The sequence below is a fragment of the Melospiza georgiana genome, chromosome 20 (assembly GCF_028018845.1).
Source record: "Melospiza georgiana isolate bMelGeo1 chromosome 20, bMelGeo1.pri, whole genome shotgun sequence".
NCBI classification, from domain to species: domain Eukaryota; kingdom Metazoa; phylum Chordata; class Aves; order Passeriformes; family Passerellidae; genus Melospiza; species Melospiza georgiana.
In genome coordinates this window covers 8,494,836-8,708,752 of record NC_080449.1, presented here as the reverse complement: position 1 = coordinate 8,708,752, position 213,917 = coordinate 8,494,836, and the positions used below count along the sequence as shown (strand labels likewise).

At 48.0% G+C, this 213,917-nt stretch overlaps 6 protein-coding genes across 15 annotated transcripts in view; 2 read left to right on the top strand and 4 right to left on the bottom strand.

The window, feature by feature from the left end:
* The first annotated feature begins 33,371 nt into the window (after positions 1–33,371).
* On the top strand, positions 33,372–116,872 carry RAPGEF1 (Rap guanine nucleotide exchange factor 1). Of its 2 annotated transcripts, none has more exons than XM_058037931.1 (26): positions 33,372–33,460; positions 65,616–65,755; positions 69,915–70,093; positions 72,738–72,894; positions 77,287–77,375; positions 77,758–77,910; positions 79,258–79,381; positions 80,588–80,771; positions 81,327–81,842; positions 88,013–88,215; positions 90,602–90,757; positions 99,815–100,096; positions 101,365–101,457; positions 103,003–103,091; positions 104,285–104,396; positions 105,861–105,936; positions 109,336–109,424; positions 111,062–111,150; positions 111,524–111,709; positions 111,866–111,950; positions 112,154–112,248; positions 112,683–112,761; positions 112,907–113,008; positions 113,430–113,527; positions 113,870–113,998; positions 114,512–116,872. In XM_058037931.1, the coding sequence occupies exons 1-26, from the start codon at positions 33,436–33,438 to the stop codon at positions 114,660–114,662; spliced, it is 3,681 nt and encodes a 1,226-aa protein (XP_057893914.1). In that variant the 5' UTR covers positions 33,372–33,435; the 3' UTR covers positions 114,663–116,872. The 2 variants fall into 2 exon arrangements, with proteins under 2 accessions (XP_057893914.1, XP_057893913.1); XM_058037930.1 differs by having other exon boundaries at positions 90,599–90,757; positions 109,336–109,430; positions 111,068–111,150.
* Positions 116,873–119,105: 2,233 nt separating this feature from the next.
* Positions 119,106–120,217, bottom strand: PRRT1B (proline rich transmembrane protein 1B). The gene is made up of 4 exons (XM_058037939.1): positions 120,144–120,217; positions 119,615–119,888; positions 119,339–119,473; positions 119,106–119,252 (listed from the first exon to the last, which is right to left on the bottom strand). The coding sequence occupies exons 1-4, from the start codon at positions 120,215–120,217 to the stop codon at positions 119,106–119,108; spliced, it is 630 nt and encodes a 209-aa protein (XP_057893922.1).
* A 1,250-nt stretch (positions 120,218–121,467) lies between these two features.
* Positions 121,468–126,474, top strand: UCK1 (uridine-cytidine kinase 1). Its single transcript, XM_058037935.1, has 7 exons — positions 121,468–121,572; positions 121,771–121,930; positions 122,688–122,784; positions 122,882–123,024; positions 123,104–123,198; positions 124,285–124,333; positions 124,988–126,474. Exons 1-7 carry the CDS (start codon positions 121,486–121,488, stop codon positions 125,173–125,175), a joined length of 819 nt encoding a protein of 272 aa, XP_057893918.1. The 5' UTR covers positions 121,468–121,485; the 3' UTR covers positions 125,176–126,474.
* On the bottom strand, positions 126,206–140,863 carry POMT1 (protein O-mannosyltransferase 1). 3 transcript variants are annotated; one of them, XM_058037932.1, is made up of 21 exons: positions 140,820–140,863; positions 140,036–140,159; positions 139,278–139,421; positions 138,533–138,639; positions 137,856–137,906; positions 137,368–137,514; positions 135,997–136,108; positions 135,462–135,527; positions 135,258–135,351; positions 134,684–134,839; positions 134,006–134,136; positions 133,688–133,783; positions 132,251–132,343; positions 131,169–131,265; positions 130,988–131,080; positions 130,376–130,496; positions 130,048–130,145; positions 129,418–129,531; positions 128,815–128,941; positions 128,557–128,734; positions 126,206–128,341 (listed from the first exon to the last, which is right to left on the bottom strand). In XM_058037932.1, exons 3-21 carry the CDS (start codon positions 139,397–139,399, stop codon positions 128,167–128,169), a joined length of 2,178 nt encoding a protein of 725 aa, XP_057893915.1. In that variant the 5' UTR covers positions 139,400–139,421; positions 140,036–140,159; positions 140,820–140,863; the 3' UTR covers positions 126,206–128,166. The 3 variants fall into 3 exon arrangements, with proteins under 3 accessions (XP_057893915.1, XP_057893917.1, XP_057893916.1); XM_058037934.1 differs by lacking the exon at positions 137,856–137,906; XM_058037933.1 differs by lacking the exon at positions 140,820–140,863 and having other exon boundaries at positions 140,036–140,389.
* A 1,443-nt stretch (positions 140,864–142,306) lies between these two features.
* PRRC2B (proline rich coiled-coil 2B) lies at positions 142,307–187,432 on the bottom strand. Of its 7 annotated transcripts, none has more exons than XM_058037922.1 (32): positions 187,284–187,432; positions 174,270–174,437; positions 173,186–173,363; positions 172,921–173,023; positions 171,912–171,984; positions 169,089–169,232; positions 168,248–168,489; positions 167,779–167,900; positions 167,193–167,335; positions 166,512–166,602; positions 165,914–166,106; positions 165,228–165,543; positions 164,408–164,607; positions 161,822–162,026; positions 160,874–161,093; positions 158,180–160,249; positions 157,850–158,049; positions 157,027–157,172; positions 156,438–156,579; positions 155,739–155,818; positions 154,849–155,040; positions 154,511–154,705; positions 153,997–154,083; positions 152,968–153,072; positions 152,164–152,356; positions 150,865–150,962; positions 150,092–150,219; positions 149,245–149,482; positions 147,680–147,856; positions 146,915–147,006; positions 146,268–146,388; positions 142,307–145,904 (listed from the first exon to the last, which is right to left on the bottom strand). In XM_058037922.1, exons 2-32 carry the CDS (start codon positions 174,382–174,384, stop codon positions 145,764–145,766), a joined length of 6,750 nt encoding a protein of 2,249 aa, XP_057893905.1. In that variant the 5' UTR covers positions 174,385–174,437; positions 187,284–187,432; the 3' UTR covers positions 142,307–145,763. The 7 variants fall into 7 exon arrangements, with proteins under 7 accessions (XP_057893905.1, XP_057893912.1, XP_057893909.1 ...); XM_058037929.1 differs by having other exon boundaries at positions 146,268–146,349; XM_058037926.1 differs by having other exon boundaries at positions 154,849–155,037.
* Positions 187,433–202,908: 15,476 nt separating this feature from the next.
* Positions 202,909–213,917, bottom strand: part of PLPP7 (phospholipid phosphatase 7 (inactive)) — a 15,024-nt gene continuing 4,015 nt past the window's right edge. Inside the window, exon 2 of the mRNA XM_058037937.1 lies at positions 202,909–203,752. Within this exon, the coding sequence (XP_057893920.1) occupies positions 203,388–203,752 (365 nt within the window). The 3' untranslated portion in view covers positions 202,909–203,387. The remainder of the gene's footprint in view (positions 203,753–213,917) is intronic.

The window sequence follows — 213,917 nt, the reverse complement described above, 5'->3', positions numbered from 1 at the left end:
TCCCTGAGCTTGGAAGGGATGGGAGAGTTCCATCCTCTGAGCCTTGGCTGCTTTTCCTTTCCCCAGACACAGGAAAAGGTCCCTGCTCCTGTCCCAGCCTGAGGGTGTTGTGGGTGAAGTCTCTCCTCTGGTATTTTGCTCTCCTGTGTCATCCCCTGACAGCCAGTTTGATTAATTCCACTCTCATTCCCACCTTTTGCTGCTACAAACCACAAAGGCTTCAGTAATCAGCTGATTTGGGAGCTGGGAAGGGGAGCTCTGGAGGACCCTTGTCACTCCATTAAGTGTCAAATAAATTGACAGTGCTGCAGAGTCATTTTTGAGGTTCCTTCTGCCTTTAGACAAGTTTCTGTTGCAGGACTGGCTCTTACGAAGGAGAAATTGAAGGAAAATCCACGTTTATGACTGTGGAGGCACAACATTGTATGTGAAAGATGAGAGTGTGTGTTTAAGGATGTTAATAATCAGATCTAGTTTTTTATCTCTATATTATTACTAATAATAACATGCCTTGTCACCAAACAGAAGAATTACCATAGCAGTGGGATAATGGCCATTTCAAACCCAGCTGCAGTTGGATTACCTAATGAAAACTTTCTGTGCTGTTATTTGACCCAAGGAGCCTTCTCAGTCCAAAGATCAGCCAAGACAGAACAACGTTTGCATCTTGGATGAGCCTGAGCCTTGGAAATAATCAGCCCCACTCTCTATCCTGTTCCTGTGCTAATTAGAAGTTCTGGCTTTCTGATGGCATAAGCAATTTTTTTTTTGTTACTATAAAGGTCATAATATGATATCCAACCTGCTTTAGGCACTGCTGGCTGCTCCCTTCTGTTTATGCTTAAATAATGGTGCAGAAAGCAAATCTTGAGGTTCACAAAAATACCGTGTGTGGAATCGTGTCTTGGCATTTGGAGATAATTAGTTGCAGAAAACAGCATTGTCCAGGTCTGTTAATTGAGCCTGAAATTTTAAACCTGTAGCTGGAGAGTCTGATGGAGAGTCACAGAATTCACTGTAAGTACCTGAGTGTAAAAATAATTTGTTTTACTGAAGTGCAACACAAACCCCTTTGTCAGGTCCCTCCCCCCTGAACTGCAGCAGAGGGATCAGGATCTTGGAGTTCTGTCCCTGCAAGCCTTGAAGGGCAGCAGGTTGGAATATTTTCCAATATCTGGGGGAGTGAGACTCAGCTCAGGAGTTCCAGCAGTTTGGATTGATTCTGTGCAGTGCAGAGCCTGGTGGCAGTGCCTGGTTATCCCTGGGATGTGGATTCCCAAGGGAAGCAGAGGCTGCTCTCAGTGTGAGGGCTGGAAACTGGGTACAGAGTCACTCCTATGTACAGAGCCATTCTCGCAGTCACAGAATTTCTGTGGGTTTTCTCAGCTTTACATACTGGACATCATAATTATTTTTGTTACCCTTAGAAAGGATGGGTGACCAAAAACAGTTTAATTGAAGAATTAATGATTTTGCTCTTTGCCACTGGAGTTTGTTGCAGGTATTAAAGCAGTCCCAGTCTCTAAGGCAAACACCAAGGACTGTGATCCATAAGGAGTGGTTGGCTCTCACCTCTTCCAGAGCATCTTCCAGGCCTGCACTTGTCCTTATCCTCATTTCTGCAAGGCCAGCAGAACCAGGAGTGGCCAAACTGAGCACAGAAAGAGGGAAGTGATGCTCATGCAGAAGCAGGAGCTGCTGTGGTGGCTCTGGCTGTGACAGAGCTGAATCATGCCAGTGTGGTTGTTCCTGTGCAGGATCCATCCAGCTCCGTCCTGCTGCAGCCCCTGGCCCTGGCACCGTCACTCCGTGTCACCTCCCTGAGCCCAGCCTGCTCCTCTGGCAAGAAATCCCTTCTATTTTCCCTGTGCAAACCCTTCCTGCTCTGCTCGTGGTGCTGGCGAGTGCTAAAGGTTACAAAATCCATCTTTTTGCTAAGAAAGCAACTTAATTAATGTCCACGTTTCTGTGGTGAAGGGAACCCGCAGCAGATCCGCAGCCGCTCCCCTTTCCCTCCCCGCACCCCTCCCCAAACTGCTTTAATTTCTCTGCCAATATTGGACAAATGTAACAGGCTGACTTTTTAATTTTCTACTCCCAGGTCTCCCTTGTCCCCTCATGCATTTTTCATCACAGCTCATGGCTCCCTCCCCGCCTGCCCTGTGAAAAATATTGATCGACTGATTAAGCCATCAAGCCATGGCAAACAACTTTAATTTTCTAACCAAAGCCTTTTAGTTCTCTTTCCTTTCTTGTGTATTTGTTGCCTTTTCCCAAAGTTTTTAACGCCTGCTCAGAAACAAATACATTTTTTTTACATTAGGCCCTGGGTTAATTGGTGCTGAGCAGCAGCCAGAGGAATCCACAGGGAAGTGTTTAGCCAGGAATGCAGTAAGGGAGTGAATGGTGTTGGTGTGTTCCCATTTCAAAGCTAAACCTTTTGGAGAAGGGCTCCAAGAACACGTGGGAAAGGTTTCCCTTTTCTCTTTGGCCTCTCCCAAACAGCTTTAAATATTAAGAGTGAGTGGAATCCCAGCACAGCAGTGCAGCAGCGCTGGCCACACCAACTGGGCTCTGGGTACCTGACAGGGCTCCTGCAGCTTCTCCAACCCCAAACTTACATCCTTCGCTAAACCCCCTGAAGGCTCACAGGTTTCACCCACCCCACGCTCAGAAAGCTGCTGGAATTCTGCAGATGTGAGAGCTGGGTTGCCTTGTAGAGCACTTTGAAGGCCTGATGATGATGGATCCCAGGGCTGGCAGGTGGGTAAAAGCATCTTTCTTGCAAACTCAGAATGTGGTTTCAGTGAGGCTTGTCAGAATCGCTCTGTGGGTTTGCAAATTGCTTTTCAAGGTAGAAATGCAGCTTAAATAGGAGGATATTTGTCTCTCAGTGGCAGCCTCTGTGTTGTGCTGTGGGGCTGCAGCCCTGGCTGGTGTGAGCAGCACTGGGGCTTCTGGTGTGTGGCAGGATCCCCATCCTGAGCGTTGTCTCCACAGTTTGTTCTGGTGTCTCCAGAGCTGTGAATTCCACAGATGTGGCAAAACCTTCCAAAAATCCTCTGTCATGGAGGGTTTGCAGGAGGGCAAGGAATGGGCACGAGGGCAAGGACTGGGCAGGACTGGGCTCTTTCACCCCCCTGTGCCTGGACTCTCCACCAGCATCTCCCTGGGAATCCATCCCTCCTTGCTCCATGCCAGGAGCCCCAGAGCTGAGCCCTGGACGTGGCAGATGTTGGCAGGGAGGGGGAGAGGAAGGAGGCTCAGGGTCCCCTTCCAGCTGCCACCCAAAAATGCAGGGAAACCTCAGAAGTTCCTCCTGCCACCCTCACCTCTGCTGGTGCGACCCCAGCACGGATCCCTGCACGGGTTTAGTTCACACCCGTGCAAGAGGGGGTAGATCAGCCTCAAGCTGGCTGAACTCAGGTTTCATCAGATAGTTTGGCCCCTCAGGCCATGTCCTGCTCCTCCTCCCCCAGCCCTGAGCAGGAGCTGTCACTGAATCCCACACCCTGAGCTGAGTCTCCAATGCCCTGCTTCATCCCAAAGCTGCACTGCAACTCAGAGCCTCTGTTCCAAATCACCTGGTGTCCTTCAGAGAAGGAGATTTGCTGCAGGTGAACGCAGGAAGGAAGGGGTGGCTTCAGCTGGGTTTCCTCACATCAGAGAGCAGCTGTTTTTCCCATGCGTGTTCCCTGGTTGGAAGCAGCGGGGTAAGGAGGGAATTGGTTGTTTTGTGTCTCCTCTCTTCCTTTGAGGGACAGTAACTGCAATATCAGATAATTAGATCCTATAAAGACATGTGTGTGTCATGAACTTGCTGGAATTTGTGGGGTTGTCTTTCTTCTTCCTCTTTAAAAGCAAATGATCAAAACAAGAGACATCTCCCAGACTTGCTCCTTGTTAACACAAGGAGAGCAGTGACCCTCTGGAAGGGCAGGGGTGTGTCCCTGCAGCAAGCAGGATTTTTTATCAGCTGGCATTTTATCCTCTGTAAAGTTCAACAGCAGCACTAATACCTGATTGCTGGGTTTGTGTCATAAAAATGAAAGGAGGATTAAAAAAAAATGCAGTATGGCATAGGAATGTAAATGGGCTTTTATTGTCTTTTGAGTTGGGAGAACCCAGGGACAGCTGAGCATTTCTCATATTATTTACTTTTTTATGTTAATAAGGAGGCTAATTTAAAATGGGAGTCCTTGTAATAGACAGGGTTGTGCTGATTAAAAAGTTGCTCTGAAAACCAGAGGACCAGGATCAAGGACAGAGAAGTTTTGTTATTCAGGTGCTGAGACTGAGCATTTTGGGTTTAAAGGTGCCCCACTCTGGTCTCCAACATCCCCAACAGTCCTGCAAATCAGCTCAGGAGTACTGCCAGAAAACAACAAATATGTGAAAAATATTAATGGTGAGATCATTTGGAATTCATGAGAACAAATATTTGCGTGGAGAACGTGATTCTAAGGGACAGTAATGCAGGCTGGGATTTATGTACCCAATTACAATTAACCCATGGTACCAACGTCTCAGCTACTAAGTTTCACAACAAGCTGCATCTGCAGGTGAAGAATTATGAGCAGGAAATTTCAGTGTAGCCTTGGTATAAAAATAAAGCTGATGGAGGGGAGCAGCAGCCTGTGCCTGTGCAGCGCTGCCGTGCCCTTGTCTCTCACCATCTGCAATTCCTCCCTGCCTTTTGGGTTTATTACGGTATTTTTAGCCCTTTTTCTTTCCTTACTGTTGACAATCCCTCTTTAAAGTGCTGAAAAGAAAGCAGGAGGGCTTTTTTACAGCGTCACCAGCCGGGGCTCGGGGTGACAATGGGCCGTGGGCTCCCCTGGGCTGGGAACAATCCGGAGAGCAGCCACAGCAGAGGTGACCCGTGGGCACTGCTCATTTTCTGCTGGATGAAAAACTCTGCCAGCCATCGGCTCCTGGAGCTGGCGAGGCTGGAACCTGCTGGGGGACCTGAGGGGAAGGGAAATGTCACAGGAGAATGGGAGCTGGGAGGGAATAAAGGCTGGGGAAGGGACGGAGCATCCCGCCCGAGCAGGGCAAGCCAAAGCTGGGTGATGTCCCGAGATGCTGAATTTGAGCAAAAATTGCTAAACCACAACCTTAACAGGAGGCTTAATAAGATTTTGTTTTCTTTCTCTGAGGTTTTACCTAGCTCTCCTATCAATCCTGCTCTCGTGATGAATTCTTCCTGAGCCAGGAGGTGACTCTGATGAAACGCTCGCGCTTCCACAACCCTTCATCCTGAGCTTCCCAAACCTCGGGTTTCTGACAGAAATGTGCTCCCAGCTAAGGGGAGGGAGAGAAACCGTGCTGCTCCTTCACATCAAGGTCTGTTCTGCTCAGGGCCTGTGTGGTTCCCTGAGCTTTTGGGTGTCTTTTCCCCCGTGGATCTGTGGATGAAGCAGCTGATGCTGCTGCAGGATGTGCTCCTGGCCCCGGGTGCCACCTGGGTCTGAGGCCCTGGAAGGTTATAGCCAAATTATTCATTGCATTAAGTACTTCTCTCCTACAGAAAAACATGAGGAAATTAATCCCAGAGTATTCAACAAAACAAGCCAAGAAGCAAAGCTGCCAAGCTCTCCTGGTTTGCTTTTTGTTTTCACTGAGCCCCTCGCTGTAATTACAAACATCCGTGAAATTAAAACTGCAAATTGCTGAGGTAGGAGAGTGGAAAGGCCGGGCTGGGAAACATTTAAATTGCTGTGACAGGACATTCTTCCAGCCTTAAAGCAGCAGTGGGGGATCAGGAAGGGAGTCCTGCCAAACTCACCTGACAGCCGTGTTGATTATGCTGGGAAAATACAGGTGAGCTCTCCAATATCAGCACAGCTGGTCCCCACAGAGCTTTTGCAGATGTGCAGGGGCTGCTGCCCTCTGCAAGGCAGAAATTCCCAAATTTGTTCAAGAAGATTTAAAACCATGCAAAAATCCTCACAAATCTTTGGGTATCATCCCACATTTGACGCCTCAGTTTCCTGTTAAATTAGTTACACTGGTTTATTTGCTTCTGTTAAAAATCCTTTTGATTGTTTTACTGTTACAAAACTCAGCAGAAAGGCTGGTATTTCGTTTTCATCTGTGAATATTTTTAAGGATTTTCTTGGGGGAGAAAGGGTGCTGCTTTAAAAACAGTCAAACATGGGCAGGCTCTGAACTAGAAAAGAGCTGAGTTATCTCTTTTTTAATACAAGCCACCTTCTAGCACGAGGTGGAGAAATCAATACAGCCTCACCCTGGTTATCAGAAGAGCTGCAAATATTCAACATTAAATAGTGGTGATATAAACAAAACCTAACACCTTCAGCCCTTGAGATGAAAAGTGGATTCACTTTATTTTTCCCAAGTCTGGTGCCACCAGGGCTCTGCACAAGCATGGTGTGAGAATTGCTGGATAGAGAAAGCAAAGCTTTTGAAGAGCATTCCAAAGGCAAAGTAATTAATGTTTTTAAAAACTGAAACAGAACAGAAACAAAAAACCCACCTTGAAGTCCCTGGTTTTAAGCTGCACTTTAAATTTGTGGTGCCAAGCAGAACTTTTCTCCTGTAAGGCTCCTAGTGCTGAGCAATGTGCTTTTGGTCTCCTTGGATGCCATTTGAGTTCTGTTGTTTTATCACCTTTAGATAAAACTGGTCCTTTTAATGCTCCTATTTCAAAGAAATAACTTTGGGTTACCTGGTATTTTGTCCTCCACCCCTGTTATTTCAAGGAAGCTGCAAAAATAAGAGTTTCTGTCTTTAGTTTTTTGCACTCCAAGGCCGTTGGGGCTGGAGAGGCTCCTGGCTTGAAGCATCCTTCAGCCTGAGTTCTGAGGAGCTTTTGGCACATGTGCTCCTCTCTGTCCTCCAGGTTTGTGCTCAGATTTCAGCAGCTTTCCCCCTCCTTGTGCTCAGTGTCTCCTGAAATCAGGAGAACAACCTCCTGAGTTTCAGCACAACAAGCAGTGTTTTTACTGATCGTGGAAAGCCGCGTTTCTTTAAAATGTAAATTTTGAAAAGGAGTTATGTTTATATCTTTCATCCCTCAGGTATCACAGGCTTTACAGCCTCTGTTTAATCATGGATTGATTGATGCCCATGGAAGTTTTCCACTGGCTTCCATGGATCTTGGACAGGTCCCAGGGTGCAGCAATGCAACAGGGGATGCAGCAGCTCCACAGAATGCTGGAAATCATCCAGAGCATCACCCAAGGGTTACTGAACACCAGGATTTCACACACATGGGGCTGGCAGGTACCTGCTCACACACAGCCCTGCATGAAGAACTGATGGATTTCCTTCCAGAGATTTAAAATCCAAGGGGTGAGGCCCTGAGAGAGGTTTCAAAGCCACCACCCTCCTGTCACACATGTTCTTAGTGCAGGAGCAGATGGAATTGTCATAACCTTCCTCTGCTCCCTCTCATTCCCAGCTCTGCTCCAGGACCTGTGCACACAGGTAACTCCTCCACGTCCTCTGCTCATCCTGCTCTGAACTATTCAGCTTTTTCCTCTGAGCTCGGTGCTAAAAATACTTTAAAGGTAAACCCTGGGGTGGCTCCTCCACTCTGCTCCTGCTCTTCCTTCCCCAGCAATCCCCCCACAGCCGAGCTGGCCCTTTTATCCCAGTGGAAACGTGGTATTGATCTCACAATTTACAAAGGGAGGGCAAACACGGCCCCTTTCATCCTCTCCTTGCACAGACTGATCTCCTTGTCGAAACGGGAGGGTTTTAATCCAAAAGGATTGGAAATCTTTGCCTTATCAAAGAATCCCCCAGCTCAGCCTCAGATGGGGCTGCAGCTGCAGCAAGCAGGTGGAAAAAGAGGGAAGCAAAGGGGATGCACAGCTCAGGAGCCAGTGTGGTATTTTCTGAGTCCCTCGCTGTTGGGAGGAATGATTGAAACTGACTCCATGTTCATAGAAGGCAAATTTATTATTTTATGAGATATATTATATTATATTATATTATATTATATTATATTATATTATATTATATTATATTATATTATATTATATTATATTATATTATATTATATTATATTATATTATATTATATTATCTATACTAAAGAATAGAAAAAATATATTATTCAATTATTTCAATTACAGAAGGCTTAACCAGATACTAATGAAAACTTTGTGACTCTCTCCTCAGAGTCTGACACAGTGATTGGTCATTAAGTTAAAACAATTCACACGAAACCAATGAAACAATGACCAGTTTTTACACAATGTCCAAACCACATTCCAAAGCAGCAAAACACAGTAGAAGCAATCAGGTAATTATTGTTTTCATTTTTCTCTGAGGCTTCTCAGCTTCCCAGGAGAAGAAATCCTGCAAAGGGAATTTTCAAAGAATGTGATGGTGACAAACCAGCCCCAGGTGTTTGTGGGGATGGGACAGAAACCCTTGTGGGGATGGCACCAGCCAGGGCTTCAGGTGAAACCCAGACTCTGTCTCTGTGCAGTTCCCCCCCCATCCCTCCCAGTTCTTCATTAACTCAGTTGTTTTTAAGCGTGAACACAGGGGCTGTAAATCTGAGGCCATTTCGCAGGTTAGGTGAACTGTGAAAAGCAGATTTGCACAATTTGCAGATTGCTTGTTGAGGTGAGAGCTAATGCTGCTGACTCACGAGCTGAGCTGATGCTCTTGGCAATGCTTCCCCTCTCTCCAGCTATTTCTACGCAGCCCTTCACCCCTCTGGGGCTTTGGCAGCATCCAAAGTTTACTCCAGGAACAGAAGTTTTCTGAATCCAGCAAAACCACCTGTTTTTCCCCGGAATGATGCAAATGCACTGCAGTCTCTTCCACACCCTGGCCCCAAACATGCTTTTAAGCAGTCTCAGCTCAGACCAGCAATTAGTATTCAGGCAGGAGAGCCTTGGGAGCGGCAGGAATGCCTCCTCTCCATCTTTATTCATCATCCAAAGGCTGTTTGCTCTCCAGCTGCAGTGCTGGAGCAGCCTGAGCCCCACAGGACCTCTCAGGTGCTCCAAGGCTCTGTTGGTTTTCAGCATTTCTGGATCATTTCTGAGCTCGGGCTCTCGCCCAGCCCCAGAGGAGCAGAAACCCCTCGTGGCTCACAGAGCTCGGGCTGAGGGGCAGCATCACCTCCCACCTTGTCTGCCTGGCTTTCTGTGCCCATCACAGCCATCCCTGTGCCCCTCATCTCCTCTGACACAGAGCTGTGCTTCCGTGCATCACTTGGAATTCTGCAGCAGGGCAGGGGAGAAAGGTTTTCCTGTCCTGAGCATTGCTCCCCCTGACCCTGCAGCTCCGGGGCCTCCAACACTGGGTAAAGCCACTTGTTCTTCCAGGGCTTTTAGACTGGCATTTGTGCAGAATGGGGATTTCTTTAATCTTGGCTCCTCGCTGTGGTTTGCATCCTCCTCCCAGTGAATAACTGGGAGTTAACAGCATCCCCCAGCACCTGCTGTGCCCCTGGGCTGGGGTTTTCTGGGAGGAAAGGATGAGATGTGATGCTTTTGAGGAGCAAATTTGGATCTCTCAGTGTCCTGAGCTGCCACAAAACACCTCCCAGGCTCTGTCCTGCACTGCCCAGGGAGAGGCAGTGATAGATTAATCTGAACAAAGATTGATCAATAATTTATGCTGGTGTTCTCACTCACCTGGGGCTCAGACAGACTTTGATATGATCTGATGGGGTCGGACCCACCCTGCTTTAATTAAACATGATGCCGAAAATTAAACGGAAAACCTATTGGCTACTGGAAGTGCAATCAATCTGCGATCAGTAACAAGAGACTGATTAAAGAGGTGATGCCCGGCGAGGAACAGGCAGGTTCAGCAGACGCTTCCTGAAGGCGAGATTAGCGGCACCTATTGAATGTAAATACAGCTATTGGCATTTTGTCACGGCGTGGCCTTTAGCAGCCGAGCTGCTTGTGTGCCTTGATGAATGGCTTTGCACCAGGGGAGGTGCTGCGGGAATTCGGGATGCTGGAGGCTCTCCCGGAGCATCGGAGGGGGTGGGATGGGGACAGGGAGCAGAGCTGAGCCCCCCTGTGCCCACCGCGAGGTTTGGTTTCATGGCAGGGAGTGCCCACCTTTGGCTGTGCAGGGGATGGGGCATGGAGGGATGAGGATTTGGTGTCCTGGGTGTCCCTGCCTTTCCCTGTGCCCATCAGGGATGGGGATTTGGTATCCCGGGTGTGTTCCTGCCTTTTCCTCTGCCCATCAGGGATGGGGATTTGGTATCCCGGGTGTGTTCTGCCTTTTCCTGAGCCGGGCTGGGCTGTGCAGGAGCGGAGCTGCAGCTGGAGGAAGCTCCGGACCGGAGTTAATGAGGAGCCGGCGCTAATTAAGCAGCGCTGCCTTCACCCAGGGACACGGAGATGCTCCAGGAGGAGCGGAGGTGATGCAGGAACCGGAGCTGGCAGCAGGAAACTCGGGATGTGGGGAAATCAGAGACCAAACTCGGCGCTTTCACTGGGAGATCCTCACCCTGGAAGGGGGCAGAGCTTCAGGTGCCCATTCCAGGCTCACCCTTCAGATTCCCCATTCCAGGATCATCCTTCATGTGTCCCATTCAAGGGTCCCCCTTCAGGTGCCCATTCCAGGCTCACCCTTCGGATTCCCCAGTCCATGGTCACCCCTGCTGCTCTCACTGGTGTGACTGGGAAAGGTCCTGGGAGCACCCCCAGTCCCAGCTCAGAGCCTGGAGCAGCCCTGGGGACACTGGTGGGACATTGCCACCTCTCTTTGCAGGGCGGATTTTTCACCGGAAAAGCAGAGGAAAAGAAGCCGAAAGGTTCCCTCTGATTCCAATCCAGCCTCTCTGCTGTTCCACCCCAGACAGGGTGGACAAATGAGAGATTTTCCAGCCCTTGTGTGTCCCTGTCCTTTGCTCTCCTCTGCATGTGCAGCTCCCGACAGACAGACAGACAGACAGACAGACCCTGGATAGACAGGACAGGGATGGGGACAGGAGCACGGGTGGTTCCTTCCCTCAGCTGCTGCAAATCCTCTTTTTTAACTTCCTTACCAATTTTACAAGAGAAAAGAGGCTGTGGGGGACAGACCCAGGATTTTCAGGGTTTCAGAGGGTGCAGGCAGGAGGCAGAGCTGAGGATAAAGCACCCTTGGGCTGTGCTGTGAGAAATGGCTGCACTTGGGGATGAGGGGGAGAAACCTCCCTGTGTTCCTTGGAATAAACCTTTGCCATCAATTTTATTTCAGTTTATAATTTAAATTTTCAGTTTATGATTTAAATTATTTCAGTTTATAATTTGTGTGTGATGGGCACCAGGGGGACAGGGATGGGGCAGCAGGAGAGCTGAGGGAGCTGCTGGTCACTCAGGGAATTTGGAAGTTGCTTCCTCACCTGCCTGCCTTGTTGGGGCTTTGATTCCTCACTGACAGCCCGCTGAAGGATTGATCTGAGCGGGGATAAATAATTCATGAGCTTTTTTGGGTTTTTTGAGCAGCTGTGAATTCTGAGACGCGAGCTCTGCGCAGCAGACGCTGTTGGGACTAAAAGAACAGTTTGAGGAGAAAGCTGGGTATTTTTGTTGTTGTTTTGTTGTCTGTTGCCGTTTATAATTTTTAATCTCCTTTCTCTTTTCCTCCTTTTTTTTTTTTTTATTTTTTTGTTCATTATTTTCTTCCCCTTCTTCCTGAGGCTCTCAGCAGGGGCAGAGTCCCACAGTGAGGGGATGGCTCCACCAGCTGAAGGCACCGGGTGGATCTGCAGGGAGATGCTGCCCCAAGGTGTTCCCTGCTCTCAGGTGCACCCCAAATCCCCCCCTGGAGCCTGTGCTGCTCCCAGCCCTGCAGATGAGAATCTTGGCTCCATGTTTCAGAAGGCTGATTTATTATTTTATGATATATATTATAATAAAATGATATATTATAACTATATTCAGGGGGGTTGGATGATGATGCCATGGTTCCTGTCTCACCATCAGGGGGAAAATGAGAGTGGGAGCAGAGCCTGGAGGGGAGAGGGGATGAGGAACTTTCTTTGGGGTGTTTGGGAACAGGGCTTCATGCTGTGTAGGTGTTCTCCTCCTTTATGAAATTAGGATTGGCCAAATTTAGTTGGCTGGTTGGCAAAACAGCATCTGCCCATCCTGGGCTGCCAAAACTGCCCCCAGCCCTGGGTGAAACCTCTGTGACAACAGACAGGTGATTGAATGGTATTTAATTATTTTATATATATAATGGTATTTAATTAAATGGTATTTAATGTTTCCCGGGTTATCTGCTACCATTTGTTAGCTGAGAGCCCTCCTAAATCTTTGCCATCAGTTTAAAACCAACTGTGCAAAGTTGGGAGGAGAATTTCCAGCTTAACCCCCTGATTCCACTGAACACCCACGGGCTGGCTCCAAGAGATCCCAGGAAGGGAGAATGGGGTTCAAAATATTTCACAAGGCAAAATTAATGATGAAAATATTCTCTTGCAAGTCAGCCAGAAGTTTTGTAGCTGGTTCCCAGCAGAGGCAGTGCAGGGAGGCAGCTGCAGCCACATCTGGGGGAATCTGCTATGCCAGCTCGAGTCAGTGTGGAAAATCTTGGCTGTGGAGAAGTTTATTTAGGAAAACAAGAGCAAGAGCAGCGCTGAGAGCTCTGTGGAGCTGCCTGGGAGCCCTGGGAGCAGCAGGCACTGCTGCTGCCATCAGCCTGGCACAGAGGGCAGAAGGGGGGTGAGGCAGGAGCTCTTTGCCTTCCTGCCCCCCAAACCACCCCGGGTGCTGCTGTCTGAGCCCACAGTGCCCTCCCTGGGGTGCTGGGGGGCTCCTGCAGCCCCTGGGGAGAGAAAAACTGACCCTGGACACGTGTCCCTGATGCTCTGCGTGGCCAAAGTCTTCTCCAGGGCACAGGGACAGACCCTCAGCCTGCCCTGGGAAAGTCACCTCGGTGAGGGTGTGTGCAGGGCTCCCAGGACGAGGGAAGAGATGAGAATCTTGACCCCTTGTTCCAGAAGGCTGATTTATTATTTTATTATATATATTATAGTAAAAGAAAATTATATATTATAACTGTATTAAAAGAATAGAAGGAAGGGTTTCATCAGAAGGTTAACAAAGAAAGGAATGGAATGATAATAAAATCTTGTGACTGATCAGAGTCCGAGCCAGCTGACTGTGATTGGCCATTAATTAAAAACAACCACATGACACCAATCACAGATCCTGCTGTTGCATTGCACAGCAACAGGTAATCGTTGTTCACATTTAATTTCTGAGGCCTCTCAGCTTCTCAGGAGAAAAGATCCTAGCAAAAGGATTTTTCATAAAATATCATGGTGGCACACCTCAGTGGCCCCACAGACCCGGGTTTATGGCTGTGACTCCAGCATGCGCTTTTCTTTGATGGTCTTTTCTTTGATGGGCTTTTATTTTTCCCTCCAAACAGCTCCTGTTGCCCAGAGCAGCAAAAGTGGTGCAGAAGGTTGGTGGGGATGTGGCCGTGCCCCAGGGAGAGGAAGAAGGTGTTCTGGAGGGTTCTCACCACATCTCCTGACTCCTCCAGGATTTCATTTGTTTGCTGTGGCAAACCTTAGGCCTGGGAGGAAATTTCAGGGATTTTGGGGTCACCATTCCCAGCAGATCCTGGGCTCCCAGGACATCTCACTGCTGGGGAGAGGAGAGGATCCCACCCTGGTGGGCACTTTGGGCTGAGTCTCATCAGCCACGAGCGGTTTCAGGCTGATGAAAATTATTCATGAACTTGCGCTGAATTAGATGAGGACTTGATGAATGGGGGGGTTGGGTTTTTGTGTCAAAATGTTTCTTCATAATCCTTAAAAGATGGAGTATCTCGACTCTTTGTTTTGAAATGATGTGAAAATAACTAAATTTGGCCAACACTAATTTCATAAAGAAGGAGAACACCTACACAGCGTGAAGCATTAGGTTTGGTGGCAAAACATTCTCCATATTTTTTTTTCATTTGCTTATCTTGACAAGGGAATGAAAGAGAAAGCTTGGGGGGATTTGGTTTGAGTTTTTTTTTATTTTTCCTGAAGGCCACAGCAGTTTTTCTATCCCTGCCTTTTGCTGGGTGGGTGGAGGTGCTTGGGAACAGTAAAGCAATATTGGTTATTTAATTTTTGGCCTGTTACAGAGAGGAGGAGGAGGAAGATTCTTCAGCAACAGTAAGTTATCTCCAACACAGGGGCTATTCTCCTTGTTTTCTGCACCTTAGTGAGCACATCTGCCTTCTCTGGTGAGAAAAGCAGCAGAGGAGCCCCTTGGGTTGGACACATAGGTGGTTAATCAGCCAATTAATTAATCAGTCTCTGGGATCCAGCTGCCAACACAGTTTTTACTGGGTTTTGTTTCTCTTTGGTGCCTTCATGATGCTCACAACGCCTTTTCCTTTGGAGCAGGCTATGGACCTGCAGCAACAAAAACTTGACCCCAGGAGCTTGATCTGCCCATTCCCACCCAAGGAGGAGCAGCTGTGCCAAGCAGAGGAGATAAACACTTGAAATTTGGGATGAAGGAGGCTCCAAACATCCCTGCTGCCTGCAAAATGGGTTTGTGTTCCCTGAAAGCCACAGGGATCACAGGGAGGCGCTGGGAACAGGTGGAAATGTGCAGTGAGACATTCCTTATTCATGGAATAATGTGTAATCATCATCCTGTGAAGGGCTGGGGTGGGGAGGGTCGCTGTCATTCGGGTGGGTCCTGCTCACAGCATTTTCTCATTTTCCGTGTTGGGTGGTGGAAGAGGGGGAGTAGGACACTCACATTTCTTGCAGGTAGGAAAGCGCAGGAGGGTTTTTTTTGTTGGAAAACACTGCTTGGAACGTGGTTCCTGTTGAAGAGCAGCTCTGTCCCAGTGCAGAGGGAGGGAGGGAGCCCCTCGGAGCTGTGTCCTTGAGGGAGTGCAGCATCACCCCGACGCTGGCTGGGACTGGGATGCCTCAGAGAGGCTCAGCAGTCAAAACACGGCGGGGAGCAGGGTCTGTCCCACGTTCCCAGGGCTCCTGCAGGGGCTGAGGGATGCTGCAGGATGGAGCAGGGCCTGTCCCACACTCCCAGGGCTCCTGCAGGGGCTGAGGGATGCTGCAGCATGGAGCAGGCTCTGTCCCACGTTCCCAGGGCTCCTGCAGGGGCTGAGGGATGCTGCAGGATGGAGCAGGCTCTGTCCCACGTTCCCAGGGCTCCTGCAGGGGCTGAGGGATGCTGCAGGATGGAGCAGGCTCTGTCCCTCATTCCCAGGGCTCCTGCAGGGGCTGAGGGATGCTGCACGATGCCCACATCCCTGGATGTGCTCCTCTCTCCCACTACCGCTGCAATCTGGACAAATCATTCCTCTTCAGAAATGGCCAAAAAAGTGGGAAAGGAGCGGGGGCAAAGTGGGAAAGGAGGCCTGGTGTGGGAGGGGAAGGCGGCTCTGTTCATCGATAGGAGGTGAGATGCTCGCGGCCGGTGCAATTACGGTGATGAGATGCGCGGGTAGTTAGCACATCGCTGCTAATTAATTAATTCTCTGTGTTACAGGAGCTGGCAAAGGGCTGCCGGCGCCGAGCCTCCGGCAATAACTCACCCAGCAGAGGAAATGAACCACAATGAGAGCTGATGGACAGCTTCAACAGGCAGGACTGCATCTCGTGTGGGAGCAGCACTGGAGCTTCCCACTGTCCCAAACACCAGAGTGGAAGGAAGGAAGGAAATCCCTTTTTTTCAGCCAAATCCGTGCTGATTATTTGGGAAACCAGAATTTATTTGCTGCTAGCACCTTTTACTTTAAAAATGCCTCATAAAGCTGGACAACACCCCCAGCACAGGGACACCCCCACCCTGCGGGTGAAGGGGAATGATGCTGGAGGTGGCATCCCCACATCCCACCAGGGCAGGGGCCTGTGGGGCACCCTGTGGGGCACCTTGATGTTGTCCAGGCCGTGCTATGTGATGTTTGTGATGTGGTCAGCAGAGATGGGCACAGGGTGTCCGTGCCTGGATGTCACCTGAGCTGTGTGAGGTCACCTGTGCTGCGCCCGTGGTCCTCGAGCATCCCACAGATGTCACATCAGGTAATTAAAATAAAAAAAAAAAACAAACCAAAAAACCAGGAGAGATCTGGTCCTGGATGTTCAAAGGATGTTTGGGAACAGACAAACTGCCCTTGCATGCCTGGCCATGACCTCTCTGGGGCTCCTGTCCTGGCTGGGACCTGGGGCTGGCTCTGCCTTCTCCTGAATGGCTCAAGGCCTTGGACACGAGCCCTGCTCCTGCCTGGAGCCACTCACAAGGGGAAATTCAGGCTGGACAGGGCCTCTGGAGCAGCCCAGGCTCCTCTTCCCTTCTTTTGTGTGCAAAACTGATAAGGAAAAAAAAATAATCAAACCCCAACCATAAAACCAAATCAAACCCAACCAGTTCTTCAGCTTTATTTGGATAGAGGCCCAAAGCACAGTCTGGCATGGCACAGATGGAAATCCTATCTGGGGCTACTGACTCACAGCACTAAAATAAAACCTGTTAGTCAGTGTTCAAAAGGGCTGGAGCTCCTGAAGAAACCCTCCAAGGTGCCCAGGGGGATGCTCCACCAGGGCTGCCATGGGCAGGGCAGTGTTCCATGGAGCTGCATCCCCTGGGATGCTCCAGGAGTGGTGGTGACGAGCACGGGAGAACTCAGCAGGGCAATGCTGTGGATGTTATCGACCAGCATCCTCACCTCCCCCTCTCCTGTTCACTGATTTCCATCCCTCCCCGGTGCATTGGGTTCTTTAATCCATCCAGGCCATGGCCTGCTTGAGTGGGGCCAGCCATGGGGTCAGTGCTAACGATATGCTAATGAGGCTGGGGCAATCAATCCCCCCTAATCAGGCAATCGATCCCCGCTGCAGGTGCATCTGATCTTGGGCTGTGCAGGAGCAGCAGCTGATTTGATTATTGAGGGGTCCTTTCATGCTGTTTGTCACAGCAGGAACAGACTTGGAGGAGACTTATAATAAAAAAAATAACTCAAAAAAAATTAAAAAGAAGGTGCGGGGATTGGAGCATCCTTTTGAATCCAAGGGCTGTTTTGCTGGAGGTGTCTGCTATAAAATAGTGGGGTTTTAGTAGGGTTTTGGTCTCCTGTCTGCTGTAGTAGCCGCAAGAAGATGCACAGGAGCAAGCAGGAACAGGATTTTTGATCCCTGTAATTTGTGTGAGCCCTCTGATAGATTTTAGCATCACCTATTTTTAGCTCAGGGAATTTCCTGAGCCTGGTGGTGTTTGCCCCATCTCGCTGAGCTCCTCATTCACTCTCCTCTTCAGGCTTTTTCCCACCCTTGAATAAAAATTTCAGCAGCTCAGATTATATGAGGAAATCCATTTAACCACCTCTAGTCCATGGAAGGGGGAATTAAAATCCCCTAGGAAAGGGGAATTAAAATCCTCTGGTGACCTGTGCATCTGGAAAAGGAGGAGATGTTGGGGAAGGTGCCCCTGCAAAGCCTGCACACACAAGTTTATTTTCTAACTTTAACACTTGTAGTTTTCTAAAAAGTGATAGTGGATTGGAGGGTGAAAGTGCCACCTCTCCAATGGCACTGCACAAACCAACAGTCTATCAAATTTCTCCTATTCTATAAAAGAATGCAAAGCAATAAGTTATTTACAGAAAGTAAGGAAGTTTGTTACAAAAATGTAAACATCAGAAAGCTTAGAAAAATCTTAAAAAAAATCAAAGCAACAATGGAGGAGTAATGTGGTGTGTGGCAGAGGTGGAGGCAGCTCTCAGGGTGCCCTGAAAGTCACAGGAATGCCCACAGTGCCAGCAGTGTTTGCCCTGGCTGGGGCGGATGGGCAGGGACAGGTTTGTGTTTGAATCTTGTTGGACACATCTGCTGGCAGGTCAATTAATTCTGCACCTTTTTTCCCCTGATCAACCTGTCAGTTTCAATATTATCATTAATTAGAAGACATGTCCAGAGTCAGCTAACGCAGTGTGAGCTGTGTGAAAAACGCTAATCACTTGGTTTTAAAATTTTAAAAATTTAATAGTAATAAAATGGCTATTAAAAAGGTAATACAATTAGAGTAATAATAATTTGGACATTTTGAATTAGGACAATACGAGACAATAGAAACAAAGAGTTTTGGATGTCTGGCACTTTTTCTAGGCAGCACAAGCCTGGAAAAGGACCCATGTTAACAGAGGATTAACCCTTAAAAACAATAACCTGTTGGATATTCATACACCTCATCCATGATGCATAAATTCCATTCAAACCCAGGATTCTGGCTGGTCAGTGTCAGCTTCTTCCTCTGGGTCCTGACAGCTCCTTCAAGGCGGGAAGAAGTTCATTTCTTCTGATAATGGAGCAATAAATTCCCTTTCTCTGAAAGATTCAGGTGTCCTGTGGCTGCTATCTCGGTGCGAGTCCTTTCTTTAAAAAAAGTATCCTACATAGCATCATTTCTATTTTAACATTTCTTATAACCTAAAACTATATTTAATACACTAAGAGAATTAATACAGCATTACTTTCTAACAAAACACATGTAATATTCATTTTTATATTTGCGAAAAGCCAATCATAAAATACTAATTTTTCACATCTAAAACTATATTTAACGCACAACTTAAGAGAATTAATGCAGCATTACTTTCTAACACAACACATGTAATATTCATTTTAATATTTGCAAAAAGCCAATCATAAAAATACGCATTTTTCACAGCTGTGCCCTGTGCCATCCCTGGCTGGTCCAGCCCCACATCCCTGATCTCTCTGCAGCTTGTCATTGTCACCAGTTGCAGCCAGAGCTGGCATCACCTCTCTCAAGGTCAGGAGGAGCTTTGGGGTTATCTCTGTGCTCTCCCCAGGCTCCACTTTCCCACCACCAGGCTCCCTTCATCAGCAAGAAAACTGTCTTTTCCTAACACTTATTAAGCCCTAATTTTCATCTCATTCATTACTACCGAGTCATTAAGCTGGCAAGGAATTAAATGAGGTGAAATGAAAAGAATTGAAAGAGACCAAAGAGTTTGGGGCGGTTGGGTTATTTTTTAAAAGAGGCCAGAAAATAATCTCCCAGGATTAAGCAGGTGAGAGCAACTCACCCTGTGGAAGGGCATGTAAGACTCAGAGACGAGGTTTCTAATTAAAAAGAGGCACTGGAGAACCCCAGGGGGGGATCTGCCTGCTCCTCCTGCTCCACCAGGTGACAACGAGGACACCGGGCACTCCAGGACGGTGAAACGACTCCTCCTTAACTTCAGCGGAGCTCAAATAAAAGCTGATGGGATGGGGATTTCAGGGGACATTGTGAGGCTTCCAAAACCAGCCTCTGCTAAAGCCTGTCAGTGCCAAACTGCAGTCCTGAGCTTTTATATGTATATACACACACGTGTATATGGGGGGAAGATTTAGGGATTTTATTTAATATATTGATATGTTAGGTATAAATAATATACCATATATATATACACACATAAAATATTATATATATCTTATTATGTATAAAATTTTATATATTTTTATATATCATATATGCATATATAAATTATATATCATATATATTATATATCTCATATATATATGAGATATATATGTGTATATATATATTATATATATATACATATATATGTGTATAAATATATAATATCAATATATAGATATGTATAAATAATATTAATATATTAATATGTAGAAATATGTTTAAATATATGTCTGTATGTATAAAGCCATTGCTTCCATGAAACAATCCTCTACCTCCAGGGCTATGGAATGGCCCTTGCTGGGTGTTTGCTCCAAGCATGGCTCTGGAGGGTGCGCGTGGCATTTATGGAATGCTTTGAAATCCATCAGTGTCCATCTCTCTGTCCTTCCTCTCCAGGACCTGACCTCACACTGCTTGTGTCCCCAGGGCTCCTGGCACAGATCTGGATCATCAGGAGGTGCTCACAGCCCAGCTCTGGGGTGACCTGAGCATCCCACCCCTCCATGGCTCCATACCACCCCCATTCCCACCCCATCTCCCCCCCAGGCTCCCCAGCCACCAGGCAAACCAGCATCAGCTGCTGCCTGGGCATGCACACCAGTCTGTGGCTTTTTTCCCCCCCATTTTTATTGTTGTTTCCTCTGACTGAATTAAAATAACAGTTCTACAGAGCAATGTCAGAGCTGCCAGAGGAATCCCATCTCTCTGGTGACTTCATTAGCACCAGTGCCTGCAGTCAGCAAAGTCACAGGGCTTTATTAGTGCCTGGTGGCTTTTTTTCCTCCTGCCCTCACATGCAGAACCCTCATTAGTGGGAAGATGGAGCACTAAAGAGCCCCGTTAAGTTTCCATCCAGATCTGTTTCATCTCCTCCTTTCCTGGCACCGAGTCCCTGTCACCTCCAGCTCCACCAGCAGCATGGGCGCATCTCTCATCAGCACACCTCTCCTCCTGGTGTCACTGGTTTTAAACACACCTGGGCAGGGAGGTGGGAGTTCCTGGAGCCCTGATTCAGCCACACCCTGAATGTGTGGTTGGGGCTTGTTTCCAGCCCTGCTTCACATTCCACACAGCCCCGGGTGTGTTGTGGCCCTGCCGGTCTCTCGTTCATTTCTGATGCGTTCAGGATCGTAAGGAGCTGTTATTTTGTGATGGATTAACGATGCTGTATTTGCTTTTAGCCTGTTTTATGGTGCCCCGAGTGCCTTGGCTGTAACTCTTCTGTTTATTTGTTTTATTATCCCAACTGGCTGCTCATGGAATCGCCCACTGTCCTCAGCATGGGCTCACAGAGAGGATGGGGGAGATGTCCCAGCCCAGGTAAGGCTCAGCTCACCTCGGCTGGGGAAATGTGGATTTGGAGCTGGGGGATCAGATGTGATTGTGAGGTGGGGGCTGCCAGGGAAGGGAAGAAAGAGGAAGGGGATGCAGGAAGCAATAGCTGCTTTAATTCAGTGACTCTCTCAGTGCATCCCCCCACTGTGTGCAGTACCCTGGAGCCAGAGGAGATGCACAAGGAGCCAAGGGCTGAGGAGAGGAAGAGAGGAGCTGTCCCTGCTGCAGGTCACATCCCCACAGCTGGAACCCTTCTCGATGCTGGCCTGGGTGCAGGTGAGCTGCTCCTGACAGCAGCCAGGGAGGGTTTGAAAGGCAAACACAGGCTCGGGGTCCTCCCCATCTTTGGGCTCATCCCATTAAAAATGGGACCACACTCCCAGTAGAGTTTCTAACCAATCTTTAACAATCCCATTGTCCCACCTCCCCTCTACCTTCCCTCCCCTCCCCAGGGGCTGGTACATTTGCAGAGAGGTATCCAGCGCTAATAATCCACATTAACACTTCGGGCTGGTGGATGCCAGCACCAAGGGCCAGACTGCATTTTTTAAAAGAGACCAGACGAGCCTAAAAGCCTGGAAATTTCCAGTAAAAGCCTGGAAATTTCCAGTAGCAATTTCTAGCTAATATCCTCCCTAATTTCCAGTAGCAAAGATCAGCTGGGAGCTTCAGGGGTTAGAGCAGTGGGTTGGAGGGTGAAATGAGAAATGAAAGAGGAAAAATAAACATAAAAGTAATACAAAACAAATAGCTGGAAGTAATTCCATTAAATCAGATATTTTTAAAAGGAAATATTAAAATATTAACTATGTAATTAAGTATTTATTAATTAAAAGAGAAGCCAAGCCACATTAAGCTGAGCAAGGCCCAAATCATGTGCAGGTTCGTGTTTAGCTCAGCTGCCAACTCAGTGGACCTTGGTTGTGTCTCAGGTCTATGGAAGGGACAGGGAAGCAGATTCCTGAAGTTAGAAGAGCAATATTTCCATTCTCCTGCCCTCCCAAGGTAAGAGCTGCCCATGTTGGCTTTCTAGAGGCTCCTTCCTGCAGAAGCCCAGAGGTGCCTGTGGAGCTGGGCTGGCAGAGGCTCCAGGGCTGCTTTCCCTGGCTGTGCATGGCTGTCACCCCTCCTCTGGTGACATCCAAGGTGCTGGGACACCTGTGCTGCTGTCCTGGAGCCCCTGGGTGTGGAGGTGGATCACCAACGATATAAACAGGGCAGGAGACTTGTGATCAGCTCAAGGCTGCAAGGCCCAACAAACCCACAGCCACCATCGTCATTCCCTGGCTAACTCAGAGAGAAGGAAAAACACACAGCTTTGTCCACTAAGAGCAGAACTGGAGGTCCCACCCTCATGAAAACAATGGGTTTGTACCCTGTGTTTCAACTTTTAGAGCTTTCCAGGCTTGGTCTCTTGGTTCCAGCTGAGGTCTGTGCTCAGGGTGAGGGGCAACCAAGGTTCTCAGCATCACTGCAGGCCCAGTACTTTGTTCCTCACGTCCAGACATCACTCTGATCTCTTAATTCTGTGTTGGCTCCTTGTTTTTGGGGTCCTTTCGGTAAGTTTGGTGGGGTAGCTTCCCATGGCATGCTGGTCCTGAGGTTATTTTGCATTCTGTCTGATGCCACCCCCATGTCCCCTCCTCTCACCGTCAGGGAGAAGGAGACCTTAGCCCCAGGTAGGGCCTTACCAATACAAAAGGAGCAATTAACCAACCAGTGATTACAATAACAGACAGGTAGAACTTCACCTTGGCAGCAACTGGTTTGACTAGTTCACTCTGCAACCCTTTTTTCAAAAAAACCAAAAATTGGCCGATTTTTTTACTTATAACACCCAAGGCACAGAGTGGGATGTCTCAGCATCTGCTCTGGGAGAGTCCTCGGTGTCCCCCTGGTGTCACCAGGCCTGGAGCTGGTGCCAGGGTCACATTGAGCCCTCCCAGCCCAGTGCAGGGAGCAGGAGCTGTCTGGTGCCTGTGACAAACTCATCTGTCACCGAGTGAGGGCCACGGGCTGCGAGACACTGCAGAAGAGAGAGAATTAAAGAGGGAGAGAGAAAGAGCAATCAATACATTATTTAGCAGCAGGAATGCAAATGACAAAAAATTAATGAGGCCTCACACACCCCCCCCCCCCCAGCACCCTTCCCCCAGCCCTCCTTTGCTGTAAGATTGCTGACAAATTCTCTGGAAAATATCAAAACAGCCGGAGGGTGTAACCTGCCAGAGTGATGCACCATTATCTATTATTGATGGAAACCTTGACAAGTTCCCTTTAAAAAAGGAGAGAGAAAGGCAGGGAGAGAGGGGAGGGAAAAAATTGCATCTAATCTTTGTTTTAAAGCTACAGTTGCTCATTTTCTCTTCCCCGAGGGCGGCTGAGGAACACAAGTGGTGTCACTCTGGTGATGCTCCCTGAGCCCCAGCCTGGCCGGGAGCCTCCGGGCTGGGCTGGGCTGGCAGGGAATCCACGGGTGCACAGGGAGGAGGAATGTTTGTTTCTTCCCCTGTAAAGAGCCTTTTAAGCCTCGTTTAAAGATGAAATAGGGCTGAGCTGGCAGAGAGCACTGGGGATTGTGTCTGGGGAGAAGCTGGGGGCTTGGGGTAAGAGGGAAGGAGAAGATGATCAAAGCAAATTGTGTGGTAGATCCAGGAGGAGAGAGCAGCTGTGGGACAGGAGGAAGAGAAGGTAGAAAAAGTGACTGGGGGGAAAAATATCCAACAAGTCCCTGAAGCATAGCAAACCCTGTCCTGAGCAGCAGAGAGGTGAGAAACCATGGTAGCCAGCACAGAGGCATTATCAAACAGGCTGGCGAGTGACACACTGCAGGGATTAATACTTAATAAATGTCACTGGCCTCCTGACAGCTCCTCTGCTTTGGCCTCTTGCAGCAACCCAGCAAAACCCTCCAAACAAACCATGAGGAGCAGCTGATCCAGGTGCCAGGGGTGCCCTGTCCCTCCTCCTGCAGGTGCCACCATCCCAGGGGACAGCTGGGCTGTGCTGGCTGCAGACCCCTCTGTCCCACCCAGCCTGGGGATGCTGCAGGCCAGGGGGAGAAACCAACCCAGCTGATGTCACAGGAGCTCCCCAGATCCTTCCCTGCATCCCCCTGAGCCTCCTTGAGCACCCACCCTGAATTTACAGCCTGCTTGATCCCCCCAGATCCTTCTCTCCATCCCCCTGAGCCTCCTTGAGCACCCACCCTGAATTTATAACCTGCTTTCCTTTCTCTGTGTGTGCAGCTCTGGGAGGGAGAGCTGTGGCTGCAATGTGGGCAGGAGCCACCCGTGTCACCGTGCCTCAGTTTCCCCAGGCACAGGCTCTCACCCTGAGGTCCAAGATGAAGGACACCTTGTAGATGACGGTAATTATTCACTGTTGCTTTTTCTTTAGGTCCTCTGAAGGATTTCTCTCAATCCCTCAAGGATGCTTGTGGGATCTATTACAGGCAGATGCTGAGATGCAGCTCCTGTTTGCCCATCAGTAGCTCTAGGCCTGTCCTCGGGCTATTTAACATGGAAGGTACAGGAATTACCCCCAGGGGTTTAAATCCTCACCCCACTGTCCTGTCTTCAGCAGAGTCCATGCCAGAGACCCCAGAGGTACAAAATCCTGGGCAAGACAGTTTGTAGCTTATTAAATTTAATCCTGGCTAACACCACTGTTGTTCCAGTTTGTTCTGAGTTTGGAGATCCTGCTGAACTCCACTGTGAATTTTCATGGCAGGGCACCCTGCAGCTCTGCCTGCTCTTGGTTTGGGAGGTACCCTCGTCTAACTGCATTGAAAGTCTCCTGTTTTGGTGCTGCAGAGGCCAATTTGTGCTCCTCTACCTCAGTCATCGCTTTGTATGCCTCTGCCTTCCTTGTCTTCACCTCTATCCCATCCCCTCTTCTCCTAAAACTAAATAGCCTTAAATCTTTTTAATCTCTTCTCATGGATTATTGATACTATTTGTTGCAATTCTTTGGATCTTTTCCATTTCTGCTCTGTGCTGGCAGGGATGATGGGGTGATGAGCAGACTCTGCTGAAGGTGAAGTTTTATAAAGTCGCAGCAGCTCTGCCGCCTCTCCCTGCTCTGTCCAAACTTTGGCAAGGGGCAGCTGCTCCCCATCACACCCTCTGCTCATGGAGCTCCCTGCTGCAGTGCCAGGCTGCTTCCCTGTGGTTTTCTCTCTCGGGAGGAGCCCCCATCCAGCAGCAGAAGGATCTGTAGTTTTCTCTCTGTGTGTTTTGTTGCAGTTGAGCTCCGCAGTCGCGTTTCCCAGCCCCGGCTCCTTTTTGAGTTCTTGACTGCTCAGCCACTGCTGGGACTCACGGAGCTGTTCTGAGTCCCCCAGGCCTTGTTGCTGCAGGGTCCAGAGCCTCTGTGGACCCCCCAGACACAGAGGTGCTGCTGCTGCTCCCCATTATCCCTTGGCAGCATCCCTGTGTAATGGGGAGCAATCCTGTTCCCCTTCCTGACTCTCTCCAGTTCTCCCCCATCACATCCACAGCCTCAGCAGCTCCTTGTGTTTGCACATCCAAACCCACCAGGGGGTGATGCAGGCAGTGCACAGGCTCCTGTTTAAGTGGGGAGGTGGCCCAATTTATACAGAATTATTTGTGGCCAAGGGCTGGCAGGCAGGGCTCCCCACTGCCTTCTCTTTGTGTCCTGCTCTTGGGGGTCTCAGGGGAGAAATCCCCTTTACAAAAGGGTTCTCCCCACTCATCCAGCTCACCTGGATACTTATTAGTTAAATATTATTAATTAAATATTATTATTAGTTAAATCAGTTTAGGTTTGGTGGCTTTCTTTTTTTTGTTGTTGTTGTTGTTTTGGTTTTTTTGGGGTTTTTTTGGGGGGTTTTTTTTTTGTTACTGGAAGGCAACCAGGCTGAATCCCGGATTTTATCCCCTGGATTTCCTTCAAGTTTGGCTTTTACTGCTTTTCCAACTTGCTGAAGGGGTTATCTCACTCCTGTTTCAGCCACAAGGGAATGAGCCTTGATGTCCATCTGAAATGTGCTGGGTGCATGCTGGGTTTTCTGCCATCCCGACCACAGCAGTGTCAACTCTGTCAGAAGCTGAGCTAAACCCAGCCCACCTTTGAGCTGGGGGGAAACATGATTTGGTCTCATGCTAATTGTACTGAAGGCTGAGTGACTTTTTTACTCTTTTCTTATTCCTTGGTTAACTCCAGCTGCCCCCATAGCATTCAGGAGCCATCCCCCAAATACCAAAACCTGCAGGGAAGCACTGAAGGCCAAAACAAGGTAACAAAGCTGCTAGGAGCAGTTGGAGAGGAGATTGCTGAGATTTCTGCCAGAGAATTGAGAAGCTCCAGCTCCTGCAGTGGGACTCCCCAGCCCAGGTAGGCAGGCTCTCAGCTGACAAGAAAATCAGAATTTTATGGAGCTGAAGGTCACCCTTGGGCCAGCTGTGGGGGGACAGAGAGCAGCAACGTGGTCACCATGGTGCTGGAAATGTCATGTCCAGCCAGAGCATTTGTTTTGCTTTCCTATTGTCTGCTGTGCTAAAGAAAGCTTTGTTGGCAAATAGACTTCATGGGAAGTTTATCTCCCTGCTGCTGACTTTGTGCAAAGCAAAACAAAACAAAACAAAAAAAAAAAAAAGAAAAGAAAGAAAGAAAGTAATAATAAAAAGAATCCAACATAAATTCCCGGGAGGAATCAGGAGGTCAAGTTTAAAAATAAAATAAAGGAAGCAAAAAAAACCTGCACCAAACAACCCATCAGCACCAGCTTGAGGATGAAGAGAAGTGCTGTGGGCTGAGGAATAATGGTTTGAGATTTGCATCATTATCAATGCCCCACATTTACAATGCTCTCTGAAATGTGTCAGGGCTTGTGCAGCATAATGGGAGCAACCTGGGGGTCCCTCCTTCAAGACCAGGAGGGCCAAAATGAAGATTTGCATGAGGCATTGCAGCCTGTCACCCTGCAGGAGAGAGGCCTTGGAGGGGCTGGGTGAGAATCACTGGCTCATGTTCATACCTGTGTTTGTTAATGAGGTCCAGAGGTGTCTGTGCCTCCCCTGTCTAATTGCAAAAGGGGAAACTGAGGCACACAGAGGCTGGCCTTGCCCAAGTTACCTTTTTGCACTGAAAGCAAACACATTCCCTCTCCTCTGTGCACGTCCCTGTGCTGGTGCTGCCTTTCCCAAGGCTGGATCTCCTGCAGCCCTCAGGATTATTCAGCACATCTCCCTCCTGACCTGCCACAGGCTCCTTTATTCCCCGCTGGGCTCCCCAGGTGGATTTGCCAGCACAGCTCATTCCTGCCCTGCAGGACCTCTGCTATTTCAGGCCAGGCTGCCTGCAGCTCCCCCAGGTTTCTCTCCTCCATCCTCCCTCCCTGCAGCTGCTGACAGCTGTACAGACCCTGTGGAGCTCCAGCAGCATGGCCAGGTGACACTTTGGCTTGGGCACAAGGTCTCCCCACCTGGGATTGGCAGGGAGGGGAAATGTAGGCTGTCACGTCCAATTATATTTTTGCCTGGGTGACCTTTGTTTCCATAACACAATTTTTATTATTTGACTTTGTAATATTGATTTTGATTTCCTTTTTTGATTCGTTTTCCTTTCACTCTTTTCCTGCAGGGGAGTGACTTGGTTCACCTTCAGCATCTGCTTGCTCTGTGGTGTGAGGCAGGAAGGGTCACTTGTCCATGGAAAATGACCTGGAAGAAAAGCAAGGTTTTAAAGAGGGCTTGTGTATGAGCTGGGCTTGCTTCTGGTGCCCTAAATTGGTCCCCTCCATCCTGTCCTTCCTGAACACCCCTTGGCTTCATGGTGAGTTGTCTCCCTCATCCAGAGGTGGATGGGAACTGCATTGCAATGAAGCAGCTCTGGATGTGGAGCTCCTCCAGTCTTTGCTGGCAGCAGGAGCATCTTCTGCTTGGGAGGGAGAGTTTTCCACAGAAATGTGTCCATCTCCTTGTGCTCCCTCTTCAGCAGTGACCAGTAATGATGCTTCAGATGGAGGAAGAGATCAGTTGCAGCAGGCAGAGTCTGAAGTGTATTTCCTACAATCCTGGTGTGTCCGGCAGCCTGTGCCACGAGATGACAAAGTGACAAAATTACAAACTTTCCTCTCCCCTGCCTGCTCAGTGCCCTGAGGTCTGTGATGCAATGTGGCACTAGGTGATGCCCAAGCCATCCAGAGGGTTTGGGACCATCTGTGTCTCTGGGAAGATGCCCTCATTATCTGCAAGGGGAAAGCACTGCCCCAGGTATCCTGTTCCCTTCCTCTGAAAGAAGCAGGGCCTTCCTTCCAGTTCTGTCCCCCAGGAGGGTCAGGGCAGGCTTCAGAGCCCCTGCTCAGAGCTGCTTTTGCTCTTCAGGGACAGCACAGATGGACCATGATGTCCAATGATGTCAGCAGCTGAGCTCCAGCCATGCACAGCAAAGATCTTGATTCAATTATCTGCCAGGATGCCAATAAGCCCAGGAGGATGAGCCATCGATGTGAACCCCACGTGTGGGGGGTGAAGGGACAGCCAGACGTCTGAGCACTGAGAATTGCTGACAGAAACACCTGGGAGTGCCAGACACCTCGTTAGCCAGTGAATCCTGTGCTGGTGATTCACACAATTTTGTTTCCACTGTGAAATATCCTCCCCACTAGAGGGAAAAGATTAAACCAGAGAAAGAACCTTTACAGCCTTTTCTCCCTCCACCCTCACCTTCCTAATTATTTTAAATGTACAAAGGGCTTGTCATAAGCTGTTTAATCTCTCTCTCAGTTTTTTTCTTTTAATAATCCCAGGGCCTGGGGTTCTTCTCAGCGTCCTCCTCAGATCCACCTCATCTTCCTGTGGCAGTGTGGGGCCAACAATTTTTTTTCCCTATTTACTTCTTTTCACAAAGACTAAGACAAAGACATCAAAAAGCTTAACTTTAGCTGCCACTTTAACAGATATATGTGAAAGTGCAATTTATTTATTTTTTGATTAATCCCCCAGTGCCAGTGACCTGAGTCTCTCCCTCCTGCCCACCTGGCTGTTGGTGTTTTACAGATGGAGAAGCACTGAAACATTGAGTGACCCACCCCAAAAATCCATCCAATGGATTTGCTGGCCTTGGACTGGAGATTCGTCTGGGGAACAAAACAAAACAAAACAACAAACCAAAGGTCAGTCACCAAGCAGGGAAGGGACCAAGGTGTTTCAAGGTTGGGATGTTGCAATAGGACAAGGGGTAATGGCTTTACAATGAAAGAGGGTCAATTAAATTACATATAAGGAAGGAATTCTTTACAATGAGGGTGAGGAACCCTGGCACAGGTTCCCAGAGAAGCTGTGGCTGCCCCTGATCCCTGGCAGTGCCCAAGGCCAGGCTGGACAGGGTTGGAGCACAGTGAGAGGTGTCCCCAAATCCTTTCAGGGGGTTTGGAACTAAAGGACCTCTAAGGATCCCTTCCAGCCCTGACAATTCCATGATTCCATCACTCCTTGTCCCACCTGCAGGCAGAGGACAGTGAGCACCTGAGGGATGATCCTTGCCGGGCTTTTCTCCTCTTCCTCTTCCTCGCCCCGAGGCTTCTCCTGCGCAGGGCGGGGGGAGCCGGCGGCGCCCCCAGCCCCATGTGCCGGCAGATGCTGCCCTCTAGAGCCCGCACCCAAATCTCGCCTTTTTCCAAGGAAAAAGCTGCGAGAAAGCGAGTCCTGACAATCCTGACAGTCAGAATGGGAGAACTGACGGAAACTCCTCCCGGGGTGAGAGCACTGAGGGGGACCAGCCCCAGGGCCATGGGGGATGTACAGGGAGAGCCTGGACAGTCTGCCCAGACCATCGGGTCTCCAAATAAAAATAAAAATTAAAATAAATAAATTAAACATAATAATAAAACTAAAACTAAAAATTAAAATAAAAATAAAATAAAAAGACAACAACAATAATAGTAGTAGTGGGAATAAGAAGAGAAAGAAGAGGAGGAAGAAGAAGAGGAAGAAAAGAAGAAGAAGGAGGAGAAGAAGAAGAAAAGAAGAAGAAGAGGAAGGAGAAGAAGAAGAAAAGAAGGAGGAGGAGAAAAGAAGAAGAAGAGGAAGGAGAAGAAGAAGAAAAGAAGAAGGAGGAGGAGGAGAAGAAGAAGGAGAAGAAAAGAAGAAGAAGGAGGAGAAAAGAAGAAGGAGGAGGAGGAGAAGAAGAAGGAGAAGAAAAGAAGAAGAAGGAGGAGAAGGAGAAGGAGAAAAGAAGAAGAAGGAGGACAAGGAGAACAAGAAGAAAAGAAAAATAAGATATTACTAATTTTAGTATTAAAAACTTCATTTCCCTAAATAATTTCCCTTATTATTAAGAAAAATAAATATAATTTATTTTAATACTAATTAGTAATTTAATACTAAATACTAATTTAATACTAAAATTAGTAATATTAATTAAAAACTAAAAAATACTAATACTAAATAATAATTTAATACTAAAATACTAATTTAATACTACTAAATAATAATAATAACAACAATAATACTAATAGTTTCCCTTTACATAACTTCCCAGTTATTCCATGCTACTAAAGCCCACTCTGACCGGTTTTTTTGGGGTGAATGGCCACTTCCCCCTGCAGGGACAGACCCAGCAGAGCCCTGATCCCACAAGCTGGAGGGGAACAGGAGAGCAGGGCTGGGATGGGATCAGCCGGGATTTGGGCCGAGCCTCACTAGAGGGCAGGAGAGCTCTGTAGCTGCGCAGCTCCAGCCTCCCCGGCATTTCTTGCACAATTTCCCCGTTCAGTGGGTCAGCTGTACAGCTCAGTGGCTCAGGAAATGACCCTGTGGGGCTGCACTTTGTGGCTGTGGCTTTCCCTCGGCGCTGCCAGCCCGTCTGGGGCTGCCTCCAGAGAGGGGTTCCACCATCTGCAGCTTTTGCTGCCTGGGAGTTTCTCCCAGTGAAGAAATATTCGGGGAAGGAGGCTCCAGATGTTGCCCCCCACATCTGGCACGTCTCTGGCTGCAAGGTGAACTTTAGCACTGTGCTCTCATTGATAACAAAGCGGGTACCCAACATATTCTTCATTTCTTCCTCCTGATGTAGCATCAGCACCTGGAAATTTGGCTTTTTGTGGGGTGTTCCAGCATTGCTCCCTCTTGAAGGCAACCAGCTCCTGCCATCCCTTTCCCTGTACCCAAATGTGCTGCAAGAACCATCCCTGTGGGTCTCACACTGCTCTGTACCAGCCTGAAAAGTGATATCTCTCTTGTCAGACCCTCTCCAGCCTCAGCTCTGCCCTTAACAACACGCTCAGATGGACACCATCAGCTCTGAGCTGTTTCTCCCCTGCTGACTCCAGGGGATATTTAGAAGCATCAGGTTTTCCCAGCGTTGTGAGTTACATCTCAATGCAGAAACCACGAGAGAAACTCCAGCATCCCCCGGAAGGCAGCACATCATGGGCACAACGGGGCTTTTTATATCAGAGACTATGAAAAGACCTTCCAATTTAGTAGCTGTTCTGTTCATATCTCACATTATTGCACACAAGCTCCTTCTCCCTTGCCCAAGCCTGAAAACGGGAGGGTGTAAGAATAGCAGCTTGTTACTTCATCTGTCTGCTTCCTGTGTGTACTCCCAGTCGGGTCTGCTCTCATTAGCATCACCCTCTGCAGCTCCCTGTTACTACTGCTCACTAATACCAGTGAGTCAGCACAGCTCAGCGTGGCTGCCACAGCCACCATTTACATCTGTGTCAGCCGGGGGAAAGCCTCCACCTAAATCTTGCTTTTTTAAAATTGGATTTATTAAGCAAATGCACTCAGGAGCTCTCCGTAAGCCTCTCAACAAAAAAAAACCTGAGAGAAAAATGCATACTCTGCCTCTGAGACATTTCCTGCTATATCTTCTGCCTGGCCCTGGGTGTGTGAGATGTTTAAACAGGCTCATGAAGTCACTTTCAAAGTTGTGTGTAAGGAAAGCTTACAAAAATAGCAGCCTCGTGAATGATTTATTTGGTAAAGGAAGTAAACAGCCTCTGACAGCTCACCAGGCTGCAGATTTATTGGCCCGTGGCACAGGGCTACCTGTAAGTCATTGTTGAGATGTTTGTCCCTAATTAAGTTGTAGAAATGAGTTCATTTTCAAACAGGACCATAATTATTTTATTACTGCCCGGAGCCCTCTCCGCGGGCTGTGCTGTCACCTCCCTGTGGAGTGAAGCCACTTGTCCCCAGGGAGCTGCCACTGCCACTGGGCTCAGGTTAAAGCAGAGTGTGCGGGCTGGGGTGGCAGACACGGAGCTGGGGTGCCAGGGGACAGGAGCAGGGTCGCCGAGCTGGCTGGGGCTGCTCTGGGCCTTCCAGCAGCCCTGCTGGGCAACCTGGGCTCACGTTTGCCTGCCCTGAGTGTGGGTTTGGGGTGTCTGTGGATGCTGTGAGGATGCTCTGGTGTGACAGTGTCTACGGGGGTTTTCAGGATGAGAGAAGAGAGGAAGATCTGACTCCATGTTTCAGAAGGCTTGATTTATTATTTTATGATATATATATATTACATTGTAACTATACTAAAAGAATAGAAAGAAAGGTTTCATTTCAAAAAGCTACCTAAGCTAAGAATAGAATAGAAAAGAATGATAACAAAGGTCTGTGGCTCAGACAGAGAGAACTGCCTCTGCCGTGAGTGGTCACTAATTCTAAACATCTACACGAGACCAATCACGGGTCCTGATGTCCATCCCAGGGTCCCGATGCCTATCCTGGGATCCCGATGCCCACCACAGGATTCCATCCCAAGATCCCGATGCCCATCCTTCGATCCCAGTGCCCATCCCGGGATTCCATCCCTTGATCCCGATGCCTGTCTCAGGATCCCGATGCCCATCCTGGGATTCCATCCCAGGATCCTGATGCCCATCCCACGATCCCAGTGCCCATTCCAGGATCCCGATGCCCATCCCAGGATCCCGATGCCCATCCCAGGATCCCAATGCCCATGCCAGGATTCCCTCCCCGGATCCCAATGCCCATGCCAGGATTCCATCCCAGGATCGCGATGCCCATCCCTCGATCCCGATGCCCATCCCGGGATCCCGATGCCCATTCCAGGATCCCGATGCCTATCCCTCGATCCCGATGCCCACGCCAGGATCACATCCCTTGATCCTGATGCCCATCCCTCGATCCCGTTGCCCAACCCGGGATTCTACCCCAGGATCCCGATGCGCATCCCTCGATCCCGATGCCCATCCCAGGATTCTACCCCAGGATCCCGATGCCCATCCCTCGATCCCGATGCCCAACCCGGGATTCTACCCCAGGATCCCGATGCCCATCCCTCGATCCCGATGCCCATCCCGGGATTCTACCCCAGGATCCCGATGCCCATCCCAGGATCCCGATGCCCATCCCGGGATTCTACCCCAGGATCCCGATGCCCATCCCAGGATCCCGATGCCCATCGCTCGATCCCGATGCCCATCCCGGGGCCCGGCGGTTCCGTGCCCGCCCCGCCGCCGGCCCCGCCCCGCGGTTCCCTTTGCGGCCGGGAGGCGGCGCCGGGCGCTGGGCGTGCGCGGCGGGAGCCCCGGGCCGCCCCTTCCCGTCGCGGCCCGCGGAGCGGGCAGGGGGCGGGCGCAGCTCCACGGCCGCCGCTGGAGCCGCTCCCGCATCGCGCCCGGCAGCAGCGGGAGCCCGGCAGCCCCGAGCGCCGGCTCCGTGCGCCGCCGGGCCTGAGCGCCGAGCGCCGGCTCCGACATGTCCGGCAAGATCGAGAAAGCAGGTGAGCGCCGGGAGGGAGGCCCGGGGCAGCCGGGAGGGGAGGACGCGCCGGGCCGGCCGCGCTCGCCGCCCGCCCCGCGGAGCCGCCGGAGGAGCCGGAGCCGCCGGGGCTGCGGGAGCTGCGGGAGGTGCCGGCGGTGCCGCGGGCCTGGCGGGCCCGGCGGGGCGGGGGGAGCCGGGCAGGGACCCCCGCGGCCGGCCAGGCTCCCCCGGGGGCTCCTGACAGCGCGGGCGGGCAGCGGGGCCGGGGCTGGGCCCGGGGCCGCGGGGGATGCTCTGCGCGTCCCCCCGGGGCTGCTCCTGCGGTGCCCGAGCGCTGTTTGGCTCGGGCTTTGTGTCTCCGCCGCGTTTTCCTTTTTCCTCGTTGTTTGCCTCTTTTCCCCCCTAGTTCCTTTATTTTATTTTTTGTGTTCTCGCACCCGTTCCGTCCTTGCCGTGCAGCCGAGCATCAGCACAGCCGGGCGCTGCAGCGCTTTGGGGCCTACAATGATTAATTTCAACTTCTCCCAACTTTCCTCTCCTGGTGTTTGTGCAGGATGAGAAAAGATGAGTCCGTGGGCAAATGTCAGAGGGACCGTGCAGGTTTTTTCCTCCCTCTTCCCCTCTGCCAGGGGTGCTCACGAGAGCCAGAGCCAGGGGAGGCTGCTGAGGTTCCTCCAGCTCTCACAAGGAAACGCTCAAGCACGGATCATATTGTCTCTCCGTGCTTCTGGAGTCGTGCCTGCTTCTCAGTTGTCACTTTAGATGGTTGAATGACCCTGTTTTTCTCTGTAGTGGGAGTAGTACGCTTAAAGATTCAATTAGTGTTGTGCAAATCAAGCGGCGAAGTTACGTAGTTTAATTATGTTGCATTTAATTAGCAGAGGAAGAAATCGATGCTGTTTTGTATATTTCATTGTGGGGAATGGCTCGGCTATCTCCTCCTGGGTGAACGCAGGGCAGGAGCCTCCAGGCTTCCCAGGACAGGAGCATCCAGGCTCAACAGGACAGGAGCATCCAGGCTCCCCAGGGCAGGAGCATCCAGGCTTCCTAGGGCAGGAGCATCCAGGCTCCCCAGGGCAGGAGCATCCAGGCTTCCTAGGGCAGGTGCCTCCAGGCTTCCCAGGACAGGAGCATCCAGCCTTCCCAGGGCAGGAGCTTCCAGGCTTCCTAGGGCAGGAGCATCCAGGCTTCCCAGGGCAGGAGCATCCAGGCTTCCTAGGGTAGGAGCATCCAGGCTTCCTAGGACAGGAGCATCCAGGCTCCCCAGGGCAGGAGCATCCAGCCTTCCCAGGACAGGAGCATCCAGGCTTCCTAGGACAGGAGCATCCAGGCTTCCTAGGACAGGAGCATCCAGGCTTCCCAGGGCAGGAGCATCCAGGCTTCCTAGGACAGGAGCATCCAGGCTTCCCAGGGCAGGAGCATCCAGGCTTCCTAGGGTAGGAGCATCCAGGCTTCCTAGGGCAGGAGCATCCAGGCTTCCCAGGGCAGGAGCTTCCAGGCTCCCCAGGGCAGGAGCTTCCAGGCTTCCCAGGGCAGGAGCATCCAGGCTTCCCAGGGCAGGAGCTTCCAGGCTCCCCAGGGCAGGAGCATCCAGGCTTCCTAGGGCAGGAGCATCCAGGCTTCCTAGGGCAGGAGCATCCAGGCTTCCTAGGGCAGGAGCATCCAGGCTCCCCAGGGCAGGAGCCTCCAGGCTTCCCAGGGCAGGAGCATCCAGGCTTCCTAGGGCAGGAGCATCCAGGCTCCCCAGGGCAGGAGCATCCAGGCTTCCCAGGGCAGGAGCATCCAGGCTTCCTAGGGCAGGAGCTTCCAGGCTTCCTAGGACAGGAGCATCCAGGCTCCCCAGGACAGGAGCATCCAGGCTTCCCAGGACAGGAGCATCCAGGCTTCCCAGGGCAGGAGCCTCCAGGGTCCCCAGGGCAGCGGCCAGGGATGCAGGAAGGATCCCTGGTTCCAGGGGATGCGGGTCGGTAGCATCTCCTCCTGGCCGTGCTCAGCGCAGCCTGGTGTGCTCCGTGTGTTCCGCGGCGGCCCCGGGGGATGAGCAGCCTGCCAGCCGCCTCTCCGTGCAGCACCTCGGCGTGCTTCCAGCCCTCCGCGCTGAGTTACTGTCTGACAAGTGTGCTCGGCATCAGGGGACAAATGTTGCTCCAGAAATATCCCAGGTTAATCCCGTGCACCGTCCCTTTCGGAGGATCCCGGCGTAGCTTTGCTCCTGCTGAGCTTTTCCGTGCTTGTCCCTTACTCCAGCGAGCAGGGAAGGTGTTAGCAGAGTACACAGACCTCGGGCCAGCTCTGGAATAATTGCCACTTGTTTATGCTGGAGGTGAATTTGGCTTGGGATTTAGTAACTGTAGACAGTAATTACAGACGTATAAATAAGTGATCACGTTTTGTTTATTCGCGTGCAGTAAATAACCCTGGGAGAATAGTAAATAGAGCTCCACACCAGAGAGGCAGCGAGAGGAGTTCAGGCACAGGAAGATCACTCTGGAGACACACACAAACTCAGCACGGTTCCATAAACAATGGAGCAGAGAGGCCAAGAAATACCATATCAATATAAAACGCCATATAAAATACCATATAATAGCAATAAAATACCATATAAAAGTCATACCCTGCGCAACCTAGAGACCAGCCACACTGAGCTCCCACTGAAGAATTCAAGGATGGTGCAAGATCCATCCCCAGGTCGGTGCTGTGAGTGTGCAGGTGGAAGATGCAGTGGGAGAAGCCCTGATGCAGGGACATTTGTTCTAGTGGAAATCTATCACAGTGATGATTTGCTGAACAAGAGAAACTGTAAATCTGGGAATCTGTCATCTTTCAACTGCTTGTACTTTCATTTCTTTAGGAAGGATATTAAAAGAAAATAATAATCCAGTCCAAATATAAATGGGAAGAGAAGAGACAGGAAAGGAGGGCTGGGAGCCAGCTGTTCCAGAGCAGCACTGTCTCCATCTCTGTTCCTGAGTGTTTGAACTTCTGATTGACACAAACAGTTTGGTTAATAGCGTCACCGAATAAACACAGCCTGTAACACCACAGCCACTCAGGGGTAATGTTTGTCAAAACGTGTACAGTAGCAGAACAAAGGATACAGGCTCATGAAACAAATGCTGTGAGGTCCAAGGTCTGTGCATTTGTGTACATTTGAATTTATTTTTTCTTACAGGGACAGAAATTCATGCATTATGTTATAAATAAAATAGACTATTGCCTGGTCACAAGCCATGGTGACAAACTTTGGAGTGGGCTTTGGTTTAACTTGTGTGTCCATCTAGACAGACTGCTGTAAAAAATGTGTTACCCCTTGCAGGGTTAGACCCCCAGAGACCCTCAAACATCTGCTCCCCGGGTCCTTAACTGAAACACCTTGTTGGCACTCAATAAAAAACAATAATAAATGATTAGAGATAACAGCTTCCATCCTGTCCATGAGGGAAGAGCAGACAAGGCTCCCTCTGGAGCCTCTCAGTGCTGCTGTTTAATCAACAGAAGGGTCACTGTAGAGCAATTCAGAGCTGTGCTTTGCAGTGAAGGGCAGCCATCTGGTAGTGTAGAAGATGGTGTATTTGGGGTTTGCTGGTGTTAGAGCCCCTGCTTTGTTAGGCTCCCACCAGGAGACTTCCAGACACTTTTCCAAAGCAGAAACCTCCTTGGCTGGAAGAGGAGGAATGGCCATTGGCTTCTCTTTGCTCCAGAACTGTGACTTTTTGTCCTCACTTTCAGAAAATATTTGCTCTCTCCCTTTTTGATGTGAAATCCAAAATAGAGATGCCAAGAAAGAGCAGAGAAGGTCACAGATTCTGCTTTGGTTTCCTGTTTCCATGGCGATGCACGAATTCCTGTTTTTATTTACCTGATGGATTACGTGCTGCTGGGAATTCAGCTACTCTGCATCATTCAGGGAGAGTAAGGAAGGAATTAGACACCAAAAGCTTGTCATGAAACAAGTCAAAAATGCCCTTTTATTAAAACCAAAGAACATATGGGTGCCATATTTTGAAGGTTTATTCTACTTGGTGTTTTCAGTCTTAGTCTTGTTATTTCTTTCAGGGTTTTCATTTCCCTTGTGAACTTGTTTTTTTCAATAGCTGCCTGCTAAAGGTTGTTTGAGAGAGCTGTTTCAGGTGTTAGGTACCTGGAGTGCAGGCAGTCATCTCTGTTCTGCTCAGGACTCATTGGGATGTGTTTATTCCCAGCAGACCAAAAACACTGTTGGCTTTACCTTTTACTCATAAGCACTTGCCTGATAAGCAAATTCACCTCAAATTGTCACCCTTTAGTATTGGTGGGATAAACATCTAGGGGTAATTCCAGGAGAACTCTGTTTTTAAGAAAATGACAAAATTGAAGAAGCAATTCAGGAGGTCACATTATTCCCATCTTTGTAGGAATTTAATGTTCTGTTTGGAATCCTTCAGGCCAATTTATGTGATCCTGAATTGTTCATCTGTGGATGTTTTTGTACAAATGTGAAGTTTCCTGGAGATTTCGTTTTTGCAGAGGGTATATTTTGAACTGTCATCATGCCTTGGATCATTTTATGGAAATTAGCCTGCCTGTTTTATATACCTGTTCAGTTTTATGCAGTTTCTCTTTGTCTGTCATGCTTAGGTGGGTTACTAGGCAGGACTCTCAGTTCTGTTTTGCATTCACAGCTGCACCGTATTTCTCAGTACTAAGTGAGGGGTTTCAGGTTAGAAAATTTTGCAGTTGACCAGCTTAAGTGCTTCTCTGCTGGTGGTGTTCAAGCAAAGTAAGAGTTACCTGCAAATCTGAAAATGAGACCCTTCAAAAAACTTCTCTCTCAACCCCAAAGGTAATTCAGTTCCAATTCTTCCTTCATCAGGCTTTTAGCACCTCCTGTTTCCTCCTGTGTGCTGCTCCCATAGAGACATCCCACGTGTGTTTTACTGTAACTTCTTTTAAACAGCACCAGCCATTCAGGCTGTGTTGTTGTATTGCACTAAATAGTTTATTTAGTTGTTGTTTTTGTACTGGGTGTTTGGTAATTTTCACACGGTCAGGTACAAGATGATTGCCGGTTTCTACAAAATGGCACAAGGAGCAGAATTTGGCATCTTTTGTAGGCCACTGTAGGCTGACAGGTGGTGTGTTCCAAAATGCAGCCTGTGGGATAACTGCTGCAGGATTGAGATGGTCTTAGCAGTTGTAAGAAGGAAGTGGGCAAGGAGTGGAGCAAGAAGACAGCTGAAGGCTGCTGGAATGTGAAGCAGCTGGGTTGTGCCTTAGTCAGTGAAAATCAGAAACTGGAAACAATTGCTAAATTTATTTTCAGCGTAAGCAATCGTTTTCCTTGAACCACAGTGACTAAATATATCTGTTGGTTGTGATTTTTATGTGGTGGTAACTCGCTGGCTCTTGCTAACCTCCTGGCAAGACAAGAGAGGAGTGCAAGTTCACTGTCAGTCAAGATCGTAAAACAAATATCCCTCATTTAGATCTCTTGATTCACTTGTGTGCCTCTGCTTGCTGTAATGTATTGCCTGAGTGGAAGAAACCTGGGTGTTTTTTCCTAGGGAAGGGAGGCAGTCTCTAACTCCTCTTTCAGATTTCCTTGGGGTTCTGTTCATATTTTTGGAAGTTTTGAATTGCAGTTGATGCTCTAGTAACTCTAGTGTAGGTGCAGGTAGAGTCTAATGCAAAGGTGTGGTCTTTCTTTTTAAAGAAATATACATTAAGACCTAATTTATTCCAAAGTGGAAAGCCTGAGGGTAGAACTGGCAAAATGAGCTTTGCTGTTGACTTACAGATCCTTGGAAGGAGAGCATTCCATCCAGAATCTTAACAGCATTTGAGCTGCGAGTGAAGGAACGCGAGGAGTTAACTTTCTAAACTTCATTTTAAAGAAGCTGGAGAGATGTTGTCCCTTCCTTGGCAGAGGCATTTGATGGCTGATCAGGTTTAATTCAATCACTCAATCATTTATGTGTATTATAGGTAGCTCTCAGTTGAGCTAGTGGGAGCTGGAGTTGTTTGTTACCATAGCACCCAGTTTGGAAGATCCCTTGTACCCCAGCAAAGGTAAGATGATAAAGAACATTTTCTGTCTTTGTGCCAGATAAAACACCTGAAACTATGTTGTATATTAAAAATAACAAATTACATGTCAGAATTACAGGTAAGGTGATTTAATAGCCTCCTTCCTCTCTCCCCCTCCTCACCACACCCATCATTTTGCATAGTTTGAATACATGTAGTGGATAGAACTTGTTCAGTTTTCCAAAGCATACAGTCACAACATTTTTTTCTGCTGGAACTGGAGATTTGGGATCTTTTGCTAGTTGGGAAGCTCTTGCCCCCTGTGTACTGTTGCTTAGCATGAAATGAATCCTTCCAGCTTATATTCTGCCTGTAGAGACATTACATTATCTAGAGAAAAATCCTATACATGGAGAGGGCTCCCTCAGCTTCTCAGATTTGTGACAGAATAGGCTTTTCTCTCTGAAAAGAATTGAAAATTTATTATGCTGTAAGTGCCTGAATACTTGAAAAATACTGCTTTGGAGTTGCATTTTTCCTTTTTGTTTGTTAGCATATGACTATGGGATTCAGCCAGTGACATGGAAAGAGTATTAAAATCACATAGCTATTGCAAGGATATTAGCTTGGTTATTTGTAATTTTTGTCTTACTGGTTACAGTTGAGAAATATTGTAGAACATAATGGGGTGAGGGGATGGTAAGGTAGAACAGTGTGTCATTCTCAGGGCTTGAAATCAGAGGAAAAGGGAGAACAGGTTGAAGGAAAACTAGATTTATTGTCTTTGCAAGTTTGAATTTGCAGCCCCAGCACTGCAAGGTGTTATAAAGAGGTGGCCAGAGAAGGAAAAAGGAGCATCACATGTGGATGGAATGGGTTGAAAGATGAGAAAATTGAGAGGATGCCCAACGCAGCAGCGATGGGAGAGGAGGGAGCGGGGGCTGCGTTGCGTGCGAGGAGAGCAGAGAGGAGAGGACAGGATGGATGGCAGAGGGGGAAATCAGGCAAGGAGGACGTTCCCAGCGGCTTCCATGGAGTCTGTTCCAAGGCACAGAGACACAAGATGAATTTCAGCAATCCGGAAAAGCTGCAGGAATCCTGCAGGTTGGGACGTGCTGCCAAAGGAATGCTCTGCACTTGTGCTGTTCACGTTCTGCTGCATCCTGACAAATTACAGCTTTATTCCCTGACCCACTGCATCCACTCTTAAAAATACATTTCCAAGCTCTTCTCAAGGTGTCTGACACTGGCAGTGACAGAGCAAACAATTTCATCTGTGTGAGTGAGAAATGATGTCCTCACATGTTCTGTGGAGCAGCCTGAGCAGGCTGATGGATCACATTATTGATCTGCTTTTATTTGGGTTGCATATTTCAGTGGAAGCTCTCCAGCTTGGAAACAGTCTCTTCATGTTAAATCCCTTTGCTGTTTGAGCTGCTAGCACAGCTCACCTTCTGTGGCGTTTGTAAGAAAATGTTTCCTTGTGAGAGCAAGGGAGAAGTGAATAGAGACAAGCAGAGGGAAGAGCCTGTATCAGTGTTCACTTGGTGTTGTGGGAGGTACAATATTCACAGTATTTGGAGGATTGGTTCTCCTACACCTCCTTTCTATTGTATCATATTTAGGAAAGTATCTAAAAGATCTGAGAATTGATAAGAGCTGTATTCTAAATAATTTTTTATTTCCCATTTTATAACCACTCTGAGGGTTGAATGGGCACAGGTGGCACTGAAGAAGAGATTTCTTAATTACAGAAATGAGGCTTTTTGAATTGAAAAAAATACATGTTTTTTATTATCTTACTTTATCTGGGTGGCAGTGTCTGCTGCTTTGGGTAGAGTTTTTCTGGTGCCATGAAAATGCTGTTCACTTTGTGATGTAAGTTAACATCTTGGCATGGCCATCAGTTCCTCTGAGGAAATCCTAATCCATTATTCTGCCCAGGGAGAGAGGTTAAAGCTTGCTTGCACTCTCATGCTCTCATTCTTTCTCTCTGAAGGCTTCATGGGGGGATGCCCTTTGTTGAGTACTTAACATATTCACTGAACCAGTCCCATTTATATTCTAAACAAGATCTTTAATTTCATCCCTGACATGTACAAAATCTTGGGGTTTGAAAGAAAATTTTCTTTTTCAGGCTTCTGGAAAGAAAGGAAAAAATCAGTGGAGGTTAAAATCAAAGAATAGTTACTCACAGCTGGTAAGGTTGGAGGAAGCAGATACTGCAGCTTGGTTGGTTGATTAAACCTTGATAGAATTTTGCTGGGAGACTGAATAAATAGTTCTGTATCCATTCAGCTGTACTTTGCAGGGAGTCTTTAATAATTAAAATAGGAACCAAAACAAGTGTGTTCCAAATGTGCAGCACATATTGTTTTATCCCTTGTCTTCTGATGGGTTTTTTTGGGTCCTGTCTGTGCTGCCCAAGAGGTTCTGCAGTAGCCTCAGGAATTAATTCCATATTTAGAAAGTTTCCTTTACGAACCAAATGTAACAAAGGGCACCCAGGGAGATCAATATTGCAGTTCTGGTTGTAGAGTACATTCCAATCAATTATGGAGAGCAGAGCTCAGTGAATCCATCTGACAAAGGGTTCAGTTAGCAGGACAATACTGTTTAAACACAGTTTTTCTTGGGTGTTTTATGATCCTTTCAGTTGTGCTCTAACCATATTAACTTTGTCAATTTGAGCATTTTGCCTTTTTTTTTCCTTTTTAGTGCTTAATGCAGCCTTGCATTTCACGTTTGACAGTAATGTGTGCTGCAGCTTTCATATACTAGAAAATTAAATATCCCTTTTTGGATATATATTTTCAATCTTAATTTTTTTAAGTCTACATTTTCTACTTTTCTCAGTAGAATTATATATAAGAATAATACATTTGAGGAACTAGGGAATTCTGCCAAAAGGTTTAGTTAGAACTCATCTATGAATTTACAGGGATTTGCAGAAAATGTAGAGCACTGGTTTGTGCAGGAGGTGGTTTGTTTGTATAAATACCCTTGAAAGGTCACATGAAATCAGATGTTCAGGCTGATGCCAGATTTTTGACAGAGCATGGTAGGAGCAGTGCAGGGGCTGAGTTTAACTTTTACTGCTTGGAATTGCTTCTGCAGAGCTGCTGTGTGGGAAAAAATCGTGGTACCCAAAACCATGGTGCGTCTGAAAGTCACATGATTTAAAAAAACCCCAAAATCTTGTATTGTTACAAGCAATACCTAGCACATAACTGACAAACTGAGGTGGGGAGTTTCTCTGCTTTCAGCTCAGTTTTTCTGTTCTTTCTATGTGTGTAGCTCTTTGCTCTTTCTCATTAGAATCAGTGTCACTTCTCTCCCCGGCTCTGTCTGGGATGTTGTTTTACAGGAGAAGCACTTTGGAACATTGTGGAATCACTCTGTTAAAATGATGGAGTGAATTTAAGGAATGGTGTTTAAAGTCCATGAGCTGGCACTCTCAACTCTGGCCAGTTTTGTGATATTCAGGTGCACAAAATCCCTTTAAAGAAGAACCAGGGAGTCTTCATGCATAACTTGGCACATCTCTCAGAGATAAGTTTGCTCCTTGTCTGCACCTCTCTTCCTTAATCTGTAACATCCTTACATAAGGCAGTGTGATAGCTCATCCATCCTCTACTACAACTCTTGGTTTTACTGGCCAATTTCTGTCAAACTTTGTGGAGGAATGGATATTAAAATTTATTTAAATTTCTGCACATTTTCAGTAGAAAGCTGAGGAGATAAGAGAGGCCTCCAAAAGGGCCTTCATTATGGCAGAATTGAAAACGTAGCTGTCCCATGTTTGTAGCCATTTGGCAAGCATGACTCGTGAATGGCCTGGAATGGGGAATGCCAAGGAAAAGCAAATCTTTGGGGGAAAAAAGCAAATATGTGTGTTTTGGAGACAGTTCAGAGGAGCCAGTCAAGGGCAGTGAAGGGTGGGCTGCCAATAAAGGGCTGGTAACAATTGCAGGGCAAAGAAACACTTAAAAACCATGCCAGGAGAGAATTTGTTCTTGTTAACTCTCTATGCCTATTTCCAGGTAGCCTTTAAACAAAGATGGTTTTGTTCCTGTGTGTCTTGGGTGAAAGCACTTGCATAAATTCCCTAAATATTCATTGGCAGTACTTATTCTTAGATTTTTATCCTGAAATACAACCTGCTTCATTAGACCTCAGAGGTGAGGTGTGTGTTGCACACAGAGGGCTCCCTGGGGACATCAGGTGCACCACAAGTGATACCCAGGAGAATTTCCCTGAGCTTCCATTTGGCTGGCAGCCTGCTGAGTGCCAAGCTCCAAACCCTATTTTGCTTTGGGCAGAGGAATTTATCTATAAATCCTGAGGGTCTTTTGGCAACAAGGTGTGTAAGGGTGTTAGTAACACTTAAAAGGATGTTGGAAGGGTGTTGATGGCCCATGTCATTGCTTGGATAATTCTCAAGCTCTGTAAGGACTGAATAATTGTACCTAAGGTTAGAACCATTGGTTATCCACTCTGTTGGAGCTCCACTGGTAATGTCACCAAAAAATTCCCCCATCCACTGTGGGCACAGCTGCTTCTGGGATTATTCCCAGCATGCATGAGCTGTTAATATGGCTGTGGGTCAGCATCCTGATCCAAGTCTGCAATGCCTGCAGAACACCCTTTTCACCAACGCTGCCAGGCTTGTCCTGTGAGAGGGCTCAGATTTTCCACTGAAGGAGAGGTCAGGCCTTGGAATAAGCTGCCCAGAGAAGTGGTGGAGTTTCTGTCTCTGGAAGTGTCCAGGAGATGTCTGGATGTGGCCCTTGGGAATGTGGTTTTGGGGAGATTATGGCTGACACTTGGATCAGATCATCTTGAAGGTTTCTTCCAGCCTTGGTGCTCCTGTGGTTCTGACAGCTGACAGGCTGTTAGTTTTATTGTTACTGTTAATTTGTTTTTACCATTTAATTCTTTTCAGATGAGATAATTCACATCTAAAAGCTTTGGCAACATAGTACACTAAGTTTCAAATATTATCATAATGGAAAAGAGTCATACTAGAAATATTAGTACCCAGTTGTATACATTTAATGAAATTGTTATTCAAAGCTTTTATGTCCAAAACAGTAACACTGGTTTTTGTTGATGCTGCATGCTCTGATCTTAACCTTTGGGATGATAACAAAGCACAAAAAACTGGCTCCTCCTGCAATCCTTTGCCCTTGAAGGAGTCATTTAGTTAAATTCCTTAATATTTTTGCAGCTGTGGTTGTGGTTTATTAACTGATGCTGCCTTGAAGAACAGTCTGTGTCTGCAGCAAAGTTTTCATTACTCATCTGTCAATACTTGCAGAGTAAAACAAATGGGTCTGAGTAGAGGTTTCTCCTCTTCAGTCTAAATAGTTTCTTTCCCTCTATTCCTGCTATTTTACCCAAGAGAGAGCAGAGAATAGTTTTGAGGCAGTGAGTGCAGAGTTGTACTCTATTGGATAGGAAGGTCTGGCCTGCTTTGTGTGTCAGGATTATTTTAAGCCATGATGTTTAGAATTTATTAAATGAACTAGAGGGAATTAAAAACATCTCTTTTTTCCAAAATATTCTCACTTCTACAGCTGTGAAATGCCTTTAATCCTGATTCATACCAGCTGAAGAATCTCCTGAATTTCTCTTTTGCAGTCAGAAAAATATGATTTTGGCCCAGTTTAACAATTTGCTTGTCAGGAGAAATCCGGGTGAGTTTGGTTTGGTTTTGGTTTGGTTTTGTTTTAACACAATCCTCCAAACTGAAAATCAGATAACCCAAGACTATTACATCTGTGTTTACTGATGCACACTTCAAGTTCTGCAGTAATTGCCTTGGCCTTTGGGTGAAATGAAGGAGGCAGTTTATCTGCCTGGGTTTTTATGGGGATATTTCTGCATGATAACTGCAGATGAAGAGCACATCTTATTTGGAAGATAACAGGGGTGTCACCTCTGGGAGGTGATGGGCATGAATTTTGTGCTGGTGAGTGGAAGGACCTGGAGGAGCTGCTGTGATTGAGCAGTGGATAGAAAATGCTCTGGTGTCCCAGGGCAGAGTGAAGGATGAGCTATAATAAGTAGGGGAGGAGCACTTGCAGAATGCAGGGGTCTGACTCACTTGGCCACATGCTTCTCTTGAGTTTCACACTTGGCTGGGACAAATATCAAAGGGAATAGCAGCCAGGCTAGTGAGCAAGGGTGCTGAGAGCAGAGGTCTGTGCTGACCTCTCTCTGTGCATTTGCTTTGGGGAGAAGTACCAGAGTCCTTGTGGTGGGAAACCTCACATGTCAGTTCCCTGGGCCTGAAGGTGTAAAGAGCTAACCCCAGCCCAGTAAAGGTGACTCATAACTGGAGCACTCTGTGCCTTCATGATGTTGGCTGGTAAATTTGGGCTGGTTTTCTTAGCAAATGGAACTGCCATCAACTGCATTTTAAAATCTGTCCAGCAGGAGACTGCTCGGAGAGTGGAAGGAACCTAAACCTCTGCCAGACCTAGCTGTGAGCATGAGGACCTAGTTTGGAGATAAAAACTGATTAGTGGATAATTCCCCCAGAATGAATAATCTCTGCCTTAAAAGATGAGTTGCAGATGGTTTTGGATGAGAGAGGGAGAGAGATCAGGTTTAAAATGTCATTCTTTCAGTAACCTGAATCTCCTGACCTTACGTGACACTGCAGAGATGATTTCAGCCGAGTAAGACCAGGAGGAGAGGCTGGCTGGGATGTGTGGTCAGTGCTTCCTGCCTTGGGCTGACCCTGAGCCCCAGTGTTATATTTACCTGGTAGTTTGAGAGGTCTTTCCCTCCACAAGGTCAAGGAAAGCTTCCAAAATAGAGGGAAGAGCCATTTGTAACTCCCCAAGTAAGGAGTAATATCTGACATGACTTCTTGAACTATTTTCAGATTGGTTATGTGTCTGCTGATCTTTCACCTTTGCAAAGGTAACAGCACTTGTGTGTTTGCCTGTCCTTGACTGGAAAGGCTGCAGAAAACAAAACTGAAACTTAAAACTAGGTTAAGGACTATTATGAGCAAGCTGTGTCAATAAAAGCCATCATTTTGTGTAGCTGTGCAGCTTTTCAAATTACTCCAGCGAGACTCTCTTTACAAATGCTTTTGTGTTTTGTCTGTTGACTCATCCATCTCAACACTCACAGTAACATTTCAGTGCTGTCTTATAAAGCCAGTGATTGAAACAAGGCTGTTCTTGGGCTGGTTCATCAACAGATGCAATTAATACAATGATGTTTGTTTTGACACCCTGGCTCACTGGCAGCATTGTAAGCAGCACTGCTATGCGAGGAGACGGCTGTGGTTGAGGGCTCCGTGTACAGGCAGCTCACTCAATATTTGTATTCAGCTTAAAGTCAACATTGAAAGAGTTTCAGACCTCTCCTAAGCTGGCAAACAGGCTCACTGGTGCTACCAGTGATGCTAACAAAAGGGCAAATCATAATCTGCAGCACTTCTAATTTATTTACAGTCTTATAAAGCGCTGGGTTTTCGTTCTGTCGGAGAGCACCACAAGTATAAAAGGAAAGCTCAGAGGGATTTTCTCCTTGTGCGAGTCTGGGAAGGTGGTGAAGGAAATACGATTTGGACTCAGATATTTATTCTTTCAATAGAACAATGTCAGTCCCAGACCAGTGCTTCTCAGATGTGTTTTACCCTGGGAACTTGTGTGAAATGTCTCTTCCTTTTCAGCTATTTCATTTTTAGCTGTATACAGGGTGTAACCATTGTTTAAGGGAGTGTCCGTGGCATGGAGCCAGTTGATATGTAAACCCTATCGTGAATTGTTTTAAAGAGAGTATGATTTTCTGTACTGAGATATATTGATGACTATTTTTCAGGGCAGGAAGTACCTGCTGACTCCAGCAGTTGCCAGAGCAGCTGTTCATTATGAGTAAGCCACAGAAAAAAATCTTGTGAAAGCCCTAATATTTCTAGGAAGCAACTCGAGCTTAAATGATCAGTCTAGTTAAGCTATATGAAGAACTGCTTTTGTATTTTCACTTGCCTGAAATGTTATATTGGGGAAAAAAAATTCTGGTTCTTAGGGTATCAAAGTCTGTAGGACAGTTTATAGAGAGGTATTTAACTTCAGGCTAGTTAATATTTGTTAAGGCTTGCCTGGACACTCCCCAGACTCTTGCTCCAGGGTACAAATTTAATTGATTTATTCCATGTTGAGTTAATGCAGCATTTCTGTTTCTGCAGGTAGGCATCTCTGCTGCTTTGAGCATTTGGCTTTGAGCATTCTCTGCCATTGTAGAACCCTGTGACCCAGCCTGGGTTTTTACCAGGACCTGTGTTAGCCCAGGCACTCACTGGGAACTCCCTGTCTGAGCTTCCTAATGAGCAAGTTAGGACTTTTTTTGTTATATTCTCTGTTTTTAATCACAGAGCTGACTTCTGATGAGATAATATATAGATTTCCATAGCTTTCCGCCAAAAGATTTGTTTTGAATTAATGAACGTTTTTGTGAATTTCTGTAGTTGACATTTTCTGGAAAAATAAGTTCTGATTTTGGCCCAGACCCCTCTGATCAGTACCAGGTGTGAGCAGCAGGATCAGAGGGCTCATCCAGGGTGTTGGAGGTTGTAGCAGCCCTGCTGACCTTTGGCTCACGGAAAAAACAATGAGCAAGGAGTACAGTGCTCCAGATGTGAACCTGTCTGGAAACTGAGTGTGCAGAGATAAGCTGCTGATGGAAACACCCTCTCCTCTACAGCTTCTGCATTAACCAGGTGAACCCAGAGTCATAGCTCAGCCTCTGAGAGACCTCCAGCCCAAGTTCAGTCACTTCCCTCATTCTCCATTTGGATTGCTTTTCATTTTGTTTTGTCTCTTGTTGTCTTCGATACCAGGATATGATTTCTTCTTTGTCAGCTCTCCCTCCCCTTTGTTTCTCTTAGTTTGCAGGTTTTTTGGATGGTAACACTCAGATTGCTTGTAGTGCATCCTCTGTGTCACAAGGTTTTGACTCAGCAGCGTGGTCCTGGAGATGTGCAGGGATGTGCCAGTGGTACATGTGTCACAGCAAAAGAACATCCTTACACATCTTGCCCAAGCAGCAGAGCTCCTCTTGCTGCTAAATGCAGCTCTGGGGTCATGGCTCATGAGTGGTAACAATGGGAAGTGTGGGATGTTCTGGCTTATTTTGAGATCAAGGTTTCATTTCCCTTGCAATAATTTCATGAATCAAAAAGGAAAATGTGTAATGCTTAGTGTTCACCTAGAACTTTACATTTTTAGAGCATTGTGCAAACATTTCTTCTGTACTTCTGGCCTCATGATGGGTGGTGATGGAAAGTTCTGTCTGCAGTGAGGTAAGGACAGTGAGTACAACTCCTGCCCTCCTTTCATTTTCTGCTGTGCTTCCACTTGGTACTGTGGGCAGATGATCTCTACATCTCCAAGAGCTTCTGTGGGCTTTTCAGTCATCACTGGAGCTGTGTGAGTGGGTTGTTAGTTCATGTTTTAGGGATGTCATTAGGATGTGACAGTGGCAGCCCCAGTGCTGTGTAGTGGTGACATCTCTCTGCGTGAGAAGACCAAGGTGATGCCTGCACAGATCATGCCACCTAGAGGAATGCAGCTGGCAAGCCCGCAGCCATTGCTGTGCTGCCAAAATTTTGGTGGTTGTGCCAGTGACTGTTTTGAGACCTTCTCCAAGCCATGCCCTTTGTGGCATCACCTCACAGTCCATCATGGTGTCAGGTGAGAGAAGATCTCTTCACAGGCAGCTCTCCATCAACTCAACAAACATTTCTCAGCTTTTTACACAAGACTGCTTTTCCCAACTTAGCCTCCTAAATGTTGATCCTCATCCTTCCCAATGGCTTAAGAGCCTGAAATTAAGTTGTGGATCTCACTTTGCACTCTCCAGGAATTAGGGTGAGGAATCTAGTACAAGGTGTGATTTGATGGGATAACGTTCTCCAAGCTCTGTGCTTTTTTTGGCTTGTATGTTGCAATTTCTTTTGTGGGAGACTGTTAAATTTCCCAGAAGATTATCCTAATTTCCAGAGTCTCAAAGTCTGAATTGTAATTAAGCACTTAATTTGATGAGGGCTTTTAGATGTCTTGCTAGTCTACTGGCAGCTTGGGGAAATACTTCCATCTTCCTCCCAGCTTCCCTTGCATAGGTTCAAGCTCAGAAAGCTGGGATATATTTAGAGCTGGCAGAACTGCCAGCCAGGCCTCAGAAAATTGCTCCAAATCTCTGCTTTCTGGGTAGGATAAAGCCAAATTCAAAAGGAGCCTGGCTTTCCTGAAGAAGTTGGGGTGATGACAATTTATCAGTAACAAATGGGCAGCGGGGAATTTTAATAATAAATTTTATTGCTTGCAATTGCATTGAGTTCCCTATTGCCACAATGACAGTAATCAGGACATCCAACAGGGAAGCAATTACTTTATTTCTTGATCATCCAGGCAGTCAGCGAGTTTTGTTTCGAGATAAGCACATGGTTTGACCAGAGGGTGTCACCTCTTTGGGAATGAATTTTCTTTTTGACCCACTTTAGTCTAATACATGGTACAGTAAGGTCAAGACTGATGACTTGGGTTCATAGGATTTAATACACAGATAATAATGACTGAGTAGAGTTTTTTTCTTTTGTGCTATTTGAGGTTAGGGCTTCTAGATTAAGTTTCTATCTTCTGCTAAAGTTTCTATCTACTGTTCAAGTAAAACATCCTTTCTCCCCCCTCTCTCCTGTGCTTCAACTTTTATGCCTAAAATCTCTGAAACCATCTTGAAGCCTTTATTCTGCTGTGCCTTTGAAATGACCCTCATGTATTTTCATCAAGACATTAGAATGGCCTTCCCATTTCCTTCTATTCTCAGCTTAAATTTGCCTGTTACAGGAATACTAAAAAAAAAAAACAAAAAAACCTGAATTACAGTTAGTCATATGTTAAAATTACCAGATTAAAGCCAGCAGGAAGAGCATCCTCTCAGTGTCAGGGGATGAGGCCATGTCCATGGCAGGAATGAGATGATCTTTAAGGTCCCTTCCAACCCAAAGCATTCCATGTTGCCTGCATTGACCACTGGTGATTTACCAGCCCAGTTCTGTGTCTCTCCCCCTTTTTTACTGATAACTTTCTGGCCTCCAGGCTACTGACAGCTGTTGTCCACTTGCTGCTAATTAAGAAAGCAGCATGAGGGATGGGAATGTGGATTGGAGAGATTGAGCCCCCCTCTCCACAGCCAAGCGTTTCAACCTGATTAAAGAGCGTCTGACTGACACTGAGCGGCCTCTTTTCTCCTGCTGTCTCTCTGCAATAGCCTGGTTTTTATCACAACTCCCAGGTCAGGTGCTCTCTGTGCCTCTGGATTTTTTAGACCCCCTAACAATGGGCAGAGTCAGAGCAGATTTGCTGTTCAAAAGATGGGAACGTGTGAAATCTGAGCCACTTACAAAGCCCCGTCTTTAGCATGCAAAGCGTTGTGTACGTCTGTGATCTTACTCAGAAATTCAAATGTAGGTCGTGTTTTTTAAATAAAGTGACACATACTACGTGGAAAATTTCAAACTAGCTATTGGAATCAAGATCATTATGAATTAACAGCACTTAAGTGGATGGGCCAGCGATTTCAGAGATTTTCTTTCTTTGTTTAAGGATTTTTCCTTGTTTGCTTTGTTTCCTTGTTTTGGTTTTCCTTGTTTTGCATCGAGTCCCAGTGGGAGACCTTTTGTGCGATACGGTAATGCTGGGATTTTTATGATCCAGCAAGAGAATGGGCTTGAACTCTGAAATTCCCTTCCTAGCCTGTGCCTCTGTGGAGGTAAAATGATTGACTGAGGTTAATATAATACAAGATAGCTGTGTTAATACGCAACCAGGAGGTGTGAATTCAAGAAAGAGTGGTGGTAATTTGGCAGAGGAAGCCTCCTGTAATGCTGATGCTCTCAGGAGCTGTTTACCCCCAGGAATAATATGACTCTCTGTATTTCAGATTAGACCTCCAAAATTCAATCTGAATTGTTACCTGTGATAAGTGGGCTCTGTATAGCCCTGCATAGCCCCTAGCAAGCTTTCAAATCCATGTCATTTGCTCTTTTTTATGGAATTTAATTTCTCTTCTTCCTTGTGATTTTTCTCATATTTGGCTGTTACCTTTTACCCTGGAGTTGAATGGGTTTTGATGTTTTTTTGGAGGTTCTCTTTAAAAGCACTATGTAAATATAGGTGTAAAATGTTTATTTAAATAAATAAAGAAATCACTGCCAGACATGGCTCCTTCGGTGTGTGAAAATCCTTTAATAAGCCATGTCTACCACAGTGTAATTGAACAGTAGGAACATGTCTGCGGAGAGGAGGATGTACTTTGATTGTACTTACTGGTGTTCACCTTATTATGCCCATGATCACTTTGTGAAAGGAGCCTTGGAGCATGTGACTTCAGCTTTTGTAATAAAGAAGTGCCTTATATTTGTTTGAAGTTGAACAAGAGCTGTTTCACCAGTGTTATCCTATATTCACTAAACACTTATAAGATTAAAATAGTAGGAAATGCAAAGTGTGGTGTGCTCTTAATGAGCTGAGCTGGGGAGACTCTTTGGGACCTGGGTGATCCAGGGTGTGAAAGTGCCATAATCTCCTTGGGCAGCTTTTTGTTTTCACATGAAGAGAGCAGATGCTGACATGGTGCAAATAGAAGAGAAATCCTATCAGTAGATTGGCCCCGAGTCCCCAAGCTGAAGTCTGTAAATACAGTGATTTATGGGTATTAGAGATGAAAACCATGTTTCTTTCTTTCTTTCCTCCAAGCAAAATATTATTTCCAAATAGATCATCTCATTATTGGACTCTGGTTTGGCTAGTAATTTTATAAAATAAACCTAGTAGCCTTAATGTTAGAAAATTAATGGGTTGATTTCTCTACTGCTGAGAATTTATGGAGGCTCCAAATCCCTGTCTGTCTTGCTGTGGGAGGTAATTAAGAATATGAGGGAGTGGTTTCTTGGTTTGAAATATTGAAAATGACTGTAAGCATTCGTGCTGTTACATCTGGAGAGCTCGTTAGGGGTGGTGAGATGGGTTCTGCTGGGTCATTTGCTGTGAGCATTGGTCATTTCTTTCACAGTGACCTGCTCATTGCTTGGGCAGCTTGGCCAAAGTGTTTACTGTGTGCTGCCTGTGACGGGCAGCGTGTTTCAGGCCTATTATAGGAATATTATGTGGCCTCAGGATCACAATTATTCCATTTGTCCTTTAAAGCTGCTCCTGGTGACTTCAGGAGTGGAGCTGCCATCACCCAGGTGGGTCACCTGCCAGTGGTGATGTAGTTTTGCATCTGTTCTGCCTGAGCTTTTCTCGTGACTGACGCTGTCACCTGCTCTGAGTCCCCACCTCATCAATTTGTGCCATGAATTTCTGGTTTGTACAGTGAAAAACCATCCCAAGGCCATTTTGGAGGCACAGAGAGGGCAGTTTTCTCATTAAAGGGGCAAAAGTAACATTCTACAAATTTCTGTGTGCAAACCAGCTGCCTGTTTGGTGCTAGGTCAGGCTTTGTTTGTTCTATTGATCAAATGTAAGCCTGGAGCTTTGCTGCTGGGTCTGGAGCTGACTTTCCCAACCCTGAGTTCCTGAATGACAAAGTATTTCAGTGGAGCTGGCACTTCTTTGTTGGGCTATTTTGCAAATGCAGACCCAGTTGCTAACAGAAGAGCACAAACCAGGGGTTTCTGCTTTACAGTGGAAAATGTTGAGGTTATGTTGTCCTGATTTCTTATAACACAGGATTGTCCTTTAAATAAAAAAGAAATGACAATTCATACAAGAAAAATCTCTTCCTTTGAGGTTAGTTATCTACTCTGTACAACAAAGCTAGATTTTATCTTTGAGAAACAACTTCCCATATATATATATATATGAGAACTATCTCTAAATATTGCCTTCTAATTAGATAAATCCATTCTGCAAGGGGACAGTCAAACTCCAAAATAAAACTATATAGGGAGTTAATTGGGAATAATATGTATGAGTTTCCAACTTTCACCTTGATTTAAGCTACCTTTCCAGGATGGAGAAGCCCTCATTATAAAGTCTGAGCTACAGGGTTTTGTGGTTTTGAAATGTTGCCTGTGTTATCATGATAAATTCTGGTGCGTGTTACAGTTTGAAGCGATTTCCCTAAAAGTAGATTTGTACAATTGCCAGAAAACCAGCTCAGCTCTTCACCTGCTCTGCCAATAAATAGCAAATTTACTTGACTATACTTGAAGAAGTATTTTCTGTATATTTTTAAAATCTCTATTTTTATAAGTGATTTGAATCCCTGTTGAAAGTATCTTCTGTGAGGGCCATCTTTCAAAGTTCCCATGTGGGTTCAGTTTCATAATTATGATTGTGACTGCTATATATGGTGTTGTTTTTTTATCAAATAGCAGCAATCAAGCCTTGAGGAGTGTTTTATACCTATAGTGTGTCATATCAGGACAGGCATGGAAAAGGTACTAGTTAAAGTCATGCAAAACTGTAGGAGCCTTTTGCAGATGGACTTAATGTTTCAATACATTTTAATCAAGCAGCTTTTCCCAAACCAATGCCTTTTTCAAGATTTGTTTTGAGCCATATTCCAGTTCTGCACTCTTTTCAGTAGATACGTAAGTGGCTCTCAGGTTAATGAGGAATGAGGGCACATTGAGTGTATTCAGACTTCTGGCTGTAGAGTTGCCAAAAATGAAGCAGGAGAGCTCTCTTCCATCTGTCATTCCTCTACAGAAATCAGCAGTTTAGAAGTGGATGTAGCTCAGAGTTTATTTGCTGAGCTTCAGAGTTCATGAGTACACAGAGGAGAAAAAAGGCAAAATTTATGTGTGTGTTTGGGGAGGGAGTTTGCTGTGTAAATTTGTGAACAGGGTAGAAAGGAAGGGGGAGTTTCCTGAAAACATGTGCTAAAATAAATGAAGTCCAAGCACAGATTGCAAATCTTGTGAAGTCGTGCAGGGCGTTGTGGGAGAGTGGTCCTTGTGTGGAGCAGATGTTCATGGAGGTCCTGCAGTCACTGACTGCAGTGTCTGATTCCCCAAAGCCCCTTCCCCACAACACAAGGTTGTTTCCACTGAGCAATAAAAAAAAAAAGATGCTTTTTTACTACACTAACATGAAGTTCAGTGCTAGTTTGTTATACTAAAGTGATGTTAATAAACGAGGATCATATATATGAAGTCAGTTCTGTGCTTGCAACATTATAGGTGGTTGTTTTTTAGTTGAAAGATGGTTTATAGTGTTTCTTGTTGCTTTTTTGTACTCATTGGCTGGATCCAGGTGAAGACTCAAAATCAATTTGGGGTGAAGCTTTTGCAGGCAGGTTGAGCATTACCAGTTGATAATATTGATCCCAAAAGATGTGGGAGGCGTTCACCCTTCTAGTAAACACCACAGGTATTTCTATAAACATCTCCTGATGTCTGTCTGAACCCAGCAGTGTGACATACTGAATGGTACAGAAACCACCGGGTTTTTGCCTGTTTTTCACGGTGAAGGAGCACGAAGTTAATCACAGTGAAGCTTTGACAAGGCACCAGGCTCAGCCTGACCGAGGGGCCGCGGAGCAGAGCCGGGCCTGACCCTGCACCACACGGCTCGAGGCCTCGTGGAGCTGAAGTTTCCCGTTACAAACTGGCTGCTGTTTTCCAAACAGACCTCCTAAAGCTCCAAAGTATTGCTCAACAGACCACAAACTGAAATTAGTATTGATTCACCTTTCAGGGCCCACGGCAGGATCGCCACACAGTCGCGCGTTGTGCTGCACAGACTTAAATAGCTTTTGGCAGTTGTGGCTTTGCTGTTTTGTCAAAACCAAATTAAATAGAAATACTGTACAAAATTATTTCTTTTTTATAGAATCCCAAGGTCTCTCTGCCACAGAATCTGGGCACTGGATTTTAAAACATGTTTTTTTTTTCATGGAGTGGGTCATGGTCTTTCAATGCATTTGTGTGTCTTCCTGGCTGGCTCATGGGCAAGATCTCACTTTTGAAACCTGATGCCATGCCCTGAATGGCATGGGATATGATCAGGAAATGGGCTGTTGGTAAAAACATCACTCAAGTAGCTATTAATTCACCAAGATTTATTCTGTGATAAGAGAATGGTTTCAGCAAGATTGTAAAGAGATGCTGAGATAAGGTTCTGCTTTGGTTTTGGTGAAATTCAGCCTGAGCTGGGTTTCCCTTTAGCTGTTGGGTTGTTGTATATGAGCGTGGAATCTTCTTGAGATTCAGGCCAGCTTCCAGTGTGAGCAAACTGAAAGTTCTTCGAAAAATTGAAACTGATTCTTAGTAGGGCCCCCTATTGGGAATTTCCATTAAAGATGACAGTAACTGTTAAATACAGATAGGGTGATACAAGATATGCCAGCAAAGAGTGATGTGCCAAAGAAATCAGGCTCAGGTATCACCTTGTTAAGTGGGTTTTCAGACTTGTCACTGCATTAGGCTGAGTAATGTTCTGAAGCAGCTGGGGAATAGCTGCTTTTTCTTCAAAATTAAATTAACAAGTGAAATTCTAGTGGCTCTTTCCTGCTACTGAAATCTCAAGTCTTCAGTAGGCTGAGATGAGTTAGAGATGGGATGGATTCCTTCAGACTCCCTTCATGTTGTTGATGATGTTTGGACAAATCTGCTGGGGTTTGCTGCTGCAGAAGTTCAGTCTTCTGTATCTTTCAAAGTCAGGATTTGCCAGAAAGAGTGGGGAGAACTACAGGTGTTGGTGTCAGTGTGCCTTTACCTTGAAACCTGTCTGTAGACCAGCAGATTTTAATTCAGTCATGAGGAGATGGCATTAAATAGAAAGCTGCCACAAATAGTTGTTTACTGTTAAAGTAACTTTAATGTGCAGCAAAGTGAAAGGCAGACATCCCACTTAGACTCCCCAAGGTGCTTCATGTTTCCTGCCACGGTGGTGTAGGGATGTGCTAATCCTACAGCTAAGGAAGGGAAGAGGGAGCTCCCTCCTGGGCTGCTCAGTTCAATTAGCATCTCAGTTTCCCCTTGCTGGAGGCACTGATGTTCCAAATCATGCTTATAGAAGACTAATATTTTCTCCTGCCCGTAGGCAGGCAATAAAGCTGGTGGTTTAGTTGCAGATCCTATCAGGTACAGAGCAGAGTATGGAATTGAGGATATGGCCTGCAGCTTCTTAACCCTTTGTGGAGCAGCACAACAATAATGCCAGAGCAGCTCCTGACCTGATTACATCAGAAATTTCACACCTGCAGTGCCCTGTATCACTTCACACACACACACTTGTCTGGTGTGTGGAGATAGAGCTGCTCCTTTGGGGCAACAGGAGAGCACTACTTCAAAGTTGAGGGATTTGCATAGCCCTCCTGTGATGCCTTGTTTTATTGAGTAAGCAATATTAGGGAAATTTACACTGGTATTGCAGTAGTGCCTCTAGGAGATAGTGCTGGCTTGGTTCCTGAAATTCATTTTTTTTCTCTCTCGTGCAGAGATGTGAGCCCCCAGCATGGTGCACTGGAGTTGTGCAGACATGTTTAATCTCACTGAAGTGAATATCTGCTTTTCAGCATTTGAGCCCTGAGGATACAGTGCTAGTCAGAACAGTGAGAAATGAGGCTCCTGCGTGGAGCAGTTAGCTCATCTTGGGGCATGCATGGAAAAGAGCTTACATCACACTCTCACCTGGACTGCTGCCCTTGATCTGTGGCACTTGCTAAAGAAGGAAGTAAAACTGAGCATGTTTAAGCAGATGCTTTCCATGTTTTCGTCTTATTTCTTGTGCTCAGCTCGGATGAGTGTGGGTGGTGGCTCTTGGGCAGGGTATAAGGTTCCTCCCAAGCCTACTAGAAAAGAGGGGTTATCTTTGCCATTCATATTGAATGTGCAAAGAGTCTGTAATCAGAGGTCAAAAATAAAGATGACTATAATTAGTAATGTCCAAAGCAACTGGAAATTGTGTCAGGCAGATCTGAGCCAGCTTCTTTTTTTTTTTTTTTTTTTTTTTTTCCATTGCCTAATGAATGAGAGCAGAGGTTACTCTCCAAGGATGAAAGAGGGCTGAGTTTTTCCCATTCAGAGCCGGTGCTGTGGGGCAGACAAGAAGCCAAGGCTCCATTTACAACCTTGTTTGTCAGCTGCTGAACCTATGGCCAGGTTGTGAGCAATTAGGCTTTTCCCTAAAGCATCTGAAATAATGCCTTTCTGCTTGGTGTCCTGCCGAGTGCCTGTGACGACACCCTGTCACCTTGGAGATGAATAAACAGCTCCAGCAACATTGGGTTATAATCTTTCAGCTCCGAGTTTCAAAGCTGACCGGCCGCAGGACTGAAACACAAACCCAGCAAAGATTTTTTTTTGGGAAGAACTTAAACATGGTTGAGAAAATGAGAGGAGGGGAGAAGGAGTTGAAGCAGAGCTCAGTGATGAGGGTTTTTGCTTGGCCATGGTGTCAATGAAACAGATGAGCTTTGGCTCCTGCAGCCCGGAGTGACTCAGGTGCTGCGCACGCACTTGTGCCTGCAGGGCTTTATTTTTAGCTGTCTGAATCACTGTCATGACCATGTCCTCCAAAAGCTGCTAGACAAGTGGGGATGCCCACAGACCCCATATTAAGTCATGTTTGGTGAGCAGGGAAATTCAGCAGATTCCCTCCCAACCGTTGCAATTTCTGTGCTAGGAGCTGTTTGCTGAAGTCATGCAGATGCTATGCCTGGTAGCTGGATTATTTTCTTCATTTAAAACTAAATGTTTAGTTAAGATCCTTGTTGGCTTTCATGGGTAGAACAGGGTGAGCAAGGACCCTTCATGTTCATGTTGGTGTTGGAGGCTACTTGAGTCTCTTGTTGTTCTAGTGCTGTTGGCACTGGGATAGTTACGAGTCACATTACCAGTGTTGTAATCCCATCAATTCTCTGGGGCTTGCAGGGCTGTGCAAAATCAGTTCTTAGATGGGAAATTACCAGAGACTCGCCAGATGCTGCACAAAGGTTTGCTGGTGATTGCTGGTGTTTCTGCTTGGGGGTTGATATGGCACCAGTCTGCTGGAGCAGCTTTTGATAAACCACAGCAGAAGTCCTGTCTGCTGCTTATCAATAAATTACACTATCTTGTTCAAAAAGAAATCTCAAAGACAGTTTTGGTGTGCTGCAGGAAACTGAACTTGGGTAGCAGTTCTACTTCCTTAAATCTCTCCTTGTTTGATTTATTGTAGCTTTTTGCCTTTTTGTTTTCTTTTCTCTCCCCTATAAATCAGTTGAGCAATACTGCTGCAGTGTTCAGCAGGTAAAGGATTCCTGGTTTATCTGCATACAGGGAGATTTCTCTATTCTGAAATACCAGGTAAAAAGAGGAGTAAAGGGGAATCTGGTCAGCTGCTCTGAACATGCTACTTGATGGTGTGAATCTTCCTTGCAACCTGAATATTTGCTTCCACATATGATACTGGAAGAAAAAAGAGCTGTAATGCTAATGCACCATAAAATTAATGTTGTTGACCAACCCAGTCCTTTCAGAGCAGTTGGGAGACGTGGCTGAATTGATAAGTTACCCTCTCTGCCTTCCAATTCCCTTGCAAACACTGCAGGCTCTTTCCACGTGAGGTTGCTGCAGCTGGAGATCCCTCATTCATGGCTGCTTAGGAAGAAAAAAAAAAATCAAAATAAAAATGTGCTCTCTGACAAATAAAAATGTTTTGCTTCCTCTGGAGGCCCCAGAGGGCGGCATAAAAATAATGAAGCCTGTGAGTCAGTGAGCATTGCCTGGCCAGCTGAGAGGGAACTGAGCCTCCCTTTTCCAGAGAAGTTTATGTGCTGTCATTGCACATCATTAATGCTCACTGGTTTATGCTCATTCACTGTAATGTTGCCAGAAAAGAAAAAGGGCAGTCGGTCTTTCCGCTCCCCAAAGCTGGCTGCTTCCAAGGTGACGTGATGGTAGAGGAAAAGTTTCTTTAGCACTCGAGAACAATTGTTTGATTCTCAGCTGCCCTTCCTCCATGGTTTTCCTCTAAAACCTGGCGGCTCTCCTAGCAGTTGGATTCCCTGGAGAAGGACTTGGAGCAGCTTACAAACAACTCCACCTAAGGTACAAAGGTTAGGGTGGGCAAACTTCCTCATTGACATTGGACCCTCCCTTTTTTTTTCCTTTCCAGGTCCTCTACCAGGTCTATTTTTTGTTTCTGCTTTAATTCTCTTGCTTCAGTCTCTGGGGATAATGGCAAAGTTGAGGAAAGCAAACTCACAGAGCTGGGAGTAGCAGGTCTGAGGCTTTTGAGCACCCATGATGCAGCAGTGATATGCCGATACATTTAAAAGGGATATTTTAATTCTGTTCTGTCACATTCTGTCTTTCCTGTACTCAGGATCCCAGTTCATCCTTTTGGGAACACACAGCATTGCACAAGTGCTGCATATCAGCGTTTTTAGGCTTCTAAACATCCTCAGGACTTCTGGAGAAAGAGGGTGTGAAAAGAAGCTGAAGGCTGTGTGCAGTGTACTGGAAGAGCTGGCAGCACACTGCAGGTGTGAAAGGGTGGAGAATTTATCTGGGGTCCTCCTCATCTGTGTCTTCAACCCTCCTTGAAGCCTCGTGCTTGCTCTCCACTTTCACAACTACTCTTTGGCAGGCTCAAACATTTTGTCACAAGACAGGATTATTAGAATTTATTTTTACAAGTGCCCCTGCAGTCGTTTTCTGTTGCCCACAGCTTGCTGGTGAGCATCACACTGTGCCTCCTGTGCCAGCTCTTCTGCAGAGGAACTCTGCTGTTTCCTGCAAAGCTCAAAGGCTTGGATTTTCTGTCAGTCACTGATTTTAATATTTACATTTCAAGAGAGCACAAAAGCTTTAGCCAGTGCACAGTCCCCCAGATCTGTGAGCTTGCAGGTATGTAACAGATACAGCCCTTGGCCTGAGGGTGGGAGGAAGATGCTGGGAATTGTAGTAATATTTATATACAATCTGGGAAGGCGTTTGCTTTGCAGAATGTTTTGTGATTATTGTGGTAAGCTCTCATGTGCCTGTCTGCCCATCCTGAATCACCTGTTTTCCTGTGTTTCTGAGAGCAGAATTGTATCCTGAGCAGCCCCAAAGCCTCTCGCTGGGTGCTGCATCGCAGCACAGACATCCTCAGCAGAAAGGTCGTTTTGAACTCTGCCTCGTTATTTTTGCCTTTTGCTTCAGAACCCTTAAAGTCCCTGTCAGCTAGGGTTTAGCTGAAGCCTTGCAACTTGCCTTTTGTCTTCTCAAGTGATGGAGCTGAGCCCAAGGGAACAAATGCCATTTTAATGGGCATCGTTGTGTAACTCATTACATAAGTCACTGCTGCCTTCAAAGGACTCGTGGCAAAAGTGGCAGGAGCAGTTGATTAAAAATGTGCACAATAGCTTCATTATGACATGGGGAGAGATGTCCCCTGTTATTTTTAATCTGATAGCTTTAAAATATGTGCATCCAGCAGAGACCTAAATGGCCTTTGAAAAAGGAACCATTTGTGGAATAAGGTTTTTAGACTCCACTTCGTTTTTTTCTAACAAGCTGCAAGAGTCAGGACAAACTGGAAAATGAACTATAACCCTTTTTAAGGTTGTGTCCCCTCTAAAGCTGCAGGGTTTTGGTGTCTGAACACACAGAGGGTGAGAGAAGATGGAAGGCTTAGTTTTTCAGGTGAAGGAAAGAAAAGGTACTGTATTCTGAAGTTTGTGGGGTTTTGATTAAAAATAAGTCTATTTTCAATTAGTTTTATATGATCCAGGCACTACACAGGTTGAGAAGCTTGTCCCAGGTGCTGGAGCCTCCCTGCCATGGAATAGTAGTGACAAAAACAGGACCAGGAGGTGCAGAAGCAGGCAGGGCATTATTTCCCATTATTTCTGAAGCTCCCCTGTGCTGGTACAGGAGGCTGGAGAGTGGGACCCAGCAGATGGAAACTCTGCTGTGACTGAGCTCTGTAAAAGGCTGAACTTTCACTTTGACTTTAAAGCTTTGCTTCTGGCTTAGCTTGGTGGAATTCACCAGCCTGTGTGTGTTTTTGACTTATCGTGGCCTTCATTTGAACCCAAGTGGAGAGTAACCATTTGACTATGGCAGAGGTGGATGTTGGGCTTTGACTTGCAGGCTTTCTCCTAAGCAGCCTTAGTTCCTTCTCCCACAAGCACATAAGCTGATTTATCTGCCTCCCCTTTTAATCCACTGTTGTTTTCAACCTGCAGTTGTTTTCTCACCAGGTTTGGCTTTCTGTTGGCGGACTGGAGCAGCAATTGCTGGAGTTGGGGGGCTGGTGGGGAATCGGTGGCTCCTGGTTGAGCCTGGTCTCCTCAGCCATGGTCTGCCTGGTCCAAGAGCTGCGGGGACCCTGAGAACCCCTCTGGGCACAGCTGGCAGCAGGGCTGGTTGGAGCAGGAGTGTCAGAGCAGCTCTGTGGTGCTGTGTGTGTGTGGTCAGAGCCCAGACACACGCCTGGAGCTGAGCAGGGCCGTGACTCAACAGCTGGAGCACGTTCAGCAGCAGGAGCCTCACTGACAGGGGATGGAATTAGCTGTGAAACCAGTGACGTAGTGAAGCTTCCAGGCAGAAATCAAGAAACTCAGATCTATAATAAAGTCATTTTGAAGGGCTTTTTTTTTTTTTTTCCAGCAGGAGAGAGCATCCAGACAGATGAAATACGAGGGGATGGAAAGTCAGTGGTTCCTTTGAGACAGAAATACTTTGATACAACTTTTTCCCCCTTCCAGTTGAAATCACTTCGTTGAGTTTATTACCTTGACTTTTCCCATTCATCTCACAAATATTTGGACACATCATAGAAGTAAGTGTAGGGTACCCTCCTCCTGCACACCAGAGAGGAAAAAGCCAGTGCTGAGGCTCCAGCTAAACACTGCTGGCTGTTCATCAACAAGAGGCAAGGGTAATATGATAGAATAATTTCCAGTGGGCAAACTCCCAAGCTAAGAACAATCTCAATGCTGCATTAAGGGGTTTGGTTACTGTAGATAGGCAGGAAGGAGCAGAGGGACAGAAGTGGTTTGAGCCACTGCATGGCTCTGTTTTCTGCCTTTGTGTATGTTATCAAATTATTTAATCTATAAAGGCATGCTGTGCTGTTTGAACTTTTTAACTGGACATGTAGGCTATTTCAATTAGGATATTGTATAAAAAAGTTACTTTTTCAAGGCAGACCAGTGCTGTGGTAACCAGTCTAGGAACTTACTCAGCTGTGCCCTTTGGAGGAGAATTTCAGGCTTCATCTGTAAAAGCTTAGGTCCCTTACACCTGTGAGCTGGAATCCCTCCCTGCTCAAGTGTCACTTCTCTTTTATACCACTTCATCCAGATTCATTACACAGCAAATTCTGTTTATAATGCTTGAATGATGTATCAGCTTGCAAACTGTAAAGCCCAGTGTGCCGAATAATTCTGTTGGCATTCACTGAACATAATCACAGGAGCTCCAGAGCTTGATCCCTGAACAGGGGGAGAGGCTGAGGGCCTGCAAAATGATGGAGATGCTGCACCAGAGTCACTGACTCACCCTCTGCTCTGCTTAGACAAGTTGCTTCACCTCTGTGCCTGCTTCCCATCTGCAGAGTGAGGTTAAGGCCTGACTGTTTAAGGATGAGAAGGATGTGTTTGTAATGTGCTTGGAACAAGAAAAGCGCTATTTTAAGTGCTAAGTGTAATTGAGTGTGAGAGAATATTGGTTTGTGACTCATTTGTTTAACTGCAAATGCATCAGAAACTTGTGAGCAGATGAGAGCTGGAAAGTGCTTGGTGTAGACAGAAAGCCATGGCAGTAAAAAGCTGCATTAATTTGCGATCTTCAAAGCAGGACTTAGCAGGGCTGTTCAGACAATAACGTTTATTATTTTTGCAAATGTCAGCTGGTTTACTTCAGTACTATTTTAAGCAGTTCCCATTCTGCTCCAGCCACTTGCTTCTGTCCTTGCTCTGTTGTGTCTGTCTCCCCTCAGAGTGTGGCACACTAATGATTTGGTGTTTGCTGTGACCAAAGGATAAAAAGAGCAAAGGAGCAGTGGTTGGCTGCTGGTGGTGGTGAAGAGGATGTGCTGTCAGCAGAAAAGGAGCTTTCTCTGGTGGCATCTCCTTTTTGAGGGTCCTGACCACCCAGACATGGTGGTTCAGCCATTCACGTGCTTGCCCCAGGAAAGTGTGTAGAGATGTCTGGTGGCAAGGAGAAAAGGAAGTGGTAATCTTTAGAAATCTTTTTCCCTTCGAAATATCTTGTCCCTACAACTCAAAATTATCACCATAGGTGACCAGGGGTTTTGCAGGCATTGAGTGTTGTCTTACTGAAACCAGCAGTTTGGATCTCACTGCAGCCTGTGGAGGAGCCAGACACAATTTGTTGCTGTCACCACTACTTCCCTGCAGATTAATTATTGTAATTGTTTGCCAGTTCTCAAAAAAATTAATCAGAGCCGTGACTTTTCATGGCAAGTGTGTGTATGCGTGCAAATATGGAAATTCTCATATGGTGTATGGAATAAATACAAATTATTTAATGAGGAGGAGCTCAAGAGTGTTATCGCAGCAGCCAGGAACTCTCTTCAGTGGTGACCTTCAGCACCCTGTGGAGACAGAGAGGTTTTAAAGGTTTGGAGATCCTCTTGTGGATGTAAAGCACTGACGTAAATTGTTGCTAAGTTGGGGTGCCAGCTGCTGCAAGTGATTCTTCAGAGGCCAACTGATACGCCTGGATTTATCTGCAGTGGCCAAGGTTTTAGTGCCTCCCTCCTCAGAGCACTAAACAGGACTTTAGGACGCAAAGAGAACCTTAGGAAAACATTCACTCCTGTAAGTGGAGAACAGCTCTGCAGCCAGACTAGATTAGGACGGGTGCTCACACAGCTCCCATTTGTAGGATGCAAAATCCTGGTCTGGAGGATATCCCCAGCCAGAGTGCTGTGTGCTCACAGAGGGTCAGAACATGCTGCAGGAAACCAGGTTCAAAGGGAGCCAGGTTCCTTTCCTTGGGCTGTGGTTAGGTGGTTTCTGAGTGCCAGCAAGAGCACTTGCTCTGTGGTATTTAGCTGCTGGTTGCTAGATTTGACTCAGCAGCCTTTGCTGTTTGCAGCCTGCATGCTAACGAGGTGCTGCAGTGCTGCATGCATGGGGCTGTCCTCTGCACTCGTTACAGCCAGTGCAGCTAATGCTCAAATAATCTAAAAGAAAAATTAAACACACAGCAAAACTGTGTGCTTTTCTTCATAATGTAGTTAGAGACAAGTTGGGTAACTTGTACTGAATTATCTGGGTCACTAGAGAGCAACTCAGACCTTCATTTATTAAAGTGCTCTTCGCTCAAAATACTTTCTAAATTGCACTCTACGAGGCAGATTAGTTTTTAGTTTTTAGCTTAGTTTTATTTAGCTTCATGGTTAAACAGATAAAAATGTATTTCAATGATAAGTCTGCATATGGCATGATTGCAAACCTTTAAGGCTTCTTTTAGGTATTCAAAAAACAATGAAAATACAATTTCTAAAAGGGCTGAGCACTTCTGCAGTTCAGTTCCTTGAAGGATGCCCCAGTATTAGGTATCAAAGAGGTTCCTCCATTTTTTCTGGTGCAGTGGAAGTGAAATCCATTGCAGATGACAAGGGCTGGCAATTTTGTTCACATTATCCATGGGGCCACATTCAAAATTGATGCTGCAGAGTGGGTAGAGATCAGCATCCCGGGCAGGGCATGACCTGGGACTGTGTTCAGCCAGGTCCCAGTAGCAGGCAGAGCCCTGCACTGACCCACAGCCAAGGGCTCTGCTCTGCCAGGGGCTCTGAAGGAGTCACTTCATCCCCTGGGCTCGCTGCTCATCTGCCAGAGAGGCACGATGATTGCCTGCTTTGTAAAGTACTTCAGGACCTTCTGGAGATAAGTGCTTTAAGAGAGGTGTTTTCCCTCTTCCCTCCAGAGCTGTAGCAGTCCCTCTGTCCCTGCCTCCAAGGGAAAGCAGGAAATGATGTTGATATTGTGTTTGAGGAAAGCAGGAAATTATGGTGGTGGTGTGGTTTGAAACATAATATAGAGCAGCAGTTTGTTAATTTTCTTTATTGTGTTCTACTTAATAAATTTACATGGTGCAAGTGTCTTCCAGAGAATGCTGTAACACAATCCCTGGTTTCATCATATTTGCCCTAATCCAGAAATGCTTTTCTGTGTCTTTCTAGATTCTGAGCGTTCCCATCTCTCCTCGTTCACCATGAAGTTGAAGGGCAAGTTTCATTCACCAAAAATAAAGAGAACACCCTCAAAGAAAGGAAAGCAAGTTGACCTGACAGTGAAAACACCAGAGAAGTCAGTGAACAAAGTAAGCAAAGGCCATGTTCTGTTATCCTGATGGGTTCTTGCTTTCTGGTACTCAGTCTATCATAATCTGGTGTGTGAATTTGTCCTGTGCATAATTCTGCAGCTCAGGGATCCTCAGGGTCATTTTATGGTTACCTATAAACAGCCCTGTGTAGTATTAAATCAAGGCATGTGCTTCCCTTTGCAGAGCATGATGAGACCTCCTTCCACAAGCATTTAAATATCTCATTATGGAACGTGGTGTACGGGCTGACACATCCTCCCCACATGCACACCCTGTGGGTTGTGCTTCCAAAGAGCTGCCTGGTTTGGGGTGTGATCCTCTGAAAAACCCCAGACCCAGGCAAGCACGTCCTTGAAGCTGCTCCAAAGATGTGCTCAATCCCTGGTGACACCAGCAGGGAGAGTCCCACAGAGGTGTTGGAGCAGCTGCTGATCCAGCACAATGTTCCCCAGACCAAATGTACTCCGGGTCCTCTGAGCAATGAGGTCACAAACTGATCTGTGTTATCTCCTCTCCTGTTGTGACCTGATTATGTAGCTGGAGGCTTTCTCTGTGACAGCACTGTTGCAGTCAGTTTTCAAGTACAAATTGAAGCCAGAAGTTAAGAACAGTTGAGGTTGTTTAGGATAATTAAACATCATTCTCAGCTGTTAAGTCTCATCCAGTGCTCAGTGCCAGACATGCAGAATTTTTCAGATTATCTCTGCTGGGAGTTGTTGTGGAGTTACTGAGAACAGCCAGCAAGATAAAGTTTTGTTAGGTTTTATGACTTGCTTAACACCCAGAGAAGTCTCTGCAGCCTTCCTCACCCTATTCTGCCCCATCAGATGAAAGATGATGAGGGATTTTTCCCCAGGAGACTGTGGAATTGCTTTCTAGGGAGCCAAACACCTTGCATTGCTGAGTGCTATTTAAAAATAAAACTAAAAAACCCCAAGACAACCCTGAGAGTACTCCTTGAAGGCTTTTAATTCCAATGATGTTTCAGGATGGTATCTTGAGATAATTTAGCAGCCTTCCTTTAAATTGATGTGTGACCACATTAAATACATTAGAAAATGAAGAGCCCTTTTCAAAATGTGGTCTATAGCAAATGCATGTTAATAATAGATGAAGTTTTTGCTTTTCTATTTTTCCCCTAAAAACAGTGCAAGAGGATTTACTAATAAGCCATGCTGGACATTAAAATAATTTTTATGTACAGATTGGGATTTTTTAGTTGGAAAACAAAACACTTGAAATATTTTTTAATTACTGTACATGATTATTTAAACTGCATTCATCTTTATACTGCAAAATATTGTTGATTTCTGGTTCATTCCTTACCTATTTTAATAGCTACTGCCCAACTAATCAATTAGTTGGATGTAGTCAGCTCATTAGCTTTAGGGGAGAGAGTGGGGAAGAGGATGGGCCTGGATTGTTGCCAGTTTTTCTCACTGGAACACAGACATCAGTTGACAAACGGGAGCTCTTCTGTCAGAAGGCTCACTTGATAAACCAAATATCATCCTTTTCTCCCTCTTAAGTACTTAAGATGCTATTTTTGTGCTCTTGAAGTAGATAATCACTGTAGAGCAGAAATAGCAATACTAAAAATTAATGTAAAATCACGATGTGTAAGCTGAAGGATATGCTCAGCTCATGCCAACATCATCATCTCCTCTTCCCCTTTATATCTGGATGGGGACAACATTGGAGATGTTCTTTTCTTTTTAGAACCTCCTTTTGTCCCCTGAACTAGGTGATTCTTGTCCTGTTGTAGGAACAGGAGTGTCCTTCAGTGCTATATACAGACTTATGATAGGTTTTACACTGCCAAAATGTAAGGAAAAAAAGGATGATTCCAGCTTTTGTAATTGGGTGTATTCTGTACAGCTCACTGTGACCCTTTCTGGGTCAGCTGTGTCTCATACATGATGCATTTGCAATTTGATTATTAAGGGAAAATTTCAGAAATCATCCAGAAATATCTATATGTGTCAGGCAGGGATTTAGAGGAGATGCTGTTTTGCCTGGGTTGTAACTTTTTCCCATTTAATGTCCCAAAGAGAAATGGGAGGCTGCCCCATCCCTGGGAGCGTTCAGGGCAGGTTGGACAGACCTGGGGCAGTCTGCTCTGGTGGAAGCTGTGGCAGGGGTGGAATGAGATGAGATTTGAGATCTCTTCCAACCCAAACCATTCCATGGTTCTGTGCACTTCTATGTGTGATACTTTGGACTTTGGAAGAGGATTCATTACAAAGTGCTCCTGGGAATGTCACCCAAAGGAGAGGGAAAAAAACCCAAAAAGTAAAAAATAAAAGAAAGGGCTGTGTCCCAGGCAGTGTCTGGATTCACATCCCTTGGTGTGCTCAGAGGAAGGATTTGTGTTTCCAGTTGTCATTCTCAGCCCTGAACTCTGTCAGGCCCATCCCTTCTGTGCACCAGGAGAGTGTTTAAGCTATTAAGTCACAAGCCTTTCTACAGGAAACAGTTGTTGAATGAAACCCATAAACAGCCATGGGAGCAGGAACTGCAGTCTGCATTTTTTCACTTCTGTTTGAGAGCTTTGACTGCTGGACCATGGTTGTACTTACCCAGGGAATTTACAGACCCTCTGATCCCTAAAATGTGTGATCATTTCATATGAAGTGCAAAACCTTGGAGGAGGCTGAGGCTCTCCATAGATTAATGGTCGGACTCAATGATCCTGGAGGTCATTTCCAACCTAAATGTTTTTAAGATTCTATATCCTGGAATAAACTCTGCAATGGTGAGGGCACATCCCTGCAGAATGGGAAATGTCATTTTTTATCCCAGTGGGTTGCCAGGATTCTCCTCAGCAAGGAAGGGAGTTCAGGGCATTGTGGGCTGTAGATCAGAACTTGAGGTTCCTGGCAAGAAGTGTTGTCCAAAGGGGAATCAGCAGCAGATTTTGGGCACTGCCCAGACGAGATGGAAAATGACAGGGTGGTTTGCAGTTCTTGGATTGGGACTTAGACTTCTGAAGTTGGAGCAAGATGGAACTTGGGATTCTAACCCTTTTATGCAACTGGCCCCAAATTACTAACCAGTGCTGCCTATAAATTGTTCTTCCTAAAACCTTTTGGGCTGCTGGCCTGATTTTGTAGAAAAGCAGCAGTTTAACAGCTGACAGGAATATGGGGAGCACACAGTGCCCATAGGTCAATTCCTGAAGCTGAGGAGATAATGGATGAAATCTGACTCTGCTAAGCTCTCTGCTCCTTTTCTAGCAGTGCTCAGTAGTTATTTTAAATCTCACTTAGAAACTACTTGTGGCCTTAAAAGTCCTCCAGGCATACTGTTGTAAACTTTTAAAAAACTATCCCTGTCCAGAATGCCATTGAGGTATCATGTGTCACTTCTGAATTTCTTCCTTTTGTGTTTGTGGTGGCACAGAAATTAGTGACCACAACTCAGCTTTATTCCAATGAATTGTTCCCTTCTGCAACATTCATTCACCAATGCCAAAACTTAGCATTTACAGTTGGTCCTCGTGGAAATTGTGTGAGTTCTCTTCTTCCAGCAGCATCGCAAAATTATTCAGGTTGGAGGCTCATCAGAGTGGAGTTTATTTGGGTGTTTTCATGTATTTTACAAGGACGTGTAGTAATTGGACAAGGGGTGTTGCCTTTAAATTGACAGAGGGCAGGTTTAGGTTAGATTTAGGAAGAAATTCTTCCCTATGAGGGTGGTAGGGCCCTGGCACAACTTGGGCTGTCCCATCCCTGGAAGTGTCCCAGGCCAGGTTGGATGGGGCTTGGACAGCCTGGGATGGTGAAAGGTGTTCCTGCCCAGATGGGCTTTAAAGTCCCTTCCAACCCAAACCATTCTGTCCCAGTTTAGGGTGTGGGTTTCAAAGCAGTGTCCTTGATGTCATCAGTGGTGTTATTCTTAGCCTAAAGCTGATCAAGATCAGCCTTCAGTTTGGAATGCAGGTAATTCTGAAGGTTAAAGTGGGGGTGTGATCTTGCACTGACTATTCCTTTGAAAGAGTAGTGATTAAATTTAAAAGTGTTTGTGGTAATAAGAGGTTTTTCCACTCCTCCTGGAACGCGCCTCAGTGTCACCAAACTTTGGGTTTGTTAAAGGAACCCTGCCCTTAAAATACTGAAATTTTAACAAATCTCTGCATTTCTTCCCTCCTCTTCAGAATGTATCATGGCTGGAGGAGAAGGAGAAGGAGGTGGTCAGTGCGCTGCGCTACTTTAAGACTATTGTGGACAAAATGGCAATTGATAACAAAGTGCTGGAGATGCTGCCAGGCTCAGCCAGTAAAGTGCTGGAAGCCATCCTGCCCTTGGTGCAGACTGACCCACGAATCCAGCAAAGGTGAGTTTCCTCCTTGGCTTCTGGGGCCGTGACAGACCAACAGGCTCCTGCTTTATCTGAGGAACCTCAGGGCAGGAGATGCTGGTGAAGTGACTCCTGTTTTCACTAAATTATTTTCAGACATCATTTAAAAGCAGATTCCCTGCTGTGAAGAAGCTCATGCCATGGAAAGATAAAGCAAATTAGGCTGCTTTCAGAGTGGAGGAAGGGATGGTTCTTAGCATAAACTTAGAAATTCATTGTTTTCCAGAGGGAGATTCTCTTCAGATGCTATTCCTGTTTCTGCAGTCCATGGTGGTATCCTACAAGCTAACAAATCCAATAGCTTCACCTGAAAAAAGAGTTTATCTTCAGAGTAATCCTTTTTTGTGCTCAGTTTATCCACCCTGATATTACAGAAGTCTGAGCCTGCACTCTTAACTGCTTTTTTTGGATTTTGCTGGATCAGATACAGAAGTAAATAGATGTACTTCAGCAGATTAACCAGTCCAAGTTCATTCCTGCCTCACTCAACAGATTATTGTTTTATGTTTTAACAGATTATGTGTATTACGTTTTTACCAGTTAGGCAGTGGGTTTGAAGCCAGGAAAGAAGTAGAAATTTGCCAAAGCCAAGCTCAGCATGGTTTATAAGAATTTGTGGTGTTGCCAAGCCACAGAGATATTGTTGGTGTTCAGTCCATGGATGCTGGAGCAATTGATTTCCAGAAAACAAACAAACATTGTTGAATAATACTGAAAGAGCAAAGTTAACACAGAGGAAAGCACAGAACTAAGCAGAGAAATGCAGGTGTTTGGTTCCTGAAATCCTGCCAGGTTTTGTGCTGTTCCTGTTTGTTTTCCCATTAAATAGCTCCAATTTTTTTTTACTTTCAAGATGCTTATTTCAGTGCTGGCACAGGGAAGGTTTATAATGCAGTTGGGGTAGCACTGGGTGCCAAATACTTTGCAAACAGAGATGCTCAGTTGTGTTTGGCCCCAGAGCTGAGGCCAGGGCAAAAGGAAGGAGGAAATGGGTGAGTATCACACCTGTGGCTGGGACAGGTAAGATCCAGTTGAGGTTGGATCTTTTGAACCATAAATCTGTTGAAATGGGAATGTCCTCTACACAGAGATAAGTCTCTGTTTCTGGAAACACTGTGCATTAAAGCACAGATCCCATGCCCTGCCTTGCTTACCCTCCCAAAAAAACCCAAAAGGGGATCTGGTTTTCTCAAAAAGCCATGTCCTTCTCTCCCTACCTGTGGCAGGACACAAAGGGGTGACTCTGATGGCAAGAACAGTGAGCAAGACTTGTGTCAGTGACAAAGAAAGCCCTACAATTATTGTTGGACTTCTTTTGGCTTTAGGGGAAGCATTTGCATCAAGGAAAAAAGTAATTAAATCTTGCACAAAATGGGCTTTCAATTACTGCCTCCTTAGAAGGAAGCAGACTGAAGATTAATGGCAAAGAAATCAAAGCCTTAGAAAGAGATGAGGGAGGGCCCTGTTTAGGAAATATCTCCTACCAAGCTAATTTCATTTGAAATGAGAACAAATGGCAAGCAACAAACCTTAAAAAAAAACCCCAAACAACAACCAAACAATCAAATCCTTGCCAGTGTTTGTATTCCCTGGTTGAAACTTGACAGTAGTTCTTCCCCCAGTCCTGCAAACCTCATTCACCTAAATAAACTCATTGGAGCTCACGGGCTCGATTCTTTTCTCACAGATAATGAAGTTACTGGAGTTAAGCCAATGCAGAATGGATAGCAGAGAGAAATGGGAAGATTTGGAACAACTTGTATCAGTAATGATTGCAAGATTACACCTTCTCTTATCTGTTTATGGTTTTGATGCAGTTTGAAATTGATTTAACGTGGCAAAGAATTGCTGAAGCGTTGCCATCAGCAGTGCTGTTAACACACCTTGTTTAGTAATGAAGTCATTGTTTTCAGAATGGCCAGGAAAATGCCTGGGAGCACTGTTGTTACAGTTAACTTTTATTTAAAGTTGTCATCCTTCCAAAACTCTTTTTTTTCTTTCCCCTTCAGAACAATAGCTTCAATTCTGTTTCTCATTAAAAACAAAACAAAGCAACACCCTTCCTCTTTCAAACCTGAAATTCATTCAGTTCAGTTTCTCTAAAGAAGTAATTTTAATTACATGTTTTCAGGCATTATAAACAGTGAGGCAGTGATTTGTAAAGGAATGAATAGAGTCAGCTCTCAGTGGTCCAAGGTGGTTTTGGGGAGAGCTAATAAGGAAGAAGGATAATACTGAAATAACATAACTTAAATGTAGGGCTTGAATACTTATCTTTAACGTTAAGGCATAGGATGGAGCTGTAAATTAAGATGGAAAGAATTGTTTTTAGCATTGCTGTGTTAACCTGCATCCTAGATAATTCCTTCTGATACTTGGGAATGAGCTGTTGGTGGTTTGTACCTTCACACTGTCATCATTTGGTGCTAGAGAACAGGAGAGCAGCTGAGCTTTGTCACCTGCTCAACACAAATTCTTAGTGTCAGAGAGCAAAGCACTGAAATGCACAGCGTGAAACTCACTCTCCTAACATTTGATAACATCTCCAAAATTTCTTTTTGTTCTCTTTTTTTTTTTTTTTTTTTTTTTTTCCTCAACTGCTCCCTGTCCTGCTGTGCAGTTCTGCCATCTCATCGTGCTACAGCCGAGTGTACCAGAGCCTGGCCAACCTCATCCGCTGGTCTGATCAGGTGATGCTGGAGGGGGTGAACTCAGAGGACAAGGAGATGGTCACAACAGTGAAGGATGTCATAAAAGCTGTTCTGGATGGAGTCAAGGTGCGTGAGACGTTGTAAATTTTATTATAAAGAGCATATAGTAAAGTATTTTAGAAGAGATCTGTGTAAACTTGAACTCTTCTAGTGTCAACTAGACCCCTTCTAGTTTAAACTAGACCCCTTCTAATTTAAACTAAACCTCTTCCAGTTTAAATTAGACCTCTTCTAGTGTAAACTAGACCTCTTCTAGTTAATCTCTTCTAGGTTTTTAAGTGCAGGTAAAATATGATGATCCTATTTCTGCCTTCAGTAAACTTACCTTTTAAATCAACTGTTCCATAACTTAAATGTTCCTCTTTGGAGTGCTGGTTAAAGACTAGCACAGTTTGGCTCTGAATGGGAACTTCTGGCATGCTCACCCTGGCATTTGGATGAATTGGAAGAAGCAATGGATCTTTCTTCAGTGTTGCATTAAATTTTCAGCAAGTCATTCCCAGTCTCCCCTGCAGATTACAAGACGTGGTTTGCACATTTTCTGTCTCAGCAAAATAAAATGAAAATGCTCCCTTGTCAATGCCCACAAATAATGAAAGACTCCAGCTCCATCTTTTAAGAGAAATTTCAAGGGATTTGTCAGTGGTACATCACCACTCTGAGCAGCTGGATTAGGGTGTGGAACAGGTGATGAGCTAAACTCAGTTTTGTGCAGATTAGTTTTACATTGCTAATGGAAACGTTGAACAGAAACCTTTGTGTCCATTGTCAGACCTGCTTGTAGCATTCCCTCCCTGTTCCACCCTGGACAAGCTGTGGGCTTTCCTCCTCCCTGGAAGGTTCTTGTACCCATTATTTCTGTGTCCCAGGCTGTCCCTGGGCTGATCACTCACCTGTCCTGGCACTGTTGGTAAAGTTTGGTTCATCTGGGCTTAGGGCACCAGTGGACAGACTGTCTTATCTCCTGGGAATCTTATTTTGGAAACTGTAGAGGAAGTTAAATCTCTTTCAGGAGCAGGGCTGAATTTAGAGGGGAATGTTTAAATCACAAGAAAAATTGGGATGGAGTTTTAAGAACTGCAGCATCACCTGGAGTTAAGGATCAGGAACTGGTACCTTTCTCTATACTCAGACTCAGTTTTATTAAATGGAGCCAAATGTAAAAACAAAGTGGATCTCCCAAGCTTTAACTGTCACATTTTCAAGCCTCTTGGTTTGGTGTCTGCCTCATCTGGATATCTCTTTAATGTCACTCAAGCACAGATACTAAAGTCTGCTATTACTTTATGAGCCTTTTAAATAAATATCTTTGAAACAAATCATTTCTAGCACCTAAAGAAGATGGATTTTCTAGGATTATTTTGCACAATATGCTCTTTAACTTTAAGCTACACATTTTAAAAGTAAAGCTGGCCTTAAATTTGCACAGCAGGAGAGAGGAAAAGAGTTTAGCCTAAAATCTCAGCTGCTGTTAGTCTGGAATTCAGCAGCAATTTGGAGGATGTGAAAATCTGTGCTGTAATTCCCCAGCAAATGGTGAGTTACCACTGAGTGAATCTGCACAATCCCAGGGAGGGATGTGTTATCCCCAGATGTGGATCAGAGCTGTGTGGTCTCATTGCAGGAGAGTTGGGCACACAACTTGGGAGTTGTTCTTTGACTTCAAACAGTATTTAAACCCTTGGTACCTGCTGCCTTTCAGCCAGAGCTGTGTCCTCTGCACACTGGGAGAAGCTCTGGGATGTCTGTTCTTGAGCCAGCCCAGACTGGGAGCATCCATGGACATGTCCTTGCAGTGCTAAATCAGGCTCTGCTTTGTTTTTAGGCTGAGTTATTTTGGCCTTCCAGTTGGAGCTGGCTCATGTCTGGTCAGCCCTAGAGCAGATGTGTGGCTGTCTAGGGAGATGGGAGAGTGTTTGCCCATCAAGAGGTCAGCACTTGGGAGCAGCATGCTTTCACCTCCTGCACAGCAAGGAACAAAGTTTATTTTAGAAAGGCCCAGCCACATTTGGTGGAAGCAGAACTGAGATGATGGACACTTCTCTCCACAGCAGAGCCTGTGTTTTGTTTTTCTGGCAGATCACACAAGATCCACTTCCACATTTCAATGCTTACTTCTTTATTTTCAGAATTAAACATAAAGGAGACTCTTGTTCACCTCTGTTACTTGATATTTTGATCTCATGTTTTAGGGCTTTGCTAGGCAGGGAAAAAAATCCTTGGTTTGATTACATAACTTCTCAAAAATCCATCTCATTGTGGAATTTTCAGCTTGCTGAAGTAGCATAGTTTGTAGAGAGGCTTTAATTATCTCTAATTACTGCTGCAGGAATCTCTTTCCTTGCTGATAAGGAATAGCATAATGTGCATCTGGCTCAGTTGTGTGCACATTACCTCTATGCGTATGCTAAAGATTCTGGCTTGATTTCCAAATGCTAATTCTCATTTGGGGATAGCAGAGAGAAGAAACACTGAGGGTCTGGTGATATTTGTCAAAGTTGGAAGGGAAAGTGATCCTCTCAGGTAATTGCAGTCATGCCTTGGTGCCTCCACTGGAAGGTGCTTTGGGTTTTTCCTCCCCCAGTCCCAATGGTTTGAATAATTCTGAAGATACTTTTAAGCCAAATTGGATTGGTTTTCTCCCATTTTAACCTACATTTCCATGTGGTAGACAACTTTGTGTCCATTATGATTGGCCGAATAGGAAAACTGAGCACTTCAGCCCTGAGTGTCTGGGGCTCCTCAGTGCTGCTGCAGCACAGCCACCACCACAGTCTGCAGTGTTGGCCTGGCTTTGGTTTCAGGTGAAGGAAAAGGAGACATTACACTTTCCCTTCCACAGCAGCCTTCTCAGGGGGATGTTTAAGGAGTATTTTGGCTTTTGGTTTGAATGCCCACACATTTTATTTCCCTTATTGTGCTCCTGTGTGTTTGCAGTCCTCGCTGGCCACTACCCCAGAGACTCCAACCCTGAGTCTCTTTAAGTACACGAGGATCTCCAAAAACCTTTTCAGCAGTGGAATTTTGCCCAGAGGGCAGAAAGGTGGCAATCCATTGAGTCATCACTCAGCCCCATGATGCCAAATGCAGCCAGAAGAGTCAAGTGATGTTACTCATCAGGACACTTTCCAGAACACACTGTTCCCACCAGGGCTCTCTGTCCCACATCTTCATATTTTAGTCCCCATGGACATCTGTTTGTGCTCCCTCTTCCTCCCCCCTGTGTGGGATGTTCTGGAGAGCTGAGTTTTTGGGTAACACAATGTCCTGTGTTGGAGCACCAGCTCACACCAGGAGTGTAAGTAGAGCATGGAGACCAAAGTCAGCTGTGGTGGACACTTGGATGGTGTTTGCTCCTTACTCCTCTTGTTGTGTGTGTGTTAACCCATGGAATTTCAGCTTTCAGAAGAGCCTGATGTAAAAGGGCCAGAACTTTTGCAGTATTTTCCTTCCTCAGAGGGATGATGGCAATGCCAGGTGTTTCCAAGCTCCACAGACAAGGACACAAAGATGATACTGGAATGATGACACTGTACTTCAGGCTGCTTTAAAATAAATAAAATTAAAATTGATCCCTTCCAGTTTCCTTTGTGTAATATGCTGGGAAGCCAATAGTGGCAGGAAGCAGTGCCAGTTTTCCAGGCTGCCTGTAAGAGGGGCATGTGTTTATGTGTTTGTGTCTCTGAGCTGGAGATGTATTTGTCAGCCTCAGACAAATCCATGAAATGTTCTCTCTGTCTTTGTGGCGTGAATGATTGTTGCTTTGACTGCTGGCAGACTTAGAGTTCAGGATTATCATGCCCTTATCTCTTTATCCAGAGCCTTATCTGCCCATAACAGATACACTGCAGTAGCTTCTTGAATGATTAGGTCTTCTATTGCTAATGTGTTAAAAGGTAGCTTCAGGGGAAGCAGCCTTTTAATGAAGGTGTTCTCTGTTTAATTTTTGGTGGGGCATTTTACAGAAAACTTGCTTTTTGAAGCAAATACATTCTTATTTATAAAATAGAAAGCAATTATTTAATGTTGGTTTTGGCTAGATGAAGTACTCCACTGGGTAAGACTGTTTTGTACTTAGATTTATATATGTAAAGCAAATTTGCCATTATTTAGGGTGTTGTGTGGACTGGAACACAGTTGTGAGACAGAGGAAAGAGGAAGCATAGCAAAAACACACACACGTGGGTTTGTGCAGAATCCCCATTCAGTCAGGGTAATGAACTTCACTCAAATGCTGCCAAAACTTCCTCTGGGTGCAGGCTGCTCCTCAGCAGCTGTTCTGCATCATTTGTGTGGCTCTGTACCAGACTTACACCCAGCTCAGCTCTCTGTGTCCACACCATCATTAAACCATAACCAAGAGTTTACTGCAGTAGCATCTCTTTGTGTTCTGAGATGTTTAAGTGCAGCATTCATCAAATGATGATTATTCTCTTTTTTCTTCTCTCCATCCATCAGGAGCTGGTCAGACTCACGATTGAAAAGCAGGAGCATCCCTCTCCCACAAGCCCAGTTAAACCCAGTTTGCCAGCATGTAAATCTGACAGGTGGGTCACTGATTTCTTCTGTGGGCAGCACTGATGTAGAAGGGATAATTTCTGACTGCTGACAGTGGAGTTAAATCATTCAGCTGCTCTTCACAGAGGGTGGTGTAGTGTTCTTTATGTAGCCACCATCCATTTCAGTAGGGTCACTAAAAGAGGATGTGCTATGATAGGACAGACACCAAAACCTGGCAGTGAAACACCCTTTGTGTCACATGCACTCTGAGCTCTGCACATACATGGAATTCCACCTGCAGATGCAAATTCTGCCTTCTGCTCTAGGTGTCTGTCTGATAGCACATGATTTAAAATAGGTTTGAATCTGTCAGGGCTGTGTTCCAGCTGTGGTTTATGATTTACAATCTGTGTTTTGCATGTGTTGCAGCCCATCAGAACTTCCCCTTACAGACCGAGAAATGGAGATCCTCAACAAAACAACAAACATGACTCAATCCAACGAGCTGCTGACTGACTCCATGGATGAAGAAGTTGCACCTCCTAAACCCCCTCTGCCCAGCATTCGTGTGGCAGAGAACAGGTAACACTGCCCAGCCAGCCAAAGAGCACCAGTGCCTCTCACCACCCTGTTGGATTTTAAACAATCTTGCAAAATGTGCACAAGAGAGGAGGGTTTGTGTTGCTTTTGAATTTCCAGTCCTCCAGAGCAATTCTTCCCTGCTCCTGCACTTTGCTTTGTGTTCTCTCTTATTATTTCTTTGTGTCTTTTCCTTCTTTTTATGTGAGGATAATGCCGTGCCCTGATACCCACACATGAGAGGCATCACATAAATCCATATAACCTCACATAAAACTGTGTGATTTCCGCACTGTGCAGTCTTGGTCTGCTGTATCCCATGGGAAATGTTCCTTTAACCTCAGGGGCAGTTCCCAATCTGTCCTGCACAGCCAGGTTGTTCAGCTTTGCCTATCAGCTTAAGAGTGAAAGCCAGGAGTGTGTGAAAAAAAAAAAACCTTGTGCTTGGTTGTTCTTACCCTGTTCTGAGAGTAACCACATGAAACTTTCTGTGTTCTATTTTGAGAAGGAAGAGAAAACCCCCAATTTGCAGGTTTGTGTGTGTGTGTGTTGTTTTTCTCCTCTAGTACTGGTGCTGATGGCTGGTGTGAAAAATACGTGTTGTGGTAATTTGCAAATGCGGCTGACAAAAAGAATCACATTTCTGTGTATTTTATGAATTCTCAAAGGTTATATAAAATTTTCGTGGTATGTTCCAAGAACAGACTATGTGTGCTCTTGGGAACTTCTCAGGCTTGATGACTACCAGAATTACGTGTCATTAGAAGCAAAAACTTAAAAGTCAAAGGGTTAAACTCTCACAAATTCCTGTAAATGTGTGGGTCTGACACAGATTCGTGTCAAAACAGGGGGCCCTCACAGTGCCCAGTGAAAGCAGCTCTGACCCTTTTGTTCCCTGAAGTTCACCAAGAGAGCAAAGACCAAAAAAGAGAATTTTCCTGTCCTGTAAATCTGTTAAAATTTGAGCATTTTTCAGATCTGGAAGGTTTGAGGAGGGGGAGGGACTTCTGTGAATGGAAACAATATTTGGGTCAACCAAAACATTTAATTTGGATTTTCACTGCTTTTATTAAGAAATAATTACCATGTTAATTAGCTCCATTAAAAATACTTTTTACAGCAGCATTTGTTTCTGTTTGAGAAATACCAACCTTAAGAAATAAATCACTTAACAAGAGAGTTACCTTACCTGTGAGACTATTCTTAAATAGATATTTTTAGTGGATACCTTTTGCTGAATAGCTCCTGGCTGACAAAAGCTCCTGGAACACATCTCGTGAAGCCTCTGAAAATCCTTTTTTTTTTTTCTGGAAGAGTGATGGAAACATCAATTCCTGTTGTGTCTTGCAGCCCTCCACCAGCATTACCCCCTAAAAAACGTCAGTCTGCACCTTCCCCAACCAGAGTGGCTGTGGTGGCCCCCATGAGCAGAGCTACCAGTGGGTCCAGTTTACCTGTTGGGATCAACAGACAGGTAATGGCATAACCCCGTGGTGAGAGCCAAGGGAAATGTGCTGTGAGCTGGAGAAAAGCTCAGGGAGATGCTGAGAGCTGCAGGTCCCTGCTCGTCCCAGGCATTCTGCAGTGGGAGTGGCAGTGGCAGGAGCAGCAGTGTCATAAATAATGTTGGCAGCGTAATTTTTATTTTTTTTTTACAGTGTTGTTGTGTTTAATTAACAAATTGCTACAAACTTGGTTGCCTTGAGGGGTGGCAGAGTGTGAGGATGGGAGTGGCTGAGTGTTGCCATGGCCAATAGATCAGGGGACAGCAGCTGGCTGAGCTCCCTGACATCTCACCATCTCTTGAAAGACTTATTTTCATCCAGTCGCAATTTCAAACATCTTTTAACTCAAGCAGCAGTTTGAGCTGCTGCTCTGACTGCTGCTGGTGCTTTGGAAAAATTTGTACATTTTCTGGTAGAAAAATGGGAGAGTTGTATGTGTGTTAATCACATTCAATTTCTTGTGCTTGTCTGGGGTTTATGAGGTTGTAAATGGCTGGGTTTGCTTTACCCATTCAGGAACTTACTAGCTCAGCAGTGAGGACCTGAATCATATCAAATTGCACAAAAATCAAATCTTGTCCTCATCCCCAAAGCCTCAGCTCTGGCTTAGGGAGCCTCTACAGTCGTTTGGCTGACTCAGATAAGCTGTGGCCATTCTTCAGTTGAAACTACAGTCACACTAAAGGTGTTCTGATGGAGTGGGAGTAGTGAGGGGTTCACTCACAGGTTAATAAGCTTGAGGTGATTTCTGAAATGGGACCATAGACATAGGCACAGAAAGTTGTATCTCACTGTAGTTTATTTTCTCTTTGTGTGAGGTAACCAAGTATTTGCTAAAGGCCCAGGTGTGTCGTGAGAGGTCTTGCAGTGTCATTCCCTTGTCTCAGTGGTGGGACAGACAGCAGACACAGGTAGCTGTGAAGAACTTGATCATCTTCTCAGCATCTGCAAAGTCCAGTGTGGTTACAGAACCCCTGCTTGAAATCAAGAGCACCCAGAGCTCCCTGGCATGCCCTGTTTGCCACATCAGAGAGTTTCTGTGTTCTCCCTGAGCTTAGAGAGAGCCAGCAGCACTGGGAGGTCTTTGCTCCTTGAGCTGCATCTTCCTCACTAGCGAGCTACCAAGAGTGATGATGATGATTTGACATTTTTATTTTTTTATTTCTGTCCTGAAGGATTTTGATGTCGACTGCTATGCCCAGAGGAGGTTGTCAGGTGGGAGCCACTCCTACGGGGGGGAGTCTCCTCGGCTGTCCCCGTGCAGCAGCATTGGCAAGCTGAGCAAGTCAGACGAGCAGCTCTCGTCGCTGGACCGCGACAGCGGGCAGTGCTCCCGCAACACCAGCTGTGAAACCCTGGGTAAGAGGGGCTGCTGGGGGCTGCTCTGCCCTGCCAGCTCAGCTGCACGAGCCCATGGGCTCAGTGCACTGCACTTGCAGCTGCTGGCGTGGAGTTGCTGCAGGCAGCTCAGTGCGGAGCTGTTTCAGAGAGGGGAAAAGCCCAGGGGATGTGTTTCCTGTGCTGTAGGTGATGGTTCTCAAACTCAATTCAGCTCTCAAGTGGAGTGTTTTCTTCATTTCAGCCCTGTCTGCAGAAATTAGAGTCCTGGTAGACTAAAGCAGTGTGGTTTCTACATGCTAGGAGAGAAAATAAAAATATAAATATGACAAAAATTAAGTCTGCAGATGTCTGCCTATTGAATTTTTGTTATTTGTTTGCTAGTGTAAAGAATTAATTATGAGTTGTATGAAGTCTGGATGTTACAGAAGGTGTAAAAAGATGGTCCCAGCTGTGAGGAAGTTCCACTCTGATTAAAATGAACCGATTAATTAACTGATAGAATGGGAGGGACAGAACTGAGAAGGTCTAAACAGTAAAAGAGAGAAACTAATACATCATCCTCTGTTTACCCAGATCAATCAGATCACTATGATCCAGACTATGAATTCCTGCAGCAGGACCTCTCCAACACTGATCAGATACCTCCTCAGGGGCCCAGTGTCCTCAGCCCCTTGCCAGAGTCCCTGGGCGAGTCTGGCTCCCCTTTCCACGGACACACGTTCCAGCTCCCGCAGGGCTCCTCTCCTCCACTGGAGCCCTGCAGCCTCCCAGGAGCAGCACAGCCAACAGAGACTCCCCCAGCTTTGCCGGAGAAGAAGAGGAGGAGTGCAGCCTCGCAGACCTCAGAGAGCTCGGGCTGCAGGGTGTCCTACGAGAGGCACCCATCCCAGTACGACAACATCTCCGAGGATGACCTGCAGAGCGCCGCCCTCGTCCCCTCCATGCCCTTCACGCCCTTTGCTGCTGTTCTGCCTTTCCAGCAAGGAAACTCTTCAGCTCCAGTGGGATTCATTGGTGATTTTGCTGCTCCAGTTTCGAACAGTGACCCAGAAAAGCCGCCACCTCTGCCAGAGAAGAAAAACAAACACAGTAAGCAAGTTTCTGGTTGGGGTTTGTTTTTTACCTTGCGGTTGTCGTGCTTGCGATCATCACTAAGTAGTGGTGATTGTGGTGATGCTCTTAGTTGAGTCTGAGTGTCCAAAGCAGTTGGTCAGTGTCAAAGACATGGAGGGGAAATGTCAGGGCTGTGATGGGCAGGGGGTGATTCCTGGGGCCAGGACTGATCCAGGCCCAAGGGATCTGGAATCACACTGCATCTTGTTTACTGCAGTGAGACCGTGTTACTTCTCTGTTCACCTGAATGTGAGTCTTTGAGGCACTCTGCCTTGCAGATCTTTCTGCTCTATTCTCCCTTTTTAAGTCTGCTTCCTCCCCGCTTCCCCAATCTTGTTTTCCCACTGCAGGGGAGAGTTGGATCCTCTCCAGGAGCTCAGAGAAAGGGCTGCTTTTCTGTCCAAAACCCAGCCCCGTCAGAGCAGTTATTGGCAATAGGAGCACAGTCACCCACATAGCTGTGCAAGACAACACTATTAACTAGACTCCAGCACTGCTGTTTTGCTGCAGGATCTCATTTCCTTTGGATGCCTGAGAATTTCCCACATCATTAAAACAAGCAGCCTCTAAAAGCAAAGGCTCCTGTCCCCAGCCAGACTCCTGGCACACCAGGGCTGACCACATCTCAAACTCACAACCTTCCTCTGATTTCCTTAATGTTCATGGCTGAAAAATGTGAAACCTCTTGCCAAACAGGCAGCCACAGTGCTCTGCCAGGGGTGGCTGTGGACTGCACAGAGAGGTCCAGCAGATTTTGCTTTACTGGTCACTGGCTGGCTGTTGCATGAGGAGGTAATGTCTACAAGATCTGGAGGAAGAGCATTACACTGCATGGCTGGCAGCCCAAGAGAAGAGCTGATTTCAAAGAGCTGAGTTGGCCTTCTGGCTCCTTTCTGCAGTTTATGGACTTCTCACTGAGAATAATTTTTGTCCAGAGAGGTTGTGGACTCCATGTCCCTGGAGGTGTTCCAGGACAGGCTGGATGGCACTCTGAGCAACCTGGCCTAGTGCAAGGTGTCCCTGTGCATGGCAGGGGGGTTGAAACTGGATTCTTTAAGGTCCCTTCCAACCCAAAGCAGTCTGAGATGCTGCAATTGTATGGATAAGGTGGGAGTAAGAGGGGTGTGTGGTGTCAGCGTTATTCTCTCCATTCCTGTGCAGTGCACTCTGCCAGTCACTTCTTTAAAATATGCCTTGTCTAAAAGCATTTCCATTATCCCTGAGTGACCTGTCCACATGAGTAACCCTCAGGGATTTTACTCAGAGCACAAGGCTTGACCCACCTGAAACTGGGGGTCATCCAAGTGTCCCCATATGCAGGAAATCTCTTTTGTTCCTCTGTGGTAATCGAGCAGTTAAAGACACTAAAATCAGCTAAAAAAGAGGCTGAGATGGTTGTGGACAACAGAGAGGAAGCAAATGGGCACAGGCAAAGGTGTTACAGTTCAAAATGCTCTCCTGAAGTGTGAGCTGCCAGGGGCTGTAATACAGAGCACGTCAGTGCAGGGTCAGATCCTTGTGGATCTGCTGTTCCCAATGAGGGATGGCTGTTACCCCACTCAGGCTGGGGGGGATGCAGGGAAATGCACCTCTGTGCACGTAGGCAGGAGGGGAGATTCCTGGGTGAGTCTTGGGTAAGAGGAAATTTTGACATTTGCAAGAGAGATCTGAGCTGTTTGCTTGTGTCATTAAGCCCCATATCTTTGTTTTCTGGTATCACACAAAATGCTAAAGAGTTGACAACAAGTTTAAAAGTAATCTGCATTATTGCTTGAGCACAACTTTAACCTCACTACCAAGACCTTGTGTGAATTTTATTTGATGTTGGATTAGAGTTAATTGTAATCTGGCACTACCAGAAATTTTGTGAGTATTGATCAGATTGCATTGTTAGGAGAGGCAGGAGCTGTTACCTAATGTGTTGTCCACTCTGATGATTTGATAAAGCATCCTTGCAAAGCTTGTAGGTAGTCCTGGGGCTGATACCTGACCTCTGCAAATTTTTAGTTGCATTTGTGTGACACTGAGAACTTGTTTTAAGTTGTTTTTACTCCACAGTATATCACACCATGGATTTGTGGTTGCTAGTTTTACTTTTTCAGCATTTAAAAGGCCAGTCAAACATTACTCGGGCTCTGTGGTGACACCCAGGATATTTTTTGCCCAGAGGCTGATGCATGTAGATATTCTTGTGTAATCACACAAGGCTGCTTCCAGACCCTCAGCAAGCTCCTGGGATCTGGAGAAAATGCATGGATTTGTTAAAAAACACAGATGGGACTTGGTAGTAGTGCCTTTGTTGTGGGTCATCTCTTGGTAGCTGGCAGCAAGTGTTGCAGCAGAGACACTGATGGTGTTTATTGGTAATACAAGGAAGAACTGCTTGAGTTAACCTTGTGCATTGCTGTGAGCTGTGCTCAGAGGGACCTCCAAGAGTTGACTTCTGTATAATTTACACAGAGGAGTGATAGGGCTTTTAGTCTGGCATGAGTTATGGTTATTTTACTGTGCTAAGGGCAAATTACTCCAGACTTCTGCTTGAGCACCAGCACTGTGCTCCTGCTGAACGAGACGCAGACACGGAACAGCTTCTGCCATTAAGAGCCCAGAGTCAGAAATAACAAGATCCTTTCCTCAAACAGCTTGGAAACTACTGGTGAGGCACTTATTCATGTTTCCCCCCCTGTCAGTGGGAACAAAACACAGCCTGGTGCCCAGTGAGCAGCTGGTATTTAACTGCAGGAACCACGCTGGGGGCAGGCTGGGCTCAGCCAGCGGATAATGCCAGCTCTGTGAGGAGCAGCTCTCCTCCCAGAGGTGACAGCAGCCACTGCCTCATTGACCTTGGCTTCTGCTGTGTGGTACAGCTTAAGAATGTCCATTATTTTGGCTCTTGCCCATGCACACAAATCTGTTGTGCCTGTGCAGGGCGCAGGGTGGGGCTGGGCTGTCAGGGAGCCCTTCAGGGGGATGCTGGTGGGTCTCACCTTACTGCAGGTGTGCCTCACCTTATTGCAGGTGTGCCTTAGTGCTGATCATCCCCTAATAACCCCTTTGGACTCCAGCAGCCCCTGGTCCTCTCCTGCAGATAAGTGTTTGCTTGCAGGAGAGCAGTACCTGTGACTTGTGCCGTATGGGCAGAGCTGGTGTATGCTGGAAATCCCTGAGCAGCTTTAGCTCCTTCAGAAATGACAGGCAAGGCACTGCAAGCAGATTGCTGGGAAGGTGTTCCAGCCTCAGTCTGAGATTTCATGTTTTTTTTTTTAATTTTCACATATTTTCTGTCTGGGTTAAGAGCTGACATAAACTGGGCATGTGGTGGGAGAGGTTTCTCTCTCACGCCTCCTTTTCTCCTGGGGTGCTGCCTTGAGACTGTCACTCCACCCCAGCTGCTCACTGGGGAGTTGCAGCCCCCATCCCTCCCTCTGCACAGTTGCTGCAGGGCGTGCAGCCTGAGCTGAGCTGCTGATGTAATTTCCCATCTGCTTTTAAATTTCTGCCTTGTTAAAAACCACAGTGCAGAGGGGGAGAGGAGACCCTTTGCAATCAGGAGTCATGGGAGTGCTCTTGCTCTCTTTCTCTCCTGTGAAAGATTGGCAGGATTTTAATGATGCCTGTTTTGATTTGCACTCTGCAGTGCCAGGTTTGTATTTCGCCATCCCAACTGTTTTTCACTCTGCCTAAAAACAAAGATGACAAAGTCGAGGCAGAGACATGCTCACCTGCCCAGGACTAGTTGTAACAGGCCAGGCAGGGGAGCTGCCATGACAATGGGATGCATTAGCCCCATAAAGAGCTGAGATAAAAGAGCTCTTCATTATTCCCTTGCAGATTGAGTTAAGGCAGATTGAGCATTCAGGCTCAGTGCCCTGAGCTGCAGTGATTTGATTTTACACGAGTGCCCTTTTCACCAACACTTGTGAGCTGTGGTGTCATTGCAGAGTTTGGGGCTGTGCCAGGAGCTTGCAGCCACGGATCCCCAGTGGTGGCTGCAGTTCTGGGTGTTCACTGAAGCTTTTGGAGGTGACTCAACACCAAGGGTTGGTCTGCGTTCAGCAGTGGCTGCTGCATTGTGCCAGCACTGCCAGGCCTGCCCTCTTGGCTTTTGTCCTGCTCAGCTGATGAGCTCTCAAAATCTTTCCCTCAAGCTCTTGTCCTGTGCATTTCTGCAAGGACTCCTGATCCTTAGTTCAGTTTTGCTGCTAGAGAAATATCTTCCATAAGCCTTCTTTAGATCTTGTCTCCTGAAGTTGTTGTGCGATACCAGGGCATTTTCCAGGGCACAGGAGCACCTTAGCCAACTGAATCACTGATACCTGAAAAGACAATTTTAGCAATTCTGTATTTCCTGCACCATCACCATGATTCCAAATAAGACAGTAATTCCAGAAGATGCTTCTTGTCGCTGTGAGGTGGTGCTGGGAAGAAGCAGGGAGTCTGAGGGAGCAAGAGGAGCAAGGCTCAGGTGGCAGGGAGAGCTCAGGTCAGGACTGCAGCAGCTTTGGCAGGGCCGTGCAGGACTGGCTGTGCTGCAGGACATGAACAGGTTGTGCCCTGGCAGGGCTGTGGGGTCACAGGATGGGGACAGCAGGTGCTGCCGGTCAGGATTGGAGTCCATCAGCTCCATTTCCTGTGCTCCCATTGCTCCAACCTCGTTTTTTTCATTATTTCTTTTTTCTTTATTCCATCTTTTTGGAAGATGGATATAATTCTTTTGGGGAAGGGCAGCTGTGTTAGCTCCATTTCTAAATGAAGTTTAAAATATTAGAGGAAATCTGAAAAAAGGTGCCCAAGACAGGTGCAAAGCAACTCCTTCCTGCTGACACATTTGCAGGGCTGTATCCTGTTTAAAGGCTGGCCCAGGGCTTTGCCTTGGCAGGTGAACAGAGGAGCAGCCAGTGTGGGAACCAGCTTCATGATGTGCAAATCCTGCATTGTGCTCGTTGTATTTATAGCTTTCCCTGAAGTCATCCACTCCTTTCAGCTGTACAGCTGAAATGCCAGCAGAAGATGAAAAATTGCCACCAAATGACCACATTTAGAAGAAGTAACAAGTGCTTGTTTATCAGGAGGAAGGGAGGGATGCTCACAGTGCCTTGTGCATGACAGCATGTTTACAAGAAGGTCTGGGTTAGTCCTTCCCATGACACTGAAATACATCTGTTTCTCCTGCTCTCAGGTGCGCAGAAAGGGATTCTTTCTTTGTTTTACATTATTCAATATACTTCTGATCCTTAATAATGGGGGTGGGTTTGTGGTAGTATTTCTGTGGCACTGGATGTCATCCTCCCCCTCCAACACTAAAATATTGCAGCAATAACTAATCCTCTGTCAGAGCTGCCCAGGCTCACCTGTGTGGGGTTTTTTATAGATTTTGGAAGAAATATTATACAGAGGGTAAGGTCCTCTAGACAAGGTTTGATCCTGTTTAATATTTCTATTGAGCCACGTCTCACAAAAGCTTGTGAATCAGTTGAAGTTGAAAATTTTAGGTGGTAAATTGTTTAAAAAGGGATGTGGGAGCAAAGGGTGTTGGATTTGAGCTGAGGAGGTAGGAACACGTGGTCAGTGGCACTTTTAGAAGTGTTTTGTAAGTATTTTGTACCAGGATTGGCAGTGGCATTTAAAGAGCTGAGGGAGAGGCACAGGCAGGCTCACAGGTAGGTGTTCTCTGATAACAGCTTTATCAGCTTGCCAGAATGGAGAAACACTGTGTGCCTGCTGGTTCTAGAAATCTTGCTGACTGCAGACATGAGACTTACTGTAGGCACAAGAATTATTGCAGATTTATTGTCAGGATTGCATTGTTACACTCCTTAAAAGCAGACTGACACTATTCTGGGTTTTTGGTGACTTTGGTGACATTTTGGTGACTTTGGACATTAGCTTTTGTGGAATATTCTCAGAATTGGATTATGTGAGGATTTGGGCTAAGCATCAGTGAGTGATGCTTCTCAAGTTGCTGTTTGGAGACCTCATGGTTCCAGAGCTGTGTTTGTGGCCCGGGATGGTGTTTGCTGTGTGCTGGCTGGCAGGATGGAGATCTGGATTTGCAGGGTGCCCTTCCGAGGACGAACAGCTGCCTGCTGACCCTCAGTGGGGTTTGCAGAGCAGGACAGTGAGTGCCACCTCTCTTTGCCTTGCAGTGATGGCCTACATGCAGTTTGTGGAGGACTACTCGGAGCCACAGCCCTCCATGTTCTACCAGACCCCTCAGAACGAGCACATCTACCAGAAGAAGAACAAGTACCTCAGGGAAGTCTATGGGATCAACGACTCCTTCACCAGCTCAGACCCCCCTCAAGATCTGGCACCTCCTCCTGCTCTGCCCCCCAAGCAGAGGCAGCTGGTGAGTGATGCCCCAGGCTCAGCTCAGCCCTCCCTGCCCCTGGCTCTGCCAGGCAGAGCTGGTGGGAGGATGTCTCCCTGCTCTTACCCCATCGCGCTCCCTGGCAGCTTGTGAACGTGGTTTTAGGCATTTTGCATTCTGTGAAGTTTTGCTGCATTGCAACCCCACGTTCAAGCGGTTCCCTATAAGATTTGAAAGTCCTAAAAATGAAAGGTTTGTCTTGCACATGGCAGGGCTGAATCTGAATCTGTGCCAGGCTTGTGTAACAACAACTGCTTGGAAGATTTTGACACACTGAGCAACACTATTCTCAAGAGATTGCTGCACTGTTGTTCCCACTGCTGTTTTGAAACTGTTGTCAGAGATGCCACCAATAATAACTGTTTGAACAGAATAACTGCTGTTATTTTATTAGGCACAGACCTTTGGTACAGCCACTGCTTCACTCTGCATGTTTCCCTCACCTCAGTCCCCTTGTGTGAGTCAGGATTTTACCTTTTCTCAGGCTGTTTCCACATCCACATGTGTGTGTGGGTTTAACAGCACAGAAAGGGCCATTTTCCATGTGGGGGATGAAATCCTGACCTCACTGATGGCAGCAGCAGTTTTGTTTCCAACCTCACTGGAGGGTGGGATTTTCTCCCATCTCCTTTTAAGGGTTTTCCTTTCATTTCGTTTCTCCTTTTTTTTTCCAACTCCAACTTAAGGTATTTTGATTATATTCATTATCTTATTTGTTCTGTTAAAAAAAATTTAAATTATTTTGTTTTGATGTAGCTTACTTAAATTGGCCATGGCATTAACAAAATGGGAGGAAATGTGGGAACAGAGCCATGATCTTACCACTGTGAGGGTGACTCTTGCAATATTTCTTCATGGTGTATGTGCTAAAGTTTGACTGCCCTAGAGTGTTACTTTTTAACTCTAATTTTGGGATTTGCATAACTACATTCCTGCGATGCAAGGAGAGTCCTAAAAAGATAGAGTGACATTTTTTGGCTGAGCTTAATAATAATAATAATAATAATAATAATAATAATAATAATAATAATAATAATAATAATAATATAACAACAATAACAATTTATTTATTTATTTATTGGGACAAGACTTTAAATGCTGGCATCCCATTTGCTTTGCAGAGATACTAAAGAGTCTAAGGACTCATCTCTGGAGGATCAGGCAGTTTTCCAGGGTCTGTGGTCCCCATCAATGTGACCCTCCTGGAGGTGGCTGCACTTCAGGGATGTTTTTGGAGGTGACTTGGGCTCCACAGTCATGATCAGAGTTTGCAAAACACAAATTTACTGCAGCCATTGTGCAGAAGGGAAATTCTGCTCCTGTCCTGAATTTGATGGCTGAAGCAAAGCATTTCTTTGCTGCCCTTTAATCATTTTCTAGACAGCCAGGATGCCACTGCTTTGCCTGCTGGCCTTTCTTGTAATTTTGCAAGCTGATACCATCAAGGTGTTGCTTGCAGTTCCCCTGAAGCAAAGGCTTCTTCAAGTGCAGCCTCCCACCCTTCATCCCTCCGTTGGGAAAGAGGTGCAAGGAGGTGATGGCTTATTGACCAGTCCCTGTAAAAGGCACCAGACTCTTGTTCCTCTGCTCCTGCTGCCCTGGGAGATTTTGATTTGGCTAATCAAATGGGCATCAGCTGCTCTAGCAGCAGCAAGTTTTGCTGGATGGACTCTTCTGTAATATAATAATGGGGAAGTCCTTTCTTGTCAGCTCCAGAGTCAAAAATAAGATTGTGTGTTTGCATTGTATGTTTTATTCAACAAGTCTGAGAAAGCCTGAATATACCTTATCCTCTCTCAGTCTCCTTACCATAGGGAAATTCAGGAGAAATTCCTTGCCAGGATTTGTCACTTACAGTGTAATAGCTGCCTCCTGTGCAAATGATTATTATTTTGGACTGGACAGAGAAATGGCAGGATGTCACTGTCACCCAGTCTCACAGCAGTGCCAGTGAAGATCCACAGCTCACACTGGGAGGCCAAGTTCCCAATGTGCAGGTTGTCAGAAGAAGCCAGAAATGTGCAAGAGCTGTGTGCTTAGAGCCAGCTGCTGCTTTGGGTGTCTGTCCCCACGGCCAGGGGACAAAAGGACAGCCAGGAGCAGCTGTCCAGGGGGAGCAGGAGTCCACATTTAAGGGATTTGTGAAACAAAGAAGATTTAAATTGTGATTTCTGCCGAGCCTCTTGAGCTCGAGAAAGGCACATTGGTGTGTCTGCTCTGATGAGCTGTATGAATAGCTGTTTGTTTAGCCAGCCATTATATGCATTGTTTTACAGTTAGCATTTCTTGCCCTTTATTCATCACCTTTTCTGTGCTCTCTTTCTCTGTGTCTTGTGTCTCCTGCTTTCTCCCCCTTCCTCAGCAGGCCTCCTATGCTGCCTCTTCTTTCTCCTCTGTCTCCTACTGTGTCCAGCAACCTAAAGTGCCCTTCAGCCCCGAGGACTGCGCTGCCACTCAGGGCCTCACTATGTCAGTCTCTAACTCCTTTCTCAGCAGGCACAGCTCCTTTCCTGTGCACTCGGTGAGTTCTGAGCTCTGCAACACGTGGGTATTGTCTGACTGCTCTGCCAATTCCCTGCTGGGCCTCTCAGGTGAACCTGGAGGTTCCTTTGGGGGCTTTTGAACTCCTCCTGTAGTCACCGGGCAGACGGGAGAAACGGTGTGTGAATCTCACCAGGTGTAATTCTCACCAAGTGTAACTCTCACCAGGTGTAATCCTCCCAAAGTGTAAATCTCACCAGGTGTAACTCACTCTTCCCAGGTGTAACTCTCCCCTAGGTGTAACTCACTCTGTCCAGGTGTAACTCTCCCCCAGGTGTAACTGCCCAGATGTAACTCTCCCCTAGGTGTAACTCACTCTGCCCAGGTGTAACTCTTCCCCAGGTGTAACTCTGCCCCTTCAGGTGTGACTCTCCCCGAAGTGTAACTCTGCCCAGGTGTAACTCATTCTTTCCCAGGTGTAACTCTTCCCCAGGTGTAACTCACTCTGCCCAGGTGTAACTCTGCCCAGGTGTAGCTCTCCCCTAGGTGTAACTCTGCCCAGGTGTAACTCTCACCAAACGTTCGCCTTGGTGAGATTTACACACTTTTCACCAAGTGAAGCCAGGGGAGGTGTATCTTTCTCTCCACGTTGACATTTGTGGCAGGGGACTCAGGAGCAGAGCTGGCTTGTGTGCCCAGCACACTCCTGTGTGCCCCAGGCTGCACGTCGGAGCTGCAAAGCCTTTTTGTCCCATTGCATGATGCCACTGATGTGGATGAGTCAGTTAAAGGCTGCTCTGTGAGCCTGGCCTTGGGAGAAATAACAAGATGCTGTCCCCAAAATCCATGGATTTAATCAAAGATGTGGAACAGGGGCTGCAGCTCCTTTATTTAATTTTTTTTCTAGAAAACAGCCCCTGCTAGATCTTCCATCTCATTTTTGCCTGTCTGCTTCTCTTCACGTCTCCATGGTCCCAAACAAGCTCAGTTTGCTTGTATGATTTGCTGATGGATGAGCAGGGTTTTCTCTCCTACAGCACTTGTGAGCAGCCTGAAGAGAAAATGACAGGAGGAGCTGGAAATCATTCAAATCAAAATAGTATTAGAGCACTGCTTAAATCTCTGATCAGCTGCTTAAATTAAATTGTAGTAATAACAAAGTGTTAATATAATGAAATTGAATTCAACCATGGGATTCCACCAGCTCATCAGTGTGGGGCTCATTTTCATGTAAAACTATGTGGTTATGCTCTGATTGCCATGTGATGACAATTGAGAATACACTATTTTTTGACAGTGACCTGGATGTTTAGTAAATTAGGCTTCTGGAGAAGAAATTATCAGGCAAGACTTGAGAAGATTCCGAAGTGTTCAATTAGTTTAATATGAAATGTTTGAAAACAGTATCCTCCCACTGTGCCACTGCTATCTCCCCATTTCAGCACTTACTCATTCTTTAAAAATCAGTGATAATCACTGGTCCAAAGAAGAAGAAAGTATTCAAGTGCTTTACAAGTAGAGCTACTTCACAAGGCATGAATGAAAGCTTTTGGCTTCCACTTGTGTGAGAGAGAGCACTATCACAGCTTTGCTGCACAGATGAAAAGGCTGAGGGGTGGCAAGGTTAGTCTTTGCATAAATTCGTGGTAAACAGTTCTGAAATTTGAAGTAAAAGTCCTGAATTGTACAGCTCTCTTGCTTGGTAGTGGTCCTTGCTAGCAAAACATGGAACTGTAGGACTAGATAAAAGTGCTTGACTATTTTTGATTTAATTGGGAGGCTATAAATATGATTCTATAATGTTCTAAAAATACGTGGGCACTTTGATTTTAAAAAGTGTCCTTGTTGGATTAAATGGTTACTACCTATTAAATTGCTCTGACCCATTCTCATCTTACTTTGGACTACATTACTGTGAATATATTATTTTAAGAAATGTTAAAACTTCATTAAAAAGTCCTTACTCATTTTTGCAGGGATTTGGTGAGGGATAAGATAAATGGCAGGAGCAGTGAGGAACAATGAGAACAATGAGACAGGGCACTGTCAAATGAAATAAGCTGAATTAAAAATGGTGATTTTTCCATTAGTACCTTTAAATTAGGGTCATTTCATAGTTTCTCATTATCTGGTCTATTTTTTCACAGCCAAAAATGAGATTTTTCACTATGAAAGTGTCTCTGAGCTGCAGAATACCAATGTCCTGACCCATGTAATACCATAACCACGGTTTATCCTGTTTCCCCTATCCCTAATAAGACAGAGATGTGAAACAGCTGTGGGGTTTGGATCCCTCCCAGGGTGACACCCACCCTCCATCAGCCCTGCAGGAGCAGAGCAGCCCCTCCTGCAATCTGCCCCAGGATGTTTCACTCAGGAGATGCCACCAGGAGCAATTCTGTTCACGTGGCATGTATTGCTTTTAAGGGTTTTCCTTTAATTTCTTTTCTCTTTCTTTTTTTTCCCCCCCAACTCCAACTTAAGGTATTTTGATTATATTAATTATCTTATTTGTTCTGTTTAAAAAAAAAATTAAATTATTTTGTTTTGATGTAGCTTACTTAAATTGGCCCTGGCATTAACAAAGTGGGAGGAAATGTGGGAACAGAGCCATGAACTTACCACTGTGAGGATGACTCTTGCAATATTTTCTTCTGAGCCAGCACCACACTCTGCTTGTTATCCCCTTAGCTCCGTGCTGCAGGTGAAGGATTAGTGCCTTACTCCTGATTTACATGGCTTAACAAGACTGTTTTCAGACAGCAGAAAAGAGGTGAAGTTGTTGAGAGCATCTTTTAATTTTTAATGGATGAATTTTTCCAGAGCCCTGACTCCTTTCTCTGCAGGGGCTGCTGCAGCCCAGCTGCCACCACTGCTCTGTCAGCCCACTAATTGTGCTTTTCCCTCCTTTGCAGGAAATTGTGTCAGAGGTAATAGCATTTACTGAATAGAGGCAGATCTTGAGCAACTGGATCAGGCCTCATAGGTTTGGCAAGTGGAGCTGTTTTTTATCCCAGTGTGACTCGTGTCTGGCCTCTGTGCCAGCAGGGCTTGTGTTGGTGGTGTGGGCTGGTGCTTGAAGGAGCTGCATCATGTTCCCCATCCCATGGACACTGAGCCATTAAACCCCACACTGGGGGGGACAGCTGGATTGTGCTGTCAGGAATTATTCAAGGGATTCCCACCTCTTTTGGAAGTTCTGGGCAGTGGGGAAGGAGGTTTGGAGCAAGAAGCATCATCCTTGGTTATGGTGGGCAGTAGTTTCTCTCCAGCTGATCGCTCCCTCCCTCCTTGTGAGCACAGAGCTGCTGTCCCTTGGTTCAATCCATCCTTGTGCTGTTTGCCTGGAAATGGGTGGGCAGGTATCCCAGCAGCAGCAGCAGTAATCAGATCTTGAAATCTCATTACTTCCTGGCAGCTGGAGAGCTCTGCACTGCTGGAGGAAATACCCAGTGAGGAGCTCCACTGCTGCCCATCCACCCTTGGTGGCTGCAGGAACTCCTGTGGAAGCTTTTCCTCACTGAAACAAGGAGCAGTTGTACCTCCAAGGCATGTACATGCCATTAGTGGAAATTTGGCTGCATCCCTCACTGTGGAAAAATAAGTTGCCTTTCTCAGAATGTTGGGTTTTTTCTTATGTTTTCTTTTTAATTAAGGAACATTTCCAGTAATTACCATTAACCAACTGGCTGTCAGATTCCAGCAGAAGGCACAAGTGATTCCCTTGTGAAAGCTACAGTTCAGTGCTTCTGTTCTCACTTGTTCTCACCATTCTTGAGCAAATTGAGCAAGTGCACAGAAAATTCACAGCAACTGTTCTTCTTTCTTGTGTGTGTGCTAACGTATGTTCAGGAAAAGGGGGGTCAGATAAGTGATTAAAGGCGTGCATGACACTGCCATGTGCTTCCCACATTTTCCCTGCCTGGTTCCCCTTCCTGGAGCTCACTCCCAGCCTGCAGCACACACCAGGCTCTGCCTCAGCAGAATCTGAGCTCTTTTCATTCCCATGGTGAGAGCCTCAGTCAGACCGTGGCTGGGAAGTCATAACGTGTTTGCTCCTTTCTGTCCTGAGGTTTTCACTCCTTAATTTGGAGCAGAGGGAAGGGGGATTGAAAAGATTTGCATCCCTTTAACCAGCTGCTCTGACTTAGGTATTGTTTTGCTTTTCCTGTTTAGCATTCCTTCTGTGTTTGTGTTCATTTCCACTGCCTGTGGCAGGCTTGGACATTGGTATTAATAGTGCTGTTGCCTGCTGGCATCACTGGATGCTCTGGGGTGGTGAAAACCTCTTCCCCTGGGGGTTTTATACATTTTCCTTGCAGTTGGAACCCTGGTCTTGCTGACCAGTCCCATGTTGACTGCACAGGCCACACACCCCATGTTTTTTGTGTGACTGATCTTTGAGAAGTTTTGTCTTGGCTCCAGACTCTGTCTTTTCCAGATCTGCCATCTTGATCTGGGGGCTTTGTCCACAAGCAAAAGAGTTGATGCTGGAGCTGCAACTGAATTGAATTCTGATATTTTCCAAAGAGGGATGTGCGACAGCATGGTTAATAAATCTTACAAATGTTTTCTTCCCCTGCTGCCCCCTTATTTGTTCTGTTGCAAAGATGTGCAGGAATCTCTCCTCCACAAGGAAAAGTTTGGATTTTGTGTTTTCTTGTGCAGAAGCCAGGAGACGCAAGAATCCCCATCCACCCCTGCACTGTGGTAACCATCAGTTAAAACCAGGGAGGTCAGCTCTGCAGCCAGGTCAGAGGCCTTGCTGAGAAACATTCCAGGCTGAGGAGTTGCTGCCTTTCCTGTGGCAGTGCTTGAAGCCATTCTGTTGGCAGCTTGTGTTTCCAGCCATTCATTGCAGGAGCATTTCCTTCCTCATTAGCAAAAGTACCTGGAAGCCCAGCATTGTGTTACGAGATAGGAAGTCTTTTCAAATAGTTGTCTGTGCAATTATATTCTTAGAGCCTAATGACTTTGCAACACCCAGTATTTTGTGAACGTAATTCTGTACTGTTACAATTTGGGCATCCAGTTCTGGCCCGCTGCCCACATAGTTCCCTTAATAACATTAGCAGGGGAGATCTGAAAGATTGATCCTTTCCTCTGATAGCTTCATACTTTGGGAGTCGATGCTCTACCTGGTCTGGGAGTGTCTGGCAGGATGGCAGATTAATTTGGCAGAAGTCCATAGGGTAACTGAGAAGGCTGTGCTTAAAAGGTAAAAACTGTGTCTGCTGATGCTGCAGATGCTCTGTCAGCCATATAATTGAATTCAGCTTTGGATTTGGGCTGGAGGCTGCTGTAACTTGCACCCACTGACTCTCTGCATGTATACCCTGTTAGCTGTGGTCAGCCATGCCTGGTGAGTGTGAAGAAGCATCTCTCCTGAAATAAGTTTAAATAGAAAAAAGTGCTTATCTCCTGCCATCTAGTCCAAATAAACAGCCAGAATGTCACTGACCTCTGGGACATCCTGGAACAAGGCTTCTAATGATGGAAAGCTGTTCTGAAATATTCACAGTCGCAAAAAATCAAAGGCAGCAAATTGAAAAGGTTGAAAGATGCTGTCTCTGGGAATCCTCTGTGTCACAGTGTGTGGTAAATGTTCAGGGTTTGCTTCCTGCTGCTCCCAGGAGATGAGGCTGCTCCCAGCTCAAAGCTGCCTTTGTGCAAGCACTTCCCGAGTGGCAGAGAGGTTTTTATAAAAACCAGTGCCCTGGTGAGAGGAGAGGGAGCTCCCTCTTCTCCCTGTCTCGGCTGTTTGCTGTCACAGGTCAGAGTTATTCATGCTGGGAGCTTCTTCTGGTCCTGTGGTGGGAGCTGGCAGTGTGGCCGGAGTTTGGGGATGGGAGAGCATCCTTTCCCTGTTTTGTAGCTTTCCCAGAAATCACTTCACTTAAAGCAGAGCCATGGAGTAGGAGGTTGTGTCCGTGGAGCCACAACTGACTGACCCTGCAGGAAACCTCTGAGAAGCTGATGAAAGCAAGCCCTGATTTGTTTCCAAGATAAACTGTTGCCTCTTGGGGGGGAGCACTAAAGGATGGCTTGTTTCCTTGTGACACTTGTGTTGAATGGACTGTCCCCTCCCCAAAGAAGTATTTATTTTAGAGGATGACAAGGCTTCCAGGAGATGGACAACACCCAGATCCCATGGAAGCCATGGCTGGAATTCCTGGGGCAGCTGCTGGCTGAGCTGGGTCAGGCTGGGGAGCAGCAGGAATGGGTGCCATATGGACATCATCTCCACTGCTGGGTGGGATTTTTTTCCCTTTGAAAAGTATGCTTCAGTCTTGGCTCTTGTCCCAGCACGGCTGCATAGCTGGAATTCCAGAGCTGCTTGCAGGCTCCGGAGGAAGGAGGGGGCTCCCTGGCTCCCTTTTCTACAAGATGCAATTTTACAACAAGATTGGAAGTTGAGAGCAGGCTGGCTAATTAATGCCAGCACACCAAAGGCTTCTCTGCACTGTTCCCTTTGTTAACAGCATGCTGAGAGCCTGTCCGCATCCTTAAATGATTGTTCACGGATCACGTAATGAAGATTAATGCATTTTCATGGCTACCTGGGCCTTAAGCTGGCATTCTCAACATACCTCATGCCAAGAAGTTGTTCTGAAGGTGTATTATGAGACCAGGGAGAGAAAAGCATACAGTGATTGTCAATACTGACTTATCTGCATTCAAACTTCTAAAATTTCTTCAATGTTATGTTATATTTAGGTCTAAATTGCCTTCAAATTAGGATTAATGTGTGTGAGACTCCTCGAGGCAGGAGCTGTACAAATGTTCCTGCCCCAGAAGCAGTAACTCATGTCCCTGAGCTGCTGGTCCAGGCTGCAGAGCCTGCCCTGAGCTAACCCTGCCAGCACCTCACGCAGGGCTTGTCCCAGAGTGACTTGGCTGAGCACAGGCATTTCCTTTCTCTGCTGCCCTGCGTGAGCTCCAGCGCTGCTTTGCAGAGCCTGCCTTTTCCTCTGGGTTCAGCAGGTCAGGGACAAAGCCCCCTGCACCTCCTGGGTGGAAGATGTCCATCAAGTACAAAGTGAAGGGCAGTGTGTGCCGCCCGTGTCGTGTGGGTGCAGGAAATCCAGCAATGGGGGAGCTGGCACTGAGCTTTGCTGGAGCTAATTATTTCCTCTGCAGGAGCAAAGCATCTTCTTATCAGCACAGCAGTTTTTTGAGAGCTTTCTTGAGCTGTTGAGCAGTGGTTTTGGGGTCTAGGCTGGGGCTTGGGGTGATCATTGGAATATTAGTGCCAGTGAGATCATGGAATAGCAGGCAGGCAGAATGAATCTGCTGAGCCAAGGTGATGTCATGAGCCCGGCGTCTTACGAGGGATTTAGTGGTTTGTGCCATGCAAGTGAAAATGAATAAATGTAGAGCATTTATCCAGGCAGAAGGTAAATACAGAGATTAGAGTTGTCATTGTTACTGAGGCAGCTCCAAAAGCTGACAGTGTCCCTGGAGCCAGCGCTGCTCATCCGGAAAGAAACGGGCAGGAAGAGAGAGGAGCCCGTCCTAGAGCCAGTCTCCTTTTAGCCACAGGCACATGGAGGGGATTTGCATTTTAATTATTTTTTCAGTAGTCTTTTAAGCTCTCTTTCCATAGCATCCCCCTCCTCTTCTCTGTATTATGGCCTGCAATTTGTTTTGGGCCCTGAGAATACACCCGGAGCACTGCTGGACTCCACACAAGGCACAAGGCACAGGCACTCAAGGATTAAGGTGGTGGAAGGTAAAGCCTAATCATTGACCTTTACATTTCCTTTCCTTTGTAGTGGAAAAGCTTTTTTGACCAGGCTTCTGGCCTGAGGCTGTTATCAGTTTAAATTTTTAAGCCCACATGTTTCCTAGGTAGAAACAAAAATACCACTGCTGAGCTGGGTACTGCTGCTGGCGCTCAGGTGATGGACTGAGCTTTGCTTTTTCTTACCTGCTCAACTCTCCTGAGAAAATGTAGCCTGAATTCTCCAATTCCTGCCTTTGATTCCCTTTCTTTCTGCATCACAGTGGTGTCACTTTTCAGCCTGGTTTGAGCAAGTTGTGTCAGTGCTTCCCTGAGAACTCTGTGCTGCAGCAGATCCCTCAATGGAGCAGCACCACAACTTTGTTCCAGCCTGGGGTTTTTTTGGATGATGTGATTCTTCTTTCAGTCCACTTGACTATGACCAGCTTTGCAAGTTTTAAAATAAACTCCTCTCCAGCAGATTTAGCTTTTTTTTTTTAATGATAGTCAGCTTTGTTTTGGACTTACCCTGATGGCAAATCTTACTAGCACCAGATGTTAAAAGACAGAGGGTTGCTCTTGTTTTTCTTGGCACAATATATTCCCACTGCACCCTGTTTAATATTATCTGAACAGTAATCTGATGATTAGGAGAGATAGTGAAATAAAGCTTTACGCAGATGATCTCTTTTCATCTCTTCAGCTGACTCTTCAAGGCACTGCATTAAAGGATTGGTTTGATAAGGAATTCATCACTCCTGAGGGCAATTACCATTTTTGCTCCCTGTTTTTCACGAATGGGAAGGAGTAGCAGCATAATCTCCTTTATCCTTCAGTGTAACTTTGAAGGCAGTATCCAGCCACTCCTCCCTGGGAGCTGTGTGTTCTGGAACAGACTTGACTCAGTAGCTGTTAAATTACAGGGCTGGAGCAAAAAGCATCTTAAATTTGGATCCTGTGGAAAATCCCAGAAAAGCAATAAGCACTTGAAGTAGTTTTCTCTATGTAGATACTTCAGCATGCTCAGAGTTGTGCTTTCTGTGTACTTTCTGAGCTATCCAGGTTTTCCCTTGCCTAGCAAAGGCTGGATACCTGCAGCTCACACCTTGCTGCTCACTTTCCCTCTCTGAGATGAGCAGCCAGGCTGCTGTTGGTGCAAGAACAGCCAGGAAAAGCCTGGCTGATGTATCCCAGGTAGCAATTCCTACTCTAGTGTGTGGATGCTGAAATAGTGCTGCCTGTGTTAGAAATGCCTTGTGCTGTCACTGCTATGCTGCTGCCAATCTAATTACTTTTTCTTTTGTCTGTCTCTTTCCTTTCCCCATCTTCCTTGGTTTTTTTTTTTTTTTTGTGTTGTGTCTCTGCATCCTGCAGTACAAATCCGTGTTTAGGTCCTACTCCCAGGACTTTGTGCCTCACAACCAAGTCTCCATACCTCCTTTCCTCTCTTCTACCTCCTCCTCCTGCTCCACTCCGCCTTTCCCGCCCGTCCACGTGTCCCAGAGCCCCGACCTAGCGGTGCCCGCTGCAGCCAGCCAGTCACCCAGCACTGTGGATGTGCCAAACTCCTCTTCTCAGGAGAGCAGCTTTAATGGGAGTGCTCCTGTCTGCCTTCCTTCTGAAACCTCTTTCACTGATTCTCTCCAGACGCCTTCGGTGAGACCATCCAGAGGGATGACGATAACGCGCCTTCACGCAAGGCTGCCTTTGTTTTGTTGGGGTTTTTCTTTCCAAAGAAAATGTCTCGTGTATTAATACATGCTAAATTGTGGTCTGGTTTGGTTTCCAAATGTGTGTGGATTGAAGAGAGGAAATTTCATATAAAAATGGACAGCCTCAGCAGGTTTTAGAAAATGTTACACAGATATAGGAAACACAAAATGTCAAATGCTGGTGAAGGGGAGAGTTGGCTGTAGCTTCCTGCAATTGTAAGATCAAGCTGAGGGACGTAAAGGAGTGTTCTGTGAGGTTGGTAGTTACTAAATACAGGCTCCTAACAGCAGTTCACATCCTGCAGTTGCCACCTGCTCCCTCCTGAGTCACCAGGAGCAGTGGGTCCAGTCCAGCTCTGTCTCTCCTGTGCATAAAGCCTATTGTTCTCTCCAGGTTCCTGCTCTTCCCAGTCCCCATCAGCCCCAGCTGTGTGCTTGGTGGCAGGTTGTCACATGTTGGTGAAGTGAGGCTAACACTGTTCCCACTCTGCTAGTTTGAGGTCCCAGATCCCTTTGCACATCACTGAGCAGGTCTGTCCATTACAGATACTTTTTTGAACACCTCATTTTCAAGACAGTTCCTCTTTGGTCCACTGCGAAGCCGAGAGTTGATGGGATTAGAGCTGTCAGCACAGGGCATGCTAGTGCTGCCTCTCTGCCAAGTTTGGAAGAGGGTCACTGATTGCAGAGTAAATGTGCAGCTTTTCACGCTTTGGATGTGACCTTGCTTTGCATCTTCCTTGCACCGGGTCCTTGTTATATCCCAGCAGGCCTCGAGTTTGGGGTGTTCTGGTCTGATGGGTCTAGTCCATGCTTGTAGCCTAGTTTGGGGGATACCTTTGATGCCCATGGGGCTGAGGGCTGGTCTGCACTCAGCAGGGCTGCCCTGGCTAGGACAGGAGCTCTGTGTCCGGCTCTGAACATTCTGCTTCCAGCACCTTGAAATCCACCCGCTGCACCTCGGCACTGTCACCTGGAGCCCACAGCTCTTGCAAAGCAGTGCCTGCTGCTGCCCAGGGCCTTCAGGATAGTCCTCCAGAGCCAGAAATAATGATCCCCAGGATGGTGCAGTCTCAGTGGCCACAGAGACAGAGAACAGCTCCGAGGGAGGTGACAGCAGCTGCCAGGGCAGTTCTGCTCCCAGGTTCTGTCTGCCACAAAGCACTGGTGGGGGGCACCATCACGTATCTCCTTTCATCCTGTCTCCCTCAGAGTGAAAACGCCAGTGAGGAGGCTGGTGAGGGTGAATATGTCAATCTGTATTCCTCTGGCCAGAGCAACGGGGAACTCCCAGGCTCTGAAGGAGTAAGTAAAGCCCGAGAGGGGCTGCCCTGCCCGGTGCATGCGGCTGCACGGGGCTCCTCTGCACACCCTGTCTGTCCCTCTGCTGCCCCAGCCATCCCTCTGCTTGCCCACTGCTGGCTGCAGGCCTGGGGGCCCTCTTGGTGCAGGTGCAGAGCAGGAGATGCTTTTGGGGTGATGCTGAGTCCTGGCAGGAGTCAGGGATGGCTTCTCCTGCTTCGCTGCTGTTTGGAGCTGCTTGCGTGGAGTTCCCTTGCAGAGAGCTGCACCCTGAGCCATCCTGGGGCCACATCTTTTCTTGTAACTGCTTTGCCTTCCCTATTTTAATACAGAAAGCCTTCTGCACTAAATACTTATTTTTCCCTTCACTGTTTGGTTGCAGAGTGAATGATTGATTTAGCATTGTACTCGCACGCTGTTTCTTCCTTTACCCAAGCCTTGTATCTTAGATATTTCCTAGAGGAGCCAGGGCGTTTTCCATTCCAGGGAGGTCCCATCTTCCTGTTGGGTCATAGGAAGCTGGCAGCAGTGTGTGGTGATCCTTTTGCCTGCCCTCCTCTTGGAAGGCACATCTCCTGCAGGATGTGTCCAAGACCTTTATCCATGGTGGTGTTAAATACGCCAAGAGATAGTGCTCCCATCACTTCCCCTCAGGGGACACATCTGGGCAGGCCCATCCTTTTGGGCAGCTCTGAGCAGATTCTCAACTTTGAAGCAAAGGGCTTTGCACAGATAGAGTCTGGAAAAATCCTGCAGACCCCAAGGAAGCCAGGCTCAGCAGGGTGTTCCCATGCTGGGTGGTTTCAGTCCTGTCTGTTCACCAGGTTTGCATTTCCAGGCTTCACTCTGCATGATGTTAAATAATTCTGAACTCTGACACTTTTGGATTAATATTCCCATTTGCTGTTCATGGCTATTTGTCTCCTTAATAAATGGCTAATTTAGAATGCTGTATCTTTGCTCTGAGCTCTCTACCTGCTGTTCCGTGCCGCGGGTTCAGCTGGTTCTGCTTTTCTGCATTAGCCTCATTTCCACAGCCCTGAGTCGTGGAGTGGAAACCTTGCATCATTGCAAAACCTCTTGTGATGGGAGAGGAGGGAGGTAGGGAGCAGTGAGCATCCACCCCTGAGGCAGGGGGGCTGTGGTCAGGAGGGGAACTGAAACTGGAGAGCTTGGAGCTGATTGTGTCTGTTTGGATTAAAGCAGGAGGCAAAGTGTACTTCAACAGGAAGGGCTGGAGGAAAAATAAAAGGTCATGAGAGGGTTAAAATCCAAGACAACAGCTGACTTATGTTGTAAGTTTCAGCATCATTTCACAATGTTAAAAGCAAACAGTACTAATTACACTAGTCTCCAGAGATGGTCCCAAATTTCCTGTCTGATTAACTTCTGTGTTTTCCTGGCATTTGGCATTAACTTGCATCAATCTTTAACTGCTCTGTAGGAATTTACAGTAAAGGGCCATTTAGAGGCAGGCAGACTGTAAATGCAAGGCTGGCTGGGCTCAAGGACCCCGTGTAATGATGAAAAACTCCTTTCTCTTGGCAGGAATCTCCCCCTGTCAAAGATGGCCCCTCCAAAGACTCGGCTTTGAACAGCAGTGCCACGGGCAAGGAGGGCAAAGATGGTGCTGAAAGGTGAGCCTTGACCCCTGGTGTCCTCCTTCCACGTTCAAAGGTTGCAGAGCCCCACAATCCCCTCTGCCAAACCATCCTTGGGCTGCCTGGTGTGCCCTAACCCTCCTCCATGTTGTCTAAACCTTTAAGCCCACTTGATGGGATCCTGAATGAGGAGAACCCTGGCAGGATGTCCTTGCTGAGCTCAAGGAGCCCCTGGGGTTAATGCAGCCTGTGTTGGCATCCTCAGTCCATGTCAGTGGCTGTGCTGTCCCTGACACTGGCTGCTCCCTCCTGCTTCCAGGGAAATGTGTGAGAAGAATCTGTATTTGCTGTTTGGAATCATCTTCCAGAGGGAAATTTCTTCCTAACCCTGCTAGTTAGAGGCTGGCTGAGGCCCTGGAGCAGGAGGCTTTATATCCCTGCTAATGCTCTTAGCTGTCATTTGCCTATGTAAATGAAGAGGTGCAAGCTGGAACAGATGGGCTTCAGGAGGAGTGGAGTGAGTGCTTCCCTGCTGCTCGAGATTGCTCTGCAATTGCATTTCTAAAGCAAAAACAGAGAGCAGCAGTTGATTTGTGTGTGACAGTCAACTTCCCTCCCCCATTTTCCTGCAGTTGGTTTGAGGGTTTTAATCCCTGCAGTGAAGGAGACAGCACAAGAGTGCTCTGCAGAGCTCACTATCTGCCCAAAATACTGACTGGTGGATTTTGGCCTGGGGAAAGCTCTGAGGAACATAAGTACTTTGGTTTAGGTTTTTTTAGAAATACAGGCACAGAGAGGACATGTCTTGGCACAAAAGTACCAGCCTTTGGGGGTAGGAATGACCAAAAAAATGGTCATGATTTTCTGCTCTATTTTCCCTGTCATCTCCCCTTGTCTCAGCACAGCAGGTCATGAACTGACTAAGATGTGTATGAGGAGAGTGTGCTCAGTCTCTGTACACTTGAGGAAGGGCTTAGATTTGTGTGCACTAAAAATTTGGTGGATTAAGGAGACATGGAAGTGTGTACTTATAGTAAAATCCTGTCTGCCAGAAATGCAGACTGACAAGTGTTCACGTCCTGAAGGTTTATCTTTCTCATTTTCAAGAGATGCACAAAACAACAGAGTTAGAGAGAGACATTTGGGCTTGTTTGCAAAAGATTTACCTCCAGAGTGTCTGTGTACTTACTGTCATTTGGTGAAGGTTATTTCCCATTTCTTTGTCACAGGCAGCCACAGTCACCAGATGCTTTGGAGTCATCACAGCTGGAGGAAGAGGTAGATGAGCTGTCCCTTATTGACCACAGTGAAATCATGTCCAGATTAACACTGAAGCAAGAGGTAGGTGCATTCAGCGTTTGTTTGGTTTACTCTGAGTTGAAATCTGATTCTGTGTGCACAAACAAGGCATCAGCTTTTATTAGATAGGAAAAACTAGGTTGCAGCAGAAGTGGAGTATGTGTGAAGGCTGCTGTTCAAGTATGAGGTGCTGGTACAGGCAGGGAGCACCAGCAATGAGAGAGTTTAGCAGAATGTGAGATGTCTCCCTAAGAACCAGCTCATCCTGTGCCCTTTTCCCAGTGTGCCCCTTCCCTCATCAGCCTCTGACAGTCTGAAATGAATCACTGAGAGCCTGAGCACAGTCCATCCTGGTGGGGGTGATGGTGCTGGCCTTCCTCTCTGAGGGCAGGCTCAGCAGGTGAATGAGCAGGACATGATGTGGAAAAGCAGCCAAGGAGTTGTGTCTGTGTTTGAGAAATGGCCGGGGAACCTTGTGAAGCTCACAGGCTGTCAGGGGGCTTGGCTGGAAAACACAGAATGGATCATTTACTGGCATTCAGGGGTGTTCTTTGGTCAGCTGAGATGTGCAGGAGACAGTGAGAAGCTTTTACATGTTCTCTAAGTAGTATTTCATGAGTCTTGCCAGAGAGTCACCTGAAAAATTCACATCTGCTCCTGGCTGTAATTCATGTTTCACTGTTTTCAACATTGAAAAGCTAAAGACATTCCTAGGGGAAGACAGACACAACTCCAGCCTCCTCTGACTGATTGTTTCCTTTAAAAAACATATAAAAATCAGTGATTTCTGAACATTTGTGACTAGCAGATCTGTGTCTTAGTGTCCTTTTTCTTTCTTTTCTTTTTGATCTACGTGTTTGAAGCAGTACAGAGCTGTCACTGGGAGCTGCTTCCTGCAGTGTGGGAACTGCTGGCTGAGTCCTGGATCAGTTTTGCATATTTTGAGTTGTGAAATGCAGTAGCTAGAGGAAAGATGTGTTTTAGAGAGTGATAATGCAGGGGTCAAGCAATTAGCAGGGCTGTTTTCTACTGCCAGTTATTGGATCATTTCAGGTGACCTCTGAGCCAAATGGCTCCAGATTAGGGCATTAACTGCTGGGTTTTGATGTTCCAGGAGCATGCAAGCTGAATGCATGACCTCCCACCCCAGAGCCACTGTGCTACGTGATCCTGCCCTCTGAGGCAGCTCACACAGTGCTGCTGCCCTGCTCATGGGAGGATTTGTGGCATTTCTGGGCAGAAGGTTCAGCCTTCCCTGAGCTGCACAACCTGGCCTTAGGGAGACCCTGAGTGAGGATCAGCCCAGCTCCTCCTCTGGGGCACCAAATGCTCTGTGCAGATTCCAGGATTATCCCAGCACTGAGCTCCATGTCCCAGCTTGTGCTGCCAGCAGTGCCAGGAACACTTTGTGTGCTGCCAGTTGTTGCTGAGCTGGAGTCTCAGCAATGTTAAACCAGGCCTGAGGGAGCTTGGGCCGTGCCTGACGTGGTCGTGTTGCCATTGCAGGGGGATGATGGGCCAGATGTCCGAGGTGGATCTGGGGACATTCTCTTGGTGCACGCCACAGAAACCGACAGGAAAGGTAGGTGGGGCACAGGGCACGGCCTGGCACGGCCTGGAGTGGCCTGGCACAGCCTGGTATGGCCTGGCATGGCCTGGCACGGCCTGGAGTGGCCTGGCACGGCCTGGCACGGCCTGGCATGGCCTGGCACGGCCTGGCACGGCTCTGGCTGCCTCTCCTCTGCTCACTGACAGCTGGGCTGGGGGAGTCTGCAGGGATCCCCTGAGCCTGGGGGGTTGTGTTTATCTCTGGGAGATGGAGGTAAGCTGGATAAGCCCCTGGTGGTTCCATTTAGCAGCAGGGATGGGATTAACTCCCCCCCAGCCCTTGCCTGGATCTGGCACAGCAGTGACAGTGCTGTGTTGTGTCCCTGTACCTGCTGAGCTGGGCCACTGCCTCCTGTGAGAGCAGGTGTGACCAGCCTGGATCTTGTTTCCAGAGGTGCTCCTTGTCCTTTGAATTTCAGGGCAGTGGTGCTGTAGGAGTTATGGAATGGTTGTGGCATCAAAGCAGGAAAAGGGGATATTGGTTTGGGTCTGATGGCACTGGGAGGCTGCCCAGGTGCTGCTCTGCTGACACCCTGTATTTTCAATTTACTGTGCCACCTCCTGTCTCACTCTGTACCACTTGTGTCCTGGCAGCCACCCAGACCAGTTCAGAGAGGGAATCCACAGTACAAAAGATGTGGGGGAGGAGAAGGCACATTAGCAACCCTGAGCTCCAGATTTGTTAAAACCCCTCTTCATCTGCCCAAACCCAGGCACCACACACATGAGGCAGCTCCTTTCCAAGACCTGTGGCAAAGACAGCCTTTGCAGTGTTTCCAGAGAATTATTTGAACCTGCCAAACACATTTGTGCTGATGGCCTTAACCAGGATTGATCTCCTTATCTCCTGGGAGGCAAAGCACTAACCTCTGAATCGCTCAGTGCTCAGTTTAGAGGTTGATAGTCAAAGGGGAAATATCTTTCATGTGCATTTTTAAATGACAGGGGTTTTACTGTAGCATAAGATGTTTGCAATTACTTACCAGCACCATTCAGCTAGCCAGAAAATCCTTCCCCTGACAGCTGTGTTTGCCAGTCTGCACGGGCATAGAATGCAGGCAGAAAGGACCAAAGATAGGAACACACCAGAGAGGAGGAGGCAGTTGATTGTGCCAAGGCTGGAAATGTATATTAAAGAAAAGTCTAAATGAGATGGTGGAAATACCCTTATAAACATGCTGAAAGTGGGATAGAGAAATTTCTAAACTTCTTGTTCTCTGGAATAAGCATGACCACAAAAAACTCCCCCACTGTTCCTGCTGAAACACAGCTGCCTGGTGAGGGGGTGAGTGCTGGACCTGCAGTTCATGAACAGGGGGCTCTGAGGGCTCTGCAAGCAGTGGGGTGAGAGCTGTGGGGAAGCCAGAGCAGGATTTAACGTGCCCAGTGGTGCAGCTGTGCAGAGCTGGGGCAGGGGACAGTTCCAGTGCCTGAGCTCAGCCTGCCGAGCCAGGGCTGAATGGAGCACAGAGGAATTTGTGCTATACTAACCCACTGCCTGGGTGACTGAGAGGGTTAATGAATTAAGCTTACAATGAGAAGAATTCCAGGCTTGTAAATCAATCAGCCAAAGGCACAGAGGGGTAGAGTTAAGAGGCTTTCCTTTAAAGATGAATTTCTTGGCAGCTTCAAGTGCCAGAGCAGACCAGCTGTATTACCTCACGTTGCCTTTTGGGCAGATGGGAACCCAGAATAAATGTAACTCCACGCCCTGCTGCATGATGCTTCTTGTCCATTTGAGTTTTCTGAAAAACCTAAATGGCATAAGGGATAAAGAGAGACCTGTGGTCTTCAGGAATAAAATCCCTGGTCAGTTGAGTGCTCACAGCCACACACACTTGCTGTGAGTGCAGGGTTGGGGCTGGACAAGGCCTGGTGTGAGCACTCAGGCTCTGTTCTGTCACCCAGAGGCAGCAGCACTCCTGATTTCAGGGCAGGAGGAAGGTGAGGTTGCTGCCAAGAGGAACAGTGCAGGTAGAGAGGCAGAGCTCTCCCTCTGTGCCCTGCTCCTTCCACCTCCCAGCAGTGGCTGTTGCAGCACGTGCCTGTGGGGTGATGCCTGCTCTGGCTGGGACAAGCCCTGCGTGTGCAGCCCAGCCTGGGCAGGCCCAGCAGGAGCTCTTGCCCTGTCTGCCCCTGGTGCAGAGCTCCTGGCAGGGCACAGTGCCATCCCCTGCACACCCTGCCCCTGGTGCAGAGCTCCTGGCAGGGGCACAGTGCCATCCCCTGCACACCCTGCCCCTGGTGCAGAGCTCCTGGCAGGGGCACAGTGCCATCCCCTGCACACCCTGCCCCTGGTGCAGAGCTCCTGGCAGGGGCACAGTGCCATCCCCTGCACACCCTGCCCCTGGTGCAGAGCTCCTGGCAGGGGCACAGTGCCATCCCCTGCACGCCCTGCCCCTGGTGCAGAGCTCCTGGCAGGGCAGGGTGCCATCCCCTGCACACCCTGCCCCTGGTGCAGTGCTCCTGGCAGGGGCACAGTGCCATCCCCTGCACGCCCTGCCCCTGGTGCAGAGCTCCTGGCAGGGCAGGGTGCCATCCCCTGCTGCCCTGCCCTGCTCTGTGCTGCCCCTAATCCCCAGGGCTCCCATTTTGGAGCTCCTGTCCACAGGGATCAGGCATTGGCACTGCAAGTGCTCTGCAGTCCTCACCTGACATCTGCATTCCTGTTTGCAGTTTGTGCTTTCTTCAGATTCCATCCCCTGTGCCCATGATAATGCCCAGAGCCTTTGCAATTCCAGGCCCTGCAGCACCTTGTCCTGCGGGTGGATCAGCACAGGCTGTGTGCACCCATCTCTGTTGGGGCAGCATCAGTTTTTGTAGTGCAATTTGCTTTTCTTTCGGCTGGAAATAATCTTGTAAATCAGTGTAATCTTCTATTTACACTGTCCTGGGATGGATTTCGTGGAACTCAGCAAGGGCAGAGGATCTGCAGCCCCACAGCATGTGCTGAAACACATATGTTCCTCATTGGGAGGGCAGAGTGACCTGCCTGAGCCCCAAAGACAGAGCAGGCATCACCTCTTGCCATCAGATCTTCTTTTTTAAGCATCCCCAAGGTCTGAACTACGTTTTTCCCTGACACATTATTGGTAGCTCCTGTCCCTCAAGCAGGTGTTTTTCACTGACCCTTTTATGAGGCACAAGCCCGAGTGGGAGCCAGGGCCAGCCCGGTGGGGACAGGGCAGTGTCGCTGCTGCTCCTGTGCCAAAGGGTCCATCTGCTGGTAAGGACCAAGAGCACAGCCTTCCTGGGAAGTTTACTCACACCAAAATGTGTCCCTGTCCTCTTCTGTATATCTGCATTCAACCTCACAAGCAGCTCCTTTTTCTGAAAGCAGAGTTGACTGAAGCTTTTTTGCTTTTTCCCCCAGATCTGGTGCTGTACTGTGAAGCCTTTCTGACCACGTACAGGACATTTATTACCCCTGAAGAGCTCATCAAGAAGCTGCAGTACAGATATCCTTTTGTCAGAGGCAGTTGACTCCCATCAGGAGTCAGAGCTGGATGGTCAGTGTGGAGAGAGCTGGTGGCAGGGTTTTGGTCAAAAGCCTGCTGGCAGCATGGTCAGGGATGTGCTGGCCCTGGTGTGTCCCAGGCAGGAATCCCTTCACCTCCACTCTCTGCAGTGGGAATTGCTGCAGGGCAGGTCCAGTCACAGTGGATACTGGGCCTGAGTTGTCTCCTGAGGGGTCCTGGCAGGGTAGAGGAGCAATTCAGATTTTTTGTGTGTCACTGGGGAAATGTGTTTTATTTGGGACATCTCATTTGTGGAGTGGGGACCAGAGAACCTTCTGCCTTCCAGAGGAGCCATGGGTATTCCCTGCATGGGAAAGTGTAGTTTAATATTAGAGATGATTAAACCATCAAGGCTTTCTCTCTCTTACTGCAATAAACTCAGCCCTGAAGATGCTCTTGGCCTCCCAGCCCTGAGCTGAGCTTGTGCCTGGTAACCCTGATGTGCAGGGTGAGCATTCCTGGCAGAGGATGGAGAGGGGCTCTCCCTGAGCACCCTGCTGCCTTTCCTTGCCCCTGGCTCTGTTCCCTGCCAGCAGAGCAGGGCAGGCTCTGTTGGCCCTGGTGGCTCTGTTGGCCCTGTTGGCCCTGGTGGCTCTGGAGGCTCTGGTGGCTCTGGTGGCTCTGTTGGCCCTGGTGGCCCTGTTGGCTCTGTTGGCTCTGTTGGCCCTGGTGGCTCTGGTGGCCCTGGTGGCCCTGGTGGCTCTGGTAGCCCTGGTGGCCCTGGTGGCTCTGTTGGCCCTGGTGGCCCTGGTGGCCCTGGCGGCTCTGTTGGCCCTGGTGGCTCTGGTGGCCCTGGTGGCTCTGGTTGCTCTGGTGGCCCTGGTGGCTCTGGTGGCTCTGGTGCTGTGCAGCCACGTCAGAGGGAGCCTGACGTCACCGTGTCCTGCTGCAGCTCGTCAGTGCCATCTGCAGCAGAGCTGCTGCTCTGGATTAGCAGCCAGGGACACAGCACAGCTCAGCCAGGTGACAATCCTGCCTGGGCTACCCCTGCCAGTGCTGCCTTACTGATAACCTTGCTCTCTGTCCCTTTGTCCACGTGGCAGAAGGTTTTTGAGCCTGTGCTGTCACCCCTGTCACTGTCCTTGCAGCAGATTGGGCAGCCAGGAAGGTGGAGGTGACATCTGAGATCTGTTGAGAGCAGATGTCACAGACCAGTGGGGGAGATCACTGTGGGGAAGTGCTGCTCATTAAATGCCACCTTAGAGAGAGCAATTTCAGGGTACACCTGCTCTCAGTTCTGTGAGGTGTCAGTTCCTCCTCACACCCCTGCTACCAGCAGCTGGTGTCATGCCAGTTTAATGCCATCTCAGTGTCCCTTATCTCCTGGAAATCAAGCACCAGTTTCCATCAGGACAGAACAGTGTTCCCTGGCAGTGTCCAAGGCAAGGCTGGATGGAGCTCTGAGCAACCTGGGGCAGTGGAAGGTGACCCTGCCCATGGTAGGGAGTGGAACTGGATGATTATTAAGGTCCTTTCACCCCAAATCATTCAATGATTTTATGATTCCTTGGGGCAGTTGGGAATTGCACTGATGCTGATGGGGCTACACTGAGTTAATTCTTTAATTTACAACCAACATATGAGAAGTTTTGCCACTTCCCGGACACGTTCAAGAAGAGAGTCAGTAAGAACACCTTCTTCGTGCTGGTGAGAGTGGTGGATGAGCTGTGGTGAGTTCCTTTCTTCATTTTGGGATGCAGGGTCAGTAACTTACAGAAACCTGGCAGCTGGGAAAATGTGGGTTTTAGGGAAGATGCATTTTTTTAACCCAATCTGTAATGACAGCTGAAATCCCCCAACCCTGACCAGTGGGACACCTGTAATGCTGAACTCTGTTGGAAGAACAGATTGTTCCTGTGTGTCCTAAATGGGTCAGTGGTTTGAAAATAACAAATAAAAGGAGAATCTCTGGGAAAGAAAGAGCTGGGAAGAAGAGAAATTTCTGTTGGTAGGAAAGAGCAATGAGACTCAGTACAGATACAAACCCCAGAGCTCAGTGTCTCAGCTCTGATGCCTTCCCTGCATTTTCCACCTTCCTCCCAGCTTGGTGGAGTTGACAGAGGAGATCCTCAAGCTGCTGATGGACCTGGTGTTCAGGCTGGTGTGCAGTGGGGAGCTGAGCCTGGCCAGGGTGCTGCGCAAGAACATCCTGGATAAGGTGGATCAGAAGAAAATGCTGAGCTATGCCAACTCCATCAAACCTCTCGCAGCCAGAGGGGTGGCAGCCAGGTGAGGAGAGGTGTCTGTGACCATACCTGTGTCCTCTGAGAGCCAGGGCACCCCTTCCCTGGGAACACAAGAGTTTTCCTCGGTTCAAAATACAAGAAAGATAAGAAAACAGGTCACGTTTGCTGAGCCTTGGTACTTCCTGGTTGTTTTCCACAGGCCAGGGACACTGCATGATTTCCACAGCCATGAAATAGCTGAGCAGCTGACCCTGCTGGATGCTGAACTCTTCTATAAAATCGAGGTACAGAGATGAGGATGGGCTGAGGGCAGTGGGAGGGTTTGGACCTTCTGCCAGCTCTCCCAGGCACCTGCTGGACTGTGGGACACAGCTGATCTTGTGCCAGCAAGTGCCTGTGAGCACAGGCTGCAGCTGGGAATCTTGGGGAGGAAATCCCATTTTAATGTGTGGTATTTTCACACCCCTCTCCTCTCCTTCCTTGGCAGATTCCAGAAGTTCTGCTTTGGGCAAAGGAACAAAATGAAGAGAAGAGCCCCAACCTGACACAGTTCACAGAGCACTTTAATAACATGTCCTACTGGTAAGGAGCTCAGAACATGGCACTGAACTGTGCCTAACCTCCAATGCCTTGCAAATATTCCAAGTATTCCTCATAGACTTGGGTTCCTTTGTTACAAATGGGATAATGTGTATTTTTGGCCAGGAAGTAGATGCAGAGCACTCATCTAAGGCCCCAGAGCACCGCAGAAATAAAATAAGGAGTGTCTTGTAATCCAGAGGAATTAATTATCAGTATCACTGAGCTCTTGAAACAAACATTCCCCTTGCAAATAAATGCCCTCTGTGACAGTATCCTGTCTTTGCTGTGGATTAGAGTGCTCCATTTAAGTTTGAGGTATTGTGAACTTTTTTGCATTGGCCCATCCCTATTAGTGATCAGCTTTCTTAATGAAACACGAGGAAATCTGATCTCTGCTTAAGCAGGTTTATCTTTTATTCTGTCTGTTCTTCCAGGGTCCGTTCAATAATTATGCTACAAGAGAAAGCCCAGGACCGAGAGAGGCTGCTCCTTAAATTTATAAAGATTATGAAGGTACCAGTTTGTTTTTTCCTGTGAATCACACACACACTGCTGTCTAAAGGGGCAGGGGAGTGGGGCCCTCTGCTTGGTAGAGCTGTTTGATGCTGGAAGGCTTTTCAGAGCTCTCAGGTAACTGGAATATTCTCCCTCTTGACAGCACTTACGAAAGCTGAATAATTTTAATTCCTATCTGGCCATTCTTTCTGCACTGGATTCTGCACCCATCCGAAGGCTGGAGTGGCAGAAGCAAACCTCAGAGGTGAGGAGCAGTGGGGCCTGTGGGCTTTGGGGTGGGCTGAGTGTGGTTATGTGTGAAAGAGCTGAGTGGTTTTACATCCCAGCAGTGTCCCAGGGCGCAGGGATGGTGGATAACTCCTCTCCAGTGGGTAAAATGCCGCAGTGCTGGAAGCCTTCAGTGTGGCTGGGCATTCTGACAGCTGCAGGAGTGCCAGCACAGTCACAGGGGACAACAGCCTCCTCCTCCTCCTCCTCCTCCTGCAGCCCAAGGCTGGGGGTGGCTGAAGGCAGCAATGTGAACACCCCAGGGTTGGGCTGAGTAAATCAGCTGGAGGTGTTTGCAGCATGGCATTACCTCCCTGCTCCGTGTGGCTCTCAGGGGGGAGGTGACAGGGAGAATGGCTTGGCAGCAGGGGTGTCAGCAGGGGATTTGTGTGCTGCAGGGCCTGGCTGAGTACTGCACCCTGATCGACAGCTCCTCGTCCTTCCGCGCCTACCGAGCGGCCCTGGCCGACGTGGATCCCCCCTGCATCCCCTACCTGTGAGTGCAGCTCCTCCCCTGACACTGCTCTGCACCTTCAAATGCCTCCCTCAGGGATTTCTCAGCAGCTGCTGCTGAGCTCAGCCTCTGCCTTTTGCCCAGCCCCTGGGGTAAAGCAGCACCGTGCCACATCAGCCCATGGGTGCTCTCTGGAGCAGTTTGGCTGGGGGTGTTGGCATCTCAACGCCTTTGGATCTGCTGCTGGGGAGTGTTTCCCTCTGGATAAGGTTGCCATTCTGGTGGCAGTGGGAGGCTGTTGGATTTTGTTGGGCTGCCCTTTGTGACTAACCTCTGTGTCTGTTTGCCTTCTCCCTTGGCCTGCTGCCCCTTTCCCTCTTTCAGAGGCCTGATTCTGCAGGACCTGACCTTTGTCCATCTGGGAAACCCTGATTACATTGACAGCAAAGTGAACTTTTCCAAGCGCTGGCAGCAGTTTAACATCCTGGACAGCATGAGGTGCTTCCAGCAAGTGTAAGTGCAGCAGTGGGGCTCAGAGGTGGGGACTGGGGCAGGGGCTTGGACATGGGAGCCCCTGGGCAAGGAGAAGGGAATCTAAAGGGGAAGGGAGTTGGAAGGAGAGCTGAGAACAACAGGGCTCTAATCAGGCTCCTTCCCTCTCTAGGTTAGATAAACATTGTAAGGGCATTTTTTTGATATAGTTTTGGGATCCAGATAAGTTTTGCCTTCAGGTTTTGCCGTTGCTGGTTCCTGTGTTCTCTGGGATGTTTGGGGTTTTCTTCAGTGCTGTCTTGCAGCAGAGGCAGCAGATCTACCTGCTGATTTCTGTATGATAAGTGCCTTTTTCCCCTCAATTCAGCAGCAGGTTTTCCCCTCTGTGGTGTGACACCACTGCCATGAGCACAGGGCACAGCCCACACACAGTGCTGGGTGTCCTCAGAGCAGGACAGGGACAGGGGTGGCCCAAAGGCAGGAGAGGAGCCCAGGCAGCCCTTGTGTAACTGCAGCTCCTCTGTGGCTTTCCAGACATTACGACATCAAGAGGAACGATGACATAGTGTCATTCTTCAACGACTTCAGCGACCACCTGGCTGAGGAGGCCCTGTGGGAACTGTCGCTGAAAATCAAACCGCGGAACATCACGAGGCGGAAAACAGATCGGGAAGAGAAAACCTAGGAGGAGGGGTTGTGTGAGGAGAATCGCTCCGCAGAGGCGCCGAGGGCAGCTATGAGACTGGAGTTCGATGTTTGTACCTGTCACTGGATGACACACCCTCCCTCCCAGCTGGCAGCCAGCCCTGGGGGTGGCCATGCCGGCCGGCGCAGCCGCCGAGGGCAGAGATCGATCGGCCGGAGCTCGCTGCACTCGCCCTCCTCCTCCTCCCGCCCCTCTGTGCCATGAACCAGCTTTAACCCCGGGGACAGAGCTGTGTGGAAGGAGTGTCCCACGCCAGCGTGATGCTGGTTTGCTGGCCTGTTGCATTCAGGTGTTCCCTGGCTCTTGTTTCCATCCCGAGCAGGGGCAGCAGGAGCTCAGCGCCCACTGACTCGTGTCCGGAGCGGCGTTGGGCAGCAGCCGAGGAAGCCAAGGGTTGGAGTCTCCCCTGCAATGCCACCTTCCCAACGTGTTCGTGAGGATGGAAGTGTCTCCTGCTGCCTGCCAGAGGAGCTCTGCTTCCAGAGAGCTGCTTGTGTTTACAGGGGTCTCGGCTCACCCCAGATCTCTGGGCCTTCTTCACGGCAGGAAGGCACCGGTCGTAGATGCAGAAGAGGCACTGAAAATGTGGGCAGGGACCCGCCATCTCCAGTCATCACACCCCCCTCCTCCTCTCAGATCTCGTTATTTAAGCAACAGTAAATCCCTCTGGACCTGGAAACACGGACTGCCCAGGTACTGGGGGTCACCTGCCTGTGCCCCCGTGTCTCTTAGCGATGGTACTTAGCTTTTGCACAGGAAATGCTGTAGGATACAGACTGTACATACCTAGTGTTTAGAACCCCCTGGAGATTTTTGATGCATGTCTGAATACCCATGAGTTTATAGGAAAAAAAAAAAAACACAAGACAAGTGCAAACCAGTCTGTATAAAATCCACAACCAGTGACAGTGTTGTTCCGAGTGCTGGATAAAGGAGGCTCGGGGCAGCCAGGTGGGCACTGGCTGCAGAGCAGGGGCTGGAGCCTCCTCAAGGAGCCAATTCTGGGTTGGGAACCAGGAAGGAGCCCTGTGCCCAGCTGAGCCACCCTGTCCTCCCGCCCACTCCTCTCTCCTCTCTCTGTTGCCAAATGTTTTTCTCTGGGGGGTCCCTGTTGGACCCTCAGTGCTGTGCTTTGAGAGCTGTGCTTTGGCAGGACCCCCAGCCAGTCCCTGTCCCCAGTCCTGCTGCTGCCAGCAGGGCAGGGACAGCCCAGCACGGAAGGGCAAGGCAGGGGTGTCATTTCCCACACACACAGTGTTAACCCCAATCTGTTCAGTGTGCCTTATTCAGCCCTTGTGTCCCCCCGCTGTGTCCCACCCAGCACAGCCCCAGCCAGGCCCTCTCACATCCCTCCTCTCTGTCCTGCTCCAGTGGTTTGCAGTTGGATCGTGGGTGTGAGTGTGTCCTGCAGGTTTTGCCAGACCCTCCTCAGCTCCCTGTCGCGTTGTCAGAGGTTTTTACAGGGTTCTGGCAAATTCCTGCAGGTTTAGGGCAGCATCTCCCAAGGAATACAGAGATGGAGTTTCACAGAGCATCCTTAACTTATTTCTCAATAGCAGCTCTGTGCCTGCTAAAGCCTCTGTTTGTTCTGGGTGAATCAGAGCTGCACTCCTTTCCTTCTCCAAACATATTGCAAAGCCTTGGCCAGCTCTGCCTGGCTCTCAGGAGGGAGTGACAGCCCAGGGTATAACCCTGCTTTGTTATTTTCCTGAGCACTCAGGCACGAGGATCACACAGTGGCCAAGCACAGAGAGACTCCCTGCCCATGAGGGCACCTGGGGGAGGGCAGTGTGGGGTCCAACACAGTTCTGTGCAGCCTCAGAGCAGGAATTGTTCATGCTGAACCACGGGGTCTGAGCCAGAACACTTCAAAAGTTGTTTATTTTCATGGCACTGAGGGCATTGGAGCCGTGTGTTCTGTCCAGCCACGGCTTTGCATTCCCCAGAGGCTTCCCAGGAAGTCATATCCGTGTTTCCTTTGTAAATAAGATCTTTTAAAAGCCCAGCATGGTGAAAAGGGTGATGAATACACCCAGGATGTGGTGTGGGCTTTGCCCTGGTGGCTCTGGAGTCACAGCCCTGGGGATTCAGGGGGACAGGAGGGGCCAGCTTGTCTTCATCCAGCTGAGTGACCGTGTTACCTGAGGGGTGAGCAAGTGGCTCGGGCACACAGGACACCCCAAAACTGGCACACAGGACACCCCAAAACTGGCACTGACTGGGGTTCCACAGGGCTCCACCCCTGGCCCTGTGCTCTTCAGCATCTTCACTGACAACCTGGACACAGGACTGGAAGGGATACTAAGGAACTTTGCTGACAACACTAAATTTGGGTATCACGATATAAAAGAAGATATTAAGCTATTACAGAGTGTCCAAAGGAGGCCACAAGGATGGGGAAGGGTCTGGAGGGGCCTCGTGAGGAGCAGCTGAGGGCACTTGGTTTGTTCAGCCTGGAGGAGACTGAGGGGGGACATTGTGGTGTTCAGCAGCCTCACAAGGGGCAGGTGCAGATCTCCTCACCTGTGAGCAGTGACAGGACCCAAGGGAGGTTTAGGTTGGAAATCGGGAAAAAGTTCTCCCCAGAGAGGGTGGTGGGGCACAGCACCGAGCCGTTTCAGGTTCTTCCCTGCACTTGAGCCCACAGTTAGCACCAAAGGAGGTTTTGGTCTCTGCCCTCTGCCTACCCCCAGCGCCGGAGGCTCAGCCCGTGGTGTGGGGATGGGAGCTGAGTGCCCCCAGCTTTCCTCCCCCTTCACCCCTTCCTCTGCTGTCATCCCCAGCTGAGCAGTGTCCCAGCCACAGCTCCTGGCTCGTGTCCCACCCTCAGGCCAGGCTCTCAGGGCTGGAGGGACCCTAGAGGAGGGTCCCCGACCTGGAGCAGCTTCAGAGACCCCCCCATTCTCCAGGAGCAGAAACCCAGAACATCCTTGTGCAAGACTGGCCATGAGTGTGTCCCCATCTTGCAGGCAGCATCCTCACCTCTTTTTGGGGAGAGGGAAGAGTCTGAGTGCCCTCTCACACGGGGCAGGGAGTGGGGAGAAGCCATGCCCCCCGTCACCAGCCCCCTGCCCCAGGCCTCTCCCCCAAGCAGTTCCGTTGTATTATAGATTTACCACTAACCCCCATGGTGGCATCTTCCTGCAGACATTTCAGACCTGTAACTTTTATATTAAAGACAAATAAAACACCAGTAACGAGCCTGCCTGATGATCCTGTTTACAGTGCATGCACAGTCTGTGGATTAAAGTGACAATCGAATCCGCCTCTGGCGCTGGTGTGGCCTCGTGTTTTCTCGTGTGCCTCTTTCCCCTCTATTTTTTCACTATAAATTTCTTCCCTCTCTGCCAAGATGGCTTTGCCTCAGTACAAGGGGAGATCTTCTCCTGTCACCTTCCCTGGGCTCTGGTGTCCCCGTGTCAGGGTTTTGGCTGCCCGGCTCCCAGCGTGTGCCCAGCCCGTGCATGGCCGTGTGCCCGCAGCCGAGGGCTATAAATAACCCCTCCATGGAGCTATTTCAGTCCTGGACAGGGTTCAAAATTCCTCTGGAAATAATTGTCACAGGCCAGCTTAGGAGGAGAGTGCCCAGACACTGACCTGAGCACATGGCCCCTGTGCCAGGGCTGCAATGTGGGGCTGCATCCCAGGGAACCAGCTCAGCTTGGGGGGACACTGTCTGCCCTCAGCTCAGGGTGCCCCCAAACTGCCCAGGCCAGAGGCACAGGGAGATTCCCCTTCCCTGGTGCCCACCTGCTAAACCCTCATTTCAGCTGTTGCAGGAGAACTTACCCTGAATTTTGTGGTGGGCAAAGGCCATGGCAAGGGGAGATGTAGGCCCTCGGTGTGCAGAGAAAACAGAAGTTTTGGCTAGAGCTGTATTTTATTTCAGTCTGGAAGCAGCAAGAGGTGGCAGTACAGGGGTGGGTGTTGTGTGGTGGGGTGTGTGTGTGCAGAATTACCGTAGAATTGCATACATGAGTTTGTATGTTACACTATTAATGACCAGTGAGGGCTTCCCACACACCTGCTACTTCTGCTTCACCTCCAACCCCAATCCTACAAGATGCTCCCTCCGCACCTGAGTCCCATTGGCAGCTCCAAGTGGGAGCCCAGAGCAATGGGATTCAGCATCCTGCAGCAGAGCCTGATCCCACCCACGGACCCTGCCCAGAGCTGGATCCGGCAGGATGCAGCATCTCCCTGCTCCGGGCTCCTCCTGCCCTGGGCTGAGCAGATGCCTCAAGGCTCCGGGGCAGCTCCCCGCCCCACCAGGAAGGACGGACGCTGCCCCACAGCCCCAAAAACACTTCATTGTCACTCATTTCCACACAAGGATGTGGCAACTTCACCTGCCCGTGCCCCATACCCCCGCGCAGGTGGAGCCACCAGGAGCTCTCGGCGCCCTGGGGCTCAGGGTCCTTGTCACAGGTACAGGGACACCAGCACGTAGACGATCCAGCTGATGGAGGCGAACAACCCGATGAGGAGGCTGATGAGGACCAGTGACTGCGCTTTTTTGGATGCCAGGTACGCCTGGGCCATGTCCCCACGGGCGAGGGCAGCGCGGGTCTGGGGCAGGGAGAGAAGGGGAGCGCTTAGAAGAGACCCGCAGCACCAGGAGGAGCTTCGGGGCTGCCCGGTGAGTCCTTGCTTACCTCGTGGGAGTAGACGAGGGCCATGACCCCGGTGATCAGGCAGCAGAAGAGGGTCACCAGCACCGACTCCACCGTGTAGTCCTTGGGCCGGTGGTGCCCGCGGCCGGCGGGTGAGGGCCCCGGCGGCGGGTGGTACTGCGGGGGAGGTTAGAGCTGCTCCCCGCCCGGGCTGTGCTGCTCAGGGCACCGCGGGGACCCCACAGACCCGGCAGGGAGATAAGGGGTGAGCCCTGCTGCAGAGCGGGGCAGGAACGCACCGGGGTGGGGGATACGTACCGGGCTGTAGGGCAGCGGCCCGGGGTGGAAGCCCGGGCCTGGGTAGGGCCGCGGTCCCGGCCCCGGCGGGTAAATGACGGGACCGTGCTGGGCATAGCCGGCTGGGAACGGCGGGTAGAGGAGGTGGTAGCTCTTGGGGTCCGGGGGCGAGTACGGGGGAGGAGCCCCCTCGAAGGCTGAGTTGGAGACAACCGACACGGCCACGGGCCTGTCCCCGGGGGCCGCGGGGGCGTCGCTGCGGGGGCCGGGGGTGGGCAGCGCCCCAGCTGCTCCGGCGGGAACCCCGGTGGGAGCCCAGGCCGTCCCGGTGGGAGCCCAGGCCGTCCCGGTGGGAGCTCCGGGGGTGGGCAGCGCCCCGGCTGCCTCGGTGGGAGCCCCGGTAGGAGCCCAGGCCGCCCCGGTGGGAGCCCCGGGAGTGGGCAGCGCCCCGGCTGCCTCGGTGGGAGCCCCGGGGGTGGGCAGCGCCTCGGTGGGAGCCCCGGGGGTGGGCAGCGCCCCGGCTGTCCCGGTGGGAGCCCCGGCCGCCCCGCTGCCGTCCCCCGGCTCCGCTCCCCGCGCGGCGGGGCCGCGGGCCTGGGGCCCGGCTGGCGGCTCACCGTCCATCCGCGGAGAGGCCTGCGGGGACAGGGAGGCTCTGATGGGACGGGACGCTCCCGGCACGGTCACCCCCGGTCCGGGGTGCCATGGGGCTGCCCTCGTGTTCCCCCCGGTGCCCCATCCCCGGCCCCACTCACGCCGGTGCCCGCGGGCTCCCAACCGCCGCCGCTCGGGGCCCGGCCCGCTCCGGCCCCGCCGCGGCCCCCGAGCCCCGCGTGGCCCCGCGCGGGCGGCGGGAGCGCAGCCGGGCCGGTTAATCATTGACCCGCTGCTGTTTGCCCAGGGCCCGCGGGCGGCGCCGCCCCGCACCGGCCAGCCCGGCCCGCAGCACCGGCGGCTCGGGGTGCGCAGGGACCGGGAACCGGGCAGGCAAACGGGGCTGGACAGCGGGTCCGGGTCCGGCCGGCCCATGGAACCCGTGATGGGCGCCGGGCAGTCAAGAAGCTTCAATTTGTTCGTGTTTAAACATATGATTTGGTTTTATTTTAGAATATTGTATTTACATGTAGAATGTGGTGTGTGTCCCGGCTCTATTTATACACAAAATGTATATAAAATCCTGCATATTGTAGCTATAGCTATTAATGTTTAGCATGTGTGTGTGGCTATCTCTATCGCACCCACGCACAGGATGTGTGTGCACACACTGTGTGTAGGTGTCTTACCCATATGTGTGTTTATGCATCCTGGTGTCTCTGTGTTGGACCTTCAGGTGTTTCTTCACAGTTCCTGTGTACAGCGCTCTGCACACACCTGCACTCAGGACCAGGGGTACAACACATGGGAACAGGTGTAAAACACACACGGGAACAAGTGTAAAACACAGGGGAACAGGTGTAAAACACACATGGATACAGGTGTAAGACTCGGGGGACTCAGGTACACATGCACGTGGGTACAGGTGTCAAACACACACGGAACAGGTGTACACATGCACATGCTTACAGGTGTAAAACACACAGGGAACAGGTGTAAAATACACGGAACAGATGTACACATGCCCATGGGTACAGGTGTCAAACACACAGCCGGGGACAGACACACGCTCACACACACGCTCACGCAAGTGTCAGGATAAGACAGCGTTGTCTGTAGCAGGGCAGAGCCGTCCGGCTGTCCATCTGTCCGTGTGTCCGTGCCGGTGCTCCGGCCCCGGCGCTGAGGCCGGCTGCGCTCACTGCACGAGGCCACGCCCCCTCACGACCACGCCCTCAGCCAGGCCCCGCCCCCGCCCCTCTCCACCTCCGGCCCCGCCCCCCGCCGTCCATCCCGCCATGGCGTCCGCCGGCGGCCCGGACGCGGAGCGGCCGCACCCCAAGCCCTTCCTCATCGGCGTCAGCGGCGGCACCGCCAGCGGCAAGGTGAGCCCGCCGTGCCGGGGCCCTGCCGGGACCGTGCCGGGACCGTGCTGGGGCTCGCCCCCGGCAGCCCGCGCGGCGCGGGACCTGCGCGGCGCCCGCAGGGGCATCGCCGGTGGCGGTCCCGGGCTGCGCCCCGGGCTGAGGGCGGGCTGGGGGTCGGGGTCCCCCCGTCCCGGCTGAGCCCCCCGTCCCGCTCAGTCCACAGTGTGCGAGAAGATCATGGAGCTGCTGGGGCAGAACGAGGTGGAGCAGCGGCAGCGCAAGGTGCTGATCCTCAGCCAGGACAGCTTCTACAAGGTGCTGACGGCCGAGCAGCAGGCCAAGGCCCTCAAGGGGCAGTACAACTTCGACCACCCGGGTGAGCCCCCACCGGCCCGACCCCAGCAGGGCTCGGTCCGTGCTCGGAGCGCAGCTGGGTCTCACGGGAAGTCCCCGTAGGAAATGGGAAGTGTTGGAGAACAGAAATGTGCTTTCCCCCAGCAGAACATCCATTTGTCCTTCCCGTGTGCCCGTTGTTCTGGAGCCGTGCAGAGGTGCTGAGCATGCCAGCCTGCTGCCTGCTCCACTCATGCTCGTGAGAGGCTCCCTAATGAACCACAGCATTCCCCAAATCCTTTCCTGTTACTTCTTGTCCACGCAAACAGCTGCTCCCCTTGCCCGGGGGAGTGCTGTGGATTGTAGGCGGGACAGGGAGCTGCCCTTGGCTGGAGTCTGGTGCCTGTTGGGTGGGTAATGGAAACCATGAAGGATGCCTGGGGTTTTCCAATTGGCCCTTGATTAACAGATGAACAAAGTCGCAAAAGATTGCGCAATTACTAAGCGGGTTGATAAAATTATAAAATGACCGGCTTTACCTTTGAGCTCTTAATTTCATCGTGTTGTAGTTGCTTGTGAACAGCAAACTGTCTCTTCCTTATCTCTGAAACCAAACACAGCCATTGTCACTTGGGCACAGAGTGCTGTGGTGCTAGTGGTAGGAAAGAATAAGCTGCAAGTTCCTTTTTTATGGTGAAATACCAGGCAGAGGGTTTTTCTATTGGGTCTGGAAAAATCTGAGCAGATCATTTGATACAACAGCATCTGAAAGTCCTTCTCTTTGAACTTTCCTCCCGCAGATGCCTTCGATAACGAATTGATGCATTCAACCCTGAAGAACATTGTTGAGGGCAAAACGGTTGAGGTACCAACGTACGACTTCGTGACACATTCTCGGTAGGCCCTGCCTTTGCCTGAGGTCCTGGGTAGTGTGGGGATGTCCCCAGCCTGGGCACAGAGCCTGTTTAACAGCTCTGGGTGTTCCTCCCGGCAGGCTGGCAGAGACCACGGTGGTGTATCCTGCTGATGTTGTCCTCTTTGAGGGGATCCTGGTGTTCTACAGCCAGGACATTCGGGACATGTTCCACCTGCGGCTCTTTGTGGACACAGACTCTGATGTCCGGCTGTCCCGCAGAGGTAAAGCCCTGCCGTGCCCCTGCTCCTTATCCGTCCCCACCATGGGACAACAGTCAGGGCTTTTATCTCCCTTTCCCAGTTCTGCGAGATATGAAGCGTGGGAGGGACCTGGAGCAGATCCTCACCCAGTACACCACGTTTGTCAAGCCTGCCTTTGAGGAGTTCTGCTTGCCGGTACGAAGCCTCTCACTAATTTCATTTGTGGGGTCTTCTTTTTTTGGGGAGGGCTAGAGGAGCAGGGTTGTTTGGGAATTAGCTGCTGTAGGGGCAGCAGTGGTGGCTTTTGGTATTTGTATTTCACAAATCCCACGTTCTCCTCTCTGCCTCATGTCTTCAACCATTTCAGGCTGGTTGTTAAGGAACTGAAATGGTCCCTTCTGCTGGCAGAGCACCATGGAAATGCCTCAAGCAGGTTTTCTCACTGCTGGCTGCTGGGGCTATTTAAGTATGGGTCTCTCTGAATGAAAGACTCCCACTCTCAGTTTATTCTTAAGTCTTGTAGGAAGAAAGAAAAGCTTGGTTTCCAGCAGCATTTCTCAGAGGGAACACTGGTGAAAACCTGGTGCAGACCATTCTAGCTCTGCTTGCTACACCATGTAGTGTGAGGCCAATTTAGGTACTAAAATAATCAAATTAATTTGTAAAAAACCCTATGAGAACAAAATCCAGTAATATGTGGATTAAATAAATTGGAAAAGGCTAACTCAGGCGCCTCTTGCCCTAGATCAAAGGAATTCTGGGATTCTAAAACTACTCATTAGAAATGCTGAATTTGTCGGCTTTTTTGAGCTGTGGGGAGGAAGAAAAAGCAGGAGTGCTGTGGTGGCAAAGATCAATAAAACGTTATCAGAGGCAGGCAGGAATTTCACATGCACATTGGATACCTTGGCTCTCAGCAGAGATTTACAATGCCTTGCGAAATGCTGATTAAAACCAGCTCTGGGCAAACAGACCTTGCCTGACATGGGCACTGTTTGAAGGCAGCTCAAATGGGTAAAAGCAGAGGACTCCACACCTGACCTGCTCTTTCTACCTGGTTATTCTCTGCAAAGGGACAGTAAGAAGAATCCCTGAACTTAAATCCAGTGCACATTTCCCAGTGTGATATTGGAATTTATTTAGGTTGTCACCATGAGAGAGAGCTTTAACTTACAACCCTGGAGCACTTCCATCTTTGCCCAGTTTTCTGCTTGCTTCTTCCTGGAATGAAGCTGACTTCTCCCATCAACAGCCTCCTCCACCACTGTTTCTGTTTTGCAGACAAAGAAGTATGCAGATGTGATCATCCCCAGAGGCGTTGACAACATGGGTAAAAGGGATTCCCTCATTTCCCTGGGGAGAGACCATTGGGGTTGGGAATGGAGCAGGAGGCATCCTGCTGCCTTGAATGCCTGCTCTTGAGGATGGGGTTCCCTCATTTCCTTGGGGAGACACCTTTGGGGTTGAGAATGGAGCAGGAGGCACCCTGCTGCCTTGAGTGCCTGCTCTTGAGGATGGGGTTCCCTCATTTCCCTGGGGAGACACCTTTGGGGTTGGAAATGGAGCAGGAGGAGTGCCTGCTCCTGAGGAAGGGGTTCCCTCATTTCCCTGGGGAGACACCTTTGGGGTTGGAAATGGAGCAGGAGGAGTGCCTGCTCCTGAGGAAGGGGTTCCCTCATTTCCTTGGGGAGACACCTTTGGGGTTGGGAATAAGCAGGGGGCACCCTGCTGCCTGCAGTGCCTGCTCCTGAGGATGGGGTTTTGCTGGAGGGGAGGGAGCTGCTCAGCCTGATCAGAAAGCCCAGCTGCTCAGCCTGTGGAGGGCTGCAAAAGTGACCTGTTGAGGTCTGACCTCAGTGCAGACAGCAGGCAGAGTTTCATTTAAGGGCTTGTTAAAACTTGAGCAGGACTGGATGCTCCACATTTTTTAGCTAACTCATCCAGGAGAGCCTTGACGTCCTCTATTCCCCGTTCCTCTCTGCAGTTGCCATAAACCTGATCGTGCAGCACATTCAGGACATCCTGAACGGGGACATCTGCAAGTGGCAGCGGGGGGCGCTGAACGGGCACGGCCGGACGTACAAGCGGCCGTTCCCGGAGCAGGCCGAGAGCGCCGCCGTGCTGGCGGCCGGCAAGCGCTCCCACCTCGAGTCCAGCAGCCGCCCGCACTAGCCCGGCACGGCCCCAGGCTTTGCCTCTGCTCCACACCAACACTGAAGACAACTTTGGCAAAGGATTTCCACGGAATGGTTGGTGAAGTGCCCCTTAAGTCGTCCTAGCAGCGGAGGGGATCCTGGTGGGAATCTTCTCGCAGAGGGGAGAGGAAGGGGTTGGCCTTCCATCCTGCTTCCCTCAAACCCTTCCCTGTTCTCTCTGAGATGTCTGGAGTTGTTACTTGGTGATGAACTGGTTAAAGGCAGTGTTACTTGCCTTTTTTTAAATTTTCACAATGAGATCTAATGCTGAAGATTCCCCTGAGAATTAAGCACTATCAGGTGACTAGCAAGATACCCCATTTCCCTGATGATGGTCATCTGTAGCAGGAAAATCTGCTGCCTCTTGGGTGTTTTTCTCTCTATCCAAGACTAGCTCACATGCTGTTAATTTTAACAGGCTCTGACTCTTCTCCACCTTGTTGGCACCTTGAGTTGTGGCCGTGCTCTGCTGCTGGCCACCTCCTGGCCTGTAGAGGCACCTCTCCCTTGAGATAGGGGTGAGACAGAGACTGACTGGGACAAATGGGAACTTGCAGTTCACCAGGGGACAGGCCCAAGAAGTTTAGTGGTTCTAATGATTCCTAATTTATTCCTTTCCAAGCTCCTGAATCTTGCAACACTGTTTGGTTATTTTTTGTACCCAGTGTGCTTTACCACAGTTACTGAATGTGTGAGCTCCAACTGGATTGAGTTGCTCATGGAAACAGAACCCTGACCTTGTCAGTATTAGTGTCTTTTAGTGCATTTCTGTACTGCTGGTTGCAAATTCTGCTGGGCAGAATCCGTCACTTCCAGAGATGCTGGTGAGGTCAGCAAGGGGGAAACTGGGAACTGCAGGACCCTCCTCCTGCTGGCACTGGCAGCTGCCTGGACACCCTCAGACAGGGTCAGAGCACTTGCCTTGCACTCCAGCAGCTTCAACTCAAGAATGTCTGGCTTTCTAAAAAGAGCAGACAAGAAGTACAAACAGTGATATCCCAGTTTCTGTAGTTTACCCCAGATAAGTGATACTGCAGCAGCATGAAGAGTCTGTTTGGGAAAAACTGCAATGAAGTGCTGGTTGGACCTTTGAAAATGTCCTTGTGATACTGTTCTTGAGTCTGGACTTAAGGTGTAATTTTGAGAATGAGGGTGGGAGGGAAATGTTACTAAGAGGAACTTTTTCATATTTGGTAATTTTCTAAAAGCAGGGTTTGGCTGTGTTGGTTGTGGGTGTGTTACTTTGGCTAATAAATAAATGAACAGTGATCAGAAATGACCATTTTTATAAAAGGTAATTCTGGTACATTCACACTGCCAGCAAAAAGGCACAGAAAGGAACACTGCTGGAGGGGCTTTTATACTCAACAGTTCTTTCTCCCCTTAACTCAGAATTGTTACTTTTGGTTCTGTTCTGGCTGAAAATTTAGAGAAAAAACCCAAACTTAAGCAATGAGTCTGCACTTCCATCCCTATAGTATTTTCAGCCTTGGGAAGGGGTGGAGGGTTGGTGTCTCAGTGACAGTTCAGTGGTACTTGTGCAGTGCCCAGGAGAAGGCAGAGCATTTCCTGCTGGCTGCTGTCTAGCTCAGGGTGACAGACTTAGAGCATGAGCTACTGCCCTGAAGCATTAGCTCTCAGGGCTGATTGCAGTAGGAGCAAAAACCTGCTCTGAATGACTGTGGTGTTGGAACATACCTTCCTCAAGGGTGGGGGAGCCTTGAATAGAATTTTTTAGAGCAGTGAGGAACTGCACAGCCCCTGGGGTGTGGGAATGCTGCTCTGGCAGCTTTGTGCTGCCCTGCAGGACCTGCTGCTGCAGCCACATGGAAATACAGCAATGGAATGTGGCCCAGGTACTACAGCCTTGCTCAGACACCGGGGCAGAGCCGTGACAAATTCCCCACTGAGTCCCCAGTGCTTCACCTTCACCTCTGTGAATTCTGTGCTGGTGCAGGCCTGGCCACGGGCTGGGTTTCAGTGTTTTCACCCTGAACCCATGTGCACAAGCTGGAGCAGGTTTCCTTGTCAGCAGGATCAGTCCTACCCTGCCCAGAGTTCCCTTTCCCATGGGATCTGAGGTGTAATGGCAATACTGGCACTGCTGGTAACAGGCCTCAGGCCTCACATCAGTGCCACATGGCCAAAGGATTATTCCAGCTTTGGCTCAATTCCTGGCTTGCCTGAAGCCTTCTTTAGCTGTAACAGCAATCTTTTAATGTCTTTTTATTTTGCTTATCTTCTTAAAAGTGATGCTTATGTCAGATGATTATAAATAGATAATAGTAACAAGTCATTATTCTATGCAGAACGAACTATTTATAAATGTAGCTTAATGCTGTGTTTACATAAATAGAAATGATAGCAGAGCATTGGAAGTTGGGGGCAAATAATGCATTGTTGAGGAGTGGAGTCATGGAATGATGCTGTAAGGCTGCAGGGCCAGTTACTGATTGTTAAAGATGAACAGCTTTGGAGAGGGAAAACCCAGGTTTCAGGCATAACAAAGAAAACAGAAAAAAGTGTCGGATGTGTTGGAAAGAGTCCATTTATAGTAAGCATATAATGGGATTGCAGACCACAGTGATAGGAAACACATGAAATGGCCCTAAGTGCAATGTAGTGCCAGAAGGAAGAAACCACCACAGTATTTCCAGGAAAGAGAAGAAATTCTTGCAGCTCTGCCCAGCAAAGGAGCTGGGATGCTGTTGACTGAAGGCAGCAACCTTCACACCCTGAGGGGCAGTGAGGGGTGAATGTAAGAAGGGCAGAAACTGGCAACTGTGCTCAGAACAGCTGTATTACTGCTGAGCCTTTTTCTGTAACAGCATTCCTTTATTTCCTCCTGTAATCATTAGATCAGGACTACTACCAAATACCTGAAGTGACTGTTAAGATTTCCATGATACTAACAATAAATTCTTGGCTTTGCACAAGTGTTTCCCTTGCTGCAGCCAGGCTGGAGTGGTCACTGCTTTCTGATCAGGATGTTCCAGGTGTCCTTCCAGCGCAGGGCCCTGAGCTCCGCGGGCGCCAGCGCGGGCTGCCCGTAGGTCAGGGGGCTGAAGGTGCAGTACACAAAGTACACCCAGGAGAACCAGGCCACAACCAGGGCACTGAACATGCTCTTGAGCAGCACAGATCTGGGATCAGACAGGGAAAGAGCACTCAGGTTACATCAAGGCTGGCCAAACACTTCATCCAAAAGATCTGTGCCTGGCTTCCCTAAAGGCAAATGACAGAGTTTGGCCACTGCTGGAAAAATCACTGCTGGAAAATCACTACATTCCCTGCAACAGCCCTGGAGAAAGAGCTGTGCCAGTCCTGTTCAAGAGAACTATTCTGCTGAGCCAAATACCTGCAGAGATGATCACTGAGATGCTGCAGTACCACAGGAATCAGGAGAATCTGGAATGTGACAGCAGGCAGGTAGTGGTACAGGAAAAGTGTTTTCTCCATCAGGAAGAAAGGCAGGTAATTCACAGCCCAGCCTCCACCACAGATGCCTCCTGCTGCCATCCAGAGCTGCCAGGCATCTGCAGGAGACAGGAGATGGCACCTGAGAGCAGAGCAAGGCACAAGGCTCCACCTGGACACACACACAGTGCAGGCAGACCTTCAGGGATGTCGTAGATCCTCCTCCTCCGCCGCAGCAAGTACCACAGGGACAGACACAGGTACAGCAGAGCAGCAGCATTAGCTGAAGCCCAGGTGGCAACATTCCCAAGGAGGTGGATCTGGGCCTGCAGGATACATGAGGGTCTATGCCAGAAGCAGGAACATGCTGTGGTTCTTTTAGGTAAGTTTAAATATTACCTACACAAACTTGCTAAATTAAGCTCCAGAATAAGCCTGCCTAGTAACCTGGAACAAAGCTGGTTGATAAACTTTGCTGCTTTAGGACTCTTGTGTAATGGAAAGCATTTAAAGGATGCTATTGGAGATGAACTCATCTTCTAAATGAAATCAATAATGGAAACTATTAAACTGCAATTTACCTTTTAAAAAAAGGTACAAGCAAACATGATTTAATTAAAAGCAACTACTGTCAAACCTGTATCTCATGCTAAAACAAATAACACACCCCTCATGGAATTAATACAGGGAAAGTCCTTGGCTCTGAGCTGCAGCCCTGCTCTGACTCCTGCTCCTGGGGCTCACATCTGAGCTGTTCTGCTTTCTCAAAAGCTTCACAGCTACTTCTGCCTCTTGTACTTACCCCCGAGGTGGGGTGGAGCCAGTAGGCAATATTGGTGTCCATGGTGATCCAGTCCAGGGCAGAGGAGCTGTACTTATGTTCTGTGTCTTCATTTTTTAATGTCAGTATTTTCCACTAGGAAAAAAAAAAAAGGTAAGCAGAAGGATTCAGCATTGGAACAACAGGTGGGACAGCAGGCATGGGTGAACAGCTCCAGATGTAAGATGTTAAGTTCCTAAGCTGGGAGTGGAGAAATATTTTACATATTTCATACGGATACTGATCAATACAATTTTAAAATTTTGTTATTAAATAATGCACTTTCCTTAATGGATTTCTACAAATATAGTAAGGGGCATCAACACTACTCACTGCACTTACCACATATTACAGTTCAGTTTCAGGCAGCTTCTGGGTGCCCAACCAATTTTCCTCCCCCTTTTTTGTTACACAATCACTTGGGTATTCATTACTGGACAGCCCAGGTCTTTAATGCCCTTATAAGTGCATTCAGAAACATTTTTTTACAGTGATGAAGCCAAACTATCAGCAAGGATTAAACAATGAATTCTCAGGCTCAGAGTCTGCAGAAATGCCGAGGTTCCTGCTCTGCAGCAGAAGGAAAAATGAAGGGGATAACAAGACACTCACCTGCAATTCTGTGAATTTTGCCATGAAACTGAGGTTTTTACTGATGTCCATCTGTGTGGGGGAGTGAAGTTCCACTTCCCTCTCTTTTTGCTCTTGGCCTGGAAGAAAACAGCAAAGCTCAGAAATAACCACATAACAGGCAGAAAGGGGAGAGAGCACACAGGCTCCTCACTCTCCCAGGAGCCCTTCTCCAATACATCACCCAACTGCAACAGCACCTGAAGGGACTTTGTAAGGATTCTGACACCGTGGTAGAACGAACACACACAGTACCACCTTCCCACCACCATGAAGTGAAACCTGCTGCAGGAACATGGCTGAGACATACTTTTGCCATATCTGTGCTCTTCCACATTCCACAGCATGCTCTGGTGGTAGCCTTTGGACAGCTTCTCTCCCACCACCTCCAGCTGCCGGTATCCCCACTCAGGCAGAGATGCTCCACTGAGCTAAAAGAGAAGGACAACGGTGAACTTGTAAACTGAAAGTTCTACCAATCTGAACTGCAGGATGGAAGAAATTCTGCTTGAGCACTGGATGACAGCAAGGGACTGCTAGAAAATATGGTCACCATAAAAAAAATATCTCAATAAATGCTACAGCCATAAAATCAGTGATTCTGCCAAACTTTGTGAAGAAAAAGATCCTTAATTATTCCAGCTGCTCTCACAGGCACATAGACACAGCATCAGTTTGTAAGAAGCTGAGTGTAGAGTGGTCACAGCCTCTGGAGAAGCAGGACACCTTTGATAAGAGAGGGATGGAGTACCAGTGTGACAACCCAAAACATGCTCTTTTGTCACACTGAGCAATTATTTCCTTTTTAATTTACTTACTTGGTTATTCGTTATAGTGGTGTAGCTATTTTGGAGCAGAGTTTTTGAGAGTACAAGAACTGCATGAAGCAAAAGCTACAGGCAAATAAACATAACTCACTTGCCTTTAGCACTGCAGAGGTGTTCACGTGAACAAACCTCACTTCTGACAGAATTGTCTTCCACACGTCCGTGTCAGACTCACGATTTACAATTTCCTACAACAGAAAGATGATTTTGATCCACGTTGTCTCAGCTGTTTCTGCTGGAGCATGATCAGCTCCTCCCCTCCCTCTGACCACTCACCACTCTCCAGAGGTTCTGTGCTGGCATGGAGATGTTATAATCAATATAGCAGGAAACTTCTTGGGAGTGAGGGCTAAGAGGAGCAGCAACATCATGCCTAGAAGACAAATAAAGGAAGGTCCTCTATTACCATTTCCCAAATACATGTAAAAAGCAAACCCATATGGAATTGGCTTAGACTGGATTCAGTAATAAAGCAAAAAGTAACTCATTTATTGGGATAGCACTGTTTACTCTGAGAGAGAGCATTCCCCACAAGCAAGAGCTGCCAGGAACAGGCTCAGAGGAAGCCAATGCAGATGCCTGTGATGCCAGGCTGAAGAACAAGCACTGATTGTGACAAACAGAGACGCTGTTCACTGGGGTTTCCAATAATGAACAAATTAGATTTGGAAGGGACATAGCAAAAACCCAAGCTCAGAACAACCCCCTTCCTAATCTGAGTGATATTCAAGTACACACAGATGCCCTTTGGGAAGCACTCAGGAGGCAACTTCATACTGCAGGCTTTCAAAACAGGAAGGAATCTCTGGCAAACAGCCACAGCACACCAGGTTCTCCAGCACATCCTGCTAACACATCCTTCAGGTAGGAGCATGCCATCAAAGTCAGTGCACTTGGATTTGGGTAAAGTCACACAAAATGCTGAATTCCTGCACCTGTCCAGAGTGGGGGCAATGAAAGGGTGAGGATGAAGACTGACAGAGGGGACTCTATTTAGGAATTTGCAGAACTACCATGAAATGTGAACAACTATGAACTCCTCTAAAGGCCACTAGTAGGGAAGAACAGAAGCAGTAAGCAACTATTAAGAAGTTTGTGATTAGGATCAAATCCCACTGCCAAGTCAATCAGAAAAAATAAATAAGCACACAGCATCCTTGCTCTGGGCCACAGGGATGGCATACGGCACTAACCACACGAGGTCCCTCCAAGGCACACTGGTGTAAAAATCCACAAATAACAGGCAGTTTGTGGCATATCTGAATGCAAGGTCACTGAGTGGTTATTCTGAGAGCCAAGCCAGCAGAATGAGGCAGCAGGCTTGGCAGGGCAGAGCAGAGCAGGAGGAAAGGACTCACGTGTTGAGGTAGCGAGTTGTGATGCCATGGACGAGCTGCACGATGTGCCCGTGCCTGACGGGCCGGAGGGGGTTACTCACCACCAGCTGCTGCCTGGGGAGAGACACCCAACAGCAAATGGTTAAACTGGAAATGGTTCAATTACAAACATCTTTATATAGACCACAACCTTGTCATGACCAAGTTGTTAGGTCAAGAAGCGGCAGGTGGGGACAGAAATTTGGGTAAGAAAATGAGAAATTAAAGCAATATATATAGGTCGTACCAGAATGGAAGCAAAGCTCATCAAGGGAAAGGTGAGTTAAGGGCAGAATGAGTCAGAGGATCAGTAATGGGATACTGACACTCCAGGCATTAGGTCAGTGCTCTGAATCCAGGTAAGTCAGGAGTGAATTAAGGTTATTACTGTCACACAGCTGTTTGGTGGCTCGTGTGAATCACTGAGTGCTTCACTGAGTCTGATGGGTGCTGCACGACAGCAGGTGTCACTTTGGCAGAATTATAGGAGAGATCAATGGCTTTAACACCATATAAACTCTCACCTGGCCTCTGGACAGGGCCATGGCAAGGGGGAACTGCAATTCACTGAACTGCTGCCTATATTTTACTGTTCCATAGAAGAACTTCACATCCTCCAATGCTCATAGGAGTCCTCTGAGTTTGAAGAATTTTAATATATTTGGGGTCTGTGGTTCTGTTAGAGTCCCTACTTGAAAGGTTTGCACCACGGACAAACTTTCCCAACGTGGATATGACTTTTAATGGCACACAGTCCTTCTGATAGGACTCTTTCTACAGTTCTTAGAACAACATAACAAACCTACAAAGCAACTTTTTGATCAGTATGGAATTATGTCACTCAAAGGCTTTTACTGACAAAACAAGGACAGTGAGTCCTGCTCTGCACTGACAGTGACAATGGCAAAACTCTTCAGCACAAACCAGGCCCCAGGTACACGCACCACTTGGAATCCTTCCTACATGGCAGATCTCACAGCTCATTCCACACTGCTAGTACAAAGTACTAGTACAAAGAACTACTCATTTTTCAAAAGTGTTTTCTACTCTTTTCTGAGACTTATTCAAGTTTGATAAAACTCATCAAGACACTCTAACACCATGGCTCACACTTCAAAAAGCAGAGCTTCCCTTTCATGCAAAACACCTGAAGAATCTCCAGTGGACTTGTGAGTCTTTCAAGTCCCAATTGTGCACAGCACAGCCCATGTTCTGCCAGGAGCAGTTCAGACAGGATTTTAGAGTCCTCAGTAATGTTTTTACTACATTGAGAAGGATTGTGCAAAGAGCTGCAATCACTTGCTCAGATCACACCAGGCTTCTGCACCCATAAACAGAGAAGAGTTATGTCCAATCCAATCCAAGCCCTGGTTGGGTTTTGAAGCATATAGGTTGAATTTAAATCTCTTGCATACTCACATTCCAGGATCTTTGACAATCCACCAGTTGTTGACATCCTTGAAGGGATAGCAGGTCACCTGCTGCTGATGGGAACTCCCTCTGCCATTCTCATACCTGCACAGGGAGTAACAAAACCCCCCAGAGATGTAAAGGCACAGCTCTGTGCTCACCAGTGCTAGCAGCACAAACCAGCACCACATCACTGATCATCCCTAAGAGCACAGGGACTCTGAAGGATCAGTGAAAACACTGCCAGCACCCAAACTGCTACAGTTGGACTGGCAGGTGGAGAAGCAGAGCTGACCCTCCCCACAGAGACCCAGGCAGACTCCTCACCTGATGGGGTAAGTGTTGGTGTGGGAGTGGAGCCAGCACTGCATGGGCTTGCCCAGCACGTTCCTCAGGGTGATCTGGGAGCCATAGGCCACCTCTAAGGGCTGACCCTGGGTGATTCGAGCCAGCCCACCCTGAGAAGGGCAAGGACAGGGGAAGTACAAAGGAGAAGAAAAAACCCAGAGGCTGTTTAAATTCCATTGAATCACATCCCAGTTCAACACAGCAGTATCTTCACACAGTGTCTTCTCATTTGGTTTTATCTACTAAAATCAAGTCTTGCAGCACCATACTCAATAGATATTAAATACACCGACACCTAAAAAACTACAAGGTCTCAGGAAATATCCCCAAAGCCACGTTCTAAAAGACATAATCCTATAGTATGTCACCATGTGAGAGTCCAGTACTGTATCTACTTCTGTGGAGTTTCCTGCAGGAAGGGACAAACCTTCAGCAGAAGAGTGAATATATTTTTCTTGCTTCACTGGGAAAAGGTTTTCATCTGTTATTAGATTTCAGTCATTATTGCTTCACCTTAAAGCAGTACTACAGCAGCAAAATAGTTCAATGACATAAAAGGGGCAAAATCTGCAGGATCAAAGGAACAGGATTAAACTAATAGTGAACATTCTCCCCTCTTGTCTCTAATAAATCAGTTCAAGACCACATTTCCTTTACCTCTAAGCTGGCTTGGAAAGCACTTGTCATGATCTGGTCGTGAGGCCCAGAGCGATAGAGCAAAGCCAAGTGAACGTAGAAGAAGGAGAGGTAGAGCCCCATGGGGATGATGATGAGGGCCAGACCCCGGGCCAGAAAATGGCACAGCAAGGAAACCTGGAAAAACAGAGAAAGCTCACTTCTTTCATGCTCTAGATATAAAAAAATTCCAGAGCACTTAACTTTATTTGTTTGTCTTTTCTAAGTTTTCCCCACTGCTCTCATTCAGCTGTGACTTTGTGGACAAGGATTTGAAGTGGAGCTGGCAGGAGTGTGTGAGACAAGTGCATGTTCTGAGTCACACATCACCAAGACATGGAAAACAGCAGAAAAGACACTCACACACACATATTTTTGTTAAACTTAATTCCATCTTCCCCAGCAACTGAGCTGGGAGCTGTGCTATGACAGGAGGGTTTCCAGACAAGGAATTTTAGACAAAAGCCAGCTACAGACTGCACTGTTATCTGTGGGCTTCAAAGGCTTCTGCAATGAAAAGTGACAAATAATATATTTTGCATGCTGTGCTACATACATTTGACAAGTTCTGGTCTCCTATCATGTGCCAGAAGTGGAGTCCTGCAGTGGCCAAGAGCAGCATATAGGTAAACAGGCCCATATATTTCACTCTGAAAGTGCATAAAAATGAACATGGTTAAAAAACCACACAATTACCTAAATATTCTAACATTCTCTTCAACAGCAGGCATTAAAGTCCAGGTAAGACACCATCACTTACCCAACTGCACAAGAACAGGCTACTCCAGTCAGCAGGAGCCAAAACCACCAGCTTCCAGAGAAGGAACTTAAAGATAAATGTATTAAATCACTTGCTAGGCTCAATTTAACAATAATTTTACTTTATTAAGGATTAGTTCATCCTCTGCAAGGATCAGAGAACAAAAGAGACAAATATCTCTAAATTCAGTGCCTGTAAACACTCACAAAGGAGAATTAAGTGACCTGTTATCATCAGTGTTTCTGTGCACAGAAGGAAACCTTCCAGTAAAAAAATCTGGGTAGGCAAAGAAATGCTCCCAAGAGATTTTATTTCTATTTTAAAATTAAAAAAGACAACCCTGCAAGCAGTAAAAGCAGTCCTTAACACTGCTCAATAGAAAAATTCTGGGGCAGCCATATGAGAGGGTGAAGCATTGGATTTTACAGACAGGTGAAGTGAGTTTCAGAATGGTTAAGAGGCATAGAAAAACACAGTTTGTGCCAAAAAAAGTCACCATGACAATATCTCCATGTGGGAGACAATCCAGCTTTACCTGTGCTTTTGCAAATTGTAGAACTTCAGGTAGGACAAAACTGCAAGCAGGATAAAAAAAATCAATATTGATTCCAGAAGCATGAACCTTGATTGAGTGATCAGAGAGTTTTCTGTTGGAAAAGAGAGACAGACACAAAAATAGATAAACTTGTCTACAGGCAAGTGCTACCTCAGACAATCACACTGTTATTCAACAAAAGGACCTTCCTTTTTAGGGACAGACAGCTCCTGCTGGCTGTAATGGGCAAGTGCTGGGTTTAGAGGGACAAAAACTTTCCAGCAGGAGCAAATTACATGGACATAACTGCTTCCAAGACAAAGAGGTGGGCAAGCAGTGAAGTCTATCAGGAGGCTGATAAAGCTGCTGCACTTCCTACAAAGCAAAGAAAATCAGTGCTGGGAAATGCAGAGGTGCTTCTCAAAGCAGAGTCCAGGCAGCAAGCACAGCAAGCAATGAGCACCACAACAGATCTGCAGGAAAGGGAGCTGCAATGAGCCAGAATCAGCGAAGCTGGTGGGTAGGGGAGGTTTCTCTTATCAGGCTGCTAAAGAGCTGCTGAGAGGCTTTTTCCCTTTGAGGCAGCTGCCAGCAGCCCCTCAGAGAAAACAAAACCAGCTAGTTGTACACACCAGAACAGTGTCAAACCACAGTGCTAAGGACACAGGCTGGTTTGCTGCAGTTTGGATTTGAAGAAATCTGATGAGCTCTGACTCTGAGTTGAGTTGTCCTGCTGTTAAATGCCAGAATGTTGTAACTCACCCTGTAAACCTCTGAGGAAGGGAGTTCAGGCCTCCTTGAATACAAGAAATGTGGTTTCCTGTGAGGCTGCTAAGGCTGCCTGCTTTGGTTAATATTGAAAATAACTTTTATAAAGCCCAGAAGGGCAGCCTGCTGCAGGGCTGTGAGGATGGAGGAGACCAGGGAGGCTCAGCACAGACTGGCACAGGCCAGGGCTGATCTGTTGCTCATATTTCCTGGGGAGGTGCTACTCCACCCTATTACTTTGGTTTTTTAAAATTTTCTAAGTTTTCTTATGTTGACATTCTTGTAGTGAACTTTCTCACACACTTTCTGTAAATAACTCATTGGTTTGCATTCCTTTATGGAAGAGGAAAGAGTTGATAGACTGTTAGTTTGACCAGTGTCATTGGAGAGGCGTCACTGTCACCCTCCAATCCGCTGTCACTTTTAGAAAACTATAAATGTTAGAGCCAGAAAATAAACTTCTCTTTTTTCTTCACCTTGAGAACAGCAGTGTGAGCTTGTGTTCTTTTGTGTCCTGTAGTGACATAACCCTAAACATTCCTAAGGGGAAAAGGAACTCTTCTCCCCATGTATGAAGAACAGGGCTCAGTTGAACAATCTCACCTAAGAGAATCAGAAGAGCAGCTCCAAGTGCAGCACAGTGGGAGAAATGCAGTTCAGCCAAAATCTGGTAGGCCAAAGGCACACAGAGAGCACCAGCCAGGGCTGGCAGGAGTCGCAGGGACCACACAGGAACATTGATGCTGTACTCTGAAACACAACACAGGAACCAGTGATCCACCAAGCTGGAGACACAATGCAGAGAGGACAGACCAACACAGAATTTCTTGATTGTTAGAGAAATCTAACTCCTATTTGCACTGATTTGTCCACCTTGTGTTGCTTAAATGTTTTAGCTGATTTAGAAAGCCTGTGCTATGAGTTCACAGTGCTTTTAACTTGTGCTAGAGACCTGCAGAAGACTTGTTTAAAAAGACAAGTGAAGGTGGTGGGAAAGTGTTATTTCCACTAGACAAGCAAAAGGAATCTGTCAGTTGCTGAAATTCTGCTTCTTTTCTCTAAAGAATGACACAGTTAAAAACAACTCTCACCAGCTCCAATCCTGTTCCATAGGAAGTTTCCATCAAATCCTCCTAAGTAACCTACAACACAAACAAGAGAATTTCCAGCCTCAAAGCACATATAAAACCTGGTGCTAAATTGGGAACCATTTCCCAAACACACAGCTTCTCCTTGCATGAAGGCCCTCTTTCCCAAAAGGGTCCTCTTTGATACTGTTCTGTCTGCAGCAATACTTGTACAAAGGCACAAAGACTATAAATTGGGAACAAGGGATTCTCAGTGACAAAGTCAGATGTATATTTAATCCCTCCCTCCCATACAGACACTTTGATGTTGTACAGAAAGGAACTGAGGCTATTTCTTGCACTAGCAGTTCTCATCTGACTTTTCTCTTTATCCAAAGGATTGGATTCTGGTCACTGTACAAAGCATTGGATAAAGAGAGGTGATGGAAAAAATCCAAGAGAGAGGATTGGATAAAGTGAGGTGATGGATACATGGCTTCATCATCCCTCCTTTATTCATGCAACAGCCCCCTAACAATCCTAAATAAAGGAAAACTCAATTCTCTCTGCATCAGGCTCTCATTTGCTTTGTGCTTTCTCCTCAAAGTGGATTTAATGATTCATTTCTATCATTTCTAACCAGCACCTCTCTCTTCCACAGCAACAAGCAACAGGCACTCCCCAGTCCCAGGAGACCCTACCTCCCAAGGCCAGCAGCATGTGGCCAAAGGGTGGGCCACTGTCATCCACAAAGAAGATCCTCTTCATGTAGAGGGAAACAAACTGGCCGTAATAAACTTCATCAAAACTGAAACACCAGAGGCAGAAAAGTGTCAAATCTAACAGCAATGATCCTGCAGGGATACTCAGAAAGCAAACATCAGTTTGTTGGTAGAGAGCTAAGAATGCAAGGAAGCACTGAGGCTTTCCTCAGGGATTTTAATTAGGGAAAGATTATCACTGTATTGGCATTGTTCAGCCTGGAAAGGAGAAGGCCTAATTGTGGCTTTGTGGTGCCTGAAGGGAGCCTACAGGAAAGATGGGCTGAGACTGTAAGAGCCTGGATGGCAGCACAAGCGGGAATGGCTTCACCCTGACAGACAGTGGGTTGAGATGAATTTTAGGAAAGAATTCTTCCCTGTGAGGGTGGGCAGGCCCTGGCACAGGGTGCCCAGAGAAGTTGTGGCTGCCCCTGGATCCCTGGAAGTGCCCAAGGCCAGGCTGGAGCACCTGGGATAGTGGAAGGTGTCCCTGTCCACGGCAGGGGGCAGAATAAGATGAGCTTTAAGATCCCTTCCAACCCAAACCAGTCTGGGATTTTGTGTTTCTATGATTTACAGAGGTTGACATCAGTCAGGCTGTGCTCTTCTGCTCCTGCATTCTTGCTCACAAATGTCTGAAAAACAAGTCTGTGTCATTCAGGAATAAAAGAAACTCATTACTCACACCACAGCCCGTGGATAGCAGAGCCCCCAGAGACGACTCATCAATCCCATCACAGTCAGTGCCACAAGGCTCACGTTGATCTTTGCAGTGACCACAACTGGCTCCTTCAGAAATCCCAGCATCCTGTCAGAGGTTTGTCTGAACCTTGGAGAGCAGAAGAGAACAGCAGTCACCCTTTGGCTCACAGAAAGCATCAAGCCTGATTTCTGCTACAGGCAGCTCATGGGAATTAAATTCCCAAAATTCTCTTGCTTTTCATGTTTTTGTGTTTCTATTCTACCTACAGGACTAGCTGTAAAAATAAAGTTACTGAACTGACACACTTTTCATCTGCCCTGCTTCTGCCTGCAGTAGTAAGCTAGAAACCTTGTTTATTCTTACACTGGTTCTGCAGAAACACAGCAGCTTCATTCTCCAGCCTGTATTCTGCTTTGAGCAAAGCAAACCTCACAGCCCAGATTCTGATGCTACTATGGACAACCCATGTGCTCAGGCACCAGATGACCTCACTAACTGAGCTATTTAGAGCCCAGGTAGCTTAAAAAAAAAAAAAAAAAAAACTCAAATAAATTACTTCCTTACAAATGGAGGTATTTCTTTGGGATTGGGGAAGGGAGGAGCAAATCCCCCAAACGCCCTCTGCATTAGAAAGCTGATTACTGGTGCTGTTACTGGAGCACAGGTACAGGTGCTGTTTAAGCAGAAGTGCTAAAAGCCGGGTCAGAAAATAGCAGAGAATCCGTGCCGTGCCTCCTCACCTCAACACAACGGAAAGTTACCAGAACAAATCCATCAGCGAGGCTTTGATCAGGGGAGAACAAAGCGAGATGTGAGCACATCACCAGCATCCAGAGCCGTGCCACTGGCCTGGTTTCTCTGTACCTACAGAACACAAGCGCTGCGTGGAGCTCAGGTTTGCAGGAACCAGGGCAGAGCTGTGCCCCCACCCGGGCTCTGTCACCCCCTCGCATGCCCTGCGAGCCCGGGAGCCCCTGATGGAGGCGCTGCGGTACAGCGGGGCCCAGGGCAGGTGAGCAGCACTCAAACCTCCGCACCCCTCATGAGGGGGCAGCAGGGCAAGCGCCCCCCACCCCGCCCTGTGCCCCCTTTAGGCTCTCGGGTGGCATCTCTGACCCTTCAGGTGGCCCTCAGAGAGACACCGAGCGCCACCACCCACCCTGGATCCAGCCCTCGATCCCCTCTTAGGCGTTTTTGGGGGGCAGAGGAGCACCAACCCCAGCCCCGCCAGGGCCTCGCCCACTCCCCTCAGCTCTACGGGAGTGAAGGGAGCGAGTGACCAGCGGCACCGGGAGCACGGCCGGAACCAGCACTCGGACCGGAATTAGGATCGGGACTAGGACTGGGATCGAGCAAGACGGGGATCGTGAGCAGGATCAGGATTAAGACCGGGACCAAGCCCAGAACCGGGATCGGGATCAGAACCGGGACCCCCGGCCCCACACGGCCCCACACGGCCCCACACGGCCCCACACGGCGCCGGGGGCGTGGCCTTCCCGCGCGCCGCGCTCCACCCGCCCCTACCTGCCGATACCGGATATGACGTCAGACGCACGCATCCGCACGGGGCGGAACCAGGAAGTGTTGCCATGGCAACGCCGCATGTGGGAGCAGGCCCGGCCTCCCAGACATGGCGGCTGTGAGGGACCCGCGAGCATCACGGTCATAATCACCGACCCGGCCGCTGGGGCTTGTGTGCTGTGTGTTTAGCTTGTTCCTTTTTTTTTTTTTTTGTTGCCTTTTTTTGGTTATTGTTCTTTTTCAAATTTTTTTTTTGGGCGGGTGGGTGTTTTGTTTGGGTGTTTTTTTTTGGTTTTTTTTTTTGTTTTGGATTTGTTTTTTTTTTATTATTATTAACTAAAAGAACCAGACAAGGGACTGGGGAATTTGAGAAAAGCATAATCTGCTTTATTTTTTTTAATTTTTTTTTTATTTAAATAAGGAGAATTCTTTCATATGGAAAGAGCTAATACAATCACATATTTGAAAGGAGAAACAATAGGTACTGAAACGAGGAGAAGGGCAATAAAGAGTGTGCCGCAACTGGCCTGGTGATTCCGTGATTCGAATTCCGGTCCAAGTTAAAGTTTCCAAAAAATATAAACAGGTTGCACGTTACACAATTATCCATCGTCTGCCCTTTCAAATATCTGGTCTACATGAAAAGACAAAGAGAGGAAAGGCCAAAAAAAATTTACTATACAGGTCATGAAGTTAAAAGCTTTAAAGAGGACAGCATCCCCTTGAGAAACAACAAATGCAATTCCTACAGAACCAGAGGGAGGATTCCAGCTAAGGACAATGCCTAAGACATGCTAAGGGGTGAGCGCCTCACTGCTGCAGCTGTGATTCCTGGGGACAGTCAAGGACATCTGGAGCAGCCAGAACAAGCCACTAAACCCAAGGGAGTGTCTATGGCCACTGGAAAACCTGGTGGTCTTTGGATTCAAATAAACAACAAAAATAGCTGGACTCTACTGTCTCTTTTTTCGGCAAAACGCAACTTTTCTGTCCATGTGCCACAACTAAGCACGCTGGTGGTTGTTGTAAATTAAATTTTATTCATAAATGCAACTTTCTTATGAAGAAACTGGGTTGCTGAATAAAAAAATAACCAGTGCTACAAGGAATTAACCTGTGCTTAACCAGCCTGGAGCAAAAGGGAGGGTTAAGAAAATGCAACAGAAGGAGGTCCTGGCATGCAGGGGTGCTGGCTGCAACGTGACTGGTGTAGCCAAGAGGTGAGAGACAGCAAAAACACTCAGCTCATTTGGAATACTTATCTCTAAATACACAGCAAGCACGGGGCAGCTTGTGGCTTTGCAGCATTCCTGCCAGGAAGGTGTGGATGGAGTGAGTGGCTCTGAGTGAACACCACACACGGGAGTGCAAGGGGCAGCAAACACATCCAGAGGTGCTGGCACAGCCAGGAGCAAGCTATGGGACATCAACAGCAAGACCTGTGCCACTGGTGACTGTGCTGCTTGTCTTTTAAAATATGCTGGAGTGCCTTTTTATTCATTTTTTTTAATTTCCAGACTTGAACGTTGATTCGTTTTTAAATGAAGAGCTGCAGCAAAAGGGGTGAGGGCAGCAGCACGGACTGGAGCTGCTGGCCATGGCAGGGCACTGATCACACAGGAGCTTCAGACCCTCTGCTGAACAAGAGCAGCACTCAGCCTCTCAACATTCCTGCTGCAAAGGGGCTCCACCTTTCCCTCCCACTGCACCCTGCACCTTTCCCAGCAGATTTGGTAGCTGACTTCCAGTCAAAGCAAAAGCAACTCACAAATGAGTAAATCAGCAATAAATCAACTCTTCAACAGTGCAGACAGCAAGCAGAAGGACCTTCTGTAACTGTACTGATCCATTCTGTGCATCTCCATCCTCCTCTCCATGCTGGATTTTTATCACCATTCCAGCTCCCTTGGCTTTTCTGCTCCTTTGAGGATCAGAGGCTTTTCCTTTTGAACTCCAGAGCACCACAAACTGCACTAACCTTGGACTAGCTTTAAACAAACAAACAAACAAACAAACAAGCAAAAATATATGCCAGAGAAGGATATTGCACCGTAGAAATTTGGGCTCTAAAACTGCTTTCCATCACACAAAACTCCACTAAGTGAGAGAGAGTCTTGCCAACTGCAGCTGACAGTCACGCAAAGTTGAGAAATGGAATGAAGCTCACATGCATTTCTTGGCCTTTCCTGCACAGAATAATTCAGACATAATATATAAATAGAGCAGTGAAACAATTACTTTTTCACCTAGACCTACAACATCAAATACGTATAAATAAATTCTAGTGTTTTATTCTGTTGGGGGAAGGAATGGAGGGATTAAAAGAGAAACAAGGGTGACCTTTTTCAACAGGAAGTTTTGTAGTTCTGATGGCATGTACACCAGAGGGACTGCAGTAACTTGGATCTTGCAATAACCCAGTTTCTCCCACACGTTTGACCATTTTGAAGTCACACAGGTGGGAGGAAGGAGGTTAGTGTCTTTGTAAAGCTGAAGTAGTGTGTCTAGAGTAGGGAAGAGATGAGAAGGGCTCAGGTAAGTCTCTTTAGCCATTAGTTAGATTCTGGGCTTGTATTAGCTAGGGCCAGCTGGGCAGAAGGATAATAAAAAAAAATCCCAAACAAACAATTCTGCTGTTAATGGTATTTCAAGGGAGAAAACAGAAACAAGGGTGGGATGACTTACTGGAGGTGCAATCTTTGGAAAACACTGGGAGCAGGACTAGCAGATGAGGATGCAGATCTGGGAGATGCCTGAAGGTTGGGGAAGTATTTGTCACTAAATCTCAAACCCTGTACTTTAAGGAGGATGCTAGAGAGATGCTGGCACACTCTGCTCTGAAATTAAAATCCATAAAACCTAAGAAAAAAAGAGCTCTTATTTTTTCTTAAAGTACCATCCTATCCCTTTCCCTTCGGGTTCTCTGCCATGTTCCATGGGGACACCTATGGAGAGGGGACATTACTATGCCTAAGTTAGTTTAGGTTTCTAAGCTCTTTAAAGCTACTGTATAAAAATCATATTTATGCCTAGCTTAAAACTTCAAATGCATCCTTAGAAAGTTACAAAGGATCTTTTTCCAGAAAGGGCAGAGGGAGGGGGGGGAAAAGCAAACAAAGAAACAAGAACACCTTTCAGATCCCTTCCCCAATACATTCTTTGTTCAAAATATCTTCTTTGGAACCACCACCAAATGACTTTCTGCCACCCAGCAGAGGCTGACACACAGCCCGTGAGCAAGCCACCATCTCCAAAAACGGTTCTGTCCCTCACTTCAGAGTGACCAGCCTACTTTACATTTTGAAAGAGCTAAACAACACAAACCAAGTTAGCTGAAAGTAGTTTTTACTTTAGACTACCATCAGGTGAAAGACTCCCAAGTCCTTTCAGGAACTTTTAGGTCCGTCCTAAAAAAAAATCTACGTAACACACACACACACACACACGCACACTCACATAAACCAAAACCAAACAGCCAAAGAAATAAAACCCAACCTCTCCCACTGGGATCTTCCTTGTGTAGATCATCAAATACTGGAGAGGAGTGGTGAGGTGACGATGCTGTACACACACTATATGCAACTGCATCAGAGTAAAGAACCCTTTGCTGTTCACCTGGGGAAGGAGAGGAGAAGGATTTTTCCAATCTGCCTCGGGAACCATGAGCTTCCAACCCAAACCAGGAGGTTCCAAGTGTGCCTTGCAGAGGGGCTCCCTTACCAATGTATCTCTATGCAAATTTTACAAAAGGCCATGGAATAGAGGAATAGAAAGCAAGACTCAGGGAAAAGAGCAAAGCTTAGGAGAGCAGCCCCGAGGGTGAACACAATATAGGACAAGTCTCAGGAGACACGAAGAATTCGAGCAGCCAAGGCAGGGAGCATGAGAGAGCATCACAACTACAAAAAGTAGTCCATACAGACCCGTTGGCTCTAGCCAACTCTTCTGACCCATGTGCTGTGAGAACTTTTTTCTTCCTAACAAACGTTACACTTTGTAAATCTATGATTTACATTTTGGCGAGTGTTTTGCAGTCACTAAAAAAAATCCGAAACGCACAAAAAGGAAAAATTTAACACCTAGACCTGTATGAGCTTGCAACAGAAATCTGGTGGTTTCAGTTTTTTTCCTTAAAATGAAAATGCTAAATTTTGTTGTGCACAAAGCACCCCAAAGCTGTGTTGAAGTGGTGCAAGTTTCAGGATTTATGCACTGATGTACTACATATCCTTAGTACACATTTCCTCCTACTGCAAGCACTGCCTCTAGCTTAAAACAAAAATACTGAAAAATTAACAGATGTCCTATCTGTCCTGTGTTTTTTAATCAAATAGTCTGAAAGGCTAAATCATCTGGGGAAATACACCCAAACAAACTCGAACTCTCAACATAGCACAGAACCATATACAAAACTAAGCAGAGTTTTGTCAGAACACCATTTTAGCTGAAGGGAATTCTTTTCTGAAAGGAATGAGGAAAGCAGAAAGAAGGGGGGGAATGAGAGAACATATAAAAGTTCTGCTATAAACAAAGATACAGCTTTTTTGTAAAAACCTCAGCTGCCTTTAAAATGAAAAACCTCAAACTAAACCCCTCTCCCCCAGTTGCCACTCTGCTGAGACAGAAGTAGGGAAGGAGAAGGACAGGCTTTGCCAAGTGAGCAATCACAGCTACCTGTGGATGGGGCACGGGGAGGGGGGAAAATAAAAAAAAAAAATGGCTAAAGCCACTTAAAAGTCACATGATTGGTTTGTTTTAAAGCAAGCAGGTCAATGTCATATCCACTGTTTCAAACTGCTTTGTTGGGAGAGGGGCTTGAATGATGTTGCTGTAGTCAGTCAGTGTGGGGTGGGGATAGATCTGGTGAGATTTTCAGGAGATCCAGTGGGGTCCAGTCTAAGCTGTGGTGCCTCTCAGGCAGCAGGACCAGGCAGGCATCAGGTGCTCCTAGGCCTTGCTCTCCTCCACTTTGACTGCCTGAGGTTTGATCGCTCCTGTGCGCACTGGCTTCATCTGGTTTGTGGAGGCTGTTTCCTGCAGCTTCACTGCTCCCAGACTGGCTTTGTTATCATCCACCCGCTGCTTTGCCTTGTGACACAAAAACCAAAGCATTAGCTAGGACAGACACCTCTAGGCAGGCAGAACAAGCAAACTGTGACCATCATTCATGCAGGACATTGAATTTGCTCCTGTAACACCTCACATTTAAGGATCTCAGTGTTTCGTGTATTTGGCAATGCAAGTAACTTATAACTAATCTCTCCTGACTTTCAAATCACACAGAATTACTCCTGGACTCAATAAAACACCCACCTACCCAAGGGAAAACAACTCCCACAGGGAGCTTCAGTTACACAGCCCTTTCTGCCTTTTCTCTGCAGCCCAAGGCACAAGCACAACAGTGTAGCAGAGAGGTATTTTTGGGCTGTACAAAGAACTCAGGTACACTACCTGCTGGACGTAGTGTCCTTGCACAGAGCCCATGCTCACTGCTGGTCCCGACGGCTTCCCGCTGGGGCTGGCAGAGCTAGGCCTGGAAATCGAAGAGTCGACAACATTCATGGAGTAAATTCTACAATGGAATGAGAGCCTTATTCATGTGTGAAAGAAAAAAAAAAAGACAGCAAAGCAGCAATAGACAGGGCACGAGTCTGTGCTGTGCAGATCAGTGAGCTCCACAGTCTAAATGACAACACACGGGTCGGTTAGGAGTAAAAAAAACAATAAATTAGTCTTGCAAAAGCCTCGATGACCTGATGTGTCTAGACATGAACACTCTCATCTTCAGGACCAAAAACATTTATTCAATGATCCTCAGATTTCCCATCTTCACAAGGAACAAAAGCACACACCCATTACAACGTGTCTCTGAGATTCAGTGAACAAGGAACTTCATGCACTTCCCACAAAGCACCAGGTCAGGTACACACACTGGCCCACACCCAGGATGAAAGCCATGACCATGCATTTAGACACAAGTGCTTGGACTGAGGTGAGCACGTTCTAGACATGAAAAGCCAGGTGATCTCGTGCAGGGATGATGGGTGCACCACGTTTCTCTCCCATCCTAAGGAGCCCGAGCTGCGTGGAGGTCTCACCTGTACGTGTGTGGGGACGGGACTGACCCTCCGGAGGACATGCTCTGTTTACCATCGGAGAAATGAAACCCTTTCATTTCCATCTGGGAGGACTACAGAGGAAAATGAGTGAGAGAGAGTATCATCTTTGCATTCACAAATCGCTCATTACTTCATATAAAAACTCAAGCCAAATGTTTGCCCTTCTCCCCATCATGCCCATTTAAACGAAGAAATATTTTCCAGGTGAAGAAGTGAGACTTGTAAGTGAAATAATCTGTTTGTATTAAAGCACCAAGCCAGCAGCACAAGCAAATACAGAACCTGGAAGTTAACTGCTGTGCTCTCTCTCCCCTAGAGTAAGACAAACTTATGATATGAATCCATCAAACCAGACATGACATTAATATACCTACTCAAATGGACAAGCTTCACAACAGAGTGAAATATCTGGGCAGTATTCCAACTGTGTCTGGAGCTCACCACCCCTCAAGCACTCTGGGGAAACCTGTGTAAACATGTAATAAAACTGGAGACTCCAAACTGGATCAAGGCAGGATGTGGCTCCCTGGAAACAGAATGATGACCAGCAGCAAAAACCTGAAAACTGCTGGCTTGCACTTTGGAGATGAGGGGAAATGGGTTCCTTCATTTTAACAGCAATCCTTGGCTTGGATATTTAAGGATCCCAAACAAGCCATTCTCCCCTTTAAAAAGCAAGGAGTCAAACTTCAACGCAGGAGGGGTTACTGAATGCCATGAGCAGCACCAGGAGTTAATCCTTACCTCCCTGCTGGCAGCAAGAACAGAAGGCTGGGATCCAGGAGGGAGGATTCTTCGGGGAGCTCCTACAGGCAGGTTTTGCCCCTGGGGAAGCTGGATGGACTGTGGCAGAAGCAGGGGCTGCTGGCCAGAGCCGTAGCGGGGCAGAGGCAGCTGGGAGCCAGGCACAGGCATTGTCAGCTGTGTGACAAGGACATGTAGTTACCTTAAAGGCAGTAATAGTCTCGTGTTTGACATGCTGCCTCCCAATACCCTGAAAGCACAGCCTTGCCAAAAGGAAGCTCCCAAACAGCGCGGTCTGGCGCGGAATAAACGCAAATGACTGCAACAGAGGGACTTTCACACTGAAATGGATGTTCTGGCAGTGCTGCCAACACTCTGATCAGCTGGGTTTTTAACATGCCATCAAGTTAACCTAACTGCCCGTGGATGGGGGCTGTTCTCCATTCCTACAGCCCAGTTCTCCAGTCTTCCTCATGGTCACTTCATGGGTCTGTTTTCCCTTCATACAATGGCAGTGTCAGTGCAGTGTCAGGTGCTTTGTTTTCACCTTTGAAAATTCTCCTACACTCTTACACCAAAACATTCTGAGGACTGGACCTCCAGAGAAAGCGATGGAGACCTCAGTTCCATGTTTCACAGTGAGCTTCAAACCAATGATGGATAGAATTAAGAGCAATTACAAAAAAATACTGTAGCTCAGGGCTGAGGCACCCCCTGTTCCCTCTGATTTTCTCACAATTGCTGGATTTGGGAGGTTCTATCAACATTTTAGAATAAATAAACCAATCTAAAGCTGGCAAAAGAAACCAAGTTACTTGCTCATGATGGATAAAGCATTTCTTCAAATATTTCATTTGCCAGTGTTCTCTGTATTTTCCTCACCTAAGTTACTTTCAGGATTAACTCTTTACGTCAGCCACAACATAAAAATCCCTCTGAAACAAAAAATAAACCTTAACAAGTTGCACAAGATAAACGTAAGATGAGTTTAATAAAATTATCAAATTTCTCCAGAGAATCAGAGCACATGCCCACAAACACAGCTATGGTCACAGTAGAATTCAATGTTTTTATGTGAACCATGCTTTATTAAAACATTTTCACACATTGAAATTCCTGTTAGGAGTCTGCCAAACAGATCAGCTGAAGCTGTAAATAAGACTTGGACGACAAATGAACTGAGAAGACAGATGAGCCTTTAATACAAGTTCCTAGTTGCCCTGGAAGCTGAGGTGCTGGGAGAGATGACTGGGATTTGGCTCTCAGAAGAGGTGCTTTTAGGACAACCATTGCATCATGGCCTCCTATGCATGCAGCACTGGAAGGTCTGACTTCCAAGTGACAAAATGACGTCTCAGCAGGGACAGACAAGGTATGAGCAACCATCTCATTAAATAAGGTGCTGCATATGTGAAACCATGGTTCACAGAACAGTGTCTCGGGGAAATCTTCCGCCTCTTTACAAAGAGTTTAGTTCAGACAGACATGTTACAACCCATCCTCAGAAACATGTGGCTGTGAATTAGCCTGGACCAAAGGAGTGGCTCGCCAGTCCTGCTCCTAACCTGTGTGAGCTGAGAGTCCATCATCTGGGAGGCTCCCATACCAGCCTGGTTTATTTGCCCCTCATAAACCAGTGCCTGGCTTCCGTTCATGGGCTGATAGGGGGACCCAGACTGGGTTTTCACCACCTCCAAGGGCTGCATGCCTGGGAAGGCGGAATATGGAGGCTTCAGAGCAGTGCCTCCTGTCAGGACCATGGTGCTGGGCTGGGACAGACTGGGGTGCATGTACACCTGAGACCTGCAGGAAAAAAACATGCTTCAGTCATGATGCACAAAGCCTTTGGAGACTGTACAAGCACACCCTGCCAAACCGTATCTGGCCTGCCATCAGTTGTCAGACAACTAAACTGACAGCTTAGAAATAAACTGTGATGCCACTTTCCATTTTAGTTACCAGGATTTTTTTACTTCCATTCTTAAGCTTTTACAACCACATCCTTGTGTTGCCAGAATATTCAACAGAACAATGTTGTGTAGTATCTGATATTTATGTTTCAATATCCCACAAAACAACCTGTGCATTAGCAGTTAAGGGAGGACTCAGATTACCTAAAGTCTGCAGCAGTTTTGCAAAGCAGGAAAAAATCAGAAGTTAAAGATTCCAACAGCTCTAGCAAATAAAAAGGGTTGTTTGTTTAAACCTCAGTGTTCAGGCTTTTGAGGCACTAACTACTAATTCAGATTTTTCAGTCTCATGCTCCCTACACTGGCACTGTTATTAGGGGAAGGAAACAGCATTTGAACAAAGGGGAAAGGGAAGATGAGTGTGGGGTATCTGACCAATGTACTCAAACATCAGGAACATAAGAGAGCAAGCCACAAGAAAAGGAGAACAGGAAGCAGTTACCTGAAGGGCTGTATGGAGCTGTACATCTCCTGGGACTGGGACACAGGCAGACCACCCCTCAGTCCAAGCTGAGCTTGGGCCTGTAAGGATGTGTGGAGGGAAATGGGAATCTGTTGAGCAGCAGCAGCCTGCAGAAGAAATTAATATGACTGAGAGGTACAAGAGGAGCCAGAAACTCTCCAGGGCTGTTAGAAACCCATCCATTTCCTGCATGAGTCAATCTGCAGTGACAATTACCTACACTGGGCTGTCACCCAGCCCTGCACCATTCCCCAGAAGAGCAGCACACACTGGGAACACACTGCCCAGGCACCCAGAGGTTGATGCCTGCAAGAGGCATTTGATGGACATGAGGGAACCAACATGCTCCTCACACACAGCAGGCAGTGACAATCCCAGCTCTCACCTGCCTGTACTCCACCTTCAACGAGCTCTCCCCAGCCCTATCAACACCCAATGTACTAATGAAGTTACTCATTATTATTGACTGGCTGGGGAATTCACTGAAAGTCACTTCATCTCACTCAGGCCTCAGCATCTGTTTCAGTTAAAACCACTCCAAGGGCACTGGTACAGAAGGGGAAAACTCCTCAATTCCCTCCCTTCAGTTCCACTAACCTCTGACACCCACTGGGAAGCAGCATTCAAGGAACCTAAAGGGAGCCCCATCTAAGCTCCTTTGGGCTATGAAAGTGAAAAATTACTCCTTGTTTCTTAAGTGCCACCATGAAGAATCCCTGAAACACCACGTGCAAGCTGTGCTGCTCCCTTACCTGTTGGTAGCTCTGCTGCTGAGGTATCGTCTGAGGGACCAGGCGGGGCTGACTTGCAAACACGTGCCCATCCAGGTACAGGGGTGGAATATGGTTACCTGGACATCACAAAAGGCAGGCTGTCAATTCAAGGTACAGGGGAGATGCAGCCACAGCAGACTGCAGATCTGCAGGTCAAGACTATTTCCCACCTCTCAGCAAGTTAACACAAATATAGCACCCATTCAGAAAGTGTCTGTAAAGCTCCTAAATCCACATACCAACATCAGCAGTAGCAGGATTGCTGAGAATTAATCATATCTTCCTGTCAGAGGCTCAATGTAAACCCAGGTTTCCCACCTCCACAAAAGAGTCAGACACTAGCAGCTCAGAAGTTGGTAACCTGTACTCTGAACTAAATGCCAGCAATCTGCTCTGCAATCATCTCATCTTTGCAGCTCAGACAGACAGAAGGAGCAAACACAGTGTTTAAGGCCTTGACACATAAGATGTAAAAGCCACATTCACCCCAAGGGTGGCACCAATTAGTAACTGCTGTGCCACTCCTGCGCTTTTGTGCAGATGTGAACCACAGGATTAAGTAGCAAGATTAGGGTGGGTGAGGAAGGAGATCACCTGACTTGGAACCATCTGTTCACCAAGTGAAAGCTAACAACAGAGTCACTACACATCTCATTCTGTTCCTGAACTGAGACATGAGAAAGAGAGTGCATACATGAGAAGCCCTCTGGGACCCAAGAGTCACCCCATGGAGAGAATCCCAGTACATTTCCTCTTTCCAGACACTCTCCCTAATTACACACACTAACATGACTGAGTTAAGCTTTTCCTTTAACTAAAAGGCAGCAACACCTTCCCCCCTTCCCAGAGTTCTGTGAGCTACAAGCCAGTTGCTGTTTTGCTAAAAGCAAAAGGTGCTCAGAATCTGTGGCTTCAAAGGGAAAACAAGCAGAGGAATGGCTGACAATGATATTGGGACTGTTGAAGCCTCTCAGCCAGAGGTCTCTTTCCTTCTATTCTACTGGGCACACAGTAAAGGGTAAGCAAGATCTATTCAGACATCAGACACTTGTCACTACACAGGGAAAGCTGTCTTTGTATTAAGCTTTCACCAGTAACATTCTTTAAAGTGGGGAGACAGTCCCTCTTTCTGCCTTGCCTGGGTTGTTAAGGATCTGTCAAACACCAGCCAGCCAGTTACTCTACACAGAAGCTCTTCTCACCATGCTCTCATCTACAGAACCAGAGGATGGCTCCCAGATAACAATCAGACAATGCAATGCTGCAGTTTGCAGGTACCTGGAATAGATGCAGAAGGTGCTACAGATGCCACAGGCATGGGAGGCATAGAAACTCCACCAAAAGAGCTGTAGCTGACACCGTTGGAAGCTCCAACACTGGAAGGAGGCTGGATGCCTGAGCCTGCACCTCCTGGGGAGTTCTGTTCTGGTAAACTCGGAGAGTTTTCCCAAGCTTTACGAGCAGACTCCATCTATGGAAACAAAGAACAATAACTACAGACAGTTCAAATGGGGAGGACATTACCAAAGCCCAGAGTTGCTCATCTGTGTCCTGTGAGCCCAAATCCCTTGCACTCTAGGCATAGTGGAAAGCTGACAGGTCTGAGGTCAGGTGATTCTACAACAATTTCTAATGAACAAGAACCCTTCACAAATACTCAAACCCCTTGGTATTTGCTGAGGTCCTTGGGTTTGGGATGGAGGTGGGGTTTGGTTTGGTTTATTTAGTTTTGTTGTTCTTGTTTGTACACTTGGGTGGGTTTTGGTTGGTTTTTCCCTCTCTTTACACCACCAGGCTTCCCAGGATCCCTGAGCAGCCACATTGCCCAGTACAGAAATAGGAAAGCTCTGTTGCACTTGATTCTACAACTGGCAAGGACTTCCTGCATTCAGGACTTAAAACACACATCCCTGCACTCATGGTGAAGAGCACATATGCACAAGTTTTACAAAAGTTAAATAAAGTTTAGCAATACCTAACAGAATACTCCGGGAAAGATTTCCCCACAGAGAAGTGGTATCCACACACCTTCAGAGTGATCTCCCCACAGATGTGGTATCCACACCCCTTCATCTTCCTTACCTTAAGAGTAAGGTCAGCAGTGGGGAAGGACATGGGGTTCAGGCCGATGCAGCGCTGGAGGTGATGATCCCTTCGCAGGATGGGAATGGACTGTGTTAACCCTGCCTGAGGGGAGAGTCATAACAGGTGAATATTTGTGAACTCAGGAGAATGGTATGAGCCACCAAGGCTGACAGAGGTGCAGCTGGGCAGCTCCAGTAAGTGCACATCAAAGAATTCAGTCCCTGGTGGTACTGCACGAGCCAAGTGCCACATTCACCTAGGGTCCATTCTGCTCTTGCAATAAAGGAGGCTTTGGCTATGTGCAAAGACATCCCTCTATGCTGAACTATATCAGCTTCCTCTTAAACATCAGTCTGATCCAATAACTTCCATTTGCACAAGAGTTCTCCTTCCTGTACCATACTTAGAAACTACCTAAGTTTCAGACAAAACCTGTTTCTGAAAAGAAACACCCTATAAGATAAGTCTCCAAAATCAAAACCAGACAGCCTACAAACTTGAAGACATTTCAAAAGCAGCTTTGTGTGTGTCTCACATTGCTGTCTACAGCGGAGCTAACAGCTGGGCTTTCAGTGTGCTCTTTCACAGAAAATAATGAAATCCCCAGAGGGCTGGAATAAGCTGGGAAACCTCCAAAAAGGTCTGACCACCATGTTACAGTTCTCTGCCTTGCTGTGACAGGTGAAACCTTCTCAGGAAGCTGGGCAGTCTGGGTCTAAAGATGTCACCATCTGGACCATGGCCATGTCCAATACTTGTGTGTCTCAGAGGAAAAGAGTGGCCATCTCAGAGATGGCTTTACACAGATCACAATGATAATGAAGTTGCTCTCTACATCATTTCTGTGTTTGTCACACTCATTGTACCACAGTTTCATGACATTTCCATTTTGGATTTCAGTGACATGTGCTGCCTAAACATAAAATATGAAGTCAGATGCAGACATGCTTCCTCTCTTCACAAACATCTGAGGTTTATCTAAGGAGTATCTCCAATGAATCAATGCCAAAAGAAAAAAATACTTACATTACTGGCCAAGGCATCCTGCAATTTGGTGACAGGGTTAGCTGCAGTGCCAGAGGCAGAACCAGGTGGCAAGCTGAAGTCAGAGTCCTGAAAAAACAAAACACATAAAATTTAAATCCAGGTCCATGGGCCACCCCTCTGCTTTTCATGGTTAATGACTCTAGCCTGAATTATGACACTACAAACTAAAGACTGATCTCCAGTAAGCCTTGCTGCAAACAGAAAACACTTCTCAGCACTCAGCAGCAGGCAACCCCCAGAGACACACAAAAGCTTGGCCATGATTTTGTCCCTCACCTCTGTTTACCACCCGAGCTGGTCCTTGGGACAGTATTTCCAAGTGGACACTAAATATTTGCCAGGACATCCTGAGTCCCTGGTCTGTGTCAGTAATGAAATCTAAGGCAAACCTACAGCTGGAAACTTCCTCTAAACAATCCTTCTGCCTCAAACCACTTTTCATCCCTCAACAAGATCAAATCACCAAGAAGATAAAATTAAATTCAATCCTCACTTTAGGATTTACTCCAAATTCAATGGGTGGCACAGGAAGTACAGAATCCACGTGAATTTCCACCCCATTAACAGGGGGAATATTCCCTTCCAGCCGTTCCGTTCCCTCCGAACCCTTTCTGTTTTTCAGGGAGCGTTCGTTGCCGATGGGTCCGGGCTTGTGTTCCTTGTTCTGTCCTGAGCCTTGATCTGAATCCTTAACAGGAAAGCAAAGAGGCTGAGACACAAAGACCAAATAACCCAACCTCAAGCCTTAAAAATGCTATCAAGAACAACAACAACAACCACTTCACAACGTCTCTCACTCTGCGCTCTGGCTTGGCTGCGAATCCAGATTACCTTTTTATCAGTTTGCTTCTGCACTTGCTCCTTCTGGCAGTCAGGCTTTGAGTCCACCAGGCCAGCCCCATTCATCTCCTCTGGTTTGAGGGTGCCATATGGAGAGCTGCGCTGAGAGGAGGTCGCGGAGGATTCCCGAGACTCCGCGCTCAAGTCAATGCCACTATCCCCCTGGCTGCCTTTAAATCCCTGCTATGCAAAGCACGAAATGTGTTAAAGCCCCGGACTCCGACCCAGCACCACCGAGGAAAAACATCCCAAAAAACAGCAAGACCACGTCCCTTTGTCAAATCACCATCCTGGTTAACTGCAAAGGAGTTGGGCCTGACCTGCAGCAGCCCTTGGCTGCTCCTTCAGCTCTACACAGCCCTGAGACAGGTGAACGGATGCACCAACCACACCATGGCTTCAGAGTAAGGAAATGTGTCCCACAGAACAACCAGGCTGAGACTGCCAAACTCACTTCACAGGGGACTCAAACCAAATTTGAACTCTTGGTCTCCAGAGGTGAAGAGTTCAGGAACTCCTCTGCCCTCCCTGCACTATGGCTACAGCTACACACTGCTCAAAGGCACAAACAGGACCTAAGGGATTCCACCCTCCTCAACCACAGTGTGCACCCAGTGATGAGCATAACCCTGGAATAGCTCTACCACACAGTTACTCCAGATTTATACCCACACACAACACCAAGCAGTGCTGCCTCGGCTCTTTAGGTCAAGATTTGAACAGCAGCAAGCTCAAATTAAAACTGCAAAGAGACGGTTTAAAATGGCGAAAGCAGAGCTGAGAGTCACTAAGCACAGATGCAGCAATGAGAAGCATAAAAGCCACCTGCATTAATACTTTATACACACAATACCTTGAAGGGCACCTTAGGAGCCACTTACCTCAGTGCTGGACTCAGTACCATTAAAGGTATTTACAGGCTTGCTCCAGGAATCGCTGCCAGGAGACTGAACAGAAAGTGCTGGAAGAGAATGGAGGGCAGGGTTCAGCTGCCTGAAACACAGCTATGAGCACACCCTGTACACATTACACCATCCACCTTCCATTTCTAGACATGAGAAAGGGTATTTTCACCACCTCAGAACATTAAGTGTTGCCCAGACATCTGAGACATGATGCAGCAGAGAACACAGGGTATGAGGAGTGAGAGTGGAGAACAGGGAGGAGATTTCTTAGGGAACACAACAACAAGAGAAAGACAGGTCAGAGAGAAACAAGGGTGGCACTAACCACTCAAGGCTAGAGATGAGAAAATGTAGGAAAGCAAAGTAAGAAAAAGTAGATCCAGCCCAAGCAGCTATAAAATGCTGTATAGCTTGCATAGCTGTAACTTGATGTGAAACAGGGACCCAAGAAGCAGATTAGGAGACTGACATGGCCAGCAACAGGAGCAGGATGGCTGAACAGTAGAGCTTAGAACAGAGGTTACTCCACATATCTGCAGCTCCCCTCCCTTTCCCAGCATCAGACAGGAGAGGGTTTTCTTCTCTGAACCACAGACCCCCCTCCCCATCCTTGCTGCACATCCCAGAGGACTCCAGCTCTGTGAAACCCTTTGGAACAAACAGACCCAAGCCTACCTGGGCTGTTGCTCTCCCAGATCTCTGTGCCCAGGCTGTTTCCAGACACTGTTACATCACTCTGCTCCAAGCACAGGCTGTTCTGCTTCTTAGCAAATCGCGGAGGAATGCGCGACTGAAGGACGCGGGCCTTGGCTGGTGCCTGTGACAGGAGAGGCACAGGTGTCAGCCTGGGAGGGTCCCCCAGTCTGACAAGGCTGGAAAGAGCTGCCTTTTGAAGTGTGAGGTTTTCTTCTGGCAACAACACAGTCGGAGTGCAAAGTCCTCCACTGCTCCTGCTGCCCAATATCCCACCAACTACAGCCAGGATCTGGCTTAGAGAGCCAAGCTGCTTTGGATGAAGACCACTCTAGAAACTTAACTCCCAATTAGCAATTGTGCTGCAAGCCAAGAATAGTCAGAAATCAAACTCTCCTTTTCAGACCAGCAGCCCTAAATGCATTTCTGGGGCCCAGTACAGGATCTGTACTACTTTGGCACTGTCAACTGTATGTTTTTCTGTTCATACAAACACTTTCTGGGGCCTTGTTTCTCTGACTGCAACCCAAACCATGTAACAGGTCCAACTTTTCTGCCTGCCATTCCTCACCTGCGCAGCCTGCTCCTTCTTCCTTCGCTCCTCTTCCAGCAAGCGACGCTGCTTTTTAGTAAGAACCTCAATGAAGCCTTCCCCTGCCATGGAACCAACTTCATTCTCTTCTGCTGTGTTTGACACCCGATTATCAATGATGGTACCTGAACAAAGCACACAGAGAGAACACAGTGCACATGTGTGTGCATATAAAGCTTTGTAATTGCAGGAATTTAAACAGTGCACTCCAAAGAGGATCCATGCCACAGTAAGTTCACCTAGCAACATAGCAGCTACATTTATAAAATAAAATAATGTATGTAGTCTGCTGACATCTACCAGCCACTTTATTTTGCAGGACTTTGCTGTCTCCTCTGTTTCAAGATGACCACACTTCAGCCAGAGGAGCTGTGTGATAACTCAGGTAATTCTCTTTTCGGAGATACAAATTTCTTGCCTCCCTGCCATTAGCTCAGCCTCAAATTCCCCACTCTGGATTCTTTCTCAACTTCTTCACACAACATAAATTTCAAGCCTAAAAATACATTAACATCTTAGAGAGAAATACAAAAATATTCTCCCTAAACACAAACTTTCTATCGAAGAAACATTACAGACACTGTCAGATCAGGCTGAAAAGTTTGTATTTAAAATTTAACAACAATTTTACCTTTCAAGTTTTTCTATTTAGATACACAAGAATTTTCTTGTTTCTGGAAACAAATGGAAAAAAGCCCCTACCCTGATAATAAAAATTACACTGTATTGAATCAGTCTGGCTTTAATCAGTCAGCCATAATATGATATCCTCTTAAAGAAACAAATGAATCAAGATACTCACTTCCATAACTCAGTTCAAACTGTGACAAGGCCTCTCCCTTCTCACTTGCTCTTTGTGCAGTGGATTTGTGCTCCTTCTCTGGCTTTTTACCTGGCCCCTCAGCACTCTCTGAGTTCACATGGGAGGCCCTATCCAAGCTGTAAATGGAGTGGCTGCTCCCACCACTGGTGTTGCCAAGGCCTCCTCCTTCTTCTGTAGACCTACACAAGAAAGAAGGGAAAAGATTTAGTTTTGTCAGTAGAATGCGAATACGAGTGACAAGAAGAAAATGCATGGGGTGTATGTCCACTCCAACATCTGCATATATCACAGATCAGAAAACAACTTTACCTTTTGCTCTTTATCAGGGTCCCATTCTGCTGGCTCTCATATCTGGAAGCTGCTCCCACGCCAGTCCTGACGGACTGCTCTGCAAACCCTGCCGGCTCAGCCTTGCGGCTCTGCCTGTCCACCAGCGGCCTCTGGCTTGAGAAGCTCCTCTTTGCCAGCTCCCTCTTCTCTCCCAAGCTCCCAGTGCTGAGGCCACCTTCCAGCTGGCCCTCACTCTCAGGGGCTCCATCTCTTCTGTCCCGCCGCTCGCTGAAGTCGCTGCTCTCCGACGCCGTCTCCCACTCCTCGTTGGCATGGTCTGAAGAGTTCTGGTAGGACAGCTCAGGGGAGCGTCTGCCCGAGATGCTGCTCTTCTCTGCAGTGCCCAGTTTGGATCTGCCTGGCCACTGGCTGGGCAGCAGATTTGGGCCTCCCTCCTCAGGGTTCCACTGCCCGACTGATTCCCTCTCCTGCCTGAGGCGCCTGAACCGTGGGGGTTTGTCCTGGCGGGGAGGACGCCGCCTCCTGAAGGGCCTGTTCTCTATGTTCTCCTGATCTGCTGAGTAATCCTCCTGGAAAAAGTGCCTTTTGTCATCCAGATGACTCTCATCAAAAACCCGGCTGGAGAAGGAATCCGTGTGTTTGTAAGAATCCTGAATGTAGTCCCTGTCAGACTGCTGCCTGCCCCCAAAGGTGTCTGATGGAGACGAGTGGCTGTACTCTTGCCACCCTCCTCCCCCACTCCTGCCCTGCCACTGGGTGGGCTCCTTACCCATGAACCCCCTTCTCCCATAGCCAGAGTTGCTCAGTCTCGGTGGCAGTGATCTCCCAAAGGCTCTTGGAGCCCTCATCTTAGGATCCAGGCTATTGTGATCATCTGAATAGATTTTGTTGGACCTCCAAGACTCTTTGAAGTCTCCCTTTTTCAAATCACTGTCCTCCCTGTCCAGCACAGAGCCTTCATTGCTGTTCTCAGAGCCCCTCTGCCGGCGACGCTTGGGGAGCTCCTCATACTCTGAGCCTTCGCTGTGTGTCTCGCTGGCAATCCGGCGCCTTGGCTTGCCCCTGGGGAAATCCTCTGGCTGGTTGAACTCCCGCAGCCCTCGGCCCCGGCTGCTCCTCTGGTTATTGTTGTTGTTGTAGACCCCCCTGCTGCTCACAACCGTGCCTCGGCCTCTGAAAGTGAACTCTCTGAAGCCTCTCCCTCGCCCACGCCCTTGACCTCTCCCACCAAAGGCTTGTTCCTCATCAATGAAGATCCAGTTGTTTCTTTTTGTGGGAGGGAGATCATTGCTTTCTCTGGATAGCTTGTTCTCCCAGGTTCTTTCTGGCTTCTCTTCTTCTTCCTCCTCTTCCTCTTCCTCCTGGGATTTCTCAGCCTCTCGTGCAAGGTTGGTTTGGGAAGAACCTTTGTCATCCAGCAGGTAACGCGTGGAGTTCACCAAGGCAGCAGAGTCATCTGACTCATTTTCCACCTTCTGAACAGGTGCCTTCTCCTTCAGCGGGCGTGAGCTGTCCTCTCCCTCCAGTTTAACCTTCTCCATCTCCTTCTCCTTCTCTTCCACCTTGAGGGCTTTCAGGACTGGTTTTTTAATGGGGCCTGACCGCCGTGTCCTCCCCATCTGCTCTGGGGGCTGCCCGCTGGTGCTGCGGCTCTCAGGAGCCCACTCTGGTGTCTCCTCAGTGGCCTGCTTGGCACTGGCTCCTTCTTTCTTCCAGGGGTCAGCACTGAAGGACTGCTCATCCCGGGGTACTTCTTCAGCAACCTCTGCTGCTGTCTCTGCAGGTTTCTGATGGTGGTTGATATCCCAACCGTTGTATTCAGGCTTCTTCTCTGCTTGGATAAAATCAGGCTCCAGAGGTGAGCACCTCAGGTTTGCATGGCGGCTGCCAGCAGGACAGGCTTCCTGCACACTCTCCTGGTGCTGGAACAGGAGATCCTGGCCTATCCTCTGAGAAGACAGGCAGCTGTCAAAGTCTGCTTGGGCCTTCTTGTCAAAAGCATTCAGATACTCCTCCCCTCTCTCCTCAAAGAGATCTCGCTGAGTGCTCAGACTCTCTGGCCTTCCAGAAGCAGAGTAACTTTCATTCCTGAGAACAAAACAAACAACAAAGAAAGTCAGGTAATGCAGAGCACAGCACAAATCCAAGGGTCCAGGTTGGATACAAGAGGTGAAAAGAAATAAACTGAGGTTTATGGTAAATCATGAGGCAATTAACCTATAAATACAAAATGCTGGGAAAAGCTGCTATGGCCCCAGGCTGTACTGCCTGGTTTGTTAAACCAATACATGATAAAGAAAAACTGTTCCTATGATGGGCAGCAAACTTAAGAAATTAAGGGAGATTTAACTTCCAATGATGTGGAGATCTGAAAACAAAGAACTGGTTTTAGAATGTCTAAAAAAAGTAGGAGACCAACTAGCAATCATCAGATTTTTTGACTCATGGCTTTTTATACCTTCCCGTATAGGTGACAAGGCCCCTCTCCCTCCAAACTGGCCCCAAACTGGCCAGATAGAAAACTTCTGAATAGCTCAATAGCTCTGTGCAAACCAGCTAAAACACTGAGGAGTGTAAGGGTGCTCCCAGATCAGAACCTGGGCCTGTTCACAGACATCTTTCAGGCCAGCTCTACAGCTGCTTGTCAGCAGATGGCTTACAGCAGCACCTCCCATCCCAGCATACATGAGGACAGGGGAATTGTGCACTCACCTGGCATGCAGCCCCTCCATGCTCATGTTGTCAGCCTGTTTCTGATGTGACAGGGAGTATCCTTTGCTCTGCAGGGATGTGTAGCTGTCTTGGCCCCACACTGGCACAGGATCCAAGGGAGCAGTTTTCCTCTCTGCCTGCCCTGCCTGACAGTTCTGATCTTCAGACCGACAGCTGCTCCCACTGATGGAGTCCTGCTGAATCATGGGCTTCATAATTCCTGCTCACAACAGAGTTCATGCCATTAGCACCAGGATTTCACAGACAAGAAGAATTTAACAATCTCCTAGCTTGACTCCCCTTCCTTCTCAGGCAGCAGGTGGCTGCAGCCATGGAAACCTCCCTTGTAAAGGGGAGCCTGTGGTTGGAAAATGCACAGCTGGGAAATACACCTGGAGTGATACAGAAGATGACACAGCTCTCAGAGCCCAGCCCACACAGACACTACACAGCATCACTGGCTTGGGATCAAGCAATGCACCAACTCCAGGGAATGATTTATATATCCTGATGTTTACATTCACACCTCTGAAGATTAGGACAATATAGGAAGGTGGAAAGTGCACAGTTCAGGAACTACAGAGTTTCTCCATCACATTGCCTGAAAGGGGTCTATTAAAGATTTCACATTATTGTAGTAACTCCAAAACTCATCTTCCTCCTTCAACAGGTAAGATCAGTGGATCTGCTACCCTTTCCTCCAAGGGGCAAGATCAGTCACATCCACTATGGTCAGAAAGCAGTCAGGGAAGGTCTCCCACTGCAGTGCAGAGAATGGACAGACATGTCTACATGTCCTCCCTCCCAGTCTCCCACCACTTCCCATTCTCATCCCTAGAGAAGGGATGCCAACAAGAATGCAAAGTCTGAGCAGAGATTAGGACAACACAGCAAATCTCCAGCTATGAACCAACTCAACAGCCAAGATAAACCCTGCCACCAGCTCACCTGAAGGGTGAAGGGCTGAAGGGTAGAAGTCCACGGGGGTGCGGCTGGGCGCCATGCGAGGGTCCATGTAGGACGGCATCATCATCCAGCGGGGGTCGAAGCCGAGCATCTGCGGGTGCGGCGGGTAGAACGTCCGCTGGGCATGGGAGTGGGATGGAGGAGGATACACCTGCTGCTGCCAGTGCTGCATCTTGTACAGCTGCTCCTGCAGGGGACAGGATGGGCCATTGGACATGGCTGTGCTGCCAGCAATCACACTGATGTACTGCTCAGCCAAAGGAAAACACGAGCCGTCAGCAAAGGGTCAATCTCTGATCAGATGGGATGGTGAGGCAGACAGGGGCAATTCACTCCCAGCTGGGAATGTGGCAGTTGTTATTCTAACACACCACTGTGGGCCAGGCTATGTGGCCAAACATAGGGGATCACCTTTAAGACCACAATTTGCATCTGTTCAACACTCCTGAATGAATACAGGTTAACTTCCTGTCAAACATCACTTCATAACCGGAACCAAATACTTCAGAAGATGTTACATTTTTCAGGAAATGCATTTCTAATTTATTTAGTGTGTAGATATATTAGTTCCACCCCTGTCAGCTTAAGAGATTAGATAAAAACAACCTAAATCACATTAAGAGAGCTATTAATATTTTGCTGTGTTTCCTGGGCATCCTTCAGAGACAGGTTGGCACTTGCAGGTTGTTTCCCCATCTCCAACACAGCCAGTCCACCTTCCCTTAGCTGAGGACTGCCATGATACTAATTTGACTTGACATTTAACTTTTGCTGAAGGTCCAAAAATAATATATATTTGAAAGGAGTCTGTGTACTGAAGAAAGCTTTCAAACACTGAACAGCTCCAATTAACATCAAATGCATCTACTTACTTGTCAAATGTGCCACCATATTTTTCTGCTAAGCTTACAACAGCGTCAGATACCATAACTGGTTATTAAAAAAGCCAATCCCCAACTGCAGAGCAAAAGAGACACCTTTAAATCTGAATCTGACACATCATTACAGCAAGGAAGGCTCTGATAAACGCAGATTATATCTACATTGCCTAGTCCTCTGGTACCTCGGAGAAAATATTGCCTTCACAATACCATCACTTCTCCATTTTATTCTCTACATGGAGCTACCAGAGCAGCAATACAAGCCAGCCAAAATATGCACTGCCTCATACATACTAACATCAGAGAGGATAAGAGAAAATAAAATAAAACTTCATGTTCTTCCACTAGTGATGACCTGTAGTATTATTATCATGACAGCAAAGACATCCAATTCTTTTTAGTTTAAGAGCATCTCTTTTCAAGAGTAACATTAGGCAGCATTTGCTGCTGTACATCTGAAACATGAAAATGTCAACTGCCGAGCAATGAGCACGGGGAACATCCATAAAAGAGCAATTACTGAGCAAAAGCCAATTGTGAGCTCTTCGCTAAGATCTGCAGCAGCATTGATGATATCCCATTTCAAGTGGTTATTTTATGAAGAATGGCAATTAACTTTGCATTATCTGAAGCCTGAAAACTCTGTCCCTTGGTTTGGCTCTGCTGCCCTACAGAGACTCAGTGCATCTGGCAGCAGAGCTGCACAGCACGTATGGCACATACAGCACTGAAAGGTCAGGCAAGAGCCAAGATGCACAAAGCAGCTCAGCTGATGTCTCAGTGCCCCAGAACAGTTTTCAATGCAACAAAAATGAAACATTTAAGACCAAACATTTTTACAGTGAAAAGAAAACAATAGTCTCAAAGAAACCCACGGAAAAAAATAATCGAAGTAGGTGTTAGATGAGAGCTGAGCGAAGGACCGGCCCTCTGCAAAGGCAGGAGATGGAATGAGAAGTGTGCCACTCCAGAACTCCCTCCAAGTCCAGAAGCAGTCCAGGAACTTGCCAAACTAAGCACAGTTTGCTCCTGGCAAGCAAATGGCTGCCCATCCCTACAATGGTAAGGACTCAGCAAGTGCTGAGTGAAATGGAAGCAGCTGAACCCCAAGGGTTTCCCCTTCACCTGTCCTGTGTATTCAGGCACTGCAGCAGTGCTGAAGAACAGCAGCTCATCTTGTGCCAGAGAGTAAAAAGAGATGTTCATCAGGTTCAAGGCTAGTCCAAGGAACAGAACCTCCCCTGGGCCCACACAAGCACCAAGACAGCCATTCATGGTTTTGGATGTGGAACATCCACAGCTTCTCCTGCTCATGAACATTTGCAAACCAGAGCTCTGCCACAAGCCACACAGTCCTAAGAGTTCCAACTGTCAGGAGATGCCCAGACAACCATGCAAGACAAGTCAACATTTCTGACAGCATTGTATTTTTCTCCCAGGCAAGTGACAAACCTGGCAGAGCTCTACCCACAACAGCTCAAGCATCACAGGGAGCAAGGAAAACTTATGTAGCCCACAGAGAGCACTTCTACCCAATCAGACAGGATATTTCCATGATGAAAAGTACTGAAAAAGGCCAGAATAAAACCCCACTTATCTCCTCCCAGCTCAAAAACAGATGGTGTTGAGAACTGAGCAAACACAATGGTTTAGTGGGGGTCCAGAAAATGGATTGTGAGCCATTTACCTGCTGCTGTTGCTGCTGCTGCTGCCTCTGGAATCGTGGGGGAAGAGACTTCTGGTATTTGTTGAATTCTTGTGCTGGTGAGGGAGCTTCTCTGAGCTCCTCCTCACTGCTGCTTTGGGCTGCTGCTGCTGCTGCTGGAGCAGGACTCTCCTCTTCCAGATAGCCAACAGAGGCGTCCTGTGTGTGAAACTCAGGGGTTGCTGCAGAGAAGAAAACAATCCTTCAAGAGCCTGCTCATGACAGAGCTGGGAGTGCATCACCACCACCAAACACACACAGCTGTGGGCATGTCCTGACTGTATGGAATACATGACTGAACCGTACTACAATCAATACAGCACATCCTTTACCTTGACAGCCCTGTAGAGGGTTTTGTCCATCTTATTTTAATGATAAATTTTGAGATACTCCTTTACTATCAGCCTTCTGCTTAAGCACTGGGAAGAAAGTCCTTTTCCCCACTAGTCCTTAAACCTGGCAGCACTTACTCTTTTCTGATCTGTGGCCATGAGCACTTAATATTATCATCCAATCATGAGAAGCCCATGAGGCCCATTCAAACAAGCCCTCTGCTAGCACAGCTCACTGAGCACAGATGAAAGCAACTGAAGAAGTTTGCATTTAATAGCTTTTTTAATTTAATCAACCTTTGTCAACAATGCAAAATACTCTGCAGAATACAAGCAGCAGCTGATCTCTCAAGGGCAGCTGAAGGACCCTCTGAACACTCCCTCCCAGGAATTCCCCACTCCCACTAAAATATCAGCACTACAGCAAAAAAGGCAATTTTTACAGGGTGAGGCAGGCAGTGTTTCTGTACCTTTACGGAAAGCATGGCCATTCTCTTGTGTAGTGTTTTTCTCTGTGCTGGGAGGTCGCACATCTTCATTCTCTGTGTGTTTCTGTGTCTCCCCATTCTTCTGAGCCAGTTTGCATTTCTGATCAAGCTGCTTGAGCTTTGCAGCACAGGCTGCCAGGCGCTCCTCCCTGGCTCGCCGCTCCTCCTCCTCCCGTCGCTTCCTGGCTCTCTCAACAGCCTCAGAGATCTCAGAGTGCACAAACTTCTGTCTCACAGGCACCTTTTCTTCTTTATCCTCTACGGACTGCTGTCTGAGAACACTTCCTAGTGCGGGCTTCTGCCAGAGAAAAACCATTCCTCCGTAAGTGTGACCCAACCAGCGCCTCTATCCTGAGATCTGCATCCCACAATGACAATTTCCCCTTCTGACTCCCTCGTCTCTATCCTCGAGCACAAATCCCCCAGTTACTGGGAAGGGTTATTGATATTTGGTTCAGTAACTCCATTTTCTCACTGACAACCCCATTGTTCTGGACCAGCTTCAATTTCTTTTCCCTAGTGGAAGTGCTATGCAGATAGATTCCTCTCCAGGTGGATATAAACTAAGAATAAAGAAATTCATCAGCATCCCATTTCCAATAAAATGTCAAATTAGCCTCTTAAGGACCATGATGGGCTTCCAGCTCACCCTCATGAGTTCAACCTACCTGGTATTCTGAGGCAGAGCTCCAGCCATTCAGCTTCCTTGGAGGCTGCTGTGAATCCTGTGCTTTCCGGACTGGCCGGGACAAGCCAGCTGAATCATTCCAATTCTTTCCCTCCTCCAAGGTGTGCTTGACATCTGCACTGTCTGCAGAGCTCAGGGACAACTGTCGCTGCCTTCTGGGATCCCAGCTGTTCCTGTCACATAAACAGCTTTATTATTGCATTTGCTACTTGCTTCAAAAAGCACTTGGAGTGTAATCAAGTGGCAAAGGCAACTGACTCTAATAAAAAGGAAAGATCACAAAAAAATCACCAGAACAAGTGATGTGCTTCTCCGAAGGTACATAAGGATCAACTCCACTATTGTGCAGCAGATAAAGGTGAGAAAAGAGGAGAAAAAAGCCTGGCAAACTGGAAGTCAGCTGCAAGACCTACACAAAGCCTTGAAGACTACTCAAACACTGCCCAGTAAAATCAATGAAGTCACCGTAACAAATGAGAGGAATCAAGACTCCATATTTAGAACAAGTTTTTAAAGATCCTGGTATTGCTCACTTTTACTAAAGGTTAATTGTAGGGCCAAACACAGTGACTTCTTACCACTTCTGTCGTCCATCTTTAAGAGTTTCTTCCTCTTCTTCATCTTCACTAAACTTCAGTTTCTCAGAATAATCCACTTCATCATGAATGCCTACGAAGGCAGCAAAGGGAGAACAGATTTCTGAGAGAAGAGAAACAGGTCCCTTGTCCTGATAAAGCTTATGCCCCCCTTTAGCACTAAATTACAGGACACACAGGCTTGGCATGAACTACTCACAAAGCCAAATGTCCAGCACTGGTCCTGGAAATCACAGAATAGTTTGGGTTGGAAGGGACTTTTAATGTCATTTACCAACCTCCCTCAATGAGCAGGGACAACTCCAGCTAGATCAGGCAAGAAATTGCATGAGCAGTGTGGAGACACACTAGTGAACAGCTGGACTGGTCCCCGAGGAGGAGCAGCAAACAGCCTGGGAGTGGGGGCTGCACATGAGAGGGCAGTTGCCAAGCCAGACTGTGTGCAATTGGATATCAAATGCCATGACTGAAAAGGCAGGACTAACTCTCCTTCCCAGCACCCACAGTCCCATCCCTCCTGCTGTGCTTGGTGTTTTCAGAATTTAGGAGTCTTCAGATCCAGTTCCTTGAGCACAATATGATGGAAGGATCAGAAGGATCCATTGTGTCATCATTTACACCAATTTCACAACTACACAAAGCCAGAGCATGAAGGCACTTTACCTGCCCATCCATCATCTGCATCATTGTCCAGCTCATCCAGCCCCTTCAGGTTCTCTGCATTGATGATGGTGGGCCGGGGCACTCGCTCCAGCTGCTGCCGAACTGGGCGCGTTGGGCGGGACAGGCTGGGCCTGTTCTCTTTTCTGTAGGGAAACACAGAACTGGTCACAAACAGCAAAAAGAACATCAAAGAATGCAGAGCTGAGTTTGTAACACCTAATCTCTCCTTTTCTACTATGCACTTATATACACTTATATACAATGCATCCAAGTTTCTCTCCCTGTCCAGCGATTTCTTCCCCTTGTCTACCTGGTACCTAGAACTTACAGATCAGAGCTCCACCCCTCCAGTCTAGGATCACACCCCAATTCCCATGTCTGCCTGCTCTTCAGACACACAATGCTCATAGTCTTGCTGTTCTAGGTGGAGAAAAGCACTCCTGCTTTGGGTAAAAAACAGGGTTCCCCTTTGGTGCCTGCAGCTTCACACATGCAACTGCATCCTTGGCCCAAATTCTTGCCTGGTTTAAGGTTCATGTCACACCCTGAACCTGCCTCTCAAGTGGGAAAGTGATGGCAGCCTTACCCATCCTGGTCATTCATCTGGAATTGTCTGAAAGGTACCCGGGGCTCAAGCCGAAGCTGAGGAACGGGGAAAGACCCTCGCTCCAGCGGTGCAGGGCTCTCAGATGGCTGTTGTGGACACATCTGGAATGAGGCAAAGCAGAACAGCCTGGTTTTAATCCTTGCCACAGGAAGGTTTACCCAGATTAGGTGACAACATGTGCAAGGTAGCTGCACCCCACACAAAAGGGAAACAAACATTTCACATCTGGCTGGCTCCCTCTCCAGCTCCAGAGGGAAAGGGACAACTGGACTTCTCTTTAGGCTGAGCAAGGCTGTGCTACACAAACTAAAAACATGCCAAGAGAAGGATCCCTGAGCAAGCCCTGGCAGCCAACTAAAAGTCCAGAAAACACATCCCAGCTGCCTTCAATTCCCCCTTATCTTAAGAATGAAGGGGATCACAACAGTGTGGAAAACGGGTGACTCACAAAAGCAGGCAGCATGTCATGGTAGGTGGGTGGCTGGTAGACATTTCCCATGAACTGCGAGGCCCCTTTGCGGAGGGGCTGAGCTGGGCGGAGAGACGGCTCCTTGGCATCGCTGGCGCTGGCTGAGGAGGGGGCCCCGTCTCCAGAGCTGGGGGTTTTGCTGCCCAGCTCAGCAGGGGAGGCGGTCAGAGATGTGGCAGAGGTGACGTTCCTCCCACCGCCCTCCCTCCAACTGGTGACATCTGGAAAAGAGGTTATTATTATGTTAATGTTTGTAAATGCAGGCAGCCACTCTGCCAGAAAGTCTCGAAAGCTCAAGTACTCTGGTCAAGACCTAATTACCCCAAGGTTGTAGAAAAATATCAAGGATCAAGAAGAATTTCCAACTGTGTTTATTTTCTTAAGAGAGGAGCAGCTTCAGCTGTTACTAAGTAATTGCTGCACCAGTGGTGTCCTTATTTGCCAAAAAACCTGAACTCCCATCAGAGTGTTCCCCATCTCCACAGTCCTTACCCTGCAGAATTAAGGCCAATTAGACGCAAAAACAGTGCAAGAGAAGCCACATTACACCACACACTGATTTCACTGTGGCTCCCCCAGCCCAGGAAGGGGCCTGCTTTGTAATATCACACAGCAATTTTTATTTAACAGTGTAGTAGATGACAGTCCTCACTTGGCTGTCTGGACCACAGGACATCAGAACCACAGGCCAAACTAAGTAGCCTGACACGTCTAAGGTCATAAAAAGATAAAAGGAAATGTAAGGATGAAGTTCTTGGTACAAAACAGGGTCAGTGGGGTTACTGGGCAGACAGACAGACAGACACAATCCTTCACTCACTCTGGGGGCGGAGGCTTGGTCCTGGCCCATACGACGGATCTAAGGCGCCCTTTTCTTTGCCAACCTTGTCCTGCTCGCCAGCTGCTTTCAGCGTCGGAAATTCCTCGGGAGAGAAGGATAACAGTCGGCTTGAGGCCCTTGAACCTGTCAGACAAATAAGTGTGGCACTCAGAGAAGATCTTTCCACTGCTTCAACTCCCTGATGAGATCAGCCTGGAAATGTGTTTGCTGGGAATCTGGGCCTCTGGCACATTTAAACCCAAATTACTACGGTACCAGCACCTCACTTCACATCCCCAACACTCTCAGCCACTGTCACCAACACGACAACACGTGTCCTCACCCAGCACTCCCACACTCAGGATCTTCATTTAACTTCTCACATTCAACAAAGTCAGTGAACTTTCTCAGCTTCCAATTATTTTTGGGAAGTACAGAATTCAGACAGAGGCAGAGATACAAATTCTGCAAGATTGCTCATAAATGATAACCTGCTATCAGGTATTTGACATCTCTATTCAGACTCTTTTTGCTCAGACCTCACTCTGCCAGGGAAGTCTATCATTAGAATTTCTGTTGATCAGTGAAACACCACAGGGTAAGGGCAGATGTTCTGTGCTCTCCTCCCTGCTGCAGCATTTTCAAGATGCAGATCACTGGCCAGATCGGGTCAGGTTCATTTCTAGTCACTGGCAAATTGTCTTGCTGAGTCATCTGTCACTCCAGAACAACAGCTCTGTCAATTCTAAAGATCTGCCAGTGACTGGAACACGAAACACAGCAATTCTCCTAAATCTGTTGGCAAGATAACACTGAATAAAAGGAAATTACAAGCATTATTGTACTATTACACATTAAAAGAATTGCTTTTTTGAGAACTGCTTCTTAGTGTTACTTGGCTAAAAAGCTCTCTTAAAAAGGGCATTTCAGAATTATATTAGAAGTATCAGCCATGAGTACTGAAGACTTGCAAGAGTCTCATCTATCTTTCTCCTTCCTTGCCCTGAAGAATCAAGACAGACTGGCTTAAGTAATTTTCATTTTTCCAGTTTTCTGGAACTTGCACACTGCACAAGGCCTCCCATGTGGAATTTCCAGGAAAGACTCTGCAACAGCTGCACAAAACACTTTGAATTTTAGACAGATGAAAATATTTGAGAAGGACATTGCCTAATTTATTGCAATGTAGCTAAGACTTGCTGAAGAGTTTTGATTTTTACTGAACTAGAATGGCACAGGTATGTGTCCTTCAGGGGAGACATCTACCCCCAGGTAAGGCTGCACCATTTAAAGACTATTTATGTGCAGCCATTAGGAATTTGTACTCTAACCCTAAGCAGCACCACACTGAAAGAAGTTTGGTTACCCTTTTATTTCTCCTAATGTCCTTATACAAAGACATAGGCATGGACAAGTCCATAATTAATTTATTAGGCCACTTTTCTTCAGGATACACCCTCCAAAAGAGATTTTACAGCTCTAAGACAAAAAGAGCAAAAAGCAAGAGATTCTCCTCTTTGTCTGTAATACCTGAATTAGCTAAGAAGGAAAAGCAATTGTTCAGTGGCACTAGAGAAGAGGTGCCAGCATGGGACGGCCTAAAAAATCCTTTCAGACAGATTTCTAATGCTTCTGTGATTCAACTGCCTTCTAATTAAGCGGTTCTTAGCCATATAAGCAACTGTTTTCTTGGGTTGAGAGCTCTACATTGTTAAGTGTGATCTAAAATGAGTTTTCTAAAAATTCTTTAAGAACATTGTTAGATGATCAGATTTCAAAATGACTGCACAGGAGGTCTACACAGAAAGAGTCAAAAAGTACCAATTAATAAACAAGACAGTCTTTGCACTGGCTACCAGCCTCAGGTAAGTACAAATCTCTGCTTTAACATTTAGCCTTTGAGAAACACCCTCTCATTAAGGGCCTCGTTTAATTTAGGATAAATTTGTCCCCTCTGTTTGTACAATCAGCAGCTGTCTGTTCTTTCAAATATCTCTGCAATTTCACTTGACAAGTGAATGGTTTCAGGTCTGTTCCCATTATAACAGTGGAACTGAGCTGTTATTCTCACGACGGTTTTAATGGCACTGCTCAGTGCAGCTGGAAGCCACCTCCTGTGTGGAAATGGATGCATCTGAACACAACTAAACTCCCAATTCATGTTAACACTGCTGCAGGATTCTCAGTCAGGCAGAAGCCATTAGCAGCACAGTTACTGAGGGACACTGTAACAGCAAGGCCTCAGCCAATGTGTAGGCGAGTGCACCCGGCAGCAGCTCCACTGCCACTTCCACCCACTGCAGCTCCCTTGGATCACAGATCCTGTACAAGAACATTCCAGCCTCACTCCTGACTACCCAGCTAGGTGATGATCCTCCTGCTACTGCCCATGGAGATACCTACATTTCCCCTCTCCAATGTCCCTTTCTTCTTCTCTTCTAAACCAATCCCTCCCCTATTTCACAGTGATTACTGCACCTTTGTTACACACTGCTCTGGGCTGACTGAAGATGCTCATGATGGGGGTAAATGTTCCCTTTCTCCTTCAGAAGCTTCCCCTCCCAGATCTCCCTGCTGCATCCCCAAGAGCATGACTTGCTCTGGGGTTCAATGTGGCCATGAGACACATTCTGCTCAAGTCATCTCTTGCACAGGCAGCTCTGAACTGACTCAGTTGCATCATTCCAGCCAACACAGCACACAGAGTGGAAACAGGACTCATAAGGCCTCACTCCCATTCTGCACCAGGCTGACAGAAAGAAATGGAGCTCATCCCATCTCTGGGAAAAGCAGGCACATACCAGCTCTGTTTATCATACTCACCACCTTCTTGTCCTGCTGGCTTTCCATTCAGCTGTGCCCATGACTTTGGTCCACCTGGCACTGAATTTGTACTCTGAAAACAAAACAAAGCAAAAAGAAACCCCAACATGGATCAGTTTAGATTCATGACTGTTTCTCATTTCCTGGCTGGCACCTGCTATGGTTCAGGCCTCAGATCACAAAGATACCACAGGCCTCCACAGCTTCAAGCTGGGACTGCAGTCAGCTGTTCCCCACTCCAGTGTACTACAATGCTACAGTAAAAATCCACTGCTCTGCCCTAGTGTCTCCTCTGCCCATTTTCACCAACTATTTCCTCAACTTGTACTCCCATTAAGCTTTCCTTTTGTTTTGCTGCATTTTCCTAAATGTTCTCAATCTTCCAGATCTGTTCCATGCCACAACTCAGCTTGAAGGCTACCCTACTTTCTGATGCATTAACCACTCTTCTCCTCTTCAAAACATAACTTCTGTCCCAATTTCCCTGAAGCTCAAGGGCTGGGAATTTTTCTTTAAACCAGAAGTGTGAATCTACAACACACTGGGGGTCAGGTCCTTGCACTCTCTGGGGCACCTTCTTACTTGCCAGTAGCTTTTTCAGGTCCTAACACTGGCTACTTCTCCCACATGACCAGTTCTCTCCCCATCAAGTCTCAACAGGCTGGGAGCAAGAGCTGGATCTGTTGTCACCAAGCAATGTTTGAATTACAACCAAACTAGAATAGTTTAGAAGTGCTAACCAGCCATCCCACATTCCAACCATTTTTTTACTACACTGCAACTAGATTTACTGCACACATTTGAGAAATACAGTTCTGTGTATTTTACTTCTGTAACTGCAGCACAACGCTGCTGGCGCACAGCAGCTTGAACTCAAGAGAGTCACTTCCACAATAACTGATTATACAGGAGCTTTTTCTTAAAAGCAAGGCAACACAGGCAATTAAAGTCCTCAAGCTGCCTGGGGACAGGGGAAGCAGGGTGGCAGTCAGAGACTGCTGGCACCTACCTCCTGACTGATTGACTGTGTCGGTTTCTGTAAATTGGAGACAGATTTCTGCAAACCCTGCTGCGGCAGCGACTCCTGCAGCTGTGCAGCCGTCGCACTGGAACTGAGCACAGACAGCAGAGGTGAGACCAGAGGGGGGGAAGGCAGGAAAACAACTCCACACTGGCACAGACAACACAGAGCTGATCCCTGTAAGGTCTGACACCAAGCACAGCAGTGCACAACCACTGCTGCCTGCCAAAACTCAAAGATTCACTCTACCCACCTCTTTTGGTCTGGCTGATCCTGCTTGTTTGCCCATCCTGTACCGTCCTTGGGTACTATAATGATGTTGGGGTCGTTTCCTTTGTTCTCAGACTTCAAGCTAGGCAAATTTGCAGGAGGTGGCATGCGCCGGGCAGCAGCAACTTTCCCAAGACTCTGTAAGCCATGTCTAGGAATAACTGGTGAGAAAGGAACAGCAGCAGGTCAGAGGGCTGTATCCTGCTAGATAAGTAACCTTAATTAGGAAGCTGTGGCTGGGCACAGCCCCAGCAGAAGTGCTGCTGCTATGTCAACACACAGGTTGTTTCCCACAGGACCACAGATGCAGCCTTCTGTTGCAGCAGCTGGCAAACAGCTCCTACAGTGGGAGGGAGAGAAATCATTCTCCCCAACAAAGTGCTCACAGAGCCCTTCAGGAGGATTTACACAGGTAGCTCTTTCATTTCACCAAGGAGAAGCAGCACCACCTTTTTACAGCTTGGGGCAATGGCCACCCAAGTCCAGCTTTTAGCAGACAAACAGGTCACCTAACCCAGGAATCCTGAGGTCTCCATTTTCCAGCTCTATACACCAGACCACATTTATTAAGAAAGTATTATTTTATTTTTTGTTTTCTATTCTCACACCAAATCCAGAGCTAGTCCAGGCAAGGTCATTTTTTTGAACCCACTATCTACTTTTGGTCATATTTCCACTGCAAAACCAACTCAGGTTCTTTCTCAGTGGCCTCAGCCCCTGACTCTCATCTTACACAAGGTCTGACCAGCTTAAGGCACTTCAGTCAGTCCAGGTGTCCTGCCCTGGCGCAGCCTAAGGCCCCGGTAAGGCCTCCACTCAAGTTTGCTACCTGCCCACTCTGCAGCAGGCTAAATGAAAGGGCCAAGAGTCCCCATCTGTCCTGTGTAATTCCTCTATGTCTCCACAATAAAAGAGAAATGGAGATTTTCCTCTGGATCTTAATGAAACACAGGCTTTGACACCTGCACCAACAGTGCAACCCAGCTGTGTCCCACAGGGTCAAAACCCTGAATGAGCTCTGCAACAACACTGTTGGAAAACATCAAAAGGAGCTTTCTGTTTCTTACCTGTAGTTCTGATAGCTTCTATTGACTTTCCTTTATACTTATCAAACAGGCTGAGAGTCGAGTACTTGCTTTTCCCATCCTTTCCCTTGGTTATTTGCCCCAAACGATCGGACATTGCGATGAAATGTCATCTAGTAAGGAAATTGCTCTGCGCCGCTCCCGATCTGCCTTTGAATGGAAGAGAACAGGAAAACCCCATCAAATGCATTGTTCAGTCATGCAAAACATAGAACACACACACAACAGCAAGAACTGAACATACAAGTGAGCACACACACCAAGACACAAGTTTTAATTCCCTCCTCTTTAGTTACAAGAAGCTTTTGGGCTTTAAGATTCACAAATTGAATGAAAAGAACTGCAGGAATACACCTCTCATGGCATCTTTTTTCTGCCACTCTAGTGCTGAAAGAAGTGAGATTCTTTAAGTATGAGAACACAAGAGAGGGGGAGGTCAACTAGTCCTTGCTTTAAAAGAGTAAGGCCAACAATAAACAGCTAACACAAGGATTCCTAAACAGAAATGCCAGAAAAGCACTGTATCTTTGTATCTTATACCACACTAGAATTTATCATTGCATTTCCCCTGAAGCACTGGGTTTGTAATGTTTAGATTATGGTTCCACACTGGCCACAGTTATACCAGCAACTGATGCTTTGACAGCATCACTGGAAGACAACAGAGCTATTTCTCCAAATCCCCTTTTCTCATCAGCTGGCCATGAAAGAGAGTTATGGAGTCAGAAAAAACCTCAACTGTACCAGATTCAGGTTCTTCAGATTCAGGTTCTTGAGCCTGTGAGTTCAGCTGTTCTACTAAGAATTCTCCAAACACATTACCAAAAAATCATATTCTTCTGTTGCTGGCATCTTGAACATAATTTTTAGCTTGAAATGTACTTTCTGTAATGGATGTGGTTTGTTAATTTTTCAATCTGATCTTTGCCTGCATGATGGGTGTTACACACAGCATGTTGTGCCAGTAGTCTCCTTACTTTGACTTTCTGGCTCTTGGAGCCTGGGATAAAGTTGAACCTGTAGTACTCACACTGCACATCAAAAGCTGATGTCAAAAAAGACACTTTGCTTACTTTCAATGGACTTATCTTACATTTTTTTAAAGCATCATTCTGTTCTAAATTCTCTCAAATCTAGGAGCTTCATCTAACCTTTTCTCACATAATTTAGATTTCCAGATTTTTTGTTGTAAAGCCTCTACTTCAAGCCCAAAACTGCTGGCAGTTTCATTTCACCATCTGTTAGGGTAAAATGAAACCATTCTAGGGTTTCAACTCTATGTTGGGAGTAACAAAACACTATATACATGTGTGTGTGTATATATATATACACACATACACATAACTCTGATCTTCCCACACCTCACACTTTCTGAAACTCACCCAGCTGAAAGCCTTTTCCAACAGAGACAGCAATCACTCTTTCTGAAAGAAACTGTAACTGACCAAAGGCTACAACTCCCAGCAGCAATGCCTTATCAAACACGATTTGCAGGTAAGAGGATTAGTGCATCACACATTATGTACAAATTAAAGCACAGACTGTGAACATGCTGGACAGAGCCAGACTGGGAATGCAGTGCCAACTGCAACTGGCCCAGTAAAGCCCATCCAAAGCTGCTGCTGGGGCAGGTGTCTGACCAATAACCCTGGCACTACACAGCATTTGTTCTTGCACTGCAGGATTTAACCATGGCTATCAGGAGCAAGAAGCCATGGACTGGGCTAGGTGCTCAGGGAGAGAGAAAGAAAAGTGGATGCACAGGATGCTCAGGAAAAACACCCTGAGAAGCCCCTCACATCATTTCTGGACCATCACACAGGGCTGCAGCATGAAGGCTTTGTGGGGGCAACAGGGCTGTCTGGCAGCCTTGAGGCACCTCTTCCTGCAGAGCAGCAAACAGATCTTTGGCTCCAGTCTGGTTCATCTTTGCTCAGATGGCCACTATGTGCCAAAGAAAACAACAGCTCCTCCCTCACTTGCCCATTTGCACTGTATTAGTAGGACAGACATGAGAGAGGGAGAAAACACACTGATTAGCATACACTTGGCAGGAAAGCACAAGTTGGACTGAGAACAATGAGCTTTTTGAAGGGGCAGAGCTGTGGGGAGCCCCAGAGCAGAACAAAGAGCAGAGGGTGCTGTGCTGGCAAGAGCACAACCACCTGCTTTTACAGGTATATTGAGCCTGGCTCACAGCCTATCCACACCATGTCAACCCTGTACCAACCTCACAATAAAAGCAGTAAAATCTACTCTGAAGTTTAGAAAGCTCAAACCAAACAAAATTAGAAGGTGTTTAAAAATAACCCAACAGCAACAAACCACCTACTCAGATCAGATTCAGGAGTTATCTGGTTAACAGAAAAGCCATGAGTTCCTGAAAGTCAGTGTGCAAACAGCACACAGGGCAATGCTGCCAAAGAGAAACCCTGACAACAGTTATGTAAGCAGGTCTCAGCTGCCTCTTGATTACATCTTCTATCATTAAAAGGATTCAGGAAGAATAAACAACCACTGCACAGCAGAGGAGCTGGGGACATGTGGGATAAAGCCCCTTGTCAAACTTGCTGGGACAGACAAGCTGGATAAATGAAATTTACTTTCAACTCCTTCAATGCTCTGAAGATGTGAAACACAGCTTTGCTCACATGTTATGTGTGTGCTCCAAAGGGAAAAGGAGACCATGGAGAGGTGAAGCAATTTCCACAGTCGCTGTGCAGAGGCTGCAGCAGCACTGAGCTGGGTCAGAGCTGCTGGACTGGCAGGACCTTGCTGCCTGTCCCTCCTGCAGATCCCTGCCACTCCAAGGGTGTTATCAGCCAGGGAGATCGCTCAGCACCCAGCTCACCCACAGCACTTCAAAGAGGCCACAGAGCTTCCAAGGCTGGCACAACACTGCACTATCTTCCCATCAAACAGTTAAACAGGGAATCCAGGTAGGGATCATAAAGACCTTCCAGTCTTGAAGAGCAAAGCCATTTCTGATAAAAATCGTGGTTCATTTAGAACTGAACTGCCAGCCTGCATGCTCATTATTAGCAGAGCTGGAACTAGAAGGCTCATGCTGATGCTGACAAGTGAAAACTGACAGCCTTGGCAGAGCCTCTGACCTGTGCTCAGGGTTCCCGTGCCCAACAGCTGACCCTGAAGAAAGCAATATCCCGTTACAGAGAAATCATAAAAAATCAATCACCAGCATTTCTGCAAGGTTTCTCTCTGGGTTTATAGAGGTCTGTGGGGGAAGGCTTGCTATCAGTTTCAGCATGGAGAGTAGCTCTTCTCATTTTCCTACTACAGCCAGGGACAGCATCAGCAAAACAGTGTCTGAGCAATCATAAAATACTGCAGCATGACCAGTTCCCTTAGAGATCCCAGGATACAAACAACTGCACTGAAGCACTCGGGCAGAGAGCTCCAGTGCCCAGGCATAGTCATGTCCACATCACACTACCCTGGATCCAATTTTTGGGTATTGACCCTGTCTAACTGCCTTTTAAAGGGGGAAATTCTAACCCAGAAAGCAACAATGACATTTTAATGTCTTTAAGACATTAGACTTACAAGCATGCAAGTCTTGGAGCTACAGCCTGTCCTGCAAAAAAATGTGAAAACCTGGAGCTACTGGTGCTGGTAAGAACTGGAAACCCCTGAGCTGAAAACACAGCCAAACACAGGGACTCCTGACAAACAGGATTGTCTGCAAAGCTCTTTGCAAATCTATGTATGCAGGAGGCTGGGCTGCTGGTGTTTTATTCACAAGACTTCAATGGAGCTTGAGTATCTGGAAGTCAGCCAGCCTTAGCTGAGCAGGGCAAACAGATTTATGAAAGGTAACACACATACTAGAAGGAATCATTGCAGCTACTCACACACCACTGAGCTCTACACCGAGCACAGTCCTGACTGCTGCAGATCCTCACTCCTTGCTCACTTCCCAGCAGCAGCTACCAACACAAAAAGCAGCAGAATGGAGTTTAACAGGGAAAAGGTTTTTCTTCACAAGCAGAATAATTTCTGATGTAATTTTATACAAATTGTTCAGAAACTCACAGGTTGGAAAAGTTAAACAGTACTTTCAGAATAGAAAAGTGTCTGGAGTTAGGTTAAACTGAAATACATTGTGGTTCCTAATGTTACCAGCAATGTGAAACCTTCTAAAAAACCCAGTATAGTTTTACAGGAGATTAATGATGTTCACTCTTCATTAAATACACAGAGAGGTCAATTTTACTTGTACTTCCATAGCTGGACATTCAGCTGTCAACACAGAGATACCACTACCTCTGGAACACGTCCCACCAAGAACCACCTATTTGTGAAACACTCAGCACCTGCCTCAGCAATGAAAGACACCACTGGCTGCCCCTGGGAGGGCTCTGGTGAGACGCTGTCATCACCTGCCCAGGACTTGCTGTCAGATGCACTTATATCCTGCTAAAGCCCTGCTTGGGCCATGCAGGATCAAGAGCCTAGCAAGGAAGGGACCAGATGAGCACTCAGCTCCCAGCAGAGATTGCTTAGTAAGGCAGGGAGCAACAGGAGAATATCAGCATCCAAGTACAAAGTCAATGGGATCAATGCAGGAGAGCTGTGCAGCAGGCAGAGGCTGTAGCATGAGGCACAAAAAACCCTCCTGCTCTCATTCTACTGCATCACTTCCAGAGGGAGATGCCAAGATTTGCTGGTACACCTGAAAGGCCCTGCCAAGATCTGGGTGTAACACCAAACACAGTGCCAGAAAACTGCACCAAATCCTGCCAGACAGGGAGAAGCAAGTCAGGAGCCTGCAGTGCAGAGAAGAGATAACAAACCTCCATCACTGAGCTCCTGATTCACAACAGAGACCCTCCTTGCTTAGCTCAAGTCATATTTGGTGATACCAGCTCTTTTAATCCTGCACAATTCCAGCTTCTATCCATCTCCCACAAACCTTGGCTCAAAGAATGACACCAGGATAGTATGTGCCATGATTTGTTGCAGAGGTTCTGCTGCTAGCCAAGCAACACTGCTGGAAGCTGTCTGCCAGAGCACTTGCCTGCTGTCCAGCCCCATGCTCAGACCTCAAAGCCAAGCCTCCCAGGATTTGAAACATGGAGCAGGACTATGAAGAGCAGAGGCAGAGTCTTCTGGACAGTAGATCTCTCCTAACTCCACACTGTGGAGCTCTACAGACAGTGGTAAAACCTGACAAAAGGGAAGGCAGACAAAGAGCATGTCCTGTCTGATGACCTGACCTAACTTTCTCAGTTTTGCCTTCACCAAGATCACCTGCTGCCCCCTCTTCTGAATGTACCAACAGGTTGGGAATCACAACTCCTGTCAGTGACTCACTGCACACTCTGGAGAAAACAGGTCTTTGCAATGGCAGGTTTGGCCTTTAAATACAGAAGCTTCACCTCTCTGCTAATCAGCTTTTCCAGTGCTGGGAAGGCAGGCAAGGTAAGGGCAGCCAGAGAGGCTGGAATTGTAACTTACTGTAAAACAGATAAAGAAGACTGGAGTCTGGAGAATAGCTCAATTGTATTTACACAAAAACATTAATGAGTTCTGTGCTCCTTTCTGTGCAGGCTGGACAGACAATACCACACCCTGGAAAGGAGCCCTGACCTCCAGTAATTGAGGATGCAGACAAAGAAATAGTTCATCCTGAGTATGCAAGACTATGGCACAGAGCAAAAAAAAACCCAGTCAGAAGGCTGGTGCACAGCCCACAGAAAGTACTTATGACATCCTGTGCTCATGAAACTCCCCCTCTTTTTCAAACAACAGAAAACCCAAGGTGTGCAGGTAATTCTTCCCTTGAAAGGAGTGTCTGCCCACCAAAGAAACAGCCAGTTTCACCCATCTGCCCCACCATGCTGCAGAGAAGGAACTGACCCACTGGTGCCAGCTTGTCAGGAAGGTATAACCCTATCTCCAACCCAAGAGGAAGTGCTGCAGGGCTTTCATATCCTGCAGGGAAAAGGAAGGTGTCTCATGTGGAACAACCTGGAGGCACCAGCTACCAACATTACACTCCTTACTCTCACATCCAGGCCCAGAAGATGTTAAAGGAGACAAAGCTCAGCACAAATTGAAGTAAAGTTAAAAAGTAAAAGTTATTTCTTTGCTGTTACATATTTCAGAGGCAAAACCCAGGGAGGACAAATAGCTCAGTTCAACAAGGATCACCTGTGGCTTCAACAGACCCAGATCCCAAGCTCTGGTACAAGAGGAAAGGGAAGCAGCCTCCTGATCTGCACAAGCTGCCTGCCCAACAAGGCTCACATCCAAGTGCAAACCTGTACCCTTCAGAGCTGTACTTTCACTCTGCCTCCCCTACAACCAAGGGGCAGAGTTGAAACACACAACCCTCAGCCTCCAACATAGATTCTGCCTTCCACCCTGCCCTGCTGAGCTCTCAGTGTCCAGGGGAACACACAGACACATCCTGCTCCCTCAACACCAAACAGGGAGGCTGATGAGGAGCAAGCAATTTAAATCCAAATACAAAGGAAATACCTGGCATAATGCTCTGTTGGCAAAACTTGTTCAGAAAGCTCCTGGCAACATTCAGCTGAACTGTAAGGTAAATTGGGCATTTAGGTATCTGAGCAACAATAACCGACTGTGAGTAGCTGGTGGGGATCTCCTGATGGGTAACAGGACTGGCACTATCAGTCCAAGTCAGAGAACAGTTTACTCAACTAAGACTGTAGACAGGAAGAAGTCCCACAACTCAGGTACCTGCTTCAGCCACCCAAACCCCAGAGAAAATGTCAAACAAGAAGGAAATGCAGTGCAGCAGCACCTGCCATGTCCAGAACACTCCCTTCCAGTGGAAAAGGCTGTCCATTGGCACAGAAAGTGCACCCAGTCCTGCCCACTGCTCCTGAGGAGCCCACGAGGGCAGGACGCACCCACACAAGCACAAACTGTTCTCAGGTACTGCACAACACCTTAGGTCTGATAGGTGGAAGCAAAGACTCTTCCCTCACTAAAAATAAACACCACTGCATGTAAAGGTTGTGAAAGTCCCTCAGTCCTGATACTTCTGCCTACACAGACCTTTAAAAGTCATCACAGCCCTGATACCCATATAACCAGGTGAGACACAGCAAGAGCAGCACACATGAAATACCTGTGCTGCAAGCAGCTTATCTTGCAGAGCACAAGCCATCCAAGGCCGCCACTGGAGAATCCTTCTCTTTAAGCATTTCACAATTCCTTCACCAGGTCCCAAGCTCAGCAACTTACTGCATCTCTCAGCAGTGAACATAAATTTGAACATAAATTGCCACTAAGCAGAGAGAAAAGCAGAGATGTCACAGCTCCAAGAGATGAAATCAGAGCAAAGCTGGCAGTCCTTTGGGTTAACAGTGCTTTTTTCAGGAACAGAAACAGCTCTTTCCACACAAATGCCATCAGCTGTTGAGTAAGCTGCTCTGTTTTCTCTGCAGTCTCAGGAAGGATCACACTGGTATGGGGATGTGGATGTTTACCCTGTGCCTGATGAGCCTCACAACAAAACCTGGACTCTGGCAACACCTCTCCACTCTCAGGTTGTCTGCTGACTTCAGGGCCTCAGCTCAGGTTATGCACAGAAGGTTTTCTTTATGAAGAGAAAAAACCCAATGCTGTTGATCAGCAGGCAGCAAACAAACCCTCACTGCACCAGCAAGGGAGAGGTTCCTTTACACCCCAGCCGAGCACATCCCTCCAGCCCTGCTCCTCCCAAGGCTCTGCTGGGAGCTCCCCTGGCAGGTACATGCTGCAGGGTACAAAGCTGCCCTGGCAAGAGCTGAACAGCTTTTTCTCTATCAGATTTCTCCCAATTCCCACAGCCATCAAGACTGAGGCAGCTGGTTCAAGCCATTAATAAGATGACAAGCAGCCCGGACAAGCCTGCAGATCATAAACACTGCAGAGGCTGAAGCTTCCAAGGAAGTCTTCCTCCAGGTCCCCCCGTCTGAACAGCGCTAAGGCAATGCAGCATTGCACAGCAATTCTCCTTACAGGAAGCCTATTCATGGGAGCCATTAGCACCACAAATGAGTGCCAAGGATGTCAGGAGAAACGTGATGGGAAAGGGACACAGGTACAAAGTGGTAAGAAAGCACCTTATGTGTGTTGTGATTCAGTACTCTTAAGAAAGAAGCTTCTTTAGGTTTTCCGGAGAACTGAGCAACTCGGACTATGCCCAGGACATCTGGACTACTCCGAGCCAGACAGGAAGTGAAAACGTTTCACAGATGCTTTCATTTACATAGATATTTGCAGTGCATAACTGACAAGGTGTGTAAGCGTCATCACTTCTATTTTCCAGATAGGAAAACGACACGGCAGAACTCTGCAGCTCTGCTAAGTGGCAGAGCAAGAAACAGAGCCTTCATCCCCCACTTTGTGGGGCTGAAAAGCACCCTCTGAATCACACGGCCTGCCTGACGCTGTGGGGCCAGCAGCAGCATGAAACCCTGCTCCAGAGAAGTTCTGGGAGGAGCAGGTCCTTGCATGCTGGGATGGGGAATGCTGCAAACACCTCCTACATGAGCAACCCCATACACTGCTTACACTGCAACAGGATCGCAGGCTTCATTAGAGACAGCACTAAGCTCAGATGAAAAACATTAACACCATAATAACACTCAAGATCACATGAATCTGGTTCTGAATGACGGTTCTTGAAGCTTGGATATTTCAATAAAAGATAAAACCAGAGTTATTATTGTAGCCAAAGAAGGAGCACCTCTTGAAGGTGTCCCTACTCCCCTGCCTGCTTCACAGCCCACTCCAAACTCTGAACAAGATCACTCGAGGCTTTTGTGCAGCCTCCCAGCCCACATACAGGTAGGAAGAGCTGAAGAGCTCACCCCGCAGCAGAACTCTTCCAAAAAAATCACTATATTCCCACACAATAAGTGCCTGGAGGAGGCAAAGTCCCAGTGCAAGCTCTTCAAATCTGTCTCTATTCACTCCCTGGAGCACCATCACGACAATTCCCATCTAAACATCTCAATAGCTACCTGGGAAGGATTCCTCCCCCGAACCTCTTGGGTAAGGGTGCTAACAGCACAAATACTCGGTAGTTTACTCCTCTTACTCCTACCCACCTGAAATCCGAAGGTTATTGAGGGTGCTCCCAACAGCTGATGGAAGCCTGGCAGACATCTGAGACACTACAGTCCAACAGAGTGGGCCTCTTGACCAGATCCTACAGGTAGTTATCAAGTCCTCCCTTTCTTCCCATTATTTTTCCCGTAGTTCTTCACACTTAAGCCTGGCTCAGCTGCCCGTTTCAAACCTGGTCATTATCTCTTACCTTTCACCCAAGGTATGACTCTTCATCAGTCCTCACAAATTAATACCTGCAGTCTCCTAAAGATGGAACACTGAGCTCACCCCCCACTTCCACCCCTTATCACCTTCTCAGCCTATTAACACTCTCCTGAAAATTTAAGTGTTTGAATCAAACCACAGACATTGTATTTTGGCTGCAGGTTAAATAACCCCTGCAGAGCTGCATATACACCTTTTAGCACCCACAGCAAAACAGCACAAGCAGCTTCAGAACCAACCAGAGCCAAGGCAATTACAGAACAACACAGGGCTACTAAAGCAGCTCCAGTCCACTTCGGTTATTGTCCAAATGCTCCCAGATTAAAAACCAGATCAGGATTTAACAGTTATACAGATCAGTATCTGAACAGCTTTGCTCTGAAATAAACAGCTCATAAGCTCCAACTGCTCTGTTGCTTTTGCACCAGAAGTACACGTGCAGGCAGGGAACATCCTGAATTCTAGTACAACTTACTAATAGAACATGAGCCCAATAAATGTTCCAGCGAGGCTGGATATAATGCAATGTCCTGCTTTAGCCCCATTTTATCCTTTTTGGGGAAGGAAAAACTCTTTAACCAACCCAGATGTGTGCAAAACCCACCCTCGGAGGGGTTAACAAAGTCACTTAATTTCAGAAGTTAGAAAAGGCTGTTCTGTGATGGAGAGCTGCAGCTCCCCAGCCTTTACCTGCTCTCTGTGCTCTCACCTCATTGTCTGATACCTGACAGAAGCATCCTTCTATTTCTTCTGCTCCAAATGAGACATTAGTGATAAGGAGCTGTGAAATTATCTATCAATTAGGAGAATGAGTCAGTGACACACGAAAAACAAAACCCACTTCACAAGGCAGGATCAGCTTAAGAGCAAAGTCTGATACTGAGACAACAGCTCAGTGCCAAGTTGCAGAATAAATGAGGAATGTAGTAAAAAGAAACAGAGAACCAGAGAGGTCCAGCCCTTGGAATAAACCCTCTCCTAAAGTTACCAACCTGTATCACCAAGTCTCTCCTGCTCATACTGCTTTTATTCCTGAACTTTCATGTTTTCCAACATGAAAATACACAATTTTAGGTGGAAACACCACAAGAGCAAAATCTCTTTGTAGACTACCATCATACATGAAAAAAAAAAAAAAAAAAAAACCAACCCAAAACAAAGAAACCAAAACCAAAAGGTTTAGTATTATTTTCGGCATTTAAACCTATGCTGACTTGCTCTTAAATACTGCCACACCCGGGCACTGAGCACTTCTGTCCTGTGCCATCACCCAGGCAGGCACACAAACACAGCCTCTAATGCCACCACGACATTCAATAAATAAATCAGCCTTTGAAGTCAGGCTTCACACAAAGCTTTATTAAAAGGTTTTATTAAGATGTCACTATAAAGTGAAATAACTTTAATCCAAAATATTTAGCGACATTACTCACTTACTGAAACAAAAATACTTTTAAACCCTGTGTATCCCTTCCAGCATCTTTATGGACTATTTACTCACTCTTCCAGTTTCAGCCAGCTGGCTGAGCTGCCCTTTTAAGCTCTCATGCACACACAGAAAAAAGAAAAAAAGCTCAGAGTGCATCCAAAAAATGCACTGTAAGACCAAAGAAAAAATCTCCGAATTTAGAAAAAACAAGGCACCAAGGCACTATTATGGAAACCCATAGCTAACACGTGGTTTATCTTTTTTTAAAGAAAGGTAACTGTCAAATCATATAAAAATTTGTTTTCTCAACAGTGAAGACTGCTGAAAGCATCCTCAAATGTGTGATACCTAGTTTACTCAACCATGCAGAAAAGCATACCAGACTAATGAACAAAAAAAAATAATGAACTTGTACTCAAAATTAAGCACAAACTCAAAATATAGCTAATAGCAGATGTACTTACACTGGCTTGCAAAACCAACAAAGCAGCAACTCCAAACGGTATCTGAAATTTTTCTGTGTATGATTTTTATCTGAACTTTTAAATTTTAACAACAAAAACATTATGGATTGTTTACTATAACCCAAAAATATTCTGCTAACCAGAAAAAGCTTCTTAAGCCACAGACCCAAAAGAAACAGCATCACCCATGATGAACCCACAAAGATCTCATGAACCACAGATGAGCTGCTGGTAAAACCTAGGCTCATTTACAATGCTTCACTGGGAGTGAAAAATGCATGCAAGTATTTCATATTTTCAGTCAGAAATCTGCCTGAAAACATCACTTCCCATCCTCTCTTTAAATTCCACTTTCAGAACATGGCCTTACCTTCCCTACCTCTTCCAGGTGACTTCACTCCCAGTCTCTGGCTCAGAGCGATTGTTTTTGGAACACTGGGATTTCACTACCACCGAACATGGAAAAGGCAAGTACAAAAGTAATGTCCTGGCCTGTTCATATCTGAGAAACCTACTCATCAGGACTTGATTCTCCAAACTTGGGCTCTCCAAAACAGGGACCAGCTATTTATCCATCATGGAAGAGCCTATTCCAGTGGAGGTGTCAAGTGAATCTGTAAAACAAGGCTTAACAACACCAAAACTTCCATTATAAACCTGGATTCGGTGCTAGAAAGGGTGGGATGCCTTCCCCCCTAGGAGATGATGCAGACACTGCAATGTGCTTACACTTTATACCTGTTCCTAGAAAGAAACAAAACTACTAAATCCTTAAACGTTTATGTCTACTGTACCTTATACCCCAAACACCAGCAACATCAATAAATGAATATTTATCCGATGAGTAGATACTCAACGTCTTTCTCACCCTTTGCACACCCAGAAGACAGAAACCAAACAAAACAACTTTCCTAACAAACCCCACAATTTCCAGCTCATTCAAGCCCCTTACGGCAACTCTGACTTTAGAGATCAGGGGGGGTTTTTGTAAAGAAAAAACCCTCTAAATTCACAACCAGCACACTAAAACCACCCCCTGGAGAAGATGCTCAGCACGTGTCCCAGGACCCGCATTAAGGATTTCCCCAGCTTGCAGCACAGCTGCTCCCACACAAAAATTAGAAACTCCTTCTTGAACAAAAAAAAAAAAAAAAAAAAAAAAAAGGCCTAAAACATCTTTCCAAACCTACCAAACGAGCTCGCCCAGCGCACAAACTCCATCCTCGCTCCCCCCCGCCCCAGCCGCATTTCGGCCTCAGCGGCCCTTTTGTAGCTCCCGCACAATAACAAACCGGCCGAGCCTTCTGGATGCCACCCCCCCCTTGTTTTGCTGAGACACACACACACACACACGGCGCGACAAAAATATCTTTGTGTCACACTCCAGACGCCGAAAAAAAACAACCTGCCTTTGCGGCGGGGAGCCCTCCGGCCCGGCTGCACCCTCCGGGGAGCGCAGCGGGGCGGGGGCGGCTGGGCCCGGCGGCCGGAGCCCGGACAAGGGGCCCCGAGCCCGGGCGGCCCCGCCAGCGCCACCGGGGATGGGCCCGGCCAGGCCCCGCCGCGGCCCCGTCCCCGCAGGGAGAAGGGGGGCGGTTCGCACAATAAACACCGGCGGTATAGAAGCGAGAAACCGGGGCGAGACTCCCCTCAACCCGCCCGGGGGACCCGCCCGAGCCGGGAGGCCGCGGGGTGCCGCAGCCGCTGGCTCCGGCTCCATTTTAGCGCTGCCTCGTCCCACCTTCCCTCTCCCTCCCCTTCCTCCTCCCCCCCGGCCCCACTCACCGCCCCGAATATCCGCGGCCGCCGCCGCCGCCGGCCCCCGATACCCACCTGTGGTGGTGGCGGGGAGCCGGGGGTGCCTGCGGAGCCGGGTGCGGAGGGACGATGGGCGCGGGGCGCGGCGGATGGCGGCGGATTGCGCGGGGCGGCGGCGGCGGCTGCGGCCGATCCGGGCACTCGCTGCCTCCTCCTCCTCCCCCTCCTCCCGTGCCGGCCCGGCCCCGCCGCGCAGCGCCACCTGCAGGGCGCCGCCGGCAGCGCGGGGGCGGCGCCGAGGGGGCGCTGCCTCAGGGGGACGGGGAGCGGCTGGAGAGGGTGCTGTGAGGGACACCCAGAGGATTTGGGGCTGGAGAGGGTCCTGTGAGGGACACCCAGAGGATTTGGGGCTGGAGAGGGTCCTGTGAGGGGACACCCAGAGGATTTGGGGCTGGAGAGGGTCCTGTGAAGGGACACCCAGAGGATTTGGGGCTGGAGAGGGTCCTGTGAAGGGACACCCAGAGGATTTGGGGCTGGAGAGGGTCCTGTGAGGGACACCCAGAGGATTTGGGGCTGGAGAGGGTCCTGTGAGGGACACCCAGAGGATTTGGGGCTGGAGAGGGTCCTGTGAGGGGACACCCACAGGATTTGGGGCTGGAGAGGGTCCTGTGAGGGGACACCCACAGGATTTGGGGCTGGAGAGGGTCCTGTGAGGGACGCCCAGAGGATTTGGGGCTGGAGAGGGTCCTGTGAGGGACGCCCAGAGGATTTGGGGCTGGAGAGGGTCCTGTGAGAGGACACCCAGAGGATTTGGGGCTGGAGAGGGTCCTGTGAGAGGACACCCACAGGATTTAGGGCTGGAGAGGGTCCTGTGAGGGGACACCCACAGGATTTGGGGCTGGAGAGGGTCCTGTGAGGGACACCCAGAGGATTTGGTGCTGGAGAGGGTCCTGTGAGGGGACACCCAGAGGATTTGGGGCTGGAGAGGGTCCTGTGAGGGGACACCCAGAGGATTTGGGGCTGGAGAGGGTCCTGTGAGGGGACACCCAGAGGATTTGGGGCTGGAGAGGGTCCTGTGAGGGGACACCCACAGGATTTGGGGCTGGAGCAGCTCTCTGGTGAGGAGACACTGCGGAGCTGGGCCGGGTCAGTCTGGAGAAGGGAAGGCTGAGAGGGGATCTCAGCAATCCATGTCAATATCTCCCCGGCGTGTCCGTGGATGGTGCCAAACTCTCTTCAGTGGTGCCCTGTGACAGGATGAGGAGCAATGGGCATAAACTAGAAGACAAAAAGTTTCCCCCAACTTCTTTAGCTTGAGGGTGGTGGAGCTCTGGAATAGGTGCCCAGAAAGGGCATGGAGCTTCCCTCTCTGGAAACATTCCAAACCCACCTGGGCACGCTCCAGGTGACCCTGCCCTGATCTCCAGAGGTCCCTTCCAACCTCAGTTAATCTGTGATTCTGTCAGCTCCCCTCAGAGGGACACCGAGCCACTGGAGTGGGTCTGGAGGAGAGCAACAAGGAGAATCGGGGGACTGGAGCATCTCTTATGAGGCAAGGCTTGTCACTGTAGGGTTCATTCCTATAACCACCCCAGGCCCCTGTGCCAGGGATTGTGTCTCCAAGGGGATACTGGAAATGGATACTGGAAATTTTTCCCACACATTTTTATGACCCCACAGCCATAGGGCAATGGCAAGGACATGGGGTGATGACAAGCCTGTGAGGATTCCTGTCCAGCCTGAGAGGGAGCAGAAAACACCGCTGAGGGATGTCTGCTGTTCCCCTGTGGTTTCAAAGGCATCCTGGAGGAGCTGCCCCTTGGAAGGACTTCAGTCCAGAAATATCTTTTAATTTGTTCTGTCATCAAGGATGATGGAAATGAATGCAGTAGAGCAAAGCAGTCACTCCTCTCCCAAAACACTCCACAGAGCCATAAAATACCAACAGCCTCACCAGCAAACACAGTCCCTGCTTCAGCTTCAGGTCAACACAACCTGAGCAGCAGCAGCACTGGCAAGAAATTGGCACTAAAGAGAGTGTTGTAAAAGTTACTGCAAACTGCACTTCCTCTCCCCAGTGGATCTTTTATAGCTTTGGAGATGTGGTCTCCTTGCACCCAAGGACAGAGCAGCCTCTGTCTAAATCTGCTTCCCTGTCAGACACACAGGTGTCTGTTAGTGTGACATTTGGTGACAGAAGGCCAGACTGCAGGTACACACATGCATTTATATCTTAGGGACTGTCCGGCAGTTCAGAAGAATTGTGCACACACACACATACATATATTATATATATGAGACAAGCACCTGGGCAATTGCTGGTCTCTTGCCCTTGCCCATGAAGGGAAGGTGGCTTTAGAGGAATTTTGCAGCACATTTCCCAGAGCAGGCAATGCCTCAGGAGGAACAGCTCCCACCTCTCTTACAGGAACAGCGTAAGGCCGAGCAGCCGGATCGCTGCTCATGAGAGATGTGTCTGATCTCAAACAGTCATCAAGAGTAATGCAGAGGGAAGAAATGCATGAACAGCTTTCTGGACCATATGGGATGCTCCTACAGTTGATCTGCACTGCTATTGAAGTTGCCAGGCACTGAGCTACCAAGAGATGCACCAGCACTGCTGAAAACCATCACCTGGTTGTCCTTTTCTGCATATCAAAGTATTACACCACCATTGAGTGCCCCTTTGGTGTCTCATTTCATTTCTCTAGAAGTGTTTTGCCTGTCCAGAGACAGGAGGCCAATGCCTTCCACTTCTCTCCCTGCAGGAGCCCAACCCTCCTTCCCACCTTCCCAAATTCGTGCTCTCATCAGCTCGCTGGCAGCTGGGGCATTAATCTGGTCCACTTAATTCTTTCTTTATCCATTGAGAAAGAATTGTGACAAGTACACACACATACAAACAGCTCCTCTAAACTGCTTCCTGCCCATGCAAACATCACTGTCCTCCCCAGGAGCAGCTACAGGCTCACAGCGACAGGAAGCCACCCAAAGGCATTACCATTTCCCTTCAGGAGATGAGAAATGTGGGATCCCCTCACTTTCAGTGACTCATGCAGACACCTACAACCCCCCCATCAGCAGGTGACTCACACAGGTTTGGCCAGGTCAGCACTATCCACACCTGCTGCTGTCATAAGCAGTTCTCTGAAGGTCTCCAAGGCAACGACCAAGGCCAAGGGAATAGATGCAGCAATTAAAGAAAAAATTAATGCAAACTGTTGTGGTGATCAAAAGGCCAAAGTAAACAAATGAAAGACAATTGTGCATTCATTACCAGGTGCGTACACTGCAGTGCCCACGAGCTCCTGGCTTTTCCACCTGTGCCCAGCAGTGTGCCAGAGCCAGCTCAGGAATTCTGCAAGTCTGGTTCAGGACTGCATTAGGGCTGGATTTTCCACCCCCTCACTGTTCAGAGCTGGGCAGAGTCTGGATAGGCAGAGGACATAGCTTGTCTCTGCCACCACAGGGGAGAGTGTGGTTCCTCTACTTCCAGGTCAGCTCCATGTGGTCCCTGGGGACACACGTGGATCAGACCTTGGCAAAAGGTGAGGAGTTCCTTCTGGTGCTCTTTGAAAGCCCTGCACCACCTCTCACCAGCCTGTGTGTGATTCCAAACAACTGGTGTAAAGTGAGAGCTGGTAGGATTAGACCCACAATAGACTGAGAGGGAGGAGTGTCAACAATGAGAAGCAGTTTGGGCAGAGACTGAAGAACAGGTTTCATCTGGATGAAATCCTGCACAGCTCTATGCAGGATCCATTCTGGAAAAACAGCTCACCCACTGATTTTTACCTGTTCCAAAGTCCTTACCAAATTATCCCCTGGACAAGAGAGTCAAGCTCAGGAGTGTTCTGCTTCCTCCTTGCAGGAGTAATTACAAGTGAGAGCAGAAATCCTCCTGTGTGCTTTATCCTTCCACTCATGAGAAATCTGCCAAACACAAAATATCCATTACAGAGGACTTACAGCCCTCATATAGGATATACATCTACAGAATTGACTTCTGGAATAAAACCTCTTAGAAATAATAGAATTTCTATTATATTCTACAGCTTCTACAAAAATTTGCTCTGCATCCATCAATCCCTGCCCCTGCCTTGCACCAAAGCAGGGTGATTTACAGGCTCAGTGCTCCTGTGCCATTTTGCTATCACTTTATTCAGCTGTAAATGGCAGCCTGCACCACAGGACAGGGCCTTACTGCCCTCACAGTCATTCACAAAACTCCACAACACACTTGGAAAAAGCAAAGTGATCCTTCTCTGTTCCCCATCCAGAGGCCATTTGGCACCACAAAGTACACATTTACCTTAGAGGGTCAGGTCACAGTCCTTCAGTTTTCCATCTGTCTCAGACAGCAGCCAACATCAGCTGCTGCAGGAGAAACACTCAATGGTCAGTTGTGGAATAACCTGTCCAGGGGAAAATATGCTTTATAATTCCATGAGGTAGGAGCTGTTTATGCCCTGAGGCATGAAAATCATTTCAAATTCAGTTGTGTCTAAATCAAGAGTGCCTCATGCCTGCACTGACTTCATTAGCTTATCTGAGACAGCTACAGGGAAATTCAAGCCTGCAACTAAGTGAGCAGGGCCCTAGGACCCAAAACCGAGTCAGCAAGAACATCAATAGAGTTGAGCTGTCATATTTGAGAGGTAGGAGAGAAGACATGAGTAGCTCTGGCAGCTCTCTGTAATCCCACGTATGAGGCTGTGTTATCCAAATATAAGGAAATGTTTTGAAAGCCAGACCTCAAGCAGAACAAAGGGACATTGGGTCTCAAATATAAAAGATTTTTCCCCCTCTTATTTAAGACAGAATATCAATAGAGATGCTTTGTAAGAAGAAAGAGGCATTCTGATGAGAGGAAGCTGGAGTCTCTCACCTAAACTGAAATGGAGTATGAAATACTGGGAATGGAAAAGAGTGTGAAAACCCAGAAATATTGGCCTGTATTCCAAACTGGATTACTTGTAATAATTGTGTTACTTACTGCTTCTTCTAGCTGCTGGATCAGGTAGAGACTGTTGATTTTTATTCCTTTGCAGCCCACGGGAGTTGCAGGCTCTGTATGAAAACAAGATGCCATGGAAGTGTTTGTTTGCCAGGCTATTGTTTGTCCTTTTAAAGGCTGCAGACCCACTCCATTCTTCATGAGAAAATGCGGGCTGCCTGAAGGACAAACCAAAATGACTATTTAAGGCACTAAAAATGGAAATCATTTAAAACAGAGCTGATTAAAAGGAAGAAACTATTCTTCCAATGAGAAGTGAATTGCTTTCAGCTGGCCTGAGCACTGAGCTTTGCTTGCAACAAAACCCAAATACCAGTTGCCTGATAGTGCAAGTATTTTGGAGGCACTTCATTGGCCATGACTTCAGTTTTTCCTTGTGCATAACTACAAAACAAGTCTACTGCTTCTGCTCATCCTGGCTCTGTGATTTTTCCTTTGGTTGGGCTGCTCAGAAGACAGCAAGGCTGTTCTTTAGTCAGATTTTAAAGCCCAGCATTTCTTGCTACATCCACTTGGAAGCCCTCACAAAACCTTGGTTTCTTAAATAACAAGAGATTCAAGAAAAAAAAATAATCAAGAAACATCACACACCTCTCTTACAATGTGACAGCTTGTGTTCTTCAAAAGACTCCAAAGATTGCTGGTGGCATGCTGAGTTTTCAGCGCCTTCAGAAAAGAGGGGGAAACAGGGAGATGGAGGTGCAAGTACTAAAGTTTTGTCAGGGAAAGACTTGGGTGTATTTTTCAATACAACACTTCCAAAACACACAGAAAAACACTTGTAGTAGGACCTAGTTTTTTTTCAGTTAGCACCTCTGTTTGCTCTATCAAAGCCCCTTCTTCAAAGAGGTTGAAAAAAAAATCCAAGACAAATAAGGGGATAGAGTTATTTAACATAGGGTCCTACAAGGTGTATCTCAAAACACAAAGGAATATTTCTGAGGAAGGCAAACCACTCCTGTGTTAGATGAACCTGACTCTTATGACAATTCATAATATAAATGTATCAAACTTCTTTCACTCTAAATCTGAAGATCAGTCCAGATTTAAGCTACAAAGTAATTTTGTTTCCTACCTCAAAACTCTCATCATGACTATAGCTGTGGTCAGGATGTGAGTTCAAGGACACATTTGGGTTCATGGTTCCAACCTTCCATCACAACAATCTGATTCCTCCCATCCATGTGTGGCGAGGCAGCTGCTGCTTCACAGTTCAAAAATATCTTGCTTCACCCCGACAAAGGGAAGTATCAGCTGCTTCTGAATGCTCTGGAGCTGATGAGAATGGATGGATTTTGGTAGAGCTTCAGCCCCTGCTGTAAACAAGCCAGCTCTCGCTGTCCCTGCCGAGCGCGGCTCTGATCAGTGACGGGATGATCACAGCCCAGCCAGCATGTGAATCCTGCACACGTGCAGAGACAGAAATGGTAACTGCAATTAACAGGCTGCAGGATGCACTTCCACAGCCCTGGAGCCAAGGCCGTTGTTTGGAGCTGCAGAATTTCCTTTTTCATGGGGAACTCATGAAATAACTCTCTACTGAGTGTTTTTTTTCTCTTGACTAGATTTGTCCCTTCCGTCTCAGGACATCACACGTGGTCCCTTTTGAGCTCAGCTTCTTCTTTAATTATTAACACAATTCCTAAATATTTCAGTGGGTGCTGACCACCTCTGCTCAGGGAAAACACAGCCCCAAAAGCTCAGGGAAAAGCATCAGCCCCAAAAGCTCCATCCCTCCTGCCTCTCCATCCCTGTATCCCCGCTCCCTTCGGGAACGGCCCCGTGGCTCGGGGTGTAACTTCCCACGGGACTTTGGCTCGGGGTGGGGGCACAAGGCACAATTCCCGGAACTCGGGGGCTCGCAGGGGCCCGGGCATCGCCATCCCGGGGCTGCTCGGGGCTGCCCTCCCGGGGCCGCGATGCGGGGCGGCGGCGACATCCCGCCGCGTCCCCACTAGATGGAGCGACAAACCCAGCCTGGAGCCGCCGGCGGGCGAGCCCCGCTCTGCCCCTTGTCCCCCGTGTCCCCAGTCCCGGCAGGGCTCGGAGGGTGGCCCCGGCAGCGGCCAGCGCCGGTCCCGCATCTCTGCCCTCAGCGTCGGGGCACAGCCCAGGGTCCCCGCGGAACGCTGGGCTCACACCCGCGCTGAGGCAGCCACGGTGTCGAGCAGATGCTGTGCCACGTGGGAGTGGGTTTGTCTGGGTGCTGTGGGCACCTCTGCTTTGCTGTTTGGAACCCAGGCAGCGCTAATGGACCTGGCGAGCGAGCAGCAGCCCTGGCGAGCACAGCCGGACTCGTCCTCCCACCGAATCACTCCGCAGCTTTGCTGAGCCCCTGGGGCCAGGGCTCTCTGTGTGATGTGGGTGTGCTACAGCCCACCCCGGACACGAGGAAACCTGGGCAGCCCTGGTCTGTGCTCACCAGGGCTGGCAGGGACCACCAGTGTTGAGGGATCCCCAGCAGGCTGCCTGCAGCCCGGGTGCTCCCTTTGGAGCTGACCAAAGTCAGATTGCATCATCACCACAGTTTTGTTGAAGGTGCCATTCCTTCCCCTCAGCTCATCTCCAAGGGACCTGTGACTCATCTGCTTTGCCCTCACAAGCCTGGGAAGAAGAGCAAAGGAGGAAAAGGCTGTGACCACAGAAAAGGTTCAGCAGAGACAGATGGAAACTCAGTGGCTGGCAGACCCTGTCCTGCCCAAACATACACAGGGGCCAAGTGCCACCAGGGTTTGCAGCAGCCTGGGGACACCCAGTGTGTCCCAGCCTGGGCAGGGGGTAGGTGGCACTGCTGATGCCACACTCCGGGAGGCCAAACTCACCTGTTCTGCAGCCTGGGCAGAACTGGTTATAGACATAAAAACCAGAGGATATGGGACAAGGATGCAAAGAGGCTGAGCTCAGCAGGAGCCTCTCCTGTGCCGCAGGAGGTTCAGAGGCCTTGGGTCTCTCCAGATCCCTCCATGAGCCTCACACCATTCCTGCCCAGCCCCTGGGTGAGCGTGGGGTGTGTGGGCTGGCAGGAAGGAGCTCCTGCCCTTGCCTGGGATGTGCATCTCACTTCAGCACGGAGCAGAGGCAGGCGGTGCCAGGGCTGGCAGGCGCTGCGGTGGGAGCACAGCCAGGGGGTTATTAATAACCTGCTGAGTCAGGGGGGGCTCTTGGGTTTCAGGATCACAAGACAGGCGCCGAGCAGCTCAGATGGATCTCCCTCATTCCTACTTTTTACATTGACAGGGACAACTGCTAAGATGGCCTCGTTCTCTGTAGGACAGCTCGGCCTCGTCCTGACAGTCACTGCACCCAGCAGGGATCCAGGGTTTGGACTGGAGCTGCAGTGACCCCAAAAATACAAATGCTGTCCTAAAGGAATTAAACAGAGAGGGCAGGGGCAGAGACACACAGGATTGATCAGCTATGTCAGGACATAGCAGCCATAACAGCCCTGTTCCTCATCAGTGTGACCAAATCACATCATGGAGAGAAAAATGAGTACCACAGGCCTCCCATCCTGCTTCATGTGCAACACCCAAAAAGGCTGTGACTGAGGCTGGCATCTGCTCCTACCCAACAGGATGCAGCCAAGGACCTCATAAGATGCAAAGAGAATTTGGAGGATCTTGTATTTCAGTGTCTAATTTCAGGAGTGTTGCAGGGGATGAAAAGCCTCAGGGATAGGGCAGCTCTACAAGGTTGGGATGGGATCAGACCTCCCAGAAAGCACATTGTCCCAGCCTGGCTGCCACAGCATCACCTGTGTTCCTGTTGAAGCTCTTGGCTGAGACAGGCTGAGCTCTGCTCTGGGGTGATTCCTTATGCATCACTATGGAAAAGTAGTCGGTGATGTGGAACAGATTAACTTTCAGATGCAGCAGCCCATGGTAGCAGTGTGCATTGCAGCTGAACAGCTTCTCTCTCTCACAAACTCGGTCCAAGAGCAGATGGAGTGGCAAAGGACCATCCCTGGGTCTGAACCTGGCCCTCAGGGGTGCTGCCAGGGCTGGGGGTGCAGGGACGCCTCACACACACAAGCTGCTCCCATCAGGCTGGGGTCTGGGCACTGCCAGAGCTCCTCAGCCCCACAACCACTGGTGTGAGGATTTCCCTGGCCCTGCTCCCCCTTCCCCATCCTGCCCACCCCCGGGTGTGCTGGAACACAGTTGCCCATCAGGAGGAAGAGCACTCTGGCTCTTGCTGGCAGGGTGTTTCAGGCTGGCAACAGCTCCAACAGCTATTTTTTCACCCAGGTCAGGACCAAAATAAGCCTCTCACCCATCCCCAGCAGCTGTTACAGACATCACCCCGGCCACGCCGGTGTTCCCTGGCCCCTCTCCTGTCACAGTGCTCAAATCCCAGCGCCTGCAATTGCTGTTGCTGTAGCTGCCACTTGCAGTGGCTGAAATAAGTGAAGTGCTGAAGCTCTGCTTGACTCCTGTGTCCCCAGAGAGGTCTCATTTCATTGTATCAGGCTGCCTGAGCCGCTGAGCCCCGTTCATTTCAATTAGCCCGATAGCTCTCCAATCCTATTTACCTTTATGAATGTGTGAGCATCTTGCTGCTTCCCACAGCAGTGAGATTAAAGGGTGAGCGAGGAATCACACACTGCATCCCTTGCAGGGCAGACTCACAGCAGTGTATTTCCTGCAGTGAGTAAACTGAGACACAGATAAAACCATATCCAAGGGACACAGCAAACCTCATTGAGTTGGGAGCAGCCTGCAGTGGTAACCCCCAGATTAGCCAGAAACTCGGTCTATACCTTTTAGTTCTAAATAAATATTTTACATTTTAGGTGATGCATCTTTTGGCAGATAAAAGATAGAAGAGCCTGGAAAGGCTGTAGTCCCTCAAGTCTCCTTTTTGACTAAGTGGTCCCTCCCAGCAGGACCTGTCCTGAGGTCCATGTTCCCCACTTGGATTTTAACAATCATTAACCATCTCAACACATTCCAGCACTTAAATAGGCTCCTTGAGAGGGAGAGATAAGGTATCAGCTTTCCGGTTCATCTTGCCAGCCTGTCTGCAGCAGATAAGCATGTTGGGCAGCAGGAAAGAGGTTATCTAGAAAGGAAGCTGAGCAACGGTTGCTGTTATTGCAGGAGGCTTTGAAAAAAAAAGCCACCCCACCAGGAATCCCACAAGCCATACAAGCCCTTCCCGCTGGAACGTGACTGATGGTTGGAGTCCAGCTGTGCCTTCCTCCGGGGCTGGGAGGCATCTTCCCATGGGGAGGGCAGAGCTGCCGGGTCAGGCTGTCCCAGGGAAGGTCACATCCTGAGGCAGGTGCCCAGAAACCTGTTGCTTTCCATCTCTCCTGCCCTGCCCTGCTCTGAGGAACAGCAGCAGGAGGGGTTTGGATCAGTGTTGTCCCTGCCACCGCTTCAGCACATCTTGAGTTTTCTGGGCTGAGGAGGCTGAAAGAGGGAGCTTTTCTGCCCCAAAGTGAGGAACTGCTGTTGTGGGTTGTGCATGGGGTCCCTGGAAACCAGCCCTGATCTCCCATTGAGGGGAAAGGAGCTCCTGAGAATTGTCAGCCTTTCTTAATTAACCCCAAGTATCACCTTGCTTTTTGTGATGGGAGAGGAGAAACAAGCCATGTTGGGAATAGAGGTTCATTTACCCCTTGTGAAAGATGTGCTTTTCCTTTGGACGAGTGCTTGTTCGTTCATCTTCCTGCCTTACTATGCTTGCTTTTTTGCAGTTGCAGAAATGATGCATATCAGCTAGGAAAAAAAAAAAAAAAAAAAAAAAAAAAAAAAAAAAAAAAAAAAAAGCAGCCATTTCCACTCAAATTCCCAGGCCCCCTTTCTGCCTTCTTGTTATCACCCAGGGACGAAAGACCCCTGATCACAGACGTGGTTCAGGAAATGGCCTGAATCGGGGGCTGCAGAACAATTACTGGAGCAAATCCTGTCAGGAAGTGCCGTGAACCCACTCAGCCACCTTCTGCACCCTCTGGACCTGCCACCTCCCTCCTGCCTCCCCTTCCAAGGCATCCTCATGGCATCCCTCCACGTGCTCCTGCATTTTGCTGATTCCCATTAATCTGTGTTTTATATAACCCCTGGTTTGTGCTGGACACAGAGGAGAAGCATTACTGTGCTATTAATACACAACTCAAGGGGTAGGATTTAAAGCAAATAAAGCCCCCCACAGCCAGGAGAAGCAATCCATGACAAACCAGTGCTGGCAACTCCAAGGTGCAAATTGCAATGGAGAGAGGGCACCCACACCCAGATACCAGAGGCTGATTCTTTAATCACACTGCATTGAGTGTGTTTAACTATTGCACAGCTCCTTGGCTGGAAACAAACATCACCCAATGCCCAGAGCACTTTGGGCTCTAGGCAAGTGTTTCATGAACATCCATCATTTCAGTTCTCAGCTTCTGTTCCCATTGCTTTTCATTTAATTAATTTCTGCAGGTCTGGCTTACCAGCACTGATGGTCTTGCACAAAATTGCTGGTCCTGGGAGAAAAGAGGAAATCAGAGAGAGTCCCAAGGGTGTGGGGATTTTGGAGGGATGGGACTCAGGGCTATTTCTGAGGAATGGAAACCAGCTGCACCTGTTTGTAATTTGTTAGAAAAACTGGGATAGATCCCTCTGCAAAGCCCAAGCCCCATCCTCCAGAGAAGCTCAGAGGAATCACAGTGTAAAGGGAAGAGCACTGGCATTTCCAATGGCCCTGAGCCCACAGGCTGGCCAGCAGCATCTGCTGCAGGGTTCCCACACGTGATCCCAGAGCTCTGGAGCCTCCTGGGAGCTTCAGCCAATTTGTTCCAGCACTGCAATTAGCACTTCATATGGCCAGACTGAGAACAAAGGCTGTAATACCGCCCAGCCTGCTAAGAACCAGGTATTTTTCAGGGAAAGTTCTTTTTTTTGGAGAGATTGGGGCCCCCCCAGGCCATTGAGCATCTCCTCTATGCAGCAGGGTTCAGGCACGGATCAGCCCCGCTCAGGCTGTGTGAGGTTAATGGATTTCAAACGACTCCTGTGATTAACTTTTCCTAAATCTCCAATTCTTTCGTGCCTTCTATTTTTATAAAAAGAAAAGGGGAGGGGGGCGGCATTTACAAGGGATTTCACTCAAATAATGAAATAAATGTGATCAGCCGAGGGACCTTTAATCCGCTTTGACTCCTGCGTCCTGGGGAGCACACGAGCACAGAGATCTTTGTGGCTCCCAGCGAGGCACGGAATGAAACAGCCCCATCCCTGCCTGTCTGGGGGGCAGAGCCCCAGCAGCACCCCTAAATCGAGCAGACACAGGCACGTCAGCCGGGCATTTGGGTCAACACCAGAGAAAAACACCTCTTTGGTCACCTGCTCCCACCTGCAGCATACCTGTCCATGTCTCTGCCTGAAGTCCAGTGTGCTGAGGCAAGAGCTGGCTGCATCTCTGGTTCAGGTGACCAAAATCACATAAAAGGCATCATCTCTGTGTATCTTTCATGTTGCAGCACCCTCTGGAATATATATGTGTGTGAAGGGGAGACACTGTCCCATTTCCTTAGGCTTTGCCCAATATATTAAACGTGTAGCCTGGAAATGACATAGTTAATTAGCACTTTAATTAAAAATCTTAACTGAAAACCATGCAGGTGATTCCCCCTAATTGGAATGAAACCTTAGTGCTTCAAAAGTGAGTTTGTGGCTGCCAGGGACATCCTGTAGGGTTTGGTGCTGCAGGGAGCAGTGTCAGGGCTGTGACAAGAGCTGGGGCTGCTGCACTGAGCTCCTGGGAGCCAGATAAACCCATGGGTCCCTGCACCCCCCCCTCAGAGACATCCTGGCTGAACAAAAAGAGTGTGTTTGCCCAAGGAAACCCAGCCTGGGGTGAACTAGAGCCACACCTGTGCTACTGCTGGGAGACCTTGTGTGACAGCCTTTCTAATTCTCCCCTCCATCCTCAAATCTGCCAACCCACCCTGCGCCATGTCCCACAGGTTCCTCCCCTTCAGCTGCCTCATCCTGGGAAGGACACGGCCAACGAGTGAGTCCTGGGGGACAGAGAGGACCCTGCCATGGCAAGGAGGGCAGCACAGCCCTGATGTGGGAAGGGATTTGTCCTGCCTTCATTCAGCACAGCCCCAGCCACAAATGTACAAAACAGCTTGTCAGGGAAAAAACACCAGCTTAGGTTGGGGAGAGGAGAGGAGAACTAAACACCCCAGGCGTGATTGCCACATATGCCCAAAGATATAATCCAGATTTGCTACTTGCCCTGGCCCTGGAACCCTTTTTTTTTTTTTTTTTTAATTTAATAAATTAAAATCTCTTTTTGCTGCTGAGCATAATCAGCATTAGGGTAAGAGGAGGAGGGGCCTTTCACTGTCCCCTGCAGGATCACACACGAAATCATCACTACAGCAGCCTGGGACTCTCCCAGTGGAGTGCTGATGGCAGCAGTCCCCAGCCCACACACTGCACTTGTCTCCTCCTGGCCATTTTCTTAATTAATCTCTTAGATGAACTGAAAGGCAGAAGATGCCATGGTCAGGACTTCTTCAATCCTTCTGGTTGGACAGGTCTTGGCTTGGAAGGACCTCCCACACCTCACTGGCTGAATTTGGGGATCTGAAGGTTCAGGCAAAACACTCACAATCCTGGACCATCCTGAAGGAGCTCAAACCATTTGGCTTTTTGTCTCCCCACACTGCCATGGTGAGCATGAGGACAGAGCAGCCCCAGTGTCCTGCTCCAGCTCCCAGGGACAGGGGACAGGCACCCACCATCCCCTGCTGTTGCTATAGAGACAGAAGCTGCTTCTCTCCACAGCGATGCTGGTTGTTTCTGAGCAGTACCTTCAGCGTGGCAGGCAGGGAGAGAGGGATCAGGAATGTCTTGGCTTGCTGGGAGGGCAGCCATGGCTAAGGTAAGGCTCTGCCAGGCCTCTCCTGGTGCCTCTGTGCCCAAATCCACACTCAGCTTGTGCAAGGTCTCCCAAAAGCTTCCCTTCAGTTGCTGAGGGCACTGAAGCACTGTGAGGGATAAGGGGCACAGGCTGCAGGGGAGCTGAAGAGGAAGATTCCCTGGAGAAACTCTCTGTGGGAGAAAGCCTTAGCCTGTGAATACCAACTTACTCCAGGGAATTGCCCCAGCTCACCTCCCCCTGCTCTCCTGCCTTGCTTTGCTGGGCTGAGACCAGCTCAGCTGATCTAACCCACAGTGGCAGCTTCTCCAGGCCACGCTCTCCTGATTACACCAGCAAAGATCAGGAGCAACTCCTACAAAGCCATTCTGCCACCCTGGATATTCCAAGAGAAGACAACACAAGTGCAAGGAAACCTGGACCCGCTGACACGGCTGAAGAATCATCCAACCTATTTGCAAAGGTTCAGTAAATTCTGGAGCTACAAAGTGAGAATTTCCCACAAAGCCATGGGAGAATAGGCAATCCCTGCTCCCTGCCCCTTCAGGAACCTGTCATCTCCAGCTCTACATTGGTGCATCACCCACAGCCAGAGCTCAGAACGTGCTGCCACCCTTGCTAGGGATGAGGATAAACTCTGCCACGTGTAATAATGCCTGGAAGGAAGAAAAAGCACCACAGCTCACTCCTTCACAGAAATCTTTGCAGGAGAAGGAGGCTGGCAAAGGGAAGCCCTGCTGGGAGGGTAGCACATCCCTGCTCCCACACACAGCAGCAGGAGGGAAGCAGGACGGCACCCGCCGCCCCCGCTGCTCTGCCTGCTGCTGCTGCAGCCTCCAGGGACAACCCTGAGCTCTCCCCTTTCCCAACACGCTCGGTGGTGACAGCCCTTCCCAGGGGACAGCTCATCTGTGAGCTCCGTGGGAGGCTGGTGCTGGAAGGACATGGATGCCCCCTCAGCACGCTCCTGCTGCAGCCTCGGAGCCGGCAGCTCCCAGGGCTCTGTGCTGACATCCCAGCTGGAGACACATGCCAGGGATAGATTTTCTGTTCAGCTTCTTTTCATATTAATCATCAAAGAGCAACAAATGTCAGCAGCTTGCAACAGTCATTAGCTGAATGTCTTCTTCTCACCAGCCCCTGGAGGAAGAGGCCTCCCAATGTGCAGGGTGAGATGACAGCACAGGACCCAGCTGACTCCTCCCTGGCCTTACAAGCCTGGTGAATTTTTCTTGGGATCCATAGGAGGACAGGGATGACAGGACCCCTCCATTCTGCAGGATTCATCCAGTTAGGAAAGATGTCTGATAGTATCCATCACCTGCCAAGCATCAAACTGTCTTCTAGAGACAGCTAGACCACGGAGAACTGGAACATTCTGTTCAAAATATGAGATTTTCTTATGGCAGTTGTGGGGGGGGGGGGAATCCATTTAGGAGACAGCACGTTGAGCATGGCCATCACCTGGATAAGGATCCACCAGGCTTCAAGGAGGCCACTTGTCAATATTGGGAAGAAACAGCACCATGTCAGGGCATTTTGTGTCCCTTACCAGGCCAAAAACTCCTCATGCACCCTGACAGAAGAAGTTTTCCTTCCATGTCCTGAGCACCCAACTAGGCCCATCCCACCCAAAGCAAAAATTTGCATCTCCTTGGGCAAGAAGACTGCAGGACCTGCTCCATGCTGAATGCATATCTCAAAGCCACACTGGGCTCGTTTTCTCCCCTCCCTCATGATAAGAACCAAACAGGGCAGGATTTTTATGATTATTTATTATCTGTAAAGCACCAGCAGTGTCCTGACTCTGTACAAGACACAACTGCTGGGCTTACAAAAAGAAAAAAAAGCACTGTGGCCAAAATAATTTATCCTCTAAAAAGTTCACTAATGTGTTCTCAGGAAGCTCTCAGGCACTGCCCATCCTGAGGACATACCAAGGTGCCAATGTGAACCACCTAAAGAAGGCAGACATGGAGCTCATTTCTCTCACCTGTAAAGCTTAATTAGGCTGCTGTCCAAACAGAGCTTGAGAATATGGCCAAAACACAGGTAAGGCCCTTGATTTCTAAAACCCAATCCATTACAAGATTTTTTTTTTTTTAAGGTGGGGAAGCAACATTAAAAAACATCACTACTCATGGAAGTTACAACAGCTTCCAACAAACAACACGTAGAAAATACTGGGAGGGGTGGGGAACTCTCAAAGTATCTCCTAGCTTCCAAGTCCTCCACGTTCACCAGATGGATATCAACATCTGACACGTGTTGGAAGACATCCATATCAACTCCACCAGCCTGAACTGCAGGTAGCCGAACACAAAGCCGGAGAGGACGTCGGTGATGTGGTGCCTCCCGATCATCACACGGGACAGGCCCACACAGAGGGCCCAGAGCACCAGCAGGATGCGCAGAGGGATGGCCAGGACCAGGTGGTTGAGGAAGAACTTGGAGAGCATGGCCACCCTGCTGGCGTGCCCGGCGGGAAAGGCGTACGTGTCCATGGTCAGGTAGTCCAACAGGCCTGGGGTGATGTCGTAGGGGCCCTTCCTCTTGGCCAGCTTCTGCAGACCTGCCACGATCATGATGTCCAGGAGCAGGGCTACAAAACAGGAGACACAGAGGGAGCAGTGAGAGACAGAGTTGAGGGCAATTTTCAAGGCATAACATTAAAGGGTTGTTGTAGGAGCGCTGGGGGGTAGCACGGTCGGGACGGATGGAGATGGGAGATCTCTGAAGCCAGGTCAGGAACTTGGGGTTTATTGCAAAGGGCCTGGGTGCAGGGCCCTGCTGGGATTTGGGGTTTATTGCAAAGGGCCTGGGTGCAGGGCCCTGCTGGGATTTGGGGTTTATTGCAAAGGGCCTGGGTGCAGGGCCCTGCTGGGAGCTGCCAGCCACAGCTCGGAGCAGGCCTGAGAGAAGAGAGGGGTAGGGAGGATGAGAGGGTGAGAGAGTAAAAGCATAAGAGAATAAAAGGGGTAAGAGCTAAGAGAGCAAAGTTCCCGTTACAATACAATAAATCATCTCCTGTGTTGAATATTCTGACTCTCACTAACCAATCTAGTACAATATACAAATCCTACAGCATTTACATACAGCCTGTAAGAATCATTACATTACCACACTGTGTTACATTTTAAACCCTAAAAACTCCTCTTTGGGGCCCTTCTGCCAAGCTAGCAGGGTCTGCTCTGACCCTTGGACCTGTCTGCAAGCAGAGGGTATTGTGTTATCAAAAGGAGATTACCTTCCATCCACACCGTTGTTTCCCCATTGTTCAGTAACTAAGGTATCTCAAAGCTTGCTTTCAATTCAATCTCACTTATAGATTCTATATTATCAAAATCTTTTGCCAGACAATCATATTTATAAGGCTTTCCTGTTTCATCCTCCCCAACAGGTTGTCATTGTCTTTAAATAAAAATTTGTGTCTGGCTCTGATCAGGTGTCCATGGTGCAGATGTACACAGCTTCCCCATCCTCAGGTCACCACCCAAATGTTGATCAACCCTCCCAGTTTGCCCACAGAGGAGGCAAACGCCACTGTCACCATCTGACAGAGGAGAGCCCCAAACCACAGAGGCAAGAGACCCACCTGGGCAGGAAGAGAGCAACTGGCAAAGCTAAAATTGAAACTCTTATGGCCCTCAAACCACCACTCTGGGTGTTCCTGTTGCTGCCTCCACCTCATGCTTTAGAAACCTTGTGCAGCAAAGTCCCTGCCAGGCTGACCAGGCTGCAGTGAGCAGTCTGCTGGAGGAGAGGTGCCCCACAGCACTTTCTAGGGTTATCCCTTGTCCTCTCCCAAGCCCACCACCTCCTCCTGCCCAGAGCAGCCAGGGGAACACACCATGCTGACAGATTTCTCACCATGCTGACAGATTTCACTAAGAAAAGAGCATCAGGAGCCAGTGAGCCAAGGGGAACAATAAAGAAAAACGGGCTCCTGTGTTAGAAACAGCACCACAGCGTGTTGGAGGGTGGGTGACATCCTCCCAGACATCCCCCACCCATCCTCCTTCCTCTGCCAAAGCACCAAACACCCACGAGCCATTTCTTGTTTCTGCTCACCTCTTCCTCCCTGTGACTTTCTGCCTGCAAGTCGCCCCACACAGCCCCTTCCCTGTGCAAATCCTGGGGGTACCCCACCTCCCAGCCCAGCAAACCCAGGCTTGTGGTGGCACAGGCACCTGCAGCTCTCTACACCACACCAACATTCCTCCTTAACAGCTTCAGGAGTGAAACCCATCAGCACTTGTCTACATCTCCCTCCTCTTCAGCCCACCCGCTTCGTCCCATCAGACAGGTACTGTCATTTCTATTTCCTAGCATCAATTTTATTTCTCTTTAATCCCCTCATCTGCTTTTCCCCAACCCTCCTAATTAGTCAGAGAGCTGATTTCAGCTCCCTGCAGCAATGACAAGGACGTATCTGCCATCACCAGCACAGCCTGCTCCCTCAGCAGGAATGCCAGGGGCACTTGTTTGGCTCCCAGACCCTGGTAAAGACCATTCCTTGAGAGGTGACAGGGATTCAGGAGCATGGATGGGGGTGTGGTGGTGGTGGGGATGGGAAATGAGATGGCACATGGGAGGCAGCTCCACCTGCCTGCTCAGCACCTGGCAGGAGCTGAGGAGCTGTCACAGCAGCTCTGCTCACCCACCTTCCCCCTGTGCCACCCCCAGCTCCAGCACTGCTTTGGGAAGGGGCTGGTATTTATCCTGGCACAACCCTCTCCTTGTGGCAGACTGCTTTTCTCCCTCATCTGCAGGGATCTTGGACAGCAGGACCTCCCTGAACCTTCTGCCCAATGGGCCATGCATGCCCTGGGCTCTCAGAGCTGTGGAGGGCAGATAGAGCAGAGGAAAAGATCTGGGTACCAGCTCCTCCCTGGCACGGACAGCAGCAGGAATCCAGGACAGACACAAAAAAGCAGGAGATTGACACAGAGCAAAGGTTCAGGGGTGGCACCTGAACAAAGGTGTTGAGGCTGCAGCTGGAAAGAGGCTGCAAGGAGGCCAGTCACACCAGTGGGTTTGGGAGGACAAGGACAACCAGGGACTGCCCAGCTGCTGCTGGATGTGACCAGCAGGCAGGGGGAGAGCAGGGGGAGGCCTGTAGCCCACCAGGACCCCCACACTCAGCAGAGTGCTTGTCTGCAATTTGCTGATTTTTTTTTTTTTTTTTTTTTTTTTTTTTTTTTTTTTTGACAGGCTGGCTGTGGGAAGAAAGGGAGGGAAGGATTTCAGACAGGCTGTGGAGCCCTGGAGCAGCCACTCACCCTGGCTCCCTGGTAAGGTCAAATGCTGTGAGCCCAGGCCTGGCTGACCATTGCAGGGCTGCCCTGCTACACAGGGCTCTGCTCATGCTGGCCTTCCTAAATCACCCCAGCCCAACTCCTCACCCCATTAAGTGACCCCAGACAGCCCTGATCCAGCAAAGTGCTTCAGGGGATGATTTTCAGCTCATCAGCTGCATTTCCCACCAGCCCCATCTCACCCTGGACGAGAACTGTGTGAAACTGAAGCTCCACAATGCTCTCTTGGGAACCCAGACTCATCAAATTCTTGGGAACCCAGAAGCATCAGAGATATGATGCACCAGTGCTGCCAAGAGAAGGCTCTGGCCCAAGCTGCTCTGCTGAAGTCAGCACCAATTGCATTGCTGAGAAGTCAAGCCAGGGCTCCAGAACAAGTCTGGGCACCCCAACAAATCCTAGTGTCTGCTCCACAGTGTTCAATGAATTCCCTCAGAGACATTCCCCACCAAACCTGCCCATGGATCAGCAGCACCAGTGCCATGTGCTTTAGCAATGTGTGGTGCTCACCACTGCCTGTCAGTATTTTGCACTGGCAATATTTTTTTACGGTCAAAGGTGATGTCAGGGCAACTGGAGGGATGCAGGCATGTGTGCATGGAGGTGTTCAGGGCATGGAGAACAAGCCAAAGAGCAGTTCTAATAATCCTTTCATTCAGAAGATGAACAAAATGGGCCTTCAGTACTGCTAGCTTTGATTTTCGTCAAATGATGCACAGAAAGCAGAAAGCCTCGTTTGCCCACATTTCAGGATGGGGAGGCATGACAGCATTAAAACCAGGGGTTAATTTGCCGTTAAAAGAAAAAAAAAAACCACAGAAAATCCCTCGTCTGGTGCTTTTTCTGTCACTTCCCCTTGCACTTTCCATTCCTTTCATGGAGATTTCTTTATGAAACAGCCCCAGCAGCCCCTGAGGCTTGGGGGGTCCCACTGCCCTGGGGTCTCTGCTGTTCTCCTTCCCAGTGTCTGCTGTTCCCCTTCTCAATGCTGGATCTCTGCTGTTCCCTTTCCCAGTGTCTGTTGTTCCCCTTTTAGAGCTGGGTCTCTGCTGTTCCCTTTCCCAGTGCTGGGTCTCTGCTGTTACCCCTCCCAGTGTCTGCTATTCTCCTTCCCAGGGCTTGATCTCTGCTGTTCCCCTTCCCAGGGTCTGCTGTTCCCTCTCCCAGTGCTGGATCTCTGCTGTTCCCCTTCCCACTGCCCTGGGGTCTCTAGTGTTCCCCTTCCCAGTGCTGGATCTCTGCTTTTCCCTTTTATCAGTGCTGGGTCTCTGCTGCTCCCCTTCCCACTGCCCTGGGGTCTCTGCTGCTCCCCTTCCCAGTGCTGAGGCTCTGCTATTCTCCTTCCCAGTGCTGGGTCTCTGTTGTTCCCTTTTATCAGTGCTGGATCTCTGCTTTTCCCTTTTATCAGTGCTGGATCTCTGCTATTTTCCTTCCCAGTGCTGGATCTCTGCTATTTTCCTTCCCAGTGCTGGGTCTCTGCTGCTCCCCTTCCCTCTCCTGCTGCTGCCAGCACAGGCAGGGTGAATCAGCAGGCAGTGCTGCTGCCAAGGGCCCATCCTTCAGGAACAGCCACAGACAGTGCCAGTGCCCAGCCCCATCCTTCAGGAGCAGCCACAGACAGTGCCAGTGCCCAGCAGCCCCATCCTTCAGGAACAGCCACAGACAGTGCCAGTGCCCAGCCCCATCCTTCAGGAGCAGCCACAGACAGTGCCAGTGCCCAGCAGCCCCATCCTTCAGGAGCAGCCACAGACAGTGCCAGTGCCCAGCCCCATCCTTCAGGAGCAGCCACAGACAGTGCCAGTGCCCAGCAGCCCCATCCCCAGCCCTATTCCCTCCCAATCCCATGACCTACATTCCCACTCAGACCTTGGTTTCCTTCCTCCCCTTAATGCACATCAAACCCTCCCTCCTCGGGTGGGCACTAAGGGGTTAACTGTACCTGTGCTCCAGCTGCAGGTCTCTCTGCACTGGGGGCTGTTCCTGCTGTTGAGCCCCAAGCCCCTGAGCCTTGCCCCTGCCACCTGCAAACCAGCAGCACCACCTTGGCTCTGTCCTTCCCTGGTGCCTCACAGAGCCCTGCAAATCCTCCAGGCTGGAGGCTGGAGCACACACAGCCCCAGGAGAGCCCATGGAAGGAGCTGCAGCCTGCACTGGCTGCTCTCTGGGGACCCTGGGGCTGTCAGAAGCACAGCAGGCATGGCAGAGTGCCACCTGACTGAGGCTGGGATGAGAGAAGCAAGACATTTTAATGTGAAGCATTTTTTTCATCGTGCCTTTCCCCCCCCCCCAGAGCCAGGTAGCACTGGATTTAAACCAGAGGCATCACTGGATGTAAAATGCAGGTAGTGATGTATTTGAGACTAAAGGAAGGATTAGCTCTTGCCCATTCTTGCTCCTTTCTCATTTTTCTGAAAAAGATCAGGAATTTCCCTGTTGACCTGGTAATAAGGGGAACAATCCTTCAGATTTCCAACACAAAACCACCATGTTCCCAAATCCTACATTAACATCTACAATTTCCTTAAAACACAAAACCAAAGAGCAAGTCGTGTCCTGCCTGTGACAATTTTAGCATCAGAGATCACCTTGGTATTGTAAAAAGCCAACATCTGGCATCAGATACACAGTAAATGAGCTGAAAGTGAGGCCCCTGGGCAGGCATTTTATATCTATTAATAAGGAAAGGAAAACAATTATCTGCCAAATGTGAGGAGCCCATTATGAGCAGAGAGGCGAGCAGAGAGGAGCCCTGTGCAGGCAGGGCACAAGGACAAACCTGAACCATCAGCAGCACAACCAAACCAAACCCCAAAGCTTGAATTTAAAATGAACTGAAGCAGTTGGATGTCCCCTGTCACCATAAGGTCCTTTCTGTCCCCGGGGTGGCATCTCTGCTGCTGTCCCTGAAGGCTGGAGGAGGCTGAGAATGATGTGAGCACCCTTGGGGACACAGCCTGCTCCAGGTTGGGGCCAGGCAGAGTCTCCAGGGAGGGAGGCAGATTCCAGCTGGGGTGTTTATATAAACATGTTATCAAAACCACAGCTGAAAAACAACCTGGGTGCAGAGTTCTGGGGGTAGGGGGGGAGGAAAAGAGGAGAAAGCCAAAAGAGCCCTTGGCCTCATCTGCTCCTGCAGCCCAGATCCACGTGACTGCACACACATGGGGCTGCCTGCATGACACAGAGCCTGTGAGACTGGGATCAGAAACACTCACAGGCTGGAGTCAGCCCTCAGAACCACGGCTGAGCACATGGGGAGGGGAAAACAGGGAGGTGAATGCCCAGGAATGGAGAGTGAGCTCATCACACGAGCTCAGGAGGCCCCCAATGTGGGAGCAGATGTGCCTCAGACAAGATGTGCACAGAGCAGAGCCAAGCTGGGGACAACTCATTGCCTGGGCCTCAAAGCTGGAGGTGCCATGTGCTCCCCACTGCAGCTGCTGAGGCCAGGTGTGGGGCCAAGACTGGCTTGGAAAAATCTGTATTGCCCACATTGCCCACCCTCACCCAGTGCTGAACTCTGGACAAATGCCACCACTCCCAGGAAACACTTTCTTTAGCTCCATAATTAGAATTCATAATTTTCCCCCCCACTTTTTTCTTTTTACTTACATGCCCCCTCCTACTCCTGAACTTCCCCAATCTCCTGCAGGCATTGGGCTCCCTGACCTGGAAAATGAGCTGTGTGTTTGCAGCCTTATCTTGTTGGCATTAATGAAGCAGCTTTCAAAAGAGTCTTCACCCTCTCTCCAGTGCAGTCAGCAGCATCCGGAAGAGGTCCGCTCTGGAAATGAACCCCTCCAGTGCATTTTGTTCCCCAAATGTGGCACTGTTGGGTGAAAGAGCTGACAAAAAGCATGACACACTGAAGAGCCAATGAATCAGGCATTTTGCTGTTTGAGGGGGGGATATTTTTTTGGCTGAACAAGCATCAGTGTGGGGTAAGTGGTCATGGGGAGGTGATAAAATGGTGGAAAGCAGAATTGTGCAATTAATTAAAATAAAACCCCACAACAACTAAAAATAGATTTGCTATATTCTGGATGATTATGTATGCACTCAGCCCTGAGTGCAAACACAGGCTGCCTGGAGCTCTCCCTTTGGAAACACTGTGCCCTGGGAGCTGGGAAATTTGAACTCAGCATCAAATACTGAGTGGGGCTGCACAGGCTGGGGAGAGATGCAGGCAAGAGGGGGAGCACAGTGAAAAGGGTTTGTGCTGCTGGGGAAAAGGAGCTGAGCAGCCCTGAGGATGGCTCATCTGCCTCCAGAAGGGCTCTGACAGCTTGAAATGCTCCTGTACCCCATGGCAGCAGCACAGGAACCACCAGCATATCCCAGAGCCACTCCCAGCACTGCATGGGATGAGCTGGAGGAAGAAAAGTGCCTTGGGCTGAGGACCAGCAGCATGGCCCAGGCACAGAGGATGGGATCCTTGCTTGGCCTCAGTGCTGTTTGGGCTTGGATTCCACCCCACTGCTTTCAAAGAGGCAAACTGGCAAAAAAAGTTTTAAAAAAATTAAAAATTTTAAAAATTAAAAAATTTAAAAATCAGACCTTTTAAAATTTTAAAAATTTAAAAATTTAAAAATCAGACCTTTTAAAATTTTTAAAAATTTAAACTTTTAAAAGGTCTGATGCTGTGATGCTCACAGGGTCTCCAACCATCACACCTCCCAGCGTGCACCCAGATCAGGTACCTCTGCCAGCATCCCTGGTTCTCTGTTCCAGGTTAGAGCAGGGAGGTTTCCTCAAAGTGGAGGAAAACAGGAGAGTCCATCTGATTCCCCTCTTTCCCACCCCACCCTGACCCGGAGCAGGATTTCCTAAGGGCTCTCCCTGCTGCTGCTGCTCCTCCCAGCTCACCTCACTGCCCACCTTGCTCTCCGCAGCCGCTGCTCCTGTCAGGGTGAGTCAGAGCAAACACTCACCCATCCCCGGGAGCTGCCCTGGCTCTGCTCCTGCAGCTCTGCCCGGTGGAGCAGCCACCGTCCCTTCCGAGCTGCAGGCAGGGGCAAGGGGAAGTGGTTCCCGCACTGACAGACACAAGGATGACTCATTTCCCATGTTTATTCCCCCTCTTCCCATTCAACAACCCTCGCACTTCTTTTCTCTTTCGCTCTGCATGCAGGCTCGGTTTCGCTGCTGGCTCTGCTGGGTTGGATTCCAGCTCCAGGGTTGGATTCCAGCTCTCTGCACGCTCCCCAAGGGCTGCACTCTGCTGCCTGCAGGGCTCGCAGCATCCCCTGCAGCCGGCCAGGACCTGAGCGAATCGGCGCTGCCCGGTCCCAGGGGCTGATCAGAGCATGGAAACACCCCCGTGCCTGCTCCAGCCACAGCCAGATGAGTCCCAGGCTGTCCCTGCCTGTCCTTTATGCAAGGGGACACTGCAGGCATGAGGAAGGGGGGCAGGCGGAGCTGGGCATTGCTGCCTGCTCAGAGATGCCTGAGCTCATCAGCTGTGAAGGGATGAAGGCTGAGCACAGCACCCACCACAGACCACGGGCTTCAGCGGCTGTTTCTGGGCAGAACAGAGGCAGATTAGCAGCCTGCAGTGATGAAGAGGAATGTTTAATGCCATGCTGGACCTGTGTCTCAATGCTGGGTGCAGGGGCGTCTGTGCTGCTCCCTCTGCCTGGCACCTTCCATGGGTCACTCACGGTGGGTTATTTGGCACTGAAATGTTTCCACCTCACTGGGCAGATGTGCTGCTGGCTCAGTGAGACCTTGGTGGGCTCAGTGAGACCTTGGTGGGCACTGGCAGGGCTGGGAGGGGAGGGGGACAGCAGCTGAGCCCCCTCCATGTGCCAGGCTGCCCAGGGCACCAGCTCCTGAGCTGCTCTACCCATCCCTGATGGAATGTGCTCTGCCCTGCCTGGCTCAGGAAATCCCTGCTCTCACAGTGCAAGAATGAAAGGGGAAAAAACAGACACATCTGGCCCCAAACCATCTCTGGGGCTCTGGGCTGAGCAAGCTCTGCTGGATTCAGACTGATCCATCTGCAGCTCCCCAGCCTCTCTGCTGGATCTGGGCTGCCCTGAGGTTCAGCTGACAGGATCAGCTCCTCTGCACTGCCTGGGCATCTCATCTACCCCGTGACCTTTACCAGGCTGCACTGTCTGGAATTTTCATCCTCCACAGAGAAGCAGGACAATACCTGAAGCACGTCTGTATTGTTAGAACAGGGTCACTGGGGTCTCAAGGGGCTTGGGGAAGGCATTTCTTTCTCTGTCTCCTTCCTAATCCACCAATTTCTTGCAAATCTGGTCTCGCTTGGAAGCTGCCAGGATGAGACCACAGAACTCTGACCATATTTATGGATTTATAATTTTCTTTCTTAGGGGGTCTGCAGGGAGTGCTTCAGAATGTCATGGCTTGGCTCCTGGTCAGAGCAAAGCTGTGCCAGCATTCAGGAAGAAGGCTGCACAGAGCAAGAACTTCCTCCCTGCTGACCTCCAGGAATGGAGAAGCTGCCCTGGGCTCCCTCCTTTCCTCCTCCTGTGGCACTGACCCATGCCCAGCCTGACACTGCTCGCTGATACACCCACACCCTGAGGCAGTGCTGTACTTAATGGGATAAATGCTCAGTGACAGCTCCAAAGAGCCATCCTGCCCTCCAAGGGGATGCAGAGCCAGCTGGAGATGGCTGAGCACCAGGACCAGTGTCACTGAGACAGCAAGCAAAGAGAGGACAAGGGATTTTCTCTTCTCCTAGTCTGGGTGCCTGTTCCAGAGAGCAGAACCATTCCTGGTCCTTCAAACCAAGCACAAACACCATTTTACGTGCAAGGATGACCCAAGCTGCTGCCTCCCAACAGCAAAGGCACCCAGCTGGATGGCAAATAACTAAACACAGCAGGGGTTTGGCTGTAAACACAAAAGTGGGGCCTCACTGGAGTGACCACCTTGGGTGGGCAACACATTCCATCCCCAGTGACCACATTCCATCCCCAGTGACCACATTCCATCCCCAATGACCATATTCCATCCCCAATGACCATATTCCATACCCAGTGACCACATTCCATCCCCAGTGACCACATTCCATCCCCAGTGACCACATGCCATCCCCAATGACCACATTCCATCCCCAGTGACCACATTCCATCCCCAGTGACCATATTCCATCCCCAATGACCATATTCCATCCCCAGTGACCACATTCCATCCCCTCTGCAGTGAGAAGGTGCCTGGATCTGCAATGACCATCAGTTTAACGAGATCAATCTGTTTAGCTTAATAAATAGGAGGTGAAGAAATTACTTGAGCACTATCCAAAATACTGAAAGGCAGAAGAGGTGTTGGCTGGAAGGGCTGCTCAGCTGGAGAGAGAAGGGTATGGAGACGCAATGAAGGGGAGAGTCCAACTAAAAGCATTTGTGAGAATCCCAACCACTGCAGTAATACAGAAATGGCTCTGACAAGTTCACCCTCACTTGTAACTGCACA

Coding starts and splice junctions, on each gene's coding strand:
- PRRC2B (XM_058037922.1), bottom strand. CDS start 174,384: ATGTCCGATCGTTTGGGGCAAATAACCAAGGGAAAGGATGGGAAAAGC. Junction 168,490..169,088: donor ACCAAGCCTCCGCCCCCAGA/GTGAGTGAAGGA, acceptor CCTCTTTTCCAG/ATGTCACCAGTTGGAGGGAG. Junction 154,084..154,510: donor AATTTGGAGTAAATCCTAAA/GTGAGGATTGAA, acceptor TTGTTTTTTCAG/GACTCTGACTTCAGCTTGCC.
- UCK1 (XM_058037935.1), top strand. CDS start 121,486: ATGGCGTCCGCCGGCGGCCCGGACGCGGAGCGGCCGCACCCCAAGCCC. Junction 121,931..122,687: donor GTACAACTTCGACCACCCGG/GTGAGCCCCCAC, acceptor TTCCTCCCGCAG/ATGCCTTCGATAACGAATTG. Junction 123,025..123,103: donor TGTCCGGCTGTCCCGCAGAG/GTAAAGCCCTGC, acceptor TCCCTTTCCCAG/TTCTGCGAGATATGAAGCGT.
- RAPGEF1 (XM_058037930.1), top strand. CDS start 33,436: ATGTCCGGCAAGATCGAGAAAGCAG. Junction 65,756..69,914: donor CAGAGAAGTCAGTGAACAAA/GTAAGCAAAGGC, acceptor CCTCCTCTTCAG/AATGTATCATGGCTGGAGGA. Junction 113,528..113,869: donor CCCCCCTGCATCCCCTACCT/GTGAGTGCAGCT, acceptor TCCCTCTTTCAG/AGGCCTGATTCTGCAGGACC.
- PRRT1B (XM_058037939.1), bottom strand. CDS start 120,217: ATGGACGGTGAGCCGCCAGCCGGGCCCCAGGCCCGCGGCCCCGCCGCG. Junction 119,889..120,143: donor GCGGAGCCGGGGGACGGCAG/CGGGGCGGCCGG, acceptor CGGGGTTCCCGC/CGGAGCAGCTGGGGCGCTGC. Junction 119,253..119,338: donor CCCTCGTCTACTCCCACGAG/GTAAGCAAGGAC, acceptor TCCCTGCCCCAG/ACCCGCGCTGCCCTCGCCCG.
- POMT1 (XM_058037932.1), bottom strand. CDS start 139,399: ATGCTGGGATTTCTGAAGGAGCCAGTTGTGGTCACTGCAAAGATCAAC. Junction 135,528..135,996: donor TACAATTTGCAAAAGCACAG/GTAAAGCTGGAT, acceptor TTTATCTTTAAG/TTCCTTCTCTGGAAGCTGGT. Junction 130,497..130,987: donor ACACCTCTGCAGTGCTAAAG/GCAAGTGAGTTA, acceptor CTTCTCTTTTAG/CTCAGTGGAGCATCTCTGCC.